At 38.7% G+C, this 221,074-nt stretch overlaps 7 protein-coding genes and 1 long non-coding RNA gene across 17 annotated transcripts in view; 1 reads left to right on the top strand and 7 right to left on the bottom strand.

Moving 5' to 3' along the window:
- Window positions 1–464: 464 nt before the first annotated feature.
- On the bottom strand, window positions 465–56,545 carry fmnl3 (formin-like 3). Of its 9 annotated transcripts, XR_013198365.1 has the most exons (28): window positions 55,976–56,521; window positions 28,321–28,404; window positions 27,405–27,485; window positions 26,216–26,292; window positions 21,720–21,803; window positions 21,254–21,388; window positions 19,940–20,048; window positions 19,637–19,713; window positions 18,443–18,536; window positions 17,459–17,533; window positions 17,258–17,368; window positions 16,917–17,066; window positions 15,817–15,918; window positions 14,218–14,557; window positions 13,286–13,369; window positions 12,968–13,092; window positions 12,673–12,875; window positions 12,346–12,580; window positions 11,957–12,025; window positions 11,777–11,857; window positions 11,557–11,686; window positions 10,372–10,532; window positions 10,186–10,287; window positions 9,368–9,460; window positions 5,767–5,890; window positions 4,055–4,186; window positions 3,586–3,631; window positions 2,218–2,302 (listed from the first exon to the last, which is right to left on the bottom strand). XR_013198365.1 is itself a non-coding variant. In XM_077218774.1 (27 exons), exons 1-26 carry the CDS (start codon window positions 56,087–56,089, stop codon window positions 4,095–4,097), a joined length of 3,132 nt encoding a protein of 1,043 aa, XP_077074889.1. In that variant the 5' UTR covers window positions 56,090–56,528; the 3' UTR covers window positions 465–2,302; window positions 4,055–4,094. The 9 variants fall into 9 exon arrangements, 8 of the variants coding, with proteins under 8 accessions (XP_077074889.1, XP_077074890.1, XP_077074891.1 ...); XM_077218774.1 differs by lacking the exon at window positions 3,586–3,631 and having other exon boundaries at window positions 465–2,302; window positions 55,976–56,528; XM_077218775.1 differs by lacking the exon at window positions 4,055–4,186 and having other exon boundaries at window positions 465–2,302; window positions 3,586–3,634.
- A 340-nt stretch (window positions 56,546–56,885) lies between these two features.
- On the bottom strand, window positions 56,886–69,945 carry esyt1a (extended synaptotagmin-like protein 1a). Of its 2 annotated transcripts, none has more exons than XR_013198364.1 (31): window positions 69,410–69,918; window positions 67,289–67,330; window positions 66,233–66,367; window positions 66,005–66,078; window positions 65,657–65,729; window positions 65,486–65,575; window positions 65,336–65,391; window positions 64,910–65,030; window positions 64,497–64,673; window positions 64,064–64,146; window positions 63,670–63,718; window positions 63,403–63,492; window positions 63,214–63,315; window positions 63,035–63,106; window positions 62,841–62,927; window positions 62,003–62,152; window positions 61,770–61,925; window positions 61,512–61,688; window positions 61,228–61,310; window positions 60,475–60,523; window positions 60,304–60,393; window positions 60,119–60,214; window positions 59,897–59,968; window positions 59,727–59,813; window positions 59,458–59,635; window positions 58,820–58,941; window positions 58,581–58,679; window positions 58,305–58,436; window positions 58,121–58,226; window positions 57,981–58,030; window positions 56,886–57,897 (listed from the first exon to the last, which is right to left on the bottom strand). XR_013198364.1 is itself a non-coding variant. In XM_077218755.1 (31 exons), the coding sequence occupies exons 1-31, from the start codon at window positions 69,749–69,751 to the stop codon at window positions 57,870–57,872; spliced, it is 3,237 nt and encodes a 1,078-aa protein (XP_077074870.1). In that variant the 5' UTR covers window positions 69,752–69,945; the 3' UTR covers window positions 56,886–57,869. The 2 variants fall into 2 exon arrangements, 1 of the variants encoding a protein (XP_077074870.1); XM_077218755.1 differs by having other exon boundaries at window positions 59,458–59,604; window positions 69,410–69,945.
- Window positions 69,946–71,380: 1,435 nt separating this feature from the next.
- Window positions 71,381–72,535, bottom strand: LOC143725499 (uncharacterized). Its single transcript, XR_013198237.1, has 4 exons — window positions 72,447–72,535; window positions 72,308–72,334; window positions 71,768–71,790; window positions 71,381–71,683 (listed from the first exon to the last, which is right to left on the bottom strand). It is a non-coding gene; the product is annotated as an uncharacterized LOC143725499 (long non-coding RNA).
- A 2,854-nt stretch (window positions 72,536–75,389) lies between these two features.
- pa2g4b (proliferation-associated 2G4, b) lies at window positions 75,390–83,241 on the bottom strand. Its single transcript, XM_077218632.1, has 13 exons — window positions 82,988–83,241; window positions 82,130–82,258; window positions 81,825–81,930; window positions 81,668–81,737; window positions 81,502–81,594; window positions 79,608–79,671; window positions 79,447–79,525; window positions 79,282–79,360; window positions 79,057–79,190; window positions 77,752–77,846; window positions 77,379–77,506; window positions 76,659–76,712; window positions 75,390–76,195 (listed from the first exon to the last, which is right to left on the bottom strand). The coding sequence occupies exons 1-13, from the start codon at window positions 83,073–83,075 to the stop codon at window positions 76,130–76,132; spliced, it is 1,185 nt and encodes a 394-aa protein (XP_077074747.1). The 5' UTR covers window positions 83,076–83,241; the 3' UTR covers window positions 75,390–76,129.
- Window positions 83,242–85,836: 2,595 nt separating this feature from the next.
- On the bottom strand, window positions 85,837–112,214 carry erbb3b (erb-b2 receptor tyrosine kinase 3b). Its single transcript, XM_077218387.1, has 28 exons — window positions 111,639–112,214; window positions 103,582–103,733; window positions 103,294–103,474; window positions 101,547–101,672; window positions 100,985–101,047; window positions 100,331–100,449; window positions 100,053–100,194; window positions 98,980–99,093; window positions 98,726–98,843; window positions 98,359–98,432; window positions 98,121–98,211; window positions 96,229–96,437; window positions 95,988–96,120; window positions 95,802–95,895; window positions 94,213–94,370; window positions 94,070–94,123; window positions 93,833–93,974; window positions 91,479–91,598; window positions 91,277–91,375; window positions 91,011–91,196; window positions 90,742–90,897; window positions 90,227–90,302; window positions 90,004–90,150; window positions 89,809–89,906; window positions 89,536–89,715; window positions 88,834–88,905; window positions 87,863–88,115; window positions 85,837–87,037 (listed from the first exon to the last, which is right to left on the bottom strand). Exons 1-28 carry the CDS (start codon window positions 111,715–111,717, stop codon window positions 86,208–86,210), a joined length of 4,266 nt encoding a protein of 1,421 aa, XP_077074502.1. The 5' UTR covers window positions 111,718–112,214; the 3' UTR covers window positions 85,837–86,207.
- A 1,726-nt stretch (window positions 112,215–113,940) lies between these two features.
- Window positions 113,941–205,712, bottom strand: wnk3 (WNK lysine deficient protein kinase 3). The gene is made up of 25 exons (XM_077218334.1): window positions 205,204–205,712; window positions 186,210–187,271; window positions 151,501–151,673; window positions 149,993–150,213; window positions 147,590–147,747; window positions 147,212–147,300; window positions 146,911–147,130; window positions 136,403–136,715; window positions 132,721–132,803; window positions 132,330–132,551; window positions 127,600–130,887; window positions 127,111–127,151; window positions 126,889–127,018; window positions 126,680–126,796; window positions 126,433–126,534; window positions 126,002–126,050; window positions 125,650–125,802; window positions 123,818–125,430; window positions 122,962–123,202; window positions 122,514–122,600; window positions 120,258–120,337; window positions 118,728–119,056; window positions 118,403–118,638; window positions 117,137–117,318; window positions 113,941–116,518 (listed from the first exon to the last, which is right to left on the bottom strand). The coding sequence occupies exons 2-25, from the start codon at window positions 186,897–186,899 to the stop codon at window positions 116,075–116,077; spliced, it is 9,261 nt and encodes a 3,086-aa protein (XP_077074449.1). The 5' UTR covers window positions 186,900–187,271; window positions 205,204–205,712; the 3' UTR covers window positions 113,941–116,074.
- A 7,130-nt stretch (window positions 205,713–212,842) lies between these two features.
- Window positions 212,843–220,555, bottom strand: fam3a (FAM3 metabolism regulating signaling molecule A). The gene is made up of 11 exons (XM_077217893.1): window positions 220,319–220,555; window positions 220,134–220,235; window positions 219,652–219,712; window positions 219,455–219,562; window positions 218,110–218,133; window positions 217,894–218,017; window positions 217,465–217,523; window positions 217,323–217,373; window positions 217,133–217,217; window positions 216,867–216,993; window positions 212,843–213,552 (listed from the first exon to the last, which is right to left on the bottom strand). Exons 3-11 carry the CDS (start codon window positions 219,662–219,664, stop codon window positions 213,454–213,456), a joined length of 690 nt encoding a protein of 229 aa, XP_077074008.1. The 5' UTR covers window positions 219,665–219,712; window positions 220,134–220,235; window positions 220,319–220,555; the 3' UTR covers window positions 212,843–213,453.
- A 219-nt stretch (window positions 220,556–220,774) lies between these two features.
- Window positions 220,775–221,074, top strand: part of idh3g (isocitrate dehydrogenase (NAD(+)) 3 non-catalytic subunit gamma) — a 9,651-nt gene continuing 9,351 nt past the window's right edge. The window contains exon 1 of the mRNA XM_077218337.1: window positions 220,775–220,869. Within this exon, the coding sequence (XP_077074452.1) occupies window positions 220,801–220,869 (69 nt within the window). The 5' untranslated portion in view covers window positions 220,775–220,800. The remainder of the gene's footprint in view (window positions 220,870–221,074) is intronic.

The raw sequence follows: 221,074 nt of genomic DNA, 5'->3' as shown, positions 1-221,074 counted from the left end.
GGTCTCCGAGGATGATAACCATGCACTTTGAGGCTTTTTTGTCTGTTTATTTTCCATTTAGAAAGTCAAGTCTTAACAATTGCATGTTGATTGATATATTTTGTAAGGGTCATGTCTCAAGATTTAATAAAATCAAGCTACTATTTGGCTTGTAATATAGAATGTATAACCTAAAAGCCCATGTCACAAATCAAATAATCAATCTAAACTTTACTGCTGTTTTAGTGTTAGAAATGATAAGGGGAAATACAGGTAAAATGGGACACATGCTGATCATCTGTAATTGGTGTCATTTTAAAATATGATCCCAAATGTATACTCCCTAAAAAAATACCTACAAAAATCTAACCTACAATATACAGTGGTAAAATAAATATTAAATACAAAAACTTGTCCTCTTTACCATATTGCTCCAGCAGTAGGCCCTATATTGTGCAAACATTTGTTGACAACATTGTTATATGTCGAGTTTCAAATATTTTTATTTGCCACTTCAACAGAATATCCAGTTAACTGCTGCATTCATTGGTCCATATCAACCAAATAACATTATACTTTGGTACATTCATTTTGTGCTTTGCTTTTCCTCCCAAATGGCTTGATTTAGTTTATGCTGTGGTACAACAGTAGGTAGGCCAAAAAGTTCAGTCTAAGAAATAACTCCTAGAAAATACCCCACAAAAAAAAAAAAACCATTAGTGTTGATTTTATTTTTGTTTACTTCTCTCGAGCTTGAGTCAACATGCAGTGTCGCGTACAGTATTATGTCCCTTTTTTAACGGAGAGTTCCGGTCCTGGCTTATGATTGGTCAGAATAGCGTTCCACCAACTATGACGCGAAATGACACCTGTTGAAATCACTAAAGCGCAGAAGTAAGTTTTCGGTCAGTCAGGAACATATTCTTGTGCAACGCGCTTACCACATGTATTTTCATAACCTTTTAATCAAATTCTGTCCTTAATATCTTTAAGATTTATAGACTGTTTGTCTACCTCAATAGGCACTTGAGGCCGTTACACAATAATTCGTGGCCTCGCGATTATTGCTTAAATAGATCTCCATTTCCGAATCGCTAATCGGTGTTAGTGCAAAGATAGTAATTACTCTGTTAGGAGATATGACAAATTCATCTTATAAAACGTTATTTTTTGCTTAAACCTAATGAATTCATTCCTGCAAATCATGACGACTGTCCTTCATTTACTAACTTAGAATTACCTACAAAATTGCACTCAATCGATTATAGTAATGTTTACAATCTAGGAGTGGTCCCCATTTGTTATCCTTTTGAAAACAGAGTAAAATTAATTTATATACATCATAAATCTGGAGGGTAAAAAATGGACCAGAGCGCTATTCTCTGAGAAGTTTCACGGCATGAAAAAGTAGGCTACACTTTGTTCTGGTAGATGAGCATTAAACCGATTTAAAGAACGAGTGAAGATAGAGGCATCAATACAATCAATACAAGGCACAAAGTCAGTCAAACAGAGCACTTGTCCAGCCTCTTTTGTTAACGCTGCAATGCATTTCATGGATAATTGTATATTATATTTACATTAAGCATAAGAAATGTTACAACATAACGATTTACAATAGTATAAACTTAGATGCATCAATATTGACTATAAGAAATAATACTGACTCAACAGAAAGGCACTTGTTTGTAACTATAGTACTGGTCCGGGTTAAAATACTGGAGACAGGCTATTCTGCACCAGGTAGTGGAATAGGATTAACAAATTATTTGTTCATACTTAAAGAACTGTACAAACGGACTCTGGCCAGGAAGTCAGTGACCTCAGCGCTATCCCACTAGACAGAAAGTCATGCTTACATTGCACAATAACAGGAAATCCACGTTAATGGGCCTGAGATCCCGTTGGAAGGCTCTTCAAGGTCAGCAGGCTAGTGTTACTGCTAACTGTGTATCAACCACAACAACCATTATTCCTGTGCCAACACAAGCTTTTACCAACGCTCCTCAGGATTTGCGTGTGCGAGCGTTCATGAGGCCAGGGTGGCAGCCCTGAATGTCTGTGCTGTAATGGCTTTATTGAAAGGGCCTCCAGTGCAGAATCCAAAAAGGATTTCCATAAATAAATAACTTCCCCACCCCCTTAAAACCAAAGACATTGTTTTGGTCCTGCACTTCCCTCAGTCACCGTGAATTGCAGGAAGATGCCATTTCAGAAAGCGGGGGGAGAGTAGCAGAGGGTGAGTGAGTGAGGGGTCTTTAGGGTCGCTTCCACCCATTCCGGATCACCGCGTCAGCTCGCAGGAAGGGCTGGCTTCGGAGATCTGTGAGTGGGGAGGGAGAGAGTTAGAGTTAGATCAGGGAACACTCAGGGTAGCAGGGGTCATTCTCAGCACCTCAGTTGGCTGCAAATAATTATACTGTCTTTGAAAAGGTTGATGGAATGTTTTTTTTGTGTGTTTTTTTGCTCTTGTGTTCTCAGATCTTAAAGAAACAGTTTACCCAAAAATGTGATGTTGTCATTTACCCATCCTCAGGTTGTTCATACTTTTTTAATCTGTGAAAGGAGAAATTCAGCATAATGTTGACACTGTCTGTGTCCTTACAATGAAAGCAGCAGTGACTGGCAAAAAGGACAAAAACGTATATACACAGCTATTGAATATAATAGTTTTGGAGCCTGAAAGCAATTGGTCATGTCTAACTTTGTTGTACACTAGCGTTCAAAGGTTTTGGTCCGTAAGATGAACAAAAGTCTTACAGGTTTGGAACGACATGAGGATGAGAAAATGAGAAAATGAAAAGACAGAATTTTCATTTTTAGGTGAACTAACACTTTAAAGTATTAAAATATGCAGTTAATATTAATCTCAATAACTGCTTGTAGTACAAAGCATACAATGTAAAACACTAAGAAACACAACAAAATATAATCACTGCAGTAAGACCATTTAGCACATTACAAATACATTTGAACTGATGGATTCAGTGTTCAGCAAGGTCTTGAAAGATATAACATTTCTGTACATAATGAAACACTATACCACTAAATGACCATTACGTGTACTGTAGATCTTGCTGAACTGAACACAGATTTGCATGCATGTGACTAAATACAGCAGAGGACATACGTAAACATGTTAGCTAAACAGCACAGTGCAAAGATACAGCGGACAAACAGCTTTACATGCAACAGACATGACAAGAAAATATTCCTGGATCCTTCCAAAAGATCTAAGAAAATACTGTGGAAAAGCTACCAACAATTATACTAGTGCCATCCAAAGTTTAGTTTGTAATAATATTAGATATCTACAAACTATCACCACCATCATGTGGTAATTTGTTCTGTGCTATAAAAACAGCCAAATAAGGCCACAGTTTAAGGCTAAATATATCTTATATTGTTTTCACACAGTGACAAAGTTTCATAAACTATATAATTAGCAATGCAAAAAAAGCAATATTCAGAACAAGACTACATTTGGCCACATAAGCTTCAGCACTGTAGCGTTGTGCAAAATGTAGCACAGCTAAAGCAATTGAGCTGACGGTAAAAAGGCAGACAGGAGCAAAGCGAGATAAAGCTCCATGATGCCTTTCTTACCCTCCAATTATTTTGTGCTCAAATTTACTCAGATTAATCCCCTGTTCTGCTGGAAAGGTAGAACAAACAGTTATGGGGGAGAAGATGAGAGTTAGCAGATTACAAACCAAGTGAAACATAACAAGGACTGTAACACAGGCCAAATCTCTCTGGACAATATGACAAATAAAAAGACCCATGATAAGAACATTCTTTTAACAGCCTGGACATATATTAATATAACATCAAATCAGCATTTTATATTATTTTCATTATATACTAATTCATTTTCAGTTCATTTGTCACAATTCCCTTAAGAAAGATTTGGTCTGTCCCTGTTTCAGATCTGTGAACAGCTACAGCTTGTGTTTCCTACTATTCTGTTGTGCTTGGGTTAGTAGAGGATGCTGGGTAACCAGAGTGACAGAGTGGGACATGCGAGTGGTGGGGGTATGCATGCACTTTGCGACTGGTAAGAGAACGGGACAACCTGCGGCATTAGGGGCAGTTTTTGGGGAGGGTTTGGGGGGCTAGCAGATGGACTCGTCGAAGAGGTTGGTATCGCAGAAGAAGCGCGAGCCCCGTTTGGCCGTGCGGGCTGTGAAGGGCACACTCTTCAGCACTGAGGGAGGGAGGGAAGGAGGTCAGACACAGAACCTTATATCTGAGTTAAAAAAGGACCATGTGTTCCGAAGAAAAAAAACATTCGTTTTGATCTGTGCAACTTCCTGGCTTTTTTTGTGCAAGATGTTCTCAATCTTATTTAACGACCAAAGCAAGTTATTTAAATTTGTCTCTTTCTTGCCGCCGTTTGGTTGTATATTTGGTCTTGTATGATCAAGCACACAAGACATCATAAAATCTTCTACACTACCATTCACAGGGATCAGTAAGTTTTTTCCCCCAAGAAATCTACACTTATTTAGCAAGCATGCATAAAATGTATCAAAAAATTACAGTAAAGAGGATTTCTATTTCAAATAGTCTGTTCTTTTGAACTTTCGGTTTATCAAAACATTCTGAAAAAGGTATCAAACTTTCCATTTCGGTTTATCAAAAAATTCTGAAAAGGGCATTCACTTTCCATAAAAATATTAAGTATTTTCAACACTGATAATAATAAGAAATATTTCTTGAGCGGCAAGTCAGCATATTAGAATGATTTTTGAAGGATCATGTGACACTGAAGACTGGAGTAATGATACTGAAAATTCAGCTTTGCCATCACAGGAATAAATTATTTTAAAATATAGAAAAAAATATATATATTTCTCAAAATTATTGATTTTACTGTATTTCTGATCAAATAAATGAAGCCTTGGGAGAGACTTCTTTTAAATTCATGAATAAAATCGTACAGATCCCAAACTTTTGAACAGTACTGTATACCTCATATGCAGGAATTTGGGGGTTTTAAGGAAAAACTAGTCTGTTAATTAATAATTAACCCAGAAACAGCAAGCATAGTTAACGTTTGGATTAAACCATTAAAGTACACACGTTAAAGTTATGCTGAAACTCCTTGAAAGTAAAGCATTATTACATATTAAATCCTGATTTCTTTGTGACTAGAGTGACAGGAGTGGAAAAATTTACAAATCTTCATTCTATCAATAATATCTATAGCTTCATAAGTCTGGAGCATTGTTTATGAAATGTTAAAGTAGTAATTTTAGAATATTAACTTTGCTGAACAAGTCCACAACCTACAAAGATCCATTTTTGGCTGTTTTTTTCTGTTGTTGTTTTTTTTAGAATTGTAGCATCAAAAAGCCTCAAAAAAGTGTTTGCCAAAAAAATTATTCTGCGGTTCATAATTAAATAAACATAAATAGCCTTGTCTGAGAACATTATGTTAATAATAGATAATTTTTTTGTTTGTTTGTTAAAAACAATGAATTTTAAGGGTGTTATCTCTTCCTGGACAATTTCTGCAATATATCGTATAGGCATCCTCTATGATTTCTTTATATACTCTAGAAAGAGAAGAGCTTAGTTAATACACCTTATAATTAAATCTTAAGATCCCTGAGAGTTGATTCAAATTCCATTGTTTTTAACTGATGTGCACTTGTAAAGTATGCTGATCAAGCTGTAAGGGCTGTTGTTTAACATAACAGAGTGTACATTGCTGATGCGGAGAGCAGTGGACCACCACAGTGATTCTGGACCCCTGGCTGATTGCAGTCCTGCCTAGCCCACCTGTGATAATGTCTTCAATGGTGCCATCTTTGCCCTCATATACAGGCCGGTGGTCCTTGGCCTGTCTGCGCCGGAGCTCTGCGATCAAATCCTGCTGCTGCAGTCGCTTCTTTTGAGCCTGGACCTGCATTGAGGAAACAAGAAATATATTATATACCACTCATTCCACTGATTTTTGTAAATATTTAAAAGAATCAGGGACAGATTCAAGTTTTTTATTTTATTTTTTTATTTTGTAACAAAAACCAGAACCAGAACCATTAACCAATTACATAATAACTTATTGGTAACACTTTAAAATAAGGTCCTGATAGTTAATGCATTAACTAATAATGAGCATTACCTTTGTTGCAGTATTTATTAATCTTCGTTATTGTTATTTGTTAAAAATACAACTGTTCTTTGTTAGTTCATGTTATCTCAGGTCCATTAAATAATATTAACAGATAAAACTTTTGATTTTAATTATATTTTAAAAATTAATGTTGAAAATGTCCTTAAAGGGATAGTTCACCCAAAAATAAAAATTCTGTCATCATTTACTCACCCTTAAGTTGTTCCAAACCCGTATGAAATTCTCTTTTCTGCTGAACACAAAAATATATATTTTGAAGAATATGGGTAACCAAACAGTTGATGGACCCCATTGACTTCTATAGAACTCTATTTTTTCTGTACTCTGGAAGTCAATTGGGCCCATAAACTGTTTGATTACCCATATTCTTAAAAAAATCTTTTTTGTGTTCAGTAGAAAAAAAAGTAGTTCATACAGGTTTGGAACAACTTGAGGATGAGCAAATGATGAAAGAATTTTCATTTTAGGGTGACCTATTCCTTTAACTAAGATGCTAAATGCTTTAGAAATATCTTTCATTGTAATTTCATGTTAACAAATGTAAAGAACCCCTGTAGTGAAATTTTTTTTTTAAATGTTGTTTATATGTCTATTTGGTGTTTTTAATATGCTTTAAGACAAACCATGTGCAGAGTCATAAGTCAACACCATTGCTGAGTATCTCTTTAAAACTGCAGTGAAAAAAGAATGCTGAAATCGCTGGTGTTTCTGGTGTCACAAACTACCATGTAACCAATCACGACGTCCACAACGTAGGGACGAGCTTTAGCATATCCTTAACTGCGGTCTCGAGAGAACGTCTCGGTTACTTATGTCACCCACGTTCTGAGGAGGTAACGGAGACGTTACGTCAGTGAATGACGAAATGGGGGTTTCGCTTAGAAGCCTATCACCTTCGAGTTCTACAAAACGAGCCAATGGCAAGGAAATGCCATGGGTCTGCGGAATTTGCATAGTACAACTCCGCACCACCGCGTGACTGAGCTTCCTGTCGTGAGACTTGCACGGAGGAAGGGCTAGGCTTAACGCAGGAATACCAAGGTACACTGGGTGGCATATCCCAGGAGGAATATGTAACACAGTGCCTACCCGTAGGAAGGACTTAGAATACACATATGACCCGAGGCCAGGATGCATATGGAGAACTCAAGAGGTATCCAGCCCGCAGGGTGGAATGTTTCAACCTCGAGGCAAGGGAAAGACACATGCTCGGAGGAGACTTACGATGCGAGGTGATAGTGCTAACCCGAATGGGAGAACCGTGTACTGGTATGCCTGCCCCTCAAAACGGTGACTCAAAACGGTGACAAACGGTCTGTGTCGAGGAAGTATGGAGACATGAAAGTATGCTGAACTGAACCAGCGGGGTCATGCGAACCACAGACTTGATGGGGCAGCAACGCGGAATTACCAGCCCGGACGTGGGAGACAGAGTGTCCCAGTGTGGGGGCACGGTCATATGCCAACGTTCTGACAGAGCAGACCAGGGAAGGACGAGCGTTCCATGGGGGTCTGCTCTGGCGACAGAGGGGGATGAGAGAGGCCAGGCAAAGCGTTGCACACTGCCATCCGCAGCCAATGGGAGCTCAGAGATGGGGGTGTCAGTTCTTTCTTTAACCACATTAGGGTGCTGCCGGCTGTGAGACCAGCAGCGGGGTGAAGAGAACAAAAGATTCTCCCCCAGCCCTCCACCAGGGGAAAGGAGTGGCCCTGCTACCACCTCCTGGAAAGAACTGCAGCCCATCTCTGAGCAGTCCGTGTCAGGAGCGCCGTTTCGCCTGGCGTTTGGTAGGCTGCAGGGCTGGAGCAGACTGGGGCTCCTTCCTGCGGCCACCTCCATGACGTGGCCCTGGTGAAGGCTGCTGCTGGGGCCAGGCAGGAGGGGCGGGAGCCGCAAGAGGGCGCTATCGGCGGCGAGCAGACTGAGGCATCTGAGCCGGCGGCTGGGTGGAGGCAGCAGCTGGCCGCCGGAACAGAACATGTTTAATGGCCTCAGTCTGCTTCTGGGCGGCCGAGAACTGTTGAGCGAAGTCCTCAACCGTGCCGCCGAAGAGGCCAGTCTGGGATATAGGAGAGTTGAGGAAACAGGTTCGCTCAGCCTCTCTCATATCAGCCAGGTTTAGCCAGAGGTGTCTATCCTGGACCACAGCAGTGGACATCACCTGACCCAGGAAGAGTGGGGTCACCTTCGTCGCCCAGAGAGCGAGGTCGGTGGCAGCACGCACCTCTTCCATGAGCCCGTGAGAAGTGCACGGGCGAGACATCTTTAAAAAGTAGTGCCACGCGCAAGCTCTTTTTGTGAGAGGGAAAGCTCAGCAGAGTGATGAAGCGCTCAGATCACTGCACAGCTCAGCAGCAGGCAATGTGATCTCGCTGGAACACGCCATTGCACCAACACACTGGAGAGCCACTCGTCTCGTAGTACTGAAGATCTCAGACAAAGGCTTGCAGAGGAGATAAGAGAAGCTCTTGGCTCGAAGCAAAAACATAATGCCAGATTGCCAGCGTCCCTTTTATACCCACACGGTGGGGTGGAGTTGTGCTATGCAAATTCCACAGACCCATGGCATTTCCTTGCCATTGGCTTGTTTTGTAGAACTCGAAGGTGATAGGCTTCTAAGCAAAAGCCCCATTTCGTGATTCACTGACGTAACTCGCAGTGACTGAACGAAAGGGAAACCAGATTATCCCGGTATATTTTTCTGTTGCTATGAAAAATCAGGTACATTTAGCAATATAGCAGGTGATTTATGTATGTGATGTATATTACGATGTTATGATAAACTAAAGGCCTTTCTCCGCTGACGTTCTAAGTTGTTCAAAGCCTTTCTAAGGATGCTGATTGTTAGAAGATAGCTGTCTGGCTCTGAGATAACATTAGCAACACATTATTAGCTGTTTGATAACGTAGTCAAGCAAAAGGATAATCATATTAATTACCGTTGTATCCAACGTTGTAGACAGCGATACGTAAAACGCATTACCATTCTGATAAATCGACTTGTATACGAGTTGACCGAGTGGGTCTCTCAGCTGGTGTGAGTGAGTGGAGACAGGGCTAATTTGCATAATCATGAATCCGTGTATACTAAATGAAGCAAGGGTGTAGAGTTACAGTGGGAATTCATATAATGTTAACAAATGGAACCCAATTGTAAAATGTTACCAACCCTTTAAATTCTAGTATGATAAACAATTTTATCATTGGGGGGTATTTTAGTTATTTTTCACGGGTTCAGATTTCACCTTGGGGTCGTGCTGTTTGGCCTCCTGTGCTAGTAGTTTTTCTCTCATGGCTTCCTCTTGCTTCTTCTTCAGTTCGTTTTCCTCCACAGCCTCCTGCAGAAAACAACAGTTCCGGTAGAGATGTGAGTATGATCCGGGCCCTGACACTGCACAAAACACAGGCCACGACCTCACATCTAAATAATCACAGCAACCTCTGAGAAGGGATATGAATATGGACGCACACAAACACACAGAGATCTTGGAGCTTTTTTCAGTTCCTCATGTAGACTCATAAATCCACCAGCAGAACAATGTGAGGAAGAGGTGTGTGTATGCGTGTGTGTCCGGGTTAAAGGCGGTGAAGGCAAAACCCAGTCTAAACAGAACAGCTGCCCTTAAATCTCAGCCCAGCTGCCCCTTCCTGTTATTCACCCTCTACTAACGTCTGCTACTCCACCCCAGCGCTCTGATGCCGACTCTTCAACAGGGAAGACACTCAAACTAGGATGGCCAAAGGATATAAACACACATAGAAAGTGTGTGTCCATTCAGGGTTTCAACCAACAACCTTTCAGTTAGCAGGCCAGATCTTTCACCACTTCATGTTTACTAAACACGCCAGGTAGCAGATCATATGGACGATTCCTTCCTGTCCTTAATGAATTGAAAGCAGGTCGGGTTCACCTTCCCCCTGAGGCTTAGAAATTAAAAGTCTCTTCCTGACCTGATGACTATACAGAGCCACAAATGTGTTTACTCCTTGTCAAAATATGAAGATTCATTATCCGTTAGTGTGCTGTGCCTAGAACTGCTGAGTGAATAACTGAATGGATTACCTTGTAGGCTCTGATGAACCGTACAAACACTGGGAAGAAGACAGAGGGCGGCGTGGTTTTAGGACTCTCCCCAAAGTAATGCACCACATTGTTGAAGGCCTCCTGTAAGTGGATACAATGTGAGTTTGAAATAATCTGGTACTGTTTAATTGTCAGAAAGTGTTTTCTAAAAGACAGAAAGGACACCTCAGCAGTCTTGGCGTCTTTCTGTAGTTTGTCCAGCTGTGTATCGCTGGTCTGATGGAAGCTCTTGAGTATGGCGTGGTCGTGCAGACTGCACTCTCTCCTGACCAGATCCATGCCCTTACCGAGCTCCTTAACATCCAACAACACGTTCTCCAGGGACACTGTCACCGAAGATTTGAAATGAATGTAGTTACAGTTAAAATGGAAATTAATCCAAAGAAATTCATATAATTGCTGTATAGTAGATTTTCCAGTTCATTTTTCATTATGGATCACCCATTAAGATAATCATACACATACCTTAAAGGTTTTTCCATAAACTTTACATAGCATTTGTACTCATTGTTTAAAATGGTACCTATAAAAATTTAGGTGTCACCTCACAATAATTTGTTAACATTAGTTAATGAACAATAGAACAATAATATATTTATAAATTAACATTAATGTAGATTAATAAATTCTATAAAAATAACTTTAATGTATTAAACCTTATTGGACAAATTTATTCATCCACTACAATTGAAAAGTTTAGGGTCAGTAAGATTTTTTTTAAAGAAAATAATGCATTTATTCAGCAATATAAATTGATCAAAATAATGTAAATACAATTATAATGTACAAAAGATTCCTATTTCAAATAAATACTGTTCTTTTGAGCTTTCTATTCAGCAAAGAATCCTAAAAAAGTGTATCTCGTTTCAACAAAAATATTAAGTAGCAGATAAATGTTTCGTGAGCACCAAATCAGCATATTCGAATGATTCCAGAAGGATCATGAGACACTGAAGACTGGAATAATAATGCTGAAAATACAGCTTTGTCATCACAGGAATAAATTCCATTTACAAATATATTAAAATAGAAAACCGGTGTATTTCACAGTATTATTGTTTTACTGTATTTTGATCAAATTAATGATCTTATGCTTGGTGAGCATAAGAGGCATAAAAAATACTGACCCCAAGCTTTTGAACGGTAGTGTATTTTTCACTATATTTAATAAATTCATAAATAACTCAATGCTCTAATTTACCCCAAATGCTTCTAAATGGAGCCAAACACAAAGCAATAATGAATTTCCTCTGTTGTGTAACTTTCTTTGAATTGCCATTCTGTACAATTCCATTTTTTGTATTTCTAATTTAAAAAACAATTCAAATTCCAACCTTGTAGGACACAGACCTGCAGCAGCTTTATCCACAAAGTGCAGTTCATTGTAGAAGGTAGCCAGTTCAGGATATTTCTCTTTGACGACCAGAGCAATGTAGTGGAGCAGTGTCATCTTCCTGTCAGTAGACTTAGTATCTAGCAGCTGAGAGAGAACAACAAAAGCATGAGTGAGAACAGCACTGTGATTTAACTACACCATCATGTAGAAAGCCAATTCTACAACCAAGCTCACCAGATCCAGACTCTGAAGTTTGAAACCATACACCGAGCCTCTTTTACTACTGTTCATGTAGTTGCCCACAGCCAGAATGATCTGTGTGGAGACGGAAAAAAATAGACAGTTAAGCATAATGCTAGACAAATTTCAGATGATCTTGAGCCTTTATAATGAACAAGACAGGTAGACATTTACTTCAAGAATCTTCTTTAACTTTGGAGAAGACTTCACTGAAGCTGATGCCGCGATGATGGCATTGAGTTGCTGTGGATGTCAAAGAGTTAAAGAGATGTCAATTCATGATTTGATCAAGGTGACCATGATATAGGCAAGAACGTGTTTCTAGATAAACATCTATGTTGGTCCAGGAATAGGTCAAACAAACATACTTAACCACAAGCCTAACAACTCTAAAATCAGAGATTAATGACAGGTTGATAAGTCTACGCCTATGCCTACGCCTAAAATGTAAATACTGAATTCAAATGTTGTTCCACAAACAACAAGGATGACGATATAAAAAATAAAAAATCTATTTAAAAAAATTCCCAGCTTTCCATTTGTTGACCATCATAGTTGCTCACCGGTGTCAGCATGTTGACATTATCACTGAAGTTGCCCACAAACGTGATGATGCTCATTCTCTGAGTGAGCCGCTCAATCTTGCTGAAGAAGAGCATGAAGCGGTCTTCCTCTGCAAGCTGGTCCAGAGGTCTCCTCTCCCGCTCGTACTGACGCAGTAGTTTGCTCTCAGCATCCGTAGGCAGGAACCGCATCAGGCATTCCACAAAGTCCACCGGCAGGGCCTTCAGATCAAACCTGCAACATGGAAGTTGCATCATATTCATCTCAGATGAGATTATTGAGAAGATGAAGACACAATATGACGAAAATCTTGAGTATGTGCTTACGTTTGAATGGCTTTGCAAATCTCCTCTGTGGACTTGTTGGCCTTGCGCAGAGTGATGGCCAAGTTCTTCGAGCGATTGGCATCAAGTAGCTGCACTTTATTAATGGCCTTCTGGGAAACCTTGCTCTTTGAGCATGACAGATCCACCACAGGACCCTGGGCTTTAGTCTTGAACAGCTCCTCAAACTTCTCCAGATCTAACTCCTACACGACAGAACAAAAGCACTTAGGATGAGTGGAGGGTTTCAGGGAACACACTCAAAATATGTTCAAATCTGATTCACGCTCAATATTACCTCAAGCACACGCTCATCATCGATCTCGTTGAAGACGGTGCCATTGATCTGGTTGGGTTTCAGTGCAGCCCAGTTGAAGATAGGAAGGCGGAACTTGGTTTTTATGGGTTTCTTGATGCGTATGGCTATGAGAGATGAAGAAACATAAGGGTCATACAATACCTTAACTAACTTAGAATATGTATATATATAGTATATATGTGTATATATATAATCATGAGAGTGATTTGTCACTCACTTTGATATTTTTTTGTCAACAAATTGGAGCCAAGATACTGTAGTACAATTTTCTTATTAATATTTTTACTTAGGTATTACCTGATAAGCCAACACTAAGGATGACTGATGGTGATGTTCCGGGCAGAGGTGGAGGAGGTGGAGGAGGAATAGGAACACACTCGACTATAAAAAAAGAGAGATTGTATACATTAGCATGTGTTTATTTTCAGTTTTACTCTTAAAAACGGTTCCTAAACAGTTAGAAGCTTAATGGATATTTAGTTAGTTCCAGTCCAGCTGCTTCCTCAGCAGAAACCGCTCCTTAGCTAAAGGAAACACCCTTAGCTTTTCCTTTTCCTGCTAAGCGTGCAACGACTTGTACATTTGAAGGTCTGTAGCTCAGAGGGAAACAGCATCCACAGCTTTGCCTTGTTTTTCTGTATATCTTATTCTACAATAACTCTAATAAAGTCTCCATAATCTGGGGCTTCAAGGGAATCCCTACATACCCGCTTTCCATTGACAGTGGGCTTGCGCTGGTGCCAAATCAAATATTTTCCCTGTCCGCCTATGTTATTTTATTTACATACACTACAGTTAAGTAAAAAAAAATTTATTACTTTTATTCAGCAAGGATTAATTAAATTGATCGTAAGTGACAGTAATTAATTTAAACATTTATAATATTACAAAAGATTTCTATTTCAAATAAATGCTGCTATTTCAAATAAATATTACTATTATTTTTGATCAAATAAATGCAGCCTTGGTGAGTATCTCACTCTCTATCCCTCTTATGGAAGGTTTATACTGCAAATTCAAATACACAAGGGTAAAATTGCAGGGATTGTCATGCATACAAATTTAAGTATCTTTTGTCACATAAAATCTGCTTTGAGCCTCCAAGAGCACCCCCTTGAAGATCTTTGATAGCTTATTGCATAATGAATATATGTGACACACGATAAAGTGAATTTCATATGCAAAACACACATTCACCCTATTGTTTTTCTTGGCTATTCTCTGAGTACCTTCTGAAGGGAGCGGTGGGGCCGGTGGAGGTGGTGGTGGCGGCGGAGGTGGAGCAACAGCTTCATTAGGAGCGATTGAAGTGACACCCGGACCTCCAGTCCCACTCATGCTTGCAGTAAGTGAGTTCAGGTCTCTCAGAGGAGCTCCAGCTGCTGCTCCACCACCCAGAGCCTCGATGGCAATGTCCCCATCAGGCTGCTTGCGTAAACGGATGGTGCCCTGCTGCTCCAGCTCCAGCAGCCGCTTCTCGATGTTGTTGTGCCTCTGGAAGGCAGCGTCCTTCTCCTGGATCATCCGTCGCAGTGTGTGCACCTGTGTGCTGGCGGACTCATACGTCTCCTGGATAACCATGGGAAGAAAGGAAGAGCAGTCAATAGTCAAGGATGTTGGGGTACATACAACATTTGTAATTTCCCCCAAAAAATAGTATGGTGGATAGATGGTTGTCCGTCCTGCTTTGAGTACTAAATATATTTCTCTTCATGCACATTCTGTTTGGTTATGATTCAAAGTGTGTCATAAAAACCTATTTGGATGATACTGTATGTGATACTATATTTTGATATATAAACATCTTTTTAACATTTTCGGGGTTCTCAGAAGCGAACGTTGTTATAGTTGGGTACACTTCTGTAATGATGAACTGAAACTACAACAAAAAATAATTTTGCGTTTCCATTTGCCCCAATAGCAAAGGAAAAATTCCACTATCCATGAAACAGCATTTTTATGACTTTCCAAAAAAGGAAAAAATATCAAGAGATTAAGTTGGTCAGAATCCATCAATACAATACTCAACTTTGCTTTACAATGTTAATAACTGAAAAGGGTCCACTGTACTAAATGACTTTCATAATTATTTGCCATGGTATTTTCTTTGACAGTGCTTTAAAGAATACCCTAGTAGTAGATATCCAAATCTCTCTCTCTTCATATATATATATATATATATATATATATATATATATATATATATATAGAGAGAGAGAGAGAGAGAGAGAGAGAGAGAGAGAGAGAGAGAGAGAGAGAGATTTTATAGAGAATTTACATTACATTCAATTTACATGACATCATAAGTAACTATAAATTAAATTAAATCAAAGTGTGAGTGATATAAGAAAATATTTATATTATGATGCTCTTAAACTTTTTTTATCGATAATGATACATTTGTCATAATATATACACTTCCATTCAAAAGTTTGGGGTCAGTAAGATTTTTTAACAACAAAAAATGTTTCCACAAAAATATACTAATAATAAGAAGAAATGTTTCTTGAGCAGCAAATCAGCATACCAGCATCTAAAAAACTTGGTTGTACCATGGTAAACGTCCAAAAAAACTGTATTTTATTACATTAAATGTTATTAAACATTTATACATCTAGTAACCAGACCATGCAAAAGCTACAAATGATGAATATTTAGTTCTTACTAAAGACATATTCTTGATTAAATTTGTCATCATCATTCCTATTACTTATTCAAATTATATGTTATACTTTTATGTATAAATAAATAATTATATGAGCTATTTGCATATCAACCTCATGAGTGAAGGTGATATAAGTGATTGAGAGCGAGTGATCGTGGCCTACCTTTATGGCTGACAGTTCCTTGTCTTTGTGTAACAGCTGTTTCTCCAGGTCTGCTACCTTCATCATGGTCTCATTTTCAACATCTAGAAGCTTCTCTGTCACCTAGAACAAAAATAAAGGGAGCAAACATGACAGCGTGAGAGCTGGCGAAACAAAAATGAGAGGAGAGAGGCAGTTCAGAGCATTTATCCTATAAACATCTATCCCATACCCTTTTAAGCTTTCATCTGTGTCTCTCACTCTCTTACGAGTCAATAAAGAGAATTTTTCCAGCAGTATGACACAGCAGATAAGGCAGCATCACTTTCACTTTTGAAGCAGTGGAGATTACACACATAGTGGAATATTTGGGGAATTCTATCCTCCACCCCCAGCGAGAGCAAAGGGATTGTTGTGTGATTCTCTGTTCATTTCATGACCTTTGCCATGAGCATAACATAGTCCAGCAGAAAGGCCCACTACGGAGTCAAGATCAGAGGAACAATCTGAAGTTTGTTTTCACACTGTCTGCATTCTCAGATTTGCAGGCCAGTATGCGCTAAACTAAGCACTTTTAAGCCCAATCAGTCTGCAAGTCAGATTATAAATTATATTTTAAGATCCCTCTGCACTCAGTGAACTCTGATAAGGGTGAAGTTATTAAAATATTAGAAGTGACAAGATAGATAGATAGATAGATAGATAGATAGATAGATAGATAGATAGATAGATAGATAGATAGATAGATAGATAGATAGATAGATAGATAGATTTGATCAATTTAGTAAAAAAAATTCAAAGTCATGTATATTGTTATACATGTATACATGTATAACATTATCAATAAATATATAATTATTTAAAAAATAGTTTTATTTCTTATAATATAATCTGCTCTGTGTCGTTTTTAATGTAACCCAGGATGATTTTCTCATTTTAGTTGATAAATTGAGTTTTTTTCTGGTTCTAAAGATTATCCATCACATTAAATTTCTACTGGTAATTGTAACTAATAAATCGCCCACCCTTGACTGCAGCTATTCTATTACCATTCTACATCTTTTTTTTTATAATAATAACATTTAGCAATGGAAGGAAAGGGAGTATCTAATGGTTCTTACATGAGACAAATGCTCTTCTAGCTCATCCACTTTCTCCAGGGCCACATTCTTTGTTTCAGCGTCTTCCAACAAACCTCCGACATCAAACACGTTATCCAGGTAAGCCTGGATCTGCACCGACAACTTATCACTCTCTGTGTGCTTGGATTTCTGCGAGGAAACACAAGGGATTTCATAATGTTTTATCATGTGGTTACTCTATCATGTGGTTTAAGAATATATTCTGTTTGACTTAATTATTTAATAGTATTTCAAATAAAAAAGCATCTACACACTGAACATTTGACTTGCCCATTTAAACATTGAATAATTTTACAGTATTTTTAACATTGACTAAATACCTCCAAGAAGTCATCAAGCCCCAGCTTAGTGAACTCATACTGCAGATGTACACGGAAGTTCATGTCCTCCACCGAATGGACCACAATATTGATGAACTGCATACAGGCCACCTGAGACACAAACACACACACATTTAAACACATTCATGTCTCGCACAAGCAAACAGGTACAAAAATACCCAAGTGCTTTCATGCACTTACCATGAAGTCAATGTTCCCATCTTCACTACGGAAATACTCCATCAGCTTTTCAAAGCGATGCTTCTCCTTACAAACCTGCAGATATTTTGATTTAGACAATCACAGAAACACGGTAACCCCCTGAGTACAGTCAGATATTTCAAGTGTTAAATATGAAGTGTGATAGTTACAACTCTAATATCCTCACAAATAAACATCCTACTTTGAACACTTTGAGAAGAACAAACATAACAGAAAATACTATTGAGTTTTCTATTTCTCAAAACAGCAGGGTGTGAGGTTATGGGCTTCAGAGAAGATGAGATGGAGAATTCAGATAAGGAAAAAGTCACACTTCTTTATAGACTTTATGGAAAAAGAAGGGGATCAAAAGGGCAAAGGAGCAACGTTAGGGCTCACGTTTCACCATGGAAGATTGGAAACTTGCAGAATATGCTGCTATTAACAATACTACTTACTATTTAAAATACTTCAATCAGTTTCTTGCTTAGGTCAATAATGCCCTGCTGAATTAAATGTGGAACGTTTAATTCATTAGTCTAAATTCAAAGTTAGTTCAACCACAGACTCTTTGAAGACTAGTTCTGCCAGTCTGCAGGCAGCATATTATTTCAGTCTCTCTCACAGCGTTGTTGCAACTGCTGTTGATTAGCTCTGCTACTTTCTCAGGATAGAGTTGGACAGTTATGGGGTAATTGGCCCGTTTCCGGTATTTAAATGAATAGGCAAACAAAACTGAGAGGTTGAGTGAACAGTTGAGTCTGCAGGCAATTCACTCCCCCCAAAACACAGATCTTTATCAAAGATGTGGGTTTAATGAAACGACTGGCTTAAGATGTGTTTTCCCACAAATGCATTTAAAAAAAGGCCAGCTAATTGGCTTTGTATGTGCACAAACTAAAACAAAACAACTTTTTGTAACATTTAATATTGCATCTGTGGTTATTGTAATATACATGCAGGTGTGTATATCCCAGGATCTACCTCTTTGAAGTTATCAAACGCTGAGAGGATGATTTCATGACCACCTCGCACCAAACATACAGCAGCCAGCAGCTCCAGGACCAGCGCCTTTGTTCTATAAGCAGAACAAAAGCTTCTGTGAGCATTCAACTGGCCTAGAGTGGCAGAGCAGGACTCGCGTAATAAGACGGGTAACATTACCAACTTGAAAGATCATCACCCACCTACACCTGCTTAGATCTATCTTTCAGGGAGAACAGCAGCTTTGTGTCCATTGTTATACAATTTTCAAAATCAGAAATGGGATATCGCACTTTCATCTTGAGCCTCTCATAGGGGTCAGGTCTGATGTTGAGTATCAGTAATTGTAGGTGGGGTAATTTTTTCAGAGATGTTTTGAAATGACACAATCCAAGAAAACATTAAGTGATAGATTGGTGCACTGATTCATTGAGCTCAAGGAATGATGCTGTTCAAGATGTAACAAAGGCTGGGGTTTTTCCATGCTTCAGTCTGAAATGATCTAAGCTTTCACTACAAATGCAATTAGTCAGACTGACAGTAATCCGCTCTAAAGAGTTCATTCTTACCAAACAAATGCACAACTTTAATCTCCAACTTCACAGTCTAATGAAAACTAAAGGCCACTGAAAGTATTGCATTTAACAGGCTCCTACGTTAGTTACCTACCCTGTAAACAATTATCATAATTTTAAATTACAGGTAAAAGACTGTAAAAATGTTATGGTAAAAACCTGTTAATTGGTTAACGGTAAGATCCCATATTCTATACAACGAAAAAGTATAATAGATATAATGAAACATTTTATGTAATTTTACAGTGAAATATTCCTAAAAGTACAGATTTTGGAGCCGAAAAAGATCAAGTCATCTTATAATTTACAGTGAAAACCTGACATATTAAGACATATTAAGTGACTGTTCACACAGAATGCTTTTTTCCATTCCACTGCGCTGCTTTTCCGTTGTTTTTTTATGTATACACGGACGAGACTGACTTCTGCGCTCAAATCTTTTGCTGTCTCATTCATGACACTACTTTAAAAAAAGAGGCACTAAAGTTAAAAGTAGTAAAACAATATGTTTCTAGAGTCTAGACCTTGCTTTTTTCCCATTTCATTGCCCTGACACTCATTTTTTTTAAACATAAAAACATGTTCTGTGTAAATGTACCTTAAAACTGTTAATTCTTACCTGGAGTTCTTATTGTTCAAACTCAGGGCGATTTCGTTGACCGCATGCGCGTGAGACATGACCAGGTTGAAGCCATACTAGGGTGAGAAAGGAAAAAGCAATGTGGTTTGAGTATAAAAAACATTTACCCCAATGCAATGGTTATTGAATAAAAATGTTGTGCTGCCTTTGTAAATTGGACAGACACAATATGAAAAACAATCTGGAATAGTTATTGTGTTTGATAAGGTTTCACTACTTTAAGAAGCAGTTTCAGAACGAGCAGACGTCCCTGAGGTTTTTGTGACCAGTTCAGGTCTGTACCTGATAGTTCATGATTGCTCTGAGGCACATGATGCACACGTGTACATCATCCTTTTGACTGACTAATCTGGAGTTCTTGATGGTTTTGCTGTTGGCAGTTGAGCCATAGCTGTAATAAAAGGACAAAGTTAGTAATTCACAAGTGCGGTGTTTGATTTGACAGAACACACACACAAACAATCAATCATACACGCCACATAAAGAAATACTTTCATTCGTGTGAGTTGTCTACGCTCAGGAAGTGTGGCTTTGGCTCAGTGGGCAAAATAATGCATGCATGTGACTCCTAGTTTCGGTGCAAAGCACTAATGTTCCTGTCATAGCATGAGCACTCTTATAACCAGTGAAGTGAGACAGGAAGCTAAATGTGATAAGTCAGGAACAATAGTTGACACTTTCCTCAAATAGGGTTGAATTACTCATGAAACAATGCAAAAAGAGGCTAAAAGTTTTTGATGTGAAAACTATTATATTTATTATAGTAATTATCCCACATAAAATGGACCTAGGATGAGTAGCTAGTTTAAAACACATTAAATGGTTGTATTAAAATCCTGTATTAAAATAGGTTGTATTAAAAAATCATATTTGATACATCAGGCCCTTATGGCTCAAAATGATACAGGAGAATTTGGAGCTTATTCTTAAGGAGGGGGGAAAAACACAGTATTATTCAGAGGTCCAAACTGAGCAAAAATATACAAATTGGGCCAGTTGCCGATATTAATATGACCAAACTGTAAATGAAATTCTGATAGCTTGTAATGTAAATCAATAAGATCTTTAAAACAGTATAGCAGATTACTCAAGAGCCATATAAATAGCAGTTATCAACCCTAACCAAATAATATTAATAACAATATAAAAGATAAAAAAAAATCTTATGTTTACTAGAAATTATTAAATATTTCACAGCAAAAACACACATATACCATGACCTGAAGATGGACGTTTTTTTAAATGATACTAAAAGGTCTTTTTACTTGCTAAAAAAGAATAAACTATTAATCACATGACAGAAGGCATGAAGTAGATTGAGTTTTGATCATGTTGATAATTTAGAGGCCTTAGAAATTTGCATTTCAAATATTTGGTTAGGTTTGAAGCTCCTTTTTACCCTGTTCTTGGAAAGTGCCAGTTCTTCAAATTTATAAAAAAAATAAAATAATAATAATAATAAAAAACCTTAACAGTCTCTATTATTAACTATTACCAGCAGCCTGAACCAAACCAATGCAAGTTATCACATAAGCGGACATACAGTCGTTTTAAAGCGAGGCAGAGCGTAGCAAGCACAAGCAGGCCAGTACATACCGGAGGACAGATTGCCGCGCAGAGCGCACCAGCGTATTGCAGCCGTTCTGGTGCAGATCCTCAATGGACCTGCTCCAGGACTTAGCCTTGTCCAGCGAAAAGTCCTCGCCAATCTCCAGCCCTTCAAAATCCAACCTGAGCCGCATACACAGGGAACCGCACAGAGCGGGGGTAAGGGTGGGGAGGGTTAGCAACAGAGCTCAGTAACAGGGGGTCCAGGGTTTTGCAGAGAGCCGCACAGGACCATCCAAGCACAATATAGCAGGGCACAAAACAAAATGCAGCGCACCTACAACGAGGCCTCCAGCACCCTCATAATCATTAAACAACAGTGAATTAATCACAGTTCATCTACAGCGGAAGCCTGGCTACTTGTTGGGATCTTTTAAATGTCCTAAAGATGGTGGATGGATTGGCGTATTGTGAAGTTGACTGTGGTTGGTTGCTTTTAGAGTGTGTCACTTACATGACGGCACACTGGGCGAAGGAGAGATACTCCACCAGGATGTCCAGGCCTCTGTTCTCATCATTGAGGAACTCACGAACCCACCTGCGACATTAAAAAGACAGATGATGTTAACATCCTACTGAAATCAAACACTCCATACACACTACCATTCAAAAGTTTGGGGTCAGTAAGAAATATTTACTTTTATTCAGAAAGGATCTAATAAAATTGATCAAAAGTGACAGTAAAGACATTTAGAATTTTACAAAAGATTTCTATTTCAAATAAATGCTGTTCTTTCGAGCTTTCTATTTGTCAAACAATCCTGAAAAAATGTCTCACTCTTTCAACAAAAATATTAAGCAGCACAATCCTTTTCAACATTTATAATAATAAATGTTTCTTGTGTATCTTTTTTACAGACCCCAAACTTTAACAAACAGATCAGATTAACAAAGACAAAAAATATGTTAAAATATGAAAGACAGAGACAAAGATTATAAAAAGGAGTGAAGAAATAAAGCAGTTATTTTTCTAGAGTGTCAACATGACATCAAACTTAAACCTCAGACTGACAAGGGAACATGGATTTATTGCTAATGATTAATCACTGGTGGATAACATCAAGCCCCTTTTTATTGTTTAATATCCTATTGCATGAAATGCACTATATTATAGAAGTAGCAAATGTTGTTTCATGTTGACTTTAAAATCAAGCTCAGAGTTGACTGGTTTGGCAAGTCTAATATGGAAAGTCCAGAATAGAGGCTAGTTTTAGATTTCCTTCATTTAGCTCCAGATTTCTGGGGGGAAAACTTAAAGCAAAAGGAATTCCCACCATGCAGAGCAAAGGAACGTGGAGATCATAGCTTGAGAGAGGAGGTTAAATCTCTGACAGTGGGAGTGTTTAGACTGCCTCCCCTGAGCAAGCATTCATTTATATATACACACATGCATTCTTTTTTTTCTGCCAGTCTCTCATTTTCATTCTTATTTTACCTCTCAAACCCAAGCTGTAATGATTAGTTGAAATCTATCGCTATTGTTAAATGCCCATTGACGCATCAGAAAAAAAATCTACAAGACTCCCTAAAGAGCACAGGAAAGACAGACAAAAAAGTGGGACTGAGCAAGAAACAGACTTTTCAGATTGAAAAGGTGGTGGGGGCTCACTCGATCATCAGCTTCCTGTCTACCACCTCCGCCTCCCCGCTCCCCTTTAGACTCTTTTCCTGTCCGGCCAGATGCTATTTCAGATTGTCTTGGCAAAGCAAGGAGTAGCACATCGGAAAGAGGCCAGGGATCAGACACATACAATAAACAGTCCTCTGTTCCATTTCATCCAGCCCCAAAAAGTCAGTGAAAATGGGCTGCCTATTCTTTCCTTTTGTTCTTAATGAGAAACACATTACCCCTAGCTCTTAATAATGCAGGCGAGGAGTGTATTGGTTATTTATGGCTCACACAGAAGACAAAGGAAGTAATTCAGAATCATATTTTACCAGTGTCTTCTGAGATTTTGCTCACATTATGTGCATGTATATGAGTGTTCATGAAGATACTTTGAAACAGTAGGTTTGAACAGCTACTCAATGTATAGTAATTCAAATTACCGCCTTTTAAACTTTTTAAGAAGTAGTTAGCTGTCACAAGATTGAGGAGGAGAGTCCAAAAAGGGTTCTTTAATGACAATAACCTCAGGTAACCAATGAAGATTAAGGCAAAAGTAACCGTGTCTACATGCAAATATGAACAACAGCCGACCACTGAAGGTTGAGATGATAATGAACAGGTGTGATGATTAGATGAGTGTCCATGACAACTGATGACTGGCGGGAAACCAAGACAAAGAAACACATGTGATTGAAGATAAACTAAAAGTCCATGAAAAAATAGAGATAATGAGCGTTTGTGACATTATACCCCCCATTACAACATGAGGGAGGCAGTGACGATGGGGGCTTAGGAGATGGGCGAGGGGGCAGCGAAGGGATAGTGTGATGGAGGAATAGTGACGTGAGGATGACAATGATAGGCCGATGCAGCCGACCCCGAGTGCCACAGTGCCGACAGCCCACAGCGGAGTCGAGGGAGGGAGGAGCCAAGGTGTAACAGTGGCTGACGACAACTGGGGTACGACCACAGTGACAAGGCCAAAAGATTGAAAGGCGCAGACGGAGAGCAGATGGAACTGAGCGACAACGCTTGCACTGGAGATCCAGACGATGATCGCGATGATCATCTGAGGCAGGAGCCGGTGTGACGGAGGACAGAGGCGAACCTGAAAGGACGGAGGAACCCGCTGTAGCCGTAGAGGTGGAGGAACGGAGCGTAGCTGACAGCCCGCAAGTGACGAGTGACCAAGGGGGAGCCGGTGGAACTAGGGAACCCGGTGGAGCCGCAACTCCAAGGGTTTCTGTTGGAGCTGAAGGTGGGAGGAGCCAAGGCGGAGTCTACAGATCGACAGGCCGAGATTGAGCGAAGTGATCAGATGCTGGAGGCAGAGCCGTAGGATCCTCTTGCTCGGGCACTGATGGTGGTTGAACGACCTGAGGCTCGATGTCACAGCAAGGCATCCCCAGAGACGGCGAAGGGCTGCAAACGGGGCTGTAGGACTGGCTGATCTCTGCAGTGATGGCGGCAGATGGAAATCGTTCTCGATTTAGTGAATTTCCATGTAGTGATTTCTTAAACCAGTGATGAAGGACAGAGAGATAATTCAGTCTATACAGGTCTCAGTGCTCAGTGCACAGACCTATCGGTTTATGACATCAAAGTACCGCAAGAGCGATTCAAAAGCATACGGAGCCGTCTACTCTGTTCGCTCTCGAGGAACTTTGATGGCATTCACCGATCGGTCTGTGCAGCGCCGGTTCAAGTCAAACAAGCCTAAAGAAACACATGTGATTGAAGATAACAAACTAAAAGTCCATGAAAAAGAATCAAAAATCAAAGATAACTGAGTGTTCGTGACATTAGCTGAACTACGCACATCTAACAAATAATTTGCTGTTATAAAATGTTAAAATATTAATAAAACAAAATGATAATACTTAATAAATCATAACTGATATAAAACATTGAATAAATAATATACATTTAAATAATATTATTTTAGTGTAAATTAGCATTGAATTGATCATTGTTCATTGTTCAAGTTCATTGAACTTCTCTTAAAATAAACAGACTTAAGTTCACACAAACAAAAACTAGAATGCAACCTAATTTATATAACTGAGTTAAAAATATAGCACCAAACGGCAGCGTGTAACTGAATATTTTGCCACAAAAAACATGTAAAATTATTTGCTACTATGTGGAGACCGATGAAGCATTATTTTTGAATCGTTAATTTGCATGGTCCAAACAAATAAATAAAAATGTTCCAGTGCTTTTTGAGTGTGAGTGTGTTTGATTATTGACTTTATTCTCTCAACTGTCTATTATAATGCACAATACAATGTGACATTTTGTAATATGTCACTGTAGCATTTTGTAATATTTAAAACAGCTGGACAATTAAAATATGCAGTAAAGTTAGTAATGGCACTACTGCTAGTTAGTTACTTCCCATCGCTTGTGTGTATGGGTTCATCCAGTTGGTACGGATGTAACAAAGCATGCAGTTGTGTGTTGAATGGCGTCACAGTTTCACAACACATTGTTTTTTGTATATATAAGTGTGTGTGTGTCCTTGAAAGCGGAATATAAACAGTGAAAAGATGTTCCCAGTTGTCAATGTTTCAATGTACCTCATTGTGTTGCAGATTTGTGTCAGTGTTTTGTCTGTGTTTATCAATGTGAGTTATAAACCTTTGTGTGTGTGTGTGTGTCTGTGTACGTGTCCTTTCATACATTGTTAGATGCTCCAGGCTTCCTGGCTCTCCGGCATACACTACTCAGCTTCCTGCTTGCTAAAGCTGCTAAGGGGGTTGTGTGTGAGGGACAAGATGAATAAAAACCATCTGGACTCTGCCGAGGTCTACAGACAGTGCTATAAGCACAGGGAAGCTGGCAGAACAGCCCAACAGCAGGGATTTGTGCACGGGCAAACACTACCTCTAGCTTTCTACAACAGGAAGAACAAAGAAAGAGTGATTCTTTAGAGGGGGAAAGCCAAACAATACCACAGCTTCCCACCCATACCACTAGAAGTGCTATTGTTCCCCGCACTGTATACAGGAGCCTCATAACCTCAATGCATTGGTTACTGGAAGATCATTGGATGTTACTCCGGGTGATTGCTGGGAAGGGTATTTGTAGAGATCAGCACAAGACGAAGAGAAGTAAAAGAAGGATTAAATGGGGTGGTGATGGTGCAGTGGATAAGACACATGCCTTTGGTGTCAGAGACCCAGGTTCGAATCCACTGTGACACACCAATGTGTCCCTGAGCAAGACACTTAACCCCTAGTTGCTCCAGAGGCGTGCGACCTCTGATAATATAGCAATTGTAAGTCGCTTTGGATAAAAGCATGAATAAATGTAAATGAGAGGAAACAGGAATTAGTCACCCTATGTGATTGGTTCTCAGCGATATCTCCAGCTCTCGCAGGACTTTAGTGGATTCCTGAACCCTCCTGCGGAATTTCTGCACAAAGAGACACTGATGATTATCGGCATGTTGGGCGAAAACTCTGCAACTTCACCAGAATAAAGATATTTTTAAACATTTTCATAACTAGTTTCAATAAACATTTCAATAACACGAACTAGTGCCGGGTAAAACAACATTTATTGTTAATCTTTTAGTGATTAAAATATGTCAACACTAATGCCCTGCACATACGCTGCCATTCAAAAGTTTGGGGTCCGTAAGATCATTAAATGTTTTTTAGGAGAAGGTTTTTATTCTTAGCCAGACTGCATTTGTTTGGTCTAAAATACAGTTAAAAAAACAGTAATATTGTGAAATATTATTACAGTTTAAAATAACTGATTTCTATTTTGATATATTTTGAAATGTAATTTCTTCCTGTGATGGCAAAGCTGAATTTTCAGCATCATTACTTCAGTCTTCAGTGTCACATGAAGCTTCAAAAATCATTCTTATATACTGATTTGCTTTGAATTAGAAACATTTCTTATTATCAATGTTGAAAACAGTTAAACTGTTTATCTGCTCAATATTTTTGTAGAAACTGTGCTACATTTGTTAAGGATTTTTTTTTTGATGAATAAAGAGTTCAAAAGATGAGCATTCATTTGCATTTATGTATTAAACAGAAATCTTTTGCAATGTTACAAATGTCTTTGATTTTAAATGTAATGTAGGCTATCCTTGCTGAATTAAATAAAATCTTACTGACCCAAAAATTTTAAACGATTTATATATTGTATATAACATTTTTTTACATATGTATATTCTTTACCATTTTCTTCCCTGTCTTTAGAATTAAAGGGGCTATTTTTCTCTGCTGTTGATTTTAGTCTTCTATGTAAAGAATTCATCTGTCTTCAGTAAATGGTGGAAGTTAAGAACAAGCCAATTGTCCAGTTCAGTTTCAATTGAAAGTCTTTTTGTACAGGGAAGAAAATTTTAAGTTTCAAAGTTACAATATGTTTAAAAAGAACATTCACTAAAAGAGATGCAGGGCAATTTGATTTCTCACAACACAAACACTTTAACTGCTGTAAATCATGTTCACATGCAACCAGCTGAAAAACAGAAATTGGTTATATTTTCTAGAGGATGACGCTGACCTTGCGTGTGACTCTTGGGTCTAAATATCCACGTAGTTTCTGGATGTATGTATGTGGAGGATTCTTCACTTGGAAACGTTCCTAACACACAGAAGAGGGGGAGAAAGTTAAACACAGATTATTAAACATCTCCGATAAAATATGATGGTTCTGTTTTATCTAACACATACACCTACTCTTAACATTCCATGTTGTTTGTTTAAAAAACATTATTCTAAAACTATTTTGTTGTTGTAACTATGAACTCCCTTTTTCAGCAACAGACTTCAGATTTGTCAAGATGCATGACTAGACGTCTATAAATAGTAGTTTTACAAGACATTGAAGTCATCATTTTTTCTAAATGATCCTGTATTTAACAAGACGTGCAATTTTACTTAATGGGACAGTTTCTCTAAAAGATCTCATGTCATTCCAAGCCAGCAAGACAGTATGAACTCAAAAGGAGAAATTCTAAAGACTGTACAGGATGCTATTTTCCATGCAATTACAATGAATGGGGACCAAAATCACCATAAAATGTTCATAAAAATAATCCATATGACTCATGGAAAACTTCAGTCCCCGTTCATTTTAACTGCATGGAAAAGAAGTTTCATAGACGAATATGGGTTTAAAACAACATGAGGGTGAGTAAATGATGACAGAACTTTCATTTTTTAGTGTACTGTTCCTTTAAATGATATCCTGTCATTCAGAATCCTGTAATTTACATTTTCTTTTGTGTAAGAAATAATTAAAATCTTATATAACTTTCTAAGTGGCTATAAAATGCCAAGCAAATTGTTCTCTTAACTTGTTAATAATAATTTTTTAAAGGTCATGTCGACGACACAATTCTTGGAGGCATGTTCTTCTGGACTGCATTACAGAAGCAAAGGTGTGGCATAAAAGTGGGTCACTGTGGAGGTTGTACCTGGTCACAGATGAGGTCCCACTTCTTCTCATTATCGTACTGCCGGAGGAGACGTGCTTTATCTGGCGGCAGGTTCATAGAGTTCTGAAAAACAGAGAGCGCATTTGCATCAGAACACACAGGAAGTCATCTATTCCTCCGTGTACCCATGACAACGACCTTGCAGACGTCTCTGTGCTCGTTTTCTTTGGGTCACAGTGGTTTCTAACCAGACATGAGAAACCCTGCAATCTCTGATCTCACATCCTGTGCTTCCTTCTTATATTGTGTTAAATATCATATTTATCTTCAGAGTCAGACATCAAGAAAATCTTTGTACCAATTCCTCCATCTCAAACTATATGAAGGAAATTATGAGCAGTGCTTACCTTTGCAAAACTCACTGCCACAATTATGGGTGATTGCCAGGGTGTTGCTATACAGTTACTATAGTGTTCCGAATAGTTATAGTGTGTTATTTTGTGTTTACTAAGGGGTTGTTACAAAGTTACACAACAAACTGCATTTCATGAAGTAGCATTCAAGTGCAGGATTAATTACAGGCCAAAGTTTTTTTCCGGAATCAAGCAATTACGTAAAAGTAGATGCTTCTACTGAAGTTCATTTTTGTGCGTCGCTGTGTTACTGTGTATCAGAGCACACAATGTGCCGCAAGAGCTGATATTATGAACATGAGTGTAAACTTCTTTTACAGCGGAGCAACAGCTAAATAGAACCTTGCTTGCAACTTCACTAAAGTCAAAGACTTTATATACAGAAAGACGGTTCACTCCTATTACTTACGAATGGGAGAAAGTACATACATGTACAGTACGTACATACATACATAGCCTGAAAACTGCAGTTTTTTTTGTAATGATTAGAATATTTAGAAACAAAATTTATGAGACAATTGTTGTCAGATTTCATTGCTGATTTCAAATATGAAATTCAATTGTAAGCTTGGTGAACATTTTTAGAGAATTGGATGTTTCCCCAATCAAAGAGATAGGAGCTGCACTTCAAAGATGGCCGCCGAGTGAAATAACTTAAACTTTTTATCTTAAAGGAACTTTGTTAAAGTCAGTATGTTTATAAAAACTTGCGTGAATATTAACACACTCGGTTATATAGCACAGCCATCTGAATGTAACTCTGTCACCTCCTAGATTACTGAAGTTTATTAACTACAGACAAACGCGAGAACTAGCATCTGCGTTTATGTAATAAAATTTTCTAGAGGGTTGGTAAAAAATTTTAATGCTTTGGGAAAAAATGCTCATGAGGTTGCATTTATTAACAAATAATACTTTATATATTTCCCGTAGCTCAAACAGTAGAGCGTTGGCAATGCTAAGGTCATGGGTTCAATTCCTATGGAAAGCAAGAACTGATAAGAATGTAAACTGTTCACCATGAAGTTGCTTTGGATAAAAGTGTCTACCAAATGTAAATATATTGACATTTTTTCCTGTAATGGCAAAGATTTCACCAGCCATTGCTCCAGTGTTTAGTGTCACATGATCATTCTGAAGACGCTGAAAAGAGTTGTGCTGCTTAATAGTTTTTACGAAAACTGACATTTTTTCAGGATTTTTTGATAAATAGAAAGTTTAAAGAAACAGCATTTATTTGAAATTAAAATCTTTTGTAACATTACACATGTTTTTACTGCACTTTTGATCAATTTAATGCATCCTTCCTTAATAAAACTATTAATTTCTTTAAATATAAAAATCTTACTGACTCCAAACTTTTGAACTGTAGACTAAGTGATATACTGTATGTTCTCACAATTCTCAAAAATCAGTGTGATTATAATAATAATGATATTGTTCTACTGACATAAATGATTGTACTTCATGCCATTTCCTAGCAGGACATTGCACATAGCCCTATACTCTTATTTCAGGTCACGTTTGCACTACAAACAGATAAGTAAGTGAATGTCTCTAATGGTGGAACACAAGCTGAGTCAGTTGTGGGGTGTGAGCTGAATGGGGTGGGGGGGGGGGGGGGGGGGGGTGTGACAAACACTGAATTTCCCTTTATTAACCTGAGACCTCTCAGTGGGTTTCACTTTGAAGATGGAAAAGGTGTTTGTTCTGAAGATGCCATTCACACCCATATCAACACCCGTCCGAGCATCTGTCTAGATACCCACGTCCTTGCACTCCACATTAGAGTGATTCATACACCCCAAAAGTCAACAGCCAAGGCAACATATCATCTCTGTGAAATTACATGACCACATCATTATAAACAACATGTTTTTCCAGTCATTCTGACTCGATGATTTGTGGAAAGTGAATATTGTGTGTTGAAAGAATTTGTTTTATTTTATTTCCACTGTAAAGTGATTACACCTTTCCACAAGCCCATATGAATCATATTCAGTGACAAGTCTGGGAAAGGCTGGTGGTGAATGCAGTATGTATTATAGTAGTGTCAGAATTAAAATCTCCTGATAATTTATTCAACCCCACGTCGTCCATGTCTTTCTTCAGTCGAACAGAAACATTAACAACGCACTACGTAATCATGTTGAGGGGTCACACGTGACATAGGCGGAAATACCGACCTACTGTTTACAAAGCAAATGTGCAAAGACTGAGTCAAATGCCATTTACACAAAAAAAAGAAAAAAAAAGAAAATGTAAAACAAAGATGTCGGACAATTCTGGAAGTTTTCATCCTTCCCTACCTTTTTGAATCGTAACGTGAACTTTCAACGTAATGCATGGCACGTACGTCGCAGTGCTAGTGCAAGACAAGCATTAGTGGTGAAAAAGTATATATATTTTTATTTTTTTTATAAAATGACAGATCATTTCGACAGATAAAATTCTTATTCCAGAGCCCTTTAAAGCTGCTTTGAAACTGCAATTTGGACCTTCCACTATATGGAGAAAAATCCTGGAATGTTTTCCTCAAAAACCCTAATTTCTTTTCGACTGAAGAAAGGAAGACATGAACATCTTCTTGGGTGAGTAAATTATCAGGGCATTTTAATTCTAAAGATTTTTGACTCAATCTGCATGAAATCCCAGCATTCTCTATAGGGCACAGCTGTTTGGTTTTTGCTGTATCAGTAGCCAATGAGCTCGCTGCTCAACCTTCAAATACTGGTCAGCATTTGCTGTAGTACAGTGGTTGTCAGACTTTTTTCGTCACGCCTCCCTTTAAACCTTTAACACCCAAAAAAACCCCGGAAAGATTAAAAAAAAAATACTTGCAATGAAAAACATCTGCAATAGTTTCGCTTTGTAATATCATTATTTCATATAACAAGAGTAAAAGAGAATCATAATAGAGAACTGAACTTTTAATTTAAATAAACAAAAACATTTAAATAATTCAGTGATGCTTTGGATGAACTGAACCATATAAAAGCGCAAATATATGACTGCTTTTGACAGCGCCTCACATCACAATCTTAGATTCTTGTTCGTCTTCTCACCAGAACACGCACAGAAGCGGAGTTGCTTGCGCGTTCGCAATAGCAGCTTGTGATTCGGTCTATTCTATGTTGGGCTTGTTCCAATGGTGACAAGTCGGTGTGAAGAAGAACGATTCAGTATAATTGTTGTTCAATGCCTCTTTATTAAGGCAGAGCGCTAACTGCTGTTGAACGGCGGTGCAACAGCTGTTTTTATTGTTTTTTTTTTTGCTGATCTCCCGCGCCCCCCATGCAGCATCCCACCCCACACTTTGAGAACCACTGCTGTAGCAGCATAGCACGCTTTCAGAAACCCTCCCCAACTCCACCTCTATAGATCTGCTATGTAATTAATGCTATGTTGTACAGCAGCATGTCTTACTTGCTCACAGCAGTGTGTTGTGTATGTATTGGTAGTATCATGTATTGGTAACAGCAGCAGCAGCATAGCAGATCTATTCCACCAAGACCAAACATATCAATATCGTCATATCCATTACCATGTCAATAACACTGTGTTCTTGTCATGACAGAACTTACAGTTTTGCAGCAGAGTTCATTCAGTGAAGGATTAGTCAGACTAATGCAAACTGATAACCTGTGAGTTTTTTGTGTGATTCACAAAATAATCATGTCATAAGTGAATTCTCTTTTAATCAACTGAACCAATTATTTGAAGCACTTAAAAGTCTGAACGCCAAGGCCACCTGCAAGTTTTCAACTGCGTAAAAGCAACCAGATGACCGAAAATATCTAAAAGTACATGTTCTACTTAACAACTGCATGCACTTTTATCAAATTGTAATCTATAATTTCCGAAAATGTACACAACAAAACATCATGTTACTTGCTCAAACATGCACCAAAATACGTATTCGAAACTAAAGATTTTGAAGAATGCATCAATCATTAGTAAAAGTTTTTTTTAAGTCATAATAATTTATAAAAGTTTATTCAGAATTAAAGTCCACAGCTGTTCAATTACAATGGAGCTGTAGATTTAGGAATTGAGTTATAAATCCGATGTGTTTCTCAGACAGTTAATACAACAGCAGACAGACTCAACTGACCATGTAGTAAATTTGTTTTGTTTGAAACCACATTCGACTGGAAAACATCCCAATTATGATGACTAAGGTTTGTAATGTCTGAAAAGCTAACAAAATTCAGCAGCCGAAATGACAACGTGTAAAAAAAGGCTTCGGAGAATGTTATTTGGCTCTGTCTACGAAGATCTCAAGCATTACCATTCCCTCCCACAATTCCCCTTCCGATGATTTTTTTTCTTCAGTAGTGACCGACATTGTGCATTCCAGATGTCCACAGTTACAGAAGGAATGTGTCATGTTTATAACAGTAATGAATTTGGCTATAAATTATCCCACTTCATCTTTTATTTCACTCTATTTTCCCTCCATTCCTTCTCTTTGACAGAACGTATAGATTTTACATTCTTGGAGGATAAAAGTTTTATATCTTTCTCTAAATCTCTCTCTTTACTCTCTCCGACTCAAATGTCAAAGATGAAGTGGGCGACTCCTACAATGGTTAGCATGCAGCATGTAATAAATGACGTAAACGGCAGCTCTTTCTGATGAGCTCACTGCTTCCGAACATTTCACACAACAAAACGCATCCATTGTTTATGAGGAAGAAAGGACAGAAAAGCCTACAAAAATACCATCATCCATGATTAGTCAATATGAAAGCATCCAGTCTCTGAAGAAATATCAACTATACTGCATTTTAATGTAAGTAACAGCAAAAGAGGCTGTAGATCAAATTCAGTTTGAAATAAATATAATCTCATTATTCTCATATTTTTCACCTAGACAGAAATGAGACTAAATAGCATATTGTCCAATTCTCTGAACATGCCGCTACATACATGCTATGTATATAAAAGGAGAGATCTTAATATCTCATATTTGCTAATATACTAAAGTCTGGAATCAAAAGTCAAAGATTTCAATATGAATTCAAACATTTCCCCAAAACCAAATACTTTGCTATCCACATTAATTTCTGAGCTCTATTCTTTTACTTCAAGTCAACAATTGGATTATTTGTGTATATGTATTCCTCATAAGCAAATTATAAGAAACATTTGAAGCAAAGTTGATACTTAAAGAGCTCCAGCCCCCTGAAAGAGCAACCTAAGGAAGCTTCAAAATAGGAGTCAGAGGTTGGATCTGGCCATATGTCTGTTGCTGGGTTGTCAGGACTGCCTAGTGACCATTTGTTGGTCTGATATGTAATTAGGGCACTTAGAACACAGAGAGGTTCCAGTCCTCCATTCACACGACGATCCAAGATCTGGTGCCACATCTATGATAACAGCGGCTGCAAAGAGCTCAGATGAGTCTTTATCTGATCTACAGTAGCTCTCTGAATATTAGGCTTCTTTGTTTTCTGGTCCAGAAACGAGAGTCTGAGTAAATAAGTTTAAGCTTCACTTTTCGGATTCAGTTCTGCAGCATTTACCCTAGGGGTTTCTCTCAGGCCCCGAGAGCTTCCTGCACAGATATTATTAGCCAAACCATTGGAGAGCTACACCACCACAAAGAAACTTGCATAAGTACAACAAAAAAAAGTCTTTGAATCAAAGGAGTAACCATCAATACTAAAACTCACTGAAGTAAGATCAAAGAAAACACTATGAAGATTTTAATATTTATAGAGCTGAATGAGAAAAACTAGCTTGTGTCCACCCCAGGCCACACTGAAAACACCAGTCTGAAATATCAAAATGTTGAATTAGGTCCTAACCACTGTGATGGCACACAGTACAATAGAATGAAACTGCTTTTTCAATTCCTGGAAAGGAAGAACATGTTATTTTGGCTTAAAAAGTCCCACACATTCAGCATGAAACATCTACAAATATGTCCAAAAATATGAATGATAAAACAAAACAAAACAAAAAACACCAGATGTTCTACATTCCCCAAAAGACCTTCCTTGCTACTCTGCTAGAGCAAAAGGACAAGCTAACTGGTAATCCCTAATCTAATTTTGCTAATCTCATTTAACTTTTCCTACAAAAGTTCAGTCTTGTTTTCCTGCCATAATGACTTTAAAAAGAGACCCACATCTTACATGTGAGATGAAAATAGCTTCAATTTTCAAAGTAGGACCAATGTCTGAAAATAAAAAATAAAATCAACTCCCTAAAGCTCTTTACTTCCAGAATAGAGTGACGCTACCCACGACAGGGACAAAAAGAGCTTCTGTTTGATCCCAGTATAGTTTGTAAAAGGGTGACTGTGGGGAGAAAACAAAGAACCATTCCATTTCACTGGCATGTTGAGTTGTTTGGCAAATGATTATGTTGAACAATAGACTGTGGCTATCAGTTACCCTCGCTTTATAACACAGTAATTACATAAAATAATAAAAACTCAAGTGCAATATATTTCATTTTCTGATGACATAAATTTTTACATGTATGACAAATCTGGAAAACCCCATTCTAATAAGACCAAACAAATTAAAAAAAAGAGGAATAGAAGTGTGGGAGAGGAAAGACCCGTTATGAAATTAACCGTGTGAATAACTTTAAAGTAATAAAATTAAAGTGAGCAAAGACATAATGCTACAAATTACAGGTGGAGTTGGGAAAATGAACTACAGAAATTGGGACAGTTGTCTGATGAGGGAGTGGGACAGGCAAAAGGGGACAGAAAGATGTGTCTTAAGAGAACAGTAGCTTGATTTGTTGCTGGGTATCAGATTGCAGAGAATGAAGAAAAAGTAAAGAGCCCAAGAGACAGAGAACAGAAGGGGGAAACAAACCCCAGTCACGCACAGCCCTCCTTACAAAACACCACATGAGATGGAAAGCACAGTTCAGACAGGAAGACAACATACATACAGTCAAATAAACCAACCTGTGCTTTCTCATCTGGAGGTTTGGCCTCCTGTTTATGAATTGTAACATTGCCAGAAATACCAATGTAAACCCTTCAAAGTCAACATGAAATGTATTCACAAATCTTTTTCTTCTATAATACGATATAAATCTGACCTATTTCTGTAGTTTTCAACAATATCTCATATTGGCCAATGCACCAAAGGAAGAGACTTTAATTTGAATTCAAATATTTCTTTCTTAGCATTGTTTTCCAAAACCTAATAATCTAGACTTAATCCAAATTAATTTCACAGCTCTATTCTTTTACTTTACATCAAGAATTGCCTTATTTTTCATAAAGGACTTTAAGAGAAACATCTGAAAATCTACAAAACATCTGGAAAAATGCCCTATTTCTGAGTAAAACAAGATATAATGATGTTTAAATAATAATAATAATTGTATTATTATAATTAGTATTACTTAAGTATTTATATTATATTACAATTAATAATAATGATGTCCTCTGTAGAGGATGCTGGAGCCTATCAGCATCCCAGACCAGAGATGGAGAAATTTGTATTATTGTTATCAATTGATATTATTTACAATGTTTAAGTTGCTTTTTTTTGATGAAAGATCATGAAAACAAACGAGTTTTCCTTTAAAATAACATGCACTGATGAATCATTCATAATAAAACCAGGAACATTAATTAATAAAGTAATTATGGTCAATTTAGATTTCGAATTGACTTTAAAAGACAGATAAAAGACCCTACTTAAGAGGCCAACATCACAAATCAGCGTCAAAATGGCCCTTCTTACCCATATTAATGCAGTCAAATATTAGTCTTCACCAGGGGGACAGCTATGGCATGTTTAAAAGAGGACCACACACTTTTACAGCCTTATTTGGCCGGTTCTCCGTCCACTCTGAGAGGTCAGTAGGAGTTCATGTGAGCAAAAATTCTTAGCTGCATTTATAAACACAAACAATGCAAATATGTTTTGCGCCCATGCACAGTTCCGAGTGACTGCTCCCATGCCTGAGCCTAGACTCTGGGAGACATCCAACATAAACTCCTCCAAAGCCCACTTAAACCTACAAGCTTAATGTAATTTAAACCGTAAAGCCAATAAAAGTGGTTTACAAACTGATCTAAATGGCTCTTTGACTACTAAGTCAACAGGTAGAGTCTCCTACTTCACTCCATTTTATCAGTTTTAATGGTAGACTACTGTGGTAAAGGAAGAATGAGGGGGAAAGTCTGGGATCTTATATTCTTTCAATGGATCTAGCATGTGTCAGCATAGTCGACTAGACCAGAGCAGACCGCCAGACACACACCGTCTCCCCATCTAAACCGTCTCCGCCGTTCAGCTACTGAGCTCTACCTAATAGGTCCCCAGGCGCCGAGCGTCATCGCAGGACCTGAGGAATGTACACCAACCCTGCCAGATATAGTGGACTGCGAGTTTGAATGGGAAATAATAGCTCTTACTGAACGTCAAGCATTTTCCTCCCATTTTTCCAAAATTGTTTGGTACTTTTGTGGAAAAGTGTGTTTTGAAGAAACCCTTCTGTACAGTCATTAATAAAGCAGTAAAATGTTAAAACTTTCCAACCATTCTTTCCTTTCAAAAAACTCTTGCAAGTACATTTGTAGACCCTGGTTGAAAAAACAGGCCCTACGACAACATGGAGGAATTTTATTAACATTAAAGAGTTAGTTCACCCAAAAATGAAAATCCTGTCTGTATTTACTCACCCTCATGTTGTTCCAACCCCGTAAGACCTTCGTTCATCTTCGGAACACAAATTAAGATACTTTTGATGAAATCTGAGGGCTGGATCACTCCTCCATACTAGTCCATAGGCTTCTTGAGGGATTGAACTTGCCGGCCTCGAAAACTTATTAAAGACATCGTTAAAATAGTCCAAGTGACTACAGTGGCTCAATCTTAAGTTTATCAAGCGACGAGAACACTTTATGTGCGCAAAAAAAACTAAAATAACGACTTTATTTCAACTACTCCATTTCGTTCTCTCTGGACCTCAAGTCAGGTTACTAGTTTAACAGCGTATGATCTGTTGTTGTACGTCACACGCATCACACACATGACCAGCGTCGGCCAATAGTAAGCCTACGTGTGACGTAACTCTACACAATTACACTCTACCTCGTTACCCGCTGTGAGTTTGTTTGTTTGCGTTTGTTTGTTTGCGCAAATACGGTTTGAACGTTGGTTGTTGGTCGTAGAGCGAGACACCGCTTCACTGCTGCTCGCCCTGCGATCGACTGCTTTTGTCAGCCTCGTTACCCGCTGTGAGTCTGTTTGTTTGCGTTTGTTTGTTTGCGCAAATACGGTTTGAACATTGATTGTTGGTCGTAGAGCGAGACACCGCTTCACTGCTGCTCGCCCTGCGATCGACTGCTTTTGTCAGCCTCGTTGCCTGCTGTGAGTTTGTTTGTTTTCCCGTCTATCCTGCGTCTATATTACACCCATACCACTAAAAAGACGGTTATACCCAAGACTTGAGTCATAAATTAGTATAAATATTAATAGCATCACTGGTTGCATCATTGCTAACTTACTGTCCATCTGTTAAAATGGCGAATATATCAGGTGTATGTTATCTACCTCTTGGTGCAGATGAGAACAAATCTGAATTGCTTGCGGTGCAGTCTGAATTAGAAGCTGTAGAAAAGCAGATCCTTGACCTTCTAGAGAGACAAGCTGAGCTGAGAGACCGGCGTTTAGCTCTTGAAACATCACGCGCTGATGCACACGGATCAGTGATTAACGTTAGTAACCCGCTGACGCTGACCTCGTCTACTCCGTGCGTTTCTCAGCATTGGTCCCGAGCGTCCAGGTCACGATCAGCCATGATTTCATTCACTCCGGCTCCAACACACCACCACGAAGCCTGGGTGGTTCCGCGGAAGCCGCGAGCCAGGACAAGAATCTTTTCGCCCCTCCCGGTTTTCGAGATCTCCACTCAGAACCGCTTCTCCCCTCTTCGCGAAACGGAACGCGATGCTGTGATCATCGGCGATTCCACCGTCCGACACGTCCACGCTACGTTAGGTAAAAGTAAGGTGCACAGTCACTGCTTTCCTGGTGCTCGTGTTCTCGATATCACTGCGCGGGTAACTGAGATCTTGAACGGTGACGAGCGCGTCGGAGCTGTTGTGCTGCATGCGGGAGCTAACGACACTAGGCTGCGACAGACGGAGGTTCTGAAGAAAGACTTCAGGAGCCTTATCGATACGGTACGCAGCACATCGCCTGAAACATCGATTATTGTGTCTGGACCGCTTCCTACGTACCGACGAGGGCATGAAAAGTTCAGTAGATTATTCGCGCTAAATGAATGGTTATTGTCATGGTGCAATGAGCAGAAATTGATTTTTGTAAATAATTGGAATCTGTTTTGGGAGCGACCAAGGCTCTTCCGCGCTGATGGCTTACACCCAAGTAGAATCGGGGCAGATCTTCTGTCGGATAACATCTCCAAGATGTTAAATACCATTTGACTAGTAACCAAAAATCCAAATCACAGTCTCTACTGCACCAATTTAATTGATATTAATACTAGTGTAGAACATTGCATAGAAACTGTGTCTATTCCTCGTTTACTAAGATCAAATAATAAATCTACTGCAGGATCTAGAAAAAATCTAATTGTTATTAAAACAAAAAATCTCGCTATTAGTGAACAAAAACAATTTCTAAAGCTAGGTCTTCTAAACATTAGATCGCTCACACCTAAGGCGGTTATTGTAAATGAAATGGTCACAGATAATAATTTCGATGTTCTGTGCCTTACTGAAACCTGGCTTAAACCAAATGATTATTTCGGTCTAAATGAGTCTACTCCGCCAGGATACTGTTATAAGCATGAGCCCCGTCTGATCGGTCGTGGCGGCGGTGTTGCAACAATCTACAGAGATATCCTTAATGTTACTCAGAAAACTCGTCATAGGTTTAATTCGTTTGAAGTGCTTGTGCTAAATGTTACGCTCTTAGATGTAAGAAAAAAATCCCTATTATCTCTAGCATTGGCTACCGTATATAGACCTCCAGGGCCTTACGCCAATTTCCTAAAAGAGTTTGCTGACTTTCTATCAGATCTTTTGGTCAACGTCGATAAAGCATTAATTGTTGGAGATTTTAACATACACGTAGATAATTTAAATGATGCGTTAGGGGCTGCGTTTACAGATTTATTAAACTCCTTCGGGGTCAAGCAAAACGTCACCGGACCAACTCATCGTCTTAATCATACACTCGATTTAATTATATCATATGGAACCGATCCAACCGATATAGATATCATTCCACAAAGTGATGATGTCACTGACCACTACTTGGTAACTTGCATATTACGCACTGCTGTAATATGTCATGCTGCGCCACGTTATCGACCAGGTAGAACAATTCGTCCATCCACCATAGATCATTTCTCAAATAGCTTATCTGATCTGTCCCAGCTGCTGCCTGAACCCAAACAAACAGATGAATTAGACGAACTAACTAGCACTATGAGCAACATTCTCTCTAGAACATTGGATATTGTTGCACCCATTAGATTAAAAAAGGTCAGAGAAAAAAGTATAGCACCATGGTACAATAATACTACGTATGTTTTAAAGAGAGAAACCCGTAATTTAGAGCGTAAATGGAAAAAAACTAATTTAGAGGTCTTTAGAATCGCGTGGAAAGACAGTATGTCACTTTATAAAAAGGCACTTAAAACGGCCAGGGCTGAGCACCTCAGCAAATTAATAGAAAACAACCGAAATAATCCAAGGTTTTTATTTAATACCGTGGCTAGACTAACAAATAAACAGACGTCGTCTGAACAAAATACCTCGTTACAGTTTAGTAGTAATGATTTCATGAACTTCTTCACCGAGAAAATTGAAAGCATCAGAATCAAAATCGTAAACGTTCGATCTTTGCTCGCGCCTTATAATTCGGCCGCAATTATTACCCCGCAAGAACAATTACAATGCTTTACAACCATAGAACAAAAAGAGTTAAATAAACTTATCACTTCATCTAAAACAACAACATGTTTATTAGATCCTATACCAACTGAACTACTGAAAGAAGTGTTACCTGTAGTGGAAGAGCCTCTTCTCAATATTATTAACTCATCTTTATCTTTAGGTCATGTTCCAAGAACGTTCAAGCTGGCAGTTATAAAACCTCTTATTAAGAAACCACAATTAGATCCAAATAACCTAGCAAATTACAGACCCATTTCGAATCTTCCATTTATGTCAAAAATATTAGAAAAAGTTGTGTCCGCTCAACTCGGCTCTTTCTTGCAAGAAAACGACATCTATGAAAAGTTTCAGTCTGGATTCAGGCCACATCATAGCACTGAAACTGCGCTTGTTAGAATCACAAATGATTTACTTTTAGCTTCGGACCAAGGCTGTATCTCAGTACTAGTTTTACTTGATCTTAGTGCTGCGTTCGATACTATAGATCACACAATACTCTTAGATCGACTGCAAAATTACACTGGTGTTCAAGGACAAGCATTAAGCTGGTTCAGGTCATACTTATCTGACCGCTACCATTTCGTCTACTTAAATGGAGAAAAATCGATTATAACTTCGGCAAACTATGGAGTGCCGCAGGGATCTGTGTTAGGCCCTTTATTATTCTCAATATATATGCTGCCACTTGGTAATATTCTAAGGAAACATGGAATTAGTTTCCATTGTTATGCTGATGACACTCAAATATATATTTCCTCACGGCCAGATGAATACGCTAAATTATCCAAATTGACAGATTGTGTTAAAGATATAAAAGATTGGATGACGCATAATTTTCTTTTATTAAATCCAGACAAGACAGAGGTAATACTTATCGGTTCTAAAAACCGTCCACAAAACCTTTCACAGCACGACTTTAACATAGTAGGATGCCCTGTTACTCTATCCGCTACAGTAAAAGACCTGGGTGTTACATTAGACTGCAACCTGTCTTTTGAAAAGCATATTTCATATGTTACAAAAACAGCCTTTTTCCACCTTAGAAACATTGCTAAGTTACGTAATATGCTATCAGTCTCTGATGCAGAAAAGTTAGTTCATGCATTCATGACCTCGAGACTAGATTACTGTAATGCTTTATTAGCTGGTTGTCCTGCATCTTCAATAAACAAGCTACAGTTAGTCCAAAATGCAGCCGCTAGAGTTCTTACTAGATTAAGAAAATATGATCATATAACACCGATTTTATCATCACTTCATTGGTTACCTATAAAGTTCCGTATTAATTACAAGGTATTGCTTTTGACTTATAAAGCTCTAAATGGTTTAGCTCCAGTCTATTTAACGGATCTACTATCGCCTTACAATCCATCGCGCTCTTTAAGATCACTAGATTCGAGGTTTCTGGTCATTCCTAGGATATCCAGATCCACCAAAGGAGGCAGAGCATTTTCACATTTAGCTCCGAAGCTCTGGAATAGCCTTCCTGATATTGTTCATTGCTCAGACTCGCTCTCCCAGTTTAAAACTAGACTGAAGACGCATCTATTTAGCCAGGCATTCATATAAATTTTTTATCTTACAGTTACTGTAAATTCGGCCTCTAGTTCATAAACGCCAGAGGAGAACTGGCCCCCGACTGAGCCTGGGTTCTCCCAAGGTTTTTTTTTCTCCATTGGGTCACCTGATGGGGTGTTAGGACACCATTAGGTCACTGGATGGAGTTTTTCGGTTCCTTGCCACTGTTGCCTTTGGCTTGCTCAGTTGGGGATATTCAAATTAATTAACCAATCATACCATTGATCAGCTCTACCAAACTTGGATGTCTTTTTTCCAGTAATAAACAAACATTAAGTTGTTTTGATTGATACTGTGAAGCAGCTTTGATACAATCTGTATTGTGAAAAGCGCTATATAAATATATTTGACTTGACTTGACTTGACTAGTTTAACTGACTAGAGGCCCAAAGAGAAGGAAATTAATAGTTGAAATAAAGTCATTATTTATGTTTGTTTTTGCGCACAAAAAGTATTGTCGTCGCTTGATAAACTTAATATTGAGCCACTGTAGTCACTTGGACTATTTTAACAATGTCTTTAATAACTTTTCGAGTCCGGCAAGTTCAATCCCTCAAAAAGCTTACGGACTAGTATGGAGGAGTGATCCAGCTCTCAGATTTCATCAAAAATATCTTAAATCGTGCTCCGAAGATGAACGAAGGTCTTACGGGGTTGGAACAACATGAGGGTGAGTAAATAGTTAGAGAATTTTCATTTTTGGGTGAACTATCCCTTTAAAAGATAATACCCTTCTATGATACGTAACTGATCATTATTATACCATATTTAGATATTAATTTAATTTAATTTAATTTAATTTCATTTCATTTCATTTCATTTAATAATATGATATGATATGATATAATATTTGTAATAAATGTTATTTATATTTTAAAATAAAATTATGTATCTGTCTATGGACTCTCTTGCAGGATATTCCCGGAAGAATGACTAACAGAGTCTCATTGAAGAAAATGACCTTAAGCAATGCCATCACATATCACGTGTAAATGACAGTATTGGGTTCATGGTCGGATTTTCGTATTTTACAAAACCACATCAACACAAACTCTTCAAGCTTCTGTTCCTCTTATTCCTTGAAACGGTGTATAATACAAGAAAGAAGCACAGGAACTTCAGCCATGAATGCTATCACAAGCCCTAGGGGACTTCCACCTTTAAATTTAGTTTAAAAGTAACAGTTTACTCTGACCAAAAGGAAGAACGGGGCAGTTCTCAAGCAAGTCTCATGGCACTGAGCAAGACAAAATGGAGTGTGAGAAAATGCTGTCCTCCATTCACTGCAATGACACCTAATCTCCCAATCCTAACCAGTAACCTGAACCAGGCAATCACAACAAAGCAAATCCACAAAACACAAATGTCCCATCCACCACCACACAGAAAGAGAGAGAGGTCAAGGTACTAGTGAACAGCCACACCATCCCCCACCAGTTGTTTATATAAGAAACACAAACAATCCCTATTCCAAACCATTCAGGATTTAAGCCCAAAGTATACTTGTTTTTTTAACGTAAAGTATACTCTGTTTGATAGCGTGCACGAATGCAGGCACATGCACTCTAGAAAGTTTCAACTTTGTCCAATGTCTGCGTTATTTTTCTCCAGAAGTTATGACCATCTCTTTAGTTCTGTTTTCTAAAGTGAAAAAAATGGCTTGTGGAACAACTGGTTAGTGCAAAACAAATTCAATGTGCATGTGGGACCTGCGTGTACAAAGTACGCACATCAGGCTGCGTGCGTACTATTCTGGTGACGAAATTTGCACACTGAACGCAGACTCTTGCGTAGCCTATGCATAAAAACCGAAGTATCGTTTGGGCTTAAAGGGTCATTCCACCGGTGGAGAAATGAATATGTATTGAAAGTGGGTCATATATGTAGTAGAAAAGTATCATACATTTCTAATTTGGGACCTTCTTGGCCGATAAAAGGCAGAAAATGACTTTTTAGTGCTTGTGGATTGTAGACAACAATCCCCATAGTGCATTGCAATGCTCAGCTCCGCAGACCACTCCCACTACAGTAGCTAGCTTAACTGCAAGATATTTGTGCAATGAACCTGCCATGTTAGCGTGTAAACAAAATGAAAATAAACGTACTTTACAGAAAGACGACCATTTGACCCTGTAGGCTTTGGCTGACGTTGCCAGTTGACGTTAGGTATTCTAAAGTAGGTCTCCAGGACGCCGCTATCCGTATGGGGTGCGAAACTCGGGTGAGCAACAACACACACGTCCGTGTCATCCTCCGATTCCGTAGCACCGCTGGAATTCTCGGCAGCAGACAGAGTCTTGTTCTGTGTCCATTGGCGCACAGGCACCACCAATCTGCCCCAGCTCAACCCATTGCGGGCTCCTCGTCTTGTCGGCTGTGGTGACGGCAGCTTCAGCCGCCTCCTGTTCCTCCATAGCCCTCAGCTGCTCGTCGCTATACTGTGGCTCATAAAGGTAGCCACGAACATCCGTTTCTACCATAACTTCGTCAAAATCCAGATCCTCCATAATGCATCCGTCTGCGTATTCAGTGCCTTCGTCCATATCTTCAAAAAGTTTTTGCCGGTGAAATCAAACGCACTGGCACTGATCTGATAGGTCTGTTAGCGCATTAGGTCCAACCCCCTATGGGCGGCTTTGAAAGGGCGAGAACTAGTGCTTGTAGTCTTCACAGAAATTCCCCCCTTTTACACTTCCTCCTACAATGAGGTAAAATGACGATTTTTGCGTCATTGTAGGAGGAAGTGAAAATGGTAAATAGAGGATTTCTCTCGTCTCAGGGGAAAATTAAAGAGTGTTGCACGACCATTCAATAGTATGACTGGATTTCTAACAATGGAAATCTTAATGCAAATGGGTGGAGTGACCCTTTAAAGTTGAATATAATAAATTAAATATAATAAATCAAAATAAAATAAACAAAATACAACATTTAATTTAGAATACATAATAAATAATAATTTGAAGTAGATAAAATATATAATAAAAATACGTAAAATAATAATAACAATAATATAAAAAATGATAAGCTAAGTGTTATGATGAGGTGGAAGCGAGGAGGAAGCAGGATCCAATTGCAGCACACTTTATTTAATAAACTCAAACTACATAAAGACTCTGGCAAGGGCACAAGACTCAGGAACAGAACCACCAACATCAAGGTACAACAACAACATTAAGAACTCACAAAGACTGGACTGAAACACAGGGCTTAAATACAAGGCCAAACAAGCTAAACAAGATTACAAGGGGGCGTGGTATACATGAACACAAACGAGGAGCGGGAAAACTGAACAGGACTGAACCAAAAGCACAAAGACCGGGGGAACACAGACAGACATTACAACATAGCCCCCCCTCTATGGGCGGCTCCCGACGCCCATCAAAACTAGAGACATAGTTCGGGAGGGTGGTGGAGCGGAGGCGGTCCCGGGGGAGGGATGGCGGGCCAGGTCCGTGCAGGGAACGGGACCGGGGTCTTGCGATGGCGGACCTGGGCCATGGAACATGGGCGGAGCTGGACGAACAGACTGCCAGGGCGGAGCAGGCTGTGGGCGTGTCCACGACGGAGCAGGCTGAGGGCGAGGCCACGGCGGAGCAGGCTGAGGGCGTGACCAGGGCGGAGCAGGCTGTGGACCCTCGGGCGTCCAGGGCGAAGCTGTCGGACCCTCGGGCGTCCAGGGCGGAGCTGTCGGACCCTCGGGCGTCCAGGGCGGAGCTGTCGGACCCTCGGGCGTCCAGGGCGGTGAAGACCCTTCGGGCGGCCACGGGGGTGAAGACCCTTCGGGCGGCCACGGCGGTGAAGACCCTTCGGGCGGCCACGGCGGTGAAGACCCTTCGGGCGGCCACGGCGGTGAAGACCCCTCGGGCGGCCACGGCGGTGAAGACCCTTCGGGCGGCCACGGCGGTGGCCTACTGCCCCCCCCCAAAAAATTCTTGGGGGTAGCTACGGGGTCGTAGCCTGGAGAAGGCACCGGCTCAGGAGAAAAAGGCAGAACCAGCGGTGAAGAGGGCTTTAGGCTGGGCAGGACCAGCGGTGAAGGAAACTCTGGGCTGAACAGGACTGGCGCAGGATCAGCGGGCTCTGGTGCAGGATCAGCGGGCTTTGGCGCAGGATCAGCGGGCTCTGGCGCAGGATCAGCGGGCTCTGGCGCAGGATCAGCGGGCTCTGGCGCAGGATCAGCGGGCTCTGGCGCAGGATCAGCGGGCTCTGGCGCAGGATCAGCGGGCTCTGGCGCAGGATCAGCGGGCTCTGGCGCAGGATCAGCGGGCTCTGGCGCAGGATCAGCGGGCTCTGGCGCAGGATCAGCGGGCTCTGGCGCAGGATCAGCGGGCTCTGGCGCAGGATCAGCGGGCTCTGGCGCAGGATCAGCGGGCTCTGGCGCAGGATCAGCGGGCTCTGGCGCAGGATCAGCGGGCTCTGGCGCAGGATCAGCGGGCTCTGGCGCAGGATCAGCGGGCTCTGGCGCAGGATCAGCGGGCTCTGGCGCAGGATCAGCGGACACCGGCTCAAGTGTGTGCGTAGCCCACACACACCACATGGCTGTGGCCATAATGGCCAGTGTTGCGGTCACTGAGGGCTCAGGCGGCGCATGCGTGGCGTGATCAGTCTCTGACTGGGAAGACGTGACGAGAACAGTCTCTGGCTGGACGGTCTCTGGCTGGACGGTCTCTGGCTGGACGGTCTCTGGCTGGACGGTCTCTGGCTGGACGGTCTCTGGCTGGACGGTCTCTGGCTGGACGGTCTCTGGCTGGACGGTCTCTGGCTGGACGGTCTCTGGCTGGACGGTCTCTGGCTGGACGGTCTCTGGCTGGACGGTCTCTGGCTGGACGGTCTCTGGCTGGACGGTCTCTGGCTGGACGGTCTCTGGCTGGACGGTCTCTGGCTGGACGGTCTCTGGCTGGACGGTCTCTGGCTGGACGGTCTCTGGCTGGACGGGCTCTGGCTGGACGGGCTCTGGCTGGACGGGCTCTGGCTGGACGGGCTCTGGCTGGACGGGCTCTGGAACTGGTTTGACGGGACGAGATTCAGGCAGGACGGTGATCCTTGCAGACCGTACGGACCTTAGCGGGGAATCTGCCAAGCTGGACATCAGCCCTGAACGCCCATAGACCGATCCGGTGTCAGACCCGCTGACTGGCGTGACGCGGGGAAACTCAGGCTCTGCAAGTGCCGAACCGCCCAAGGAAAGGGCCAGATCAACAAACCCTTTCAGGGTCCAGCCAGTATGATCCTCCGGCATCACTTGAGCGATGTGCCAATCCAGCCCGCTACAAAACAGGTCCACGAGCTGGGCGTCATTTAGCGTTCCCAGATGATAACACGCCAAAAAGTCCCTCACATACCTCTCCAAGGGCTGGCCATCTTGAGACAGAGATGATAGGAATTTCCTTAAGGCCTGGTTGCTAACAACTGCTGGATCCATTGGCGGTGAGTTCTTCTGTCACGATGAGGTGGAAGCAAGGAGGAAGCAGGATCCAATTGCAGCACACTTTATTTAATAAACTCAAAACTACATAAAGACTCTGGCTAGGGCACAAGACTCAGGAACAGAACCACCAACATCAAGGTACAACAACAACATTAAGAACTCACAAAGACTGGACTGAAACACAGGGCTTAAATACAAGGCCAAACAAGCTAAACAAGATTACAAGGGGGCGTGGTATACATGAACACAAACGAGGAGCGGGAAAACTGAACAGGACTGAACCAAAAGCACAAAGACCGGGGGAACACAGACAGACATTACAACACTAAGGCTACAATAAAATAATAAAATAAAAAATAAAAAAAATAAAATTAATAATAATAATAATAATTTAAAATAAAAATATATAATACAATTAAAAATAAATTAAAATGATAATAACAATATGTAGTAATTTATTATTATTATTATTAAAAAATATATAATTATTAATTAAAATGATTTACACACGAAAACCTTTCTGTAATGACCATATCACCAGGTTTCACTGCAGATTATGTTTATCAGCCCCAGGACACACCACTATTATCAGCTGTGAAAAGAGATTGAACTTGCTCATTGAAAGTAAAACTAGCAGTTCAGAACTGTTAGAGAACACTGAAAATTCACAACATACGAAATTTCCCTCTCAAATTTCTCAACAACACAGAGAGCATTAACCGATAAACACAGACGTTGTAACGTTGAAGAGGCCATTAACGCCTCGTGGGTCTACAGCTGTGGTGTGCCTCCTGCAAACTAGTGAACTATGCTCTTCTCCACCAAAAGATTCCCCAGGGCTTTTAGCAACTCAGCATGTCCGCCACAAATCATAAGTCAGGTCAAAGACACAGAAACACATTTCCTTTTAAAATAGAAAAGTTCAGAAGCTCGTAAGACAAACTGGCCATTTTTATCAAAAAATGTTCAGAAAAATGTACACTTTTAAGCATGCTATGTGGAAGTGTCTTCTTGAGCCACATTTAAGAACTATTCTTTTCAGTGATGTGGTTAATAAGAAATATTTCCTGTGATGTCAGGAACTGCTGAAGATCATGATTAGGATTCCAGATGTGACGTCGCAATTCTCTTTCTACTTCTCCGGCACATTCATTCTTCAGATGCTCTTTAACAGTGTCATGATCAAACACATCTCAGTTATTAAATAGGAGCAGGATTCATTTTAACCACTTGAATCAGATATGGAGTTATGGAGAAGGAACTGAGCTCATTGTGATATAAATATAAACATTCGGCAAATATAATTTATAGTGAATCAGAGCCTCTGGCTGGCACTTGAAAAAGGATGTCCTGTTTGCGTTTTTTCTGTCGGCCACACAGGAGATGGAGAGGAACAGGGTCATAACGGACATACACAGAGTACAACAGGAATGGGAGAACAGGAGACAGCTTCAGTTTGACATCGAAACATGCACGACTGCACACACTCTTGTACACATACAGTATGTTAGCATATCTTTTATGGAAACTGACCTGAAATATATTAATTTATATTTATATATATTTAAATAAATAAAAATCTTTCTTTTTATAGTTAATCTAATTTTTGTGAGGTTTATGCTTATAAAAAGAAAAAAGTATTACACATACACATACATGACACACAAACAGACAGACAGACAGAGATAGATAGATAGATAGATAGATAGATAGATAGATAGATAGATAGATAGATAGATAGATAGATAGATAGATAGATAGATAGATAGATAGATAGACAGATATTGTATTATATTAAAAATATTTTATATTAAAACATTGTTGCTGTTTTTTGCAGTGCATTAATCATCTAAAAGAAAGCAGCATCTATATATATTGTGTATATATATATATATGTTGGAGATCTATCCATGAAAATACCATAGTGGCTCAAAATGCTTCCAGCATGGAAAAGTGGAGCTTGCTGTGCAGAATCCTGAAAAAAAATCTCTAGCTGAGGAGGCCACCAGATACAGAGAACATAGTAAATTCACCCTGAGATAATAATAATGGTGAGTTCTAGTGCAGTCACCACCCACTCAGTCCTGCCACCTTAAAATACATGGAACAACGGAAATACTCTTTTCTGAAAAAATCTGGGAAAAGGGCTCAAAAAAGAGGAAGCATAGGTTTCCTTTTCACGAGTTCTGTGATATTGACAACAAAACGAAAAAAACATTTATTTACAGACATGTGCAGAAATAGTATTTATCTGCAAGTAAGAACTCTTGCAGCAGTTCCTGCGAGATCTAGAGTAAAATAAACGAGCACAAAGGGCTCGGGGGGGGAGAGGCCCTTTCTCTAAAACAACACACACTCACAGAGCCTCCATTGTGCTGGAGAGGAAACCACTGTTCAGAGTGGACCCTCAACACAGCTGCAAGAGAACAGCCTGACACACACACACCTATGGCCAAATATAAACCATCCACAAGTAAATTTGCATATTGTTCGATATATTGTACATGGGAGCCACACTAACAAAATTACATCTTTAAATTGGTGTTTATGACTTGAGTAAAAAATCAACAAAAAAAATCTTTGAAACAAGATAATTTTACTTGACAGGCAACACTGCATAAGAAATTTGGACTATAGTTGATTTAACTGAATTTTTCTTACTATGCAAGCAATTTTTTTCATTGTTTAAGCAAAAAGTTTGTTCGATTTATGCTTAACAGGAAAGAAAATACATATATATTATATTCATTATACTTTTAATGAATACCATATAAACATTGATCAGCAAACATAAACAAAAGCGAGCGGTTCTTGCTGAAGCTCAAACGTGCTGCGTAACACGAGAATGAACCTCATTGGTTCTCTCACGTCAAGCAAACATGCTTGAGCTTCTATTTACCACAACTGATGTGTGCATTGATGAATGTTTATATAAATGAAAGCTTAAATTAAATCTGTTAATAATAAAGCGATGGTGTCTCTTTTCAATTCAATTCCTGTGGTTTAGTTTTACGATCTATTTATGAACTTTTTGAAGCATCAAATTGGTAGTTGCGTGGACTGTCAATGGAGGGACAGAAAGCTCTCAGTTTTAATTAAAAATATCTTCATTCATGTTTCGAAGATGAACGAAAGTCTTACGGGTTTGGAACGACATGAGGGGGAGTAATGATGACAGAATTTAAATTTTTGGGTGAACTAACCCTTTAAAGTGCCCCTATTATACTTTTTCTGATATTACTTTGCATGTAGCTGTTTGTGAATGTTAAAGGTCTGCAAAGTTTCCAAAATCAAAGTGCACAATAAATGGAGTTATTGTCTCCCAAAAGAAGGAACCAATTCTGAACTGCCCGAAACAAGTCGTCAGTAATTCCAGTCTTATTTCCTGGATGAGTCTATGTAGGTTTGTAAAAAAATGTGCATAATGCCAGTCTATATGGTCTTCATTGGCTGCCCATCTTCTACTTTGGCCCAACCTCAAACACTGTAGTTGTAACTGAGAGTTAGGTTTGTGTTGTCGACATAATCAGTAAGACACAGTTTTCTGCGCTGCAAAAGCAAATCCACTTTGTATGCATTTCCAAAGGATGAGGCTCGAACTAATATGGTAAAACCGAAATCATCGTTACTGATCATATAACTGCGTATACAATTGCTGAGGAAGCCTCCAGAGCTGAAATTCAGATATTGTGTATTTCATTTCCAACACGCGCTGTAAGTGGTAGACCAATCACAACCAACTGAGCCATCTGACCAATCAGAGACTCTCAGAAAGGAGAGGTTTAGAGAGCCTGAATCCTTAAATTAACCATTTCAGTCACTAAAAGAAAAGAGTTGATGCTGCAAACCTTGGATGTGTTTAAACTTATTGCAGCAGACAAATTTTAAAAAGCATAATAGGGGCACTTTAAACTTAGCACTACACAAAAACCTGTCATACTTAATGTATACATGTGTTATCATGTAGGACAAGGATGCCCACAGAGAGGAGCCTCAGACATCCCAGCGCTGACATTGCGACGGGGCCATACGAGAGACAGATGTACACTCCCACAGCATGAGTCTGCGGCATAACAAACTAACAATGGCCGATTCCTCCCCACCTGCAAGCTCTTTAGAAGCGCTCCACTCGGCCCGAAAGCAGGCTGACCGTACACACAGAGCGGTTAAACGAAACACAGGCCAAACTAATGAAAATGATTTAGGTTTAATGTCCCATAAACAGGAGCCACAGCTTGACTCCATTAGTTCCACTTGAGTGACATCTATCAAATTCTGTGACATGACGGACAGCACAGTGTCAAGGGTCACACTGACAAGCAATGGGGCTGGAAGGGTCACTATGTTGCTTCTTCCTGTGTGGCAAAGCTCGCACAACTAAAGGTCTTTGAATTGCGAAAAGTAGAAGTTTACTACAATAACCAAGATGGCAAATCTCTCTGCGAGTACTTCATAGTAGACAAACAAGACAATAAACCCAGTGGGTCTTTGAAATAGCCCCTAGTATGGCATTCTGCTAAAAGTGTTGGTAAAGTCATTACAACGGTGCATAGTGGCAGACAGCCAGTTCAAAGGGAATTTTCCTTCTCTAAAGTTCTCCCGTGGCTTTAACCGAGAGCAGACCGCAGGAATCCGCCGCAGTGCAGTCGAGCGGGAGCACTTTGAAAGAGGATATCACACACACATCTACTCCCGCTCCATCGCAGTGCACCTCAGAAAAAAATTACACCTCCCTGTCTCTTTAACAAAACAGAGGCCCATATGGAGAAGTTTAGCCAGGAAGCCAGACCCCAACTTCAGTTTCAGAGAGAGAGTGAGGTGTATCAGTGTTCCATTACCATAGAATATTCCATATGGATTTAGGGTTTCACCTACATTGTTAAAGCTGCAAGGTTAAAATGAACACAAATCCATTATTGAGCAGTATTTTTTGAGCTGTCAGTTCAGATTTTGGTGGGAAATTTCAGGTTTACATTGTTCCCCTTGCATGCTTACATCACACGTCAGTAAATGAAAACAAAAAGCAACCTCACACGTAACTTGCAATTTGACCTTTCAGCCACAATTTAGTTAAAAAAGCAGAAGTTCTGTAATAAATAGCTACAAATAGCCAAAGAACAATAAAAAAAAATTAAGGATAAAGAATAAGTTACACCTGATAAATTCACATTAAAGTGCTCCTTTTATGCTTTTTTTGTGAATGTAAAAGGTCTTCAAAGTTTTAAAGATCAAAGTGCACAATAAATGGAGTTATTGTCTCCCAAAAGAAGGAACCGTTTCTGAACTGCCTGAAACAAATCGTCAGTAATAAGTTTTGTTTTTCATGCACGAATCTATGTTGGTTTGTAACAAATTCACACAATGCCAGCATATATGGTCTTCATTGGTTGCCCGTGATATTATTTCTGTAATGTTATGTATTTCTGAAAAAGTATGATGATTTTTGATGAGAAAAAAAAATTGGACGAGACTTTATTTTATAGATTGGATTGGATTGTGAAAAGCTTACAGAATGAAGCCAGGTGGTTAGAGGAAGAAGTGTTGAAAATAAGAGGTAATGGTGATTTCAGCAAAAAAAGGTGGAGCCTACATTTTGATGAAGATTATAAAGACAAACATCTATTTGGAATAATGTGTGCAGATGAATCATGCACAATAATACCAGGATCAGATTAGGAGAGAGATCAGTCTTTATGTTTACTTTAACACACCTACTTCGTAAGCTTGCAAAAGAAACAAAAACAAAACTCTTCTTAAAGGGATAAATCATCTAAAAAAAGAAAAGAAATTTTTGTCATAATTTATTCACCCTGGCCTGTAGTGGGTAACCTAAATGATGACATCATTTTCATGTATACTATCCTTTTAAGTCATCATGAAATCTGATATGTACATATGTAACAGCTCCTACTCAACCCGAAGTCTCTTGCATGGGAGGCGCTCCAATTGGGATTCGAACCTGCGTCTCTGGCATGGGAAGTGCTCCAATCGGGATTCGAACCTGCGTCTCTGGCATGGGAGGCGCTCCAATCGGGATTCGAACCTGTGTTTCTGGGAGGGGAGGTGCTCCGAGCGGGATTCGAACCTGCGTCTCCAGCATGGGAGGTGGGCGAGCTAACAAGGATGCTAAAGACTCTTGAGGCTAGGGGAGTGATGTTTACTTTCACAGCTCTTACTAGCTTGCCTCCGTTACACATATTTAGTCAAGATGTTGAAATCTTCTGACTGAAGCTTGAAGGCTGCATGACCAAAGCAAACCAATGCAATAGTCTAGATTGAGAACATCAAGAAAGCCAGTAGCCAACACACTAAACTCTCTAGGCACTGCTGGAGAAACTAGCCTCAGCCAGCTCCACAATGCAATTTCCTTTCGCAAACGAGGGAAAAATGTCAGGCAGCTGTTTCCAGCCGCAGAGAGCTGAGATGAAGCAGAGTCTGAATCAGCCAGACAAAGGAAAAAGAGCAAAACGATGTATACGGCACATGCGCTCGGTTAGGCCTGAACCAAGCGTTTTATTAGCGGGGTGCATGAAGTCGTCTGATGTAACCCAGGGATCTCATTCCCTGATCCATCTCCACACACAGCCCGCCCTGCTGTGTGCTAAGCTCCTGTTAAAGCCATCACTGCACGGATATTACTGTGCTGGCACAGCCTAGACCTATGACATCATTATGCGCTGTTCGTCTGAGAGCGTGTGTCTGAGGGAGGAGAAATGGTACAAGCAGATACAACCTTACCTCACACTGAGCTAAATGTGCATCACAAGCAATTTCATAAAGGAAATCAAAAACGGAAGTGAGGGAAGGAGGGTTACGTCACTGATTGTAGTTGTATGCACGTCAGGAAATTTATAAATGCACAATAAAAGAAAGGTTGTGGCTGTCAGAATCACATGTTTCCTATTTGTTTCTTTTGAATGTACAATAATGCATACAAACATGCACATGTGACTACTATGTAAGAATGTGGTTTTGTTCAGACTGAATAGATGACAGAAGAAACACTCAACCTGCGTGAGTCCAATCAGTATCATAGCGTGAAGCCGGAGGCCTGTTTTCCTGACTGCAGCGCTCTCTATGAGACACACACTTTGATGTTACGTTATCTTTCGAGTGGGACAGACAGATCCCAGCACAAGCAGCCATTCGATAACAGCACTGAAACAAATGTGACTCAAAATGTTATGCTTTCCCACAAAGTTAAAGCAGTGAGAGGAAATCTGGCCGAACTTAAAGACTGCCGACAAGGCTCTAAAACTGACCTCGGATCCACCCTGGGATGGTCAGGCTTTCCATCATCAGTCCAGTATGGAAAGAATGAGGTCACTTTGTTGCTAAACTACAATTCTTTGATCAATTAAAAAAATATCGATCTATCTATCTATCCATCTATCTATCTATCTATCTATCTATGACTTACTGACTGACTTACTTTTTGCCCTCAGAGAACAACTAAGAATGAAAAGTAAGGAAGTATTAATCAGTTTTTTAAAACGCAAACAGAGATAAACAGCTGGTTAACAACAAAGTCAAAATAAAAAACTACAAAGACTCTACATGATGACAGATTAGCGGGCGATGTTTACAAATGTTATGATGTTGATTCAGTTTCTATATTACATAAACACGCATGATTGCCTCATAATGTGAGATTCATAATGACAGATGAGTGTGTAAGTGTGTTCAACACAGAGCTGCTCAAAACGAAAAGCAGGCGCTGGATAGAGAGAGAATGAGGAGGCGGATCTTTCACCATGTCTCGCTCGTAGGAGTTTTGGGGGAATTCAGAAAATGCTGCGCTGTGTTTAGGAGATGAATTACATTACATCCTTCACAAAATGACACTCTTTGCCTGTATGTAATTTTACCAAAGTAAACTTTTGAGATGTAAAGTGACTTTTGTGTCTGTGTCTCTCACACTCATGCGAAATATCACATCATTTGTCAGCGCTCGTGAAGCTTCAGAGACAAAAGGACTGAGGAGAAGCGTGCGAGTTACAAAATGGGGGTGGCAGTGAAACATTTCAGAAAGTCATAAAGCTGCTGACAGACGGAACATATCAGAGAAATGTCAACACACGTCTTTAGCTCGTCTAAGCGTTGTGATTACCACTGTAAAGTTTGAGATGCCAAGCAATATCAATAAGAACACTGGATGAAAACAATAATAGTTACTTTAAATGAAGGAACCGCATTATGATTTAATGTTAAATACATGGTGTAAATTTTTTTAAGATAAAGTGAAAATAAACTTAATATAAATATTTTAAATGCATAAGAAAAATTTTGAAATATATTTTTTTAAACGCAAAAACACAGTACACTCTATAGTTATACTAACTGTTGCATACTCACCAAAACTATGGCAAATCTTTCTTCCAGCTCTGTTGGGTCAGGCATTGGAACTTTCAAGGGCATGATATGATGCTTCATCTCAGACTGCCCGTCCACGCTCTCAATATTCCCCATATTTTCTTTTATAAAGATGCAGGATTCAGATGCTCTGTGTCTAATTCAGTCTTAGCCTCCCGGCGTCCTTTATACATTCAATATACATCCAATATGTGCGATCATATTCCACTTTTGTTTTGTTAAAAAACTAAAAAGAAAAAAGTGATCCTTTTCAGAACCGATTCCTAATTTGCACGAATCTTAAATAATGATGAGATCATGTAAATCATGTAAGTGAATAAAAATCCCAAAAGTATTACTTTGCTGTCCTCTTGAAAAGTATTGTATTGCAGATGTCTGGACAATCCATGTCAAGGAGTCCTCTTAATTCTTCTTTATTATGTTGTCTCTCTTCTCTTGTCTATGCTGTAGTTTTTGTTTATTTTGTGGGATCCCGATTAGTGCTCATCTGTGAACTCACTGCGTCCACAATGAAAGCTTTCGACATGTGAGATGCGAGTGATCCCACCCTCTAACTATAAGTATACAAACTGCACATCGCTAGCGTAAGCGGATGGCTGGGGTTTTCCGTCTTCTCTGGCGCCACCTGCCCGCGGAAGCTGGAACTACAGCATTACTAATTGGGAATCCCAGTAGCCCCCGCTGTGGCATTTTAATGACTTCATTCAGGACTATTTGGCGGTATAGCGAAGCCTACTACTTTTTTTTTTTCAGACAGTGATCAAACATCGAATATCACAACAGTATATAATTCTGAAAATAATTACTGAACTCATTTTGAATAAAGAAATTATTTTTTTTAAATGTAGCCTGCTAAATGCATGTTAAAACATCGAACAATAAAGCTCAAGTCTTTTAAGTGCAAATGGAATATTTATTAAAACTGCAATACAGGCTCGGAATAATAGGGTGCAGAAGCACTACATTTCAATGTAAAAAAGAACAACTTTATTTTCCTCCCTACACCTGTTTATTCAAGTGTCTTTCTCATCAGAAACTAAATATTTACTGCAAGACACAACTCAAGCATTTTTTGTAACATTTTTGACCAACGTCTCTCAGAGACTAATTGGCACTTAAAATTTAAATATTCATGCTACCTTTTGGTTCAAACATACATATGCAAAATATTTTTTTTTAAATCTTTGGGAAAGTACAGACATTGCACAGTGATTGAAACTTTTTTGATATGTGTAAAATGAATTGTCAACTCACAAACATGAAGCAAAAATATGTGAAACACAAAGATATAAAGAAGTCCTCAGATAATAACTAAACAAACCCTTGTGATGCCTTAGATTTCAAAGAGGAAACAATTAAAAATGTTCCTTTCATCTGGGCTTCTTCAAAGAAAAAGAAAAAAAAGAAATACTGAATACTAATATTTAGCAATTTGGTTATTTTGAAATGCTTGACGTGAAACTAAGCAATTCCAAAAGTATTTTTTGTTGGAATGAAATGTAATAAACACTGAAAAAATCACAGCTCAATCCCATTGCTGCATTCTCAATGACCCATAAAGTGCAGGAGCTCATTAAAAAGTAGAAGCTACAAATTAAATACTTAAAAATGTAACATTTCTCCAACAAGTTGGCATGTTGACTCAAGGTGGCATTCTCGTAGCCTTCTTGTGCGCACATTCTTTATGATGGGAATCAAGCATGCTATATTTTGGGTCAAAGCTATAGATACAATCTTAGTCCTTACAACGTCAAACTCAGGACACTCTGTTTTAGGAACACACTCCGACCCCCTGCTAGTGTCGGAATAAGTAAACATCCGTGAAATCGACCTTCACTTTAAACGACTGCGAATAAAATCAACATGGGAAGGCCATTCAGTTGGTCTCATGTGACAAGTCAAACCTGAAATTATACAAATAAAAATAGATGTAAGCAAACACTGTAATCTCAGAGTAATCTACAGTGAACAACAGTATAGCACATACCACTGTGATACTCCTGTCTTGAGATCCAGCTGACTCAAGTCTATCTGAAGCTGAAACAGAATGGCGATTGAAATTGAGTCATTTTAAGAGGGTCTATAATGTTTGTGGTGTTGTTATCTGACCCGTCACATGATGAATACCTTGCCAAGAAGCTCTTTTTCACGACTCATGAAGGAAACGCTGTTCTTGACAGACACTTCAAGATATTTCTGCTTAGCTTCTTCAAGTGGCATGTCAAAATCAAATCTGTAGGAGAGAGTGAAAGATGGTTAACCTTTGGCTCTGTGTGTCATCAGATAATGATTTAATGATGTTCTTACTAACCTCTCATTGAACTCAGGTTTAAGGCTTTTCTTCTTAACACTGGTCTTCCTTTTGGTGTTCCGGTTCTTGTCCGGAAGCAGAATGAATGAGATGTAAGTGTCTGGAGGATCCTTAGAATAGGACGCCAAGTTCCTATGCAAGAATACATAATTATGAAAATAAACTGAGGAACATAACCAGTAATAAGGCTATTTTTTCGTTTAATATACATATTTCATTATTTTTTGTTTTGAGAATTTTTTTTTAAATAATTTGTGGTGCTTGTATGATTCCTACCTGCAGGCATGGATGGTTATAACCAATCGGTTCTCCTCAGATGAGTAGGCAACAGAGAGCTTAATCTGGGCATTCCCGGATGAACTGGCATCCTCACCTCTGTATTTGCATCCATCCACAAACATAAACCAATACATATGTCAAGGTCAGTTACCTTTTTGCCTCTTCCTATGAAAACTAAGCTACGGTTGCAAATGAAACATAGTTTCTTTTGTGGGGTAATATAGCTTCTCTCTCACCCTTGGGTGGGCACACTTCTGTGTCGGAGCTCACGATTGGCTGCAGCAGCTGTCTCTCCTCTGAGGATCACATGACTAGCATCCTCCGCATCACTACATTGTGCCAGCTTGCTGTCTAGGAGCTGATAAACAGGTAAGATGTTTTTATTTTATACATACTGTCAAGAAGTTTGGGGTAAGTGACATTGATAATAATATGAAATGGTTCTTGAGCATAAAGTCAGCTTATTAGAATGATTTCTGAAGGATCATGTGACACTGAAGACTGGAGTAATGATAGTGAAAATTCAGCTTTGCCATCACAGGAATAAATTACATTTTGAAATATAAAGAAAACAGTATTTAATATAATTATAATAATGTTTTTGGTTACGTTTATTCAAGTGTCTTTCTCATCAGGAACTAATTATTTACTGCAAGACACACCCCAAGCATTTTTTTCTACATTTTCTATATAATACAATATAATATAATATAATGTAATAATGTTTTTGGTTAAATACATGCAGCATTGGTGAGCATGTGTTTAATTCCATGTTGAACAGAACACACTATATAGCAAAAAAATATGTGGATGTTGCTGAATGTAAATGTGTCCTGCTGCTCAGCACATGTTGAAAATATGTGTGATTTCTAACCTTGAGTTCAGCTCTCAACAGAATCTGACTCTCAGGCATGGCTCCATCCAGACTGAACCAGCGGTCCAGCACCAGATCCTTCTCATTCAGCAGCTCCCTCAGTGGAAGCACAAGTGAACCCAGAGCCTGGCCCCAGCTGTGAGAGAGCTACACACACACCAAACTCACATAATATACACTCCAGAGCAGAAAAAATGATGTCAATGTTGTCCTTCTGACATAAACGCACACCTTAAAATCAATATTTATTGTAAAATGCAGCTTCTCACTTTGACTACAAGTGTGTCGTCTGTTGGATTATGGATCAGGAAATGAAAAGCTTCATCCCACTGTGGAGAAGTCGAGCGATTGAAAACCTAGTAGGGAAAAATTATCCCTTGTGAGTCTTTGATATTTTAATAACATCAGCATAAATGACCCATGATTTAAGGGGCCTTACTTTGGTCCGGTAGGATATGTTTTTGAACGACACTTCTGCTCCTGCCATTGGCTCTTTCCCGCTCTTTTTTAACTGTGAACAACATTACATTTTTTAATGCTGGGTGCTGCTAATATATTCATACAGTTAATTGAAGCGAAGTCCATGCTAACTACTGGTTATGGTAAATTAAGTAGTGACGAAATAAATTTAATATTTTGATGAAAATAAAACTAAGCTTACAGGCAGACCATGTGCTCTTTCGATATACACAAAAAGAAGTGCAACAGAGGGAACCGTTTTATTCAGGTAAGACTGACGATAGTTGTAACGTAGAATCTGGATACAAAAAAAATCACAAAACCAATCAACAAATGTTAATATTTAATGAATTCAGATGAACAATAAAAGCATATATAAAGTGTTACCTGTTCAAGTCTGGTTGGATCTGAAACTTTAGGCACCCATTCGAACACAAGGTGAAGTCGTCCAGATTTCACATCATTCAGAGTATACCACTGTTTGAGGAAGCCGGCATAAATAAACAAGCATACAACCAGATATAGAAAACATTTAAAAACATGCACTGAGAGACTCACCTGATCAGTAAACTGAGCACTGATGAGGTCTCTGAGACTTACTTTAACCCTGCAAGCAGATATTAAACAATACTGATATTCATCAAAAGAAGAACTGATACTCTAGATACACTAGCCAAAATATTATAACACACAACACAATCTTACCTGCCACTTTGAGACAAATCACAGATTATCACTAGCATATTCTTAACACAAATATACACTTGCATTGTATATATCTTATTTTTATTATTCACTACCATTAAAACCATCTGTCCTCAGACCATAACCCTAACATGATTTGTCAACTCTGTCACACAAATTGTAAAAGCAATTGTTTCAAATTTTTAAATAATCACCCTCATTTTAATAAGGTCCTGTTATTAGCTAGTGGCACCAAAACGTACTACATGTGTGATATCCACAGTGAGTCAAAGGAAGGAAAAAACACATTTTCAATGCAGTTCGAAGGTTTACGGTCAGTAAGTTTTTATTTTTTTATAGGAATTAATACTTTTTAGTAAGTGACAATACAGATATTTATAATATTACAAATGCTATCAATTTCAAGTTTCTATTTCTATTTTATAAAAAATGTTTTACTGTATTTTTTTTATCAAACAGATGCAGACTTGGTGAGCATAAAATACTTCTTTCAATAACTTGACCAGAAGTCTAAGTTTTTTTTCCCATTATTACTCATGAATCAGTACAATAAAACTAAACAACAGCATAGCATTCTAAAAGCAGATTGAAGGGTTGTTGTCTCACCTGCCAAGGAAGTCGTCCTGGTCAATGTCTTTATCATAAAGGTCAAACTCCACCTCCTGACCTGGGAGCTGGGTCAAGATCACCTACAGTACAAGCAGGCAGGTATGCATTACTTTTGCATATACCCTTTGCAGTTTGCAGGGACGAAAATAAATGTTTGAACATGCCTGCAGCAGTGGAGGAATGAAGCAACTATTAAAGCAGCAATCAAGATGGAATCCTTCTCTTTTGAGAAAGAAGCCATATCCCTCCATGTTGCACACAAAATAAATCAGCATGCATACCTCATAAAGTTCATTCCAGGTGGGGTTGAGGTTCTCTTTGATGACCTGACTCTTGAAGGCTATTCCTCCCACTCGGATCTTCACATATGGGTCACTCTTTCCCTTTACCATGCCACCCATTAAATTGTCCTTAGCGATAAGACTCTGGGCTTCCACCAGGTGGATCCGCAGAACTCCCTATATTGACAATTACAAATATTGATAACTTCAAGTCTGTATTTTTTTTTTTCAAAGTTCTACACTTCTCTACAGGCTCACCTCAGAAGCAAAATTGCTGTCTGGACTAGTGTGCTCGGGACGTTTTGAAGTAGGGGCCACATTTGTTGTCCCTGGAGATACTTCTGATTCATCTCCATCTCCGGGTAATGGAGACACAGGTGTGGTAAGGATGGCATCTTCATTTAGCCACAACACCTGAAACCAACATCACAGAACTCCTGCATTATGTGTCCTCAAAGTTTTTAATCATAAAAAAATGTTTTCAATCCTACCCTCAGCATAACTGTGATGTAGATTCGGCTGGCCGGTCCAGACTTTTCTAGCTGAAACCACTGATCCATAGAGAGCTCAGTGCTGGAGAGCAAACGGGACATGGGGATAGACAGAGTGCCCAGAGTCAAAGCCCTGTCATCATCCTTCACCTGGAACAGGTGGAAGCAAAGATAAACACAGTTACAGTGAAGAAATGGGTGTTAACATAAATATGTACAATTAAAGTTCCCCTATTATGCTGTTTTAAAGGTTTCTAATTTTGTTTTGGAATCTCCTACAATAGGTTTATATGCATCCAAGGTCAAAAAAATGCTTTAATTTTCTCATTACACAGCAGTATCATCACTTTTCTCACAGTGTCTGAAACAGTTCGATAAATGATTCGACCTTTCTAAACCCCTTCCTTCTGAGAGCCTACTCTGCCCCTATTCGTCAGACGGCCCAGTCTGTTGTGATTGGTCTACCGCTTACAGCGCCTATTTCCTATACCTGAATTTCAGCTCCGGAGGCTTCCTCAGCACTTGGACACAGTGATACGAACAGCACAAAAAGCAGTGTCTTCTCAGCATGTCGACAAAACAAACCAAATTCCAGGCCTCAGCAACAACTACAGTGTTTGAGGGCTGGTCAAAGTAGATGTTGTTCACGGGCAGCCAATGAAGACCACAGGGTGGCATTAAGCAGATTTGTTACAAACTCTATTTATTGTTCACTTTGATCTCTGAAACTTTGCAGACATTTTACGGGGCACTTTAAATAAGTACTTGGAATGATATTATTGAAATTACATCATGAAAAACAATATTTAACAATATTTTTCCATCACAGTGACTATACCTGGATGTCGATATCTTGTTTGCGTGGGTCCTGAATAAAAAACGTAAAGGCATCCTCCCATACTGGATTATTAGTCCCATACACCGTCTGGTTTATTAATAATGAGAGAATATATGTAATAGCGTGACTCCAAAATGTATAAATATGCCATAAATGTTTACACGTGATGTATAATATGAGCGATGACATCATACCCTGCTCTCTTTGGTGGTATCCTGCACAGAAACCTGCACCATGGGGCTGGGGTCCTTGTTACCTTTTTTAAACTGAATAGAAATACATTGTACTGAATAACGTCAACATCTAAAGCACTCGTTTAGCAAAACAATAGATGTTGAAAGAAAGACAATAGTGGTTCAGGATAAAAACTTACTGGTAGATCTTGTGCCCGGTCCAGATAAACAGTTAAAATGGCAGCAGAAGGAGGATCTGCTGTCTTACCAGATATCGTAATGTTTTTATTCTTCCCCAACACCTGTATTTAATAAAAGGTTTAGTATGGAAATGAAAGGAGCAGAGCGCAAATACACAGTTTTTTATAGTCTATCAGATAAGATCTTACTTCACTAAGGCGCTCTGCAGAGGGCAGCAGAGAGAGCCATTCTAGCTTGAGATGAACCTGACCAGATGTTGCGTCCTTTAAAGTGTACCACTAAAACCACAGGGAAAAAGCATTACATTACTATTATAAACAATACAGACTGCACTGCTGAAAGGGTGGTGAAAAAAATATGATCGATAGACAGAACAATAATGGAAAGGTTTCTTGGTATAAGAAAAACATCTAAAATGATATATAAATAAAAGAAAGTCAGTGTAAAAGATGTACCTCATCTAAAAGAACTGCTTTCTTTACAATACCTAAATCCAGCTTCATTCTAAAAAGAAAATAATTCAGAGACAGAGGAACACAAAAAATAGGAAAGCATAGTTCTTTTATTAATAAAGATATTAATAAAATAAGAAATCAAAACAATGATATATAGGAATATATATATATATATATATATATATATATATATATATATATATATATATATATATATATATATATATATATAATTTATTTATAATAATATTAATCATGTTTAGATCATATTTTGATCATTTTATATTAATTATAAAATATACATATATATTATTGTATATAAAAATATGTATATATTATATTTATATAATTATTCATTAGAATTTAATTTAGAATCTGTAATATAAAATAATACCTCCCAAGAAAGTCATCCTGGTCAGGGTCTTTATCAAACACTTCCAGCTCCAGTTCCTGACCAGGTACTTCATGAACAATCACCTAACAAACACACAAAAACATATATATAAAATATGATAAACAGCATTGAGCAATTAACATGCTGACATCTTTAAGATTTGGAACAAATAATCTTGTAGTTGTTTTCTCTGAGCTTGTGCTTTTGCTCATTGCTCATCTGATCTCAGCACATGATAGTCACATCCTCCACTATCACATTTTGTTTTTTCTTGCTGTTTCCAGCAGTTACAACAGCCAAAACACAGCAAATATCTACATAGTGCTAGTAGCTTGAAAAACCACAGCTTCCTTTTACTCAGAAATGAGACACATTTTTTAAGCACATAAACCACACTGATCACATGATACCCATACACATCTCTCTCTCTGACCTCGTACACCTCTCTCCACTGAGGATTAAGGTTGTTGTCCACGTGGTGAGAAGTAAAGGTCTGGGTTCCCACACGTAGCACTGCATACGGATCAGACTTGCCAGATAACACCCCTTTCATGTAGTTATCCTTGGCAGCAAGGTTTTCTGCCTCCAGCAAGTGGATACGCACAATTCCCTGTTGGAAAACACAAAACAAGGGTAAGCAGAGTGCATGAGGTGTGTCTAAATTAGCATATGTAATTATGTAAATGAGAAACACGCCCTTGCAGTTCAACATTATGAAGCAGCTACACTGGACAAGCATGCGTGATGAAACTATGGAGTATTAAAGTACATTTGATGGATCATGAATAGTTCAAATAAGGAGGTTAATATTGTTAAATACTCCATTAAAGCACAGTGAAGTGTTACCCGTGGGAGAGGGGAACGCAGCTGTGCTACGTGCAGGTTGGCCACCAAAGGCACAGTGAGACGATTGGGGAGAACCAGGAAAGAGGCGATTGCATCCATTATCATAGTGTCCGACATGGCACTGAAAATGAATGCAAGGGGTTCGTACAGAGGATGGAACACAAACAAAATACATTTAAAATATTTGACAGCATGGCTTCTGGGTGATTATAATGGGTTCAGCTATGATTAATATGAATGACTGCATTTTTCCCTGCTTTATTTGAATAGAGGGAAGCAGACTGAATAATCAGACCAGTGCTCAACTGATTATCAATGAATGAAGCATATGAGAAAGAGTTATAGTATTAACAGGTCCAGTGGAGTTGTGGTATATCTGAATCATAAACCCAAAAGACAACGATGATACAAAACAAATGCACTCACTTCAAACCAGGTATGTCTAATAAATTGGTAAGGCCAGTCCAGTTAATGTCAAGTGTCTATGGGGAATTGAAGTAGAAACAAAGACTGTGTAGTAAAAAGGGGTTATAATGATGTGATATTAGTAATTAAAATGGGAAATGCTTGACTAACAGGTCTGCGAATGAAGAACATGGTGACGGCTCCAACAAGAGGAACATCTCCAATTAGAGGTTCCAAGATCACCCTCAATTTTCCATGGAGCTATAGAAGGAGGGATACTGGTTTTAGTCAATGAGTCTTTTATCAGTTATCTTTAAGGAGTCCCATTGTCCTCTTCCTTACCTGAATGCCTTTCACTCCAGCTTTACAGAAGTACTTCTTCACCTCAACGTTAATCTCCACATCTCCAGCATAACTGCAAAACAGACCAAAAGTTTTAAATATGGCTGAAAGGTTCACATTTATATCATTTAAATGAAAAAGAAAACTTATCATAATATTTTTAACATATGTTTATAATATCAATGTGTTTATAATATCAATGTTGTGTTTTTATATATTTAACATTTTATAAAATAATTTTATTTTAAAATACAATAAAATACTTTATAAAAAATACTACAAAATAAGATGCAGTCACAACTCCAAAGTTGAGAACCTGTTTGCCAAGAAAGAGACCAAAGACACTACCTGATATAAAGATCCAGTATCACCTGACGCTTATCATGCTCAGTGTAGGCCTTCACCCCAACTACCTTCAGAGGCTGTTAAAAAAAAACAATACATACAATTATGTTTAAAAATCGTAGTCAATAGTCTGTGTTTAAAAATATATCTCTGGCGAATCAGCAATTGAGAATCAAATGTATATGAGAAACACATGCAAATAACTTTTTTATCAGAAACAGATTTGTATACCCTATCGCCCAAGTCAACTTTGGTGAAGCTGAGAGTTTGCAGATGCGCGCTGGCGGCTCGGATCGAAGGGGCAATAGTCTCCACCAGCAGCTTTTCCAGATATTGTCCAATAAACGGCCAGGCCTGCTGCAATATCTATGAGCCAGGATAGTTACAAACAATAAGAACCGATAGAGACTCACAAAGACATTTTTGTTGAAAAGGATATTATATAAAAATGTAATGGGATGTAATTTACTCCATGAGATAAACAAACATTACAGCATTACGTTTGTTGAAACGATTCCATACACATTAAGTCTAATTTACCAGTCAAACCTCAGACGGAAACCATAAGCACTTAGGAGGAAACCCCTATAGAGCATTTATTTTCTTTATCAGACTGCTGCAATCAACAAACTCTAATAAAATCCTTTTTAGATTGAGTTTCAATAAAACTAGATTGATTTTCTATACATTGGTACAACAACTTAAATCTGTGCTGTTCAGTTTCACAGCAAAAATATGGTTAAATCAAAATCACAAAACCTGCATTGTAACATATTCACATCTATTGTAGGGTGTTTGCAAATGTCCTCAATTCAAGTAATGTTTAAAAGCAGTGTGTGTTTGTAGTGAACTTTGAAAGCACATCCCACAATCCACCCTACCATTCTCACTATCCAAACTTAAAAGGTTATTTGAGGCAAACCTTGGAAGCCTGAATCCTGACAAAAAGCCTGGTGTGCAAGAATAATCTGTGAAATATCTGTCCTGGTACTCTGAAAACAAAAGCTCTTATATGTGAACAGACTATTAAATGTCAAAGCCAGTATTAATTATTTTTGTCTGTGGTTCCTTTATTCTAAAATAAGGTCTATTACACCAATCACAACAGAAACACCACTAACTTAATAGACATTACACAGACTGGAGAGCTGCCTAACCGTTTAACTATTTATCTTCAGGCACTGAATTTGAAAACATACACAGTGCCCTCAGGGACATAGAGCAGAAATAATGAGAACAGCGGCTGCGGTCACATGCCCATTTGTGTATTTGAACAGAGTTTAATACCTTGTTAATCCATTCAACCTTTTCCACATCAGGGAAGTTCACCTGTGGAAAAACAAAGAGTACACTTTGACTTCTGATGTCCACACAGGCTATATAACAGATTGGTTCTACATGCTGTATGCAAGGAGACCTCTTATTTTGTACACTGTAAGTAAATATCGTGAAGGTCGGGAGCTGTTGTTAACAAAACAGCCTTTTCCAGGGAAGAGATCAGCTGTGCATACACCGTAAATTCAATATTACATTCAAATAAATACAACCAAATAATAAAGGTTAAAAAAAAACTATTTTAATCCTTGATCCTACAGAGTGACTTTGAGATCTATATTTTTAATATCTAGAAAAATATATAATACATATTTACATATGCATAAAGAAATAAATAAAGACACTGGGAAAAAGTAGATTAAAATATATTTAATACATATTTACCTATGAATATATATTTAAAGACACCGGTGCTCTTTAAATTTAAAAAAAATAAGCATTAGTTAAATAAAGACACTATGTACAAGCTACTGACTGAGGTATGTGAGGAAAGTAGCATCACTGTTTCTCTGAGCAGAGGTCAAACTTTTCCAAACAATTTTTAACTTCTTCATGTTTCCCATCACCCCCTCACCAAATTCTTGCTGCAAATGGCTTGTTTTGCCATTTTGCTGCTGGTGACTCAGTCCCTCGAGATTGGATACTTCAATGTTCCAAATATAGCAAGGGCTGGTCTGACTTTGGAATGTAATGAAGTTAATCAGGGACAGGCAAAGAAATGAGTGAGGGGAGAAGAATATAAACATGAAATATATCATAGAAGAATGCTTATGAAAGGGACAAAACTGTAAAAAATGTAATTGTCAGAAGTGGCTGAGGGCATGATCATGCATTCTGACTGAAGTTAATGTTGCAATATTGTATTAAACACTGCACCAAAACTATGACTTCATTGTTAACAAAAATCCAACAAACCTTTTGTATGAGTGAAGGCGAAACCCACTTATCTCACTACTACTTTTTTTACCTGTCATATGCAGACTAGTCAGAAGAGCTATTTTGCTACTTTATTATTCAATTGATAATCTTACTAGAAAGAATAACATGTTACTACTACAAGCTGGAATACATATTAATGGTGCCTAATACACAGGCAGACGTCTCTATTCAATTACTGTTAGGAAACCTGGAATAGATACCAGCAACTATTTTAATGTAACTAACTAAAGACTAAGTACGGTCACCCAGTTATTAGTACAACTGAAATAGGTAGGTCAATCTGCAACTGGAATGCATACTAGGCAGAAGTGGATAGTTAATATCTGAACTACAGGTCCTCATTAAAATTCAGTGGTGAATGTAATGGTTACCAGTCACAAATAGTAGGCCTATACTAACTAGTTAATGGGATAGTGACTAGTGGCAGCCTAAAAGGTCTACATGTACTAGTGAATATCTTACTAGAATGTATATGTCAGAAGTGAATAAATTATATCTGAATTACAATCTAAAATTCAATGGTAAATGCATTTGGCTAGGAGCAGTTCAAGATGGGATATTTACTTGTTAATGGGATGATGACCAGTAACAGGTAAATTAACTTTCAGGTAATTTATACGTTTTAGTGACTAATTTAATATATATAGTCACTATTGGAACAAGTACTAGTATAATCAATAGTTAAATTGTGAAATAGGAAAATATACTCTAACAAGTACTAGTACTTAGTCACTACTGGATTAGCTACTTAGTAATAACAAAAAATATGTACCAGTAAAATAACAATAAAATAAAAATAGATGTTAAAGAAATATCTATATTTGCATTATAAGTGTGTAATTATGAGGGGAAATATGGTTGAAGAATGATGGGATTGTTTTCATAGCTAACAATGTGTAGCCTACTGTAAAAGTAGGGGGACAAATATTAAAATCATAACACGGAATCAGGCTGTCAGTGAGAGTACCCATACACTTCTAACGCTTGTTGTAAACAAAAATAGGCCTAATAGCAAGACATTGCATGATAAATACTGTCTATCTGCACAAAGATTTTGCATTTGTTGCAGACTGAGTAGGTGAACGGTTGACAACCGGTCCAGAATGATACCAAATATGGTACAAAAATACTTACCCATGCCGGTAAGTCCCGTTTACTTCGAAACACCCGTGTAGGGATTACATCCTGGTCATTCTCCAAAAGATTCATCGCGTTTAACAGTCGCGCTTGTTTTCCATCGCGACTGTGTTTCCATCCCGTATAAACCAGAAGACCGAGCAAAACTAAACTAATGCTGAATCCGAAATATCCAGCCAGGTAGACTGGCAGTAAGGCAGCGACACACTTTCCGAAGGACCAGAGAACTGAAACGGCGTGTTTCCCAGCGGAGTCTTGAGGCAGAGGCAAATCCGCAGCCTCCGGAGAGGCACCCGCTCTCGGCCCCGCATCATCAGATGACATCGGCTCTTTCTGCATCAAATCCTGTCTACTGTGAGCGCTAGACAATAACAAAAAAAGCAATACAGCTCAAAAGTAACGAGTGCTATACACGTACGAGTAAATATGATCAGAACATTTCTTATATTTTGTCATTCTACGAAAAAAAAAAAAAAAAACAGCAGCAACGTCAGCTCCTTTGCAGCGGAAAGTTGTGGATTTGTAGTTTGCTAAGAGAAGGGCGTGTAGGGGCGTGTTTTAATACCTTCAGCCCTTCTCGATTCTTGTTAAAACCACAGCGAGAACCTTAAACTGTCAGGGTATGGGATAATGCATATTTCACGAAGACGGCAGCTGTAAACTCAGCCCCGTTGTGTTGTGCTCTGCGCTACTGATAATACTAAACGCGAAATTAGGGAGTTTAACGTTATATATATAAGAAAGAAAAATTTACGTTAAAATATTTATCCTCTAGCACGGCTGGAGGATAAATAGTTTTAACGAACATATTTCTTTTTAAAAATATATTTTATACATATTTTTATATATACAATTTTCTTATAAGCTGTCGCGTGGGTGTTTATACTGTCATGTGACAACCAATGCGGTGTGCCTTTGTACACGGCACGCTAAGCAGAAATTGTTTTTGTCAAATGAAGTGTAGCAAACGAACATTTGTCAAAATTCGACAACATTATGTCCTACCGGCAAAGCTGCAGTGCATTACAATCAAACACTGAATACATTGCAAACTGTAGTCACCGAGTTTATGTCCATCTAGTTTGTTGCCTAGCAACATAAACCTATCCATCACCGAGTTTGTGGCTACATAAAACCGAAAGAGATTTAATCTGTAGCCTACTAATGCAAGTTTCATAAATCAATGGCATTTTCTATACACTTCCTAAAATTTACTCTGTCCCAAAGAAGAGGTAATGTTAAGACCTAATACAGCTAGCACTGCAGTCAGATTACTAAAAGCACTGTTGATTTAATCTCAAATAGCTATATAAAATATGAAATGCACTAAAAATCCATATTGTTAAAAGCTGCGGTCAACTACCAGTGGTTCTCAACCTAGCAAGGGGCCTCAATTGTTTATATGCAATCATTATAGACCTATTAGGAACATTTTTATAACTTAATATAAAACTGGACTGATCTTACTCATTTTTGATTTGCCTACACTAAATGAGATCTAAACTGATGACACCCATCTTTTTTGCAGAACCAATTCATAAATAGGATTTATACAACAGAACTGACTTCAGCTGAACAATTACACCCTTTTCAGCCAAAATGAACTTTTTGCATTAGTCACTGTAAATCTGCTTTATTCAATACATATTGTAAAGCACTATATAAAAGGAGACCAATAGACAGACCTGGATCACAATGTGCCTGTAAATGGCAGTTCTGTCTGAGGAGCATCATGTTTAGAACACTAGGAAAGTCTATAGTTTAAACTTCAAAACTAAGATTTAATTGCTTGGTAGTGTACATTTAGCACGCTTTAAGATTAACTTTGCATGGCATAGGGAAAACAGAAGCAAGGCAAAATCTAATAGCACTGAACAAATTTATGATCTTAACCATTTTTCACTGCACCAGCAAATACAACCTTAGACTTGTAATTCATAACATTAAAAACATAACAAAAAAGGATTCTTTTAAACCAAAAAGATTTATTGAACATTAACAAAAACACGCTGAGCTGACAGGTCTGAGGAATGTCCAAAACAGTTCACATGGTCATTAAGACCAGGATGCTTCCACAGAACCAGGTAATGGAGATCCAAATCCTCATTCAGATGAAAGCAGGCCTCATTGATGGTGCTTGAGTGGAGCTTCAGTTGGGCTTCCAGCAGACTCGTGCTGAGGAGATTGAAGTGGAGGAGCACTCCCAGCTTCAGCGCACGGCGGCCGCTTTACTTGGACCTCTGCCTCATCTTTCGCCTTTTACGCTTCAGCCTTTAAACCAAACAAACATGGGACGTTATTTCATGCTTATTTCAATGCAGGAGGGACAAAGTTTTAACTCGTGGTTAAACTCACCTGCGCATGCGCTTCTTTCGCCACTAAAAGAGAACAATCATTAGTACAAACAGGTAATTCAGACGAACAATGCATATGAGTAAAACTGCACATGCGCATTAGCAACTAGCGCAATGGCTGCGTTTTCGCCAAATCGCCATGCAGCATGGCGGTTCGGAAATAAATGCAAAAACCGACAATGAATATGACTTAGTATGTAATAGTGTCATTTTTAACTATGACTAAGTAATCAATAAAACACAAGAGTCAGCTGCAAATTCAACGTGGTCCTGCGAAATATCTTCTGAGAAACAACCGACTTGTCAGGCTAGCAGAGAAGGCCCAAACATACAACATAACTGCGTGTGGCTATTCCACGCTCAAAAAAGACAAAACACTTGGAGCAAAACACTATTTTAAAAACCAAATAATTGAAACAACAAAGAATAGTTAACGCGTAAAAGCTATGAGAAATCGTGTATTAGCATCCTAGTTGCTATCAAGGGTAGCCAGATAATGACAAACCCCATTTAACGTGAAATACATGAAAGTTGAACTTACCTTCGCTCTCATGATGACAAGATAGTTCTGTAAATAAACAAGTAATGTTAAAAATAAAGCTGGATGGCAAGTAAATATCTTGGATTGTTATAGATTGTAAGTGATGTTAACACAAGATCAGCAGAGACCACTTCCTTACCTCGTCAAGCGACAACGACTTCAAGAGAACGTCATGAGGAGGACGGGCTATTTTATACGTCTCGATTGCGTCATTTTTCAGCGACTGTGAAAGAAACGTGTTCGATTACACCTGTCGATAATCATCAAATTAACGCATCACAAATGATTACACAGGCTGTGTTTATTAAACGATATATATATATATATATTCCCACTAATATGCAATTGTAGATCAGTGGCCATGTGATAGCCTACACCTATTGTAAGGGGAACTAAGTTGTTGAAACGAAAAAATTGCATTCTTGTTTCTTTCTTTCTTTCTGTCTTGCATGTTGCTGTATTTGATATGTTATGTTATAACTTATAATTAATAATATTATACAATTAATAATACATTTACATGTTATATTTAAAAATTACATTTCAATTTAAATGTATTATTTTAGTTCAGACCTTGTTTAATAAACACAGCCTTATATATATATATATATATATAGAGGCTATATTTGTGGGAATGCCCTACCTTAAAAATCTATTATATATAAATATAAACATTCTATGGTTAGGCTAAATAGTCTTGTAATATTTCATTTATTTCATAACTTAAAAATTTGTTTTTTGACACTGTATTTTCCATCTTTTATTTTATGCTATTTGACATGGACGACACTCTATTTCGGAACCGAAAAAATACCTTCAAAACAAACGATTATGCTATGAAAATCAATCCGACGGACAAATATATTATAAGGAAACCACACACACACACACACACACACACACACACACACACACATATACACACACACGCCGTTCAAAAGTTTGGGATCGGTAAGATTTTTTAATGTCTTTAACAGAAGTCTCTTACCAAGGGCTGCATTTATTTGATAAAAAAAAAACAGTAATATTGTGAAATATTATTACGATTTAAAATTACTGTTTTCTATTTAAATACATTTTAAAATGTAATTTATTCCTGTGATCAAAGCTGAATTTTCGGCATCACCAGTCTTCAGGGTCACATGATCCTTCAGAAATCAGTCTAATATACTGATTTGCTGCTAAAGAATTCATCTTCCAGAATGTGGCAGTGAGTTTTGGGAGTTCTTTTTTAGTCTATAGCTCTGAAGTCCGTTTTGCAGAGATGGACTGAAAAAGGAACTCCCCAAACTTACAGCCAGATTCTGAAAGAGGAATTCTTCAAACAGTGGTACGAGAGGATGTGGTGCTGTTCCTTCAAGAGTCACTCTCAATCTGTCTGTTTATAATGCCTATAAAAAACAGTCTTCTTGTATTTTACTACATGCACTTCACCTTGTGATACTTATTAAGAGAAGGTCGTTTTTTTTAGGATTCTTTATCTAAGTCTCTGAGATCCTGACACCTTGCACAAAAAAAAAACATGCACATTGCACATTAATTTCGGACAATACCCGTTCTTTTCTTAGGACAACTTTAACTTTTTTGATCCACTTCAAATGTTGACACCCCTAATAATATAAAAGGGGTGTTGTATATAATAATAAATATAAATATATTAGTGGTGTTGTAACAATATATCGTGTCACAATATATCGCAATAGAAAAATACAATATATATGGTGTAAAGTTCACCCAAAATTAAAATTTATATAATTCTATAATTTATAAGTTTTAGAGTTAAGAGTTTTCAAGTTTTCTTATGTAACCAATAAAAAGTGGCCTAGATTATTTTAAATATATCTAGTCAGTGACATAATAATTCTTTATTTTCAGCTTCGGAATCATGAAATTTTTTATTCTGGTGTCACCATTGTCCTGTGCATTGGGTTACCAGCACCAAGTCCAAGCCTATTTATTTACACAGTAATTTTTTAAAAACTTTTATCATATGTTTTTGAGTATCACAATATCATCGTATCGTGAGTTCAGTATCTTGATATGTACATGAGGGTATTGTTACACCCCTAATATAGGCCTATATATATATATATATACTGTATATATATATTAAACATTTTGATGATTCGGAGTAATTTGATCCTCTCATGGACATATTCCTAATCGTTTTTCTATTTATGAAAAAAACAACCATGTTTTCAATTGTCTAAATTACCAACTTGACGATTTTGCCACAGCATTTAATCATCCAACTTTAAAAAAAGCTAGAAATAACAGAGGAGTTTCAGGCGTAGTTGGAGTAAAAACAAATAGGCCTACAGTAAATTAGCAGAAAAATAAAATGTGTTGGCTCCAGTACTACACTGCAGATTTGATTAATATATTCATAATTTATTTAGCACTGTGGACCTACAACCACTTCCCTCCAACACATTCAATAAAGTCTTTCTCTGTTAATGTACAATAAGCACAAGTATTTAGGCACTTAACCACTCTTAATGTATGAAACCACAGGCGTAACTACCGGTAAGCAGGGTACACGGTTGCTTACGGGCCCGGACCCAGCCGGGGCCCCCTATCGCATTTTACTACTTTTAGTCTGATCGCATTTTACTTTATCGCGAATTTATTTGAATAATTAATGACAACAACATATTTTACTGATCATTGAATACATGTGTGAAATGGGGTTTAAGCAAAACATTTCACTAGATTTTAAAATAAAAAATGTGGACACTTCTAGTTGTCAGATTTAGTAGACCATGTCATTAGTTAATATGAACTCACTTGTGGATTCTTTACTAGGACACATTGGGACCAGTTATTGCAAGAATGGCTCAGATAAATTCTCTCTAAAAAATGTATGTCATTTTTGGTTTTGCACATGCCAGCCATTTGGTTTGACATTTCGTATCTTCTGACATTAAAACAACTTTTCCCTTTGGGGGCACTGCTTATCACATGACTGCATTCTGATGGAATCATGAATCACAGTTGTTTAGAAGTATGTACGGTAATCCAGAGTAAAAAATAATAATATTTGAGTGCTTAAATTGAAACAAACCAGGCTCTGATCCACAAATTGGCTAATTAAATTTATTAGATGTACGCTTATAAAATGGCAGGATAATTTGGTCAGTCAGTTTAGTCAAAAAAAAAAAAACAATGGTTTCAGGAGTCAGACCAATACGCTGAAGGGAAGATCTACATTGAAACAATTTTGTAATTTGTGAAATACTAGAAAATGAATGCTTAAATGTCATCTTAACATAAATCAAAGCTTACCAAATTTATAAACAGTGCTTCTATTGTAGTTGTTTGCTATATTTAAGTTGTGATGAGGCAGTTACTGCTCCAAAGACTCATTACAGGTCATCAAAACAAACTATGATAATTTCCCAAAAACAAAACAAAAACTCAATCTTTAACAGATTTCAAACAGGGATCTCATTTGCATGGACATGAATGGCACTTCACAGCAATGCTGCCTAAACAGTGCCACCATTACACTTTTATTGTTCATGATGGCTTGTACAATGACAGAGAGGGTCAAAAGAACCCCAGCACTCGCCTCCTGTAAACGCGGTTGGACAGTATCTGCCTGCTCATCCATACACTCCTCTCTAAGAGCAGCCTCATTTAAAGACAACCAATTGCAAGTAAACTGCACAAACCCTTTAGCAGTCTTATATATCTAATGAGGAGGTATTCAAGGGCTTGGCCGGAAGGCCTCTCAGTGGGGCAGGTCATAATTAGCTTTAACGGTTCTGTTCTTTGGGCTGTGCAGAGGCTCTGTCAGTCAGCTTGGTTGGCAGTGGCAGTCTATGCAGCAGCTTCGCTCTCAGCCTCCACTGGTTGTCCTGTAGCACTCTCCACATTTTTGGATGCCTGGGGACAAGAATAATTATGTAAATATGGTCAATGTATGTAAATTCTTTTTTAAGGCAAGTCATTTCACTTGGCTGACATCTTTGAAACGCCTCTTGGACAGCCACTTCAGTCACGCAAATCTGACAACAACTGTCTCATAAATTTAATTTCTAAATGCTCAAAAAACCCTGATTTTCACATAAGTGCACGTCTCAGAAAACTGACTGTTTCTATAGCACCCGGAGCTTCTAATGGCAGCTGCAGTGACGCGATGACTTTACCAAGAGGCTCTTTTATTTAGAAAGCAGGGTGTATTTCACCATATTGCACAGTGCACTTTCTCCCATTCATAGTAATATAAATAATCAGTTATTTAACTACATATATATATATCTTTGCATATCTAAAGTCTCTAATATGGTTTCATATTCACAACAAAGTACCATTACAAATTGTGTAAGCAGCTGTTGACACAACCAACCTTCTTTTTCTTCTTCTTCTGTGCCTTGCGGCTGGCTGAGCTTTGCAACAATGCCTACGGGGAAAAAAAACATGTCTCATTGTATAGACCAGATTTTCAAACTTTTTTTCGCCAAGGACCCCCAAATGTGACAGAAACAAGAAAATGTTTTACAAATATATATATATATGTGATCACAAAACTCATGGTTCGAATCTCATGTTTTTTCAGTCACGGATCGGATCCTTTTTCGGGTATTTTGACAATTTTGTGTGTATGTGTACATTTTGTGTGAATGTGTAAGGAAACGTGAAAGAGGAATCAATGCTGTGTTTCTGCACTATCAGATAGTGTGCGCTCAGATAACAGCACGGGAGTACCGAATGAGTTCTCTTTCACCTCTTCTTGTGCTGGAATGGATTAAAAGCACTTGAATATGTAAAATGGCAAGAAAACAACTTTAACTATTGGGGTTAAATTATTTATTATTTTCATAATTATACAATTTTTCAGTTGTACTTAGTTTAAACAGTTAACTTTTTTTAAATTATATATATAGAAAATTTGTTCTGTCAATAAAATGATCATGATTTCCAACCAGCCCATGGAAATCAGAAAGAAAATAATGTCAAATTCTGTAAATAACTTTTTACATTTTTTTTTAACTTACATTTTTCATAGGCTCCTTAGCAGCCCCTTGGGGTTAAACACAAACTAGTTCCCTGCGTTTAAGTCTCTTACCTTGAGCTCTGGGTCTTGAACTTCAAACTCAGACTTGTAAAGCTCTGGTTCAAAAGGCCCATTGGTGATACGCAGAGGGCCGTTTGCCATTAGCATCACTGTGAATTTAAACTGTGCAACATATTCACCTTGAAAGAGAAGAAGAGGAGACAGAAGGTTTGACCAAATGACTGTTGAAACTTTGCGGATGGCACCAAACTTCTAAAATAGTAACCGTCTTTGACCTGGTCATGCAGAAAAATCAGCTTGATGCGCTTCTCTGAGCACCGGCGTGACGGTTTACAGAGTGGGGTTTAACCGCATTATCTTCATGCTTGTTTGAACATTTTACATAAAAAAGTGAAATTTTAATACCGAGGTACTTGCGTCTCACCTTCCTTCTCATGCAGGACACTGAAGGGCTGAAGCAGCTCATGCTTGGCACACTCAACCACACCCAGCCGAGCTTTACTCTCATCCTCAAATGCCCTGATAGCACACAGGCATCAGACAACACAAAGACAGAAAGACAAGGAGAGAGACTAAATGAAATGTGATGAACAACAGAGGTGAATAGTTTGTCTTGCACATGTTTGATTGGGAGGAAAATGCACATAAACAAATAGATAGAGTACACTAAGTCAAATGCATAAATGTAAAGTGACCTGGTAAAATATTTATTTAATGCTTTCATATTATTTATTAATACATATACCATTCAGTCGGGTCAGTTTTTTTTTTAAATAAATAATTTGAATACTAAGAATGAATTACATTGATCAAAAGTGATATTTATAATGTAACAAAAGATTTACATTTAAAAGAAATGCTTTTTTTTTTAAACTTTGCATTCATTAAAGAATCCTGGGGGGGGGGGGGGTCAATTTCCACAAGAATATTAAGCAGCACAACTGTATTCAACACTGATAATAAATGTTTCTTGAGCATCAAATCAGCATTTTAGAATGATTTCTGAGGGATCATGTGACACTGAAGACTGGAGTAATGATGCTGGAAATTCAACTGTCATCACAGGAGTCACATTTATTAGAGACCAAATATATTCAGCTTGGGTCAGCATAATATATATAGCCTATATATATATATATATATATATATATATATATATATATATATATATATATATATATATATAATTTTTTTTTTGTCGTACCAACCCTAAAGTTTTGAACAGTACATATACTTAATTCTGTGTCATTTTATAAATGGAAAAATGTACCTTTTAATTTACTTTTATATACATTTTATTCATATTGATATTTATCCTTTTTTAACTAAATTGACCAATTTATCATTTGGCAAAAAAAAAAAAAAAAAAATTGACTTAATTTTACACTCAAGTAACGTTTAAACATGAAATAAAGAAACCCTTACATTCAATTTGAAAGTTATACATCTTTTTGCTCTTTTACGTTTGCATTACTGAATTATGGAGAAACAGAAACAGCTCGAGGGCTGTTGTGAAAATTATAGATCATACTTCTCTATTTCCTTTAGTTAAGTAGCAACGATTTAAAAAACAATTTAGCTTTTATAGCCAGGTTTACCTCTGTGATTTACCTCTTTAATAAAATATTTATTCATTTAATTTTTAAGTGGTTGCCCTTCAATTAACTAAAGATACTCAACTAGTGATAGCAAAAATATTCAATCGTGACTTGGACTGAAAATAAATTACCTCAGAGTAAAGGGCATGGCATCAAATCGCCGCTCCACCTCACTGAAGAACACCCTGGAGGTCTTCATCTTTAGGCCATACTGCTTACTGGGGTCTCGCTTGTAAACGGTGGTCCTCTGCCCGGAGTCTCTAGCCTGCAGGGAGAAAGAGAGCGAAGTTATCAGCTATCTATGGCATGTTAATTGTAGACATTGAGGGAACAGTGACACTAAGAAGAGTCATCACCTTTCCCTCTCCAGTGCTAATGAGCACGTCCACAGCGTACACCTCATGCACTTCAAATTCTGCCTTCTCATGGTCCTTTCTTAGAGCAGACAAGGACAGAGAGCATTTAGCATAGAGGAACAGTCAATCATTTTCCAAAACAATCTAGCGCTTCATCGTCCTGACCTTTGCTGGTCGGTGGGGTTTTGAATGATAGTCTTCTCCCCATCAATGACATGCTGCTTTAACTGATGAGACAGCATGCCTGTGTAGAGAGACAGAATGAGTTTTAAAAACCACGCCATGATGCTTTAACAGTGAGTGAGTTCTGGTTATGTTCAGCTCACCCTCAATGGCCATGCATTTGAATGATTGGGCAATCTTGTTCCAGGCCTCTGTGACCTGAGTGTTCTGAGAGACAGAAAAACAGATGATGAAGAAAATATTAAAAATAATTTTCGGTAATTGAAATTAAGTTGAAATAAAATAAAACTATTAGCCAAAAAACCCTTGAACTTAAGATGTTGCCTTGGTTCAATTTTAAGCTGTTTAATAAGTTGAAATGACCAAAATTACATTTATTGCTAGTATTTCATGATAAAATTGACAGAATTTGAAAGCTGAAAGTTTTTTTTTAATAGATTACTCAAATTAACAAACACACTAATTGTGACAATTAAGTAGGCTACAAACCTTACTGCGATAATGGATTTCTGCAATACAAATAAAACTATAGCCTAGCCTACTTATTGTCCAAGTGATTATGGCATTATTATGGTCTGTGACACTGGTTCAGATTCTGTGTAAAGAACAATTCTTTGTGACTGTATGTAGTGCTCAATTTGGAAAAGCAATGAGAAAAATTCTGTCATCATTTACTCAATCTCATGTCATTCCAAAGCCATTAGACTTTCGTTTACTTTTGGAACACAAATGAAGATATTGAAAGTCTATTCTATACACTTAAAAACTTTCATAAAGCGATTAAATCCAAGTCTTTTGAAGAGACACAATCAATTATATGATGAATAGACTTGGTTACAATCACTGATCAATGTTTATATGTGAATAAAATAATAAATTCAATCCGTTTATCATAGAAAGCGACTCTTCAGAAGACTTGGATTAATTAAACTGCTCGATTCATATGGATTTCTTTTAAAATATCTTTATGAACATTTAGAAGCATTAGAGTGTTAGGTGAATAGACTTTAATTAGAGGGAAAGAAATCTCTCAGATTTCATTCAAAACATCTTTTGTGTTGCAAAGATGAACAAAAGTCTTCTGGTTTTGGAAGAATATGAGGGCGAGCAACTGATGACAGAATTTAATTTTTTTGAAAGTGTATGTCATCGTCTGAGACAGCAGAGAGTAGCCAGTTCAGCAATGAGGTTTCTTTACAAGGATAAATTAAGAAATTATGTTTACTTAATTTTTCAGTAAAACTTATGTTATTGCAAATATTATTGTTACTTGTACATTGTGTCAGTGTTTTATTCGCTGAACTAAGCTTGCTTCCTTGCACGAAGAGCAACATAGTAACGAAACGCGTTTGTCCGTTTAGGGCTACTGTAGAAACATGTCGGCGCTTTTCAATGTAGGGGAATCCGCGGTGTATGTAGAAAGAAACTGCTCATTCTAAGGTAAAAAAAAATATAACAGTTTATTAAGTAAGGTCTTTATACACCACTGAAAACTTCTTTTTCATGGTAGTGACGAAACGCACTCTGTAGCGCTAATTGTTCGCTGTCGGCTACGGTAGAAACATGACGACACAATATGTCGACCTCCATAGAAGGGGGTGCCTGTGGTTATGGAGATATAAATGTCTCATTCTATGGTAATAAAAACATAACAGTTCATTATGCAAGGTCTTTATACACCACTGAAAACATAGTTATGGATCTTATATTGCATTTCTGTCAATGGATCCTCTGAAATTTTACACAATGCAACTGAATTTAAATGGAAACTGAAAACATATATGAAAAAAAGCTAATTTGAAATATTAAATATAATTAAAAATAATACTAAAATAACAATGATTAAACATTATTTTATTAAATACCATTCTCCCAAGATATTGTCCTTGCATGCAGACCAAGGTTATTGGTTAGCTTCCACAAAGGGAATTATCCATTTTATAATAGAGAATTTATTGTGACAAAAAAAGATTAAAATCATTATTCATGAGGATGTTATAAGCAGTTATTTACAGAACCAGACTGATTCTATCTAACCTGATTCCCAGGCTTAACCAGCCGAAGAGCAGCTTCTGCACACAAGTTGGCAGCTTTGATCACATCCGCTTTCCGTCCTGTCACAGGATTGTCCTAGAAGAACACCAAATTAAACGTTAGTGCAAGTTTAAACAGAATGTGGCATCCACAAAGAAGAGAGACATACCTTGGTTGCGCCAACTACAAAGCTGTGGGCAACGTTGGAGATGAAGCCATCCACATGCACTCCAAGGTCACTGTAAAAACAGAATGCAGTAATGAGGAAATGTTCTAATAACCAGATGAATATATTCATATATACATAAAGCAGAAATAATACCCACATTTTAACCAAGTCACCGTCTTTAAGGGTGTAGTCTGGATCGCTCTTTATTGGTGAGAAGTGGCACACACAGTTGTTCACAGACACACAGGTGGGAAAGGCAATCCCTGTCACACAAGAAGAATACCAAATATATATAAAATCAAATACTTTTATAGTTACAAAAATACACACATATATAATAAAACAATAAGAAATAATTTTTCTACATTTTTTTTAATTTAAAATAATTAAAACTCACCACAATCAAGATTTTAATGAATAAAATGTAATGGGAAAACACTGGGTTTTCAGAAACATTCTTACCTTTCTTTATTTCTTTTTCCTTCTTGAAGACCTTGGCTGTTTCGGCAGTGATGAAAGCGTCTCCTTTCTCACACAGACTGAGGACAGACAAACCAGGCTTGGCTGCTTCGATGACAGTCTTCAAAGCCTCTGAGGGGAAAGATTTCACATGAAACAACAAAGTTTCCCACACAAAGGATTTGGAAACCCTAACTGTTACATTACCTAAAGCACTATGATCAGGTCTGAAGGAGATCAATACACATTCAATCTGTAAGCACTTCTAAAAGGAACCGTGACAAACAAAATGAAGACTGATATTTGCTGAAGCTTTCTCAGCACCTGGCATTAAATTTACTTGCAGACAATACTGGACTTTATGACACACAGACGACTGTAAAACTCTACAGGAGAAACGCCGAATCACAGGGTCATTCGCCACTCACTCTCATTCTAAGGAACAAAATGCAATGAAAGTGAATGGTGACTCAGGCTGTCAGTCACATACATTCTGTCAAACATTTCATTTTTTCGGGTTCATAGTCATACAGATTTAGAGCAACCTGAGAGTGAGTAAAAATGACCGAATTAAAACTTTCTGGGCAATCACTTTATGTCCATACGTTACAACTAAAGCTAACTGGCTAACCCGCTAGCCAATATTTAATAACATAAAATAACCCAGTTAAGATTACAAAACATATTGTGCTGATGCTTGTCGATACGATTTCAAGTTACGCCAAGTCAAATAAACATAAATGACTGTCATCGATGGCAATCTCACTACAGCTCGCAGACACATGGCCGAGCGCTGAGCTGAACCCCCGCTCGGTCAAATTCAACCCTTAATCGCACATAAAGCTCCAGAATCATCCTTACGGTTTGCTATGTCGGCCCCCATCTTGTACTTGGTGACCACCAAGTCATCAGCAACGGTCTGCTCTTGCTGTTCGTCGTCTCCTGACATGCTTGTCAGTGTTGGGATTCAATAGGAGCTCGTAGTCGTAACTTTTTCCCTCGCTTCGCTTGTAGGATGATGGAGCACAGCACGCTTTAGATCTCACAGCCTGCGCCACCAGAGCAGCCGTGGAAACGCGCAAGATGGCCGCTCACTGCACTGCTCTTCAAAATAAAAGTCACAAACATGCGGACGCACTGATAGAGTGACCTCTGCGGGACCTCGAGGAATTATTAATAGTAGCCCTTATAGGCTTATCTCATAATTTTCTAGTTCGGCATTTTACTATCCCATATTATATAATATAGACATGAAAAATTCAAATTTATGAAGCACTAAATCATAATTATGAGATAAAGGTTGTAATTTGGACTTTCTTTGTCATAGTTATAGATTGTAAATAATATTTTCGACATTTATGTCATAAACATGATTTTACTAAATCATTTTTTTCTTATGTGGTGAAAGTGTGGTTTCATAGAATTTAGCCAATGTGTGTGAAGAAAATAAAGAAAAACCAAGGTAAATATCACTTGTAAACAATAGTTTTATTGTGCACTTTTCAGTCGAGCTGTCATTTTGTCAACAACTGAATAATTATTTTATTGCCTCCATCAGATTTTATGCAGTCTCAATCCTCAGAAAACATGCACAAGTTTCTTTTATGACACTAGTTTGGACTTTATCCCCTGGTTTCACAGACAAGGCTTAAACCTAGTCCCTGACTAAAATGCATGTTTGAGCTGTTTTAACTGATAGAAACTTATATCTTAAAATATGTCAGTGCCATTGTTTTGTCGCAAGATTCACACCAGTAATGTTTTTTTCTAAGGCACATTTATAAAAGCTACTTAAATGTCCTAATTGAACTAAGGCCTAATCCTGGCTTTGTGAAACCAGGCCTAGACGTGCCTTTTTTGTTGAGTACATTGTTGTTCATGAAACGCTTCTAAATCTGCTATGTATTAGACTAATCTAAATCAAATATTGAATCCTAAATTGTCATGTCTGACTTAAAATTTACCAATTTCGTAGATATACTCGTAGACAACAACATGCAAGATTATGATTTTTTATTTAAATTTTTTTTTTACAATATATTTATGACATTGTCAGTTCACATATCACATCAGATTATACAATGAATAACAATCATGTAAAACAAAGCAAACATTTTTTACTCTGTTCTCCCTTCCATCACCCCATCCCCGGATGTAAAAAAAATAATAAGAAGAAATAAATAAGAAAAAAAATGATAAGAAAAAAGAAAAAAGGGGGTAGATTTTACAGATACCTAAATCAGGTAGAGTGTTTCACAGATGTATGTAGAAGATAATGATGTTACTAACTCCCACAGAGCCTGCTCTTGTTGTAGCAGATTACCAACATTAACATTGTGCCTTAAGAAGTTAGTAAAAGTTCTCCAGACATCTTCAAAAGCATTTTGTTTATTTTTGACAATCTACGTTATCTTTTCCATTGCCATATTTGACGTCATTTCATTAATCCACATTCCAATTCTTGGCTTATTGATATTTTTCCAATTAAGAGCAATTATACCGTTAGCTTGTAAAATACACATCTATGAATCTGACCTCTTTGTTCTATAAGGGATAACTGATAGGATGTATACACAGGATAAAAAGCTTAGGATCCAGTGGTAGTTTCTTGGATAGAATTTACTCAATTATATCAATAATACCTTGCCAAAAGGGTTTCACTTTCACACATTCCCATATACAGTGGTACAATGTACCTCTCGCCTCGTTACACTTTAAGCAGGTATCAGGAATGTTATCATTGAACTTGTGCAACTTAACAGGAGTTATGTTTGTCCGCATACGCCATTTGTACTGCATGAGTTTTAAGCGACTGTTGACTTTCTTCATCTGAGCCTCCTTACATGCCTCATTACAATCTTCTAAAGATATTTCATCATCTTTACATAATCTTAGTTTTGATTCTGAGGATTCATCAGACCCAGACACAAACAAGTCATACAAAGATGAAATTAAACCTTTATCATAACAATGTCCTATAATTACTGCCTCTGAAGATTATGAGTTTTGATGTAATGAGTGCAGACTATTATATATAATATATAAATGAAACCCGATAAACACATAACATGTGAACAACAAAAGAATATCTTTATTTCAGACATACCATATCAAAATGTTCTAGAATCAGTTTAGTTTTAAACCCCAATTTTCTAATTTTGCCTATAGATTAATAACATATGCAAGAATCTGGCTCACACAGAACTGGAGTTTTTAGTTCAGTCTTTTTATCTAGGATTAGAAAAGCATTAATTTGTCATTTGGACACATTCACGCCTTTAATGTCTGATCACAGCAGGCAACCCTCATTAATATTTTTGTAGCCTTATCAATACTTTTTATTTTGAAAATGTTTCAAATGTACACTACATTTTTTTTAAAAGTTGTAATAAAACTTTACATTATTGTAGTATGTTTTACAAGAAAATACTATTTCAGTCTTTCTACTTCAAAATTGTACGTTCAATTCAATGTTACTTGCCGTTTCATTCATTGTAATTATTTGTGAAATTAATAGCGGATTTCTAATTTCTGAGTGAAAATTGAATTGTGTTTTCATTAAACAGATTTTTTTTAAATAAAGTGATTTTTGATTTTTTAATGAAAATGTTTTCAAATAAAATTATCTACGCTTGTTTGACATTGGTGATAGCAAAATCTTTACGTATAATAACGTGAAGTGCACAATTAACTATGGAAGACAACAAATGTAAGTAATCAAATGAAAATTACTTTATTTGAGAAAATCAATATACAATTTATACAAGTTTTTTTTCCAAAAAGAATTTTTCCTCATTGAGTAAATAAAAATCATCGTCTTAAAAAACAAACATTAATCTGTATACAAAACCACAGGAGTTGGACTTCAGAGACAAACAAATAGAGGTAGGCCAATCTTCAACAAGACAAGACATTTCATACTATTATAAAGTTTATTTTGTTGGCACATTAGCATAAATTCATGTGTTCAAATATTGAGCAGATGGTAGATATACATCCGAAACATCCTGGTTATCCCAGTCCATTCCGTTTCCATCGTTCATCCATCACATTGTTTCTGTTAGTGAGTTGAGGTCAATAATTACGTGCATAGAGCGTCCTGCTTGTGGAATAATCTGCTGTGCCAGTAGTCTGGGTTGTCAAACGAAGTGTTTTGTGCCTCCACTCCAGTACACACTTTTATGAAGGATCTGAGACCAGGCTTTTGTGACTCCTCTCCCACAACAGGCCTTCCATTTAGTGGAATGTTCTGATAATCAGCCTGATCCCCATCCTCGGAGCCAGTTCTCTCAGATGCCTCCATGTCCACATATTCACTGTGCTGTGTAGTGCAATCAGAATCCTCATGTCTTGCAGTCAACCTTGGCAGATTGCTTACATTTTGGTAAATTGCTTCTTTGACGCCACTCTCCACCGGACTGCTCGCTGTGTTCTCCCCTGCTACGTTTTGCTGGTGTATGTCTGCACGTATGTCCATGTATTCATACTCAAGCACCGCTTCTAGTGGCTTCTGCTCCTCTGAGGATTCTTCCTCTACAGCGCGGATCTCAGATTGACTCCCGCCAGTACATGTTACCGTTTCAACCAGACCGATTTTACAAGCAGCAGCAGCAGCAGCAGCAGACTCCAGGCTGTCCTCTTCAGGGGGACTAGTGGCCTTATTTGACTGTTCGGTTTGTGTTGAGTCAGTGTCTCTCTTCTGTGGTAAAATGTTGCATGTGTAAGGAGAAGCAGGGGAAGAGGGTTTGCTCAGTGCAGACGAAGCGTCAGCGCTATCTGTAGCTGAAGTAGAAAGTCGAGAGGGCTCTTTGTTCATTAGCTCGTACTCTTGTGTGGTGTCTGTTTTCGGTGTCGAGAGAGCACTCTTGGAGTTACTGGATATCCTTCTTTGAGAAACAGTGCTTCTGGAATCTAAATGAGAAAATATGTGTCATAAAAATGCACACAGTTGAGTCCCAAAAAACACATACACACTGCAGCTAAAGTCGGATGTCATTTCACCTTTATTGCATAATTCTGTAACACCCAGTTCAGTCATTTACAGGAGAGACAACCGCATTGTCATGTTTAAATACATCACATGTATTTGTCTCACTTTTGTATGCATAGTGCCAGAAATCACAGGAAAAGAGGTACACGCCTTGACTCATTCGTCTTGCTACTGTAGATCTTGCTAGAAAAAAACAGCAATCAGGAACAAGCCCATAATAAACGGAAACAAATCCAAATGCTTTATATTGAAAAAAGACCAAAATATTGCAACCCACATATGTCCACTGTAATAACTCCATAAACTCTATATCACTTAATGAGCAAAGCTCATAGAATAAGCCCATAGACGCTTATAGTAAGCGGACATGGCAACACAGCAAAAGACAGCACTGCAAAGCAGCCTTCCAAGCATAAACAAAACACAACGCTGCTGTTGGCAGTGGTTTTGTTAAAATTGCAGAACAGAACGAGTCTTTGGTCACTTGAATATTACTTTGACCAAAAGTAGCGGATACCAAACACATCGATGCCAAACGACGAGACGGATACCAAACGACGAGATGCCAGAATGTTGCTATGGTTACCATAGTGTCAATCATGGCAATTTCTGGAATTAGTCGTATCCCGTACACACACAGAACGATAATTTACGGAAATCACTCATGTATTTAATGTAGTTGTCACTCCTGAAATTTTACAGTGTGTACATGGCAAGTAATACATTTGAGGTCAATATTGTTTTACCTCTCTCGGTGGGCAGCACGTATCCATAATTGACCTCATCTACCCCCTCCAGGCCAGGCGAGAACGGATCTGACGTCACAGACACGCCGTTGGACATGTAGGCGCTGTCCATACGACTACGACCTCTGCGGAGACTACCTGTTTCAATGTCCACCATGTCCACCAAAATTTCAATGTCCACCATGGTCCCCCTGCCCTCTGAGCACTCCGAGTCTGTCCTCACTGAGCCAGTCTTCCTCCTCTGGGCTCTCCTCTGGGTGGAAACAACACAAGTATATCATTTCACATTCTGTATTTATTTGTGTAATAATTACGTTTTTTTTAACAAAGGTCCACAGAAAAAAAGGAGAATTTTTGTAGGATTGTTTATTATTATTATTATTTTAGAGCTTTATTAATCCCTTGGGGCAGTTAGTTCAGTCTATTGTGGTGCTTCTCATATATAGACAACATTTAATACACACACATACAAATACTATAATATATAGATCTACATAGTTAAAAAATATTAATCAATTATTAATATATTAAAATAACAATCTAAATTAAAACACAATCAATGTAAACTGAAATCATTTTTGTCATTATTGCAGGAGAAATACTGGAAATATTGAATATTTGAATATTGTGTTGGACAACGTAGGAGCTTCAATCTTTGAAGGTTGAGAACCAGTCAGTATTTTTTAGATAAATTATTTTGCTCCAGTACAGTAACATGCTATGACATAAATAAATAATATTTCATAATACAAGTAATATATAAGTACTATTATTCAACAGTATAAATGGGTCTTTATACAAGAAAATATATATGGCTGCCTTTATATTTTAGGAAAGGGATATCTTGGCATCAAAAGGTTTGAAAACTCCTGATCTAATGCATGTCCATACTGTGATATAACAAAACAGTTATTTAAGATGAAGCTTGTAGTCAAAGTCAACATGATAGATGACATGATATATAAGCTGACCTGTCTAGGGTCGTCCCCTGGGCCAGGGGTCATAGGGAGATAACCTATAGTTGTTGTGTGTTCTGAGGTGCCCTAATGAGAGAGAGAGAGAGAGAGAGAGAGAGTGAGAAGAGAATCATTGTGCAGTTTCTATTTATACCCAGGACTTGTTACTTTATTACTATTAGTTATATTCAGAGAAGAATAACAAACATACACTACCATTCAAAGTTGTTATTGCATTCAAAATACAATTGGTTTTTAATTCATACTTTTATTCAGCAGAAATGCATTAAAAAGTAAAGATATTAATAATGTTAAAAAGATTATTTCAAATAAATGCTGTTCTTTTGAACTTTCTATTCCTCAAATAATCCTGAAAAAAATTGTCAATTTCTAAAAAAATATTAAGCAGCTAAAAAAATTTCTTGGCCACAAAATCAGCTATAATTATTGAAGGATCACGTGACACTAAAGACTGGAGTAATGGCTACTAGATATCCTGCTTTGCCATCACAGGAATACATCAAATTTTGAATATACTAATATAGAAAACAATATTAGAACATTTTCACATTACAGTTTTACTGTATTTTGATTAAATACATTCACATATACAAATAAATGCAGAGACTTTTTACAAAAACATTTTAAAAAAAAATCTTACCAACCCCAAACTTTTGATTGATGGTGTAAACATGATAGAAATGTTGGACATCTCACCCTGTAGGAGGCCATACGGAGGCGAGAATGACTTCTAGTTGGTGACAGCTGAAGGGGAGGAGTAGCAAAGCCATCCTGCAATACCTCATCATCATCATCATCTTCCTCCAAGTCTGCCTCTAAATGAGTTCCTTTGACACGTTGGTGGCTTTCCTCTGAACCAGCGCAATTCTGAGCAGGCTACATTAGGGCACAGAAATCAATGAAATAAGTCACAAACTGATTTCTGGTCCCTATATTTGACTACTTCTTAAGAAAATCTTGGTTTCTTACTTTCACCACAAGGTATCGTGGTGGATCCCTTGCCATTCTTGTAAATTCATTGGCCAGTTCTTTAAATGTAGGCCTTACATTCTCATCAATCATCCAGCCTAGGGAAAGGTGGGGAATAAAAAGTGTTTATAAGGACCTTCAATGTTTTAACAGTGTATTAAATCATTGCCCAAATGCATCTAACATCCGTCTTACACTTGACCATGACCATGTAGACATCTATGGTGCAGATCTGTGGTTGAGCCAGCCGCTCTCCTTTCTCCAGTAAACCTGGCACATCATGAGGATGCATAGTTGCGTATGGCTCTGCTCCATATGACATCATCTCCCATACAGTCACACCTGGAATAAATAAGAACATTCACTCAGATAAACTTCTAAACAACTAAAACTGATTTTCAACAGTACTGAGACTCACCATAGCTCCACACATCACTCTGATGAGTGTATCTTCCGAAGAGGATACTCTCTAATGCCATCCATTTAATTGGCGTCTGAAAAAAAGAGGCCATTTCATCAGCAACCTGAACAGATGATGCCTTTTTAGTAAACTTATTTCTATTATACATCATTTTATATTATTTTATTTATATTTAAAAATATGTAGACTAACATTGAAAAGTTCGGGGCCAGTAATATTTTTTTTGAAGGAAATTAATATTTTTAATCAGCAAGGATGCATTAAATTAATCAAAAGTGACAAAGAATCCTGAAAAAAGTATCACGGTTTCCACAAAAATAGAATAGAAAACAGTTATTTTAAATTGCAGTAATATTTCTCAAAATTACTGGTTTTACTGTATTTTTATCAAATAAATGCAGCCTTGGTGAGCATAAGAGGCTTCTTTCAAAAACATAAAAAAAATCTTACCAACCCCAAACTCTACAGTAGTGTATATATCTTATTTCAGGAGAAATTCATCTGTACATTACCTTGTGCTCACTGTACACATATTTCTTATCATCTGGATAGAGCAGGTCTGCAACCCCAAAGTCTGAGATCTGTACCATGTAGTCACTCTTGAACAGCACGTTGCGTGCAGCAAGGTTCCTATGTGCTATGCAGTGCTCCTCCAGATAATACATGCCCTAAAGATACATACAGATGTTGTGTATAAACATTTTCCACCAAAGAGCTTTATGTAAAGACCATTTGTAAAGAATTCATCTAGACACTTTATTACATACTCTTCTCATCTCACCTTTGCGATCTGCACACACCAGTTGAGCAGACGCTGGGGGTCCAGGCTATCTTTGTTTTGGCGAAGGTGTTGCAGTAAGGATCCCTGAGGACTGAGCTGGGTGACCAGCTGCAAACTTGTCCCTGGGCAGATCCCAAGAAGACGCACTATATATGGGTGATCCAGGCTTCCTATTGCAAGCATGTGCTGCAGACAGTTGAAAAATAAGTATGAGGCATGAGGCAATGCATGTTTGAGTGTACCTTTAGTGCAAGCTGATGTCTCACATCAGTAATTTCTGTGAAGGTCTGCCGGCCACTGCGGTCTTGGATGGTCTTTATTGCCACAGGTATTTTTACAGAGTCTCTTTCAGGGATCCAGAAACCCTGAGGATAAGTGACTTAAGCTTAATCACGGTCCAGAAAACAGGTAACTCAGTATAAGATTAAATTGACCAAAGGCAAACTTAAATGTGAGAGGCATTCCAACCTTATTCACAGTGCCAAAGACTCCGTAGCCCAGAAGTTTCCCCTTTCGCAGCTCTTGTGGTTTTAGGATGCGAGCATGCACTTTAGTCCCCTTCTCTCCAGGATCCAGCGGCTCAATGCTCTGTGTGGTGACAGGAGGAAATGCGCATCATATAATATTGATAGCCAAGGAAGTACAGTGGCCAATAACACGCTTATGACAGTTAAAAATGTCTAAATGTCACTTTCAGATGCCAATTTTATTCGGTTTCTCTCCGCATGCAATGTTCAAATACAATATTAATCTGTATCACTAGGCTCTACATTTGTGACGTACTGTATGTTTACATTACATGCCTTTAAAAGGGTAATAGTTTTGCTATATACAATACCGTTCAAAAGTTTGGGGTCATTAAGATTTTTTTATGTTTTTAAAAGAAGTCTCTTATGCTCAAGGCTGCATTTATTTGATCAAAAATACAGTAAAAACAGTAATATGTGATGTGATCTGGGGAAACCCTTTAGACGTCGCACAGGGCCATTTTCAGGAAGATCAAAAAATAGTTAGAATGCCAGTTTTTTGTCAAAAATGTTTTTTTTTCACTAAATTATTATTTTATAACATCTCGTCTCTTATCTCTGAAACTATCTTGGCAAAATTCCCTTATTTTGTGCAGAAAAATAGCGATTTATAGTGGCAAGCTGAAAATACTCTCTGAGGGTGTATCAGTGCGCATTTCCAGCCAGTCCTGTTTAAACTCTTAACTGTAACGACACACATAACGTTATATCGAGATGAAGGAGAACAAGAGAACAACGGAGTCTGAAATAGCTGCTCACTTAAAGGGTTAGTTCACCCCAAAATGAAAATTCTGTCAGTAATTACTCACCCTCATGTTGTTCCTTCCCCTTAAGACCTTTGTTAATCTTATGAACACGAATTAAGATATTTTTGATTAAATCTGAGAGCTGGATCACTCCTCCATAGGTTTTATTCTCATATATTTATATTTTTATTTTTTATTCTTATAATTTGTAGTATTATGTTTCATGTTGTATTTGTATATGTCCACTGGAAGCCTTTGTGTGAAAATAAATAAATAACGACTTTATTTCAACTATTCATTTCCTTCTCTGTGGGCCTCGAATCAGTTCACGTATTGTAATAGCGTAGTGCTACGTCACACGTAGGCTCACTAATGGCCGACGGTGGTCATGTGTGTGTGATGCGTGCGAAAAGTATTCTCGTCGCTTGATAAACTTAAGATTGAGCCACTGTAGTCACTTGGACTATTTTAACGATGTTATTAATAACTTTTCGTGACCGGCAAGTTTCAATCCCTGAAGAAGCCTATGGAGGAGTGATCCAGCTCTAAGATTTAATCAAAAATATCTTAATTCGTGTTCCGAAGATGAACAAAAGTCTTACGGGGTTGGAACAACATGAGGGTGAGTAATTACTGACAGAATTTTACTTTTTGGGTGAACTAACCCTTTAAATGATCTTGCTCACCTCAATCTGCTCATTCCTGGGGATGTCCAAAACGGTTTTCACAGGATGAGTTGAGTAAGTAGTGTTTGAGTTTGTAAGCTTTCAAATGATACCTAATTTATGATGATTACTAAAATATGTGATGTGGAAAAAAAGCAATAAAAAAGAGTGCCAATCGTCCCTCTAGCGAGACGGTGACAGTTAATTAAACCTGTTTTTCTCAAAATTCCGTTCCTGTAAATAGCGATCAGCCTACTTCAGATAAACATAGTTTTCCCTACCAACAAGCTATGAAAAAGATAAAAACAGATTTGGAAAGGGCTTGATACCAGCTTTCATATGGTATCAAAAGTAATAGATCAAATTTCACCATGTGGTGGGTTTTCCCAGCTCGCATCACATATTGTGAAATATTACATTATCACAATTTATAATAACTATTTTTTATTTTAATTTATTCCTGTGGTGGCAAAGCTGATTTTTCAGGAGCCATTAGTATTCAGTGTCACATGATCCTTCAAAAATCATTCTAATATGCTGATTTGGTGCTCACGAATTATTATTATTGTAAATGCGGAAAACAGTTGTATTGTTTCATATTTTTTGGAAACAGAAATACATTTTAAATAGGAAGTCAATCCTTAAAAAAACGGTTTTAAAAACTAAAATTATTTTTTTCTGTCACTTTTGCTAAATTTAATGGGCTGTTGCTGAATAAAAGTATTAATTTCTTTTAAAAAATCGTACTGACCCCAAACTTTTGAACGGTAGTGTGTATCCATTATAATTAGATCATTGTATTGAAAAATGCAAGGAACCTCATTTTTTTAATTACATATAGGTTAAGTATAAAGCATTATATTCAAAGAAACCAAACGACTTACCTCAGCGCTCTCAAGGTACCTCCTCAGAGCTCTTTTCCGACGGATTGCCAGGCCTCTGTGATACAGCATGCCAAGCAAAAACAGTGCCAAGAGCACAAGGATACCAGCAAATACAGCAACTGCTATAACTGCGATCTGAGAGCTGAGAGGAAAATGCTTGGTGAAGGAAAACTTTTGATGTGTATATCTGAAAATGTTTGTACTTTCTAATTGTAACCAGAAGATGGTGCTACAAACCTGTTCACAAGTCTGTCATGATCTACACAGTTTCTGAGCGCAGGGCCTGTGCATCTGGTGAGGGGACAAATACCACAAAGGAACACATTCACATACCAATACACAGTGTTTTCAGCTAACCACTTTCTCTCAATTGGACTTACCCTCTTGTGCAGTTGAGGTGACATAGCTCACAATGACTTGTTGCATTAGGGTACTTAAATATGGTCTGACCCTTTTCCCCATTCACTCCATTAGGACAAGTAGAAACGCAATGTGGGCCATCCATCAGGTTTAAACATGCTACACACTTATCAGCGCCCTGATGCACAGAGAAAGAAAGAAGCTTATAAGTTACATATTAATAGAACAAATATTCCTGTCACTAAGGACCTGCACTAGGACAAACAGTTCGAATGAATTTCTTTATTAAGTCACTGTTAATAGTGATGTATTGCACAATGAAAAGATCTGGAGCAAAGAGCCAGCAAAGCCTGTCTGGCAAGTTACTGTAATCAACCGAACATGCAGACATTACACAGAGAGTGTGTGGGTTGGATTTTTTTTCCCCCGTAAAAAAAGTTCTTCACATCATTATCATAACACCCTTTAGCACTATCATACACAGTAAGAAAGATGTGAAAGGTTGATTAAAAATGTGTCAAATAGGCACTGGTAAAAACAAAGACTTGGATACCATAAAGTTGAAGTAAAACAAATCACTAGAACAGCTGATCTAAGTGGGAAAAAATCTGAACTATTTCAAAGGACACACAGACTGCGTTATTTTACAGAATACAAAAGCAAGGATGTGACTTGTGCACAGGAACAGAAACTTGTAGTGCTTAAGAGTCTACATGCCTAAAATGGTTTCCCAGACTGAAAGAACAAATTTATGAGAAAGTTATGGGCCTTCAAATTTGACCAAAAAAAGAGAGAATCTAAAAATTCTCTATAAAATAGAAACTAAACATTTGAGAATCAGAATCAATTATCAAAATAGATAAACAAACAAATCAATTAAAAAAAAACTGAACTGAACTGAATTTAAATTAATGATGGAAATTGTATTATTTCTGAAATGAATATTTAGTGTAAATTTGGGGCCAGTGTTATTTAAGTTTTATTTATATATTATGATAGCATTTATTCATATTTTGAATGAGCTTTTATTTTACTTTAAGTAATTTTGTTGTGCTTTTGTCATATTGTTCTTATAATAAAGCTTTTGGTCCCACTTTATATTAAGTGGCTTTAAGTACTATGTACTTACATTGAAAATAATAATTTAATACAATGGACTTATTGTGTACATTCATGTTTTTACATTGTACTTATATTTCGAAAATACCAGCTTGTAATTACAGCTGTAATTACACAGCTGACCCTTCCCTTACACCTTAACCTACCCTTAAACCTTCCTATAACACCACACCTGACCCTAACCTTACCCGTATCACACCTCAATAGCAGCACAAGTGTTTTACAATACAACCTGAACACAATAAGTACATTGTACTTATTTTTCGATGTAAGTACATATTACTTAAAGCCACTTAATATAGTGGGACCAAGCTTTTATATTTTTATTTCAGTTTTAGCTTTAGTCATTTTAGTACTTCAAATTAAATGAAAATTAGAAATGAAGTTTAAGTTTTCATTTGATTTTCGATCGTTTTAGTTTTAGTAAAAAATGCCCCCCATGGGTAGCAAAATCATAACACAAAAAAAAGAAAAGTTTGAAGTTGCATACTTCTCCATGGCATGTTTGATTCCCATTTTGGGGTAGACACTCAGGGTGACAAGCAAGGCACTCTTTATTAGATGCTTTAAACTCCCGTGGCTCTCTGTGGACACACACAGTCCTTCATTCACTGAACCAACTTTCAATAAACTTATAAATATATAACAATAAAACAAATCTACCAAGCACACTGACCCGGAGTAAAGATTGCAGTGAGATACACAGGTACCGTGCCGACTGTGGTTCCTGCATGACAAACATTGCTCAGGCCCCGGGCCCCAGCAACCTGCGTCTGAGCACAACGGGTCACACACATGGCCCTCTTCCTCTGTTTACACGAAATGCAAAGACATGCAAGTTAACAATGTACGACAACATAATAACATATGTGAAACAGACAGTACCCATTCTGCGGTTAGGGAGGAACTTAACTGACCACACTGGGTCTTGGGTTTGTTGTCCTTGATGTCATTACGTCTGCTCTGTCGGCGGTTACCGTCGAAGATCTTACTCCAGTTGACAGTGTGGTGATAACACAGGTTTATATTTTCAGCGATGTATACACTGCCATCGCTGATCTCACGCAAGGAATAGAGTCCCAGAGATGTGAGGGAGGGAATCTTCATCACCAACAAAGAGAAGGGCCTAATGGAGAGGATGGAATGGATGAGAAATTGGAGCATAAAGGGAGAATGGCCGAAGGAAGGGACAGATCCACAGTGATTTCCCCTGAGCACACCACAGGCTCCCAGTGCCAGATCACAAATGAAAGCACATGAACCATTCATGACCCTCATCTCATGTCAGTTTGAATATATGCTCATACATGCCCCTGCTATCTTTACAGAAACATTTCACAACTCATCAGGAAGACTGTCGTCATTACTTGGCACCCAAAGCAGGAAAAAAGACAATGTTTGCACATGTGATTGAGAGAGATTTGGCGATACAGAAATACCGGTTTTTAGATGGGTTGCAGGGAGTACATACCTCTTAGGACTGCAGGACAGACATAAGCACATATGGAGAATGAGGGGAGTAACATACAAAACACAGGGAAAACAAAAAACAATGGTGAGACGCATGCACAATGTTAAACACTGCAGGAATAAAAAGCAATAAAACACTTAGTGGAGAGACAAACATTTAAAGGAATAAAAAACAGGATGTTACTGGAATATGACACAAAATAATGACTGATGTGCAAAACACACAAATACAGGTTAAAAAATTATAAATTAATACTTTTATTGAGCCGGGACTCAAACTCAGGTCATCTGAAGCACACAAAGCCATGAAAATTATATCAGACCATAGGCATCGCATCTACTATTTAAAAAAACAAAAACAAAACACTGAAATTTAAAATCTCCAACCCAAAGGTAAGGGCTAATATAGGTAATAAACAGCTATTATTGTTAAGGTGGTGGTTGAAGCAAGGAAGAAGCAGAATCCACTTGCAGCACACTTTATTAAACAAACTCTAAACTTAACGCGGGCTCAGACAGGGAACAGGACTCAGGAACACATCAACGCTACAACATCAAGAACTCACAAGGACTGGATTGAAACACAGGGTTTAAAATCAAGGGCAAACAAGCTAAACAAGATAACAAGAGGGCGTGGTTAATCGGGGACACCTGGGAAGACTAATAGACATAATGGGGAACTGCTAAAACAAGAGATGACAGGGGAACACAGACTGAAATTACAACAATTACCTAAGGGTTGGAAATTTACGTTTTGTTTTTTTTTAAATAGGGGGAAACAATCCCTTTTGCCACAGGTGGTAAAATGATTAAATGAAAGATGGTGTTTTTGTAGAATTTACTGAGTGGGTCTCAGTGATGATGAGTCAGGGGGGATTATTTTGTCTTTTTGATTTTGAGATTTTTATACTTTGTGATTTTTCATATTTGTGTACATTGCTTTTTTTTTGTGTGTGTAAAATTTCTCCATGCGCATAATAAATGTCAACAACAACACACCCGCACTACATGTCGCTGCCCACAAGGCTATTGACTCTGACTACATTTTAAAATATATTAAAATAGAAATTTCACAATATTACTAATTTTACTGTATTTTTTATCAAATATATTAAGCAATTTTATCAACCCCAACCTTTTGTGTATCAAATATCAAAGTAAAAGAAGAAAAAGGTTTTTCTAGAATAACAATATTGCAGTTTGAATTTACATTTCCATGGCCGGTAGGAAATATTTACGTCAATTCACCCTTTGGCGTATGTTGCAAAAGATTAACATTAGACCATGAAAAACACACATAAAACACACTCACACGCACCTACACACACTCAAGTCTTACTTGTGCAGGGATCTTCCTTGAATGGTAGTGAGACTGGAGAAAATAGACAGATCGCTGAGTTCATCGGGCCAAGACTGAATGTTCAAAATGCCTACAAATCACACACAAACACACGCACGCACGCACGCACGCACGCACACACACGTCACAACATGAGACGGAATGGCGTACCAAAAACTTCAGCAACAAGAACACAAACAGAGAGCAATCAGTGTATGCCTAAAGTAAAGTAGCATACCAGTAATTTCTCTGACAGTGTTAAATACTTTGAGCTTTTCAGGCTCCAGAGGTGGTATGTTATGATAGACGTCTCTGCGGAATAAAACAGTGCAGATATTAGCATAAACAATCTCAGTAATGGACTCCCTGTGGGCACTCATCAATCTGCTCTCTGTTTATTCATTAATTAATAACCTGTGGAAGGCAGTGAAAGAATCTGAGCTGGACACTTCATGAGAAATAGCCCATGAATCACATGTAAAGACCTAATTAAAACCTTCGATGACATTACAGGGCAAAGGTCTAGAATATAGGACAGACTGTTTATGGCACAGTTTTGTTCAGGTCTGAGAGAGTTTATCAAAGTGTGTTTGTGTGCGTCTTACCCTTTGATACCTAAGATCATAAAATCTAGACTTCCTTGGATCTTGGTACAGTTGATAAAGCTGTCTATGTTACTGGAGTCCACTGTTTGTCTATGATTGGCTCCCGTTCCCTCACATACTAAAGAGAGAAAGAGAAAAAATATGAGGGGTCACATGGCAACAGATTAATTTTCTTTATTAAAGACTCCTAAGCACATTGAGTTCAATGCATTCATCTGCTATAATCCAGTAATATGGTTGGATGGACACTTTACCTTTGGGACACAGGCCAATGCAAAGTTCACACTGTTTAATGCCATTTTTCTCTTTTTCTGTTTTACCAGGAGGGCAACTGCTCACACATGCGCTGCCATCCACAACAAAGTGTGCTGAAGAAAAAAATAAGAGGAAAGGTCACCCAATCTACATGCTGCACTCATTATTATGTGTCTTAAGAGAGTTACAAGATTCTCTTTATTTTTTGTGTGTCACTAACCATTAATGTGCTTTGTAGACTACCATTATTACAGATACATATATAGGCATAGTTCCTAAAGAAGAGCCGCCTTTAAATTTATTATTATTTTTATTTAATTTTTTTATTATTTTTTGAAGTAATTATTAATGGTATTTATTATACAAATATAAAACATTTATTTTAAAATTATTTATTTATTTTTAAAGGAATTATTTAGTGGTTATTTCTGTTTTGGTGTCTTTCTGGATATACTTTTAGTAAAAAAGGAAAGTCTGTTTTCTTTACAAGTCTTCTTGTATCTCTGATTTGATTTGATTTGATTACGTTACTTAAGTCAGATTAAGCAATCATAGTCTACAACCATACATTGTGGTTTAGAACCATGTATTATGTTGAAATTCCTAAAAATGTCAATAGCCAACTATCCTGTGTTTTATTTACTTTCCAACGCCAACGCAAGTGGTGTTTGGCGAGTGTTAATTGTGGACTCAAATTTAATCTAAAAGTAAAACACAGTAAGGGGAGTGGTGTAGCACCATTCAAATCTGGCTTTTGTTTAAACTTGTGTTATGTTTAACGTTGTTGGTTATGGTCCTCCATGGATACGTCAATGCTGTTCTGATGCACTGTCAATGAGGCATGTCACCCAAAGCTCTCACTGAATGCTCCAAGAGTTCATTCACAGTTCATTTACAATAATTTACTAGACCATACATCAGTTCTATCAAGTTAGAGACCAGTTATCTTTGAATGACAATCCTAGATCTTTATCCACCAAGCCACCATACCCCAGAAACTATTTATTTTCTGGCTCATGCTTTAGAGAAGGCCTTCTCTGTGGTAAACCGGGTGTTGTGGCTCGTAACTCACCGGGACATTTGGGTACGCAGATTGAACCAAATTGATACATGGCTTCAGAGTTTGGTTCCAGCTGAAAGGTCTGTCGGTTATACACCAGAGGCCAAGGGCAGTGAGGGACGCAAGAGCCTGAGTGATTGACATGCCGACATGCCTTTTTGAAAAAGTTGTAAGAATTAAAGTTTGTTACAATGCTTTGTTTTGTTTTCATTGTATTTGTTTCTTACAATAGATGTGACAGATCTTGAGCAATGCAATGAGAGCATTATGACAATAGTGCTAGTACTCACAAAGCAGTCTGTGTCCTTTGGTCCGATGCAGCCTCCAGCACACTCTGTGTGGCAGCACTCATTAGGGTTGGTCCCAAAACAGTGGCCATGACACTGAGGTGCACACACTGTTTTTGTCACTGAAACACACGCACAAAGACAAAATATCTCCGTATCATTTTGTATGACTAAAGGAAAGTTATTAAATTATTCAAACAATGTCAATTAATGAATAATTTTATTCAGCAAGAATGCATTCAATTGACAGTAAAAGTGACAGTAATTTAAAATGTTACAAAAAAAATTTCTTTTGTTTCCACAATTTTTTTTTTATCTGCACAACTGTTTTTAACATTGATAAATGATTCTTATTGTTAATTTCTTATTCTTAAATGTGTCACTAAATCAGCATATTAGAATGATTTCTGAAGGATCATGTGAAAATTCAGCTTTGCCATCACAGGAATACAATGTAATTTCCAAATATTTTAAAATATAAAAATACAGTACTTTTAGATTGTAATACCTTTTCACAATATTAGTTTTACTGTATTTTTGTTCAAATAAATGCAGCCTGGTTGAGGATAAGAAACTTCTTTCAAAAACATTAAACAATTTAAACCAACCCCAAACTTTTGAACAGTGGTGTATGTGAAATGAATCTCAGTTACTTACATTTCTGGCACTGATCTTTATGTGGACCCCAGCAGAATTCTCCGCATGCAGAATCACATGACCCTATGCACACAAAGAGAGGTCAAATATATAAATGAGTGCAGTCAAAGGAATAGTTCACAAAAAACGTACACTTTGTTATCATTTATAGATTCTTATTTGGTTCTAACCCAGTATTGTCTCATTTAAACTAATTTTGTGCTTTTGTTTAAAACCGTATTTTTAAACAATGAAATCATTGGTGCTAAAGGCCATTGGTTCTTGAACATATATTAAAGAGACTGTTCCTCAAAAAAATAAGAAAATAAATTCAAATAGGCTTTAGAAGAAGTATTTTAGGCTACTTTTCTTTCATATCATCATCATCCACATTCTATACATGGTAGATAACATATCCTATTATGTTTTAAAGAAGGAAGACAACAATATGGGGATGGGACATCATGGGGGTGAGTAAATGATTAAAACATTTTCTGGACATGGATATAAAACAATTCAATGTCACATATCTATCTCACACACTCAATCTATAACCACCCAATCAGGGTGTGAATGTACAAACCTTTTTCTCCATTGTTCTGGATCTGGATGTGAGCATCACTGTCTCTGACAATGTCCTGCCAGTTGATCCATGGAGCATGCCTGAGGTTCCTGTTATGGACAATCTGTACTCCACCTTCCAAGATCTCTGCAGGCCACGCATAGACGCATAGAGGGGGAACAAACACCGGTTTGCACTTTTGTTTGTCTAAAGAATTGTCTAATATATATATATATATATATATATATATATATATATGGATAAATGTATTGAGCATGAAGGTAAATTTTAAGTTTCTGTTTCCCATCAAGAGGTGCTGTTATAGTTCTTGGAAATGTCTCAGAATGTCCAGGGTAATGTCAGAATACCACCACGTAGGACAAACCACATCCAACAGGAGTAACTGTCGACGCAAGAAGTAGCGATCTAATGCGGAATGTCCTTGTACTGACCCATGTTGTATCCAAAAAACTTAAAACCCCAGCTGCCCAACTCAATGCAGATTTAAATGCATGCCTTGACTCTCCTGTTTCCACCAAAGCTGTTTGCCGGGGAGTTACACAGAGTCAATATTCATGGTTGGGCTGCTATATCACAAGGTTTCAATGGTGCCAACAGTGCAAATCTTGGGCTGTGGACAATGTGAAACATGAATTGTTCTCTGATGAGTCCACCTTCACTGTCCCAAAGAGGCTTAACACCTGGACAGTTGCGAGCCCAGAGTGAAGCACGGGTGGATCAGTGATGGTTTGAGCTGCAATATCATGGCATTCCCTACTGTGCTCGATACACACGTCACTGCCAAAGACTACCAAACCATTCAGGAGGACCATGTGTACCTAATGGTTCAAACACTGAACCCTGAAGGGGGTGCCATGCATCAGCATGATAATGCACCAGTACACACAGTAAATCTTGTGACAGAATGGTTTGATGGACATGAAAGTGAAGTTGAACATATGTCATGGCCTGCACAGTCACAAGATCTAAATATTTTTGAGACACTTTGGAGGAGCAAATCAGAAAATGTTTTCCTCCACCAGCATCACAGTGAACTGGCCACTGTTCTGGAAAAGAAATGGCTCAAAATCCCTCTGGCAACTGTGCAGGACTTGTTTCTGTCATTCCCAAGACGAACTGATGCTGTATTGGCCGCAAAACAAGGCACTACACCTAACTAATAAAATGATTGTGGTCTATAACCAGGTATTTTAGTTTCATTGTCCAACCCCTGTATGTGCCCCTTTACTTCATCTTTTCTGACATCTCATATGAGTCTAGACAGGCCAAATTATATAAAATATGCAGTTGGAATGATGTGATCCACAAAACACAGACACACTTCTGCCAGGCTCAAGCTCTTTTGAGGGCCTGTCTGTATATCAATCTACTCTATTGAGTGAAATGGGTGTGCCAGACCTACACTATGCAAATCTGCCAGATTCCTAAATACGCCTACACACTTCCGCAAATCACTGATGTCAAATTTACTTTCTGTCACATCCATTTGTTTTGAGAAGGTAGATTTACAAGATCATAAATGCTCCAGAGAAAGGAATTATCTAAGGAAGCATTTGTAATCCATGAGATTTTTGGCCTAACCATCAACGACCAATGAATGGCTGGACTTTTTGTTGATCGCTTGGTTTCTGTTTCTGCAGTGGCACGCTGCAGGTTCAGTTTGGATAAATTACTCAGCGTTGGAAACTCGATGTGACATCTGTCATGTGTTTTTCCCTCACAGATTTTTTTTACAATCTCGTCTCACCTGTAAGGTTGGTGAGGCCCAGATCTTCCAGGCCACTGTGACTCTCAAAGTTATGGAAGACAGAAAGAGCCCATTCCTTCTCATACAGGCTGCTACCACGAATCACTCTGAGCTGACCCAGAGGCAACCTACGGAACTGGTTCATAGCAATGAGGATGTAGCCTGTGACTTCTCGGATACTCTAAAAGAGAAGCATAAGACAAGCATGTTACAGTAATCAGTAATGTTATGTTACAGCCAAATCAAACATTTCATATATATATATATATAAATATAAATGTCTCTTACTCCAAGAAATGAAAAATCGAGGTCATTCTCCATCTGTGTGATCTCAAGATTGCCCATGACGATCTCACATCCGGTGTAGCGTTCCTTCAGGTTGTTGTAGTGTTGTGCAGGGGTGCCAGTGGAGCTCAGAGCATTCTTGGTGCCTGTGCAAACTGGTGGGGGAAGAGATTGCTTATATATAATTATGTTGTACTGTATATGAGTTTGTGGATCATTTGAAAAGAAATTTAGTCACAACCTTAATTGTCTTTAAAGAAAGAAATTAATACTTCTATTCAGCAGACAGTAAAGTAACAGTAAAGACATTTTTATTTATTTCAAATAAATGTTTTGAAAGGTGTTTTTGATAATGAAAAAGTTTCTTGAGCAGCAAATCAGCATATTAGAATGATTTCTGAAGGATCATGTGACACTGAAGACTGGAGTAATGATGCTGAAAATTCAAAACAGGTAATTGAAATTGTAATACTATTTCACAATATTACTGTTTTAGTGTATTTTGATCAAATTAATGCAGCCTTGGTGAGCATAAGAGACTTCTTTCAAAAACATTTAAGAATCTTACCGACCTTACATTTTTCAATTGTATATTATTACAAAGATCCATTTTAGCACAGCCCTTAGTTTTGGGTTATGAACTAGTCTGATACTGTGTGTTTTAAACATTTACTCGTGGTACAGCTCACTTGCCTGCATGACTTCCAAATGCAAGTATATGTAATGTTCATGCATTTTCCCTAAACAAACCAAAGGGCAAAGTAAACTTCCAGGAGTAATCAACGGCATGCTAGATACAGTATGCAGCCCATAGACATGTAGTACATGACCCAGAATACTTCTTTATACCGTTCAAATATATAGGCTGATAATCTGTTTGATCGTCTATTTGTAAATAGCAATAATGTATGAGACTGCAGAAGAAGTCACAGAGACCTCTGTACACATATATAGCCCTTTCGAAGTGGCCATATCCACACAAGGCTTCCACTCACAGCGCACACAAAGACATCATGCAGCAGCCACACCACAAGGTCATTAACATAATGAGGGCAAGGTCAGAGGTCACCAAGATGCTGCAGGTCAGGATGTAGTACAAGACAACTGAAATTCCCCAAACAGACTTAAAAAGAGACGAGCATAATAGTGGGAAACAGCTTCAGACAGAGATGGAATCGAGGGTTATTGGCCTGAGGTGACAGAGACATGACAACTGATAGAAAAGTCACTATCTTGCTCTCTCACTCAGCCCACCTATAAAACAATCAAGGGTCTTCCTTGCATGTTTACCATGAGCACATGTGTGCATGCACTTACTTAACTGACACTCTGTGTATCACTCTATATTACTGTGGCATCCAAAATTACCCAGGATGCATTGTAGCATACAGATTTGAGATCCTGTTCTTGTGAGACATGACAATAAACCTAATCTTCTAGTTATATCAAGAATATTCCAGGTTAAATTCAGTACAAATTGAGTTTTAGCAAAAACTCAACTTCAGTTGAACAGAGAATGTGCCTAAAGAAGTACACTGAGAATAAAAACCATCCAGCTGAAAGCCTGTTCACACCAATAATGATAACTATAACGATAACTATATTGGCGTCCACATCACCGCTTTGTTTAATATAATCGCGAGCTGTGGCCATAATAATAATAATAATAATAATAACTTTATTCTTATATAGCGCCTTTAAAGCAGCTTCTCAAGGCGCTTTACATAATAAAACAAGCAAATTTAAAATACAACACTCAGAGGAAAAATAAAATAAACAAAAATAAAATACAATAAAATAAAAGTCAAGTAAAAGCTAACCTAAAAAAAATGCGCTTTCAATAAAGATTTGAAATTACTTGAAGACTGTGCATCTCTGATAGTTGGAGGTAATACATTCCAAAGCCTAGGAGCATTGGATGAGAAAGCCCTATCCCCTACAGTACGCAACCGAGTCTGTGGGACTGCCAATAGACCAGCATGTGAAGAGCGTAAATGACGCTTGGGTGTGTATAAAGTTAAAAGCGCAGACAAATACTGCGGTGCCAGACCATGCAGTGCCTTATATGTGAGCATAAGGATTTTAAAGTCAACTCGGAACCTGACCGGGAGCCAGTGCAAAGACTTTAAAATTGGTGTTATATGCTCATTTCTTCTGATTCCAGTCAAGATCCTAGCAGCAGAATTTTGTACACATTGTAATTTGTTCAGTGTAGTTTTAGGAACCCCATTAAGAAGTGCATTGCAATAATCAATACGAGAAAAAACTAAAGTATTAATAAGCCCTTCAGTCACCGAGAGGGATAACATAGAGCGGAGTCTGGCAATATTTCTGAGATGAAAAAAAGAGTTCTTAACAATGTACAGCACATGAGAGTCAAAGGACAGACTAGAATCAAAAATAACTCCCATATTAGTCTGTGCCTCCAAATCAGAGCCATCTATGTTCAAAATTAGTGAACCAGCCTTACGAAGCTGATGAGGAGTGCCAATAACCAAGAAATCAGTCTTATCACTATTGAGACACAAGAAATTTTGAGACATCCATGTTTTTATCTCAGAAATACAATGTGTTAAAAAAAAGGAACATCCAGATTTTGACCAGGCTTAGAGAGAATATAAATCTGAGTGTCATCTGCATAACAGTGATAATTAAGCCCAAGTGATCTTAGTAGCAGTCCGAGTGGAAATATGTAAATGCTAAAAAGTAAGGGGCCAAGAATTGAACCTTGAGGAACACCCGTACGGACAGAGCCAATCTCAGACCGAAAACCATTCATACAAACAAACTGTTTACGATGCGAGAGGTAAGATCTAAACCAGGTTAAAACAGTCTCAGAAACACCAAAGACAGTTTCCAGACGGTTGAGTAAAAGATTGTGATTGACCGTATCAAAAGCGGCACTAAGATCAAGAAGGATAAGAATAGAAAGAGAACCAGAATCTGAGGCTATTAACAGATCATTGGTGACCTTGACCAAGGCTGTTTCAGTACTATGAAATTTTCGAAAACCAGACTGAAGGGGCTCAAAAAGATTATTTACTGTAAGATGACTATGTAGCTGCAAAGCCACAACACGTTCCAAAATTTTTGCCAGAAATGGAAGATTTGATATAGGGAAAGTGATTACAACAATATTGTTTTTCTCATTATTGTTACATCTATGTTGTGGTCATCCCTATTCTCATCGAATTAGTACAATTATTTAAAGTTTATAGTTATCATCTTTGGTAAACGGACCTTAATAGTTTTGTTATAATAACGTTTTCCTAATGTTCTTGTTGCTTTAATGATAACAAAGACATTAATTTCTTCTGTTTAAAGAACATTTTTCTTGGTAATATGAACATTCTGAAAACATTTGCATAATGTGAAGTTTGTATTGATGTTAAAGCACCTTTTGTAAAAAAAATATATATATTTAAGCTTTATTTACAGTTGCATAAGTTTTGCTCAACAAACTAACACAGGCACTGAGCATGTTTGAGCCAAACCTGTACGTCACACAACAGATCACAGTCTAAGACAGTACTTCTCAACCCTGTCCTGGGGACTCCCTACCTCTGCATATTTTGGATGTCTCTCAAATCAGACACACCCATTTAAGGTTTGTGAATCAGGTGTGTTAGATGAGTGAGACATCCAAAATACTGAAAACTGTGGTAAAGCCGGGTGCAAACGATTTTTGCCATGATTTGGTCATCTGAGATAAATTTTGTCGATCCTAGCCCAAAATATGAAGTGTTTGATAGCTAGTTTGACATCTTCACCAACATCAAATCAAATTTGACCTCCAACATGATTTTGGCAGTGCAGGTTTGAAGCGCAGTCCCTGCAGTGTGGCTTCTCTTACGACAACCGTAAAATCAAAAACCAATAGGAGCGCAGAACCACATGATCCAATTAGTGAGACAAAAACAAACCACCACTTGCTCCAAAAAAAAGTTTTTTCTCGGTTTTTAAATTATAGCTTGAGATTGTTTTTGTTTGCTAGCCACCATTTCTATCCCACATGTAAATGCAGCTCATAGTCACTGAACATGTCACGGATTGATGATGGAAAAATCCGGACGAGTCTTCGTGTGCGTCTGTTTCAAACGTGTCTTGACTGCCGTACGGTCTGACTTTAATGAAAACTGAGATCCTACAGTGTGACATGGCTTACAGCAGGAATCATGTTTGTACAGTCAGACAAGCAACAATCATGAAGAACTATTATAAATTCTACAGTGTGCACCTGGCTTAAGAAGCCCAATTTAATTTAATTTAGACAAAATCTGTACTGTGTTTTGCCTTTGTAGAGCAGAGTTGTGTAAATCAACCTTTAAAGGTGGGACGCGCCGGCTACAAATATGTCAATGGGGCGTGAGCTTAACTTTGAATTTAGCTTTTAAGAACATAGGAGAACTTGAGAATGACATTGTAAAACAAACACAGCAAGTTCTGGCTGGTGAACCTGCTTGCGTTCGCATTCAATAAACCCATTAATCATAGTGGTGTAGTTTAAAATATTAGTTGTGTGCAAACAACACTCAGGAAGAACAAAAAAATCTTTACACTTTAGGAGTCAGCAACTGCTTGAGAGCCAAGAGAACCTAGTGTGCATTGTTGGCGTATTTTGCGCGGGGTTAAGCGGTATATTCCCGAGACTGGCAGAGTGTAATGCTCAGCTGCATGTCTGAGGCCTAAGGCTCTATCTGGCTATGAGATCTAGAGGGGCATTATTAATGAACAAAGCACAGTATTGTCACTTAGCTATAAATGTGTGGCTCTGTTAATGTGTAGCTCTGATTGACGCTGACTGTGTGTGTGTGTGTGTGTGTGTGTGTGTGTGTGCAGGGCTGAGATCATACAACCAGACAATAGGATGAATGTCAGCGTAGTACTCTATCAAGAGGAGGGGGAGTCCAGAGGGCTGGGGTGGGGGGCGGGGGGGGATGTGCATAAGGACATAATCTAAGTGTGACCGCTGTCCTTTACATTGCTCCAGTCTATATGTTACTGCATCCTGAAATGTGTACAACCATACCACTAAGTGACTTTACAACAGCAGTCAAACTCACTGAACGGTGCTTCTGATACTCCGAGGAATGAAGCTGGAGGGGACGAGTTATAGCAGCATCTATTCTGGGAACGCATAAAAATGTGCTGCTTACAGGAAGTGCTGTCACATGGGTTGCTGTTTGCACTATTCTGTATGCAAATTCCGCAATTTTATCTTAGATAAAAAACAAATGCAAAATTTGAACAATTAATTAATAATGCATACATTTGAACACGTATGAACACTGTAAACACAATACATATATCTATAAACATGGCCCTTTTATTTCTAGTTTCTGCAATATAAGTTATATATTGACTTTAACAGTCGACTTTGAATGTTACAACTAGGGCTACTGGGATTGCACACTTTATTGTAACCATGTTTTTTTTTACTAGAAAAAACTTTCACTTTCATATGAAAAAGAGAATTTTTTTTGTGCTGCAATGGTTCATTAGTTGCATGCATATTCATGCTTATCAACAAAATTCAGTCCCAAAAGTGCTTGTGAGACATGGTAAAAAGGCTAAATATAATTTACAAAAGTATTTTTGGGACAAATCTATCGCATAGATGTAAAAAAAGAAGAAAGAAAGAAAGAAAGAAAGAAAGAAAGAAAGAAAGAAAGAATAGACAAGATTGCAAAAGGAGTAAAAAAAATTAAAAAAATTAAAAGTCATATCTCCTAATAATAATAAAAAAATCTAAGTGATATGTATTTGATGATAGTCTTGACCCAAAGTTTGGTTCCTAAAGTATTGTTTTTAATTTCTCTCTTCCAGGTCAAAATAGACCTGAATGTGTTATGAGGTTAAATGGACAGTGCACGTTTACAAAAATGCAATCCTTTAAGAGCAATTTTTTATACTATATAGTCATTCCATTGTGGTGCCTAATTTCACTTAAGCATTACAACATGAATAAATGATTTTTTAGACAAAATAGTAGACCTTTTTAATATTTACCTGCCATAACATTGAGTAATTATTGCACTGACCAGAATTTTAATCAGTGCTTCCCTATTATCTGTCCATCAGTCAATGATAATGAATGAGGAATGAAATCTGAGAAACACCCTAATAGAAAAGGCTATGCAGACATGCACATGTAAAGGTGAACACACCCACATGACATATTTGCTGTTGGGTAAGGTATTGTCTAGGTAGCATGTGCATATTCATACACACACACACACATGATTTTGGAGGCTAATAATGTATGGATTTATGGAGTCCTGTTCATTCACACAAGTAATCTTAAATCAACAGTATCAGAGACAGTGAGCAGAACTGTGGAACATACAATAGAATCCAGCAGCGCACAATGATTATAGTTCAAAGAGAGTCAGGGCGGGGACTGGGCACTCATGACAGACAAAACAAGAGACAAAAAAAAGAGGGTGAGTGGAAGAACCCATGAGGGAAAGCAAAGATAGATTAGTGAAAGCAAAGATAGATTAGTAGACACATTGAGAAAGATATGACACTAGTACTAGTGTCAAACTGAAAGAAGATCCGACATGGGACAAAAAAGACAACTTCCAAAACACACATCCACACCTATTCACATGAACTTCTGCAAGTACAGACTGCTCCAAATCTGAGGCCATTACGTTCGGCTGTTGGCTGGAAGTATGCATGGTTTCTGTCTTTTCTTTTTAAATCTGTTCAATTAAGTGTTGCATTTCTCTTTTAAAACAAACAGGCTTTGCCTATCTATAGTATCTTAATATTGGATATTGCACTTTTATTTGGTCAGAGCAGATGTCTTCCATTCAAGATCTTCTCGTTTTTTTCTCTCCGGAAGGAAAGAGTGATTAGATTATAAACTTAGTAAAGTCTTTCATATCAAACCTCTTGTATGCTTTAAAGAGGCTGAACTTTGGAGCCATGACTGTAAATGAGTTATTAAAGAGCGGTTTATGATATGGCACTATAGTCCCACACCTTATTCTGTTCACCTGAATAATGTGTGATTGGCGGCAAATATAAGTGATCGGGACTGGCTATCAAGAGACTCACAGCGCTTGAAGCTAATGTTCTGTGAAAAATAGCTCCTGAGGAAAAAAGATTTGTGCCCTAAAGCTGTTTAAGTTGTAACTGGTTTAATAATTTCAAGAGTGTCAATATCAAGTCAACATGACTCACCACTGTGCCACATGTTATAGTTGAGGGTCATTTAAATGAACAAGTATGCATAATTATAGGCTAATTATTTTGCCTCATATGTTGTCTGGCTAATGGCATAATCAGAGACTCAAAATGTAAAACCACAGTAGCCATAATGTTAGACATGTTCCCTTATTTTTAGAAATGTTTAAGCTTATCCTATTCACCCACACTTCTTAAATCATTAACCCGTGTCCATTCTTATGAGAACAATTAAGTTCTAATCTTGGGTTGTAGTCAACAGCGATGTCTAGAAAGTCCAAGTGAGTGTTTGACATGATGACGTCAAGCAGTGACAGCAGTGTCCTGCACTGGGACAAGGTAAAGTTCATATAAAACATTATATATGCCACTATTATAATTTCTACATAAGTTTTAATGACTACACTGAAGGTTTGTGCTTTTAAAAATCCGTTTGTCACACCACAGGACTATTTAAGTACAAAAAGCTGAAAGTCGTTTGAACTGGTGAAAAACTTGTGCCCAGTCACAGCACCTGCTGTCCTTTATACAGATAAATTGGTTAGTACTAGGCTACTTAAATATAAAAAGTTAATGTGTATTACTGCTTTACTACCCAGGTAAAGATGACATTCTATTACATAGTTTAAATGTGAAACAACTTATGAAATCTAAACAAGGGCATAAGCCCAGGGGTTTTAAGGGGTCATAAACCATGACAAGAAAATCAAAGAAATCGTTAATTTTTAAACTCAAACGCATAATTGTTAGGGGAGACAAGAAATTCACATTACTTTGGTCTATATATAAGTGTGTATCTTGAACGCCATTTTAACAACAATAATATATATATATATATATATAAGAGAGAATTAAGACTTTTATACCTTCTAGTGTTTGTGAAGTTACTGTCTGAGATAGACCGAAACACATCAGCGCGCTGAGCGCAAACACCTGCTTTCCCATCTCGTCTCGTGAGTGAAGGATCTTCTCGAGCTGACACGAGCGCGCCCTCAGACATACCGCGAGCGGTGGACAATCCAGACACCAAGTGCTCCCCTCTCAAGGAAGATGGACAGGGTGAGGGTGATATTTCGGTGGACAAAAGAAAAAAAAAGTTTATGCTAAAATAAAATATCCACGAAATTCATTTAGTTGTTTACTTCGGCTGCTTTCCCTGTTGAATAATCTCTGTTCCCTGTCAACCGCGTTGAGTGTAGGCTATCATCAAAAAGTTCCGCTTTGCAGTAGCACCATTCCCATTGGATTTTCCCACTTAGTCAACGGATAATAAACTATTTACTAGGCTAAAACGAGATTAGGAGAGTGAGAAGGAAAGTTGAAAGTATGACGCAGGCTCACCACTCCCTGAGTGTACACTTATGATGCTGAGATGTGGATTGGCCCGATAGAGCGCTGTGCTATTTACCAATCACTGCATGAACGCTGCGCCTCTCCACCCTTCGGAAACTGGCACAGCAGCCTGTCGTGACTCACAAACCGATGGGCTATATGATTTTTCTTCATGAAGTAAAGAATTAAAATTAGGGGCACCTTTGACTACTTACAATCTTTTTAAAAAACTTTTTTTTAAATTATGTTGAATCCATGTCCTGAAATAACATCATTTCAACATCTTAATAGTCTTCATAATTAATGAGGCGTTTTAATATCTCTGATCAACAACACAACACTTGTCAGTATAGCAAATACATGGATCAAATCGTTCGGTATCACTTTTTTGTGATTCTTCGTTTAGTTGTACTGTAATCTTTAAAGTTCCTCCTTACCTGTTGAAAGTATGACGCACTAACGTATTTCTAAAAGCTGATTGGCTTGAATAGTTATCTCTGTCAATGATTGGATATATATGCGGAAGGAGGCAAATTTCTTTCTTTCGCAAATTTAATTGAGTATCGGCTATCCCCTATATTAGCTATTCGTGACTACGGAGTATGAAAGAATAAACTATATAGCCTATATTTATAATTGCTATATTTTGAGGACTGTAAAATGATTTAAAGAACAAAAAAATACATTTTCAAATAGTCACTCTGCAACGTTTCATATAAAGAAGAAAAGTGAAAATCACCTAGTTAGAATTCTACAAATTTCGCTTTTTTCCCAATTTCAGATTTGACAAAATGTACATTTAAACACTCAGAAATTAAGTAATCTAGGGAACAGTTCACCTAATCTAAGAATGACTCATTTACAATGCCATAAAATACCTTCCTTCAGGACATGTAGTTTTGCTAATCAAATAGGGTTGGTTAAGTGGTAATAATTCTACAGGTGTCTTGTCAGGGTCTCGCAGAGTTTTATGAGCGGGTCGTCATCCGCCGGGGGTCTTGCATGGGTTTCTTGTTCACAGTGAAGAGGATTATTGTACTCGTGCCATGTCAACTGCTTAACTCCCCCATTGATGCATATAGACCGAGCTATCACAATAGGCACATTGTCAAGGGGTTTGGCGACTTCTGGACCCACAGCAGAAAATGCCTGATCTCAACAGACTGTCCACTGTACAGTGGTAAACACTCACATCGGAGAGAAGAGTAAACGCTTAAGATCACGCTTCATTATATGAATTTACAATTATGGCAGCTACTGGCTGATTAATTTTCTTATCGGAAAGCAAAACCTTGCTTTGTGGTAGTAGCCTACTTATTTTCACATTTTTAAAAGTCTGGCTAACATGTTTCTTATTGAACAGTAGCTGATATGTGCTTCTTGTCTTTGCATTGATGGAAAATTTAATTATATAGCCTATTATCACTGATTAGAGATTGGCAGAAGAAACAGGTCTAGTCATATTGTGATTGTATACAGTAAGGTAAATAATGCTTACTCTCTTTTCAGAATATTAGGATACTGAGACCTCTACCGGCATCACTGAATATTACAGGCAGTGTAATCAGTTAGAAACGCCGTTACAGAACTAAGTGTTATGAGCATATAGCTACACACTACCGTTTAAAGTTTGGGGTCATTAGGACTTTAAAAAAAAAGAAACAAATGTATTAACCAAGGACGCGTTTAATGTATGAGAGTAAAGAAATTTGAACAAAAATACCTTTTTTTTCTCAAATTAATTATGTTCTTTTAAACTATTCATAAATGTGTCTATTTTTTCATAAAAATATTAGGCAGCACATCTGTTGGGTCACATAAAATAATCCTTAACACTTTGATATTTAACATTTGATGTTTATTTTTGATTAGTAACAAAACATAAATAGAATCAACAGCTGAATTAGTTACAATTTACAGTAGCTAAATCACCAGCAATAAGTTTAGTCCTCTATAGATTATTTTTACTTAAATAACCTTTAATTATTGGTGGTGCCCTTAGTTTTACTGAATGACTTCACCCAAAAGTTACTCCACTGTAGAAATGATTTAATTTATAATATTCCCAATCATTTGCATTGAATTAAAACCCCTCTAAAAATCAAAATTTTATATCAGGTCGTAATCTTTGGACACCTTTGGGGTAAAGCTGTAAGCCAGGGGAACTCAAGAAACTGTTTAGGACTCGTGTCTTATCAGATAGCCACAGCTTTCTCAACACTGATCAGTACACAATTTTTACATTTTTACAACCCCTTTCAAAATACAAAAATAATGGTTTCTTTTTAGATTACATTTTTCTAACACTTCAGCAGAGGGTTATCTTTACATTTCCCATTTGTACAGATCAAATGGCTAACGTTGGAGTTTTCTTAGACACAACAGCTTTTTGCTCACCACTATACTGTGGGTTTACTGTAAGGAGGTGGGTCTTGTCTTTAGAAAAAGGACATAAAATACTTGAAACTGTACGATCCCAATCCACTGTTGGCAACGGTCATGTTGACTTCTTTTTGTAACATCCACGAGTTCTAGCATTAGCACAATTTAAAAAGCTTCACAAAATGAATCAGCTCCTCATTCCCCGTGCACTTTACACAATACATTCCATCCTGTCCATCTCTCACCTACTTGTTGAAAAATGCAGGTTGCCTCTTTCATACCAACCTTCAGTTCCTTTTTTCAACAAAACATTACAAAGTTTTCTGTATATGGGCATTGCAGGTTTATGAATGCTGAATGAATCTTCAGTAGTCTGGTTACAGGTCTGATTTAAAGTCACTGATATCTTGGTCTAGATGAATCACATATAAACTTTTATGATCAGTGTAGAAAAATACACTGTAGAAGACAACCTATTTCTGAATGTTCTCCCAATCATAAATTTGCATGGCAGTTATGTATATATGTCTATGTCTTATTTAGCACCAGAGCAGTATCTGATGAAAAGCCAGATTAAATGAGGAACACATCTTTTTGACGGTGTTTTACTGATGCGCTGCGTTCACGAAAAGCAAACTCACAGCTCACAGATCGGTGTTCACGGAAGAACGTTCATACGGGACTGTGCAAAAATAGACAAGAACAAGAAGCGTTCACTTCACTTGAGCTTTCCAAACAGCAGTCTAGTCTTGCACTCTTCACGATGGGATTAATGTTAATGGTGTAAACCTTAAAAGTATGAAAGCCTGCTACTGAAAAATACTGCAATCATATTAGCTAGTTTCATTTGAAATCAAATGAAATTAAGAACTGTTCTTTTCTCAGAATCAATTGCAAGATAGTAAAAGGAATTAGTCAATGGCTATTTGTTATTCTAGAAAAAATCTTGGCTAAATCTAAAACGTTACCGCTATTCATCATTGTAAAATATAATACATGAGAAGCATGCCTTATCCGTGCACAACACGTGTTTTTGACTGTTTTCGTAGCTAAGATGATGGCTGCAGGGTTACCATGCTCTGCGCTGGAACATGCGATTGATCTCGTCACCGGCAGAATCCGTTGTGCTCTATTAAGATGTCGCTTCACTGCTGACTTCTGGTTGTTGTCATTTCTGTGCGTATATATAAAAAAATATTTCTTTTAAGCTATACAGACCCACGTCACAACACAGAAAAGAATTTAAATATCTTTACTAATTGCACTTTTTAAAATTCAAATAGTCCTTTCGTTTGAAGCACTGATAAATAAAAACAAAGAGGATCATATCTCATGTCAAAAAATGTCTCTATATAGGGCGAGTTTCAGGTCCAACTAAATCAGATATAAAACTTGACGGTGGGGAAACACACAGAGGATGTGTATTGAAAAATGCAACACAAACACACACTCACACAAATACACACACTACAGTATTTATACACCCCCATACCCACACACACCAACAAGCAACCACTTGCTACTAGTGTCCTTCCTGTACATGATGTACATCGGGTATTCCTCTCCATCTTCTCAAACAGACCTCATCTCACTGCTGTCCTAAAGGAAGGGTGGACGTGGAGGGTTTGGAGTGAAGTTTGGCACTGGAGGGCAGAGTGGAGGAGGAGCACGAGCAGAAAATGGTGTCTTGATTGGCGGTGGCGGCGGGGGCAGAGGCAGCTGTGATGCTGGTGGCGGGGGGCAGAGGAGACCCCGCTGCAGTCATGAGCGAGGGAGAGGCACTGGGGGGAGGCGTGCTAGACACCAGGGGTTGGGATCCTGTCAGGAGCTGGACCTGTTGCGGGTGCAGGGGACACGGGCTGTACTGCAGATGTGCATTCTGCTGGGGTAGAGGAGCGACGGGAAATTGCGTTGAAGGCGGCTGCGTTTGTCCACTGATGGTACTATAGGGGGTGGACACCATTGTAGTCATGCTGACTGATACAGGAGTACTTAAAGGAGCCCCGGAAAACCAACCCGATGAAGTTGTTGTCTGCAAGATAGAAACATTATTTATTAAAAAAAAATTTGCATCACAAATATCAATACAGAGGAATCTAAATGTCTGAAACTATACTGAAAATCAAGGATTTCAAATTCTATCAAAAATTGAAAATAATCAAATTTTTTAATTCGGAGCGAGGATCGCCTTTTTTCTTATTAAAATATATTTCTTTATTTTATCTTTTCTTATTAAATAAGAAAAACACAAAACAGGAGTGTTTTCCAGTAGTGTTCTTAAGGTGAAGTCACGATTACCATTGTATTTCATCCACAAAAACTCAAGGAAACTTAACAGTCATTTCATTAGATATCCACGCAATCAGGAGCGTGAAAGATTTTCCCTGTCAGATTTTGCAACAGGTTCAAGTTGGTCACTCGAATTTGCTGCACTTACCAACAGAAAGCTGCTTGGTTTGAAAGTAACTTGTGTGAGCTGTGCTTCATATATTGCTACACTATTGACAATAGACAAGAAACTTTTGCAAAATTAAACTAATGTGATTGTACCTTTAGACTTTTGAAACCCACTGTATATCACAACAAAATATTTTAATCCATACAGGATAGTGCAAATGGAGAAACTGTATTTGTTGCATGAATGCTTTACCTCAATAGTCTGACCCCATCTACCCAATTCCTGCACTTGTTGGATCTGTTTGATTTGATTCAGTGAAGGCTTAGGCTGAACAGGGCACACAGCTTCTGTTGACCACTCATCAACTAGCTTATGCAGTTCATCTGTGAATGTGCTCTTTCTATTGGCAGAAACATGGCCTGAAGGACTCTGATCTGAAAACAAAATGATGGAATTGTTAAAGTTGCCATTAAATACAGTCAACATACCATTCAAAACTTTAGGATAGGTAGAGTTTTTTAAAGTCTCTTATGCTCAACAAGGCGGCATTTATTTGATCTAAGTAAATATCATACTGAATATTGTGAAATATTATTGCAATTTAAAATAACTTCTCTATTTTAATACAATTAAAATTGTTATTCCTGTGATGGCAAAGCTGAATTTTAAGCATCATTACCCCAGTCATCAGTGTCACCTGATCCTTTAGAAATCATTCTAATATGGTGATTTCATGCTCAAGAAACATTTCTTATTCACAAGTTTACACTTACATGTAATTAAGTGGAGTAAAGGTTATGCGTATTTGGCGTGCTGTCCGGGGGGAGGGCTCCGAGTTGGCTCCCCCAGTTGTTGTAAGAGTAGTTAGGACAAGAAGTGAGGAGAAGGGTTGGTGGAGGGATGCTGTTAAACTGTCGACGAGCGGAGGTAAGTCTGCTGTATGTATATATATATATATACACACCTCTAATTTTAGTAAATGGTTGATTAAATGAGTGCACTTAGTTATTTAGGTTAATTATCTGAACGTGGTCCTCCCAAACTTTGTTAATAAAACATCATTTATTATCAATGTTGAAAAAAGTTTTGCCTAATCTGTTTGTGGAAACTGGATTTTTTTTTTCAGGTTTCGTTGAATAGAAAGTTGAAAAGAACAACATTTATTTGTAATAGAAAACTTCTATAACATTACACAAATCTTTGCCATCACTTTTTGTCAATTTAATGCATCCTTGCTGATTAAAGTATTAATTTCCTTCAAAAAAATGTTTTTTTTAACAGTAATGATGATTATTTTGAGCATGTTCTATAGCTTTAGTACCTCTATTAACAGTCAGTGATGGGGTTTTCTCAGGCTTGCAGTATGAGTGAAGCCTGCTTTTTTCCCTAACAGAATAACTACTAGACTGCTAAAGACTCCCTGAGTGTTTGTTTTAAAAGCAACAGGAAAACCGTAAAAGTGGATTATAGAAAAGAAATAAAAAAGAACCTAATTCTAACTCTTCATTATGACAGTACCTTGGTGTGTGACTCCGTTGTTATCCATGTGAGAGTGGGGTCGGGGGCGGAACTTGGCTTTGGCGGGTCGGGGTCTGCGGGGGGAGATGGTGAGGGGTGCAGCGGGCAAAGGAGAGGTCCGGGGCAGGGTCATGGACAGAGGATGTCTGTGGTCTTTCAGAGAGCGAAGCTGCCTGTACAAATCCTGCAGCTCTCGGTTCTGCTGTGCCTGCAGGGACACCACCTCTTTGATGTGTCTACGAAGATAAAAGAGAGGAGGAAGTAATAGTAGAATTAGAAGTATCAGTATAAGAAGAACAGCAGTGCAGAATTCAACTGCTCTCACTTCTCTCTCAGCTTATGGAGCTCTTTCCTCAAATCTTCATCCTCCACCTCGCTCTCATCGTCACTGCTGCCCAGGGGCGAGCGTGCGTGACTCCTGGGTGGGTGGGTGGGAACTGTATTTTTCCTCTCCTCTTTCTCACCATCCTTCCCTTTCATTTTCCTCCGCTCTCGCTCCAGGTCAGGTGACACAGGAGAGCTGTCCGTCAAATTTTCCTCACTTTGTTCGGCTGGTGTAACTGAAAAACGGCCAACTTTTCTTTGCATGAATCCTTGGCTTGGTGCAGCTTCCTGTGGTGAAAGGGGCTCTGCGGACTGGGACACTGGAATCACCTACAAGAACAGAAGATAGGAAGTAGCAGTTACTTCACAAAGTTTAAATTATTTGTGGTAACTGTGATCTCAATAAAGACAAAATGAGACAATATGCGTAAACTGACCAACAGCTAAAAAATTGGATTGGATGGACAACTTGTCATAAATCAGGGAAAGTCACTCAGTGATCTCATGCTTCTTATTAGTCATGTAGGAATGATTGTGTTTATAAGGTAAGAACATGAACACCACCATAAAGTTGTAAATGGAAAGCGTTATTCAAACAATCATGCGGAAGCAAATTATTATTGATTTTATATACACTACCATTCAAATGTTTGGGGTCAGCAATATTTAAAAAAAAATATATATATATATACTTTTATTCAGTATGGATGCATTAATTTGATAAAAAGTGAGAGTAAATACATTTTACAATACAAAACATTGCAATTCAACAACAAAAACAACAATCCTAAGAATGGTACCACTTTCCACAAAAATATGAATCAGCGCTACTGCTTTTAACATTGATAATAATAAGAAATGTTTCTTGAGCTGCAAATCTAAATATTAGAATGATTTCTGAAGGATCAAAAGACACTGAAGAAGACTGAAGTAATGATACTGAAAATTTAGCTTTGCCTTCACAGGAATAAATTACATTTTAAAATAATACAAAAATGGATATTTTAAATTGTAACATGAACATAAGTCACTTCTTTCAAAAATATAACAAAAACCATACCAGACAAACTTTTGAAGGGTAGTGTAAATATGTTGTAATAATAAATGTTGATGATACAATTTAGTTATTTGTGCACTGTTGATGAAGCAGTGTGTTAAAACTTTTCAGATTTTTTTTAATAGCTGGTTTATGAAAAGACTGCACTATTTTCCATTATTCTCTGTGGCAGCATAATATACATCAATTTCACACTTAATGTGCATCTTTTGTCAAATTAGATCTGTCAATTATTAGAATCTGCAACTGTCAGTTGGAGAAATTTGACATTATCTTTATTCTAGATCTCAACCAAAATAATGTATAATTCCATTTTCCAAACTCTTAAATAGAAAATTCCCAAGCAGCATTTCTATTTTAACTGTCTCTATGGTGTTTGTGGTTTTGTCTCAATGTTTACACCTATTCCTGTCTGACAAGAAACTGAAAAGATTGAGCTATTGCAAAATGAGAATGGCAGAACAATGGCAGTACCTGGAAACGCCCTCTGTGCGAGCAGGGTTGGTTATTTGCAGACGGCTCCCTCTCCTCCAGCCCTTGGCTGAAGTTGCCATCTTTTTAGAAAGAATAAAGAGAGACGCAAAGACGAGGGAACACAATGACAATAGTCAAATGAAATGGGAATATACAGACAATGAAAAAACACACACACACACACACACACACACACACACACACACACACACACACACACACACACACACACACACAATTAAACACACAAACATAAGACACCACAGACACAGGAAGATGGCATTAATAACTACACCACACAACAGATCTTTGACTAACAAGCATCCATGCATGTTCACATGGTGAGATTATAGAGTCAGCATGTCAAATAACACCATCACTGGCAGTCGGTAGACATGAATACGGATATGATTACCATCTCAAATGTCATGCTGAGTGGACGCAGAGTGTGATGGGGAATGGGTTTGAGGAGGGGTGGCAGGGAGCAGATTTAACAAACAGTAAAGCCAGTTCATGGAAGAACAATCTCTGCACCATAACTTCTAAAACATAAGAGAGTAATAAACAGAAGTATGCCCCCATCCATCCACACTCACACGATTGCATTCATCTGTCAGACTCTAATATCACTCCCCAAAGAGCGGCAGTGATACCAGTCAGCATGTGTGAATAATCTACATCTACTGTGTTTTCATGGTGTGTAAACAGAAGCACTGTATCATTCCAGTGACTATTTCTAGTTGATGGTCCTAAGGTGCTTTTCATGATACATAGCCATATGCACACACACATATGCATGTTGAATATTTAGTCTGTCAGGCTTGATTGCTAAAAATTATTGCTCTGTTGCTTTAGACTAATGATATATTACATGTAGGCTATGTTAGGAATGGCATACTACCATATTACTTATACTAAGCAAGTATATTGTGCACAGTATACAAATTTTCAATACAAGGAAAACTGTATCCCATTACACTTACAAACTAAGTATTTATACTGTGCATAGAATGCAAATGTTCAGTTTTTATTCAATGAAATAATAATTTAAGCAATAAAATCTGCAAATTCTAACACTAATCCTTTTTGACTCATTACGTGATTAAACTGCCATTTGTACTAGAAAATTAGATAATTTATTCCTAACAAGCCACTGAATGTACACCACTGTTTAAAAGTTTGGGGTATGCTCACCAAGACTGCATTTATTTAACCAAAAATACAGTAAAAACAGCAATATTGTGAAACATTATTACAATTTAAAATAACAACTATTTAAATATATTTGACACATGCCTCTGGTGTGAGAGACCCGGGTTCGAATCCACTGTGAGACACCAATGTGTCCCTGAGCAAGACACTTAACCCCTAGTTGCTCCAGAGGCGTGCGACCTCTGAAATATAGCAATTGTAAGTCGCTTTGGATAAAAGCGTCAGCTAAATGAATAAATGTAAATGTATTTTAAAATCCAATTCCAAATATTTGCTAACAATGCAAGTCTTTACTGACACTTTGGGTCAATTTAACGTATCCTTGCTGAATAAAAGTACTAATTTCTAATTATTTCTTTTACTTATTTCTTCTAACTCTAACTGACCCCAAACTTATAGTAATGAAGTGTTGAAATGTTTATCAGTGCATACTGTGTAACTTTTCGCATGCCAGTTTTTAAACAAAAACTGTAAGGACAGCAGTATGCTACTATTCCATTCCGAACAAACCCATGGACATGCAAATAAATATGAAAAATAAAACCTTCTAATAGTCTGCCCAGATAGGAAAGAACAGAATATGATCTAAAGTTCAGGGAGAAATAAAATCTACACTTATATGAAAAATGGATTGCAAGCACCAGAAAAATAGCTGTTCGCTTTTTCTAGAAATTAGAATGACTTGCTAAAGCTTCAGTTAGTTAATTCATAAATATAGAGTGTCAATGGTGCATAAAATGTAGATTCATAAATGTAATGAGGGCCAGATTAATTTCTCAGTATTAAAAAAAAGTTTGCAGCTGTTATTTTTGCATTAGAATGGACAGAAATCTAATTAGAGTGGGCATGATAAACAATATGTAGTATCTAGTATCACGGCTCTTCAATTCCTAAAAAAATAAAAATGAACAGGTGCCAACTTCAGAGTCTGGCCCATGTAACTTGTAAACAAGTGTGCTATTTTGCAACTGCAGGTGCTCTGGGTGAGTGAAGCAGGGTTCAGGAAGGTGAGGGGCACGGGTGCCGCAATACTGCACTGCATACACTGGGGATGGAGACTCAGATCCAGATGCGACACACAAGGGCCATCCCTCTTAGATTCTCTTTCCTTTCTACACTCTGTTCTTACCCCTGGGTAACCCATGCAGACAAAACAAAAAGGAGGCTACAACATAAATGTTAATGTACAGCAGAGCAATTCCTTTTAAACAAAAACTTAAGCAAAAAAAATAATTATGTATTGCTAGATGATGTAATGATTTCAGTACAGACTAAGCAAAGCAACAACCACATCACCATGTAAAGACTATTAGGATTAATAACTAATTATTAATTCTAACAGTATTTTTAGAAATTAAGAAATCCCTATCTAGCAAGGTAAGACTCAGCTATATTATTGGCTACATTCATTTTAATCTAAACATTTGTTTTAGGTCAGTGCCCACCCACATCCCTCACTCGCTCTTTCTTGCGTGCTTCCTATGGACACTACCTTGCTGGACTCTGGGCTTCTTGAACAAGCTGGCGGAGTGGCGCAGTTTGCATGCCCAGCTTTTGAATTTGCGAGTCCAGGATTTCTTGCTAACAGGATTTCTGATACTAGGACATGTCAGGTTTAGGCCAAAATATCCACCTCCTTCATTGTGCTGATGCTGCTGCTGTCCAGGCCAAAGTGGGATGGGCGACTGAGAAGAGGAAGGCAAAAGAACATCTCCAGGGAGGGAAGGGGGAGCCTGGACACAACATGTGAGCAACAGGAATTGAACAAACGTAAGATGTGAGAATAAAATCTCTGTATTTATGAAAAAAACACATTTTGACTAAAGTTTTTCTAATAAAAATAAAGTTTTTTTTAAATGATAAAAGATTGTGACAAACTATTAATAAAGTTCTCTTTAAAAAGGCTTAATTTAATTAGTTGATTCAGATGATTAGGTTAAAGCTCGTTTAGAGACCCTTTTCATGATATGCTAATTTTTTGAGATAGGAATTTTGGGTTTTCATGAGCTGCATGCCAAAATCATCAGTATTAAAACAATAAAAGACCTGAAATATTTCAGTTGGTGTGCAATGAATCTAAAATATATGAAAGTTTAATTTTTATCATTACATTATGGAAAATAATGAACTTTATCACAATATGCTAATTTTTTGAGAAGGACCTGTATATCCCGCCGAAAAACAAAATGAATTTTAATACAGAAATTAAAAAACATCCTCACTATTGAAGACATGCATTTGTTTGTTTGTATATATAAACTGCATTTTAATGGGCTTTTGAATAAAATGGATTGGGGAAAAAAATAATTAGCTTCCTGCCACTGATCTGTTATAAACACCCCACTTACGCTTACTGATGTTTCACTGGGGACTTTCGGGGATCCAGGCTCCTGTGGAGGGGAAATGAGGGAGCATGGAGGGGATGCAGAAGAGAAGGATGATGCAGGCTGTTGTTGTACGGCAGAAGGGATTGTTTCCTCCTCACTTGCTCTTTCCCGCTCTCCATCTGGAGAGGTGGAGGAAGAACGAGGGGTGGTGGAGGAGGTGGTAGAAGAGGTGGAGTGAGGGGAGGTGTCTGAGGAGGTGACAGGAGGTGGGGAGAACGTATAGGGGGGCTCTGAAGACTCTTCAACTGCTGTGGAGGCAGCAGCAGATCCAGAGGGGGCAGAAGCAGGGCCGCCCGTGGAGCCACTTCCCAGAGCTACCCCGCTGCCACTGTGCTCCTGATACAGCAGAGTCCTCAGTTTCTCATCCAAAGTCTTGATTCGATTGTCCACAAACTCAATTTTGGGCGGGCCTTCGCTGTCTGACTCAGCAACCGAGGAGGGCTGGGCAGGAGAGGGTGTGAATGTATGGGAGAGGGTGGGAAGAGTAGTTTCAGAGAGTTGGAGGGGTGGGAGAGAGGTGTCTGAAGAGGGATGGGGTGGGGCGGAGTGGCTGACAGTGTCCTCACCAGTGGACAGCTCAGACTCCGACTGCTGGACAGATGCCTGCTTCTGCACAGCCGGAGGCACTACAGTTTGTGCCATAGGCATCATATTATGCGGTACCTGCTGAAGTAACATCTGCTTTTGCTCTGTTGAGAGCTGCTGCGGGATTACAGGCTGAAACTGAGCTCGAAGCTGAAGGGGATCCTGGGTCTGGAAGCAATGCTGAGGGTGCATGGACAGCATTGTTGGGGCCGGTGTGGTTTCTTGAGAAACATACTGTTCTACCATGTGGTGTTGGATCTGTTCAGTATTGGCTGTTTGCTGGAGGCCATGTTGCTGCAAGAATGCGGTCTGTTGCATTGCTAGCTGTTGAGAATCAACTGGTACTTGTTGGTGAGGGACCTGCTGAACTTGGGCAGCTGGAAGGCCTCCCTGTAAAGGGACCGTCTCCACTGGTATTGGCTGTGATAGTGCTTTTGACTCGCTAGGCTGGAGAATAGGTGGCTGTGGAGCGACCTGGAGCACTGGATTAGGTGTAATCTGTGGTTGCTGAGCCTGTTCGTTGGTGGCTAACTGTAGTGTCTGGGTCTTTTGAAGTATATCTGGTGTCTGTGAGGGTGCCATTTGGGTTTGAGCTAGCAATTTCTGTGATGGATCAGCGTGGGTCACCAGAGATGCTGAAAGGGTCCCATAAGCAGACAAGTTAGAGACGGGCTGTTCACCCTCACCTTTAACTGCAGCATCTCCTTGTTCCACATTGGAGCCTGTGAGGGCTGCGACTGCAGGAAAAGGAGGGGCAGAGGTGCTAGAAGACATGACAGGGATTGAGCCTGCAGTCAAGGTAGCAGAGGAGACTTGCTCTACTGTTGGCAAGGCAGAGGGTGTTATATCTTTTTGGGCAGCAATGGCCGAGGCTGACATGGATGCAGGGGCTGATACAGTAGAGACCAGAGGAGAGGATGCAGATATTGAAGAACTCGGGGAAGATGCTATCCCAGCAAAAGACTCTGAGCGATGAGGGCTCTCATGATCTGATAATACATTAGACAGAGTAGAAAATTCTTCAGATGTCATGCTAATTAATATCCATCTTATTAATTATCATCACTATATCGCTATCTTAGCTGAAATTAACAACAGAAATGTTGTAAACTTTCACTCAATCCATTTTAGTTTGGATTATGGAAGTAATTTCAATTTCAAATTTCACACCAGACAAAAAGTACTGTTCATCACAGTGAATTCTCTACCTTTCTCCATTTCTATGGACTTGGGAACTAGGCTCTCTCCCATTGGTGGGGAAGTGGAAGCTCCCTGGTTGGAGTGTGAGTCACGATGGCGAATGGTTTGGTTAATGAAGAATCGCCAGCGACCCACGGGGGAAGACTGAGGGGCTGAATCCACTTCGCAAATAGGAGAATAACAGAAAATTTATTTTGCTAATTAATGTAACAACAGTGTAAAATAAAAACATTCTTAGTTAATATTTATTTTTTATTTTAATCAAGATAAAAAGACACCAAAGTTACAAAGACAATACAACTTTAATCCAAACTTTATTCTTCAGTTTAATTTATGACAAGGTCAGAAGGTTATACACACTTGTTGCATTGGATGGGGTGCTCACATGGAGTTGCTCCAAGGATCCAGTCTGAGACAGGAAAAAAAACTCATAAAATTACAAATAACTAACTCAAATATTTGGGGTCAGTAAAAAAAAAAAAAAGTAAGACATTTTTAGCAAGGACACATTACAGTTTTCTGATCAAGTGACAGTAAAGACTTTTACATTTAATATAATTTTTTGTTAACAAATAAATGCTGTTCTTTTGATCTTTCCATTCATCAAAGTAAATCCTAAAAAAAAGTATCACAGTTTCCACAAAAATATTAAGCAGCACAACTATTTTCAACATAGATTATCAAATTAGCATATTAGAAAGATTTCTCAAGATCAATGTGACACTGAAGACAGGAGTAATGGCATACATTCAATGGCATTTCAGAAACAAAAAATTAAGTTAGGGTAAGACCTGTGACTGAGTGCTAAGTATTCCTTGAGCTTTCTTCACTATAGCTCTCAGCTCCCCAACAAATTTCTCTTTCTCAGGCTCAAGGACAAAATCCTCCTCCACCTAAACAAAACACATTGAGAGGATATTTACCAGTGAAGACATACTTCAATGCAAAAGCAACAGGTCAGGATCAGCGATCACAAATTATCTTAATATGTTGCTTCTTAGAAGCAAATGATTCACATAGCTGCTGAACATATTTCACCATGTAATCTGCAATGTCTTCAGGTGCATCTCCCTCAATGTCAAACTTGAATGTGACCATCTTGTTGCTGTGAGTCTCCAATTGACACTCTACCATGTTGTCCCCTGTTCCTGAGACCTACAACATAAACAGTGTTCATATTATATGATTCAATTAATTAAATTAAAAGTAAAGCTCAGAAATTATTATAAATATTGTGATTTACATACCTGCAACATGCTGAGTTGAAAATGAGTTTTTTCAGTCTTTTGACAGGATGATCTCCTCTGAGATTTTACCTTATCTAGTTTTCCACTGACCCACAGCGATTGAGCATCATCTCTATTGGCAGGAACAGAGCTGGATTTATATATATAAAAAATATTTAAAAATCTGTTTATGCACAGTTACCAAATACCAAATATTTCAAAAAAGTACACAAAACTACTTACCCTGATGAGGAGCCCCTGTTGGCAGACTGATGTGGGCTCTCCTGTTTCGACAAGAGAAAAAACACAAACAAACACACAGGAACCACACCATACCAACAGAAAACAAAAAGAAAAACAAAACATCAGTTATGTAATGAGTTATGCAAATAATAAAACAAATAATAAAAAAAATCCATAAGTAAAATGAAAGCAAAGTAATACTTTGTGTAAACCAAAAACAAAATGACTGTCCTGAATTCAAGAGATAAAAATTTGGTTTGATTTTTGTAAGTTAAACTTTGGTTTTGCAGGTGTTAAGATGTGTTAAGAAGTAGTGGGTCTTGCGTCTCAAGTTAACAGATTTAGAAGAGATGTTTGTTTGTCTTCTACCTTCATTAATCTTCTGCAGAACCTTCACATAACGTATATGGGTCGCTTTTATATAGTGCTATAAACTCACTCACTGCTAATATGTTATATATTTGAAACTAATATAAAGTACTTTTGTACCTGAGCAATGCCCAGCAATGCAGCATCACTTTCTGCCAGCGAGGTGGTGGGCAACACAGAGCCATTAGAGTCATGGGACTGTGAAGCATTGATGGTAGGAGGGGAATCATGGATCATGTCAGTAGGCCTTGCCTGGTTTAGCTGTGCCTCTGCTGGGACAGGAATTTCTGAAACTGGGACAGCTGGTTGTAGGGCTGGGAGAGTGGCAGAGGGCTGTAGGGAAGAACGAGATGGACTTGGGGGGATTTGTGATGGTATAAAGGCAGCTTGGGAGTAATGAAGCTGCTCGAAACTCCCAGTAGCCTCTATGTGGGTCTGCGCTGGTGCGTTTAAATGTGTTTGTGACTGCATGGTAGTCTGTGTGTGTGTTTGAGCAGGAAGAGTTTGTTTCTGCTGGTTCTGGGGCAAGGGTGGTAGAAACGAAACCACCTGACTGTACAGAGGTACCGTTCTAGCTTGGGTCTGAGGTACCTGACTGGGAGCAGTGTTTACCGAGAGCATATGTTGGAGCCCTGATTGAGGCTGACAAGGTTGTTGGTGGAGATCTTGTGGTAGAACAGCATTAGGGGGCAGAAGCTGCTGCAAAGGTTGGGTCTGATGTTGATGATGGAGCGGCTGTTGTTGCTGCACATGGTGGGCTTGAGGCAGTTGCTGCTCATGCTGTTGGGTAGCCTGAGGTTGCACTGGAGGCATGGGCTTCAAGACCGTCTGCATCGAGGCCACACTGACTGGATGTTGCTGAGTTTGGATGACTGGAGGAGCCTGCATTTGTGATTGGTCTGTCTGTTGTAAATAGCACTGCATTGATGAAGTGGCCATTTGGTTGATGGTAGGCACATGTGACACCGGAGAAAGTACTGCTTGCTGATATTGCTGAACAGTTGGCTGTTGTTGTTTCACAGGTTGTGTGAGGTCTAGTTGAAGAGACTGAATGGTTTGCGGACCGACATGTGCTTGAGGATATTGTGTGGGCATAAGTGTAGAAGCAGGTGGCACTGTAGCATGCACAAGAGGAGCAGGTGACCCAACCACGACTTGACACTGCAGAGAAGTTGCAGCTTGAGGTGGTACCAATTGAGTTTGGGATGGAAGGGTTTTCCCTTGTGAGACTATTTGTGTTGAAGTTGGTACAAATGAATGAATGGGTTGTGGTGTAGGAACTTTTGTTGGTGATGTGATTTGTTGGGTTGGTTGTGGAACTTGCAGCTGGCCTGCTTGAACATGGCCTCCAATTGACTGTGGTGCAGGATGACTTTGAGTCTCCAGAGGAATCTGACCATAAATTCCAGGGTCCCCTTGACTCTGGATTTGTACTTGCGCTGAAGGTTGAGTCGACATCTGAGGTGGTACCTGTTGCTGGATGAGTACTGGGGCTGGAACTTGAATAGGTATTTGAGCACTTACCATTTTTGGAGCTGCTTGAACCAGGGTTGGAACTTGTAAATCTACCAGAGAAGGTCTATGCGATGCCTGGGGAAGGATGGCTTGTTGCTGCTGAATCAAGACCGGTTGCTGCTCAGTTTGTTGTTGAGAAGGATGAGGTTGAGGTTGTGGGGACATTATTTGTTGAGAGTGCTGCATTTGACTAATCTGCTGGACCATCTCAGGAGGCTGTGATTTCCCTAGGTTTGCCTGATCTACCAGAGCTGCATGTTGCTCTATATGCTGTTGCTGCATCAAAACTTGTTGCAGTTGATTCTCAGCTTGTAGAGCTTGTTGTCGCTGTAATTCAATCTGGTGTTGTTGCATCAGAAGATGTTGCTGCATCTGTGACTCTCTCTGTTGTAGCAAAGTCTGTTGTTGCTGCTCAGTCTGTTGTTTAAATATCTGCTGCTGCAATTGCTGATCTGTCGGCTTCTGTAGTTGTGGCTGTTGCTGTAAAACATGTTGCTCTATCTGCTGAGGCTGCTGTTGGCGTAGTAAAGTTTGTTGCTGTTCAATGTGTGTCTGCTGTTGCATCTGCAGCAGTACATTTTGCTCTAACTTTTGCTGCTGCTGAATGAGTGCTTGCTGCTGCTGCTGTTGTTGCTGCTGTTTAAACAAAGCCTGCTGTTGCTGCTCCAACTGTTGCTGATGTAAAAGCGCTTGTTTCTGCTTTAACTGTAGTTGCTGCTGTTGTTGTAGCAAAGCTTGCTGTTCCAACTGTTGTTGCTGCAGAAGAGCCTGTTGTTGTTCACGTTGCTGCTGCTGCAATAGTGCTTGTTGTTGCTCCAGTTGCTGTTGCTGAAACAAAGCCTGTTGCTGTTGTCTTTGTTGTTCCACCTGTTGCTGTAAAATGGCTTTTTGCTGCTGTTCTATTTGCTTTTGTTGCTGTAATGCTTGCTGCTGTTGCTCGATCTGTAGCTGTACTGCCAAGTTTTGTTGTTGCTGCAGAATAATTTGTTGTTGCTCCACTTGTTGTTGTTGTGGCTGAATATAAACTTGTTGTTGATGTTGTTGCTCCATTTGATTTTGCAAAGCAGCCTTCTGTTTCTGCTCAATTTGTTGCCTAATCAGAAGTTGCTGTTGTTGTTGCTCCGTCAATTGCAATGGCTGCTGGATTGTTTGAAGTACCGGTGGCTGTTGTACCATGGTTTTTATCATGCCCTGCTCTTGTGATTCAGCTATTTGTTGCACATAAACTTGCTGTGCCTGTTGTTGCTGAGTCTGGTGTTGATATTGTTCTACTGAGGATTGTTGTACTGACAGCTGATACTGCTGTATCACAACTTGTTGCTGTTGTAGCTCACTCTGCTGTGGATTGCACAATGTTGGCTGGTTCTGCTGTGGCAATGGGATATATGGCTGCTGAGATGCAGTGGAATGCGGTGGCTGTTCCTGTAGGACCACCTGGGGTTGTTCTATGTTCTGTGGCTGTTGTAACAAAACGGCCATTTGTTGAACCTGGTCCGTCGGCTGTGGCAAGACCACAGTCTGGTGCTGCTGCAGCATTATATTTGCCTGCTTTTGTGGTGTTGCTTGCTGAATTTTCAGTTGCAACGTTCCGGACAAATCTGATATCTCCTGCTGTTGCATCTGAACAATAGTTTTCTTGGGCAAAACATCAGTAGGTTGAACGGGAGCAATACTAGTTTGGGTCTGCATGGGTGGCATGTTGTTGCCTGCTGATGCTATGGGTTCTCCAGCTGGGATGGAGGAAGTGAGGACAGTCATGGGTGCCTGGGGTGATATTGGGGGGATGTATGACTGCGACTGTACAAGAGAACTGTGAGCCTGTGTGGAAGCATCAGTGGGTCGGGAGTGTAACATTTGCGAGGATGTAACATCTGTTGAGTATGGTGGAAGGGGCTGGTGGGAAAAACACATTTGAAAATTATTTGGGAAGGATGGATAGGCCAGATCATGGAGTTGGGTAGCAAGTAGTGGTGGGAGGAAGAAAAAGAGAGAGCAAAGCATTAGTGCACTTCATTAATCAACCAAAGGAAACAAGACATTTTGGAAAGCAAAAGACATGAAACAACATTCTGCACGTGCAGTTATTAGGTTATTTTTAGACTGTTCATACTACGATCAATGCTGTTGTTTTTTGATTAGACAACACTTCAGATCACAGGCAGCTGTATTCCAAGAATGAAAGAAATTATCATGGTGTTCAGGTCAGACCAATCTACCATTAAAACTGTACTAGATGCAATTTTGAGAATTATTTTTATTTTTTTAAATCACATCAATGCATTCCTACTGGCAAAAACTGCCCCTGCAATAGACCTTATTCAGAGCAGCGCCATGACAGGTATGAAAGAGAGGTTGTGAGGGATACTTACCTTGTTTTTAAAGGCATCCGCTGTAAAAAGCTGAATAAAGCACCTAGATCACTACTAATTTCCAAAGATCATGTTGTCTGGAGTTTCTTTTTTTTTTGTCAACTGAAATTTCTTGGAAAGATATTTTCGCAGTGTTTTGTCAGCAGAAAAATCCAAAATCATTAAATTACAGTACAACCCACTGAAGAGATGTACAGTATGTCTATCCCTCACAGCCTCACTATCATTTCCGTTAAAAATCAAAGATGGTGCTGCTGTGAATAAGGTCTACGCAGCAAGGGCTTTTGAATGACTGCAGCGCTTTCGTTCAGGTATGCCAACTTTTCACAGAGTTTGATGAAAACAAATTATACTTGATGTGAACAGCTGTGGGCTATTTTTGCAGTCGGTTTACTTTGAAGTGCACTTATCTGTATTCTTGACCTGACCAATGTCTTACTGTCTAGCATCATACAATTTTATACGAAAATAAATTGAACTATGAATTATATTCTAGAAACAATTCATATTTACTATTCAAGGACTATATACAGCCAATACAACCATTATTTCTTTCAAATTATCAGCTCATTTGGTTCAGCATACAGTGAATTTCAACAACTATGTTCTCTGGACCAAACATTAAAAATGTAGGTCAGTGAACATCATGTAACTCAGCACATGACCTAAATCAAAGTCACAGACTTCACAGATAGATATCTTAGGAAATTAAATTCAGTATTTCAGCAACACAGTGCCATGTTTATATATTGTCACTTATCAAAACATGTTTTTCTGTGCCATGTCTATATTTTGTCAAAGTGACATAGCTTGAGGAGTTAAATACCCTAGCAGTCCCTCAACATATTCCTCTAAAATAACATAACATTTGAAACTGAATGAACCAAGTGTCCCTGGATTGATTTGCTTTAGATGAGAATTATTGTGTCCAGTGCAAACGTGAACTGACACAAGGGAGACAATCACCTGAGAATATTGTTGAGGTACACTTAATGGGACCTGTGATGCCATAGCGACTGGTTGAATGAAAGTCTGTGCCACAGGAATGTTAGGAGCCCCACCACCACTTTGGCCGATGGAAATGCCAGATATCCCACCATTCTGGCCAACAGGCACATTTGAAACCCCTCTGTTCTGACCAATAGGGAGCAGCTGGGGGTGAGATATAACCCCTGCTCCTTTCACTCCCTAAATAAAGGAAACAATTCTTATCTGACCAAAGAGTACATTCACACAACAATTACTTTTTTTTTTACTGTATAACAAAGGTTTCAAATGAGCAAGAATGGTGGTGATTTAGCAGCAGGGGATGTATGGCACTAGATAAGAAAATTGTTTCTGAAGTAGCGGTACTTACAGATTTGCCTGTACATGGGTTCCCTGACTCTGGTAAGGAAAAGGCTTGGATTTGTCCACTGACAGCAGGAAGACTCTCACCCTCTGAATATGGAAAAATAGACTGCCAAATCAACATTTATACACCCATTTGGGACAAATAATAGTTACAAGTGCCTGTTATATCCTGTTAACCCTCTGAGACCTAAGGGTATTTTTACAATAAATTTTTCGTCTGGTGTTATTCACTAAAAAAGCTTGTAAAACATCAACACTTTTGTGCACAGACAATTGACACACATCTTTTTTTTCAGGACAAATTGAACTTTCAGCTTATTTGTGTTTCATTGATGTCACCTGAATGTAAAATAAGTTATGGGACCACAAAGACAAATGAAAAAATAAATCGGAAATTGAATCACTCAAATATTTATTGAAATCACACACAAATAAATAAAAGCTAAGCAATTTTCCTCTGGAAAACAGTTTGTTCAAGTCTTTGGAGTCCTGGAGCACAGGAATGAACATTATAACTTGAACAGAACAAAAAATATTTACATTTTTCCAAAGGAAGTCCAGGCGTTTTGGGCCTCATGAAAATCACTGATGCCAAGCCTCAAAACAGTTCCTATCAGGAATCACACAGAGGGCCACATCACAGGCTTTGCATTTCCAGGGGGTGGCCTGTTTCACCTGCCTTGTCTGTTTGCAGTTCACACATTGCCTTCTACCATATGTGGCCTTCTTGCTTGCTTCAGTTTGTTCCGATGTTTGGACGGGTACATGGTTACTTTGTTGCTGGGTGGGAGGAACAGCAACTGTAACACCACAGAGTTGGGCTGACAGCTCCTCCAGAAAAGCCCTGTGGGTCATGGGCTGTTGCTGCTTCTCTGCACAAACTTCCTTGTGAAGTAAAAAACTGTTGGTCGCAGCAATGTCCAAAAAATGGAAAAACAGTGTCCTGTACCATCTCATTGTTTTATGGTGAACTGAGTAGTATTGGATGAGTTGATCAGAAAGATCAACACCTCCCATATTCTTGTTGTATTCAGTGACCGGGGTTGGGCATGGAATGGATTTGGTGTTCCAGCCTCCATCTGGAGTTCTTACCTTTCTCTGAACTGTGTTGCCAGAGAAGGCCGGGTGAATTGTGGAGCAGACAGAGACTTCCCGAGTGTCCATCCACTTTACAAAAACCAGAGGGCCGTCACGGATCCACCTGATGGTACCCCTAGGATCCTTTTTGTTCATGGCATTTGTTGTTGTGCGGGGGCATCCTCGTCTGTTGTCCCTGTAGGTGCCACATGCTCCAAAGTTCATGCTGTACAGATCCATGAATAGCTTTGGACTTGTGTAGAAGTTGTCTACATACAAATTGTAGCCACTCCCTAGGGATGATTTCTTCATGAGGGACATAACCGAGTCGTATGCCAGTCCTACACCAGAAGCAAACACAGACTTCCCCGTGTATACAGCGAAGTCTAAAGTGTACCCAATGCTGCTGTCTGCCAGCACAAAAAGTTTGAAGCCCCACTTAGTTGGTTTCGCCTTCATATATTGGGTCATGCCAGTGTGAGCCTTTGTTGCCACCATCCTCTCGTCCACTGAAAGGTTCTGCCGTGGGTGATAAAATGCTCTGCATGCATGTATGATGTCATCTAAAAGGGGCTTTAGACGAAACAGCCGGTCATAAGCTGGTGTCCCTCTCTTCCGGTCGTTGTGGACATCTTCATCAGGGTCGCTCATGTGGATGTTCCAGGAAATTACCTGATACCTGTCACGTGTCATCACTGAGTGGGGAAACTGTAGGCTGAAAATGGTGTTTGTCCTCCAGTAGTCCCGGATATTTGTCAGTCTCACCAGTGCAAAAAAGAAAGTCAGCCCTATATATTTGAAAAATTCTTCAACGGTGAAGTTTTTCCAGGAATATTTTTTGCCACTGGCAATGTTTTTTGCAGCGTTTGTGTTTGTGTTATTACACAGAGTGGTTGCTGCACTGTCACTGACAAAGAGTTTGAAAAGGTCCAATGGTGTGTAAATGGATGTGGGGCTGAGCTGATGTCCTGGCTTTCTTGTTGGGACGAACCTTTTGGGCACTGGAGGGATGTCTGGCTGACTCTCACTGTTCCATGATGGAGTTGGGGCTGCTGGCTGTGGTGATCTAGATCTCGACCTTGATGATTTAGGACTCTGTCGACCCCTCAAGCTGCCAGATCTGGATCTGGATCTGGATCTTGACCTTGACCGCGCTCTCCCTCGTGACCGTGACTGCAGCCGTCCATGACCTATTCCTGGCAGCTGCTGGGATGCTGCAGCAGAAGTGGAAGGGCCCTCCTCAGTGGAAGAATGGGAGCTTTCCTGTCTGGCTTGGGTGGGTGGGCTGGTGTCTTCATCATTATCACAACTGTAAAACAAATAAATAAAGCAAAATATTAGATCATACAAATTAGATCAATTACTGTTTTTGTATTTGATTTTTCACATAAGATTACAATGGCTGAGATTGCTACTGTACCCCCAACCCACCACAGCTATAATATGACCATTCGCTTTCCAGCCAAAAGGTGTGACCAACCCCCCACTATTCTCTCCACAGGTAAAAGGTGTGACCAACCCCCCACTACAACATCCTTTGTTTGTATCTCTAGGTAAACTCAGACAAACAATGGCTGAGAGACAAAGTGTAATCCACAACTCTGTAACAAACATAAACAAATGAAATACTACTTTTACAGAACTTATTTTTACATATTTAGAAAATTTATATTTTATCATATTAGTTTTTTCTTCTTTTTTTATACTTTTTACAGTAAATAAACTCAGACATACAATGGTTGAGAGACAAAGAGTGTAATCTACAACTCTTACTACTCTGTAACACACACAGAAAAACGAAATACTACTTTTACATAACTTATTTTTCCATATTTAGAAAATGTATATTTTATCATATTAGTTTTTGTTTATTTTTATACTTTTACAGTAAATAAATAAATGTAACTTACTCTTCAGCAGGGTCTAGACGATTCTGGTAATCAAGTTCCTCATCAGTCAAAAAGCTCTCTTCTCCAGAAAATCCATCATCCTCCATGGCATCAAAAAAGGCCAGTGCTTGATTTACATCCATGTTTCTCAATCTCTGAGGATCCATTATTCTCCGTGTTTCTCTGTGTATTATTCAAAACTCGCGTCTCTCTGTGCGTCTCTCTCTCTCTCTCCTCGAAACCACTGTGCCGTGCGTCTCTCTCTTTCCAAAATATCACCCTTGGTTCATGCGTAATGACGCACACCAACGTGGACGACGGATCAGCCTGTCATTGGTCAACAACCTCACACAAAGCATCGCGAGATGTCCAAAATGGCAGCTTGCATCAAGCTAGCAGCAAATATGACGGAAAATTTATAAATTATGGACTTCAGAGATCAAAACTGGGATATACACATATGGATTTATTACTGAAACACTCTGAAAGGACGCACAAGTTCCAGGCTGGATAGAAAACCTTCTGAAAAGGCTAGAAAGACACCAAATACACCCCCGTGACGGCTAGCGTGTTAGCTTTCTGCTGCAAAAAACGGTAAGGAAATCGATCAATTTTTCATCAAATAATATCAATATTTATCGGAGGAGTCGTGTGGCGTCGTCGACGATGCCGTCGGTTTCAGAGGGTTAATAAGATTGTGATTCTAAATTAATTGTGCACCTGTGAAGCCCAATGCAGTCCCTTGCTGTTGGACATGTTGGTCTACTTCTGGCAGCTCCTCTGCCTCTGCCTGACCCCCAGCAGCTGCAGCAGCTCCTGTGCCCTGTGAGGAGGTGGTGCAGGAAGGATGAACATAGGAAAAGGAGGAGGTAAGGACTGTGGAGTCACGGCGATCACCAAGACTTTGTTGTTGTTGCTGCTGAAGGAGCTGCTGTTGTCGCCGTTCACGGGAATTCTTAATTAGAGTCACTCTGTCTCTAATGGACTTCCCCACCACCTTAGCATCACTTTCATGGAAAAAGCCAGACTTCACCTATAAAAAAGCAATATAAATGGAGAATGAATAAAAAAAGAGACAAGTTGTCTTACAGATAGTTCACCAAAACTAAAAAATTTCATTGTTTACATAGTTTTCATGTCATTCTAAACTTGATGAAAAAACACCTTAGAAACAGAAAATTTAAGAAAAATAGGGCTCCAACTAACGATTTTTTAAATAAATGATTAATCTGTCGATTATTTTTTCGATTAATCGATGAATCTGATAATTTTTTTTAAAAAACATTAATTTCCAACCCTTTATTCAAAAACAGAACTGACAGTGCAAATTCACAGTGCAAAAAATCTTCAGAAAGTGCACAAACAGGTTGCTATTTGAACATCCCTGAGCTGTTAAAGTAATAATAAAAAATGGACTAACACAAAAAACATACACATGTATGCTTTACATCTGCCAAATATATAGGCTTTTTAAAAATAAAGTGCATAAAAAGATGTATATTTTTGTTTAAAGGGACCAGGGGCCTGTTTCAACAAGGAGGTTCAACCAACTCTGAGTTAAAACTTGAACTCTGACTTGACTTACCCTGAGTAACCATGGCAACAGCGCCAAACAAAAAGAAGAATTACTGTGTTGGGTGTAATTAATTACCAAGTAATCTAAATATTGTAATTTAATTAAAGGGATTACTCTTAATTTCTCTGTAATTTAAAATAAAATCTGATGTAATTACATTAAATAGGCTACTACATAGACCATAGAACAATTCTGTATAGAAACAATAGTTGATTTAACATACATTTTTAAAAGGTATATTTTTAATGTGACCTTCTCCCTCTACACACTTTGGTGAATTCAAGAATAATATCATGCAATTGTTTATTGTTAATTTGAAAGCATTAAAAGTGCAGTTTCTTGTCTCTCCTTGTATTGTTCAAGTGGTTGAGGTTGATATGGGATTTATAAGTAATTGGTAATAAGTAGACCAATACTTTCTAGAGATAGCAATTATTACTTTAATCTAATTACACTGTTGAAGATGTAATTTGTAGTTAGTAATTAATAACTATTTTAGACTAACTTACCCAACTGTTATAATATCAGAGGTGAAACTGGAAGAACAGTATGTTATTAAACCTCATTTTAATTTTCATGTAGGCTAGGTCATTAAAAGAATGTGGCAGCAGCTGAAAATGAAATATAAAAACATAATTCAATCAGGTAAGGCTTGAGCATATCATGGGTGTAGGCTACCTGACTTTACAAACATTTTACATATTAAATACCTAAATAGCATCCAGTGTCTGTCTAGCAGTGCAGCAGCATTTTTGGCTGAGGGGAATTCCTGGAGGGACTTCATCAGAGCCACTCACTCCCAAAGATCCAAGGGCCTTCATAAAATGTAAAAGGTCTACATATATGTTATTTTTTATGTAGGATATTTTTGATATTTCCATTTATTTTACTTTGGGTTGGGTTTTTCGTTGGTCCCAACAGATTCAGATGGTAATATCTGTCTTTTGGAGCCTCCTGTCCCAACAGAACCCCAGGTAGTTGTAAGTAGCCTACTCAATACACCAGAAATTAGGACAAATAATTTGGGCCCTGCCTGGGCCCAGACCACGCAGCCCTCGCCCTGGATTCGGGAGGCTGGCTGCACTGTGAAGCGCCTCCGCTGTCGACCCTGCGGGCTCGACTTGAAGCTTTCACCACGAACGCTGTCACTCCGCCCTCTGGACCGCACAAGAAGAAGCACCCTTCACAGAAGCGAGCGGAGCCTGAGGTCACACTGAAGAGCTAGCCGGATTACATCCCGCCAGCTTCTCTCTCTCCTTCTCCGGACCTCCCGGACGCGCAGCTGCCGGCTTTGGCCCTCACTGCCGCCACCTCAGGGGACGAAGCTGAAGGAATGGACCCAGGTGACAGCTGTTCCATCCTGGCATTGGACAGCGAGGAGTGGTCGAGTTCTCAGCACTCTGCCTCCTCTGCGATCTGGGAAGGATACAAAAGCTACTGCAGCGGTCTATTCGGCAGCCAACGAGCCGGTGATGCAACCCGCTCGCCTGCACACAACCGACGTTGCTACGGCAACCCAGACAAATCTCTCAAAGATGGTTAAGTCCCGCCGCGGCCGGACCAACATTGAAACATCTCGCCCTGTCAGTCCCATTAGAAAAGCTACTGCAGTGATGTTTTCGGCAGCCAACGAGCCGGTAATGCAACCTGCAAAATCTCAAGAGTATAACGTCTGGCTATCCGGCTCATGCCGTGGTGCTCTACGTGTAGGAAACGTGCCCACATCTCAGTGTTCACCCCTACACGCAAGCACGATACCCCCGTGTCTCTCACACTCACAGAGCCCACTCATAAAGCTGGCAAATGCCGCTCGAGTGCTAGATGTAGGAAATGTGCCCACAACTCTGTGCCCACGCCTACTCTCTGCCCGCTCTGTCACACGGCCAAAACAGCCTCATATCTGTCAGGTTACGAATGTAAGTTACGTGCCCGCTTACGAGCGCTCACGCTTACTAGTCAATGCCCGGCGCTGCTCGCGCATCACAAAGTTCTCAAAACGTTCCCCGTTCAAGGCAACCGGGACATCACATGTGAAACAGCCAGCCTTCGCTGTCAGCGAGCCGCAGTATTCATGCACCGAGGGCGCGCGCCGCGCCCATACCTCCGGTTCAGTTTTCCGAGCCCACAAAGCGTGGCGATCGGATCCCGGAAGCTATTCTCCCCATGGCTATGAATGTAAGCTGCCCGCTTACGAGCGCTCACGCTTACTAATAAACTCCCGGCGCTGCTCGCGCATCACAAAGAAGGGTATAATGTCTGGTTATCCGGCTCAGGCCGATGGTGGCAAAAGTGTAGAAAAGGTGCCCACATCTCAGTGTTCACCCCTACACACAAGCACTATACCCGTGTCTCTCGCTTTTTCACAGAGCCCACTCTCCTAAAGCTGGCGAATGCCGCTCGAGTGTTAGATGTAGGAAACGTGCCCACTCACGAGCACTCACGCTTACTAACAAACACCTCGCCGCAGGTGCCATTTGCGCATCACAAAGTGATCACAAAACGTTCCCGATTCAAAGCAATCGGGACGTCACATATGAATGTAAGTTACGTGCCCGCTCATGAGCGCTCACGCTTACTAACAAACTTTTTGCCCCTGGCGCCGCTCGCATATCATAAAACGTTCCCCATTCAAAGCAATCGAGACGTCACATATGAAACAGCCAACTACCGCTGTCAGCGAGCACCTGTATTCGAGCGTCGAGGGCGCGTGCGCCGCGCCCAGACCTCCGGTTTAGTTTCCCGAGCCCACAAAGTGCGGCGATCGGAACTCGGAGGCCATTCTGTCCCTAGCTATACATGTAAAAACATGGGAAGGGGACCAGGGATATTAAAGTGGGTGCTAAGCACAATAAGACAGGGCTATTCACTACAGATCGCTCGCAGTCCCCCTCGCTTTCGAGCACGGGCCGAGAAAGTGAAAGCGGAAGTAGCGCATCTACTCTGCACAGAAATGGCAAAACTGCTGTGCAAAGGGGCTATAGAACCAGTACCTCCTTTGAGCGAGTAAGGCTTTACAGCCGATTTTTTCTCATTCCCAGGACGGAGCTCTAAGACCTATCTTAGATCTAAGATATTTGAACAAAGCTCTCATGAAAAGACTGTTCAAAATGCTCACGACCAGACAAATCTTCGCGCAAATTCGCACCGAGGAACCGGTTTATAACTCTCGATCTGAAAGATGCTTATTTTCAGATTCAGATAATACCCCGTCACAGGCCAGATATATCAATACACCGTCCTCCCGTTCAGCCCGTCTTTAGCACCCTGTACATTGCGAAGTGAATGAACGCGGCTCTCGCTCCCCTGAGAAATCAAACATGCGGATTCCGAACTATTTGGACGATTGGCTGACTCTGGCACAGTCAGAGATAGAACTGTTATCTCACAGAACAGTGCTCCTCAGTCATCTGGAAAGCCTGGGTCTCACTGTCAACTGGACCAAGAGCTCATTACTGCCCAGTTAGTCAGTTTCCTTTCTGGGGATAGAACTGGACTCTGTGGCTATGACAACCCGTTTATCGACACAGTGGGCACCGTGTGCGACACCTGGCCGCGTCTTTCCAGAAGGGCAGCGTCGCTTCTCTGAGAACGTTTCAAGAATGCTGGGCTGTATGGCCTCAGCTGCAGCAGTGCTTCAGCAGGGCGTACTGCGCATGCACCCGCTACAACGCTGGTTGAATGCTCGAGTGACTCACCGTGGTGATGATGGGAGCCGTCTCATATCAAAAAGTCATCTCGACGGACGCCTCCAACCTAGGTTGGGGCGCTCTCTTTTAGGGCAGACCGAGAAATGCCTTCACATGAGATGTGATAGCGGTTGAGAACGCGCTGAAGCACTTTCTCCCGCTCATACGGAACCACCACGTTCTAGTCCGATCGGACAACATGTCTGTGGTGTCATACGTGAAACGTCAGGGTGGTGTCAGATCCAGGAATCTCTGCAGTCTGACGGAACCCCTTCTTGTATGGTCTCAGCACCTCCTGCGCTCGCTCAGAGCTGTGCATTTGCCAGGCCACCTGAACGACGGCCCAGACAAACTATCCAGGAACAACGTTCCCCCAGGGGAATGGTCCCTGCACCCCCATGCAGTCCAGTTACTGTGCCGCCTTTTCAGCGAACCGAAAGTCGACCTGTTTGCATCAAAAGACAACGCTCATTGCCCGATGTTCTTTTCAAAGAACGAGGATGCGCTGGCCTGAATCTGTCCCAGCCTCCCACATTATGCTTTCCCTCCGGTCTCTCTGTTACTACAGGTAATCAAGAGGATCAGGGAAACGCGGCACTCGGTGCTCCTTATAGCTCCGCGATGGGAGAATCAAATCTGGTTCCCAGAGCTGACGTGGCTGTCACACACAGCCCCTTGGCCGATTCCGGTAAGGAGAGATCTCCTCTCTCGCAAGCCCGCTGCTCAATCTGGCATGCCCATCAGAGCGCTGGTCTCTGCACGTATGGTTAATCAACGGATACCCGTTGTCCTACCAGAAGGAGTGATGAACACGAATACGCAATCCAGAGCTCCCTCTACGAGGCAGCTTTACGCGTCTAAATGGTCTGTGTTCTCCAAATGGTGTGCTGATAGAGATCTAGACCCACGAACGTGTGGGGTCCCGTGGTTGCTTGGCTTCCTTCAAGAGCTGTTGGATAAGGGCAGGTCCCCATCCACGCTTAAAGTATATGTGGCGGCCTTTGCAGCGTTTGATGAGGCGATGCGCGGTCAGTCAGTAGGAAGAAACAAGCTCGTCATCCGCATCCTTAGAGGACCCAGAAGGATGAATCCCCCGCGACCCCATCGGTTCCCATGTGGGATCTTTCATTGGTCCTACAGGCCCTGAAAGTTTTCCCCTTTGAACCGATAGACTCCGTGGACCTAAAATACCTCTCGCTCAAAACCGTTTTTCTGACAGCTCTGTCCTCAGTCAAACGTGTGGGGGATTTACACGCGCTATCTGTTAGCGCTGCGTGTCTTGAGTTCGTGCCAAATGACTCTAAAGTCATCCTCAAGCCCAGGGATGATTATGTCCCTAAAGTGTTGGGCACTCCCTTCAGAGCGCAGGTCATTTCTCTATCGGCTCTGCCAGCATCCGATAGTGAGGGCGATGTTAATCTCCTCTGCCCTGTCAGGGTGCTGAGGTCTTACATTACGCGCTCCGCTCCTTTCAGGCATTCGGAACAGCTCTTTGTCTTTTTTGATGGCCGCACCAAGGGTCTCGCCGCCTCGAAACAGAGCCTGTCCAGATGGATAGTGGAAGCTATGTCTGCGTGATGATTGGAGGATCTGTCGAAAGACTGCATCTCCTTTTGACTGACAGCTATTTTGTACTATAAGAAGTCGCTGAAGCTATTCGCGCTCAGTCCCATCGTGGATTTCTCAAGTGTAGTCAAAAGACAAACTGCTGCAACCTATTTCTTGATATTTGCGTGTGAAATTGCCAATTTTCATTTATATATTTCACAGTTACACACCACATCCCTTGTTTGAGTTTTAGCGAGTTTAACAAAAATTTTTGATCGTCATTCATTCATTCATTCATATAGTAGGCAAGGCTAGCGTGGGTGAAACTGCACACGATGTCAGACAGTGCTAATATTGTCGACCTGATTTTGGCGAAGTCATTTGAAAGTCTTCCTTACGAGGAAAAGCTTAAAATTAAACAGAAGGGCAGATCAACACCTAAGATTGATTTAGTGCAAAAAATAGGCAAAAATAACATGTCCTTTCAGCTCTCCTGGTATGACAAAATCAGCTGGCTGACTGGAAGGGCTGTGACGAATAAAAAGTACTGCTGGCCATGCCTCTTAATGAAACCATCTCACGGATGTGTTGTTTGGTCAAAGGTGGGGTTTGAAGATCTGTCTAACTTTGACAGGGCATATAAAAGACATGAAAAGAGCCATGAACATGTGAGTGCATGTGCAAGATTAAGTTGCATGGGCAGGATCAGGGTTGAGCATGCAATCAATAAAGGTGCTGGCATTCAAGTGGATAAACATAATGAAACAGTAAAAACAGGGCCTTTCTAAACCGCCTTATTGATGTGACATCCTTGCTTGGCCGGCAGGAGCTGTCATTTAGGGGACATGATGAGAGTAGTGAATCATCCAACAAGGGGAATTACAACGAGTTCACAGAAACATCAGCTAAATATGACTCTGTCCTGTCCACACAATTTGAGTGCTCAACTGTGTTTTCTGGTATGTCCCATACTATTCAAAATGACTTGATCTCTGCTCTTGCAGCCACCGTTTCTAATCAGATCAGAGATAAAATTCAGGATGCTCCCTTTTTTGGATGGCAGGTGGATGAAACAACTGATATATCCTGTCGTGCCCAACTCTCTGTCATTGTTCGCTATGTGGATAGTGCAGGTAAAATTCAGGAGCGCTTTATTAGATTTTTTGATGTTTCTGAGGGGCGAGATGCTCAGTCCGTTTTTGATGTATTAAATGAGAACATGCAGGGCTACAATTTTAAGGATAAGCTTGTGGCACAGACCTATGATGGAGCTGCTGTCATGGCTTCAGCTCTCAATGGTCTGCAGGCCAAAGTGAAAGCAATAGCCCCCAGTGCAATGGTTGTGCATTGCTATGCACACAGACTGAATCTGGTGCTGTCACAGGGGGCTAAATGCTTGCCTGAGAGCAGAATTGTTTTTGCATCACTCTCTGGGTTTGCCACATTTTTTTCAAAATCCACAAAGAGGACGTCTTTTCTGGAGTCTGCAGGCTGTTCAAGTTTGCCCAGAAACGCTCCTACTCGATGGAATTTCACATCACGGATAGTGAGCACTGTGGCAAACTACTATGATGGCCTCCTGCAGACATTTGATAACATCATTGCAGATACGACAATGAATGATGATACACTGGATTGTGTAAAAGGCTTTGTGAGGAAACTGGAGGATTTTGAGTTTGTGTTCATGTTGTGCACATATGAACAAATCTTCTCTGAGACTGTTGTGGTCTTTGACATTGTTCAGCAGAGGGCGATGGATGTTCTCTACTGCAAAAAAAGATTTGAGTCTCTTCTTGCATTTGTCAAAGAGAAGAGGTGAGAGGGGGCTTTCCAAGCTGTTTATGCCAAAACAGCAGATCTCACATCAGACCCACGAGATGAGCCCATGAGAAAGCGCCGTCTGACCCAATTGCAGGACCCCCAAGAGCGCTACAGAAATCTGTACATGGCGATCCTTGATAACATCTTGGAGCAGATTCCTCGACGTTTTTCAAATTTGGAAAGTATGCTCTTCTTAGAATTAGTCAATCCAGGGAAATTTGATGACATGAGGAAAGTATTTCCAGAGGAGGCCTTGTCCTGAAAAGTTATGGCCATCACTTCGATTCAGGGAGACTGAGGTCTGAACTGCAAGTCCTGTATTCAGATCAGGACTTGCAGGGTAACAGGGGAAAGCTGTGTGATTACTTGGTGTTCCTTAAAAACATGGAGTTGGACAGTGCAATGCCTCAGCTTTACAAACTGTTCTCATTAGTGGCAACAATTGGAGCTACATCTGCAGGTGTAGAAAGGAGCTTCTCCTGTTTAAAGCGGCTCAAGTCCTACACCCGTAACACAATGGGCCAAGGCCGTTTAAGCAGCCTTGCTCTGCTGGCCATTGAGAGGACACTGGTCAAGTCACTCGAAAAGACGCCTAGTTGGTACGACAGGGTCACAGAGCATTTTCTTGAAAAGGAACGCAGGGCAGAATTTACGTTTAAATAAATGGACAATTCTATGATGTAGGCCGAAAATGATCTTCCCCTCTTTGAGAGACCAGCAGCCACCACTGCCCTATACGTGCTTATAACATGTGCTGGCCCGCATTGCTGGCCACCTGTTTCCCACTTATCTATTTTCCTGGGACTCATGAAGTGGATGCTGGCGCGCACGGCATTGACAATGGGTTCCCGTAGCGTAAGCAACTTACGCAATACGAGAGAACTTCTCGTAAGAGAACGTACTCGGTTACATACATAACCTTGGTACTTTCTAGAAGAGGGAACGAGTATTGCGTAACCCGACCATGCATGCACCACGAGCGATTTTCGCTTCAGCTGATGAAACCAGTGATGCAGCCCCTGAGCCTGACTTTTATATTTTGGCGGGCTGTGGCGCGTGGAGGGCACGACGTCAAGCGCGAGGCTCAGTGGTAGGCTGCAGCAGTTACCGCAGGGCAGCCAATGGGCACGCAAGATAGCCTGCTCTAGGTCTGCTGGCTGCTGCACTGCGTTGACAATATATGAAAAATGAAGGATAATTTTTGGCTTCAATATCTCGAGAAAACATGACTTTCCCCGTAGCGTAAGCAACTTACGCAATACTCGTTCCCTCTTCTAGAGAGAACCGAGGTTACGTATGTAACCGAGTACGTTTTTACTTAAACTCCTTTCTGAAACAATAAATTCAGAACAATAAATAATTTATAAAAAATAAAGAAAAATACAAATCAGAAAACTTAACAGGATTTGTTTAAACGTCAGAACTCTACACTACACTCGCACACACTCACAAACTCTCACTCACAGATGCACACACTCACAAACTTGTGTTTTGTTTTGTTTTTTGTCAAAGATGTTATAATCTTTAACAAAATGTTTGACATTATTTGACAACCAAATGCACAAAAAAGACAAGTCTTTTTTGGACTTTTGCATGGAAAATAGGTAATAATAATAGCAGTAATAATAATTATAACAGAAAATAATATCTCTAGTCTATCCTAATATTAATTAATAAATAAATACAATCTATATAAAATATAAATAAAAAATAAATTAATATAAAAAAAACAAATACAATGGATTGACCATCTCCTAATCTCCTATGGTGTGTAAGGTATTTTACAGCTCATCCTTTCCAAGCATATAGTGTAGTTTCTATGAGTCATTTAGAGTAAAGATTGAAAAATTCTGTGCTGTAATTTGTGGAAAAAATATTCCCCTTGTAGTGGTAGGCCTACTTGGGACATACAAGAAAGTGTTTCATCTTCTGTCAATCTGATTCAAATCACAGTCTGCTAATTCAGTGGTAAGAATTTAATTGTTGTTTTTATTTATATTGTTGTCCATTTATCGAACTTCCATGCCTCTTATATAGTAATTATATATTACCATGTAGTATGTACCAATTTACTAATGCTCAGACACACTCAATCTCTCTCGCGCGCAGACACACTCGGTCTCTTTCACGCACAATCTCGGACACACTCGGTCGCTTTTGTGCAGTCCGGTGCCTCATAGATCTGCTCCGCTCCGCACTCAACTTTTTAAAATTTATACTTAAACATCTCTGCGAATTATTGACTGGCATAATAATTGCGTGACAACGAATCGATAATGAAATTCGTTGCCAACAATTTTAATAATCGATTTTATCGATTCGTTGTTGCAGCCCTACAAAAACAAAATCAGATGATTTTGCCATTCGCTACAGTCTTCTTTAATTTTATTGAAATGAACAGAAATGAATAATATTTATTTTTATAAAAGAAAAAACTTTTTGTGTTCTTAACAAAAGTAAAACAGGTTTGGAATGACATGAGGACAGTATTTCCATTTTCAGGTCGAACTGTTCATTAAAACACAATAAATAGCACAAATTGTAGTTTCCATTATATCTGTTTTTACAGATTTATATAAAAAAAATCTGTTTCTCACCATCTCCAGTGCAACTTCTTCGGCACTGTCATTCTCCAGGTCATAGCTGAACTCGATGGCCTCATTGTCCTTGTGCTTGCCTTTGAGTTTCTTTGGATCTTCAACCCAGATGCGCAGGGCCAGGCAGTCTTTGCAGCCAGTATCTTCCTCTGCAAGCTCCACACGCACGCCGGTGTCCTCCGCAAAGAATGCATGATTTAGAAGGTCCTTCACTGAGAGCCTGAGGGTGAAAAGAGTAAATTTAGATCACTTTGCATTCTTGCTTCATTTACACTAGAACTTCAACCATTTAAGTGCTTACCGCTCTAATCGGTTTTGGCGAATACAGCCCTCAATGATTTCTTTTACCTCAGGGTCATTTACTTTGTCAAAACTGGCAGGCTTGATACCCTGCACAGAGAGAAAAGTGTGTTAGTTAGTGTGTAAATCCCCCACATGATTGTCAAAACACCTGGATGCTAGTATGTGCATACAAAAATCATGTGTTTAAATATTAAAAATAGAAAACAATAGGGTGAATTCACTAAGAATGTACTTTGCCTGCTGAGAGTGATGTTTATTTGTGAATCTTTCCTAAACAATATGCCTGGCTCACTTCCCAATATTGTATTAATATTGCAATAATTTAGTGAATTCACCCAATAATAATCTACAAATCAAGAGTCATACAAAGACTTACACTGGTGACTTTGCGGTAGATCTGTGCAGCATTTTGGCATTCTGAATATGGGTACTCTGAGGTAGCCATTTCTAGCATGCACATGCCAAAGGCATAGACATCTACTGACTCATCATAGTGCTCCTCGTACATCTCTGGGGCCATGAATTCCGGAGTACCTAAGAAACCAATACAACATTTATTTGACATTCTATCTCTTTTGTCATCTGTTTGTCATTTTTGCTATCTTTGTCTTCTGTTGCTATGATTAAAAACAACTACTCTTTTCCTTGACAACAGCCAATCAATGCACAAGTAGTCACAAAAATTCTGAAGCTTATAAATGTGCATATTTGAGACTTTTTTTAAAATCATTCTCAAACCAGCCAAAACGAGTGCAAATCATTTCCCTCATATTCAACTGCAAAACACAAGTATATACTCTTTAAAACAATCAAGAAGGCTTGATCTCACAATTACTGAAATGCAAATGAAGGATTTTAGCAAGCATCATCTATGCAGCACCCTGGTGCTTTCATGGATCTTGCTAATCATGATACCCTTTGCAGCGACCTCTATCTTAGTAAGACTTGGAAATTGGAAATGTTGCTTCCTTTATTATGTTTGTACAAATGTGAATATCTGGTGTGCTAACTTTCTTCTCAGCAAATATGAAAAAAATCAATAGGTATTGACGTTTTTATGTGTGCACATATTGCAGTCAATAATGTGGAACAGTGCCCTTTAGTTTGCTCCATGTTGCAATGCGAGTTAAGATAGCTAAAGAGCAAAGGAAGCAAGAATACCTTTTCTTGGATCCTTGACAGTAGGGCATGGCAATAAAACGATAAAGATAATTATCACAATATAATTTTCCCTTGATAAACGTATAACAAAAGTTTGTTCGATATAATGTTTATGCAGGAAGCAAATAATGCTGCGCATGCGCGTTGCAGAACATCGCACTGGTGCCAATACTAATTTGCCTAACTGATAAGCGCTCTCATTTCTGTTTCATCTGAGAAACATTAAACAGTAAACGTGCCAAAAGTGGAATAAAACAGAGCTGCTCGCTTGAACCGTGCCACACAGAACATTTATCAGCTTGGCTCAAAACACACTGCAGTGAGCATAGAGCAAATGTATTTACTCAGGCTGACCGTCTCGATCACTTGCCCACTAAACAGAGCCGTGAGATCCAGTGAGAAGCCTTTGAGTTCGGACCAGAGTTCTCCCATAAAAACAACAAATCTGTGTGATTTAAAGCCTCGTGATTTAAACTATTTTAAAGCCAGATGAAACAGCGCCGATATTTTCACCAACGCTGACGCGGAAAACAGGAGAAACATTGAGCCACAAAAAAAAGTTAGAAAGCTTTTCACAAGTCACCAACATTTACCATTATTTACAGTAGTAACACTAACTGAAACCATGGTATTGTGGCATTAATGTAGTTTATTCATATTGATTTTTATAATATTATTAATGTAGACACTAAATGTAGGCTTTTATAGGAGTAATGGAATACAATTACAGTATTTTTTGTTATTAAGTTATAGTCTAGCAGTTTTTGCGCATTTGTATTATACTTAATGTCTTTAGGCTACTGCTTTTCATAACAAATACTATAGAAACAATATAGTTACTATTTACCATGGTAGTAAGAGTCCAATACGTGATTTTTCCCTGTGGTTAACATGGTCTAAATACTAGGGGTGTTGAAATTAATCATTGCACCGATGCATCACGATATGGATGTAGACGAGTAATAGACCATAACTCATTATAATCTACTGCCGTTTTCTGACGTCATTCGTCACATACGCTCTTGTCACGCTAGTGTAAAATGGTGGAGGGAGGCGAAACACAAAAGTGACTAATAAAAAATGCACCCAACTTTAAATTTACAGCTTGAGCGTGTGAGGCTGCGAGCAAGGCTACATGCGTGTGTGTGCGTGTGTTGAGTGCTAGTGTGTGTGCGTGCGAGTGTGTGTGTGAGCGTTATTATAACTTAAGTACACTTGACATTTTCATGCATTTTTTGTATTACTAGTGTTTGTTCTAAATGGTCCAGTCGAATCGAAGACATGATAATCGTAATCGAATTGAATCGTAGGATGAGTGACGATTCACACCACTACTAAATACTATGCAAAACATAATTTTACCCAATAAAAATGCGGTTGTTACAATTTTTACAGATGTTTTTTTTTTTTTTATGAACATAAATTTACATCTGCATCCAAACTCAAGTTACTGTACAATCGCCCAGCCCTACTTGATAGTCATCGTAATTACAGCCACTAGTGTGGAAGATCTGCACCCATTCAGGAAAAGTGTCTCACCAAAAGGCTATAAAGGGGTCCATCACATATCAAAGAATAACTTCTACTATACACAGGAAACTAAATAAAAGTAACAGACCTATGACACTCTTGGCAAAAGATGTCCGCATGAGGGTGGCAAGGCCCAGGTCACCAATTTTCACTGATCCGGTTGGACCTGTGATGAAGATATTGTCACACTTGAGGTCACGGTGCACAATGGGGGGCGTACGCGTGTGTAGAAACTGAAGACCCTTTAGGATTTGCCTGCACCAGCTGCGTAGAACCTTGGGCTTCATCACCTTAAAGCGCTTAAGGTACCTGAAGCACAGGAAAAACAGTCATGAGTTCATTATAAAGTAAGAAGTTTGCAACCTTACTGGATTTTGATGAATTGATAAATAGAATGAATCTTGGCAGCAACAGCCTAATGATTAAAAAAAACAAAAACAAATTAGTAACATTTTGCACGAATAACAGCTGACAAGTCAGACAGATTTACAAACAAATTGAATAGGACAATGAAGGAATATGATGCAAAACATTGATCGTTTACAGCCAAGGCCGTAGATGGGGTACCCGGGGCCCTGGTGCAGGTTGTTGGCCCCATTGGAATTGGGTTCATGATGGGGAGCTGGTTAGAGGGGTTGGGGGTTAGTTTTATCCCCATGAAATTGTGTTACAGCAGGGGAGGGGGTGTTGTCCCCCTTTGGCTGAAATCGTGTTCCAGGGGGCTATTGTCCCAAATTATTCTATATCTATATCTTTATTTGAATAATTTTATATCATTGTTATATCGATACCATTTTTGATACCACGGGGAAAACTGCCATTCAGATCATTTGTAATAGCTTACACACAGCACAGGGAGGCTTTATTTGAATCGTTGAACTATGTTTCCAAAAAAAAGAAAAAGAAAAAAAAGGACAAGTAAGCTGAAGGTAATGAAATAAGAAAAAATAAACAATAGAATAAAGAAAAAACTTAAACATGGTTTTAAGGTGGGTCTAACAATAGTATTCAGGTAAGAAATACTACAAAAATCAAAGTAATCGAATTTAAAATGTAAAGTATGTATTCAAGTATGTACTTTTGCTTGACAAAAAGGGCATTTTGACATTATTTTGTATGTATTTGATAGTTTAAGGAGGACAATAAGCCACGAAAAAGAAGTCAATTGGTACTCGCAAGCTGTTTGAAAAGCGGCTTTATGAGAGAGCGAAACCTGCGGGAATGACTAAAATTATACGCATTACCCACAACCCTGTACCGAAATTCAGGACATGTAAAACCAACACTATTCAACCCAATTCAACAGGATTGAATGAGACGAGTGAGTGAGACGAGGCGGGTGTGTGTCAAACTTTTAATTTGCCGCCAGAGGGAAGGCAGAGCGAGAACGCACAGCTGGTATCTACGTATCAATACGGCAGAAAAGGACTAGGCCTACTGGAAACATTTCAGATATTTCAGTATCGATACTTATCGAAATATCTATACTTTTGACAACACTACTATCAATCTATCTATCCATCTATTCACACATAATTCACAATATTATCATATTTATATTAATATATTCAATTACAAAGAGATAAAAATACATACGTTTTGAGTGTTCCTGATGTCATGAGTTCAGTCACTAGGACGATGCACTTCTTGCCTCTAAGAACAGACTCCCAGGAGTCATAGAAACGCACAATGTTGGGGTGCTGTAGACCCTTCAGCATTTCAGCCTCCTCTTTAAACCGCTGCTGCTCCGCCTTGGTCAGCTTTCGATCCTGACACATAAACGAACACAAAACATTAAATACAGTATTAAATGTAAGTAAAATGCAATCTGTAATGATTTAAAATTCCATTAAATTGGTTGAACTCTTGCTGGTCTAAATCTTCACTTCAAAATAAAAACTTAAATGGGATAGAAAGAGGAAAAAAGCAGATTAACTAAACCACAGACATGTCTGAACCAATTAGGACTGTACTTTTAAGCAAAAATGACATAAGAAATGGAACAGCTCTTGATTCAACATCCTCTTCATGAAAGATAGAATTATGTCCACACCCAAAAGTGCTCTCGACTGTTCTATTAATCATGTTAATGACCAAGTCATAAATATTACTAACTATTCTGTGATTTCATATAAATGTGATTTAAATTATCACAGCAAAGTACTCATAAATTATATTGTATTGCCTCATTAATTATGAATGTCAGCATACCATGATAGCACAGCACACATCCAGTCACTTGCTGCTGAGAGTAAATGAGTTCCCCTTTAAAAAAATGTGCTGCGAGAGAGAAATGTTCAAAGCTTTGTATCCATTCAGTTTTACTGCAAGAATGTAACCCTCCCAAATATGCAACATTATGTCGGTCATCAGCGAATCTGCCAGCTTTGGTGGTTTCAATACAGCACTGTGTCAGGTGGGGTGAAGGGAGAGATATTTGGAGGTGTATTCCGACGGCTGATGATCACAGCAAAACGCTTAGTTCACCATTGGCACATACACTCACCACAGCTTCATAGACAGTACACTACCAATCAATGGTCACCAGGTGGCGCTGACAAAAAGGAGATGTGTGACAGGGAGGCAACACCCAGCATTAGCCTAAAAATCACATTTCAGCCACAGCGGCCACCATGGCCAGATTGCCCCAGTGTGACTGATGTTGATTAAATCCCTTTGCTGGCACACAGTGGGGGAAAATGCCACACTGCCAACACCAAGCACACACTCACTCCACTGACGAACAGCACACACACGTTTATGCACACATGCAACATTGCGTGATTAACTATGCTCACTCTGAGCAACCCCACAATACTAATAAAACAATATTAATGCATCAAGGCTTCATCGAATATAATGCATTAGTTTTTAAAGAAACAGTTTGCCTAAAAGTGAATATTCTGTCATCATTTACTCACCCTTTAGTCAGTCTAAACCTGTATGACTTTCTTTCTTCTGTGGAACACAAAAGAAGATATTTTGAAGAATGTTTAAAATGTCTTTCCATACAATGAAAGTCAATGGGGACTAAAACTACATTGGACCCCTATTACTTCCATTGCATGGACAAAAAACACTAAAACATTTCTTATAAAACATCATCTTTTGTGTTTCTCAGAAAAATTAATTAAATCAGGTTTTGAAACAACATGAGGGTGAATATTGTGAGAGAATATTCATTTTTTGGATGAACTATACCTTTAAAGCTGCAGTCGGCAAGTCTGGCAGATTGAGTGGACTTAGGCAAAATTTTGAATGTTTACAACTCTCATGCCCCTCCCCCACGATCAACGAATACCCTCCCACCGAGTTCGTGTTCGTCAGTGCGTGAGCACCAGATTTTCTGTGAATGCGCCCGTGTCATCAGCATCCATCATAAGCCAGTAAGCATGTAAACTGACATGATTTTAGTATGATCTAGCTGCTTCAGATGGTAGATTGTTACGAAATGGATTACCCACCAATTAAACGTAAATAAACCCTATTGTCTGTCTGAAACGCTATCATTGCTGTATGGTATGCGGCAGACATGGTCATTGTACATTGTTCTATTGCTTATATAACAGAGCTAGTCAGATAGCACATACAATAACAGTAGCTTTACTACTGTTCTTACTCTCGTAAGAAAGATAGAGTAGCATTGATTCTTCCAAAAAGCCAAACTGTATCCCTTCATCTGGACATGTTTATCCACCTAACGTTACGTTCACACGGATTTCAGTGCAAACAAAGCTAACGAACCTGCCCAACAAGTGCTAACGTTAGCTATCCATTGCAACACATTTGGACATACTTAGATTAACGTTACTAACATAACACTAAGAAATAAAGTAACTGGTTGATAAAGCACAATAACCTGTCGAGAAGAAATGTTGCAAGCTCTGCATCCAGCTTTAACGCAATTAAATCACGTAATCTCCACCTTTCAAATGCCAATCCGATGTTGATCCTGGTTTAATTACGGGCACGGTCGCTTTCTTTCTTTACTTCTTTCTTTTCAGCAGGTGTTCTCTTTTCCTGTGTTGTTTTTGACCTCCAAGCTCTTGAGGTTAACCGAGAAATTGTAATCTTTTCCGCCATCACTCTTCATTACTGCGCGAACTTCAGGAATGTGCATGTGATTGTAACGTGCGCGAGGGGTGGCGTGTGCACGACCTGTGATTGACTCTCACACCCCCTGCGCTGATTGGACCCGATGGTCCGGGAGCGGTGGATTTGTGCAAAACAAATAACACGCTCCAGGTGGAGTTAGAAGCTCGGGTTTTTTTCTAAAACCACTTAATTTATGTTGTTCTGTCGGATTATAGTGTCGATTACACTGAATATGATAAAAAAAAATGTTGACGACGGCAGCTTTAAGACAAGATGTTCTTTGTCCCTTCTCCACTAAATCTGAACAGATGTTAAAAAAAGCACCCAAAAAAGGCTTGTAATCTATAATCTGCAAGATGACGAAACATCTCTCCGTTTCTGATTTCATAGACAAAAAAATTATCTACATTTGGTTCTCACGGGTCATTTGGTACATGTAGAATTAATACAAAAGAAATATTGAGATTCAGTGGCTTTGAGTGTTTGTCTGTGTGACCTACTACATGGATAAAATAAATCAAAGATGTCTGGGTCAAAGGCCACAACAATAGTTACGTAAGCAACAGTAAAATAAACAACCAAAAAAAAGCAAAAAATTACAGCTTTCACAGCTCAGCAAACTCACTGCATGAGATTCATGAGACATAATCTTACTTTGATTTCTGTAAACAACTTTGCAATGGCCTGCTGTCTATGCATCAACAAAGAGGGCTAATTTCTGGAGGTTGTTTTGTGGCATACAATCTGATTTACCATGTAATGAGGTTTCTCTCTCATTAAATATCATCTGTATATCATGTCATCCGCTCTCCTTTGCTCCCACCTTCTCTCTTAAGCCATCAACTACCTAGATCGTATTTTGAGGAAGTATTCTGAGGAAGCTGAGGCCTCTTGTTTTCTTTTCCTTCTTTCTATGCCAGTAAGTAATGCGTAGGCCCACAACCAATCGGCCCGCAGAACCGTGACGAAAGCGCTGCATAATCCAAACACCAGTCATTCACAAAATGTTTTGCATACATTAGCGTTCAAATGTTTGGGGTCCGAGTTTATTTGTAAAGACATTCATACTTTTATTCAGCAAAGGTGCATTATAAATGTCTTTACTTTCACTTTTGACCAATTTAATGTTACAAAGATTTATATTTAAAATAAATGCTGTTCTTTTGAACTTTCTATTCATTCAAGAAACCTGAAAAAAAGTATAAGTTTCCACAAAAAAAAAAGAAAGATAAGCAACACAACCGTTTTCAACATTGATAATAAGAAATATTTCTTGAGCAACAAATCAGCATATCAGAATGATTTCTGAAGGATTATATGACATTGAAGACTGGAGTTTTATATTGTACACACAATATTACAATTTTTATTGATCAAAAAATGCAGAATGGTGAGCATAAGGGACTTCTTTCAAAAACATAAAACAATTATATATATATAAAAAAAATAAAAAAATAAAAATATATATATGCACACACACACACACACACACACACACACACACACACACACACACACACACACACACACACACACACACACACACACACACACACAAACACACACACACACACAAACACACACACACAAAAATAAGAACAGAACAAGTGTTAATCTGATTCAGCAGTAGTATTTTCTGTGTAGATTTTATGTGGTGTTAAATGCTCCTGTGTATGCTTGTTTGTACAGTGCAAGCATACTTTTTCATTGTATAAATTCCACTGTGAATATGCGTGCCATTTTTGCAGCGTTGCACAGCACACAGCATGGAACTTATCTGTAATGTTTGGCCCTGTGTAAGCATTTTCAATAACCAGAATTATTAATAATTAATTTAAATTCCGATGAATTTGAGGATCGATCCAGAATCGTTTAGGAAAGCGTTACGATGCATCAGGAAATCAATTTTCCCCCCACCTCTTGCATGTATACAGAATGAGTGCTGGCATAGTCAAGGTTGCAACCAAATATATTAGACTGGTGTGACCAAACGTTTCAGTTTAAGAATGTCTCATTAAAAAAAACAATAATGATCTAAAAGGTTTCTCTTTCCTATTTTCCAAAGAAACTATCAACATAAAGCTTCTAACAGTTACAAACAAACCCACACATTACTAAAAGTACCACCCTATTCCTTGAACTTTGACTGATTATTTCCAGTGCTATAACAAGGTATCTTTGTGTTGACAGATGCTTCCTGTTTTGTGGTGCACTGAAAATTCGTGCTGAGCTCTGTATTTTGTGGCTGAAAGCTAACATGAGAGCATCTGTGCATGTGTGTGCGGGTGTTTGTCTGAGCATCCACGTGCAGCCCTGAAAGCTGAGTTAGTGTCTAAGACTGTCTGGTAAGGGCGCCTCTGTCTGTCTGAGTTTCACCGGTCCTTTGCCCTCTTCATACAGCACTGTCTTGACCTTGCATTAACGTTAACGGTAGGGCTGGGCGATATAAAGCAAAAAATATATCTCGATATATTTTGCTATATCTCGATATATATCTCGATATCTTTACAGGAAAAATAACCCCCCAAAAACTACTGCAAAAACAAATATGCCAAATACCACAGTCTTTTTTTTATTGAAGTGCAAAGAGGTAGGCAGTTCATGTAGGAACAAAGTGCTTCTGCGACATACAAAAAATATAATTTAACTGTAAAATAAAGGAAGAAATAATAAATATTGCCTTCTTTTCATTCAAAAATGAAACAACTCAACTCAAGGTAGGCAGTGCATATAGGAACAAAGTGCTTCTGCCTGCTTAATGTGTTTTCTCTCTAAATTCATGCTCACATTCTGTATTATAATATAATATAATATAATATAACCGTCGCCGAATGTCCAATAAAGCTGTTCTCATTTCCTATATTATTTTTGTCAGAAAATAGAACAAGTAGCTATGATATAGTGAATGAATACATTTTTTTATATGTGTAAAATGTACTGAATTGAGAGAGTTCGGGAACTGGGTGGAAGCTCTGTAGTGAGTATTACGAGTAATAAGCAAAAGAAAGGAAATTAAAATGGTCAAACAAAACTTTAAATATAAAACTAAAGAGAAGCAGATAAGTGACAAGTCCGTGGAAAAACAAAAAACTGGCGCGCGTGCTGCTGCTCGTCTCAGCCATTCGCTGAACAAGGTAGACGCAGTTAGAGAGAGTGACGGCAGGGAGAAAGCAAGAGCTCGCGCTCGCAGAACAGCACTGGCAACATCTGGAGGTTACTGAGGTTTGTCTAAAAAGTCGCTAGATTTGTCACTAGTCGCTTTTTAGAAAAAAATTACGCTTAAGGGGTCTGAAAAGTCGATAAAATAGCTAAAAAAGGCGCTAGGTTGGCAACACTGCACGCGAGGGGAGGGGGAACAAAAGAAAGGAGGCGGGGGCGAGCACAGCACAGACACGGCAAACAAGCAAAGTGGCGAAATCAGAATTAACTATGAACAATATATTGATATATACGATATCAGTGTTTCCCCTAGAAATTTTTCCACCAGCGGTGCTGTTATGTGCCCGAGGTTGTTACCAAGCCGCGCGTGGTGGGGTCCGGGGGCATGCACCCTGGAAGATTTTTTTTTTTAAATAACCCCTTAAACCATGACTTCTGGCAAGTTTTGTGGATAGAAATGGACATTTTGAGAAAAACAAATATGACATACCATCAACTGATTCAAGGCATGATTATTGCAGCACGTACCTTGAACTGCAGTCACAAACAGAAACCTTCATTTTATAATTTTAGACAGGATTGTTTTCTTTTGTGTTCATTTTCAGCTTGGTAGAAATTGTCTAGGGGAAAAATGAAACGGCACAACCCAGAAAAAGATTATTTACAATTTATTGAAAATTTTATCTTAATGGGAAAGGCCACAGCCAATCTGTGAGCACTTTATTTTTTTATATAAGATCTCTAAGACTCTTTGGTAATTGAATGATATTGTGGGCTTATTTTTTGTTTTTGCAAGAAGTCTTATGCTCATCTAGCCTGCATTTATTTAATCAAAAATACAGAAAAAAACAGTAGCCTAATATAGTGAAATATTATTAAATGATGTTCTTTTTAACTTTTTATTAATCAAAGAATCTTAAAAAAAAAAGAGCATCACGTATCATCATATTAGAATGATTTCTGAAGGACACCAACAAGTTTAGTAGACTCATCTGAAAAAATAAATATGATTTAACGTTAACTATCAGGACTATGAGCAGTAGGTGATACTTCCTCGTCTTCATGGAGAGCTCAGTTCGTACCGCTTTCTCCTTTCCACAAGCGCTTGCTCTCCCGTGGCGTCTGTCGTTGCTATGCAACCATGAACAGAGGCGCGCTTGGAAAAAACGAGCGCGCCGGCCGCATTTGAAATAATGAATTTGCACGCGCAAAAAACGTGCTATGTGAACGGCCCCTTATGGCAACGTGACATTAGTCTAATGGAAAATATTTCCATATGTGGCTCTTTCCTCCTTGTTAACAAGGGGATTCAGAGCCACCGCATGCAGCGCCGCCGGTCGCCATGACCGTGTTTTTAGGTGTGTAAGTGAATGAAGTGAATGTCATGATATTGCTGATCATGGAAAGATTTTGCAGCGGCGCTGAAATTCCAGCGGCCATATCGTGTTTAAAGGAACACTCCACCGTTTTTTGAAAAAGGGCTTATTCACAGTCTCCCCTACATTAAGATAGGTGGGCAAAAGCATTTTTGTCTCAGTGCAGGCATTGTCTTAGTTTGGCAGCGCCGATGCTAGCTTAGCTTAGCATAATCAATGGAATCCTATGTTGTCAGGTAGCATGTCATGAGTAAAAGTGATAAAAAAAAACAACTAAAAAAACCCACTTAATTACTTCTTGTGGCCTGTGTATTCACAACGAGTACAAATAGCTATTCAGATTAAGACTGGGTGATTTCCTAGGCAGATATTGACTTTGGACTATATTAGGGTGAATCACAGGCGAATGTGGAACTGAGAAATCGATGGCTAGCTGCTCTGGATATCTGCACCGTGTATCCGTGTTTGTGAAGAGCATTTTGCACCAGAGGATTATGTTGAAAAAATGCTATATAGGACCAGAAAGACTAGGTCTGAAGGATACGGCGGTCCCATCCCTTTTCAAAGAACAGGCAGAAAAAAAGTGCACATGTAAGTTGTCTTTTATTACGCTTCCTTACGTGAATCTGAGTTCAACCTGTTTAGCACGAACAACATGATTGAAAAAAAAAATCGCTGTTAACGTTACCTGTGAAAAAATTGGCTCTCATCCTCACGTCCTCAGGCTGTTGAGAGATCGCAACCTCCTCCTTCTGTCGGTCTATTTCCATTGCACGCAGCTCCTCTTCTGAAAACTTTTTAGAGGTATGGTTCTGTATCATGACTGTCTGAGAAGTCACCATCTTCGTCTCGCACAAAATCCTCCATGTCCATCGCCATTCACTATGCCTACTGTCGGAAAAATAGCCAGCTAATATTCACGCCGGTATGTTGACAGAAGTTGGGGGATTTCAGCTGTTGCGTGATATGACTGCGCCCAAGTAGCAGTGCTTCGCATGTGATTCACCCTAATATAGTCCCAAGTCAATATCTGCCTAGGAAATCGCCTAGTCTTAATCTGAATTGCTATTTGTACCTGTTGTGAATACGCAAGCCACAAGAAGTAATTAGGTTTTTGTTTTTTTTGATCACTTTTAGGCTACTCAAGACATGCTACCTGACAACATAGGATTCCATTCATTATGCTAAGCTAAGCTAGCGTCGGCAATCCCAAACTAAGACAATGCATGCACGGAGACAAAAATGCTTTTACCCACCTATCTTAATGTAGGGGAGACTGTGAATACGCCCCATTTCAAAAAACGGTGGAGTGTTCATTTAAAAAAATATCTCGATATATTTTAAATATCGAGATATCGCCCACCCCTAGTTAACGGTTAACATTATGTTCAGCAATAGCTAGGAGAAAATCATTAGTCACATCATGCAAAACCAAATGGACAGTGTTTTTGCTCTCAAACTAATTGTTCGGCTGATATTTCCCTTTTAAGAAAAAACTAACAGTTAAAGGATTAGAACCTGCACCATTTGGATTTCAAAAACCTAGACCTTGACCACATCATTATAAACTGTATTATGAGATGCTGAAAGTCACCAGAAATTAAATTACACTTAAGAAAAAACAAAAAGTTTAGTTCACTAAATTTGCACTGCAGCTTGGTAATGATAATGAGTTTGGATTGCTAAAAGCTGTTCAATATCTATGGCTTATTAGTCAGTAGTCACACAAAAGACGGCACAAAATGAAACGAGAAACAAACCGGTCAGGCAACCCGTCAACCACACTTAAAACATTATGCAAGTTGAGTTCCCATGCTGAAGATGTATCTGCTCAGTTTGTTCAGTTGTCAGGTGAGGCTGCAGTTGCTCAGGCTACTGTAAACAACAAAGCCTAAGCCAGCCTGACCCTTTCCACAAAAAAATTATGCATAAATGCTTGCTGAGCTACCGCTTGTGCTGATGAAACATAGAAAGTATGCATTAGACAACACTGCGTACATCATGGCTTTTAAATTGAATTAGCTCTGCAATCCATGTTCACTTGTTTAACTGAATTCTCTTTTCCCTATGGATGTGTAAAGCAATCATTACTATCATCTTTTTATTATTGTGTTAGTCGATACGCCTTCTGGGTTTAACTTCAATGAAGAGGAAAGGGAGGGTGGATGATCAGCTCATATTACTAACACATTCACTGTAATTCAGCAGCATGGCAAAAGCAACATAATACCCACTAGTTCAATGCACTGCAATGAAGACACATGTCCGTCAGTGAATGTGTGTGGGTTAGTGAAAAATAAGACAACCAGAAACATTTAGCCTAGATTTTAACTGAGCAATCCTCTAAAAACAAATCAATTCAATATGAGCAACTGGTTACATGTCAGAATTACTTATATATCCTCAAAAGTCTAATACCTTGAACAGAAATGAATATATTACTCAAAGAATCACATATTTCAGAAATAATGAACAGACTGATGGTTGTGTTACTAATAACAAGTTTAGTCATCATGTATATCTAGGGCTGCAACTAACGATTATTTTTATAATCGATTAATCTGTTGATTATTTTTCGATTAATCGGATGGAAATCTAAAAATTATACATTAAAAATAATTTTTAAATTACAATTTTTAATCCATGATTTTAATTTTTTTTATTCCATAGGCCTAAAAAAAAAAAGTTTGGTTCCTGTTGGTTGTCAGTTGAGGTCTTGGGTCGGTAGGGATTTTTCCCCCTTTTTTTTCAGTGGCAGCAAGAGATAGGTAGGAAATTATTATAATATTTATATCTATTTTTTCAAAACATAGCCTACCTATAATACATACATGTACCTATACTACCTTGTGTGTCCCAGCATGTTACAAACACGCTGATTTTAAATGTGTGTACTTTTTTCTACTCCAAAAAAACAGACATCTCAAGCAATGTTTCATCTATAACTTTAATTGTATTAACCTCAATACAAACGGGGGAAACACGGGTCTAAACACGGGTTTAAAACAATCACATGCAAACGTAAAAATATATGCATATTTTTAGGAACACATCTACAAAAATATGGATGTATTTCAAGTTGATAAAATAATTTAAAATCCACATCAGTTTATTTGTGCCCACGCGCCACGCCCTCCCAGGATCTATAACGTTACCTAGGCTACTTTCACTTTAAAAAATGCATCATAACCGCGCGCGCGATATGCAGTCGTCGAGATGGATGCTGAGGAGCTGAAGAAAATAATAGCTAGTGAAGACTGTAAAGTTGTTGACAATATGTCATCATCAAAAATCAAGTCCAGTGTGTGGGAGAAATTTGGAGTTTTCTGAAGAAAATATTGTGAAAGGCATATATTGTTTTTGTGTTGGATAGCCGCAAAGGAGGAACTTCATCGCTGAGAAAGGACAGATAAAAACAAAGCAGTTCTATCGAACAGTATTTTTCACATTTAACACTGTTAAGTATGTGTAGTGTGCAGGGCGTGTTTGAACCCAAAATTTATGTAGGCTAGACAAAATTGCGTGGCAGATAATGTTGTACCCGCGTCTGTTCCGATTGGTAAAATGTTAAGGTTACTCAGTTTTGTGGTAACGTTAGCCATTTTCTTCATGTACCGGCCTTTTGACAGCTTCGGCTGAAGTTGTCCTTGTGTTAATTGTCGTGTAATAACTTCTGTATGACCTTGCAATAAACATTTTTGTAAGTGTGTCTATAATGTGATTGGCTAAACTGATTTTATTTCGGGTGCGGGTCAGGTGTCGGTTCTATTTTAAGCGGGTTGGGTGCGGATTTTAATTAGTGCTACTGTCGGATAATGGGTCTGATGCGGTTTTAAAGGGATACTCCACTTTTTTTGGAAATAGGCTAATTTTACAACTCCCCCAGAGTTAAACTGTTGAGTTTTACCGTTTTTGAATCCATTCAGCTGATCTCCGGTTCTGGCGGTACCACTTTTAGAATAGCTTAGCATACATCATTGAAGTGGACAAGACCATTAGCATTTCTCAAAAAAAAATGACCAAAGAGTTTTGATATTTTTCCTATTTAAAACTTGACTCTTCTGTAGTTACATCGTGCACTAAGACCGACGGAAAATGTAAAGTTGCGATTTTCTAGGCTGATATGGCTAGGAACTATACTCTCATTCCTGCGTAATAATCAATAAACTGTACTGCTGTACCATAAGTGCAGCAGGAGTAATGATATGACGCAGCGTCTGAAAATAGTCCCCAGCTCGGTAACTTCCAACGCTACACCATTTCAGGCGCTGCGTCATATCATTACGCCTGCTGCACTCATGGTACGGCAGTACAGTTTATTGATTATTACAAAAATTAGGCCTACATTATAAACCTAAAAACAAGTAATTGCTTACAATTTAAAGCAGAATCTAAAACAACTAAATTAAAAATTATAACCAAAAACAAAAGCACAAAATGTTAACTTGTACAGGGTATGAAGACACATTAACTCGTCTGATCATAATTATTATATTACATTTAAGAATAGTGCTTTTACTGTTACTGCTCTCATAAATATGATTACTTATGTTACATGTAGAATTTTAAAATTACACTTAAATTCTAACAAAACATATTTTAGTAATATGTGTTTAAGTGAGAATTATTGCATTTATATTGGTTTTTATATTGCTCTGTCTGTTTATTGTGTATGCGTGCACCGGAGCTCATTTTACTCTGTGAAGTTTAACAAGACTCGCTTTTTGTCAGAATATGAAAAATAGAAAAACTCACAGGACTTTATTAAAGTTTATAACGTGCTACTAGTCGACTTATGGCTTTAATAAATGACTAACAGTCAACTAGAATAAACTTTTTTTAAGATGAATGTTATATAGTTATTTCTTAACATACAATTGTTTTGATGTACAGGTCCTTCTCAAAAAAATAGCATATTGTGATAAAGTTCATTATTTTCCATAATGTAATGGTAAAAATTAAACTTTCATATATTTTAGATTCATTGCACACCAACTGAAATATTTCAGGTCTTTTATTGTTTTAATACTGATGATTTCGGCATACAGCTCATGAAAACCCAAAATTCCTATCTCAAAAAATTTGCATATAATGAAAAGGGTCTCTAAACGAGCTATTAACCTAATCATCTGAATCAACTAATTAACTCTAAACACCTGTAAAAGATTCCTGAGGCTTTTAAAAACTCCCAGCCTGTTTCATTACTCAAAACCGCAATCATGGGTTAGACTGCCGACCTGACTGCTGTCCAGAAGGCCATCATTGACACCCTCAAGCAAGAGGGTAAGACACAGAAAGACATTTCTGAACAAATAGGCTGTTCTAAGAGTGCTGTATCAAGGCACCTCAGTGGGAAGTCTGTGGGAAGGAAAAAGTGTGGCAAAAAACGCTGCACAACGAGAAGAGGTGACCGGACCCTGAGGAAGATTGTGGAGAAGGACCGATTCCAGACCTTGGGGGACCTGCGGAAGCAGTGGACTGAGTCAGGAGTAGAAACATCCAGAGCCACCGTGCACAGGCGTGTGCAGGAAATGGGCTACAGGTGCCGCATTCCCCAGGTCAAGCCACTTTTGAACCAGAAACAGCTCTAGAAGCACCTGACCTGGGCTACAGAGAAGCAGCACTGGACTTCAGGCATTTTGGCATTTCCTTCTCCCCAGTCTTCCTCCAGACTCTGGCACCTTGATTTCCGAATGACATGCAAAATTTGCTTTCATCCGAAAAAAGTACTTTGGACCACTGAGCAACAGTCCAGTGCTGCTTCTCTGTAGCCCAGGTCAGGCGCTTCTGCCGCTGTTTCTGGTTCAAAAGTGGCTTGACTGGGAGTTTTTAAAAGCCTCAGGCTTTTAAAAGTGTTTAGAGTTAAGGCTTAGAGTTAAGGCTTTTCAAGTGTTTAGAGTTAATTAGTTGATTCAGATGATTAGGTTAATAGCTCGTTTAGAGACCCCTTTCATGATATGCTAATTTTTTTAGCTGTATGCCAAAATCATCAGTATTAAAACAATAAAAGACCTGAAATATTTCAGTTGGCGTGCAATGAATCCAAAATATATGAAAGTTTAATTTTTATCATTACATTATGGAAAATAATGAACTATCACAATATGCTAATTTTTTGAGAAGGACCTGTATTATTAATTTGCAATTATTTTAAAAAGTACTTATAATTATAAATATAATTTATAATATATAAAATAATTTAAAAATGCATCCTTTTAAACAGTCAGTAACTAAAATGTAAATGAATAATTTTAGAATCGGATCAGATTGTGAGGTGCCAAAAGATTCTCACCCTCACCGAACACACCATATGTCTGAATGTGATCCTACTGCACATTGAGGACACTGACCTTTTGCACAGACAGGGCAAAACGCCAGTGGGTTGGTCTCTATGTTTAATAGAGGGCTCAGAGCTCTGCCATTAGAAGGAAGATGTTCACACAGGGTCATTGCCTCAGTTTCTCTTTTACTCAGAGCCACATTATGTCACTGCATGTCTGACACTAAATTTGACAACAACTGATGGGGTGAAAAGTTCTGCTGCACTCACAGTACATTACTCTGAATTAAATGAGTTTAGACTGGGACAGAGAAAGGGAGTACGATTTTAGTATTGCGAAAAAGCTCTTACTTCTGACTTAGAGTATGCATCTTCATTATGGACCTTTTGCCCAACTGTCTAGCTAAAATAACATGATTCACATGATGCTACAAAAATATAAGTAAAATCACTTAAGTCTTGTCATTGCATTTTGTGACCACCGCTTCCAGAGCGCATGACTCTCCAATAATATCCCTTCCATATCAGTAGCAGTACATGAATATGATTATTCATATTGTTTTATAGCTGATTAGCATTTCAGCTAGTGCTGCTTGTCTATTTTTACTCTTTGTAAAATGTCTAAATCAAACCATTTTTATATGGTCATGAGAGTTTTGTTGTGGCAGGAGCTGAGCTAGGGCAGACTGGTCTGGTTTGGGCTGCGTACATTCAGCCAGTTGTGTTTCTGCGTGAGTTGTGCTGTCTGTGCAGGCTTTTTGTTCAGGCCTGACAGGCACCCACAGTAATTAACTCCCTGGATCATCCTGTATACTCAATCATATGGTCAGATAGAACATCCCTCCAACACTGTACGCCCCACAGACACACACACGCATAACAAGGCACACAAACACTGTAGTTCACATGCCCGTATAGAGAAGAGAGCATAATAATAAATATTTAGTTGTGTGTGGATTTACACAAAGTAATAAATGAACAAAGAAGCACCTAAAGACATAAATTGAAAAAGAACTTAGTAAATAATTACTAAGAACTTTATATGGGACAGAACAGAGGGAGGAACTGAAATATGAACATATTTCCCACTCTTTCTAATGTTTTAATATAGCTTATCCTTAACTCAACAGTCCCTTCCATTTCAGTTAGTTTAGACATTTGTGTGTAAGTTGGGTTAGGAAAGGACCAAGTGTGCCCACTAGTAAACACTGAAAACTCACTGTTGGGAACAGCGAATGGTCCCGGTTAGGGCTAGGACGGTTACCGCATTACCGCAATACTGCGGTCACGTGACTCCAACCGCGGGTCTGAGCTTGTCACCGTCATCACCGCAAAAAAACAAAATAAACATTGGTCTGCACATGTGCACGTTGTGTCTAATGACATGGATTCATTGATTCTAATGTAATGACATTGTGACTTGCATGGATTTAAGGTTTTCTAAACGAAACTTATCAAAAGATGGAGCAAATCCGTTTGGGAGCGCAATGTTCCATGACACAATAACATTCCATTAGAGATGCGCGGATGGGCTATTATTATTTCATCCGCAACCGCATCCCAAAACTCATCATCTGTCCGCACCAACGTTTTTTGATTTTCGAAACCGCATCCGCGGTGCCGACTGTTTTAAGGTCTACGAGCATGCAAGGTGCTGCTGCCGCGAGGCTAGAAAGCTCTTGGCTGTTCTAGAAAGCAAACTAACCCAATGCAGCAAAGATATTTAAAGGCTAAAGTCCCTAGTATAGCCTATTGGCTATGTTGTATCCCCAGAATATCAGCAGTGAACTCGGTCTCCAATCGGCGCACAGGGATAAAAATAAATAAATAGCCTATAACGCACATCATCAAACCTGACCTTACCTGAATAGGGTACTGTAGCCTAAAATGTTATCATTTCGTTTTGAATTTTGTTAAAGGATATGCTGGCCAGACAGAACCATCTTCAACAAACAACCTGGAGGCTATGGAAGAATATCCGTCTAGCCAGCTCTGCTCACGTTATTTAGCTTGCAAAAATAGCCAAATTTACTTTACAGGGTTATGCACTTGTCCCAAGTTTACCTGGATCCAGGCCATTTAATAGAAAACAAAATTGTCACCGAAATGACAGAACAACATGCCTTCTAACCATCACTACTGCTCTTACTGGCACCCAGTATAAATCAGTTTGGACTCAGTGAGGTTGTAGAGAGTTGCACTGTTCTGAAATAACCTAAGCTGTCCTTGTCCTTATGTCATAGTAAAATGAATTTAAGAAACAGGTACGAATCTCATACAAAATCAGAATTAAAAGTGAAAGCAATCCAGGACTCACCTCAGCTGACAAGAACAGGTTATTCAAAGGAACAGACTCAACTTATTAATGATAGATCAATATTAAGGATTGTTTCATGAGAATACATAATGGGAATGAATACCCGAGAAAGCAATTTTCCTTATCATCAGTTTTGTAATTTTGCCTCTGGTGAGGAACTGGTTTTATGAAAGACAGAGTGTGCATGTTTTCTTTCACTCCAGGATAGCTCAGAGCAGGGTTTCTCTCACTGGGGAGTGAAAAATGGAAAACCCAGAGAGATTACAGAAAGCTTTGAGTGGTGAGAGGAAATCCTGCTGTTGTACTGAATATTTGCAAGGCAACCTGTGCCAAGAGGCCACTAATATTTAGTACAACAGAACTCTTTCTCATGTAAGACATCTCAATTTCATTTTTACTTTCGTCTTTAGCGTCAATTGTAATTATAACTGAAGCTTTGAAAAATGAGTGCAACTGCACTCACATGAAAGGCCAAAGGCATGATAGAGCCTTATGTTCTTATGATTCATTATAAGTGCATTAAATCAACTTGTTCGTGCCCCTCTGCATGCATATATATATATATATATATATATATATATATATATATATATATATATATATATATATATATACATACGTATATACACACACTTAGCTTCTCTCTGGGACTGATGCCATGTTAATCTTCTATTTGGCTCATCCTTCACCCAGTCCTTCTCTCACACTCCTTCAGCACGTTTAATTGTATTATACACAGTAAAGACTTTAGGGCTGTGCAAAAATATCGATAACTATCGTGATCATTTTTTTTCACAGTAGAGTATCGATATTTCAACTAGGGATGTTAACGATTAATCGACGATTGATTAATTGTCGATAATAAATTTAATCAATAAAATGTATCGATCACCGATTAAGCAGGTTCATGGTAGGGGTGGCACGGTACATGAAAAAACATCCGAACCGTTCGGTTCGCTTGTCTCGGTTCGGTGCGTGTGTGCTTCGCACGGTTCGACGCATGCGCAATGTAACCCCGTGCCCGTGACCTCAGACAGTGTGTTTACTTTTCACGCGAAATAAGAGATGTGTGGACAATGAAACATATGACTGGAGTTCTTATCTAAACTTAGTGTCGCTGTATATATTTAAATATCATAGGTAGCATGATGACGGATATATTTCCAATAATATTGGCCAATATTTCCAAAATTATTCAAACATTTTTAAAAAATTACTCAAAAAATGAAATGCCTACTCTCAAATAAATTATGCCTATGATTATTCAGATGCAAATCAAAATATAAAACCAGTCCTAATTGAAAGAGAACAAGTTGACAAAAAGATTGAATCCAAGATTGGGTGAAAATATGGTATAATGAGTGACTTAAGCTATTTTTTATAGGCCGGTCATTTTTGACCGGGAACACCACAAGTGTGACTATGTGCCATATTTTTTTACAAAACAAAAGTTTCAAAACAAAATTCCTGGTGAAAATTTAAGTTGACTAGTGTGATCAACAATACCAATTTTTTTCAGATTTTATTTAATATTTCCAAAATTATTCAATTTTTTTTTACAAAATTACTCAAAAAATGAAATGCCTACTTCTCATATAAATGAAGCCTATGATTATTCAGATGCAAATCAAAATATAAAACCAGTCCTAATTGAAAGAGAACATGTTGACAAAAAGATTAAATCCAAGATTGGGTGAAAATATGTTATAATGAGTGACTTAAGCTATTTTTTATAGGCCGGTCATTTTTGACCGGGAACACCACAAGTGTAACAAGGTAACAAAACCCCCACAAAAAAAATAAGAAAATTTTCAACAAAAAAAAAGAGATTTAGTTTGGGAACAAAGTCACTAAGTTTCAGTCCAAAGCGATAACATTAACTAGTATTTTCGGGAAAAAGAAAATCTTCTCCGGGTCAAATTGACCCGAACACCACATGAGGTTGATGTATGCATTCAATTATATCATGTCCTCAGTGCACAGTAATCAACTTCTGCAAGAAATATAAACCATGAAATGACAAAAACTTCAAAATATTTTTAATTATGTTATAGACTAGGCTAAATTGCCTCTAATCATACATATAAATCATGTGGAAATATAGGTCTTTTTCTTAAAATTTTCTTCAATTACTGCATCCCTGAAGTCATCTTCCACCCTGTTAGTATGTACTTTTTTGCCTTCCAAATCCAACTGCAATTTCATTGAGACAATTTTCAAGAAGTGACTTCATTCCTTTTACCTGGTGGAATTCAACTGTACAAACTGAGGTAAGCTTCAACTCTCACTCCTAACTTTTTTTTTAATTTTTGAAATGTTATCCTGCTTGTCCCACCCTTAAGTTCCACCCTGTTAGGCTATGTTATGGAGAATGTTTGTCCTATCCAAAAAAATTAAAAACAAATCTGACATAGTTATAAAAGTTCTGTTCATCTGTAGAAGATTAGCTAGCTAAATGTTGATCACTCAAAGAGCTATGGCTAACTTAGCTCAGAATTTTCCACCCTGTTAGATCTATAAATCTAACAGGGTGGAATGTGAAACATATTCTATTCATCAAAAATTGTTTTGCTTGTTTCAAGACAAAAAAAATCTAAGATGGCATAAGGGACATATACTATCCAAGAAAAGCTTATTATTTAAGCTTTAAGCCAAGTTATTGTTTAACATTTACATTATTAACATGTTGTGATAACTATGTGTCCCTAACAGGGTGGAATATTTTTATGGACAGTGTCTGAACAATCTACCAATAATTATTATTATAGAGTCCCTGAGCTTGACCTATATGTATGACCTATATGTCACTATTTTGATAGAATGCTAAAAACATGAAAATCATGTCCTTTTTTCTCAACACTTATGAAGCCAAAATGTCACCGCATACCAGGAATGACCCACATATTACTTTATCTTTTGTTTTAAAGACTAAAGGCACAATAATCTTTTTCCAAAAAAAGCAGAGCCGTGGTAAACATTAAAATGTGAGAACTTTACATGCAACTCTGTGTAATTTATACTGAATGGGTTTTTGCTTATTTTTACAACGCAACAGGACATCCAAGGTTTCTTTAAGAAGAAACCATGTCAGAGACAGATTTCATGCAGATAACGTTCGCCGACACACAAACACACACACATTCAATGTTTGTGTTGAGAATAAACCATGTTAAATGACTAATTAATGCCTAGGTAATATTTATTTATTAGAACAAAACTGTGTGGTCCAATCCATGTAAAATACAAAATGATTTTCAGGCTCTTGATCGGTGGCACATTTAATACCATATATAGGTCACTGAGCATTGCAAAGATTTTTTTAAATCGTGCGTAATATTTTCTAAACAAGTATTTATTTATTTGAATTTTCTGATTTCCCATGGGCCCCCCCCTGACTGGATCTTGGTCCCCCCTGTGCCCCCCCATTTATAAAATCCTGGAATCGCCCCTGCTGCTGCGTTTGTGACAGGGCGCATGAACTGAACGAGCAGAGATAGAGAGAGAGCCCCGGTCACGCGCGCGCGCTCTCTCTGCGGAGCCAGGCGAAAGTATAGGCTTCACAGTCTCAAAACTAAGCACTGTCTTGCTCTCTCTCCCTCGCACATATTAATGAAAATAAATCGACACGATGGCAAGGTCGGAAGACTAAAGTTTCATGTGGAGCATTCGGAAATTTCTTTTTTCCTGAATTACCGCTGGGTGGGAACTCTGCAAAAATACGTTGCCTTATCTTCTCTGAAAAGCGTTCCGCACATTCAGCTGACATATAAACCACACTTTAAATAAACGAAAAAACTATCCAGTGATGAAATGTTTTCTATGATGAAACAAATCTTGTGGGATGTCCTAACCGCCGGGATAATCACACAACGCGCACACGTCCAATAATGACACGTCTAATTCGCGAACTAATGACTCATTTGAATCGATTCGTTTTAATGAATGGTTAAAACAACTGATCTTTCCAACAATGAACTTACGAGACGTCTGAATCGGTGTATAGCCTAACTAATCGGTAACACTTTACAATAAGGCAACCCCGTTTGGCCCCACGTACACATTTAAAATCAGCGTGTGTGTGTGCGTGTAACATGCTGGGACACACAATGTGGTAGAGTACATGTACAGGTAAGGCTATGTTATGAAAAAACAGAGTAGCTTATCCATCGCTACTGTAAATTTAAAAAAAAATAATAATAATAATTTCCTTCCTATCCCTTGCTGCCACTGGAGAAAAAAAAAAGAAAAGAAAAAAGTCCCTACCGACCCATGACCTCAACCGGAACCAAACTTTTTTTTAATGCCTAACCGTTTATATATTTTAACCGTTAAAAATAATATTTTTTTTATAAAGGATACAAGTGTGATCTGAATTCACACTATGAATGAGCCTTAACATCTAAGTAAATAAACATCTAAATCACTTGAGACCAATTCACTTTATTCTGTGAACATTGTACAGCAGTTCAAAACTATAAAGTACAGTACTGTCCTACTAAGGCAAAAGACCTTAACTTCTATTTTATAGCACAATGTTATGATAACACTTAAAATGTAAGCAATTTTAACCCTATTAGACTAACTATGATAAAAATTGCTTCACATGTATAAACAAGAAGTTGAAGTAGTGAGAATAGTTGGAATGTCCTGTATGAACAAAATGACGGAGTATGTTTTTATGCAGGGTTCCTGCACACTTTTTAAAGTCAAATTTAAGGCTTTTTAAGACCTTTTTAAGACTTGAAGAAATCAAAATTAAGACCGTACATTAGGGGTGTGCAATATTGACAAAAATATATCTCGATATTTTAAACGTTTTGTTGATAATAATTAGATGATATTTTACTGATTGTGTTTTTGTGCTGGTGCAATGGCTGGTTTAGGCCTGTTGTTGACAGTAGACTCACAAAGATATTCATATTTTTCATATTCTATGCAGTGGTCAGTTCACAGCAGTGACAAATGATTAATGTGCAATATTTGCCACCTTAGATTGACTTCCAGGGGCATTTTCACCTATATATGGACATTTTTTCTAAACTTATTTAGAGTTCTGCATCACCTTTTATGTCAAATACTAACATTCAAATTAAATTATACAGTAATTATACTTATTTATACAATAATACTTAATTACACAATAATTATACAGTACCACCGTTACCAGTCAAATTAAATCATTCAATCAAAATCCATCTTTGCAGTTCAGAGGTGACACAGAAGCAGCATCAGAAGAGGCATTAATATTTACACTCCATTTACAATTGCATAAATAAAGCTATGAGATAGTTTAAAAAAAAATCCATATTCAATATTTAAATATGAAATGATTTCTAATTTTAACGTTTTAATTAAAGGGTACTTTAAATATGAAACTAAAACCGCCAGTAGGCGGCAGCAAGTCTTAATACCGTAAGCGAGTTGAGGGAGTCATTCATTCATTCAACCGATTTATTCAAACGGCTGATTCATTCGGGAAAGAAACAAGTGATTGTTCATTGAATCGTTAAAATGACTCGTTTAAAACGTGGATTTCAGTCAAGAAATCATCGGTGTCTGTTGCATTAGACTCTGCTACGGTTTCATTTTGAAATTCTCGTCAGCGAAATAAAGGGAAAACAAATAATATTGTCAATATGGTGTCTAAAAAGTAACTCACAATGTTAATTTATTTTTAATTTAACTATTGTATAACAAAATATCACACTTGTGCACGGGAAAACGGCACTCTTACTGATGTGATATTCTAATATAAGAACCTAATATAAATATAAGACAAAAACTAATTTGGGGACATAGGCCTACCTAAAACTGCACTGACACATCACGCAGTGAAAGCACGAGAGAAAAATGCGATGTCAGCTCACAGTGCCTCGTACATCGTTAAAACAAAGATTACAATATCATAGTAGACAATACACATCGCACACCCCTACGCACATAAAGAACGAACTTACGACTGAACTGACATTTGCCAACTTTCTTCTTCTCTCCTCTCTCGCGTGCAGGAGACAGACGTTATTCTGCCGCCAATGTGATGCGCATTGTCACGTGAACAAGCAAATCCACAAAGATAGAATAATAAAAAATAATACTACGCTAATTAGATAGTTTTAATTTGGAAAACATTTAGATATGTCTAAGTCGAAGTGTCATCTAAAATTTAAGACCTTTCATAAGTAAAAATAAGACTTTATAAGACTTTTTATGGCCTTAAATTTTAAAAATCTAATTTAAGACTTTTAAAGACTTTTTAAGGATCCGCGGGAACCCTGTTATGTTTCCACTGTTCGATCGCGCCCGTGCCTCTCTCTCTCTCATACACACACGCGCGCCACACACACACACACACACACACACATATTCCAGCATTGCAATCTTGACATCGCAGCTGTTCATAACAGTCACAGAGCATCAGAGCTAAGGTGGGGCTACAGATTAGGTGTCCCTAAAGAACTGTATCTAGTAGTTCCACATTGTGATGGATTTGCTTTCTCGTCGGTTGTTTGACATGGGTATGGCTCTAAATTACTACATTCCTGCTGCTGGTGTATAATGGGTGTGTCGTTGCAGCTCCAACCAACCAACTTGCGTAGTTTTCAGTCAGTGGACTGTCATTGACAGGCGAGAGCTAGCATTTTATTTCAGTTGTAGCCTACATGTAGCCTTGTATTACGGGCTGTGAATTAAGATATCCTACAAGCCTGCTCTAATGCAGCGCTTGTTACTAGATAAGTTGTTGATTATGGCTCGACACGTGTTTGTGTCTAGTTTGTGAAGTAGCATTGCTAGCCAAAGGCTACCGCTAGCTATTACTGGATTTTAAAGATTATCTTTTTTATGCACCCGTGTCCTGTGTCATTCTTAACTTGATCATTTTCATATTTCACCATCATTTTCCCCTGAGAGTAGCTATTCAGGTTTAGGAACCTGCCCTATACTGAGAGTGTTACCAATTCCAATCCAATCAGCATAACTATTCAAACAGTGAGACTCAAAAACTGGAAATGGCAGAACTCTCTCGCTGAGAAAGAAGCTACCAAAGTTTCAGTAATCTGCTTACAATAGAGAGAAACAGGAATAGCAGGCTCGATAGAGAGCAGTAATCTGACAGATACAGAAAACAGGATTTGCCGGACTCTCTTGCTGGAAAACTGTTTCACAGCAAATATCATCACCATCATAACCTTAAATGCTAAATTCAGTATACGAAACTGTCTCAGTTTATATACTATTGTATTGGAACCTCAATTAAACATTTAATAAATTTGTAACACTACACTTTGTAGACAGCGAGTCGTCAATCTACAGGAACTGAGGAGGTCGTTTGTCACACAGAGGGATTTGATGAAATGTCATGTAACGTCATATTAAACCCGTTTAAATTTTTTCGCATGTCACAGGCAATTTAGCCGATTTAATTTGATTTGCATGTGAAATGCAAATCCTGTCTGCAGTATGGCCTTTCTGCAGTTATTTATGTTATTTCTTAGCTGTATTGACCCGAAATGTTTTTCTAAATTTTTTTCTATATCTTTGTGTGATGTTCTGTACATCGCGGCTTTAAAATGTTAAAGCCCCGCCCCCTCCCTAACCCCACACACACGATTCGACTATTAGTCGACTATAGGGAAGACTTGACGATTCTGATTCGACTATGAAAATCCTAAGTCGGGGACACCCCTAATTATTATACCGGCAGCCTAATAATCATGAATGCACTGCGCTATCTTTTATCAAATCTCCGGCGAACGGCTTCTTCGGCAAAAGGAAAAAATGTCACGAAGCGCAGTGAAATGGAGCAACCTATGTGGCGTTTCCTGATGATTTGAGGTTGTTCATTTTATACGTGCTATTCACACGTGCATGTGCGAGACTGCTGCAAGTATGCGCTTATAGCTATTAATGTCGTGGAAAATACATACAGGACACTGACAACGCGGTGACAGACAGGACCAAGAAGGTAACATTTCATAAAGTCTCAACTTTCAAATTTGGTAAGTCAAAGAAAATTAAACCATAAATAGGCCTACTATTTTGTGGTTCTTTAGTGTCGTGACAGGCCTAGCATACTGAAAAAAAGTGCAATCTATGTGTTTTCAAGGCTTCAAGGTTTTATTGAATTCTACCTCTGACTAAGAATGCATTACTTTGCACTTGTATAGTCTTTTATTTTGGAATTTTAAGAGCAATAAACATATATTGCAATGTTTCAGATCATTCAAATCATTCAGATATTTAAATCAACATGTATAAATTGCTATTAGTCAATTAATGGGGAGATAATCGAATCGAAAGCGAATCGAACAGGAAAAATGAATCGTTAGATTAATCGATGCACCGAAAAAATAATCGCTAGATTAATCGTTTAAAAAATAATCGTTTATCCCAGCCCTATACGATACCCAGCCCTACTGCAAGCGTCTACTGCAGTGGCATATAGCCAACATCATGACAGGGTCTGCAAATGATGCTCAAAAACTACATGTTCCTCACCAAATGAATGAGAATAGTTTTTAATCTAAATAAAGGGCTGGTAGGAATGTAAAATGTTTCGATGTGATTGATCATTTAATTAAATTAATTATTGAATTATCAAATAGCGACTAATACAATGTGTCACCAGCGGCGTCTCAGATGTGTGCTTGTCAGAATGTGTGACTGTCGTGGACACGCGCTTCCTGGAACAACGCGCTGAAAACAGCAACTAAACCCAATGAATTCACAATTATTTATGTAATATGACAGGCCCAATAATCGTTATTATTAGCCGTGCATTGCTGTTTGAGCTGCATGCGCTGAATGAATACCGGTAAACTGGAGCACTTTGCTAGCACGTGATTTAACTCAAAGAAATGCATCCTATGTGAGATTAATAAATAAAAGACAAAATAAACATAATATTACAAATTATTATATCTGCACAAAATTACAAGAATGCCTAGAGACTCATGTTGTGGACGCGTTCTTCCTGGAGCAATGCGACACAGCATCTAAACCAAAATAATTCAGTGTTTTATTACAATATTGTTCTCTTTATAATGTTATGTTATATGACAGTCCCAATAGTCATCATTAGACGTGCATTGTCGTTTGGAGGATCACCGTACACTTTACTACATACATTTTTAACCAAATGCATCCTATAGCCTATGAGATTAATCAGATATAGATAGGCCTACATAAAATAAGCACAATATTTAGTGATGCACGATATATCGGCCGCCGATATGATATCCCACGACAATGGCTCTGTAGATTTGAAATTTACAGCAATATTCCGTAAATTTGAGTCAAACCGCCACGGGACCCCAGAATGCATTGCAGTTTACAGCAAAATGCTGTATTATTAAAAAACAGCCAGCTGCTGTAAAATAATGCTGTAATTTTTACAGCAATTCATTACAGTATAGGCTTATGTGGGGGCGGGGATGTTTGTTTTTGCACGAGCGCATACATTACACACATAATGTGCTGAAGCAGGTGCTGGAAGCGCCAAGTTACGGCACTCTGCCTTGTTCTGACCGACCATCAAAGTATTGCCGCGCTGGAGTTACGGGCTTATGATGTAGCAATTAAATCACCTCAGACACACACATAAGTTACATGTTTCACAGTGATTGCTTTTGTTAGATTATTGAATAATGGCATAGCCTACATCATTTCATGCTTTGTTCATCACAATGTTAAGCCCTGCCCCTAAATGTATAATTGCAAGGGAACGTTTCCCTTAGTCAGACTAGAGACGAGCTTGGAAGATTACAGCAACGTAAGCACGAGCAGCTCGTGTTCTCAATAAAGAAACATTCTTAAAAGATACGCCCGAGTCTCCTGGTCTTCGCTTCCGAGTTTTCAAACACTTTAGAAGAAAAAGTTCACAACAAAAGCTAACAGTTGTACATCATATACATTCATACGGCCAAGCGGGGGTACAGTACATAGTTTCTAAACAGAGCACATTGTCTCATTCTGGCTTTTTCACTGTTCCTTGTCCAAGATTTTCAGCGAAAAGGCAATAACCGCATTGTTCAAACAGCTCACATCAGGAACCTGTCTAAGAGTTGGATAGTTGTGCAGCACATTACTCTCTAAGCAGCAGTGTGGACTGTTGGGGGTCACGTAGGCTTGACAGAATGGCTTCTAAACATGGATTCATCTGCTCAATCTCAGTCAACAGATTACACCACAATTCATACTGTATAGATTAAAGTGAATAATATTACAATCACTGTATCTGTGCACAGGCCCCAGTCTTATGTTTTTGTCATGTCAAGTACCAGGCTGACATAAGAATAAAAAGGAAGGTGAAGGAAGGATGGACCGTTTAACACATTATGAACTGTTTATTTCCACATCCTGTCCACATTGTTTTAACACTATATCAGAGTAGCAAAGACATGATGATATAACACAAACTAAAATGGTGCAACTGTGAAGTGAATTGGCCCTTTAGTGTGTGTGGGATTAGCTCCAAGCCAAACACATGACTCTCAACCTTTCAACACAAAGCAACCAAACAAACCACACATGATAGAACTGAGAACAAACATCAGATTGCTCATTCAGTCCCTGCTTTGCCATTTTTCATTATTCCTCTTTTACTGTCAGAGTATCGTAGATCTGTATTCCACCATGGTACACTTTGCTTGATATTCTGTTGTTTGTTTAAAACAGAGTGTTGATAATATCTGGGAAAACTAACTGCTCTATCTATCCATGTCATGATAAACATAGACATGATGTAGGCCAATAACAACACTAGCAGGGTGGGAAATTAGCACCCGCCACCAGCCAATGGCTGGTACTTTTTCAAAGTGGCGGGTGACTTTGCCTTGTATACCAGCCACAGTGGCGGGTAAATTGTAAAACATATTTTTATTGGTTACTACTTAAAACATTCCTTGTAACGGATTGGACAGCTTTTGTCAAAGAATGCTGTTGCTAAGTAAAAATAATGCACTTTTGTCGAGTAACTAATTTGATTGGTTTTCAGCGCTGTGCTTTACGGACACAGCGCACGGACACGGCGCTGAACGGACCGTGACACATATAAATTAAAAAAATATACCCGGTGTTAAGAGGCCCGCCGCGGAGTCAGCTGTATATGAATGTACAACCTGTTGAGGGCGAAGTAAATAAAAAGTGAAGGTACTTTTCGAACAAGTGGCGCATTGATGACGAAGGGAAAACGAGGGTTCGCTTAGTTCGCTTACTGTCGAACCTATGCGTCGTCCGAAAATGCAAACAATTCGTTCGTTAGAGGAACAACTAACCTTAAAATAGAGTCAATGAATATGACCAATTCTATTCAGAAACCTCCATGCGATCGGCAAAAAGGGCAGACCTTTTCGGGACTACATTTGGATGTGCAAGTAAGTAAATTACTAACTTGAAGTTGTGTTTTGTGATGGCTAGATAGCTATCTTTTTTTAATTTAGCGATAGTTTTAGCAGCGGCGAGGATAGGAGCCAATACCGTGGGTGCTCCGGAGCTCGATTATGTGTCAGTTAAACTTTTCATCTCCAATCCTATCTGTATTTGTGAGAAGTGGTGCTGTCCTGAGTTGAAAGAAAGCCTACTTTACGGCTTTATTATCGAGTTAACCCTCTGGGGTCGACAAACGCGCGGGCATGTTTTGCTGGATTTTTTTCAAATAGCAGCAAAATACATTTAAATACTCCATCGTTTATGGTCATACAGACTTAACTAATATCAGAAAATAAACTGTAAAATAACCATGCATAAAATTCTCTCAAAAATACAAACATGTACATACATGTTGCTTACATGTTTGTGCTAATAGTGCTTTCTTTTTTTTTTTTTAAAGGGCGTGCGCCCGTGAGCATCCACGGAGGAAAACATAAATTGGCTCCTGAGTGCAGCATAACTCATATTGTGAAATGGATAAATCGAATGACATATTTGTAATGGACGTCAATGTTATCAAAGTCACGGTTCTCATTCATAAATTTGAATTCCAGAAAAAGTGGCTGGTAAAAAATACAAGTGGCTGGTAAAATTGGGCATCCACCAGCCACTGTGTTAATTTCCCACCCTGAACACTAGCTATCCAATGATGCAGCAATTTATTGCCAGAGTTAATGTTGGGGATAATAAATTACTTGGTTGGTTTATGAACGGCAAATTGAGCTGTTAAACATTATCACTGCAGGGGTTTTCAAAATGGGGTCCAGTGACCCCCAAAAAGTGGCGGGGTGGGGGAAAGGCCGATGGGGGTATCGGTCTTCATGAATAATGATTAATTATAAATTGAAGACTAAAATGTCTAGAAAATAAATATGTAGAAAAGTACTTCCTTTAGGCACACTGAGACGTTGAGGATGAATATTATGGTCCACTGAGAAATTTGAATAAGGGGGTCTCTAAAATAATACAAATATTTCTCTAAATAATCTCCCTTGATCAGACCCATGATTAAAATGCCACTTCCACCATTTAATCAACAATCTGATTAATAAGCCTCTTACATTGCTGAAATTAACCTCCTCAAATGGACCTTATTGGCTAATTACAGTACCGAGTGCCATCTTAGTGCTGAAATGCAGCAGGTTTTTCATGCACTGAAAGACTGCTTCACGAAAGGATTATAAAGGACACGTGCACTCAAAAAAATAAGCTGTTGAACGAACTTAATTAAATTAAAGAAAGCTTTTCCACGAAAATGAATTAGATTTTTCCAACAAAATCTAATTTGTTTGAAATTATTTGTTGTAATCTTGTTGTATGAACTTAAATTAATTTAGTCATTCCTGCTAGATAAAGTTGTCAGGTTGACTATATTTAATTTTTGCCCTGCCTAAAATCGCCAACATTATAATTTTGGCTAATTTGACTCTACAGTTATTTCCAATGATAGGAGCTACTAGTGTTCAGTTTAATTAAAACCACTTTTTTACAGAGTAATATTGAATATTACTTATGCAGGTCTGCAAATGAGGTTAATGCATGTATAGAGTTTATTGAGCGCCCACAGCCCTAAACTAAACACAGTCATCACTCTTCTGCATAAAGGTAACAACAAAATTCAAAAACATTACAGAAAGTCTTCTAAGTTTCTAACATTACTGAATATTAAACATTAACTACCAACATCTTTCCATTTACAGAAAAACACATAAAATAACACTTTAATCCCTAAATGTACCCTCCTAATGCAGTCCCTTGCAAAGCATGCTGGGAACTACAGATCCACTGCCCAGTTAGTTGTCAACAAAAATGATTCATGTAGTTTTCTCACAAATTAATTAAGTAAACTTCATTTTTAAATATATTAGGTTGATTGAACACAATTAAATTAAGTTGTGACAAAATATTAAACAATTGTGTTACTCTTGCTTATTTTAATTAATTAAATTTAACAAGAGGCAAGAGTTAATTTTTTGAGTTTGGCACGAAAATATTTCTAATGGCATGCTGGATAAGCTATTGTACGTTATACTGTTGTGATACAAGAGCAACAGTATACAAGAGTCTAGGGTTGTGCCGATAGTATCGTGTATCGATGATAGTCTGAGATTTCGCCGATGGCAGATGCCTTTGACGATATCAATACGATAATTGGCTCGTTTTACCATGAACGTATTAAATTATTAGTAGTAGTTTTATAATTATAAAGCTAGAATTGTTATTAAATTAATATTAGGAACTACAATTTATTTGCCTAGCCTAAATTCATAACGACATCACCACATAGCCTAACACTTGCGACAACACCGACACACGCATATGAAGACTCTAAGAAAATGTTTTTAAAACAGAATAAAAGTAACTAGGCCTACATCCCACATCAAAATTGAATTGCAAGGTGATCCATTCACAAATTGTCAAGAGTGCTTGTTTTAACAGACTCATATCTTAAATCCAAGATGCAAACGGCATTGTTGTTCGTCAGTATTTTGATTCCAAAGCACATTAACCAAAAGTTTAATGACAATAATAGCACTAAAAACAATACAATTACTAAATATTAATAATAATAGTAATATTACTAAAATTATATAGGCCAGTCTTTAGTTAGGGCTGGGCACCGGACATCGATACTTTTATGGTATCGAACGAAAAACTCTGATAATATGAGTATCGAAAAATGATTTATCTTTAGTCGCCAAATTTCGGTTCCAAAAGCCAAGCGGCTGTGTCTTTGTGAGCCTGTACCATACTTGCATGTAAGGACCTAAAGTCGCCGCACGCGCCGGCGATTGGCTGTCCACCACCACGTGACGGGGAGGATTTCTGAAGATACTGTTTTTTCTCATGTGTTCTACCGCATTGTTTTACAATGCCAAAGAGGTCTAAAGTGTGGCTACAAAAGTGGATGCCGAGTCAGCAAAGTGCAACATATGCGATAAGAGTATTACAACCAAAGGCGGCAATACCACCAATTTAATGAAGCACTTGACCATGCACGGGATCAATATTAAGGCAGAAAGTTGCATGGTATTCGACTGTAAAAAGATGGAACCAGAGGAGCCTTTCACCTCCTCGCAGTCAAACCAGCCCCCTTCAACGTCATCTGGCATTTCTGGGATTGTAGCAGGTAAGAAAGATAACCTTTTTTAGTGAACAGAAGTTAAAGTAATTGTTAACGCTAACGCGAGTGGTTTGAATGTGTATGCAACTATGCGTTGCGATGTAACGTTACCTAGGAGCTATAATGTTATTCTTTGACCAGGCAACATCTTTGTTTTTCCAACATAACGTTAAGGTTACACATTTTAGAAATACTTGACAGATAAGTGTAATTTCACTACTTAAACTGAATGCATCCCCATAACGTTGACTACCACTTTATGTATGTTAGCTTGTGATGCCTGCTAGTCGGTTGCTGTAGTGTTAGCGCTGTCTATTTCCCCCTTCACATTAGCCTTTGCACCGGTCCACCCTGATGTTAGGAATAGGAAGACAATACCAGAAAGTGTCAATCCCTTGACACTGGCAGCAAGAGGGAAAATGTCCACGCAAATACGAGATCAGTGCCACAGAGCAGTCACAGGGTTTATTGTTAAAGTTTTGCTACCTTTTTCGACAGTGGAGGCCCCATGGTGGAGGTGAGCAAGCTATCGATATAATGCCATGGGAGTTTGTCAATATAGCCTCTTTTAGCCTGGATGACATATTTTACTGTTATTGTCAGTAAAAAAAAATTAAACCATTATATTGCTAATGTTTTGTGCTCTAATGTCAATTATAGGGAGATGATAAGAACCTTAAACCCCCAGTATCAGTCCCCCAGCAGAGACCTGCTGTCAAAAACACTTATTCCTGCATGGTATGCAGTAGAAAAAGGAAATCTGAATAGAAAGTTGCAAGTTGTGGCTGATGTGGCGGTGACTGCTGATGGGTGGACCAGTGTGGCTCAAGACCACAATTTGACCGTTACAGTCCACTATGTGAAAGAAGGTTCCATGAAGGAGAACGTACTCCATACAAGGGCAGTCTACACGTCCCAGACAGGGGAAGTCATAGCAGAGGAAATAGGAGGCATTCTGGATGAATTTGAAATAAAGCACAAAGTTGTAGCCATCACTGTGGACAATGCAGCAAACATGGATGTGGCAGTGAAAAAGATGAGCATAATAAAGATTGGCTGCTTTGCTCACACACTAAACATTGCTGCTCAAAAACTGTACAATGTGCCCTCCGTTTCAAGGTGGGCAGGAAGGATCCGTGCAATGGTGGTCTGGTTGAAGAGGTCTAGCCTGGCTAAACCTGTCTTAAAGGAAAAGCAGAAACGTCTCGGTAAGTAGAAATCAAAATACGTTAAACTTAACTTGTCTTGATTAAATTGTTTATTAAACTGTTTCCCCAAATGGATAACCAGTTCGACCCATCTGTTTCTCTCTGTAGGCCTTCCAGAACATGCTGTCATCTTGGATGTTAAGAACAGGTGGAATAGCCTCTTTCTAATGGTGGAGAGGTTCCTTGAGCAGTTCCCTGCCATCCAGGCAGCTGCAATGGACGCTCGGTTAAAGAGGGCATTGGAGAAGGACAGGTATTTGAATTGGCTTGTTCTAGTATCAGGCTAAATATCTTTTGTTAAGAAGTTTAATCTTGTTAATAAAACTATGTGGACATTTTTCCGACTGGAGCGAGTTACTGATGATGACTTCAGAAAAGCAGAGGAGTTTGTTAAAGTCATGAAGGTACTGTATACTTCAACACCTTGCATGTCCGCTTTAAGGATTCCAACATTGGGTCAGATTCTGCCCATCTTGGGGAAACTTGAGCACCACTTCACCATAAGTGCAGAGGACTCCACGTTTACTCAGTGCATCAAAGAAAAAATCTGGGGTGATCTTTCAAAAAGATACCAAGTGAGTGTCATAATCCTATTGATTTGTCAATTGTTTAAATAAGGTATACTCAGAAACCTAACTTCTATACTATGTTCTTATCTTGCAGGAGGAGTGCATTCAGCAGTTTTTGGAGGAAAGCACGGCCTTAGACCCAAGATTTAAGTCAAGAGTGGCAGCAGCAGATGCAGTGTGGGACAGAGTAGAGGAGCTGATTAGTAGGGCCACACATCAGGTGTGTTTATTATTCTTATTACTGGTGATCTTTCTCCTCTTCCATTGTAAATCAAATCAATGTACATGATACCTGTGTTTCCATCAAATATAGAATAAAGGTGAAAGGACCCAGGCCCAGCAGCCCAAAGAAGACAATGAAGAGACAGTAAGTGATGATGACTTATCTGATGAAGCTTGTGCAGCGCCAGCTACACAGGTAAATATATACGGACATCCTGTTTCTTCCCGTTTCATTTTCGGAAGAAAATTAGTATGTTTGAGTCCTGCTACCCAGTAATGTTGCTTTATTTTGTTTTTATCTTTTCTGTTTGTAGAAGCGGACAAAGCTTTCTGCCCTTGAGGAGATTTTTGCAGAGGAAGACATGGCGATAGAAGTAAGAGCCAATAAAAGCATGACCAGCACCTCAGAGAAGATTCAGGAGGAGATACAGCTCTACAGAGGTTTGCCGTGTACACTCTCCACAGTGAATCCAGCGACTTGGTGGTGGAGTATGAAGGACACTCTGCCAATGCTATCCAGCTTGGCAGCCAGGTACCTCTGTGTACAAGCCTCATCGACGCCCTCAGAGCTAACATTTTCGACTGCTGGGGACACCATTAGCCAGGAGCGGGCCTGTCTGTTGCCAGAAAAAGCCGACATGTTGATCTTTCTGAAGAAAAACTGCTGAGCGGTTAATCACAAATGCAATTTGATTTTGCACTAAAAAGTTTTTTTTACATTCCTTTGCATTTTAGTTGGTTCAGTATCAGCCTGTACACAATGTCATTTGTTTATTTATTTATTATTTATATAATATTTTCATGTTGTGGCAAAAGGATTTCTCTTTTTTTGTTAATTTTGGCCAAGTTAGGATTGATACCAATCCTGAGTGTCTGCTGGCACACCCCTATCCAAAAAGCACAACCAGTTTTATTAGCAATGTTACCCTGAGTGAGAAGTGTTACCAGAATTTGTTTTAATTAAGGTGAAAAATAAAAGTTTCGTGTTTAATGTATTTTTGTTGATGTTGAAATGGATTTTAAAACATATGGTATCGAAAAAAGTATCGTTAGGAACCGGTATCGAAACTGAGTTGTCGAAAATGGCACCGGATCGAAAGATTTTGAACAATACCCAGCCCTATCTTTAGTTCACAAACACAGCACAACTCTGCCATCTGTGAAAATCAAAAGCAGCTTCAAACACTTGTTTAACAAGCTCAGTCCGTTTTTACTTTCACTTTCAGAGAATGAATGCGTTTACATGCACGTTCTTAACCCGATTATTCTGAATAAACTGACAATGCATAAGGTCATGTAAACACATTAACCTGTTTTCCTTTATCGGAGTCAAATCATAATTTTAAGTATAAACCGATCGACACAGCTAGATTTCTGCCCCCTAGCCTACTCTGATTTCTCCCGGCATTTAAAACACAAGAACCCGCGTTCTTTGGGCTTATTGAAGTGCGCATATGTGAAGTGCATCCAGACAGAGAGAGTACTGGTGGAGGACATCGCAGACTCTTTCTTGACCTAAGAAATTATTAAAACGTGTTTTCATCTCGTGCAGAAGTACATTCAAAATGCTGCATCTGTAACGACATGAGAGGATCATGTGTGTCCGTAAATTTCCCGCTGACATGTTGAAATACTCGAGTCAGATACAAAAATGATTAGGATCTTTTTTTTACCTCACTTTACCAGGAAATAACCTGATCTAGCCTAGTAATAAACACTCCACCTTTGCTAGCAAAATAGAAAAATATTCTCGTATAAAATGAAGTAATAAAACAAGCAAATTAATGAGAAAATAATCAAGTTAATAACCAAATAAGTAAGCCCCGCCCCCTCACGAAAATATCGTGTATGGCCGATCTCACAGGCTGACGGTAGGATGATGTGAAAATGGAGCATATCGCCCAACAGTAATGCGGTCCGCAGCCGGCATCTACTTATGCGTGCCCCTCTGTTGACAACTGTTTCATAAAACAGTTGGGTCCCTGTCACAAAAAAACAATTATTCAATGACGACTTTTCTGGGAAAATACAACACGTAGTGGGCAACAATAGGTTAAGCATAGAGGCAAAGTCAAATAGAATCCACTTCACAACAAGAGAGCTTCTTTGAGCCTTGTTGTTTGTCCAGTTCATTGCGCCATGAGTATGCCTGACCCTTCTCTCCCACAGATAGTCTCTGTGTAATCTATAAAGCTATTCAGCTCTGACTTTGAAACTCTTTTTTTTCCCCTACTGTTCTCACAGCACTCAACTGTAACAGCCTGAAGAGAGAAACACAAGAGGCTAAGATTTCACCAACAAGCTTGGAAAACTCCTGAGTAACAGCATCCTAATTCAAACCAGAAGGGCTAAAGCACTTAGACTGAAAAACATGATACAACTCAAATTCCTGTTCAAAAAGAGTAACCAATACTGAACGCTGCCATCAGCCCACCATATTGCAATGAAATGTAAAAACCTTTGCTACTTACCGTATTAGTTGTATTAATACGGTAACAGTAAATCATTTGTGGGTAAACAAGACTCACCTGCAGTTCACACCAGGCAACTTCAACCCAGGTTTCTGTGTCCAGGCCTTTGTAAACAGTTTTGAACGCTCCTCTGCCAAGCTCGATGTCAAATTTTAGAAAGCGGCCACTGGGCGAAGTGGCAACAGCCTTCATCTCAGCCTCTTCTTCCTGTTCTCTATCTCTTTCCTTCCCCTTTAGAGTGGGTGCCGAAAGGCCGGTCTTATCAGGATCCTGCGTGCCATCCTCACCCAAGGCAGCCGAGGCACTGGCGGGTAACTGTTGGGCTCCGCTGGTGAAAACGGAGTCAGAGGCACAAAACTCGAGGTGAGGGGCGCTGTGAGGGGCATAAGGGGTTCCTTCCACCTCATCATCCTCTTCGCATATCTCCACGCTCTTTCTGAAAAAACGCTTGTTCTCCCGTTTCCTGCACGGTTCCTGGGCTTGTGGGGAGGAGGGCATGAAGAAGGTCAGAGGTCTGACCGGTGCATCCATTTCTTTACCGTCCTCCACTCCACCTCCTCCTCCTCCTGCGCACCACGCTCTCTTTTCCTGGGTCTGGGAGGAGGGGAAGTCAGACGGCATGCTGTGCATCCTCTCTCTCTCACGGGCGGCCCTGTTCCCCTGGTCATTCTCCTCCTCCCTCTCTCCATCAGGTTTCTCTCCAGAGGATTCCTCCGTGGCATTGGGCTCTCCTGGGTCCGTAGCCATGGCGATTGACCTTTCCCACTCCTCCTCCGCCCCCTCCTGCACTCTGGCTCTCTGTCAGTCCCCGTCTCTCTCACTCAGTGATCACCCTCTCACCCTCTTATGAAGTTTCTCAGCCGTCCTTCCAGTCTTGCCAGCTGTCAGCAACAAGAATTACTCACTCTTTTCTGCAGCTCTTATCTTCCACGTTCCCTTGAGTTCACAGGAGTATCAGAGGGTGTTTGTTTTGTTGGTATATCCGTGCAGGTTAATTCAGTTTTTGATGTGTACTTTCCTAATCTCCATTTCCTACACAGAGTTTCTTCTGGCTGGCTCAGGTGACTGATTCACAGGTAAATGACCTTCATTGAGTGAGGGGGGATTTTCAGGTGTATCCTATGGAAGAAAAACGCAGAGAATCATTATTGAGTATTTGGCTCACACAATGTCACAGAAAGGGACACGTTTTTCATTATATCATACACTACAGATTTTTTCATCTTATTTTATTTAAAAGTCTCTATATTTGATATTGTAAATAAGGATGTCATAAGAACCGATAATTCGTTACCAAGTCGGTAGCAACATTTTAAAATCCTGGCAGTACTTGTTTTTCTGCAGTATCGCAAGTACCGATGGTACAGAAGGTAGCGAGGCTGCAATTCTTCCGAAACTGATGGGGGAAGCACGTACGCCAAGAAGTGTTTCAGGCGGTCCTCAAAGGGTTAAGAAGAAAAACGGCTACAAGCACACGGAAGAACTACACGTGGAAGATGGTGGCAAGTTCAGCACCACCCCGAGTCGTTGGCAAAAAAGTGCTAAGAGTCGAATATGTAATATGGGATTCGATGACCAAATATTTAGAGATGCACCGATTGATCGGCTGGTGATCGGCGACCGGCCGGTCAGTCTGATATATTCCGATTTTTTTGCCGGTCAAATGCACTCGGGTGCCGCATGATTAACATCGCGCAACATCAGCATCGCACGTGCACACGGAACGCACATGTAGGAAACCTCGTGAATTACGGCCGTTTCACACCGCAAACGTGAGCCGCAGGTTTTTTCTCCCGGCGTGCATGTTAATCAATGAGTGCATTCACACCGAGAGCAGGAGCAACACGTGAGCGTCGAGTAGGAGCGTCGCATGAGCAGCAGAGAAGCGCGGGTTTCGGCGCAGAGTCTATTTTTGCTGCGCTGCTCACGCTCAATTAAAGTCAAAGCACACTTTTGTTGGACAAAATAAATAGGATTTCACCCAAAAAGTGCCCAGAATTTGCATGTCTGGTGTGTTTTAACAAGAACTGGAGTAGGCTATGTCAGAAAAGAAATTATTTTTTATTATTTCCCAATCGTTTCCCTGCACTTGCTCCACTTGCCCGAGCTTAGCGCTTGTTTAGCCTGGCTGGACATGTGGCAGAGAGAGAAGAACTGTTTGCGAAATAAAACTTGCCATTGATGTACAAGTGATTGCAATTAGCCTGTGTGTGTGTTTGGATAAATATCTTTATACTGCAAGGCTATATTTATTTATTTATTTTTGCCATTTATATATTATTTTATTTCCATAACCTGTTTTCATACAGAAGTTTAGTTTCCTAAATAAGTAAATATATCACATTTTTGTATATCTGAATATAGGAATTGAAAATGGTTCTTCCATACCATACACTGCACTTACATGTGTGAATTTCCCACACCAGGAGTAATAATTCATATAGTTCAATTTTATTTAATTTGTTCAAAATTTTTATATGTTCTATGTAAAATGTTCTATTAAAGAAAAGATAGAAAATAAATATTTGTGTTTGCTGTAAAGTGGTTAGAAAAAATGAAATCGGAATCGGCTAAAATCGGTATCGGCAGGCCAAACTCATGAAAAATCGGAAATCGGAATCGGCCTAGAAAATTGTAATCGGTGCATCTCTAAAAATATTATTATTGTTGTTCTAAAGCCACTATGAAAATTATGACATCATGCATTTCAAATCAAGGGTGGTAACACCTCACATTTGGCGAAGCACCTAAAAGACAGGCACCCTGATCTTTTTAAAGAATTCAAGGTGAGTTTCAAGTAATATTAACATCATATACAAACTGTAAAACTTCTGATCTTCAGCCTGAAACAGGGTTATCATTGTGTTTGAGGCAGCTAGCATTGTTGCAGTAAAACCGGCTAACGTTATGCTCCATTCAATGTTTGCGTTAGCCAGTTATTTGTTAGTGACGCTAACACAATGCTATGTTATAAACGTCACCTCCTAGTGGGCTACATACATACCATTTTCAGCAGCCATTCTTCAGTGTCACATGATTCCTCAGAAATCATTCTAATATGCTGATTCACTGCTCAAGAAACATTTCTTATTATTATCAATTTTGAAAACAGTCGTGCTGCTTAATATTTTTGTGTAAACCGTTTTTTTTCAGGATTCTTTTTATGAATAGAAAGTTAAAAACACTGAATTTATTTGAAATAGCAAATATTCTGCAGCACTATAAATGTCTTCACTGTTCCTTTTGATCAATTAAATGCTTTATTTAAAACAAACTAAAACAAATTTTACTGCCCTCAAACTTTCGAATGGTAATGCTATATTGTATATTTTTTTTCAATACAAAGGATGTTTTTAAAAAAGTTTCTTAAGCGAAGTTCTTTCATCAACAACCTTGATTATAACTGCAGTGGAAATGCTCAATTTAACAAGCTTATTAGTTCTAAATGCATACATAAACTTACTAAAGCATTAGGCTAAATTAAATAAAAATATTTTTATATTTAATTTTTGGTACAATTAAGACCAGGGACATACATAATTACAAGAGAGTAGGACTGTTTACAGTCTGTAGCACTGGGCCTGCATTTCACAGCAACACCTGTGGCTATTGTGTCAATTCACAAACTGACACTAAAAACTTTTCAAATGTGCATAACTGCCAAGGGCACTTAGAATAACTTGTGTGGATGAATAAATCCATTAAAAATGATTAGTAGTCCAGCAGCTATATTCTAAACAAGAGCCCTCAAACAATGAGGAAAGTAAATGACTAATCCAGTTATTAATTAAGCTGTCCACAATCATGAGGGGTACCTGGTGCATAAGCATAACAAATTTAAAAAATGCCAACAAATATTAGCCATTAAAAAACTAAAGGAACACAGCGGATTGTGATTGAATAATTTAACCCTAAAGGTCCTTTATGCCATCATTAATTATAAATCAGAGGCAGAGCAGATACAGAATGAACATGAGTGACCATCACAGATCATCGCTAAGGGACCATATGCAGTAAAACCATATTAATTGTAGTCAGCAGTATTGGTCCACATGGGGAGCATTACAGCTTCTCATGTTTAAAATGAGTGGATTTTCATTGTTCCTCTAGTAGTGCTCTCCGGGAGCATTCATACAGAGCAACACCTGACACTGCCTCTCACAAGATTCAATGATCTTTGTGACCCATAAATCCAACTTCTGCCTCCTATCACAAACTCAATTTCCCTCTTTTTCTCACTGATGACATCATTATCTTCAGCTCTCCTCTTGTCATGCTCATCTGTCTTCTGGCAGGCCACATCCATCAGGTTAGATTGCCACAGGCAACATGCTAATAATGACATGACTGATTCAGAGGTGGAAAAATATGCTCCTTGCTTTCTCTCAGAAAATAAAACTGGGAAAACAAAGGTTAACTATTCATTCCAGTTGTTATGGAAGTAAAGGTGAAATAGCAGGACATTTCTGTTGTGCTTTGAGCATGTGAGAGCAAATTACACAATGTAGTACAAAACTACGGCAGCAACCGAAAGCTTAAGTAGCTGACTTGTTGCCTCGCTGTCCTTTCAGGCAATGGCTTTGCAGACAGCATTGGCGCACGAAGGTACTTCACAAAACCCATTTCAGACAGATTTCTGAGGCAGCATAGTGGTTTAATAATCAACAAAGCTTTGGTGATAACTAAGAGAATACTTAATTACTGCAATAATTTTTTGCTAGAAATGGCATCAAAAGTGGAAAGATTTGTCCAAAAACATACTTTTACCCACAAACTGACCACCAACCGCAACTTTCAGACACTATATTTATTTCTTGTTCAATTGTCACGGAATGGAACGCACAGGATTGTGGGATATCACAGGCGAAGGATACATCTATGCTGCCTTCAAAAAAATGTTCAGATGAAGTCATCTCAGGAGAGAGGAAGTTGCACGATCATTGGATTCGGACATGTCTTGTTGCCTTTAAAGTACCTTAAAGGGTAAGTTCGGCGTTTTACAAATAAAGCACTGTTTAAGATCGTTTCTGATGAAATCAAACGGTTAAGATTAAAATTTGGACAAATGCTGCTGTCCCGAGAATTTTAGGTTTTTGTGTTAGCACCCCCCCACCTATACAATGGTTTCATAGGTGCATTGGAAGAATCATTCATATAAACGCATTAAACTTTAGTTTACAAAGACGTGAAACTCACCGAGTGGTCTGGGGTGTTCACTGATATGCTCACGCAGAAATCGCTGCAAAAGATGCTTTCCAACAGGTGTTTTACCATTCGTTGTAAAACTGTGGACCTATTTTTCCAACGCCTCACAACCGGACATTCTTCCAAAAACTACGATAAAACCTGTTGGAAAGCATCTTTTGCAGCGATTTTTGTGACAGCAGCATGTGTCCAAATTAGGGCTGGGCGGTATATCGAGTTTATCACAATATGCTAATTTTTTGAGAAGGACATGTATTGTACAAAGTTCATTATTTTCCATAATGTAATGATAAAAATTAAACTTTCATATATTTTAGATTCATTGCACACCAACTGAAATATTTCAGGTCTTTTATTGTTTTAATAATGATGATTTTGGCATACAGCTCATGAAAACCCAAAATTCCTATCTCAAAAAATTTGCATATCATGAAAAGGGTCTCTAAACGAGCTATTAACCTAATCATCTGAATCAACTAATTAACTCTAAAAACCTGCAAAAGATTCCTGAGGCTTTTAAAAACTCCCAAACTGTTTCATTACTCAAAACCGCAATCATGGGTAAGACTGCCGACCTGACTGCTGTCAAGAAGGCCATCATTGACACCATCAAGCAAGAGGGTAAGACACAGAAAGAAATGTCTGAACAAATAGGCTGTTCCCAGAGTGCTGTATCAAGGCACCTCAGTGGGAAGTCCGTGGGAAGGAAAAAGTGTGGCAAAAACGCTGCACAACGAGAAGAGGTGACCGGGCCCTGAGGAAGATTGTGGAGAAGGACCGATTCCAGACCTTGGGGGACCTGCGGAAGCAGTGGACTGAGTCAGGAGTAGAAACATCCAGAGCCACCGTGCACAGCCGTGTGCAGGAAATGGGCTACAGGTGCCACATTCCCCAGGTCAAGCCACTTTTGAACCAGAAACAGCGGCAGAAGCGCCTGACCTGGACTACAGAGAAGCAGCACTGGACTGTTGCTCAGTGGTCCAAAGTACTTTTTTCGGATGAAAGCAAATTTTGCATGTCATTCGGAAATGAAGGTGCCAGAGTCTGGAGGAAGACTGGGGAGAAGGAAATGCATGAATCCAGTGTCAAGTACCCACAGTCAGTGATGGTCTGGGGTTCCATGTCAGCTGCTGGTGTTGGTCCACTGTGTTTTATCAAGGGCAGGGTCAATGCAGCTAGCTATCAGGAGATTTTGGAGCACTTCATGCTTCCATCTGCTGAAAAGCTTTATGGAGATGAAGATTTCATTTTTCAGCACGACCTGGCACCTGCTCACAGTGCCAAAACCACTGGTAAATGGTTCACTGACCATGGTATTACTGTGCTGGTAGGACCAGTATATTGCATAGCCTACATTACATTCCCTATTTGTTTCCATATCCTTCAATATCATTGTTTGGATATCATTGAGCAGGATGTGAAATAACATTTTTTTTTAAATAAATACATTTTCTTTATCCAAATAGAAAAACGTAGAAAGTACCGAGATATATATCGTATATCGCCATTTAACCAAAAAATACCGAGATATGATTTTTTGGCCATATCGCCCAGCCCTAGTCCAAATTTTGATCTTAACCTTTCGATTTCATCAGAAACAATCTTAAAACAGGGCTTAACTTGTAAAACGCCGAACTTACCCTTCAATTCTGATTTTGGAAGAACTATCACTGAAAGCTCTCTTTAAGTTTTATTTTTGAGCTTATAGATTTCATGAGGAAAATATCTTGAAATGCAGGTTTAGCAGGCAACTCTGGTTTATTGAAAAAACATCTGCAGATAAGATTAAAGTAAAATGCAAATTGAAGTAAAAACTCTGTATGTCCCTCTCCCCCACACACACAAAGGTGAACTTAAAAAATACAAAGGGATAGCACATGAGGTGTAAGCAAGCAGGCTAGTTCACATTAGACTAGTTGTACTAGTTGACATCAGCAACTCCATAAACTGGCTGCATTCTTACAATGATCATAACATGAATGGCATGTCAGGAAATAATTGAAAAGTCTTTCAGATTTTGTTTTTTATCCGTGATGATTATGATTCATTTGATTAACAAAAAGTCTCGGATTACATCTCATTTTTTTAAAAACTAATCGTTCTCTATCTCTCTGTATATGTACATACCGGTATGTATGTATGTATGCATGTATATACACACACACATACATATATATATATATATATATATATATATGGGAAATATAGACATACATACATAAATACACACTAGGGATGGGCGATATGGCCTTAAAAATACATCACGATATTTTCTGGCATTTATTGCGATAACGATATCAATGACGATATAAATATAATAGCCTACCATATTCACCACTGTTTTTGGCTACAAGTGATAGCTGCATGCAAAGTAAAATGTACCCTTCATCAAATAGGCTCCTATAAAATACCAATTACCATACATAAAATAATTTAAAAAACAGTGAAAATCCAAACACCATCCCTTGCAGAAATGGAAAAGTTGCATATACATTTCTTTCTGTAAAAGTGCAGATAATGTTTAAATAGTGCAACTATATGCCTACTGAAAAACATCACACAGTTCAAATCATTTACAAGTTTGAAATGTAAAAAAACTAACAACGAATAGTTATAGCTACTAATACTACTACGAATTCTGATACTAATAACAATATAAACCGAACTAAGGATTGATGAGCTGCTGGGTTCATGAATATTATCACGTCTGCATTTGCGCATTAGTTTCTGCTTGGTCATAAAAGCTGAATAATTCCAGATGAACTCCATTATTTTTACAGGAAAATACAACAAATAATATCATTTACATGTAGACGTCATGTACAATTCAATTCTGCATGGTATGTAAGACTCCCTCTCTCATTGAGTGTGCGAGAAACACTGAGCGCTCTCAGCAAAGCGGCAGCGAGTCGTACGCCTCACACTAGTGTTTACTGCGTGACAATTACACTGTGTATTCATTGAGATGAACTGATATAGTTGGCTTTACGGATCACTTGACGGAGCGCGAAACTCTCAAGCGCTCAGTCAATGTTCGGCGAGATGGGCGGGTGAAAATCTATCTGTGTGTACCAGTTCCAAAATCTATCTGTGTGTACCAGTTCCAGATTGTAGAGGTAGTAATGGTGTGTTCGCACCGAACGCGAATAGAGCGTCAAATACGCGTCTAGTTAGACGCTTGAACATTCGCTCGAGTTGAAATTTTTTTCGCCCAATTTGCGTCATTCGCGACGCCCACCTGAACGAGGCTTCTATACGGGTCTTTGCATTGACTTTGTATATAATCTCAGCTTCACGTCCGCCTTCCGCCATGGGCGTGAGCTGCGAATGGGTCCCGTCATCAACTAGGCTTTAATCGTTATTATCGTGGGAAGACTAATTCTTATCGTGAGGAAAATTTTACCGGTATATCGCAAACGATAATATATTGCCCATCCCTAATACACACACACACACACTGAACAAAATTATAAACGCAACACTTGTTTTTGCCCCCATTTTTCATGAGCTGAACTCAAAGATCCAAGACAAACCAGTCAAGACCTAAAACCAGTCAGTATCTGGTGTGACCACCATTTGCCTCACGCAGTGCAACACATCTCCTTTGCATAGAGTTGATCAGGTTTTTTGTGGCCAGTGGCCAACATTGTGGCCAGTGGAATGTTGGTCCACTCCTCTTCAATGGCTGTGCGAAGTTGCTGGATATTGGCAGGACCTGCAACACGCTGTTGTATATACCGATCCAGAGCATCCCAAACATGCTCAATGGGTGTGACATGCTGGCCATGCAAGAACTGGGATGTTTTCAGCTTCCAGGAATTGTGTACAGATCCTTGCAACATGGGGCCGCGCATTATCATGCTGCAACATGAGGTGATGGTTGTGGATGAATGGCACAACAAAGGGCCTCAGGATCTTGTCACGGTATCTCTATGCATTCAAAATGCCATCAATAAAATGCACCTGTGTTCGTTGTCCATAACATACACCTGCCATACAACATAATACCATAACTCCACCACCACCATGGGTCACTCGATCCACAACGTTGATATCAGCAAAACACTCACCCACAAGACGCCATACACGCTGTCTGCCATCTGCCCTGTACAGTGAAAACCGGGATTCATCCATGAAGAGAACACCTCTCCAAAGTGCCAGACGCCATCAAATGTGAGCATTTGCCCACTCAAGTCGGTTACAACGACGATCTGCAGTCAGGTCGAGACCCTGATGAGGACGACGAGCATGCAGATGAGCTTCCCTGAGACAGTTTCTGACAGCTTGTGCAGAAATTCTTTGGTTATGCAAACCGGTTGTTGCAGCAGCTGTCCGGGTGGCTGGTCTCAGACAATCTTGGAGGTGAAGATGCTGGATGTGGAGGTCCTGGGCTGGTGTGGTCACACGTGGTCTGCGGTTGTGAGGCCGGTTGGATGTATTGCCAAATTCTCTGAAACTCCTTTGAAGACGGCTAACGGTAAAGAAATGAACATTCAATTTGCGGGCAACAGCTCTGGTGGACATTTCTGCAGTCAGCATGCCAATTGCACGTTCCCTCAAAACTTGCGACATCGATGGCATTGTGCTGTGTGATAAAACTGCACATTTTAGAGTGGTCTATTATTGTGGCCAGCCTAAGGCACATTAGGGGTGGCACAATCCGCCTTTTTTGCCTCCGATACCTGGGACTCAGTATTGGCCGATACCGATCCGATCCAATACTAAAATAATAATTTAAAAAACAGTGCAAAATTACCTAATAAACTGTATCTGTATGCCTCACTGTGGGGAAGAGACTGCGATTATTATTTTGTTAAAGGCATCAAAGCTTAACTTTAACATCATTTTCCTTTGTAAAACAATACAGACAAAATATATACTATATAATTAAATAATTATAATAACATTTATTTTAAAATTTTAAGAGCAACTTTTTAATGAAGCAGCGACATATGATAGATTGGACAGAACAACTAAAGCTATCAATAAACTGCCATAGCGCAAAAGTATTGTAATATGAAAGGCTCCAATTCAGAACGGCACAAAACCTTATGCGCATCCCATGCGCAGAATGATGCGGTCGAAGCAACATGGAGTCACGGCGTGCAGCGCTTCGCATTGAAAAGTTCAAAGCACAAAAGTAAGATATACATATACTCTTTATTTATTCATTAGTTTGAGCCTTTTAACAGTTTTAAATTTCAGTTAATGTGCGCGTGAAGAGCAATTATATCGCTCTCTACTCCAGTGTTGTGATCACTGATCAGTTGTGTTGTGATCTAACAGACACCCGGTAGAAAGTAAAATGTGAAACTCCAGCACGTTAAAGTCCTTTTATGCAAACCATAGACCTTTATCTACAAATCTACAGTATAATAATAGGAACATTGACTCATCTTGGAGAGAGTTTCATCGTGTTGACTGTCGTAACCGAGTGCGATGCGCTGTTTGAGTGCTGAATGGAGAATGACTGACAGCCGCAGCGGAGGGAAGCACTTAGGTTAAGATTAATTTAACGATTTAAATCTGTACCTCACATTTAACTATATGTAATGGCTAGGGCTGGGACGGTTACCGCATTACCGCGGTCCTGTGACTCCAACCGCGGGTCTGAGCTCGTCACCGTCATCACCAAAGAAAAAAAGAAAAGAAAAAAAAAACCTGCACATGTGTGCACGTTACGTTGTGTCTAATGACTTTGATTCATTGATTCTAATGACATGGATTATGTCTAATGATATAGTGGTTTACATGGATTCAAGGTTTTCTAAACAAAACTTATCAAAAGATGGAGCAAATCCGATCTTTCGCGAGTTGTGGAGCGCAATGTTCCATGACGCATAATAACATTCCATTCGTATTAGAGATGCGCGGATGGGCTATTATTATTTCATCCACAAACGCATCACAAAACTCATCTGTCCGCCATCCACCCGCACCAACGTTTTTTGATCAATTTTAGAAACCGCATCCGCGGCGCTGACTGTTTTAAGGTCTATGAGCAATGCGAGGCGCTGCTGCCGCGAGGCTAGAAAGCTCTTGGCTGTTCTAGAAAGAACACTGATCCAATGCAGCAAAGATATTTAAAGGCTAAAGTCCCTAGTATATTGGCTATGTTGTATCCCCAGAATATCAGCAGTGAACTCTGTCTCCGATCGGCGCACATGGATAAATATAAATAAGTAAATAGCCTATAACGCACATCGGCAAACCTGACCTTACCTGACTAGGCTACTGTAGACTAAAATTTTATCATTTCGTTTTGAATTTTGTTTAAAAGTAGACATTTAGGCCTAGCCTACGCCGAGTTTCGGTTCATTTGAGACAAGCTCCAGTTCACGTGCAAGAGATCGCACCCGCGCTTCCACGTCCTCCTGATTATGTCTGCTATATTTGCTTCTTATTTATTAATTCCAGGCAACTAGTTAATGAAACGGTGATTAAAATTAAGGTACAATTTATACAAAACGAAATTTAATTTAAAGAAAGGCTTTCTACAAAACCAAACTTAATAAAGTGGTCAAAATCATGTCTGAACCCATCTTATGATCTTATCTTACTCATGCTGTTCACTTTTCATATAATCGACATAGATTAAATAAAAAATAACACTATATTATGTAAACATAAATATGGAGTATAATATTTGTAATTAAGACATGTTGCAATAGGTGTTCTTTCATTTCCAATGTGAACATCATAATGTATTCTCCTGAAAATGATGAATTCAATGCGATATTGAATATGTGGTGTTTAAAGCGGTTTACCACCATGCCACGGGAAAATCTTGTTTTTCAACCGCGGTTAGAAAAAATCCATACCGCCCCAGCCCTAGTAATGGCTTCAGAAAACTTGGAATATAGTACACGAAAACATTATAGTGCTTTATAATGTTTTTGTGCCTTTTGTGTTGTGTTAACAATAACATTTGTAGGCTACAATATCGGATCGGATTTGGATGGTCTCATCTGGCGATACCCGATCCGGTAAATATTTGTAGTATCGGAGCAATACCCAGTATCGGATCGGCGCACCCCTAAGGCACACCTGTGCAATAATCATGCTGTCTAATCAGCATCTTGATATGCCACACCTGTGAGGTGGATGGATTATCTCGGAAAAGCAGAATTGCTCACTAACACGGATTCAGACAGATTTGTGAACAATATTTGAGAGAAATAGCCCTTTTGTGTACATAGAAAAATTCTTAGATCTTTTGAGTTTAGCTCATGAAAAATGGGGGCAAAGACAAAGGTGTTGCATTTATAATTTTGTTCAGTGTATATATATATAATAACTGACTGTTTGGATATAAAAGGATATCAACAACAACAACCCATGAGAGGAGGAAGTGCTACTTTAATCACAAGCTTATTTGCCTGAGTCCTCAGGGCAAGGAGTTCCCATAAAAACCACATACCGGACAGAGTGATTACAGAACGTCAAAAACGTACATTAAACACATCACTCACACTCACCCACTCCCTTCCCAAACTCATTTCTGACAGAGGACTCGGATCATGTCACAATCAGATATTTCTTTATTGCATCTATGGCTGTATTCCCCCAGCAGAATATGTTTGTCAGTCCTCTTTAAGAGAGTTAAATACTGTTAAGTACATTCGATTTTCTCAATTTATTACAAAGTTCCACTTTCAAATTGTACTGAACACACAACAGCAGACAGGAGCGGATATAACAATGACTACATCTGAAAAGTCAATTGACGTAACGTTATTTCGAAAAGTACCAACCGAGTGGAAATGCACCAAAGTTTTGGTCACTGAAATTTTGGAATTTGTTTTTTGAATACTGGCAAGGATTCTCAAGCATTTTATAGTGTAAAATGTGAGTATATGTGTTAAAAAAAAAAAAAATAGTTTTACATGTATGAAGATGTTTTACAAATAATATTCAATATTTTTAAAAGTGGAGCATAGATGTTGGTAGTAAATTTCAGCAAACGATCCTTCAGAAATCATTCTAAAGCCCCTTTAACATAGCACGTTGATCCCGGAAAATTGCTAGAGTGCCGGGATGGGGACCTAGTAACATTGCCGGGATCAGTCCCGAAACGCGCCCTGTGTGAACAACAGCCAGAACCAATGCCGTAAGGTGTGTGTCGTAGTGATGGTGCCAGCGACATGGGCATGACCTTTCAACGTGATGACGTAGTTCCCGGCGCTTTGCAGATCAGCTCAATCCGCACAATTGTAGTTAAAATATATATAGATGATATTTTTTTTTGAAAATGACCTATCGTTTCGCTAGACAAGACCCTCCTCCTCAGCCTCGATCGTGCACAGCATTTTCAAGCACTTCAAAGACCTTTGAAACTGCATTGATTTGGACCTCAAAACAGTGGTTGTCACTGAAGTCCATTATTCGAAGAAAAATCCAGAAATGTTTTCCTCAAAAAACTTATTTTCTCTTCCACTGAGGAAAGAAAGAAGTGGATATCTAGGATGGCACTAGGGTGAGTAAATTATTAGGAAATTTTCATTTTTGAGGTGAACTAATCCTTTAAGGGATGTGTGTGAACGAAAAATTCAGATTCCGGAAAATCACTGGCAGTGTGAAAGGTGCTTAATGAATTGATTTGCTGCTCAAGAATAATTTCTTATTATTACCAATCTTGAAAACAATTGTGCTGCTTAATATTTTGTGGAAACAGTGATATTTTTTTTTTCAGTATTCTTTGATGAATAGAAAGTTCAAAATAATACAATTAATTTGAAATAGAAATCTTTTGTAACATTAAAAATGTCTTTACTGTCACTTTAAACAATTTAATTCATCCTTGCTAAATAAAATCATTATATATATTATTTTTTAAATCTTACTGATCCAAAACTTTTGAACGTAGTATATTATCACTTAATTTATTTTTTGTTTTCGGTGTCCAGTGTGTCCAGAATTTCAGTGGATCACTAGCTATAAATAAAATGCATACTCCATAACAATCGAAATATTTTAAAAGTGCAGTAAGTGATTTTTGAGAATCATTGTTGATATTTGAAATCAACCCAAACAAACATGACCTTCCCTTCATTAATCCACCCCAAATGCATGAACACACAATACAAGTGTGGATGTGTCTTCATCATAGCAAAAGCGAAGCAAAATAAAGCTTTGCGAAAAATAAAGAGAAGATGATGAACGAACAAGGAAGAACAAAAAATTTAAAGCGATTGGGGTTTAAGTGTCTTGCTCAAGGGCACCTCAGTTGTGGGTAATGAGAGTGGAAGGGAGTGCTGTTCATTCACTCCCCCACCTACATTTCCTGACAGTACTGAGATTCGAATCCACGACCTTCGGATAACAAGTCTGACTCTCTAACCATTAGGCCACAACTGCCCAGTATACATCCAGAGTGTATATACACCGCCTACTTCTAATTGGCTACAAGTGTTTTGTGTCGATCGGTTTGATCCACTTTCAAAACTAGTGTTTTCAGAAATCGCTTACTGCACCTTTAAGGCTAATTTAGCAAACAATGCTTTGGGGAAAATCGGAATATGACAAGCCCAGTCAACTCTGAGGATGTTTAGTTTGGTATATCAGCTCTGTTATTCTACATTCTCATCTGTCAGTGGAGATGTGGGACTAATCATGACATACGGCGTTCAACCTCACCCAGATGTATCGCTAATTTGAATATCCGTGCCTGTGATTTAATCCTCTTTGAAATGTGCAAACGCTTTCTCTAGGTGGGTTTAAAAGGTCTGACAGGCTTATAAAGTGCGTCAACTGCAGCTCACATTGGACAGGACCTTCTTAAATGTCTCTGAAATCACTTTATCATGCCATACCCAAGCTCTTCCTCAACAAAGACACAGCTAATCAGTGCACTGTGTTGTTAAAGCACACTCTCTCACACACACACGCCATGTTGTCCGCTCCCACAGTGCTTTGAAACTCCAAACACAACAGGCGCTACACAAAAATCGAGCTCTCTCCGCCTCTCCCAGTTTTTTCATTGCTCTCTTCACCGGCATACACACATTAATCCCTTGGAACTGAGCAGGCTCTGCTGATTTACTGAGGCAGACAAAGAGGGAGCCAGGGAACGTAGCGTGTGTGTATCTGTGTATGTGTTTAGGGAGGGGGCAGACAGAAAGGTTTGGGGCTTTGAGCTATGATGAAGCTAGATGAAAAAGGGGGGGGACAGGAAAGGATTGTGGGTAGGCACTGCAGAGAGGACATCAAGTTTTTAGACAGACAGTCGAGGGGGAGTCAGATAAGGGGAGAGGGGGGTTGGGTTGAAATGGATGGGAAAAATGTGTGTGAATGAGAACAAGGAAGGGATATAAAGGAAGGGGGGGGTCACACACACACACACACACACACACACACACACACACACACACACACACACACACACACACACACAAAGAGTTGGGGAGATTTTCCCGTGACAAAATATGTGCTAGTTTGAGTGTGAGTGACAGGAGTGACAATGGACAAAATTCCACCACAAGAAAACCAACTGAAGTTTGGGCACGTGGGAGTTGAAGGGGTGTGGAGCAGAATATGAGTATGATGATATCAGCCAAAGCAGTAAATAAAATGGAATGGAATAAGTGTCAGCTATGTTTCAATTGTAAATAAATTGTGCAAAGTAAGTAGAGCCTTTCTGTGTTGACAATGCAGACATAATCATAACTCCGCTTCTGTTTTAGGAGGCAGAAAAACAGAGGTTACCAACCAGGGAGCTGGGGCCTAGGGGTTTCAGCAAACTTCCAGGGGGGCTCCAATAATAGAATTAGAATATCAGAATTATTCAAATTTAGTTATATTAACACAATCTTAATTAAAATACTAATATATATATATATATATATATATATATATATATATATATATATAAACTTTAAACGGACATATTTAGTGTTTATTTGTTTTTGTTTTATTTGTGTGTGTGTGTGTGTGTGTGTGTGTGTGTGTGTGTGTGTGTGTGTGTGTGTGTGTGTGTGTGTGTGTGTGTGTGTGTGTGTGTGTGTGTGTGTGTGTGTGTGTGTGTGTGTGTTTTGCAGAAGAAAGTCATGCAGGTTTGTACGAGTGAATAAATGATCAGAATTTTCATTTTTGGATTTTCGAAACTATTCCTTTTAGATTTAAAATGTCAGGAAGAGCAACAACAACAAAAAGTAATTTTAAACTGGAACGTCCGACATTTGCTGTCTGTCTTGGATTACTGAGGTATCTACATAATTTACAGCTTAGTTTGCAACTGAGTTAAGTGCCCATTCAAGCTGAGATGAAAAGGTCAGTTTGCAGTACAAGAAAGGTCTCGCTATGGTCATATGTTCTTTGTCATATTATTCTGAATGACACTAGAGGCAAAAATCATCAAATGTATGATTGGAGATTGTGGATCTGCGTTTGCTTCAGGCGCTGATGCAAGTAGGCTGGATAATTTGCTGTCACAATTGATTTCTTTTTAACCAGTCACATCAATACTCATTCCTCAACCACAATCTAGGCTATTTCTAGGAAAAAGAGATTGTGTTATGATTCACAATGATAATGGCTGTAATCTCAGAATATTGCTAAATCTGATTTAAAATTACAAAACGCTCTTTTTAAAGTAAATAAGCTATGGCCAAGAGGACCCAGCACAGAGTCAAGACAAATGTTCCTAAATGAAATCTGGTGCTTGTAAAATTCAAAGGTGAAAATTATAGCAAAATGACAGCTGTAGTTGAAGGCATAAAGTTTGTCCTCATCCCATTAAGTAACACCAACAACAACACAAAAACACTTTTGTCCAATCTGGGTCAAGCATGTGAAAGTGAGTGTCACTGTGGTCACAGAAGGTATAGGGTACACAGTGAACCAGAAAAGAGAGACTATACCGCCTAATACTACCTTCTCTTTGTTCAGTCTATGATATAATCAAGGTGAGACCATTTAATCGAAGCTTGCCATGATGTGGATTACGAATAATAAGAGGCTACTACTGTGCTTTTGAGGTTTATGACTAAAATAAGCTCTCTGTTGTTTTATCCTTTCGTACAATACGGGGCAGATTACCAATGAAGTTGAGGGATTTTTAACATCACTTTTACACTAATCACTGCTTTGTCCCCATTAGCATAGATTGCACAAATACACTAAGCTGCATACAAGTTAGGGTTAGGTCAGTAAGATTTTTTTAAACCATTACTTTTACTCAGTAAGGGCACATGAAACGTATCAAAAGGTACAGTAAAGACATTACAAAAGATTTCTATTTCAAATAAATGCTGTCCCAGACCTCTGCCGGAAGTCCCAAGACTCTGCCGTATATTATGGTGACGCCTAGACCCTACTATTAAATCAACAAACCTGTGTTAGGAGGCGAACACAAATTTATACAATATAATATAATATATATTTGGGGGGATAAACAGATGATAAACAAGGATGAGTTCTATTCATCAAAGAAGCCTGAATTTTTTTTATCATGGATTCCACAAAAGTATTAAGCAGCACAACTGTTGATAAGTCACTGTTGACAATATTTCACAATTTTACTGTATTTTGATCAAATTAATTCAGCCGGAGTGAGCAAGAGACTTTTTTCAAAAATTTGTTTTTTAAAATTCTTACAGACTCCAAACTTTTATGGTTACGGTGTACATTACTTAAATGCTAGGTTCTTTATATAGCAATACATGGTATATGGATCAATTAGGCCAAGTGATGTTTTTTTGGGTCTAGATCTATAGTCACCCAAAAAATGTATTTAATGTTATATTATTGTATAATTTTTACTATTTCTTACAACATTAAACATTTTATGTTTAAAAATATTAATATTTGAAAAACATCTGCTAATCAAACCAAAGTTAGCATGGAGTAACCAATATGCAGCAAACCATTGTGATGTCATGTAAGAAGAAAACCATAAAACATAGTATTATCTCTTCAGACCCGGATTACTGTCTTTTATGGTCATAAATAAAAAAAACATATTTTGACTATATAAAAAGGCAGGTCACATCAGGTCAGGTCAAATGGAGTAACGTTAAGTAAACCCATTTTAAATTTATTTTAAATTTTTTGCACCACTTGACATGACTCAAAAACATCTGTAGAAACTCGTACGAACCAATTTCAAAGAACGTAGCACTTTAAACTAATTTCTTGTTTTCATAACCTCAGACATGCTTATCTGTCATTGACTCAAAATCTTACTACTACAACATTGTTTATATTTTAAAAGAAAGATATGGTAGACAACCAATACACAGGGACCATCTATGAACCACTACGCTGAGCAAGTGGCCAACGCTTTGAGTTGAAAACACATAGCAACAGAGGACATGGCAGCCATAAGAAAAATACACAAGCGTGTGCTATTAGGTTGTAACGTGCTAAATCAACCACCATCAGTCGTTAAATTGGCGATAAGCATAAATGAATCTGTTAAGAGCATAGTATGACATAATACAGAAAGATAGAGAGCAAACGCTTGTCTCAGCTGCACATTCAGTCTTCATTTACTGTCACTCAGTTAGCAAGTCAAATACGGATAAAGAAAATAAAAGACACGATCAAGAGCAGAAACCTATGTGGAACCAGAAGTGAAAAGCGGACCAAGAAAAGATGGAAACATCTTTATTTATTTTTTTACCGTTCAGGCGGCAATATTACTCGTCTCGCCCACTGCCAATATCTATTTCAGCACCACCGCGTTGTGTTAGCATCTAAGCTATGTTTCTATTTCTATATGTCTGAAACACATACAGCACTTAAAGATGCATTTTTATTTTACAATTTATATCTGCAAATAGTGGTCCTTTGAATATCCGAAGCTAACAGTTAATGATTATTTAACATAATAGTCAATGGTACTCACCGGTGTGCTGCATTCTCTGTCGTTATTACAACTGAAACAGGTCGTCGAAAGGTCTCGCTTTCTCCAATGTAACCTATCTGTCAAACACTCAACAGCTCGTCATCATCTCGTTGGATATAAGCGTAATTTGTCGTGTAACGTTAACGTTGCCGGTGTTTAACGTGCTCCTTTTCTTATACGAGCGTTTGGTTCTCTTGTTTGAGCGGCGTCGTTAAATCCTGCAAATCTTCCTGCACACATCATCTGTTAAAAAAACATATTGTTGTTCTTTTCCGCGAGATTATTAGCACACATTTCCGCCGGTGAATGTAACGTCAACGTAACTTATTCACAGGTGTATAGCGTGATACATGTCTTTATTTTACATAATTTACAAAGCAACGTCCGTCGCTGCGACGTTCGTGGTAGTTCAATCGAGCACAATCGTTTCTCCTTTTTCGGTTAACGACAGAGACGCGCGCGCGCGCACTCGCTCGTACCGCGTGCTCCAACTTTGCGCGCCGCCGCCTGTCTGACCAAGCGGGACCGCGCATTTTTCCAGTAAGCGTCTCATAAAACAATAAGATTTGGCCATTCTGGTATAAGTTATTTACATTTTAATAGGGTTACTTATTGGGATAAAGGGCATGCCTGCCTTTACTTTAGTTTTGGCTTTTCTATTAATAGCCGGATCCAACAATTTCACTTGACAATTCATGTGGCTTTAATAATGAAAATACGTCAGTTAATGTAATATATTAGTAATGTAAATCAAAAGATATTATATAACTGAAGCAACTATTTATTTGCGTCATGTTAACTGGAAAACTGTATAAATATTCAACAAATAAGGCAAATTAAGGTTAATTGGGACACTTTTCCCCCTGTTTTAGTGACCCAAATATACAAATGTAAAATAATATGTAATTAAAAAAACGTATCCTCATGTTTATGCATTGATTGAACAAGGATATCATCCACTATATTGTTACAAGTTCTTTTGAAATTAAAGATATCTCCAAATAGTTATTCTGTTTTTTTTTTAATCAACTGTTTATTTTTCACAATACAGACTAGTATTTAATGCAGATTTACTAGTGACTACTTCTTTGTTAGATAGATTAAAAGGTCGGCTACTAGTACTGATCAATAAGCAAAGTATAAAACTAGTTAAAAGTACTAATAAGACGGGAATAGAAATCAGAATCAGAATCAGAAAGAGCTTTATTGCCAAGTGTGCTTGCACACACAAGGAATTTGTTTTGGTACTGAGGCTTCCAGTGGACATATACAAATACAACATGAAACATAATACTACAAATTATAAGAATAAAAAATAAAAATATAAATATATGAGAATAAAACTATCACAGTTGGGTTTAGTCAGAATAGACATTTTCAGATTTACAGATTATGAACCTATTTACAGTGTTTTGAATATTATAAATAAATAAATCTACATATAAGTATCACCTGAGTTGTGGGATATTGCACTAAACAGTGGGAGTATTGCACTTACAGGCATATGCCTTGGGAGGAGTGTTAACTGTTCAGGAGGGAAATGGCCTGTGGGAAGAAACTGTTCCTGTGCCGAGATGTTCTTGTGGCCAGTGATCTGAGTCTCCGTCTTGACGGTAACAGCTCAAACAGGTGGTGTCCAGGGTGAGTGGAGTCTGTGATGATTTTACCTGCTCTCTTCCTCACTCTGGAAGAGTACAGGTCCTGGAGGTTTGGCAGGGGGGCACCAATAATCCTCTCCGCAGTCCGGACTGTCCGTTGTAGTCTCCTGATGTCTGATTTGGTAGCTGAACCAAACCAGACAGTGATGGAAGCGCACAAGACAGACTCAATGACGGCTGAGTAGAACTGAATCAGCAGATCCTGAGGCAGGTTGAACTTCCTCAGCTGGCGAAGGAAGTACAGTCTCTGCTGGGCCTTTTTCACAGTGGAGTCAATGTGATTGTCCCACTTCAGGTCCTGAGAGATGATAGTGCCCAGGAACCTGAATGACTCCACTGCTTCCACAGTGCTGTTCATGATGGTGAGTGGGGGGAGTGCTGGGCTGTTCCTCCTGAAGTCCACGATCATCTCCACTGTTTTGAGCGTGTTCAGCTCAAGGTTGTTATAACTGCACCAGGCAGCCAGCTGTTCAACCTCCAGTCTGTAAGCAGACTCGTCACCGTTTCGGATGAGACCGATGACAGTGGTGTCGTCTGCAAATTTCAGGAGCTTGACAGTGGGGTCTTTAGAAGTGCAGTCATTAGTGTACAGGGAGAAGAGCAGTGGGGAGAGAACGCACCCTTGGGGAGCACCAGTGCTGATTGTGAGTGTCTTGGATGTGTGTTTCCCCAGTCTCACTCGCTGCTGCCGGTCCGTCAGGAAGCTGGTGATCCACTGACAGATCGAGGATGGTATGGAGAGCTGGGTCAGTTTGGCTGTGAGAAGACCAGGCATGATGGTATTGAAGGCCGAACTGAAGTCCACAAAGAGGATCCTTCCATAAGTCCCTGGTCTGTCGAGATGTTGCAGGATATAATGCAGTCCCATGTTGACTGCATCATCCACAGACCTGTTTGCTCTGTAAGCAAATAGACCATCTTTGTCTTAAGTGAATAGTTAATTATTATTATTATATGGCATAATTCACAGTTTACCACCAATAACAATTGAATAAACTATTTGCAAAGTGAGTAGCAAAGGAAGTTGTAATCAAAATGATACAAATCAGGGTTATTGTCGAATTTTACAGACTTTCAGCTGTTTGCATTGAACAAATCAAACAAAAGTAATTTAAATAACTCAACACAATAAATGTTTCAAGTAGTTTCCCCAAATTCAACTTTTGACATATTATTTAACCCCTTCATGGCATGCATCCTTAGTTCTTAGTAGAACACCATTTTCCTGTAACGACCTGCTGCAAACGAGATGCAACCAGACACCAGCGTCTGGCAGCGATTCTGAGGAATCTTTGCCCATTCCTCATGAGCAATGGCCTCAAGTTCAGTAATATTCTTGGGGTTTGTGTGCTGCAACTGCCGCCTTCAAATCCCACCAGAGATTTTCTATGGGGTTCAAGTCAGGTGACAGTGATGGCCAGTGTATAATCTTCCAGGACGTCTTCTGCAACCAAGTCTTGGTGGAATTTGAGGTATGCTTGGGATTATTGTCCTGTTAGAAGTCCAATGATGCCCAAACTTCAGCTTCCTCAGATGGCATGAGGTTTACTATTTTAATCAATCCATTTTGCATTCCATGCAGGTTTCCAGAGCCATGGGGATGCAAAGCAGCCATAGAGCATTACCGAGCACCACCATGTTGAACTTTTCAGCATACGCTTCGTTCTTCTTCCTGCAGACATACTGCTGATCCATAGGGCCGAAAAGTTCCAGTTTTGTTTCACTGCTTCACAGAACAGAATCCCAAAACTTCTTTGTCTTATTTATATGATATTGAGCAAATCGGAGCAAACTTTTCTTGTGCTTTTCGGTCAGTAGTGGTGTACGTCTTGGAGTTCTGGCATGGCAACCACCTGCTTTTAGCACGCGCCTTACTGTGCAAGCTGAAACTTCAGTGCCTGTTGCCACCAAGTCTTGCTACAGGTCTTTTGTTGTCACTCAAGGGTTTTTCTGTACAGGACTTCTCAGAAACATGGTTGCAGCCTGTTACGTTCCAGCCCCCAAAAGGGAGGGGAACTTGATAAACCACCGCTCGGGCCCACAAATGCCAATAAAGGAGGCATGGAGTCGTGGTGCGAGAAAAGGACACAATTTCCAAATACCGTACAAACTAAGCTTTTATTTTTGCCACGGTAATGATGTGAATGATAAACAATAATTTTCAGGGAGAAAGGGGAGTGATGGACCGACCAAAGAAAAGAAATAAACAAAAGATACCCCACCGCTAACCTATTCTAATTATACACATCACCTATCTGGCACACGATCAAGGCGCCCTAACCAAACTTACAGATGGTGGTCCGCCCAGGTCTAGCTGGTGTTTCTAGACATAGAAGTATGCCTACGGGTGATGTATACCCCGGAGTAGCTCTAAATCTACTCCCCCAACTCCCTATAAACAATAAAGAAAAGGAACACAAACATCAAATGCTTAGTCCTGCTGTTCACTAGTGATGTGACATTTGAACCGAGGCGTCGGAGCTTGTGTCGAGAAAAAATGGGCGTGCCAGATGAAGCCGCGATTCGAGGCTTGTGTTGTTAACGTGAAAATCACGTGACTAATGACAAACGAGGGCTGTTTCTCAATATGCGTTCTTGTCTGTACTTGTGTTCTTGTGGACTTGTGAAACGTCATCAGTCGCTGCCCAAGTACTGTCTCAATACACAAGTTTGCATTTTGGCAAGAACGGTTAAAAATCCCGGAAGTGTTCTTGACACGCCCATTTTACCGAGGATGCATCGGTTGGTAACTTGTGTGAACTTGATGGCAGAAATATCCCAGCATTCATTTCGGCATTCAAGGAAGAAGCGGGGAGCAGAAAGGCAGAACAACAGTAAGTTGTTTTTCTACAATTTCGTATGCTATTTGATCACTAAATTCACTTCTGAGAACATTTGATGCGAGAAATCTACTGTGTAGATTTCAAATATTGCCATTTTTACGAAAATTAATGGCGAACCGAAAATTTGCTCAAACATTTTCGGTAGTGAAGAATCTCCATAAGCGCACGCGGGTGTAGATAGCGAGCCAACCGGACAGTCATGCTAAAAACCTGGCTGTTATCATCAATAATTCTTGTTATGTTTGGGTACTGATGACGGCGCTGTGTGGGGGTATAGCGCAATACCAGCAAGAACACATCGCCTCAAACTGTCAGCAGCGTTCTGTGTGCTCGTCACCTTGTAAGTTCATTCTTCCAAGAACAACTAGCAAGAGCGTTCTCCCCAAGAACACAAGTCCGTTCTTTGCATTCTTGGTTTTGAGAAACGGCCGAGGCCTCGGTTTGTGTGGAAACGTCATCGGTTCGGTTTGAGTGTCGAAACTCGCGCCACCTTGTGGGTGTTGTCAGGAGTAGCAGACGCAGTTGTAGTAGTGTCAGAGTCAGAGTTAGAGAACTCTCATTGTCATTGTCGTTATTGTGTCATATGTGTTGTTAGGGCTGTATATTATTACATTATATCAAGTTAGAATACTTATAGTATATTGTTATTATTAATTATAGTAGCTATATTATAGTCTTGTTATATTAATTAGATAAGATAATTTGGATTGCTTTGGATTTTTGGATCTGGACTGGACTGCTTATTGTTTTGGATTGCCCTTTTGGATTTGTTTGCTTTTTGCGACTCTTCCTTTTTACTGGTAATGGAGCCGCAAGAAAGAGGAGATCCTCCCCTGTCTGGCCTCAACAGAAGCATCAGTATCCTCATTTATACCAGCTGGCACTGGCATTTTTATGTTCCCCTGCATCCTCTGTTCCTTGTGAAAGGATCTTTTCCAAGGCTGGAGAGGTTTTGTCCAAGATGAGGAATCGTCTAAACCCCAACACACTTGAAAATTGTTTTGTTTCTCAATGAAAATCTATTGTAATCCTTCCTTCACCCACCCCAAACTGCAGTGTTGCAGTTTGCTCCTCTAAATCCCCAGTCCCATAAGCACAACACTGCACTAAAACTAGTAACAGTTCACTGCACAAAACACCCCAAAAACAATTCTTAACTTTTTCCACCCCAGACTATTCTGTTGCAGTTTACTTTATTACACTCCCTCCACCATAAGCACTGCACTCAACACAGTGTCACTTTTGTTGTTCATACTGACACTATCCAAACAATTTATGAATAATTAATTAACTGTGTGTGTGACAGTTGTCTCTGCACAAGTAAATTCAGACAGAGAAAGATAGGCTACATATTTTATTTTATACCCAGGCAATGGACAAATGTCTTCTCAGGTCTTTTTATTATTGCAAATGAAAGGTTACAGACTTTAATAGTGAGAAGAAAATAAATAAATAAATAAAACAACGTGTGTTTGGGTGGGGGGTATTAGTTTGCTCAGATCATTGGTTCAGAATTAATTAATTTGTCTGCTACTTCTTTGCACAGTAACTAGGTGTCACTAGTGAGCAATGCTGAATGAAGCTTCGAGTAATGAACCTTTGGGTGAAGCAATGGGCTGCAAGGTCTCAGTGGTTAAGGAAGCCTCATTTTGCCATCACTACTGTTCACAAGTTCCAAAAGTGGAACACAAAGCTAGATTTACTAGCTAACAAATCAGATTAAAACATTGTCAAAACATTGTCAAATGTTCCAATCACAATCTCAATAGAAGTTATCTAAAAGTCACAAAGATACCCACAGAGGGATACCAACCACACCAACAGCAGGAGCAGAGAACAGAGCAGAGAGAACTGATTCAAAACTAGGCTTTTTAAAGAGCCCAGCCAGCTGCAGCCACTGACGAGCGGGAGGAGTTCCAAGATCCAATCAGCCGTTGAACCACCAATCAGCTGCCGGAACTGTTACAGAAGCCATCTTACCTGTTAGAAGAAATACAAACACACAAACCACAAGCAATGCCAGAAAAGTATCACTATAATACGTACCCAGTGCTCTGGGGACGTAACACAGCCATTGATAGCTTCCTTTTTCTACCCTGCAGTGCAACCACTGTTCCTTTAATTTTAAAATTGCGAACTATGCTTCCAACGGTGTCTCAAGGAACATTTGGTGCCTTCCCTATCTTTTTGTAACCGGTTTCTTTTATTTGTGAAGGGCGATGATATCTTGTCCCATATTTCTAATATGCAGTCAAATGTGACACTCAACAAACCTAGCCAGTTAAGATACTTCATGTGTTCTAGCTCAAGCACACCTTGTGCAACCAATGATGCCCTTGATTAGTTGCGTCAGGTGTGCTTGAGACAGCACCTGTTTTGCAGATTTGTGCTGTTGTGAGGGATTCTATTCCGGGGTTGAATAATGTTGAGACTGCAGAGGTCAGTATAAATTGCATTTTTAGTTGAATTTGGGGAAACCACTTGAAACATTTGTTGTTATGAGCCATTTCAATTAGGCTACTTTTGTTTGATTTGTTATAGGTCTGTAAATTTTGCCAATAAACCGGGTTTGCAATGGGGGTTGAATACATTTGAGTATTCATTAGAACTGTAATTCTAGTGACTAATTGAATTAGGCCTGTACTAGTCATCACTGGAACAAGTGCTAGTATCGAACCTAATGCTCTAGTATGTTTAATACTTTGTTTAATTTATTAGGGGGGAAAAGGACAAATATGGCCTACTAAATCACTATTGGATTACTAAGTAGTAATAAAAAAAGAGAACAATAAAGTAGGCTTCTAACAAAATTGTACACTAGCTAGTTTCTAATGAATACATATTACAATAGATTTTCATAAAGGCTAATTAATAAAAGTACAAAAATTCAAAATAATTAATAAAAGGTCATAAAAGTATAAAACATACTTATAAATTCGTAGATCAAAGTGTTGTAAACGGTCGTTTTAAGTTTCATTACAAATTCTTGCTTCTCTTCTGACCTCTAGTGTATATAAGCAGTAATGCCGCTGTCCATGGTGCTTGTTTGCATTCGCCGACAACACGCGATCCTTTCACGCAAGAAAACCACAATCCATTTCAAACAGCCCACAATTACTCTGGTCAAGCACGAAGGGATAACATATGTGTGTGTTTATTATTAGATAAGATAAACGTAATAATCCACGCACACACAAAAAAACTGATTGATGTTAAGATCCTATCAAAGATAGGATATTTACAGTGCATTTAATCAGTGCATACTTTAACATAGAACACCTGGAAGAAGATTGGTGCAACCTATGACAAAAGTCTTATGACACTATTCACATGTATGGATTATATTAGAAATAGGTAACAATCCCATATCAACTCTATGGACATTCTTTAATGTGTATATAATTATCTTTCTTTGAATGTAAATGCAAATGCTATCCTTCAGAGCAACCGCTACACACAGCTTTTATACAGTCAACACATTTTAAGCCGTATACATATATAAAATATTTCTAAATATTCTGTTTAAACATATTTTAAAAAATATAACAAAGAAAAAAGTCAGAACAAAAAAAAATATTATCCTTTGGTCAATGAAACAACTCTAATTCCACTGTATTAGACAGCTTCTTTCACTTCTATGTACACTTCAGATAGTCGAGTCACTTTCTGAATCACAGCCAATTTTGCATGTACTGCTCCTTGATTTTTGGGTTTGATGTGTTCCTACAGTTCAAAGTCCCCGTGAGTCCTTAAGTTTCTAACGGAGCGCGCAGAGGAATGCAGCCATCCATCTCCAGTGACTCAGGCCAGCCTTCATATTTATTATTGCTTTTACTGTTCTTCATTCGCTGAAAGACAGAGAAAAGGAGGTAAAATCTCTGCTGTAATTAATCTTTTCAAAATGTTCTCTTAGTTAAACTCTTCCCCCCTTTTCTTACTGTTGTTCACTCAGACATGCTGTCGGACACATCCACAAACAGCTCAGTTTGCAGTAAAATGTTCTCAATGTTCTCAAATGTGCTCAAAGTTGCACAAATTAGACATTATATTCCACGTGGACCAGAATGAAATTGCAAGATGTTTTATCGCTAATTTCTGCTTTAAAGAAACACAGCATTTAAAGTGATTACAACATCAAGAAAGACATTTTAATCCAAAGAGGCTTGCAAATGAGGAATATTAGAAGCAATTTATTATACAAAAGCAAATTTGAGTCTAAGCTTGAGAGAAAGTAAAAATGTTTATACAATTTATTTCTAGGAAGTGTCTTTAATTGTGGTTTAGGTTGCAGAAAAAGGATCATTTTGGTGTTTTTCATGAAGGTCGTAATGGTCCAGCGCATGGAGGCTCTGATTTTCCTGATGTTAAAAAGCTCAAACTAGATTTTTCTAGATCTTTTTGTCCTGGTTGTTTTTTTGGATAGTTTAAACTATTTTAAAGGATTTATCCAAATGCACAGGAGAAGCAAAAGCTTTTGTGATACAATGGCAGATATAAACAGTTGTTTAGCAAAGCATCAATTACTTGTTAAAAAATACATATAGATAGTATCTATATGTATTTTGTTAACAAGTAAATATATATTTAGGAAATATTACCTCTATAACATTTAAATAATACCTTCATATTGTCCATGGCACCATGTTTTTTATTTTATTACGAAATACATGTTTTTGGATGTATTTGTATACAGGCATTTGGTTCAACTGACGTTAAATGTTGTAGCAGTAAACAGGAAATGGTGTTCATGTGTTTACTAGGACTGAGCTGTGATATAACTGGTGTAATATAACACATAAAATAGGGCTGTATCGGCTAGAATCTGGTATACGCGTCGCCAGAAAAGCATATTGCGCATACACACACATGTATATGTATATGTGTGTGTATATATATATATATATATATATATATATATATATTAGTGGTGGGCCGTTATCGGCGTTAACGTGCTGCGTTAACGTGAGAATCTTATCGGGCGATAAAAAAAATATCGCCGTTAATCTATTCTCAAAGTTGGGTTGGGATCATAAAATAGCTTTTTCGAATATCGTTATATTTTCGCGCAAATTGCGCGGCAGGGTATTTTCCTGTCAGGGACACAAGGTGTATACTTTTACATGTTACGTTGGGCGATCGTTCCTCTCGTTACTTTACATGTTGTTAAATGAGTTTATTCCAAGCGCGCTGTATTTTATGGGCATGAGCGATGCTCAATTTACAAATGAATCACTCTTTTGGGTCGATTCTGTTCACAGACTTCATCAAACAAGTTGGCAGATCTGTCTAAATCGTTTCGCGAATCAGTTCTGTTCAGTCCTCACGCACTGAATCACTGAAGCGCGTTCAATCAGACTCGACACGGAGTCGTAACAGGAAGATTTAAGAACACCAAGAGCTACTGTTTAGTCTAGTGAAAGCAAATCTGCAAATGCATCATATTTTTTGCCAGCGATGAAGATCTTTATTAGTTGAACATCTTCGTAAGCTGTCTGTGAATGAATGATTCCACAGGACGATACATTCGATTTCATTTCATTTCAGGTAATACATTTTACAACCAAACAGATCATTACAACACGATAGCACTACTAAAAAGTATGACATTATCCGTTGGACATATACATTAATTTATAGTCTACAAAATAAATAAGCTACCATTGTGTACAGTTTATGAAATGAACACCCGCCATCCCGCGGTAATGTTTGTGTATTGCGCAGGGGCATCACACGAATAGTTTACATTGATTGAAACTAATTTGTTTAAAAAGGATGAGGCTTTTGCCGGTAAAGGCAGGTTCACATAAAATCATTATGACATATGACATTATTTTTTGATCTAACGAGCATCTGGTTTGGCGATGCAAAAACGTACTGTAGCTACATTGTGCTTATTGTTTTTTTCTTCTTCCAATTAGCCTAAGTTACTATGTTTAAAAAAAAACGACGAAAACATGTTACTTGTTCAATTAATAAACAGTTTGTTTGATGACAAATCTCTAAAGATGAAATTGGCCTCCCTTTCTGTCGTTGTAAGTGCGTTTTATTTATTTATTTTATTTTATAATTTTCTTTGAACGATATTCGACTTTTGCTCCTCTATTGTCGAATGGCATTTTTGGCAGAAATTCACATCCCTACGCGAGGCAAACTATTCTCAAAGACTTACTTTTAGACATTATTTGGGTAGCACACATATTCTGAATACCTTCGGCAGAATTCAAATGAGCATTTTAATCTAGATTAATTCCAGGATTCCAGTGAGATTAATCTAGATTAAAAAAATTAATCTATGCCCACCTCTAATTAATATATATATATATATATATATATATACATATACACACACACACACATTATTTATATATATATAGCTTGTATATATTCTTGGATCCTGCTTTAAAGGTTCACGGTATAGCGGTTTTTAATTTCTCAAGTATTTCACAACAGAAAGTTCATAGTCCACACCATGACTGCATGACACTGTTTTTTTATATTGAATACAGAAAAGCTGCTTGCTTTAAAGCATCTACATATATTGTTTATACTCAGATAGCACAGTTACGTCTCTAAGATGTCTGCTAAAGATCGCTTAATCTGGAAAACATCTGTTGTGTACAAACATCTGGTAAACATCTTAGAAAAAACAGTTTTACATGCGTTCTAAATCATAAACATCTTAAAGACATTTTCTAAATGTCTATTTAACATCTGCTCTAAGATTCAGAGTTTCCCTAGTATTGGATTTTAGCATGATTTATTTTGCAAACTCTTGTGTCTTGTCGATCTCCTCAGTGGTTTCTTTACAGTCGGAGCCAAAATGAGTACACACTTCAGCTCTACATACCTCGTCGGGAGCCGGTATGATTCTAGCGTCTTGTGAGCTGGGTTTGCTAATGCTAACGTTAGCGATGCACCCTTGCGCTGACACATCTTGGATGTGAACAAATAAATAAATATTGATACAATGTTTTTGAGAATCGAAACAGTATCGGCAAATATAATACTGCGATATTCACGCGTATAGATATTTTCTTACACCCCTAACATAAATGAATTCATCATAGGTACTGTGACAAAAAAACAACATACATTTTATTCTTCAACCTAAGCTTGAATCAAAAAACAATGACAATAATGCATATTTCTTTCCATAACCTACCTGTTCAAATGGACTCTTATTCTCTATTCCTTTGGCTCCAACAAACACCCAGCTGTCCCTGAAACTCACTTCCTTCGCTGCTGTGCTCCCCAGCTCCTCGAACAGCCGCCGGGCCTCATCATTTAACCTGTGAATGAGTTAAGCACTCGGATTTAAAATCCAACAGGAAAAGAACCCTGATATGTTCTCGATTTATGAGAGATTAGGTCACAGAACAACAGTAATCTGGGTTTAAAAGAGGAGTGCACAAATAAATAGACTCTTACTTGGTGGCAGGGTCATCAAAAGAAGCAACAAATACTAGCGTTCCTTCATGGAGAGGCCGAAGAAACTTCAGCAGCTCTGCAACGTCTGTGGTGGAAAGAGAGAAAACACTCATGTTAGGAGCCAATGGACCACACCCATGAGAAAACGGCAACTTAACCAAATAATATATCAACCTAAAGATCAACTTACCTCCTGCCCACATATCAAATGCTCTTATTTCCAAAATATCTCCACTGACCCCTGAAAATGGAAATATTCTTATTATTACTTGTTTAAGTGAATATGTAGTACATTCAAGCATATATCAGTAAAAAGAATTTGAACTATTTACCATTTACTAAAGCAATATTGAGACCTCTGCCAACATTGTTTTTAGCACTGCTGACAAGACTGTAAGACCAAACAAGTAAAAGTCAAACAAAAATTTTGAAGAGTGCTACTGTAAATATTATTTTAAATAGACGCTTAATTCTGTGGTAGAAGTTAAGGTAGGATCAGAAAATGGAATATGAATATGAGCAAAACACAGGCACGGAAAGAGAAACCAATGCCTACTTGCATCACGTTCCCCAATAAGATTATGAGTCTGGTAGTGATGGCCATGAGAAAAACAAAGACGATATAATGAATACCAGTGGAGACAGAGCAAGAAATAGGGAGGGAGGTTGCATGCGGAGCTTAGTGTGCAGCGGTGCCCATGCAAGCTCATTAAAGAGACCGGCAGTGAAGCCGCAGCATTTAAAAATGTCAGGGAACTTGCATTTTATCCTCCAGACAAATTTTGGGGCCGATGACATTGGCAGCGCCAGAAGTCAGCCGGAATGCGAGATGTTTGGGGGGGCACGGTGCTGACAGGCCACATTTGTACTTGCGTGGTCGTGGTTCTGCAGGAGAGAAGGTTATTGCATTGAATGATCAGATTGCTTAAATCTTTCTTCTGAAAATGTCAAAGTATATGTACTTAAAGTCATTTTACCTGGAGTGGCTTCTTCTTGTCCACCTATGAATGATATATATATATGAAATCATAGTTAGCCTTACAAGTCATATAAGATAATACAAATGCTACATAATACATGCATACATCACATTTAGACACACACAATAATAAATAAAAAAAATCGAGATAAAAAAAATATTGCAGCAACATCTCTTCTCTGATGACGTTTACTTGGCGGGGCGGGACAACCTGTAACTCACATGAGATCACAGCAATAGCAAACCACAACGATCAATGATCCAATTCTTTCCTGAGGGACAAAATCAACATTTTCTCTTGTTTGAAAAGCTGTTTTACTAAGATATACATCCCAATAGGGAAGAAAAGACTATCACAATTTCTGTTTCATGCTGACTTTAAAATAAAGTGGCATGATCAAGTGGCGGAAATAACTGATGATTTTGCACAGCATCGTAACAAAACTCTGATACATTTACAATAACAAACCAATCACAGGTGCAGCGTGCAAACTAAAAATACTTCAGTTAGATCAAGTTCAAGATTATTTATAAAGCACATTTAAAAACAAAGGGTGAATCAAAGTGCTGAACAATTTTAGGTAAATACCGTAAGAGAAACAGGAAAAACTATTTTAGGTAAATACAGTAGGAGAAACAGGAAAAAAAAAACTAAATGAGATCACAGAGTAAGTTAGCAAGAGAAAAAAAAGGAACTTAAAATAAACAAGTCATAGAAATACAAATGACACTCATGGTGCGTTCAAGTCCTCCTGGGAAGTTCATATGTACGAGGTGGGAAGCCGTGTTTACGACGTGAGGTGCGTTCAAGTCAGTTTCGTAGGAGCAAGATGGCGTTGTACCTTCTTTTAATGAATTACACAAAAATACTGCAAGGTTTGTTAACTCTGCTTATAGAAAATGAAGAACAAAGAATGCGCATCAGGTGTGTTTTTCTTTTTATGCTTTTAATTAACTTATGAAGCCAATGTAAACTGTTAGCATTTTTTTGTAATTCATTAACTTGCTGCTTATAACAAGGTTAATGATGATCATGATAAATTACAGTTTCTAGGACGAGTAAACACTGAAAGCTCTTTTTTTTTGTGTGTGCGCTGTACAGATCTAGTAAGGGGAGTTTTTGCTCATGTGCCTGAAATGTCCATCCAATAGAGAAAGGCTTTTGCTCAGCATGAAAAAATAATAGAGGGAACATTGCATTACACTGTCAGTGGTCACAGAGTTGAGTAGCTTGTAGCAGATTTGTCAGTTTACTTTTAGCTTCTAATAGAACTACACATGTATGCTCTCCAAGATAACAGCATTGGCCATGGAAAAACCTATATCATATAAAATAGCCTTACCACTAAAGAGCGTCCTTATCAAGGAGTTCCTATCACCACCTAGCACTGAATTTGCTAGAAGCCAGGTGAAGCCCAAAATAAGTATCAAGGCAACAGCACGCATGGCCACTGGGGAATACAAAGGAAGGAAATAGTACTTTAATGTCATAGTAAGAAGAAACTCATCTAGCCCATGATAAGTGAGGAAATGCACAGACCTGCAAACCTCATGATGGACAGATGTCAAAAAATTTTCAGCAAATGGCCACTTTTAATATTCTGTTTGGAGCAAGAAAGACAGCATTAATCACAAAGATATTCATCATGAGCAGAGCGTACATTTTCAGATTAAGAGCCTTTAAATGGCCATTTTTAACCCTTGAAAGGAGTAAATTACAAAGAACAGGATTCAGTAGCCTGTAGCTGTTAACACCTAATCTAAATTTTAAACATACTTATAAGGACGTTTGACTCCTATAACTGCTTCCTATTTTAATTTCAATACATCTAGCTGGACATTTAATGGCTAACACATTTTAATTCCAGTTTTAGCCCACTTCTGTGACATTAGACCTAAAAGTCATTTGGGAAGCAAACCTCCCTGGAATTGAAACCTAGGCACCACCAGCACCAGCTTCATACGCAAATCTGTCAAAATCACAATAATTGAATCAAAACACACAAATAATAATACAAATACCTTTCAAAATGTGGAGTGACCCTGTGTAGTTTTGCAGAACAGCTTCTCTCTTGGGGTGTGAAACTGTCACGACTAATTTACTCGCGTCCGAAACACGTTCATCTTAAAACCAGTGACGACTGGATTAGTCAGCAACAAATAAAACGAACATACAACAAACACACAATTCCGTAGTAACAAAATACCCCGTTCGTTGACCTCTAGAAGCGTGCATTTGCTGCCAAAACACCAATCCCGATGACAATCTTCCGGTTCGAGCTTCGAGGTCCACAATTATGAGCACGTGGTTATTTTGCCCACCCAGTATGCAAATCTATGCTCCACTTCCTAGTGTTTATTTAGATTAAATCCAAATTACATTTGACCCATGCCAAATGGTGTTACTTTAAGTTATATAGCTAGAAAGTATGTAAGTAAAATAGAAGTAAAACAGTAAAATAGACATTCTTTAATAATGTAGGTTTGATATATTATTATAGCGGAACGACATATTTAAATGTACAATAACAAATCTGTATGAGTGTAAATTTGTCGGTGGCAAGGTAACTAATATCCTTTAAAATAGTTATTTTTCAGAAACGCAGCCCGGAACTATTCTCCTCCGGTAGGTGTTTAATCCGGAAAATAACACACACACACACACACAGTCACACACACATAAACTGTCATGATCATGGCCACTCTAACTAAAGCTTTAAAACCAATCTTGGGAAGGCAATTGGGAAATTCGGCAAAGGCAAGGCATTTTATTTACACAATATGACCAGAGAAACCGTATAAATACAAGTAATAATAAGATATTGTTTCTCAACGCGTCCTATTAGCGTGACATTTTACTAAGACAAGGTCAGCTTTAGCTTGCTAAATATCAGTTTATGGCCCGCATTATGGATTTAAGCTCAGTCAGTTTACATATTATTTACATATTCATTTAAAAAAAA

The sequence above is a fragment of the Siphateles boraxobius genome, unplaced genomic scaffold (genome assembly GCF_051911475.1).
Source record: "Siphateles boraxobius isolate OS27281-9 unplaced genomic scaffold, OSU_SipBor_1 77, whole genome shotgun sequence".
NCBI classification, from domain to species: domain Eukaryota; kingdom Metazoa; phylum Chordata; class Actinopteri; order Cypriniformes; family Leuciscidae; genus Siphateles; species Siphateles boraxobius.
Note: the sequence above shows the minus strand (reverse complement) of the source record. Positions and strands in the feature narration are given on the sequence as shown.

Bases quoted from the DNA above. Each gene is read 5' to 3' on its own strand.
- wnk3 (XM_077218334.1), bottom strand. From the start codon at position 186,899: ATGGCTACGGACCCAGGAGAGCCCAATGCCACGGAGGAATCCTCTGGA. The intron at 151,674-186,209 runs GTGAGTCTTGTT...TTTATGTGTCAG, and splicing joins TTGCCTGGTGTGAACTGCAG to GATCGAAAGCTGACCAAGGC. The intron at 120,338-122,513 runs GTATGCAGTGCA...CTTTCTAAAAAG, and splicing joins TCTGAGTCTCCATCCCCAGT to ATGGCAACTTCAGCCAAGGG.
- erbb3b (XM_077218387.1), bottom strand. From the start codon at position 111,717: ATGGGAAAGCAGGTGTTTGCGCTCAGCGCGCTGATGTGTTTCGGTCTA. The intron at 94,371-95,801 runs GTATGCAACTTC...TCTGTGCATCAG, and splicing joins ATCAAACATGCCATGGAGAA to GGCGCTGATAAGTGTGTAGC. The intron at 87,038-87,862 runs GTAAAACAATAT...TTTCTCATTTAG, and splicing joins CGTGCTGCCCACCGAGAGAG to ATTCCAGAAGCACTGTTTCT.
- pa2g4b (XM_077218632.1), bottom strand. From the start codon at position 83,075: ATGTCAGGAGACGACGAACAGCAAGAGCAGACCGTTGCTGATGACTTG. The intron at 81,931-82,129 runs GTAAGAATGTTT...CTTGTGTGACAG, and splicing joins GGAAAAAGAAATAAAGAAAG to GGATTGCCTTTCCCACCTGT. The intron at 76,196-76,658 runs GTTGGTTGTGTC...TCTTGTCCCCAG, and splicing joins AGAAGAAGAAGAAAAAGAAG to GCATCCAAAAATGTGGAGAG.
- fam3a (XM_077217893.1), bottom strand. The intron at 217,524-217,893 runs GCAAGTTCCCTG...TTGGTCTTACAG, and splicing joins ATTTGTCTGGAGGATAAAAT to TCTTGTCAGCAGTGCTAAAA. The intron at 216,994-217,132 runs GTAAGAGTCTAT...ACTCATTCACAG, and splicing joins TTTGATGACCCTGCCACCAA to GTTAAATGATGAGGCCCGGC.
- fmnl3 (XM_077218774.1), bottom strand. From the start codon at position 56,089: ATGGGGAATATTGAGAGCGTGGACGGGCAGTCTGAGATGAAGCATCAT. The intron at 21,389-21,719 runs GTAAGTGACACA...TATGCGGCTCAG, and splicing joins TTCGCCCAGTGTGCCGTCAT to GTTGGATTTTGAAGGGCTGG. The intron at 5,891-9,367 runs GTGAAATCTGAA...TCCTCAATGCAG, and splicing joins CCAAACAGCACGACCCCAAG to GTCCAGGCTCAAAAGAAGCG.
- esyt1a (XM_077218755.1), bottom strand. From the start codon at position 69,751: ATGCAGAAAGAGCCGATGTCATCTGATGATGCGGGGCCGAGAGCGGGT. The intron at 65,576-65,656 runs GTAAGGAAGAGG...CTCCTTCTATAG, and splicing joins CTGGAGTGAAAGGCATTCAG to CTCCATGGAAAATTGAGGGT. The intron at 60,394-60,474 runs GTGAGTCTCTCA...TTCCTCAAACAG, and splicing joins GTGCTCAGTTTACTGATCAG to TGGTATACTCTGAATGATGT.